Source organism: Bactrocera dorsalis, chromosome 2 (genome assembly GCF_023373825.1).
Source record: "Bactrocera dorsalis isolate Fly_Bdor chromosome 2, ASM2337382v1, whole genome shotgun sequence".
NCBI classification, from domain to species: Eukaryota; Metazoa; Arthropoda; class Insecta; order Diptera; family Tephritidae; genus Bactrocera; species Bactrocera dorsalis.
In genome coordinates this window covers 99,275,477-99,563,834 of record NC_064304.1, presented here as the reverse complement: position 1 = coordinate 99,563,834, position 288,358 = coordinate 99,275,477, and the positions used below count along the sequence as shown (strand labels likewise).

General features: G+C 35.1%; 20 protein-coding genes and 2 non-coding genes across 61 annotated transcripts in view; 12 read left to right on the top strand and 10 right to left on the bottom strand.

Annotated features, from left to right (window-relative positions):
* The first annotated feature begins 24,421 nt into the window (after positions 1-24,421).
* Positions 24,422-26,291, top strand: LOC105231677 (uncharacterized). Its single transcript, XM_011213098.2, has one exon. It carries the CDS (start codon positions 24,448-24,450, stop codon positions 26,284-26,286), a length of 1,839 nt encoding a protein of 612 aa, XP_011211400.2. The 5' UTR covers positions 24,422-24,447; the 3' UTR covers positions 26,287-26,291.
* A 48,945-nt stretch (positions 26,292-75,236) lies between these two features.
* On the bottom strand, positions 75,237-96,798 carry LOC105231500 (G protein-activated inward rectifier potassium channel 3). Of its 6 annotated transcripts, XM_049447568.1 has the most exons (6): positions 93,862-93,981; positions 93,506-93,775; positions 89,934-90,287; positions 77,364-77,638; positions 76,504-77,286; positions 75,237-75,628 (listed from the first exon to the last, which is right to left on the bottom strand). In XM_049447568.1, the coding sequence occupies exons 3-6, from the start codon at positions 90,209-90,211 to the stop codon at positions 75,327-75,329; spliced, it is 1,638 nt and encodes a 545-aa protein (XP_049303525.1). In that variant the 5' UTR covers positions 90,212-90,287; positions 93,506-93,775; positions 93,862-93,981; the 3' UTR covers positions 75,237-75,326. The 6 variants fall into 6 exon arrangements, with proteins under 6 accessions (XP_049303525.1, XP_049303524.1, XP_049303526.1 ...); XM_049447567.1 differs by lacking the exons at positions 93,506-93,775; positions 93,862-93,981 and adding an exon at positions 96,333-96,798; XM_049447569.1 differs by lacking the exons at positions 93,506-93,775; positions 93,862-93,981 and adding an exon at positions 93,354-93,439.
* Positions 92,151-94,001, top strand: LOC105231682 (uncharacterized). The gene has a single exon (XM_019992188.2). It carries the CDS (start codon positions 92,151-92,153, stop codon positions 93,999-94,001), a length of 1,851 nt encoding a protein of 616 aa, XP_019847747.2.
* Positions 96,799-103,807: 7,009 nt separating the features above from the next.
* LOC105231501 (G protein-activated inward rectifier potassium channel 3) lies at positions 103,808-186,710 on the bottom strand. Of its 7 annotated transcripts, none has more exons than XM_049447560.1 (7): positions 186,569-186,710; positions 173,576-174,133; positions 112,259-112,373; positions 107,799-108,329; positions 107,549-107,738; positions 107,245-107,481; positions 103,808-107,139 (listed from the first exon to the last, which is right to left on the bottom strand). In XM_049447560.1, exons 2-7 carry the CDS (start codon positions 173,923-173,925, stop codon positions 106,625-106,627), a joined length of 1,938 nt encoding a protein of 645 aa, XP_049303517.1. In that variant the 5' UTR covers positions 173,926-174,133; positions 186,569-186,710; the 3' UTR covers positions 103,808-106,624. The 7 variants fall into 7 exon arrangements, with proteins under 7 accessions (XP_049303517.1, XP_049303516.1, XP_049303521.1 ...); XM_049447559.1 differs by lacking the exon at positions 186,569-186,710 and adding an exon at positions 174,790-175,279; XM_049447564.1 differs by lacking the exons at positions 173,576-174,133; positions 186,569-186,710 and adding exons at positions 151,814-152,767; positions 158,750-159,223.
* On the bottom strand, positions 179,016-179,088 carry Trnaa-agc (transfer RNA alanine (anticodon AGC)). Its single transcript has one exon. It is a non-coding gene; the product is annotated as a tRNA-Ala (tRNA).
* On the top strand, positions 180,872-180,944 carry Trnaa-agc (transfer RNA alanine (anticodon AGC)). Its single transcript has one exon. It is a non-coding gene; the product is annotated as a tRNA-Ala (tRNA).
* A 26,313-nt stretch (positions 186,711-213,023) lies between the features above and the next one.
* On the top strand, positions 213,024-223,749 carry LOC105231502 (uncharacterized). Of its 3 annotated transcripts, XM_049447554.1 has the most exons (4): positions 213,024-213,406; positions 213,824-214,033; positions 220,356-221,149; positions 221,261-223,749. In XM_049447554.1, the coding sequence occupies exons 3-4, from the start codon at positions 220,408-220,410 to the stop codon at positions 222,865-222,867; spliced, it is 2,349 nt and encodes a 782-aa protein (XP_049303511.1). In that variant the 5' UTR covers positions 213,024-213,406; positions 213,824-214,033; positions 220,356-220,407; the 3' UTR covers positions 222,868-223,749. The 3 variants fall into 3 exon arrangements, with proteins under 3 accessions (XP_049303511.1, XP_049303512.1, XP_011211123.2); XM_049447555.1 differs by lacking the exon at positions 213,824-214,033; XM_011212821.4 differs by lacking the exons at positions 213,024-213,406; positions 213,824-214,033 and adding an exon at positions 216,780-218,037.
* Positions 223,750-224,275: 526 nt separating this feature from the next.
* LOC105231503 (cysteine-rich hydrophobic domain-containing protein 2) lies at positions 224,276-227,361 on the bottom strand. 3 transcript variants are annotated; one of them, XM_011212825.4, is made up of 4 exons: positions 227,000-227,361; positions 225,903-226,411; positions 225,210-225,420; positions 224,276-225,108 (listed from the first exon to the last, which is right to left on the bottom strand). In XM_011212825.4, the coding sequence occupies exons 2-4, from the start codon at positions 226,016-226,018 to the stop codon at positions 224,941-224,943; spliced, it is 495 nt and encodes a 164-aa protein (XP_011211127.1). In that variant the 5' UTR covers positions 226,019-226,411; positions 227,000-227,361; the 3' UTR covers positions 224,276-224,940. The 3 variants fall into 3 exon arrangements, with proteins under 3 accessions (XP_011211127.1, XP_011211128.1, XP_019847760.1); XM_011212826.4 differs by having other exon boundaries at positions 225,903-226,075; XM_019992201.3 differs by having other exon boundaries at positions 227,119-227,361.
* Positions 227,362-227,636: 275 nt separating this feature from the next.
* LOC105231505 (5'-3' exoribonuclease 2 homolog) lies at positions 227,637-230,668 on the top strand. Its single transcript, XM_011212827.4, has one exon. It carries the CDS (start codon positions 227,751-227,753, stop codon positions 230,394-230,396), a length of 2,646 nt encoding a protein of 881 aa, XP_011211129.2. The 5' UTR covers positions 227,637-227,750; the 3' UTR covers positions 230,397-230,668.
* A 314-nt stretch (positions 230,669-230,982) lies between these two features.
* Positions 230,983-232,010, bottom strand: LOC105231506 (short coiled-coil protein A). Its single transcript, XM_011212828.4, has 2 exons — positions 231,717-232,010; positions 230,983-231,659 (listed from the first exon to the last, which is right to left on the bottom strand). The coding sequence occupies exons 1-2, from the start codon at positions 231,781-231,783 to the stop codon at positions 231,319-231,321; spliced, it is 408 nt and encodes a 135-aa protein (XP_011211130.1). The 5' UTR covers positions 231,784-232,010; the 3' UTR covers positions 230,983-231,318.
* On the top strand, positions 231,973-241,825 carry LOC105231507 (lethal(3)malignant brain tumor-like protein 3). Of its 6 annotated transcripts, none has more exons than XM_049447552.1 (6): positions 231,973-232,043; positions 234,008-234,507; positions 234,957-235,455; positions 237,136-239,145; positions 239,216-239,760; positions 239,847-241,825. In XM_049447552.1, exons 3-6 carry the CDS (start codon positions 235,011-235,013, stop codon positions 241,251-241,253), a joined length of 4,407 nt encoding a protein of 1,468 aa, XP_049303509.1. In that variant the 5' UTR covers positions 231,973-232,043; positions 234,008-234,507; positions 234,957-235,010; the 3' UTR covers positions 241,254-241,825. The 6 variants fall into 6 exon arrangements, with proteins under 6 accessions (XP_049303509.1, XP_049303508.1, XP_019847763.2 ...); XM_049447551.1 differs by having other exon boundaries at positions 232,038-232,157; XM_019992204.3 differs by lacking the exon at positions 231,973-232,043 and having other exon boundaries at positions 233,978-234,507; positions 234,927-235,455.
* Positions 241,826-241,958: 133 nt separating this feature from the next.
* On the bottom strand, positions 241,959-243,212 carry LOC105231508 (BTB/POZ domain-containing protein 3). Of its 3 annotated transcripts, XM_011212834.4 has the most exons (4): positions 243,050-243,212; positions 242,821-242,987; positions 242,531-242,727; positions 241,959-242,464 (listed from the first exon to the last, which is right to left on the bottom strand). In XM_011212834.4, the coding sequence occupies exons 1-4, from the start codon at positions 243,061-243,063 to the stop codon at positions 242,174-242,176; spliced, it is 669 nt and encodes a 222-aa protein (XP_011211136.2). In that variant the 5' UTR covers positions 243,064-243,212; the 3' UTR covers positions 241,959-242,173. The 3 variants fall into 3 exon arrangements, with proteins under 3 accessions (XP_011211136.2, XP_011211134.2, XP_029408448.2); XM_011212832.4 differs by having other exon boundaries at positions 242,531-242,987; XM_029552588.2 differs by having other exon boundaries at positions 242,531-242,987; positions 243,046-243,166.
* Positions 243,213-244,179: 967 nt separating this feature from the next.
* On the top strand, positions 244,180-253,564 carry LOC105231509 (zinc finger MYM-type protein 3). 8 transcript variants are annotated; one of them, XM_011212835.4, is made up of 12 exons: positions 244,180-244,504; positions 245,169-246,233; positions 246,294-246,554; positions 246,854-246,928; positions 247,129-248,939; positions 249,304-250,340; positions 250,399-250,769; positions 250,982-251,107; positions 251,193-251,314; positions 251,390-251,519; positions 251,586-251,685; positions 251,750-253,564. In XM_011212835.4, the coding sequence occupies exons 2-12, from the start codon at positions 245,219-245,221 to the stop codon at positions 251,922-251,924; spliced, it is 5,223 nt and encodes a 1,740-aa protein (XP_011211137.2). In that variant the 5' UTR covers positions 244,180-244,504; positions 245,169-245,218; the 3' UTR covers positions 251,925-253,564. The 8 variants fall into 8 exon arrangements, with proteins under 8 accessions (XP_011211137.2, XP_029408413.2, XP_011211138.2 ...); XM_011212836.4 differs by having other exon boundaries at positions 244,214-244,322; XM_011212837.4 differs by lacking the exon at positions 244,180-244,504 and adding an exon at positions 244,540-244,695.
* A 988-nt stretch (positions 253,565-254,552) lies between these two features.
* LOC105231511 (transcription initiation factor IIA subunit 1) lies at positions 254,553-259,257 on the bottom strand. 2 transcript variants are annotated; one of them, XM_011212840.3, is made up of 7 exons: positions 258,534-259,257; positions 257,500-257,697; positions 256,713-256,721; positions 255,997-256,425; positions 255,723-255,930; positions 255,349-255,593; positions 254,553-255,278 (listed from the first exon to the last, which is right to left on the bottom strand). In XM_011212840.3, exons 2-7 carry the CDS (start codon positions 257,602-257,604, stop codon positions 255,171-255,173), a joined length of 1,104 nt encoding a protein of 367 aa, XP_011211142.2. In that variant the 5' UTR covers positions 257,605-257,697; positions 258,534-259,257; the 3' UTR covers positions 254,553-255,170. The 2 variants fall into 2 exon arrangements, with proteins under 2 accessions (XP_011211142.2, XP_011211144.2); XM_011212842.3 differs by lacking the exon at positions 256,713-256,721.
* Positions 259,258-259,947: 690 nt separating this feature from the next.
* Positions 259,948-261,254, top strand: LOC105231513 (39S ribosomal protein L19, mitochondrial). Its single transcript, XM_011212845.4, has 3 exons — positions 259,948-260,109; positions 260,180-260,485; positions 260,564-261,254. Exons 1-3 carry the CDS (start codon positions 260,046-260,048, stop codon positions 261,106-261,108), a joined length of 915 nt encoding a protein of 304 aa, XP_011211147.1. The 5' UTR covers positions 259,948-260,045; the 3' UTR covers positions 261,109-261,254.
* On the bottom strand, positions 261,190-262,526 carry LOC105231512 (protein unc-50 homolog). Its single transcript, XM_011212844.4, has 4 exons — positions 262,126-262,526; positions 261,992-262,057; positions 261,548-261,907; positions 261,190-261,483 (listed from the first exon to the last, which is right to left on the bottom strand). The coding sequence occupies exons 1-4, from the start codon at positions 262,382-262,384 to the stop codon at positions 261,347-261,349; spliced, it is 822 nt and encodes a 273-aa protein (XP_011211146.1). The 5' UTR covers positions 262,385-262,526; the 3' UTR covers positions 261,190-261,346.
* Positions 262,527-262,639: 113 nt separating this feature from the next.
* Positions 262,640-267,556, top strand: LOC105231514 (mothers against decapentaplegic homolog 4). 2 transcript variants are annotated; one of them, XM_029552556.2, is made up of 9 exons: positions 262,640-263,697; positions 263,758-264,029; positions 264,157-264,499; positions 264,645-264,881; positions 265,076-265,687; positions 265,750-266,011; positions 266,083-266,251; positions 266,313-266,439; positions 266,506-267,556. In XM_029552556.2, the coding sequence occupies exons 1-9, from the start codon at positions 263,622-263,624 to the stop codon at positions 266,715-266,717; spliced, it is 2,310 nt and encodes a 769-aa protein (XP_029408416.1). In that variant the 5' UTR covers positions 262,640-263,621; the 3' UTR covers positions 266,718-267,556. The 2 variants fall into 2 exon arrangements, with proteins under 2 accessions (XP_029408416.1, XP_029408417.1); XM_029552557.2 differs by lacking the exon at positions 264,645-264,881 and having other exon boundaries at positions 262,663-263,697.
* A 98-nt stretch (positions 267,557-267,654) lies between these two features.
* On the bottom strand, positions 267,655-268,484 carry LOC105231515 (alpha/beta-tubulin-N-acetyltransferase 9). The gene has a single exon (XM_011212847.4). The coding sequence runs from the start codon at positions 268,315-268,317 to the stop codon at positions 267,688-267,690; it is 630 nt and encodes a 209-aa protein (XP_011211149.1). The 5' UTR covers positions 268,318-268,484; the 3' UTR covers positions 267,655-267,687.
* Positions 268,485-269,454: 970 nt separating this feature from the next.
* Positions 269,455-270,464, top strand: LOC105231516 (E3 ubiquitin-protein ligase RNF165). Its single transcript, XM_011212848.4, has 2 exons — positions 269,455-269,805; positions 269,862-270,464. Exons 1-2 carry the CDS (start codon positions 269,660-269,662, stop codon positions 270,010-270,012), a joined length of 297 nt encoding a protein of 98 aa, XP_011211150.1. The 5' UTR covers positions 269,455-269,659; the 3' UTR covers positions 270,013-270,464.
* LOC105231517 (chitobiosyldiphosphodolichol beta-mannosyltransferase) lies at positions 270,350-272,222 on the bottom strand. Its single transcript, XM_011212849.4, has 4 exons — positions 271,497-272,222; positions 271,161-271,441; positions 270,802-271,090; positions 270,350-270,726 (listed from the first exon to the last, which is right to left on the bottom strand). The coding sequence occupies exons 1-4, from the start codon at positions 272,057-272,059 to the stop codon at positions 270,507-270,509; spliced, it is 1,353 nt and encodes a 450-aa protein (XP_011211151.1). The 5' UTR covers positions 272,060-272,222; the 3' UTR covers positions 270,350-270,506.
* Positions 272,223-272,575: 353 nt separating this feature from the next.
* Positions 272,576-274,443, top strand: LOC105231518 (hypothetical protein). Of its 4 annotated transcripts, none has more exons than XM_011212855.4 (5): positions 272,576-272,709; positions 272,773-273,174; positions 273,297-273,516; positions 273,602-273,640; positions 273,713-274,443. In XM_011212855.4, exons 2-5 carry the CDS (start codon positions 272,985-272,987, stop codon positions 274,041-274,043), a joined length of 780 nt encoding a protein of 259 aa, XP_011211157.1. In that variant the 5' UTR covers positions 272,576-272,709; positions 272,773-272,984; the 3' UTR covers positions 274,044-274,443. The 4 variants fall into 4 exon arrangements, with proteins under 4 accessions (XP_011211157.1, XP_011211156.1, XP_011211152.1 ...); XM_011212854.4 differs by having other exon boundaries at positions 273,578-273,640; XM_011212850.4 differs by having other exon boundaries at positions 273,572-273,640.
* A 1,891-nt stretch (positions 274,444-276,334) lies between these two features.
* The window catches only part of LOC105231519 (protein tincar), a 176,091-nt gene continuing 164,067 nt past the window's right edge, over positions 276,335-288,358 (top strand). For 2 of the 6 annotated variants that reach the window (XM_049450475.1, XM_049450471.1), the window contains exon 1: positions 276,335-277,084. The gene's annotated coding sequence lies outside the window, so the exon portion shown is untranslated. The remainder of the gene's footprint in view (positions 277,085-288,358) is intronic. The other 4 variants (XM_049450477.1, XM_049450476.1, XM_049450472.1 and 1 more) reach the window with 4 other exon arrangements.

Genomic DNA, 288,358 nt, shown 5'->3' with positions numbered 1-288,358 from the left:
GCTGTGGAGCTATTCCATCCTGACCATATACCAGAAATTGATGTCATAGTCATGAGTGTAGACGCAGGTACGTACTCATTCTTCCAGTCTGTACGTAGAACGGCTCCCCTGATGTTCCCCACCGTTCAGTTCAGGTCACCGCCAGATCGAGATAACATCTTCTGCGGAAAGTTGCTCCCTTAAAGTTGGCGACTATGGCAAGGCTGATACGAGAAGGGAGGTGGAACCATAAATTAGAGAGGAATTGCGTTAGATCGGACATTACCAAGTCACATACTGTGACATTAACTCAAAAACTGGAGGAAGTGCTTATACATCCATTCCATAGTATGGACCTGGCACCAAATGGAACAGGTAGCTTAACATCATCAGCGAGTGATTTCTGCAAAAACGCGTTCAAAAAAGCTTTTGAAAATGTACTATCTCAATCAGTCTTGAAAGATTAATAGAGACGATCTATCTGTAACACTATTGCTATGAAATAATCTGCAAAAAGGCAAAAAGTCATTGAACAAAACAACGGCGCATATTTGACCTTAAATGGATCAGACTAACTAACTCCTTACTATAACTTATTTGTGATTAACCGGGAATGTGGACTCTATTAGAAAAACAATGATTTAGCCAACACTCGGGTTCAAATAACTGTACATTAATGAATACCTCATTGAATAGAACACAAACCGTTCTGCAAAGAATATAGTAAAAGCATTTGGTAACATTTGGTGGCAAGTATATTGCTGCCGCAGACAAGTAACTTCCAAGCTACAACTCGAACACAAATATTTAGCGCTTTTCAGCAACAAAGCGACAATTTTCGAAGTGGCTAATAATTTCTTAGGAAAATGATTTGCAAATCGCTTTATGAATGCACCAGCCAGAAAGGACCGCCTACCGCGCGTTGCACATTTATGCTGCACCGCCGCCAGCAATTAAAATGCAAATTTCAAATTAGCGCTAATATTGTTTTTGCTCTCCGCAGCGCTTGAATCGAATTGATTTTATTCACTTGGCAGTGTGACTACTGTGCAAACGAAGAGTGCAACAAGTGCTTGCAGCGCTTGCAACACCATAAGCCGCAACGTTTGCGTCGCCAATTGGCGGTCCGCGCCTTTTGTCTGGACGATTAAAGTGCTTGAAATGCTCAAATTGCTGCTACCGTCTCGAGCACACGCCCGCAACAATGTGGCACTACAATATGTTGCCGGCGTCAATGTTGCAACTTCACACTTTTATTGGCAATTTAATGGAACTAAAAATTCTACAAAAATAAAATGAAAAACTCTTTTCAAAACAAGGAAATATTTCGAATTTGAACAACAACAACAAACAACAAAAGGTAATGCTCTGCGGCATAAGTTGCGGCTCGTAAAATGGTATTTAAGACGCATTGTTTAGCACTTGTTTGGTTGTTGTTGTCATTATTTATTTCTCTTAGTGTAGTTTTCTTTACTTCTCCGGACGGCGGCTTCTCGTTTGGTTGCTTATAAACCCCAAAAGCTATTACGAGACACACACACACCGGCAGCTGAACTTGCAGCAGCAACAATTTTAAGTGCAATATGTTGCCAAAGTCATTAATAGTTGCATGCCACTTGCCAGCGTAATGTGTCAACAACATTAACAGCTCATTAAAATCATTGTGCTTGTATATTTGCATGCGTTTGCCACACCTTACCCCCAAACATGGCAAAACGGTCTGGCGGAATTATTTTATTTAGTTTAGCTGTGTGGCATGCGGCACTTAAAACTCGGCTTCCCATACGATTCGTAATCACTTTTAAGACCGGCAATCAGGCAATGAACTATATTGTTTCACATCAGTGTCGATCGCTTTATTTGTATGGCAAAATTATTTCTACTCCTTGCTAATAAGATGGTGATATGGTTGGGCGGTTCTGTTTCTCAATGAGCGTTGAAAAGAAGAGTGTTCAATCTCGGCTTATGTATCTCATTTCGAACAGCCAAAACTATGTAGTTTTTCGGGTTTGGATAGAACCATGCAAGGATTTGACGGTTCCGCCCCAGCTTGTGTCGGTTTGCTGCGAACAGCGCCGAATTGACTCGCCACGGTCTTCGTGTACACTCTCAGTACGGCTATTTACTTCCCTGTATGCTGGACGTGATCTATTCGCTCGAATTTATCCAACAATGAATAAGTCTATTTGAATGAAATAAAATCATGTAAATTTTGTATTAAATGTTGGAAGTTTAAAAAATGCATTTTTTAACACCAAATTATTGTTATTGTTATTATTAATTTCGAACTGAATGAGCTGTTTAGCAATTCAGTTATATAGCTGTAAATATTTATAGAATACCGATACTTGAACACCACTCACTTCACAAGCAGATTAAAGCTTGATTGAAATTCCCAGTCAATTAGTATAAAATACGAGTTCACCTACTTTGACATTTCTCAATGCATTCACACAATTTGACAGCTCACGATAGCATCGCTTAAGCCGCTATTCATAAAAACCATAACTCTATATATATATGTATATGTATGAATAGGAATATTTTAAATTTATTGTCAATAACTTAACAGATAAACCACAAAATATGCAAATGTCACAGTGCGCCGTCCGCACAGTTACGCATCGCGCTGCTGGCATTGTCTTTTTGCTGGTCACACTAATTGTGCGCTTCTTCAAGGTTCTCACGACTGACTGAAAAACGGAAAATTAATACAAATAATAATAGAAGTAAATGTCTGTCAATAATATAATATTTGTTGTAAATGGCTGTTACGAGGGTGACTATGTGTGCTTGGGTGCAAAATGAGTTATAACAGGAAAATTTTTTTGGAAAAAATAGTTGAGTATAAAATTATTATATACTTAACTTTACTAAAAACACAAATTTTTGGAGAAATCCAAATTAAAAAAAAAATTTAGTGAAATTTGGACGCCAAATTTTCCAATAATTTGGACGAAAAACAGCAAAATAATGAAAATGAATTTAAACATAAGTAAGGGCTTGTTTCTTATTTTACCGTGATATTTGGTATAAGGATTTTTTCCTCAAATAATAGCACAAAATTAGTTACCAGTTTGGAAGCTAGCGGAAATTTTTGAAATTACAAAGTTTTGCTTCCAACTCGGAAGTATACATAAGTACTATATGTGTATCCAAGGTGATTCCTTTGAACAAAAAAAAACAGTTTTACAGAAAATTAATTTTTCATAAACAAAACGTGTCCATACTTGTTTGATAACTCGTATATTGTTCCATTTTTCATACAATGGCACCTGATTTCAACGTTTAAATTAAATTAGCGTTATAATTAAGCAAACAAATGTGGTCAAGTTGCGTAAACAATCTCCTATCGACATAATGCAAATCAGAAATCTGAAAACCTGGTGTTTTACTAAAAAACACCAGATCTGGTGAAAGGTGTATTAGTTAGTTATGTATTTAATATTCTTATAAAGTATTAAAATGAAGTCAGCAGTGTTCGGTATGTAACCTTGTTAATTCTGCTCTCATTTAGGCGATCATTAACACAATGGGCCACAGTGTTATAAGGACACTATAGTAACAGTTAAGGGTTTGAAATCATGCTAGAAAGAGCCCACGGTATCGATTGTTGATTTTTTCTGCAGAAATCAGTAGAAAACTAAGTCTCATGTACTCCACAAACAAGCTTTGCGATCGCTGAATCCTAAAGTGATCGCCGTTTAAGAGGCACACCCAAAGCCATACAACAGTTGTTTTAAAATTCTAATAATATATTTATATAGATTAAGAAATACGCAGCAAAATTAAGAAAAATTAGGCAATTTCCGACTTATTGGCGACGGGGCACTAAAAACAATACTTTTGTATTAAAATAATATTGCTTATTGAAGAGAAAAAATAGAGTTAAAGAAAAAACTTGGCTTGATAATGAGTTTCCCAACATTGTCCCAGGAGAATCAACCATCAAGCAAGCACCAAAAGAGGTTTCTACCGACAAAGACTTCAAAAATTCCGTAAAACTAATATGATTGACCATAAAGTGAAGTTGTTGGGGATATCAATTTGATTTGAAGATATCGCCTCAACTGAGTGTGTAAATCATATCTCTCTTCAATAATTGAGTATGAGAAAGCTCTGTGTGGGTGTCGTGCGAGCTCACTTTAGACCAAAACCGCGACGAGTTGATGATTCTACGCAGTGTTTAAAGTTGTTCAAATATAGTAAACCAAAATTTTCGCATCAATCATTTCACTCCAATTGACAGACGGTGGACTACACGCAATGAACCCACTCAAAACGCAACAGTCGGGCAAGATTATGACGTAAGTAATTTAAAATAATTTTTATTAACTACCTTGAAAAAGGAAGGAGCATCAACAGCGACTATAACATAACGTTATTAACGGCCGAATTTGAGGAAAAAAGAAGTGATGTTTCACCAAGACACATGGTACATGTTATAAGTCACTGGAAACGATGGAAAAAATCTATGAATTGGGCTTCGAATTGCTTCCGCATTCACCGTGTTCTCAAGATCTGGCTCCCAGTGACTGTTTTCTGTTTTCCTGTGTTGCAAGCTGCGAAGTAATTCTCGTCGAATGAAGAGGTGTTCGCCGTAACTAAGGGCTTTTTTGAAGCGAAGAACAAATCTTACAACAAAAACGGTAGTAAAAAGCTGGAGCGTCGCTATAATCATTGTATGACCCTTGAAGAGAACTACATTGATTAAAATAACGAATTTTGCCAAAGAAATATGTTTACTGTGGTAGGCCGGGGACTTTACAATTCACCTATTAATTTTATGGAGAAAAAATTTGATGGTGATCTAGACAATTTCTTCGGAGATCGCAACATTGCTTAAAACAATTATCTATGACAAAAATCGTGAAAATATGAAATCAAATGAAAACGCTATCCATACAAGCAGTTTATTTCGATTTTTCAGTTTATGTGGCAGCTATTTGCTGTAGTGGTTCTGTAACGACCGTTCTGAGAACTGAGCAACTTTTTGGACAGAAAAGAACATTTGCAAAGTTTCAGATCGATATCTCAAAAGTTGAGGGACAAGTTCCTCAAGCTTTATCGAGCTTTCACTTACCCATATATAGGTAACCAGAACTTTATCAATATCTAATCCAAAGTAAAAACCGCTTATGGCGACTACAAAGCGCTCAACGCATTCCATGCCACAGTATATATGAATGTTGAACAGAAAAACAACAATGTGAAACCGTGAACGAGACTACAACTATCTACATCATAAAAAGTTGAAGAAGCCACAAAGGAATGGTTGCACATCGGTGCATATGCAGATGTAGACGCTTTGATGAGACGATTTGTTTTTGTGCGAAAAAATGACAAACTTATGCAAATGACTCTATGGAAATGAACAAGGAAAAGCATTATGGCAAGCCAATAACACCACCAAAAACATGGCAGTATGGCAATGTGGCTTTGCATCTGCGAACATTTGATGACGCTGACTCCTGGCGGCTGTGCAGCGAACAGGTTCAACAGCTAAATTTATGCACAACATTTGAAATGAACTCGCCGCGTCGTCAGAGCCGGCGCAAATGAGATGCCACCGCCTGTTGGCTTTTGCTTTTCCCTGCCCGCTGTTGTTGTTGTTGCTGACGCTGCTGCTTGGCGCTTTTAATACCCATTTGCTGTTTGTGCGCATTGTTGTTGCGCCGGCAACAAATGCTTTTGCGCTCGATGATGACACTTGGCTACCGTGTTGCAACAATAGACACAACAGCATTCGCGCATCAACTGCAACATCATCAGCACAACAACAGACGGTGGCAGGGAACATCGCTTGACTCACATTTATATGCAATAATACACACACACACATACACATTCACAAACACACGTTCAGTAGTTAAATTCGCATAAACACATTTGTTGCATTATCGCTGAGTTGTTTGCACTTTGCTCCTGCAACACCGCCAACACTTTGCAACAGCGTGATGATAAATTTCATACAAATTTGTTGCATTGCCTGCCATCGTCTGTCAGTGGGGGACATGCTGCTGCTGCTACACATCATAGTCATACTTGTTATTGTTGCCTAAAACGCTTGAATGTGGCAACTGTTGCAATGACTATCGCTGCGGTTTTGCCTTGTATTTGTGGCGGCGAAAAATTGTTGCTGCTCACACGCATAAAGAACGAATGTCAAAAGTCGCGACAACTACAAATGAAGTGGCACTTGCAACAGATATTTGTGACGAAAGCGAAGGATCTTCAATGAGTTTTTTGGTTTCCAAATTTCTTGCGATTTGCATTTGTGCCTTGGAAGGTAAAAAGCTGTCTTTGACCATAAGTCATATCAAAAAAAAATTCTTTATAGTTTCCGATCGATTTAGTTGGAAATGTGAAGTTCTGGGAAGTCTCAAACCAAGTCTCAAACCGTGAAGGAAATGTATATAACTACTCAATTTCTCAAGCGGATTTTTACTGATGTTAAAAAAGGGACCTGAAACTGAAGAAGAAACCACAGAAATAAGCAGTAGACAGAAAACATAACAGAACATGAAGTAGGAGAAGAATCCTTTGAAGAAGTTCATGAACTTTTAATAACTGAGAAAAAGTCAACTAACTGAATTTATACCTTACCATTTGTCTCCCCCGAGAGGCTTCTATTTTGGAGAAATATGAGACACAGGAGTTAAATTTGAAGCGTTTGAAGATGAGGGCGAAGCTGAGATAATCAAGCATATTTTGGAATATGAAGGTGAAGCATATGAGGAGAAAGAGGACATACAAGAACAGATTTTGCCGAAAAAGCACGAAGATGATCAAGTTGAATCACATCGAAATGTTTTTGTTGGCGATGGCAAACAGCTTACAAGTATTGCTAGTAAACCTGCAAAAATGCAGAACCAATTTGAAGAAAAACGTCTGTAGCACCTGTACCAGAAAGGAAGATTTAATCAGCCCTTCCAAAGTTACAAATACACTAATATATAAGTATATATATCCTGTTGTTTCCATTGCCCCAACAGATTTTATATCGATTACTTTGGGGTTCAAAAGATATGGGGTCTAAATTGAGGAAGAAACTTTCACGCAGCAAGAATAAGATACGACGACTGACTGCTTATTTTGTTATACATGCAACATTAGACTCCAATCCACCTGATGAAGAGCCAAAAATTTAAAGTCCTCTTCGATGGTAGTATAACAGCGAAAGATGTTTCGAATGATGTTGGAAAGGACCTCAACGTGGTGTTGGTAGTAGTCGAAGTAGACAAAACCAACGACTGTAACAACACCGGGCACAAAAGCCAAGGAGAAGAAACATCGATATAAATGAATTAAATTTAAGAAATCATAGCGGCCACACACATCAATAGATAGAAGCTCCAGCAGCTCGTTAGGGAAGTTCGTACACAGTCACCTTATAGTCTGGAACTGGCACTAGGTGATTACTATATGCTCATATAGCCAATGATTTCCACGACAGAAATTTGTGAAAATTGAATGTCTCAGTTTTCTTTCTAAACAGCACGAAGGCCTCTTTGAAAGTCCCTTTGTTAAATTAATTTCAAAATGAAAATTTATTGAAAAAAACTGCTATTTATAGCTCAATACTTGGATTGTAGGGCTTGAAACGTCGCTTGTAGAAGCACCAAACAACTACTAAAAGAAGAATGGGGAACTGAAAATACCTGTATATATCGTTCTATCTCTCTTCAAAATTTTTCCCGCATTAACTTTAATTCAAGAAATTCTTATGACGTTTATCACTAATTTCTGCATGGCTTAAGAAGTTTCGGAAAAAGTTATCAATATTATGAAAGCAACTTTTTCTCTTTCTCATATATCAAAATCAGCCACACACAGGAAATTTCAGTGATTCACTATTTTAAAGAAAGCTTAACTGCACAGGATGACATGGGAAATCTTAACAACGCAGGGTGATTTGCTTCAGGTGCCCATTTGATGAGCTGTTGGTATAGTGGAGTAACTTTTTTTTGAAACACTGAAATATTAAATCTTAATTTCTTTCATTTTCATCATAATGGGAATATTAAAAACAGCAAAGCAAATAGTTGTTTATACAGAGAATAAAAGATTCCCACAATAAACACAGCAAGCAAGTTCTTGTGTTGTTAAGAGTCCCGACACTACAAAATATAAAATTAAATTAACCAATTTTAAATAAAAAATGTGAAGAAGAATATTTTTTTATAAGCAACTCGAATCATGTACGCATTTCGGAATGTATTGGTTTTTATAGCTTGGCGAACCACTCAAAATCATGCAATTAAAATTTACAACTTCTTACCAATGTAAACAGCGCAAGAAAATCAAATTTTTATAGCGCACGTTAAAAGATGACGCGACGATATAAAATCATTTACAAACGTTTATAAATATATATATATATACAAGTATATATAAATAGGCCTATGAGTATATGTATTCGTTTATACTCTGCAGTGAATAATCAAACGAGTCTGCACAATGCCAGTTTGCCACTAGAGTTTCCAGACTAATAGCGAACTAGTCAGAAAATCATCAGACTTGTTACAAGTGGTTGGGAAAAGAAGTGAAATTCCATTTTTTGAAATAATATTTTTTACATAAAATATAGCGTACATGAGAAATATTTTAAATTAAAACTGCCGCAAAGTATATAAATTAAACTAGACAGTAATGTGTATGGTTGGAACTAAAGATGATTTATTTCGAAATTCTCTATTTTTGAAAGAAAAAACAAAGAAACTTCAAATTTAACGGAGAATGTTTATTATCATTCAAAGCAACATTCTTTAACTTTTGTTTTTGTAAGATTATCTCTTTCAAACGATGGCCGCGGCTACGTCTCAGATGGTCCATCCGTTGAGTCCAATTTTCGATGACTCGTTCGAGCACTTCGATTGATAAATGGGGAATGACAGGCTCCAAGGCCTGAACTGAAGTGGGGTTGTCCACATAGACTGTCGACTTTCCTTATCCCCACAGGAAAAAATCTAACGGTGTGATATCATACGACCTTGGTGGACAATCAACCGGCCCAAAAGGTGAAATTATCTGCTCACCGAAGTGTTCACTCAATAAATCCATTCATTGATGCGTTGTTTGGCATGTGACACCATCTCGTTGAAACATAATGTCGCCAAGATCGCGAGCTTCAATTTCAGGCATCAAATAATCGGTCATCATGGAGCGATAACGCTTGCCATTGACGGTTACATTCTCAACGCCATCACTTTTGCAGAAATGTGAACCGATAATTCCACCGACCCACAATCCACACCAAACCGTTGTAGGCTCTGAATGAAATAGCAGCTCTTGAATTTCTTCAGGGTTCTCTTTGTCCCAAATGCAGCAATTTTGCTTGTTTACATACCCGTTGTTCCAGAATGGAACTTCTCTCAGAACAAAACTTGGCTCGAAAACATTAAATCTTGTTGGAACTAAGCCCTTAGGTGGAAGGGATGTCGCTTGAGCAGGTTAAAAAATAAAAAAAATATCAGTTGTTTGTATGAAAAGAGAATACCAGTTAATTAGTTGTCTTTCACTCCAGTTGTGAAGTAGTTTACTACCAGTTGATTTCAGTTGTACCTGCTGGAGTGCATTAGGAAAAACTTGGTGGGAGTATTATAAGTAGCCTCAACTATTTATTCAAAACATTTTTGTGGGATCGCCTCGCGTTTTATTATTAAATACTTATATTTTATTACTCTTTTATATATAATATGTACGAATATTTGCAATTTAATGCTATACTTTTTTATTTGCTTTGGTAATTTGAAACTTTATTTGCATACTCTATAGCGATTTTATTTTAAATCATAAACATTTTATTAGTTTAATATGATATTACTGCTAACTAACTAAATAACTATTAATTCAATGTGTCTATTACGTTTTAGGTGTTAGTAACGCCAGCCTTCTCATATCATCGAAACAGCCAATAAAAAAGCGTGTGATTTAAGTTAAAAGTGTTAATTTTTGAGTTATAAATAATTTGTAAGTAATGTATACATAATTATAGTAAAAGTATGTCAAACTTAAACATTAAGTAATTAAAATGCTGATATTTAAGCCTAATAAGAGAGAGGAATGGGCGACTCAATAGTATTTTAATAATTTGAGATTTTCGAAATAATGGAACATTCGCTCATTAATGAACTCGATTATTTATTTTTATTATTATTGCAACCAGAGATGCTTTTGCAAGGCGTGCTGACTGCTAAACTGCAAAGTTAATTTTAACTTTTACTGTTATTATTAAAACTTTTAGTATGAAAACTTGTAAAAGCTCACCCGAAAAATATTCACTGGAGCCGCCATCCGATAAGTTTCCCACCCTTACAGCATGAACGCCGATAAGCCAATGATCTCTTAGAATCCCCCAACTGCTTTACTGAGAGAAAAGAGCTCACTGGACCTCTTGCGTTCAGTCTTAAGCTAAAAAAAATCTGTGTCTTATCACAGAGATATTAATAACGGGGTTAGGCACTCCTTAACCAGCCCTGAACGTACCGCATTTGCGCTCCATGGCTAGTATCGCCGCTGCGTTTGCAGAGTGGATAGTCACTTCTCTGAAATAGGCTGCACTTCGTAGCATTAAATCTACTGCTACCTTGATGGCATCAGCGTCTGCTTGAAAACACTGCAATTGTCATGAAGTCTGAAACTCAAACTGATAGATAATTTACTAAACCAACAACTTTCCCCTCAAGCTTTGAAACATCCATAAACTAACCCACTCTGCTCCAAACGGCTTGTACCAACACCCAGGTCTGTGAACAGAGAAAAAGCCACCATAGTTTGATTTGGCGACACCATGATCCAAAAGATCCGCTATAAAGCCAAAATGTATGAGAATATCCGAATTTTCAGATATGTGTTCATTTAGAAACCTTTCGGCGATATCTATAGTGCCCATAGTGGATCTTAGAGCACCACTCCTGCTGATGAGCGCCGCTAGTTGGACAGTCTCGAGTCTTCCTAGCAACTGTAGTCCTTGCTAGTGAAGAGCCCTACACAAAGACCCCATAGAACATAAGTAATAGGCTTGACTGTGATGTCGTAGAAGCGAAAGCCCTCTTTTTTGGAGATGTTTTATGATATTTGGAAACTTCATAAAGTTGATAAAGCTTCCAAATGTAAGGCTTACTTTAAAATCTAAGCAATACACAATAAGCCTTAAACTTATTAAAAAAAAAAACACAATGAAATTCGGAGACCAGGGTTGTGCTAATTTTCTTAAGGTATCAACCTTTAATTAAACCAATTAAAAATAATGAGAAAGTTACAAATATATCAACATAAATATATCATAAAGTTGATAAAGCTTCCAAATATAAGGTTTACTTTGAAATCTAAGCAATACACAATAAGCCTTAAACTTATTAAAAAAAAAACACAATGGAATTCGGAGACCAGGGTTGTGGTAATTTTCTTAAGGTATCAACCTTTAATTAAACCAATTAAAAATAATGAGAAAGTTACAAAAATGTCAACATAAATATATCTCTTTATTGATATAAAAAAAATATATTTTATCTGAACTTAAACGAAGTAACAGATTACATCTGCAGGCCTCGATAAGTGTAATTTCGGGGCCATATACATTAAAACATTGGTTTTCTTTACCACCCGCTGCCAACTTTGACTAGATGGTCATTTTGCTATGCCGCACACCATAACAAAGTCCATCGATTGACCTCGCCGTGCAGCTGCGTTTTCACGCCAATCACTATCGATGATCAGTGTGAGCCAGCACTAATGTTCGCGGCGAACATTCACATGTACTCAGCAAAATATATGCTCGACTCTATTTCTTGCCACTCTTAATTTAGCGGTGTCTGCAGGTGTGGTCTTATGACGTCTGTAAGTGCAATTGTCGTGCCTAATAGCGCATAGCTTTTCTTTTAATCGAAATCGCAATCTTAGCGGCCGTTATAGCCGCCTGCTGGTGTTCGTAAATCTTTTTGGTATAAGTACATGGTGGCAGTGGCTACTCTAATGGTTACTAAACAATCGTACTGAATTTCTTAAATGCCTTTTTGAATTTTTTACATCGTTTATTATTATTTTTAAATTTCATATTCGCAAATTATCGCATTATTTCTATTGTAATGTCACAATAAAGGTTTGGCCATAATTTGCATACAATTTTCTTTGCTGCGCTCTCATCTGCCTCTCGAAATGAAGAATATTATGGGTAGTAATGGCGATATACTTACGTATGTTTAAAAAATAACTATAACAGTATTATATATATTTTAAGTAATGTACCTATATTCTTGTTAGTTATTTGGGCACTCAGTCGATCTTGTTCGTTTTTGTCCTCGAGGTGGGTCGAAAGACTGTAAGCTTATTTGCGAATTTTAATGTCAGAAAGAAATATGTGATAAATGGCGCGTTCTCATACCTTTGGAGATACACTCTTTTAAAATATATTTAATATACATAATAATGCCAAAGGATACAAATTACACAGTACAACAGCTAATCTGGGGGGTGAGAAATTCCAAGTCAGGGTGACGGTACTAGCTCAGTATAGTAACGGGTGATTTTTTTGAGGTTAGGATTTTCATGCATTAGTATTTGACAGATCACGTGGGATTTCAGACATGGTGTCAAAGAGAAAGATGCTCAGTATGCTTTGACATTTCATCATGAATAGACTTACTAACGAGCAACGCTTGCAAATCATTGAATTTTATTACCAAAATCAGTGTTCGGTTCGAAATGTGTTTCGCGACAAATTTTGTTCAGCGATGAGGCTCATTTCTGGTTGAATGGCTACGTAAATAAGCAAAATTGCCGCATTTGGGCATTTGAAGAGCAACCAGAAGCCGTTCAAGAACTGCCCATGCATCCCGAAAAATGCACTGTTTGGTGTGGTTTGTACGCTGGTGGAATCATTGGACCGTATTTTTTCAAAGATGCTGTTGGACGCAACGTTACGGTGAATGGCGATCGCTATCGTTCGATGCTAACAAACTTTTTGTTGCCAAAAATGGAAGAACTGAACTTGGTTGACATGTGGTTTCAACAAGATGGCGCTACATGCCACACAGCTCGCGATTCTATGGCCATTTTGAGGGAAAACTTCGGACAACAATTCATCTCAAGAAATGGACCCGTAAGTTGGCCACCAAGATCATGCGATTTAACGCCTTTAGACTATTTTTTGTGGGGCTACGTCAAGTCTAAAGTCTACAGAAATAAGCCAGCAACTATTCCAGCTTTGGAAGACAACATTTCCGAAGAAATTCGGGCTATTCCGGCCGAAATGCTCGAAAAAGTTGCCCAAAATTGGACTTTCCGAATGGACCACCTAAGACGCAGCCGCGGTCAACATTTAAATGAAATTATCTTCAAAAAGTAAATGTCATGAACCAATCTAACGTTTCAAATAAAGAACCGATGAGATTTTGCAAATTTTATGCGTTTTTTTTTTAAAAAAGTTATCAAGCTCTTAAAAAATCACCCTTTAAAACCCTCAAAAGGTTTGGCGTTCGTATGTGTCAGTTTTTTTTTATGACCTTTTAAATTTTTTACTTATCTTAATGTTTTTTCGCGAACCACTTGTCCGATTTTGATGAAACAAATTTAGAAAAATTAAGAATTACAATTTCTATTTGTTTTTATTCAAAAAAGTGTCATTTATCGCCTTTTTTTATAAATTTTTCCCAATGTATGCCGAAAATTGTTTAAATCCAACCAAAAATGTTCAAGAACCCACATAGATACCGAATATTTGGACCACAGTATCTATACTTGATTTTTGATCGAAAATATTGGTCAATGTGTGAGATATATAGTATAACTGAAATAAGGAGATAATCCTTCTCCTTATAAAGGCATATCTGTATATCAAAAATGGGTTGAATCGGACCAGTACTTCCCTTATTGCATCCACCGTGTTCTTTAGATCTTGTACCCAGCAGGTACTTACTGTTCTCAAAAGAGTGCTCGCTGGGAAGAAATTTTCGTCGAATGAAGCGGTGATCGCCGAAACCAAAGCCATCGAAAAGTTGGGGTGTCGCTATAATCAGTATATCAGTGTAGTAACCGTTAGCACTAAAATATATTTCGCACAATTCTAAAACTAGCTTAAGCGATTGTTAAACTAAATTTTGATTATACTTTGTATCTGTCAAATAAATATGAGCAAATCATATTTTCATCAATAACAACAACAATAATAATATTCAAAATCGTGTAGGCCAGCGAACAAAGCCGATGTGTGGCGATTAGTTAAGAGCGAGTTTGAACCCAAACTAATAAACACGAATATTAATATTTACGATGTTTATGCGTGTCTTCCATCAAACGTTGACATCTTTGTTAAAGTTTAAGCGTGGAGCGTTCATTATTAGAGGGACAAAACATTTATTATTTACGAGCACACTTTTTTCTTTAATGTCATATATCATTTATGCTGAACTCAAAATATGCGTTTATTGAATTGGTTTTAACGCTCAACTTTTGTTTACATTTTAAAGAGTTTGGTTGTGCTTTCAGCTTGTGTTGAAAATATGGAAATTTTTATTAATTGAGGTTTTATTAGTTGATGACATTTTTATTTAACACATATTAATGAATGGTTTGCAGAGAAAGCAAATCTGAAAGAAGGCATTGAATTAAAAAAGTCTGAATGGAATTTAACACTATTTTTTATACTTTATACATTCCGAAGTTAGTTATAATAATTAAAAAAAAAAATTAAAAAATACAACAAAATTACAACAAAAATTTAAAACACAAATCAAAAATTTACGAGCCCCGCATTGACACCACTCACCGTAAATTTATGCCAAAAATTTTCCACACTACAATTCCATTATATCAATAATATCAATAACGCCACCATAATCCCCACAATAATTCGCACGTTTTCAAAATTTGTGTGTGTTTTTTCGACAGATTTCATTATTTATTTGTTTGTGTATTTAATTTATGAAACTGTGACTCATTTACAATTCATAAATAAAGCTATATAGCGCACTAAAAGCATTCAAGCGGGACACTGTTGAAAAGCACACAAACACACCACCACATACGAGCTTGATAATACAGTTATGTTTGTATACGGGCACAAAATATATTTTGATTTGTGCTTTTATGGCCGCTTAGCAATTTTAAGACTATGCAGCAGAAGAAAAGCTGAAAAAACAGCAACAACACGCTTTGAAAGGTTGGGGTGTTGTCGTTGCATTACGTATCAGCGCCGTTAAGCGCTTTGTAAACGCCGGATTAGTTGATTGCTTTACGATGACCCAAAATGACTGTAAATGCATTTATTATTTGTTAGATTTCTAGGTGAACGCGCTAGTGACAAGCAGAGTGTGTGAGAAGCAGGGAGACACAGATGCCTATATACATGATAGATAATCATGCATTAGAGTGGGTGTGTAAAAATTAATATTTTTTCGCTTGGTACTCTGAAAAATACACTTCTAAGAAAGGCCCTACAAATAGGAGCGCTTACTTGTGATTAACAATGATGTCCTTTACCTCACATGTTTCTAACTTTTTTTATAATCAGATAGAAAAATTCACATCTCACTTCCAATCAACTTACAAAAATATCTGTTGTAGAGACAATCTTAGAGTTGTCTAAGAACCTATTTTTCAGAGTACCAAACGAAAAATGACAAAAAACTATTTTTTGTGACCCTCCCTAGTATGCATGCAACACATATGCTCTATGTAAGTGTATATATAAGTATAAGTGTATACCTTTCATTGATTTGTAGGTAAGTGTCATGACATTGTGGCAGCAAGCTCACCACAAAGCTTTCAACTTTTTAGTTGCAACATTTTTGTGGCTCAATTTGTAATCCTACTTGAGAGTAGTGTAGTCTGTTATGTCGTTTAACAGCTCAAAGTATTTTATATTTTTTTAAATATGTATGACCATACATTTTAGCAGTGAATCAAGAAGTACTGAACTATTCTCAAACTTTTTTTCTTCTGAAATGTTAGACAAAGAGGTATATTACTCAAGAAATATATAGAATCGAAAAATAATAATAAAGTATTTTTTTGTTGTTTTATTAATCTAAATGTCTATAAGAAGTGTAGTCGTTTGCTGGAAAAGTTTACTTCGTAGCTTTTAATCTTCATAATATTTAAAGTGCTACAGTAGAGAAGTTTTTGAGATTCAAGTCCAATCAGTTTTTTGATGATTGGCTTTAGCCTTTTACACAATACGCTTGTTACAACCTTATATACGTATACGATGCTGAGTAGGCTTATCCCGCGGTAGTTCTCTTTTCATTGATAGGATTTTTTACGTGGTTTCTGGCATATCCTAATAATTGGCGTTCAGAGAACTTTCCTCACTAGCGTGAACTCCTACTTCCTAATATAAAAAACTATCATGTATACTTTTTCAAAAAACATATCTCTTTACTCTCTTTCGTTCTCTCTCCACACATATCTACACCATATATGGTAAACTGCGCGCATAAACCGAATCGATAAAATCTTTTTGTATGTAGATCGGTACAATATTTTTTATATCCGGGTTAAGTTTGATCTTCATATACCAATAGACGTGCGTTTGAGAAAGCTTTGTATGGCGATTTTTACCATAACAAAAAATTTAACGACGAGTTTGCTTTACATTTTCTCTTTCCAACAGAATCACGACTACGGCATCGTTGAAAATACTGTAAAAAAGTTTTCGGAAGTGTACCTTATCACAAGCACAAGTATTTGAGTGACTCAATGCAGTCATGGAAGGTCGTGAACTCGCCTCATGTGAATCGTTCATCCACATATAAAATGTTAAAAAATTAAAAACAGTTCGTGAAAATCGTCCTGTTGGCATAGGAAAGATGGCAGACATTTCCAATATTTCTAGTGGTTCGACTTAACACATTTTGATTAATTTTTTGGTTATCTTGCTAGACTCGTAACAATAGTAGTAAATACGTCGTCTGGCATTATTATTAGTGACTTTTTGGACAAACACTACACGAGAGTCATCACGTCAACATATTTTTCTGTTTTCGAAACTGAAGAACTCGTTTTGGGATCCCCCATGGATTTGTTAAACCAATAAACAAAAATCGTCAGACAACAAAAATGTGCATCCTAAAACAGCTCGGAGCTGCAACAACTTTAAGAATCATAAAGTTTCAGCTTAGATTCTGCATTTCAGATACATTTTTAGGATGGACAATTTTGTTTCAAATCAACTAGAGGACGATTTCAAATTTCAGCACAAATTTCTTGACAGCTAAGACTTGAACTTGCGAGCTTCGGAGAAATAGTATGGAATTCAATCTACAATTTTTTTCTCCATTCATATGTATGTATATGACTTTTCGTAATGAAATTCTTAGCTCTTTCCAGTTTCGAAGAATAGATTTGACTGATGAAAGCTTTTTCTAAGATATTTCCTTGTATTGTCAAACTTATAGAAAATTAAAAAAAAAAAAACAAAAATGTGAGAGCTAATGACTGTAGTGCGCCAGAAACAGAGAGGAACTGTGGAACTGAATGCTGTTGTTGTTGTTGTTGTAGCGGCCGAATTCTGCCGAGTTGACAGTCCTTTGCCGGAAAAAAATCCGGGTCCGTTCCGGTTACGTAGACCCGACTGTCGTGGAACTGAATGCCCTTACTGTTCGGTTGCCATATCTGAAATCTGTTAGAAAAAAACACAAATTTATCCGATAATCGCTGAGCTAATCCAGCAAGCATTAGCGAAGCACACATACAGTCAGGCGCTACAAGATGCCACCGCATCGCAGAATGCACGAAGAAACGGATGAATGGAGTGTAAACAAGCATTGACAAGGCGTTGAAATGATTTTGACTGACTTTCAATGTTGTGACACTATGTCGCGCCAGTGTTAGGCGAAGCGCTCGCTGCCTACACGGACAAATCAAACAAAAATCGGAATTGAAATGTATGTGCATGCGTGCATATGTGTGTGTGTTTGATGGGCGTTTAGATGGACATGGCGAAGGCAAACTTTGTATGGTGCGCTGAAATGCCAGAATGCGTGTTGCTGACGATGTACGAAACAAAGTTGTTAACTTTAGTTCGTGTGTGTGTGTGATGGCGGTGTGGCACGCAGAAGAAGATGTCAAATGACAAGATAAAGCTTCATTAAAATTCCGCCGCGCCATGTCAATCGCCATAAATGAAAATTTAATGAGTAGCGAAAATGTTTGAGTGCGCTAAAATCGATTTGAAGTGAAGTGGAAAAACAAAAGCGATGCTCAGTTGAAGGCAACAGTTAAGAGTGTTAATTAAGCGCTAAAGATTCGTGAAGATTTTCCAAAATTCTTATAGACGTATTGCAACATCAAATGAAAAAAAATCATTAGTTTCACTTTCTTACACAACTCTTTATAAAACGATTATTTAATTAAAAACAAAAAAAATCCGCGCTGTAAAAAAGAATTCGAAATTGATGCGCGCGAAAGTGAAAAAATTGCGTGCAACAGTTGCAAGTGCTAGCGCTAACACCCGAAACTGACACAATTACAGCACAGACACACAAACGCTACACCGCTTACACCAGTTACACCGCCAGCGCTACTACCACACTTACGTATTGGCGTCTTCGCCCCGCCAAACATGCAACATTATGCCGCAGGCGAAGTATGGCAGTTTCACTGCCAAATTTAACGCAAATTTCCAACGCATAAAATAAACCAAATCAACCGGTGAATCGCACGAAAACATAAAACAGAAAATTCTGAAGCTGAGTTCCACAAAAAAAAAGTGTTGCATGCCACAGCTACATAAATTTGGCAACCTTCGACTCCTGTTGCCCGCGATGAGTCGGTTAGTTGGCACGAACGTCGCTTTGCCGACCGCCTGCATGCCCTTTGGAAGTACACCACACACATACATATATAAAGCGCATACACATACACATGCCCAGTTTATATTGAAATCTTGTACTCTTTGTCTGCCGTTATTTTTGTCCGCTTGACTGCCACTTTTGCTGTTATTATTCTTGCTTAAATTGTCAATTGCAAGACAGTCATTCGTGCCGCGTCGAGTCCCTAACGATTTATCTTACTTATTCACTCCAATGGCTCAGCACACACACACATATATATATGTCGTCAAATAACGGGTGATCCAAGTAGATATACTTTTTTGAATAGGCTTCGTTTGGCAGAACACGCATCAGTCGTTTCCAAGCGACATCGCTGCACTCTATGGCCTCTTGAAAAATTCCGAGAAAATTCGACGTTTCCGAGTCAAATTTTGTTCATCGATGCGGCCCATTTCTGGCTCAATGGATATGTAAACAAGCAAAATGGGCACATTTAGGAGAAGAGCAACCTGAAGAGATTCAAGAGTTGCAATTTCATTCAGAGCATGCAACAGTTTGGTGTGGTTTGTGGGCCTGTGCATACATCGGTCCAAATTTCTTCAAAAATGATGCCAGTGAGAACGTAACCGTAAATTACGACTCTTATCGCGCCATGATAACCGACTAGTTGATACCTGAAATTGAAGCTCGTGATCCCGTCGGCATTTGGTCTCAACAAGACGACACCACTTTCCACACATTGCATCAATCAGTGGACATATTGAGAGAACACTTCGCTGAGCAGACAATTTCACGCTTTGAATCGATCATTAGGCCACCAAGATCGAGAGATCTCAGACCTTTAGACTTTTTACTGTGGGAATATGTAAACTCTATTGCTTTGCTGACAATCCCGCTTCGACTCAGGCCTTGGAGCGAAACATCACGCGTGTCATTCGCCAGTTACCAGTCGAAATGCTCGAACAAGTCATCGAAAATTGACCGCGACCAACAATTCAAAAAGATGATCTTCAAAAAATAAATTCCAAAGTATGTGCTTTCGAATGATATTGAACATTCCCCATAATATTTTAAGTTTCTGTGTTTTTTCTTTAAAAACCTAGGGCACCACGAAACGGATTACCCTTTATATATATAATCTGTGCATATATACTCTTATGTATGCACTTATCGATACATATTAATTTGCATGCATATCAGCGCGTATCTCTTTTCTTTTGGGGTCTTCCCGACCCCAATTATGTTGTGTTCATTGTGGTTGCAACAGCAACAACAAATCAATTTGACTTGTTCAGTGTTTTTTTCGTTGTTTTTTTGCCTTTAATCAGACAGAGCGCGCTGCATTTGCGGGCCGACACAATTTTTCTCTTTTTGCAGTGCAGATATTTCAACTTTGTTGTTTGTTCAATAAAATTTTATTATCGGCTTAAATAACGACGTGTATGTTTTTGACAATACGAGTTTTAGCGATAGAGTTGCCAACTTGTATTATTTATATTAATTTTAAATATTACAGGGCTTGGAGTGGAGAATATCCTCAGTAAAAGTAGCCTTCATTAAATATCGGTCTTTTTCATCACACACGAGCACTGAGATAAGGAATCTGAAATCGTTGGCTGAAGTATTATTCCAACAAGAATAAATTTCCCCTCAATCAAAGTTGTCTATACTTAGCTAAGTTGTAAACCCAAACGTATCTATTTAGATACTAATGACTGGAATTATCTCTGCGAAACTCAAATGCTTGTGCATAATGACGATGAGCGAAACTATCAGATTCATCAGGGTCCTCTTCGAGCTGAAAGTGAGTGGTCTTATGGTGAACGAGGGCAAGAAAAAGTACCTAGAGGTCACATACAAAGATTAGTTCGCAAGACGCAAGAACTACGTCGCTCTAGGTTAAACATTTCAAAAAGTTGAAGACTTTGTATTTCTTGGAACCATCATTAATTCCACCAATAATCTCAGCATGGAGAACAAGCGCAGAATACGAGTAACAACAGGAGCTACTAAAAAAATTACGCTTTATATGTCTGTCATTGTTTTCGTCCTATTATGCGGCGCAGAAACATGGACGATGACAACCCGAAATGAGAAAGCACAAGAAGCATTTGATGGAACTGTTTTTCGCAAGATCTTTGGTGCCGTCCGCGTGAACGATAAATATCTGAGGATTGGCAAAAAGAACTATATGATCTCTGTGGTGGCATGGATACTGTTAAGTGCATCAAATTTCAACGAATGCGCTGATGAGACCATGTCATTGCAATGTAAGATGATGCTCCAACGAAATGCTGCTTTCGTATCACTCCTTCCAACTCGTGACCTATGGGTGGACAATAGAGCCTTCCAATGGAGGGACCAAATGTATAGAGATCAGTGTGTCTTTTGGATTTATAACAGACGTGACCTCGCGAACGCTAAGGCAACTGGCGAAGTTTTGTGTTCCCGGCCCAGACCGATCCACTGTTGTATTACCAAAGTAGAAGAAAAAAAAGAAAATAATTCAGGATTAATTTTAAGAAATTTCAATCAAAATCTTTGGCTTTACCTGGCATCACTAAGACATCCGACCAAAGAACAGTCGTGAATACTCAAACCCTTAGAATTCAAGGAAGGATAATAAAGAGCGCAGCTGCTTTTTGGCTATAAAGCATTCCAATTAAGCACGGCGCTTAGGCAAATCAGATTCTCCGCAGAAAAATATCAATTATAAACACAAAAATCTGGCAACTTTTTACAATTACCCCAATACACGATCAAGAAATCTTGTTCACATCAACTCGTAATTCTTCCGATAACGATTACTCATCGTGCTGTTTTAATTCTGCTTCTCTTTTGACGTGTTCTTCTTCATCTCCAATATTTATTTTTATTTCTCATTTTTGCTGCTGCAGTTGTGTTCACATGATTCCAAGTCCTATTTTTATTGCTTTTTCAATCGTATGCTAAATTCGGCCTAAGGCTCAAATTGCACGCACATTTTGGCCGGCGAGAGAAAGTTTATAACCACAACACTGGTAACCAATACACACACGGGTGTTTTAGGTCAGGAATTTTTGCGGTATAACGATGAGTAAGTGGACCGCTGCCCTCAGCTTAACGAAAGTGCTACACATTCCCACAATTTTGAGTTAGCAGTTACAGGCCACAGAATGACCTTCAGAAAGACGAAATGTGGCGACTGAAGAAAATCGTAATATTCGAAGTGGTGAAAAAGTGTAGGAGTTGCTAAGCAGAAGAATGAAGAGCCAACATATTAAAAGACAGAGTGCTTTCAAGTCTGGACTAATTGAAAAAAAATTAAATTTATTCAAAAAAATTGAAATTTTTGTTAGCCTAGTTTAGAACCTCTCAACTAACAAGTTATAGCTAGGAACTCAACCTGAAGGGATGAGAAATGACGAACATGATGAAGATATGAAATAGCATGAGTATTTTATGGAAGATAAACTGCAGCAATCACAGCATACAAGGTCCCGGCCGGGTAAAATGTATATCTACAAGCCGTTATCTTAAAAAAGAGTCTAGTTAATATACCATTATATTTTAAAATTTTGAAAATCAAACACGTGAAGTTTCTAGTAATTTGACTTCCGATTCAAAATAAAAGAGTGATAACGTCGTCTTTAAATAATACAAATCAATATTTGACGCTACTAAAATATACTTGGTTCTTACCGTTAACGAGCTACGAAAGTCTTTCTTCAATTTCTCCAATATTTATTACATCAGAATGTGACTGCTCACGATTGAAAGCGAATTTGTGTCTGTATGTGTATTTCCCTGATATTTGTGTTACCACTGCATGTCATGCCACACAAATATAAATCACGTTTGCTGCCACTTCAGCTTATTTTGCGGCGTTCGCTGTGCATTTTACAATGAAGCACACACATGAGGACGCGTCTTAGAAAGAAAGAAGTGCAACAAGTTCACTAAGTTTTCGAAAAAAAGCGATGAAAAAAGTTAATATTCACGTTTTCCGGTTCAAGTTGCATGCAACAATTTAGTAGTTAATGGTATATGTATATGCCACATTGCCACATCGTGATGATTATTATGTGCGCATTTATTTATTTATACAAAGGTAATTTCTAAGTACGCTTATAAGCAATAGACATGTGGCACCAGCAGCAGCCTTAACGGCATCTCCACAAGACCTAATAAAAAATATTTAGCTAACATGCAATATTGCATACACACATAAATCTACGATTCTCAATTACATATACTCAACTTATATATCTACCATATGTCTCTTAACTGAAGAAGAAGACCGCAAAACGCTGACAATTTCGTTTGATTTATTGGCTGAAAATGTGTCATTTCGTTTCTTGCTTTTGGCAGACAAAGCTTTATGTACTAATTGAATCAGGACTACAACAGGAGAGCTTGAATCCATACTAAACATTTCGGTCCCTTGTGATGTAGGTTTTCATATGATCCGATATATTGAAGGCTCCAGAAGCTTAGGTTGGGTTAGGTTAACACTGACTGGCTTTTAAGCCGTGCATAGAGCTGAATTTAAGTCGTGCAGCACGTCAACGCTTTTTGCGATATTTTATAAAGACTTGATATCTAATTCTGGTACTTCATCCAGTCCCTTGAACTGCGAAGCTCTTAGATATCCAAGCCTAGTTATAGATAAGGCTGAAAATAACCAGAGGAGGCGTCTCTCTCATACCTACTTCCCTGAACTTTCTGAATATGTTATCGTAGTTCATTTTAATTTGAGGTGAAGCATTTGTCATCCTGAACGTCAACACTTTTTTGCGAGCTTTAAGATCGGTTTCATATCTAATTTTGATACTTTATCTAGCGCCTTGATTTACAAAGCCCCTAGGTATCTAAGACGATCTTTAGATATTGCTAGACTGAAGCTCCGGAGGTGTCCCAGAATCTCTCCGCAAGCTTAAAGCGGAATGTCGAACAGTTTGGGTCGTTTGCGAGTGGGTTGCTTCAACGTCGAAGGCGTTTAGCTGGGAATTAGGGTTAGCTTTTATATGAGTGGTGTGTGTATGGGGTTCAACTCCTGGCCACCGGTCCAGAGCTGTATGGAAGCTCAACTAATGGTAGTTTCGGCTACGAGGTCTGGCCGGAGACTTAATTCAGGTACCACGGCGAGCACTTTAAAAGTAATCAACTTTTGAATGGAATTTCCTACCACAGAGGATAGGTCCTCTTCAATTGGATTTCGAAGCTGTGTGTTCTTTTGATTTGAGGTTTAGTCCATTTTTATAATAATGGATCTATAAGCCAACTATAATTTAAACAGAGAAATGTGCGATTTTATAGCACTCCCAACTACAAAATATGTATTTTCAACTTAACGCCTTAATTTTCATAGCTCTCCCTTGCCAACACGGATTATTTCTAAAAACTTAATTACGTGTAAGAATGAACGACCATGTAAGCTTTTAATTGAACTTCAGCAGTTAATAATTAAGACAAGCATCGAATGCAGCTATAATTAGTCCATTAACTATTGATTAACGCTTAAAATGCATTACATGCGATTTGCCATACAAAACGCGCCTTTAAAAGCTCGCAGTTATTAAATAATTTGAAACACCCTAACCGATTCACACAAGCGGCGCTGAAGGGTTGACTGAGTGTGAATAAACACAAGCGCTCGACTCAATGCGGGCCACAGTCGCTACACGACAGCGCGAAGACAACGAGTAGCAGCAAAATGCTCGCCACTTTCTATAATCTAACGGCACTACTGCGATTCTGCGAAGCATTGACATTGACGCAGGACTTAGCGTTTATGGTGCAAAATATTGCCGAAGCCGCCAGCCAGGAACAGCGGCATGTGCACACAATCATTTATATCAGTCAGCAGTACAGGAAGGGAGAAGAACAATTCCAAGCAGGCACGCTACTCGCTGGGCTACACTCATCACACAATCCGTGGCCAATGCTGAGTTTCAATGCCGCGGCGCCAATTCGACGCTTCTGGGACAACTTCAATAATAATTACATAGTTGTGGCGCGGCTTGCAGGGCAGCGGCAGGCAGATGTAGAATTCTTGCAAGTCTTGTGGCAACGGCTTTGGCAAAATACACAAAGTCGCATAATATTGCTGCTAAACGATGATGTGAGCGCAGAATATGTGGCACGTATACTAAACTACTGCGCCACGCATAACGCGATGAACGTGATTGCTTTACGGCCGAAAGAGGCGGTGCTAAGGCGCAGCTACTGGACGTTGAGCATTTTTCCGGTGTGGCAAGTTGTCAGGCGCACGTTTCTAACGGCATACAGGCGAACATTTCCGCAACATCTCGGCAATATGCACGGACAGCGGCTACGCATCGCGACCTCCAACTCTTATCCGCAGTGCTATCTCATGCGCGACGCACACGGCAACGCGGTGGTCAGCGGACATATCGGTAAGATCTTTGTCGAGTATGCACGGCGTCATAATGCCACGCTGGTATATCCGTTTGGCGAAATACAGGGCAGCTTGTTTGTCGATCGCTTGGATGACTTGGTGCAAAATGGCAGTGCCGATATGAACTGCCAAGCCGCATATGAGAACCCAAATCGCAATCTCAGTTACTCAAGAATGTTCGACAGTCATCATTGGTGTCTAATGGTGCCCATGGAGCAACCGCTGCCACCAGCAACCTACTTTTTCATCATCTTCGACAAAGCTACACTCATTATGATGCTATTTGGGCTGCTGGCGCTCAGTTTTACGCTAACGCTCACTTTTTACTTGCAAGGCGCTGCCATTTCATTTGCCGATCTTGTATTCAATGCACCCATCTTGCAGGGCTTACTGGGTCAAACATTTTGGATGGAGAGTCGCACTTTGGCCGCACGCAGCGCAATCTATGCAGGCATCTCGGTGGCTGGCATCATTTTCAGCACCACCTATGGCACGTATTTGCAGAGTTTCAACATGCGTGCACCCATCGAAGCACCAGCCGAAACTATACCGGAATTGTTGGCACGCGGTCTCAAAATATTAATTCACAGCGATGAAGTAAAACTATTTCAATTGCCAGTGGAAGGGTATCAGTGGTTCGTGCCATTTATAAAGCAGATGACTGTTGTCGAGAACCGAAGTGAAATTGAGCAATTACGTAATGCATTCGACACGCGCTATGTATATCAGGTGACCTCCATTTGGCCCATCATTGAAGAACAACAAAAGTTTTTTGCACGCCCCATTTTTCGTCTCTCCAATATCTGTCCGGTGACCCGTTGGCCTATGGTAATCAGTTTTAGTGAAAATTCTGTGCATCGTTGGGCTATTAATGCCCTATTGGGTGATCTGCAAGCAGCGGGCCTGTTGGCGTACTGGAAACGACATGCCTTCATCGAAATGCTACAACTGGATCAGATCAATTTGCTGGATAAGAGTGAAAAAACCGATTTCGTACCAATGAAACTGGAGGCCCTCTATATTGTGTTAAGTGGACTTGCTGTGCTTGAGTTGTTAGCTGTGGTGTGTCTGCTGCTCGAATTAGTTTGGGCAAAACGAAGCGTTATTTTTAAATCAATTTTTGGTCAGAATTAACTGCCTTAACGAAATTGCTGTAATAATAAATATTATAAAGTCAGGGTTATGAAGAATCATAATTTCTATAATCATATGGTAATATCACTCTAGACACGCCTAAATAGGACAACTTCAGTACGCATTATGAAGACTAAGCTGTTGAGTGTGTGGTGAGCTTCTGAAATTGGTAAGTATGCCCGATGTCAAAAATTTACCAATTAAAACATCTGTAGCCATATCATAACCCAACACCTTCCAACTACTTGTATGTGTTTTTCACTAACTCGAAACCCACGGTTTAGATGCTCAAGCCCATTTGAAGGTGTCTCAGTGCTTTTGAGTGGGCTTAGAGTTCATAGTTAGTATTTTTTGAATATATTAGAAATATTGGTAAGGACGGAAAAACAACTTGGTAAAAAATGTCTTGCTGGTGGTAAGCAAGTGGAAGGCTACTTGTAGGAATTCATAAAAAATACTAAATGGTATTAATAGCATAGTTCTTAAAGCAGTTTCCTTTCTAGCACAGGTCTCAAAACCACTCCTACTCGCATACTGTGTAAGCCTACACGCATAGTTTCGAAATCCCGCTCATTTAGATATATCCTTCCCCTTTACTCTCATATTCAAAAGGTTTCTCAATAATTATGTTTTCTTTAGTGTTCCCAACAAGGTTCAATCCTTAAACCACCCCATAGAATTTAAATTTCAAATTTTGTGCTTCGGAATAGCCCATCAAGCGTTGATCAACTACCAGCAAGGTTCTTCTGGTTCATGGTAAATCGCAAGTAGTCTAGGAAACTCTTCGCTCTCAGCTAGATTCATTTTTTGGTGGTTGTCGGAGTTCTAACTGGACATTGTCCCATCGGTGTTGATGTTGTAAGATTAAAATTCTTGTTGTCTGAAAGAAGTGGAGATAGAATCAGATCAACACTGCCTCTTCGACAGGCCCTCGTCCAGGTGAAGTCCAAAAGACCTCGGATCTCAAACTTTTAGTTATCCAGCTGAAATCTTCTTTTTCTGGAGAGTTTTCATCCTTTCGGACGACATGACCTAGAAAGCGTAGCCGCTGTCATTTAACTCGTCGCCGTGCCTAACGCGCAAAGGGCCATAAATCTTCCGCAGAACCTTCCTCCTGAAAACTCGTAACGCCGACTCATCAGGTATTCTCATCGTCCATGCCTCTGCTACATGGTGGACGGGAATAATGAGTGACTTATAGTGTTTTGTTTTATTTAATTGCCTAATTAGTCCCAAGTAGCACGAAGTTATAACTGCAACAGTGACGTGGGAGCATAGTCGCGAGTGCGACGACAGTTTTGTTTAATGACAGGATATATTTTGTCTTACCATCGTTCATTACCAGACCCATTTGCTTCGGTTCCTAATCCATTCTGGAGAAAGCAGAACTAACGGCGCAGTTGTTGAGACTAATGATTTTATAATATAATAATCGGATTACGCCAACTTGTCTGAAACCTCGTTTGGTATCGAACGGCTCTTTAATCTTTTAGACAATACGCTCGAGAGCACCTTATATGCGAAGTTGAGGACGCTTATCCCACGGTAGTGACGCCTATTGTGGGGGTCTCTCTTTTTGTGGATTGGGCAAAACATAAATTCCAATTGTCGGGCATAAAAACAGATTGAAGTTCTTTCTTCTGACTTCACAAAGGACTATACATAACAATCTGCCATAAGTGTGATCCCCAGCCATGCTGAGCGATCTGTCATCTAACCTTACTTAAGTCGCACAATCAATGACGTCAATTGAAGTGCCGAAATACAAATAACCGAAATTACATCATTTTCCAAGCATAAAGCAGTCATCAAATTTATTTTTGTGCCCTGAAAACCGTTTTGTGGTCTCTTGCTGAAAGTGAACCGGTAAAAACCTGCCACCACAACTACACATTTTGACATTTTGACTTCGCTCACACCTCGCACATGTGTGCATCACCGTGAGGGGTCACCCCGCAAGCCAGTAATCGTCATGTTGCAGCGCATTCAAATCCAATTTGTTGCACATGCAATTATTGTGCGATTGTCACCGCCATTAGCTAAACAATTATTGCACCAAATTGTTTCCCTTTGTTATAGCCAAGTACCAAATGTAGCAAAACAACAAACAACAGACAATGAACATATATGCATTAAACTGAACATTGCCTGCCGCTTGCCCCATATGGCGGTCGCATGGCTATGTTTAATACATTTGACATGTTCAACATGTTGCGGCATACAAATTTTGTGGCACGTTTTTGTGATGTCGTCTAGAATTTGGAAGCGCTTGGTAAGTGCTAACACCTGCAAAATAGCAATAACAACAACACAACAGCAATGGCATTAGCATAAACTGCCGCTAATGACATACATGTTGTCACTTTTGGCCATAGCCGTCGACGAAATGTGTTGCATGCACAAGTAATGTTGACTAAGTGGCGCAAAAGTGCTTGCACACATGCATCGCAGCACAAGGCTGTGCATGTGCAACAGGAAGCGGCGTTGCGCTAACACTAAAACCGATTTGTCTATCTCAGCTCATAACAAGCAGATGCAAAATAGCTGCAAAAATATCCGCAGCAACAACGAAAATAACGTTTAAAATTTAAATGCTGCCAAGAAATGAGTGCGCTTTCAAAGTGGCAAGCAGCAGTAGCTGCTGTTGCAACGAAGATGTCACAACAATCGCCGCAAGCGCTGCACTAACAACCAGCCAGCTGCAATTACTTGTTCATATGTACTAAAACCTATATGTCCGTCTGTATGTATGTGTATACACATATGTGTGTGTGTGTTGATAGATATTTTGGTAGCGTCTGTTTTTGACAGATGTGGAACCATTAAATCTGCTTCGTCTATTTTCGGTTATTTATTGCGCCTCACTTCCACTTTAGAGCGCGCGGCCTTTTTCGTTTCGGGGGCATGTTCGTGTTAATGCTGGCAAAGTGCATACTCGTTGCACATACACATCGCTATGTACGTAGGTCTGTGTGCTGGTGCTTTACCATCGACAGTTCATCCAATCATTTGTTGTTTTACTAACGAGATGTCGTCTAAATGACTTGTTGCCGCTTGTTTGGCGGTTTGGTGGTTAGCAGTTGAAAGCCGCTGTTGACTCGTAACTGTTGGCTATTGCCTGCTGGCATCTTTTTGGTGCTTTATTGATGTTGCATTGACGAAATTCATGATGATTTATTTTTAGTCTTGTCATATGCTACATCTTCGTCTTTTTTCTGGTTCCAATAATGATTGCACATGTGTCTTCTTGATTTTCACGACACCTTTATTGCCGAAGGCATTTCAAATCATTTTTTTCTCCCGTTCGTCTTCACTGAATTTTACATTAGATGCAAATTTGGTCCGAAACTAGCAAATATTTATAGATATATATATATATACCTATATGTATACCTCTTGTTCTTCTTTACTGGCGTAGACGTGACTTACGCGATTATAGTCGAGTTAACAACAGCGCGCAAGTCGTTTCTCTTTTTACAAATCGGCGTCAATTCGATATACCAAGTGCAACCAGGGCCTTCTCCACCTGATCTCTCCAACTGAGTACTCTTCCTCCGGCGAATACTGCGTCGAATACTTTTAGAGCTGGAGTGTTTTCATCCATACGTACGACATGAGCTAGCCAACGTAGCCGCTGTATCTTAATTCGTTGAAATATGTCAATGTCGTCGTCTAACTCATACAGCTCAGCAGAACTAACGGCGCGGTTGTTGAGGCCAGTGATATCAATATCATCGGCGTACGCCAAAAACTGTACACTTTTCTGCCTTCACGATTCAGCTCTGCAGCTCGAATCATTTTTTCCTTCACTAGATTGAAGAAGTCGCACGATAAGGAGTCGCCTTGTCTAAAACCTCATTTGGTATCGAACGGCTCGCCGCTTTGAAATCGACGAAGAGGTGGTGCGTGTCGACTTTCTTTTCACGGGTCTTTTCCAAGAGCCAGGCCTAAAGCCACACTGATAAGGTCCCATCTGCTTGTTATTGGTGGGCTTTCATCCTTCACACAATATGCTCGATAGAACATTATATGCTATTTTGTGAAGGCTTATCCCACAGTTATCCCACGCAGTTTGTGGGGTCTTCCTTTTTGCGGATTGGGCAAACCACGCTTAAATTCCATTCATCGGGCAGGCTTTCGTCCGACCATATTCTACAAAGAAGCTGACGCATGCTCTCTATCAGTTCTTTACCTCCACATTTGAAAAGCTTGGCCGACAATCCATCCGCCCCGTCGCTTTGTTGTTCTTCAGACGGGTAACTGCTATTCGAAATTCTTCACGATCAAGCAATAGTACGTCTGCTCCATCGTCATCGTTTGGTGAATCGGGTAAACTATGCCAACTTTCCTCTTAATGAATGGTGTATCTTTTTACAAATATGTTAAATGTATAGACTGGTGCAAGTACCATAGTAAATGTGTGAGTTCTTATCAAAAAATTGCAAGCAAAGGAATTTGACAAAATGAAAAATTCCGCTTCTCTCATTAACTTATAACATTTTCCTTTGCTAACAACCGGTATTGAACTTCCTCTGTGGGTATTTAAAAAAAGCCGGTCACATAACTTTAAGTCTTTTTTTATTAAAGAATAAAGAAAATGTCGTCATATAGTCCCAGTTCACCACTTCCGACGCTTGGGTGTTTAAATTAATGTTAGTTGAAAATTTTACAAATGGTCTACGGCCACAAAGGTACCATAAATTGTTCCAAAGTTATTACAACTCAATGTCATGTATAGCAAGGAAATATTGTTATAAAAAGTTATTGCACAAAGAGAGCTGCATTCGTAAATACACAAAAGACTTGAACGGCGGACAAAATAATATTGGACCAGATTTCCGTGAAGGCTAAACTTTGTTGCGCTTGAATCATCAAAAGCGGAATTATTCAACAATGCAGTTCTTACAAAATATAACTGCACTACTCAATCTGATCGAATTGGCAACAGTGAAACAACAATTTGTTGAAATAATCTCAAATATCTGCGAAGCTACGACAAACGAACAACAAATTTACACTATCATCTACTTTAGTGACGGTAATGTAGCTAATGGCGCTGCTGGAAGGGAACAACTGGATTTGTTTGAGCTAATCCATCAGCGAAAAAAACGTAACCCAGTAGCCGTTATGAATATAGACAGCAATAATACCCACATCCAGCAGTATGCATTGCAGTTTAATCGTAATTTACTAAGTATAGTGGAGCTTAGCGAAGACACCAACCAAAATGGGCACATTTTAGACAAATTGTGGCAGCGATTACACCGAAATATGCAAAGCGCACTCATACTGCTTTTCGATGTCACAGCCAATGGCACTCACGTGAGTCGGGTCTTGAGTAATTGCGTTGGAAAACACGCCATAAATGTTGTCGCCTTGCAGCCGAAACTAGCAGTAACCGACCGCAGCTACTGGACTGTGCAACTATTTTCTCAGCAGCAAACCATTCGACGCATTTTTTCACCACATTATCACAACATATTCCGAGACCAATTGGAAAATATGCATGGTTATCCGCTGCGCATAGTAGATAGTGGTTGGTATCCACAAATTTATAACTTCACACCCAAACACGGACCTACCACGCTTAGCGGTTATTTGGGTAGGGCTTTAACAGAATACGCACATCGTCGCAATGCTACAATTACATCGCCATTTTCGCGAAACGGCAAAATTTATTTTTTAAAAGAATTAGGCGAAATCTTGCTGAATAACAGCGCAGTCACCGGTCCGCTTTGGCCGTTGCATGTACTGGAGGATAGATTGAGTTTTTCGAATTCATTGCACATGTTCAACATGTGTCTTATGATACCGCTAGAGAAGCCAATATCCAAGAACATATTCTACTACAACATATTCCACAAGACGCCAGTTATCTTATTTTTCATCAGTCAGCTGCTAATCACTTATATTTTGACACTCCTGTCACGTTGGAGAGATCGCCAAAGACCACTTCGCTTCACTGATTTCTGCAACATTTCTGTGCTAGAAGGCCTACTGGGCATGCCATTTTGGACGACGCAGCGCAGTACATTTATACATAAGCTGATTTATATTATCATCTGGTTTAGGGCCTTAAATATTGGTGTCGCCTACAATGCTTATCTGCAAAGTTTCAATTGCAATGCACCAATTGAGCCGCTTTCAAAGACAATTGATGACGTAATAAAACGTGGTATTAAGTTAACTATGGACGCGACATATTTACCAAACCTTCGTAAGGAAAGTGATATACGTGAAAACTTGCACAAGTTCACATTGTTCACCAACTCTACCGAATTACTAACACTGCGTGACACCTTGGATACAAGGTATGCATTTTTTGCCAACAGTATGTGGTCCGTTTACGAAGAGCAGCAGAAATATTTCTCTCGGCCACTTTTCCGCCTCACAGATATCTGTTTCAGGAAGAGTTCTCCATTGGCATTGCCTATTCATATGAATTCAGTGTATCGAGAAAGCTTAACGGACTTCACGGGCCGGTTGCTTGCAGCTGGGCTGATAAAGTTTTGGACACGTAATAGTTTTTATGAACTGGTATCGATGAAAAAAGTTTTGCTGGAAGATCGGAATAAGCAGGAACTTTTCAAACCAATGAAATTGGAAGATTTACAAGACGTTATAATTACAATGAGTATTTTATTTACGGCGTGTTTTTGTTGCTTTCTACTGGAGCTTTTTTGGCCAAAACTTGAAGAGCTTTTCAATTCAATGGCGCGAATTAAGCGAAGCATTACTAGCAGACCAATATTTTTGCGCTAAATAAGTACCTATAATGTAGTTATGTGACAAATATATTCCAAAATAATATGCTGCTTTCATTCTAAAATTTTATCTTGAATTAGTTGCAAATATATACCATTCAGAGCATATTTTATAGTCTGAGTCTCTGAGTGCCATTCACTTGGGAGTGGCCAGAAACGATTATTTTACAAATGGCTCAAGCAGCTCACGACTTCTGGCCTTAGACCAAGTGTTCTCTGTGTAGACAGAAAACATCCGTTTGAAGACGAGCTAAAGTGAGAAGGCGAAACTTCCCCTCCGCAGGGTTATGCGCTGGGTTTGGGACCCGCCACGTAAAAAACGCCCCAACGAAAAGGAAGCAACAACCTCGTATGAGAGACCCCCCTTTTAATGACGATCATGACAAACACATTAAGGATTACGAATAAAGAGCATGCACCTGGAATGTCCGGTCTCCTAATTAGGAAGGTGTCGCTGCCAGCTGTTTCATGTCCTAGTGAAAATAAAGGCTGACATCACCGCCGCCCACAAAGTTCGATGAACGGGACAAGGACTGAGATGATTAGGTGCTTGTGGCATTTACCTTAGAGGCCATATAAAGGAGGACAAACTCGGTGTGTGGATTCGTGGTGGGAGAGAGACGGGATAGAAGCAAGACACGTCTCCAGTGTTTTAAATATCCGTATGCTCTGAGGTCCTTACATCCTACTCCGACCACTATATTGTTATAGCTTTGATACGCATACGTGTCTGTACAGCAAAAAACACACATCGATGAGAAGAAAGCAGAACAGACGTTCCATTGACCGACCTTGAAAAAGTTCGAATAGCAATTACTCATCTGAAGAACAACAAAGCGGCGGCGGCCAAAGGATTGTCAGCCGAGCTATTCAAATACGGTGGCTAAGAACTTGGAAAGACTAGGTGGAGAAAGACCTGGCTTCGCTTGGAATCTCAAATTGGCGCCAAACAGCGAAAACGAAGAACGACGGAACGCTGTTGTAAACTCGGCTATAATCGCGTAAGCCGTGTCGACATCAATAAGGTAGAAGAATAGACCACGTAAACCCTCGGTTCCTCATCTTGCACCGAATCGTTGAAGCATATACAGATAATGAATTTTGGGCCGAACTAAGTAATAGTCTAAATTGTTTTCGAAGTGTATGTCAAATTTTGTTCAAAAACTTATTTGTAGTAGACCTTTTCCTTTGACTTCGAGTAGGCAGCACTCAACGTCTTTCTAAAAAATTAGAGTATTGATTATATTTTTATTATTGAATTTAATTATCCCACAATTAAGGTGTGAACTTTTTACAGTTAAGAGTGCCAGAACACTTAATCAGTATATGTGTAGTATATATAATAACACAGTCACAATGACGTCCATACGTCGCCAATATTATGACGATGATATTAAATTGTAAACCCTTAATTGTTTTGCGCTTCGCAGTGAACTTTACAATTATAATTTAATTACTTTTAATAACTCAATAAGCAACAGTGATACTAAATGAAGGATGTGCTCAACTTTGGCTCAGAACGTTGCAATATTTTAAACGTAGTCAACGGCTTCTATAATCGCACGTTAGTTTCGCATTATGCAAGTGTTATACAACTTGACCACACTACTCAGTTTAATCGAAATATCAAGCATACAGCAGCGCTACGCTGAGATAGTCCAGCAAATATGTAAAACTGTAGCCGCAGAGCAGAACATCTTTACTTTTATATACGCAAGCAGCTACAATGTTGGTAACGACACCACTGATCAGTTCCAATTAGACATTCCATCTATTTTGCATCAAACTGGAATGCCAAATATTATAAATTTGTTCAATAATGGCAGCCAATTAGCCACTGAGCCCTACGTGAAGCAATTTCATCACAACTTGCTCAGTGTAGTGCAACTTAGCGAAGACATACAGCACAACGATCAAATTTTACAGACACTGTGGCAACGTTTGGACCGTAATAGACAAAGTGGACTCATATTATTTTTGCCCGATGACGCAAATGAAGCTTATGTGAGGAGCATTTACGCAAAAAGTGTCGAGAATTATGCCATAAATGTCATCGCCTTACAGCCGCACTTGTCTGTAAACGAGCGCAGTTACTGGACTCTACAACTATATCCCAAGCAGCAAACTCTTCGGCAGAACTTTTCACAGCATTACCAAAACATATTTCCCAAACAATTCGAAAACATGCATGGCCACCCCTTACGTATACTGCAGAACGGTTGGCATCCACAATTGTATAACTTCACAGCTAGAGATGGCACCGTAAGGCTCAGTGGATATTTGGGCAGGGCTTTAACGAAGTATGCTCAAATTCGAAATGCCACAATTATAGCAGTAAAACCTTCCACCAAAAACGTTTTCAATTATACTGATAGCCTAAACACTTACCTATCAGGCGAAGCGGACACAGGCCCGCTTTGGCCAGTTCAAATAAGCAATCCGCAATTGAGTTATTCCTGCGTATATCAATATATCAACTTCTGTTTTATGGTGCCAGAGGGAAAGGCTTTGCCAAAGTTTACTTTCTTTAGTAATATAATGCATATACGCACTCGTGTTTTACTGTCCATCAGCCATGTATGTTTATCTTGCATTTGGACTGTTTTGAATCGCCTGGAACGCCAGCGTATACCACCACTTTTTGATTACATACTGAATATTTATGTGTTTCAGGCCCTATTAGGCCTACCTTTTTGGACAAGTAGAAGTATTAAATCGGTGCAAAAATTCATATACATTATGATTTCGTTCTCGGGTGTCGTCATCGGCATAGCCTATACAACGCATCTGCAGAGTTATAATGTAGAAGCACCCATTGCTGCGCGCCTCATAACTATTGATGATATACTGGAACGTGGCATCCAAATAGCTACGAGCAAAGATAATTTACCCTGGGTAACGAACATAACAGATATAAATCGGTGTATTGATAAGCTTACTTTGTTCGATAACTTTACGGAATTTCTAACAAAACGAGATAGCCTAGACACACACTATGCATATAGTGTCACCGATATGTGGACCGTCTACAAGGAACAGCAGAAGTATTTCTCTCGACCGCTTTTTCGCCTGTCGGATATTTGTTTCGGAAAACATTTGCCAATGGTATTGCCTTTGCCTGCGAACTCAGTGTATCGTCACGACTTGAATGGGTTTTTGGGGAGATTGCATGAAATTGGTCTGAAAAACTATTGGTGGCATCATAGCTTTCTGGAGTTGGTGGAGATGAATTACACATCGCTGAAAGATCAAAACCCTAAGCATGGCTTCCGGCCACTTAGAGTGAGTGACTTACGTTTAGTAATTCTCGAAATTGCTGTTTTGTACGGTATAAGTATTGGGTGCTTTATTTTTGAAGTCAACTGGTTAAGACTAAGAAAGCTATGCAACATGCTCTTAAGAATGTTTAATTATTAATAATAATCAAGAAATATTTAAAGGAGTGGCAAGTATTATTAAGGACTAGGTATTTTCGACACTTTTTATACTCTTGCAATCACCAAACCTAAACCTAAACCTAAACCTAAAACTAATCAAGATAGATGTAAATGATCAGGGTGACGAGAAAATTTGAAATCCGATTAACTATCTGCCTGCCCATCTGTCCGTTCATGCAAGCTGTAACTTGAATAAAAAATGAGATATCTTGATGAAACTTCATATGTGCGTTCCTTAATATGTTTAATGACCGTATCTCCCAAACCACTATAGCTACAATAAGAACGGTTGAAAATTCCCCATATAACGGTACTGTTCAAAACTACTAAAAGCGCGATAAATCAATAACGAAATGTGCCAGAAACGTAAAAATTTTCCGTCGGGATGGTATGAAAAGGTTTTATTGGGCCTGGGGTAAAAATTGGACAATGGACGTGGCACCACCCACTTTTTGGTGAAATCCCATATGTCTACTTCACTGAGCCCCATATATGTATGTACCTTATAAAAATATTTTCGAACTTACTGGTGATTTTAAGCTGAATACTCGTATATCGGCCAATATTTGTGTTATCACAATGAAATGAATCACAGAACATATTTTATTCAAAACAGTATGTCATTGTGCCTGACACAATTGGGCGAAAACTTTACCTAGCCCCCATATAACAATTACCAAGATTTTCAAACATCCGGCTGATTTTGTCAGTGTATAAGTTATATGTATAGTATATGGTATATATTATATAAAATTGCTTATATTCCGATCCTCGGGTTGACATTTTACACTTTTACCTTCAGGTATTTCCTTGGTTTTGATTCCTGCAAGTTGTAAGAGTATAAAATTTTGGGTTGCACCCGAACTTAGTTTTTTTCCTACTTGCTTGCTATCAATTTTTGTAGTAACTGAATTTGAGAAACACATGCTATGCAGCCTAAAATATACTGGCGGCAACACCTATTCGGTTGTACACTTTTCCAGCCTGCTGAATGACAGTCAAAGTATAACACTAAGAGAAGGCACACCCGATTCCTCAATCGATGGCAATGGAGCAGACGTTCCATTGTCCAATAATGAAGAAGTTCAAATAGCAATTACCCGTCTGAAGAACAACAAAGCGGCGGGGGCCGATAGATTGCTGGCCGACCTATTCAAATACGGCGGCGGAAAATAATAAGAAGCATGCATCAGGTTCTTTGTAGAATATGGTCGGAAGAAAGTATGCCCAGAGATTGAAATTTATGTGTGCCCCGACCAGTCCACAAAAAGGGAGACCCCACAATCGGCGCCAACTACCGTGATAAGTCTCCTCAACATCACATATAAAATTTTATCGAGTTTATTGCGTGAAAGACTAAAGCCCACCGTCAACAAACTGATTGGGCCTTATCAGTATGGCTTTACGCCTGCAAAGCAAATGGGTCTACTAATTAACGAGAGCAAGACAAAGTATTTCCTCTCATCAAACAAACAGTGGTTGCATCCGCGACTTGGCTTCCACGTTACTGCTGACAGTCATAACTTAAACTTCGACCGAGTGGACGAAAACACTCCAGCTCTGAAAGTATTCGACGCAGTATCCGCCGGTGAAAGCAGAGGAAGACGAAGACCTCCTCTAAGTTGGAAAGAGCAGATGGAGAAGGACCTGGCTTCACTTGGAATCTACAATTGGTGCCACGTTGCGAAAAGAAGAAACGACTGGCACGCTGTTGTTAAATCGGCTATAACCGCGTAAGCGGCATCTACGCCAGTAAGGAAGAATAAGATTTGGAACACAAGCAACTTTTTCATTTAATCCTGCTATCTTCGGTGGTATGAACCTAGTTGTTCTGGAGAAAAATCGCAAAGCTCAGTATCTTTTTTGAAACGTCAGATGGTGAACAATTTATTTAGGGTCTGATCATATTGAACACTTTGGACATGCAATATTCAGAAAACAACATACAAACTCTTTTTGTCTATAATTGTCTTTACAATACGAACGAGAGCAACAAAAATGTAACAAATGACCCAAAGCGCAATCATAGGAAACATAACAATTTTATAATTTAAATAATAGCAGCAATTAAGAAATTAACTTCGCTCGTTTTTCGTAAACGAACGGGAACGCTTTCCTCGCCAAAACAGTTAGAAGCATTACCAAAGTCGAACACAACGTCTAAAGCGGCGAAGTTGTACTGCTAACTTATTAATCGAAGCAATGCAACTTCTGTATAATCTCACCACGTTGCTTAGCCTTATTGAGCCTTCAACCGTAGAGCAACAGTTCACCGCATTTATCAAGGATATATGCACCGTTATAGCCAACGAACAGCAACTTTACACATTCGTCCATGCCAGTGCAAAGCCTACACCAGATGCGATTAACGGCCACGCCTACCTAGATGTGGCATTTGCTCTGCACATACTCGACACACCAAATCCAACAGCTGTGATCAATATTGACCGCCTCGCGCCCATTAAGAATTATACGGAGCTCTTTCATCACAGTTTACTCAGTGTGGTGCAACTCAGTCAAGAAAAACAGGCCGATAGGCAACTACTTAGCGCATTATGGCAACGCCTCGAGGAGAACAGAAGCACTCGCCTCTTACTGCTTTTCAATGACGCAGCAAGTGAAGCTTATGTAATGCTGATTCTGAAATACTGTGCCGACCAAAGCGTCATAAACGTCATCGGCTTGCAACCAGGCATGGCAGTGTACGAGCACAGTTACTGGACGTTGCAAATATTTCCCAAGCAGCGCATTATTCGACAGACTTTTGCAACACACTATCGCGATTTGTACCCCCGCCATATGGAGAATATGCACGGACACGTTTTGCGTGTTATAGAGAATGCCTGGTATCCCGTTTTATACAATTTCACACCCAAGCACGGACCTTCAAAACTCAGTGGGTATGGAGGCAAAGCATTGGTCGAGTATGCACGACTTCATAATGCGACGATCGAGTCTCCGATAAAGATCAGGGATAGAGAATTATTGTTTCTAGAATCGTGTGATCTGCTGGATAATAAAAGCGCAGACGTGGGTTCACCTTCGCCCATACAAATCCGAGAATCACGTATAAGTTACTCGTCTGTGTATGTTTTCATGGATTGGTGTATGATGGTACCAGTGGAGAAACCATTGCCGCGTTATACTTTCTACTACCAAATAGTGGATTTATGTGTGTTCGTTATATTCTGTGTCAGCATCATTTCGATCTCCTTCGTTTTGGCTGTCATGTCTCATTGGTATAACCGGCAGCAAAATCAACTCTGCCTCGAATACGTTTTCTCACTTTCAGTGTTACAAAGACTACTAGGTGCTCCATATCAAGCCCAGCAACACATTTCAACTGTGCACAAGTTTATCAGCATTATCATAACGCTGGCCGGTATAATCATCAGCAACAGTTATTCGACTTATCTGCATTCCTACACTGTAACCGCACCGCCAGCTTCGCATATGAATACCGTAGGTGATATTTTGACCAGTGGCATACAAATTGCGCTTGGTACGGCCCACATTTACTGGATAAACAAGGAAAAGTATCATACAGATATGCTTAAAAATTATACATTATTCAAAAACTTTACCGAATTGCTATTGCTGCGCAACAAACTCGACACGCGGTACGCATTTCCGGTCGGCGATATGTGGTATGTCTATGAAGAACAGCAGAAATATTTCTCCAAACCGCTCTTTCGCATTTCGAATATTTGCTTTGGAAAAAACGTTCCATTGGCATACATCTTACAGGCGAACTCAATCTACCGGCCAACGATAAATGAGTTCATGGCTAGAGTGCAAGAGGCTGGGTTAATAAGGGTTTGGTATAGTCATAGCTTTGTAGAATTAGTTGCGATGGGCGTAATCAAATTGGTCGATCTCAATAAGAAGGCGAGCTTTGTACCACTGAAATTAGCGGACATGTTAATTGTGTATTATTTTATGGGTGTGTTAATTGCTTTGTGTATTTTGTGTTTTTTGTTGGAGATTTTCTGGTTGAAAATTCGAAAGCTTTCGGAAAATTGGCTCAAACTTTTACTTAAAGGAATTAAAAAGTTACATTTTCGCGGTCGCCGCTGATAAGATGATGCGGGAACTGAAAACAAAAAATATTACTAGAACTTCTATCGGCTATTTGAGAACATACAACATAAGAAACCGTTAGAAAATTACGCTTTAATGTACGGAATATTTTGTGTCACTATATTCTCGCTTTTTAATAAATATTTAAATGTTACTTCAAGCATCTAACTATATTAAAAATTAAACTGAAAATATGCTTATTATTTTATTTTGAATTTCTACGAATTTCAGCTATCTTGTTCTATTACTTCTTTACATTGACATTAACAAATGTCTAGTTTAAAATTTCAGAAGTGATATTTTCAGAAGAGACAGGTAGATCTGGATTCTTCTTCTTAATTGGAATAAACACCGATTACGAGGTTATAGCCGAGCACAACAACGCGCCAGTCGTTTCTCCTTTTCGCTGTTTGACACCAATTTACCAAGATGGAGATACCAAGTGCAGCCAGGTTCTTCTTCACCTGATCTATTCAAAGGAGTGGAGGTCTTTCTCTTCCTATGCTTTCACCGGCGGGTATTGCGTCGAATATATTCAGAGCTGTACTATTTGCATCCACGCGGACGATATGACATAGCCATCGTAACCACTGTCTCAAAATTCGCTAAACTATGTCAATGTCATCGTATATCTCGTAGAGCTCAACTTTCCATCGACTGTGGTATTCGCCGTTGCCGATGCCTAAAGAACCGTAAATCTTTTCCATAACCAGTGAAATCAATATCATCGGCGTACTCCAGCAGATGTGCACTCTTATAGAAGATAGTACCTTCTCTATTTAGTTGTGCAGCTTGAATTATTTAACCCCACTCAATCCCCAGATCAAAGATATTGATTATTTCGCTTCCTAGTATTGGTATAAATCAAGCACCGGTAAATTTATCGAAACCAATGCACATATTTTTTATATTATTAGTTTGGGAATTTTTTCTGACAAGCCGTGGGCGTGATAAGGTTTCGATTCTGGCCATCCATAAGTATCTGTCTCACTCCATTACCATCCATAGTATAAAGCTCTTTAAGTTTCAAAAGAAAAAGGAAGACAAATACTTCGTGACTTGTGAATGCTTAAGTTTCAAGCGAAAGCTTTTGTTACATAGTTGATTTAAAATTATTTTTATGAAAGCTCACCAAGTAAGCTTTTGTTGGTTGATTTAAAATTATTTTTTATGAAAGCTCACCATATAAGCTTTTGCAAGTTGATTTAAAACTATTTTTAAGAAAGCTCACCAAGTGAGTAAATTGAGCTTTTTAAGATACTCGCATCAAATTTTTATCAAATAAGTAAGGTGCTTAAATTAAATGCGGCCTTTGCTGAGCTTTAAAGCTCTTTAGTGCAAAATATATTACTTATAGAATAAATTTATCATCATATTTTAAGGGCCTAGACAATTAAAAATTTTTTTATTACGGTAAGTTAAATATTTAACATAAAGTTCAATTTTCCGTTTAGTGCAGAGTTGAACATGTTGGGTGCTAAGTACTATCCCAGTAACAAATAAACAAATGAGGGAAGGTGATCTACTAAGCAGCTGGCACATTAATAATAATATAAGTCTATATATACTAACCATTAGTTAGTTACTGGTTAAATTAATATATCATACCGTGAACAGGGTACATTAAGTTTGCCTCGAAGTTCGTAACACACAAAAGGGAACGTCAGAGACACTATAAAGTGTATATATGTATGTAGTTATAAATTTTCACCGTGATGAGATTCGTCGATTTATGTAGTTATGCTCGTTTAGTTTGGATGACTACAGCATATAGCTGCCATACAAACTGAATGCTCGGAATCAGGTCCTTGTATAGAAAACGTCTTCATTTGGCGAAATATTTGTATGCTATTTGGCATGAGTAATTGTTTAAAGAAATAATGTAAGCTTCTAAAAAAATTTTCAGATCGAATCACTATAGCATATAGCTGCCATACAAACTGAATGATGGGAAACAAGTTCTTGTAAGGAAGCTTCGGTATTTGTGAAGGGTATTATAGCTACGGTGCAGCTGAAGTTAACGTTTTTTCTTGTGGTTTACCTAAAATTAAATATACTTAAAAAACAGTTTTATTCTAACTAATATCTGCATACCGCACCTGCATCCAGTTCAACCACAATAATCCACACTGACCAAAAGTTACCAGTTATTCTTATCTTATTCCACTTAACTCTATTGAGACACACAACGATGCACATTTTCAAACTGAAAAGTAATTGAACTTTTCATAATTCTCAGGCCAGACTATATATCAAACTGGCCAACCGAATATTTGGGCGGTAAGTGCTGACACACCTTGGGCGCGTTTGTGGCTCAAGTCTTTTGTTTTCACACATTTTACACACCGCGGTCTCACCTAATCACCGCAAAGGTGAGGGTGTTTTGTTTAGTGATTTATTTTCGCAAGTAAACTATTTATATTGGGTTTAAGTGAGGTCAACCAACAAGTATCTCGCATGTACGTGCACGTGTTAAAGGGCTAAAGTGTTGTAATCGATATTGAGATGTGGCAAGCGGGAGTGCATGTGCGAATATATGATGCAGAGTTGAGCAAATGTACAAGCTTATATGCGTATATAGATTTATGAGCTATGTAATATGGTGAATATATGTACCATATGTGTTATATAAGTGCATACAGCGACATATTTTCCATACTCAAAACTGCGAAGAAAGTTGGGTGTAGCAAATTTTGCCATAAATTTAAGCAAAAAAATCACTTTCAAGTATTCCAAAATACTTAAGGCTAGCACACGCAGTTTATCGCTTCAAATAGCGCCTTCTTACCACCACTGAGGGTAGGATAGCCTCTACGCCAACCCCTCCAATTCATATTCACGTGCAACACATTGTCAGATCGATTTCGATAATACTACGCACCAGCGCAACAATCTCGAAACGGGCTTGGTGCATGTACACGCTCCTCACCAACGGCCACTCCCACGTGTTATTCAATTGTCACTCTCAAGGTGTTAAGTTGTTGGCTTCTAACAACGGTTAAAAGTATTTTGAATCATTTAAGCGCTTGTCCGATCGCATATATATTGCACCTAGTCTTTCGCTTTGTTATTGTTGTAATTGTTATCTGACAGTTTCAACTCGCCGATGTGTTTTCAGCGTTTGCAGCGCATTGCATTTGAAATGCAATTGATTTATTGCTGTCTCGTCGTGCTGCCGGCGCTGACAATTTGCATCGCGCAGCATGTGGCACATGCAGGTACGTGTATTCGAGCCATAGTTTTTAATTAATTGCCGCAAAGACAAAAACTCAGCGTATTCACATTGATATTTCTTTGATTTCTGACTGTCTAACGGCGACAGTGCGTTGTCCGTTGACCTCCCTGCTGCACAGTCACAACATTGATTTGTATATGTGTCAAATATATACGAGTATATACATGTGTACCTTTGTATATTGTCTACATGCATTGTTTTTTCTTTGTGCGTGTCTGTTAGGCGTCTATAATTTTTTGGGTCAACACTGTTGTCCGTCAATCAACATTTCTTGAACATTTCTTGCATCTCACCATTAATTGTTGTTGTGTTAATATGCGCGTTATTTTGCCATTTTTACAACTATTTTCACAGTTTTTCAATTTTTTTTTTTAATTTTTTTTTTCATTTGCGACTTGCATATGTCACTTTGATCGCGTTGAATTGTCATTTTGCTGCTGCGCTCAGGGCAACACTAAAAAAACTGTTAAACCCAAAAAATTAAAAAAAAAAAGTTAAAATGTTTTATAATAGAATTTGTTTAAGCTTTACTGAGGGCAAAGAGATCACTAGATCTCCTGCGATCAGTCTTGGGCTCAGCTATCTAGTAGTAGAACACAAGAGGATACGAGAGCACCGACCCCGGATCTGCTGCTACCTTAGTGGCTGCAACCTCAACTTGGAAGACACTACAATAGTCTGGAAGTCTGAAGCTGGAATTAGGAGAGAGCTACTCATAGTAAACCCCTCCTGCAACCTTTCCCCAAGCTTTGATTCATCCGTAAAGAAGCTCACTGCCCCTCTCTCATCGGTATATTCGGTTTGGCGATTCCATGATCTTTCATTGATCCGGTGTGAAGTCAAAGTGAATGAGAATGTCCGAGTGTTCAGATATGTGTTCTCTTAAGAACCCAGATTTTCTGCATACCATGAACAAGATGGCGTTAAAAGCCATGATTGCAGTGGACCTTGCACCACACATGCTGATGACCGCCGCCCGTTGAACGCTCTCGATTTTCTTTGCAAGTTTGGTCTTTTCTAGAGTCCTCCACCACATAAAGACTACATAGAACAAAATTGGCTTAACTACAGTGTTATAAAGCCAGGGGACTACTTTCGGTGAAAGTTAATAAAATGTTAAATAAAACTAGCTCGATTTTTCCTGGGTTGATGGAAAGACCGTAGACATGGGATATCCTTCTCAACTCGTACACGGTACTCAGGAACTTTCTTTGAAGTACATCGTCTGCATAGGCAATCCACCGGCAGCCACGAACCTTAAGTTTTTTAAGCAGATCCTTAACCACCAAAAACCATGGCAAAGATGAGTCCAAGCCGAAAAAACCATGTCAAAGCAGGTCAAAAATCAAGATTATGTTGCAATTTTTCTTCGATTATCTTGATTATCGAGATGTGGTGTACTTCGAATTCATTCCGACCGGCCAACTGTCAACAAGGAATACTAATTGTGCGTTGTTACACTAAGCTATTCGAAAAAAGAGGCCGAAATTATGGAACAACAACTCTTGGCTTTTGCACTCCGCTAATGCATCGTTTCTTACTGCTTTGCTTCTTAGTGAGTTTTTCGCCAAATTTTTAATCAATATCATGCCGCAATCAGCGATTCGCCTGATTTAGCTCCGTGTGACTTTTGGCTATTCAACGAACTCAAAGAACCGCGCCAGAGAAACCCTTTTGAGTCAATTGATGACATTAAACGTGATTCCCTTTGAAGGCTATTCCGGAAATTGACTTTAACCAATGTTTCGGGGATTGGAAAAAACGTTGGCACAAGTGTATTGTGGCCAAGGGGGATTACTTTTAGGGGGACGACATAGATTTTGAAGAATAAACTAAGAATTTCAAAACTATGAATAAAATCTTACTATTTTTTGCTCGTAGTAGAATATGAGAAAACACCAGTTTGAAGCTGATGTTATTTAAGATACTATGAGGAAATCTACTGGGTGGAAGTACGTGATTTTAAAGCAGTCTACCATATTAAGAATTTATTCAAAGTTTTTCGTTCTTAGGTAGATCAACGGGAAAAATAGGGGAGCTGATGTTTAGAAGTAAATAAAAAAACAACTGTTTATAAATATGACTTAAAAAATAACATTTATTAATCATATACCATATTTCAAATGACGCAATTATTTAATATTGAGTTGAAATTAAACATCACTAAAAGCACGAGTAGAAACATACACACACTTATGCAAATACGAGTACCACTGTGTGACTGACAAATTTGCCGCTGACAAAGCTTTCAATTTGATGGATTGCCATTTTTCTGACACAAGCGCACAATTGGCGGTCAAAAAGGCCGGGCATACAAATGACAAATGTGTCATGTTAAAGACTTTTTGTTTCCATTTTCAGCGCTGGCATTTAGGTTAGCAATGTAGGCTGTAGGGCGAACACAACAAGCGCAACGAAACCGACAACCGAGCGCCTTCGGTACGTGGATGTTAGCATAATTCGCTTTCAGCACTCCTGAAGCTTTAACAAAACGAGAATAAATAGCAAAATCGTTTGGAGCTGTCATTGCGGAACTGCCGGTTGCCGGTTGGGCTTTAAAAAAAAGCATTGCCACTACAAAAAACTGCTAGCGAAACGACTTTGGTGGCGGCGGCGGCAAAAACAACAAATGCCAGGCGGTGGCGGTGCATCATATCGCATTGGCAACAAATTGTATGTGTGGTACGTGCGCATGCGCATGCGCATTGCCGCGTGGGAGTCAGAAGCGGCACGATTTGTGTCGCTTAACTATTTTTAAATGAAGAAATAAAATAGCGACGAACTGCACTAAGCAGCTGCCACATGCAACGTGCCGAGTAATGCGAAAAAGAAATGCCTTGGCGGCAACAACTTGGACGCGATACTTGTGTTACCGCAACTTTTGTTGTAGTAGTCGCTATCTCGCCACACACACACACACACACACACACATGGACCGAACGCCAACTAATGCCGCATGTCGCGCTTCTTGCCACAAAAAAATTGGAGCACACGCGCACCCGCCAGCGGCACTTTATGGGTGGCCGCGCGCCGTTCGCCTTGTCAAATGTGACCGCTTGTGTGCAAACAAACCCCAAACAAAGCGCAAGCAACAACCGCAGAAAGAAAGAAAAAACGAAAGAAAAACAAAGCCACACTGGCCACACATATATCCACACATATATATATTTATATGTATGTATATATATACACATATATATAAATGTGGCGCATTAGGAAAGCGAAAAAATGTTGCACGTCCGCCGCTGCATGTTGCAAGCCGGCGCACGCAGACGCGACCTTGCCACACAATGCACGCCACACGAGTTAGGCGGCCGGCATCAGTGCGATCGTTGCCATGCCGGCGCATTTAATTGATTGACAGCCATCAAGCAGACAAGCAGCGCAATAGCGCACTATTAAAGGCCACAAAGTGGCACAAAAAAATGCGAAAAAATCTGAAAAAGTGCATAAAATGTAAATCAGCACAAGCGACAAAAGCGGCACACAGCGGAAGTCGTCGCTGTGGCAGCGACAAAATAGAAAACGCCAAACGGCGGAAAAAACATCGCACGAATTGCGCGCACGCGGCATGCAACCACCCACGCATGCGCACTCAACACGCCACACCACAACAGCCGGCAAACAAATCAAGCGCCCTCCACAGGCAGCAGTGACTAAAAGCGCAGCCGACAAACCGACAAAATTCATGCCACAAGCCAGCAACGCTGAACTGCCGCAAACAAAAAAAGCACTGTATTTCAGTTTTGAAAGCGAAAAAAGTATTTACTGCAAAATAAAACGAAGTAATGCTGAATATTCATGAAATCACGCGATTTTCGAAAATACCCTTTTTTTTGTCTCTATGGAAGCGTGCTTGAATGACAGAAGCGCTGATCTCCAGCGGCGCTTTTAAAACTAGTGTGCGCATATGGAAATATTTAAGCGAAGTCTTGTGGCTGAGCGCTTAGTGATGCTTATGACAGTAACATAATAGCAACGGCATCCACAAGCAATTGCAATAAATCACTCATTTACTTGAACATCTATTATATGATATATGAGTTGGAAAAAAGCTGCTTGACTTCAATGGTGACTAGCTGAAGGTCTTAATTGGTGCAGGCATTTGGACCTCATGTGTTTTTGAAGCAACTTAGTTGCGTTGATAGGAATTTTGCTAGTGATAACAAAGTTAATTGAAATAGTGAAATTAATGAGACGGCTAAAAAACAAACAAGAAGGACAATTATTAACATAATTTTTAGTTTTTTTTTTCACTTTTTTTTCTATTTAGATGATCCTGTAAGGAGTTATCATGCGAACGCGGGTGTATCTCTTTTCCGAGGGGTCACCGGAAATGACGTCGCAGAGCTTTCAGAGCTTCTTTGTTAATAGTGTATGTTTGTGACAATAAAAAATTCTAAAAATATTTAATTTTTTATATGAAAAAGAAATGGCTGAAAAAAGGGCTGTTTTTTACCCGAGGAAACCCATATAACCCCTTAAGCTAATTAAATCCCGAAAAATGGTAAAAAAAAATCTCATTAAACAGCTGAAAAAGATTACTTTGCTTATTTTATCTACCTATTATTTCGTAGATGCAAAAATATGCATTTTCTGAACAAATTTTCCGAAACAAAGTATACAAGTATATTCATTCTCATTCTGATTTTCTTTTTTTATTTTCAAAAATTATCTACCCTGATCTTGCAAGCAAATAGAACATATAATCGAGTTAAAGAATTAAATAACTATACTAAAATACAACCTTCTAACTGTATACAAATTTATTCAGCATTATTGATTTATATTTGGCCAATGTATTACACTTCAACATCAAAGGAGAGAGGAGAGAGGATGGAGTCATGTGTAGAAGTTCACGCAAGTGAGGAAAGTTTTCTGATCGCCATTCACTTGGGAGTGGCCAGAAACGATTCTTTTACATATGACTCAAGCAGCTCACGGCTTCCGGTCTTTGTCCAAGTATCCTCTGGGTAGCCTAAAAACATCCGTTTGAAGGCGAGCTAAAGTGAGAAGGCGGAACATCCACTCCGCAGGGTTGTGCGCTGGGTTTGGGACCCGCCACGTAAAAAATTTTACCAATGAAAAGGAACAACAAGCCTCAGCATCAAAGTACTATACAGGAGATATTTTCTACTATAGCAACAACGACTGCTAATTAACCAGTTAGACGGTTTGATAACTTCCCAGCGGGATAATGGTTCACCGCTTACAATTTTCTTTGAAAAAAGCTTCGAAGAAAATTATCTGTAGAATTCTTCGATACCAGGCAATTCTTCGTTAACTATGGCATCGGGAAATTCTTCCTCCCTTATATTTTTTATATTTTTTGTTATATTTCACTTTAGTACAACGCTTGAAAAATGTCCAAAGTTATAATATTACGCACATTCTTGTTTTCCGGTGGCTACTATAAGAGCTCTTGGCCTTAACTTGCGTCAAAGGAATTTTAAATTGATCTGCATCCATATACGATTGTGTTGACACAAGAACTGCAGTCGACAGCCCATTTGAAGCGCCGTAGCTTTGCCGATTGGGTGCTGGAAATGATGGAAGCCAACAATGATTTTCATCAAAGAAAAACCACCTTCTCAGATGAAGCTCATTTTTAGGTAAATCTTCGTCAGCAAAGAAAATTTACGATGCTTCACGTTTAAACATGGACGCATTTCGTGGAAAGTTTGGCTGACTTCGAGAAATGGCCCAGCCAAATGGCAATCATGCGAATTAACCTCTCTAGATTTGTTTCTCTAGGGATATATAAATCAAGGAGGAAGGAAAACTTTGTTGTTGGTACAGTGGCGGTCAAATTCTGCAATATTTCCGCTCCTATTTCGTCATACCCGACATCCCCTAGAATTTTATCCAACTCAGCTAAAGTACTTGTCCTCTTCTTTGCTATCTTGGTCTTCAGAATATACCAAATGTTCTCAATAATTATTAAAATCTGACCTGTTACCTGACCATTCTTCATAATCGCTACATAACATGTTGAACTTGAACTAGTCAGAGAAGACAACGTTCTGCCAATCGACTCCAGTTTGGCTTCGGTGCTTTATAGCCCACCGGAAGCGTTAATGACACATTTTCTTAATCAAAAGTGGCTTTTTTGCATGGTCATCGAGCATTCAAACCAGCAGCCCGAAGCCTGTTTTGTATAGTTCTAGCAGTGATTTTGTCCGCAACGGTTTTGAATCTTTTCTTTAGCCCAATGCGATCCTCTCTAGAAGATATTTCCTTGATCTTCAGCCTGGTTTTCTATTCAGATTTTGACTATTTATTTGCAACTAAAAACTTAATTTTGACATTAATTAATTATACAAAACCTGAGAATATGCAACTTAAACCAACAGATAAAACAATTTATTATTTATATATAGCAAAATATTGCCATAAAGGTAATATTTGACAAGGCAAAAGCACAGCAAGCAATTTTGGGCATTGCCACTATCAAATTAAGATATTAATCATGGCACCGCCTGCTTATTAAACTAGTTTTTTCGGCGCATACAAATGAGCTTATTAAAGAAACACGTATATCCTTAAAATATATGAACAAATATATTTATATTTATATATGTATATATATATATATAGATATACATATATACATATAGAAGTGTATGTATCAATTTAAAACGTAAAATAATTTTTGTGAGTCGGCAATAATCAATTTAATTGGACGCTGTCGGTGCAGTTTAGGCTGAAGCAGCCAGTACGCTGCCGGCTTTTTATTACAATTAAATTATTCTGGTTTTTTGTTGTTGTTGTCAATGTTGCACTTGAACCTTGTGCTGCTGTCAAATTATACACCTCCTCCATTGCTGTACGGGGCACATAAAGTATGAATCGCTCGTGTGTAAACACAAGGACATTGTGTTAATGCCACAACAACTACATCGTGCGTCGCGTCATTAAATGTAAATTGCAGCGAGTGCAGTGAGTTATAAGCTGGGCGTGCGGTTTTTGTTGCCATTGCTCTGATTTTAGTCGGACCTCGTGTTTTTGGGAAGCGCTTTTATAGTGCAAACATACACAATTTTATATAAAAACAGTTTCAGATGCATACACAAAGTATGTTAAGTGATAAGGGTATATTTTGAAGGAAGTGAACCGATTTTGCGTTGTTTGTTCGCCTATGTATGCGCGTTTGTCAAATAGAAGCTTTGATCTACAGATCTCATGTGCCTTGATACCCGACAGCACATTTTTTTATAACCAGCATATTGATTGAATACAACAACACTATCTCGCAACACGCTTTGTTGCCGCAGCATTATACAAAAAAACTATTTTCACCTACCTAAAGGACAATTTTCTCATTAATATTTCTTGAAGCTTGCACTCACCGCGAATTAACGCCACTTTGCCAGCGTCAAAACGAAAGACTGAAGCAACGAACCTCGTGTGTCGTCGCCGCCTCTGATGTTGATGACGGTAGAAAAATTACTTAATAATTTACATCAAAATTTATTAATTTTAATATGATTTATAAAAATTTATGAGCGGCTGTGAGGCATTAACAATTTGCCAATAAATAAATGTTGCTTGCTACAAAAGCCAAAAACAGCAACAAGTGTACAGTATGTAAATTTGGTTAACTTTATATTACAGAGTGCGTGTGTATGTGTGTGTACATGAACATGCGCGTTTGCATGTATTTAAGCACTACTGTTGACATTATAGCCGCAAGGCGAACAAACAGGCCGGCAAGTAGGCTGCAACAGCAACGTCAACCTGCAACGTATCAAAAATTGAGGCAAAGAACAAGCATTTCGGTTGTTTGCCGAAAATCGACGCATTTTCGGTGGACTGTTGTTGCTGTCGCAAGCTTTACTCCGCAATAATGGCTGCAGGCTAAGAACGTACGCACATTGAGTATGTAAAAGTGAGTGAAGTTAGTATGTAGGTATTAGCATATCGTTATATAAGCAAATGAGGACAACAATGCTGGACACAGTGGTTACAGGTGATGCATTTCAGTTGACTTAAGGAAAAAAACAAAAATTAATAAAAAAAAATTTTAAAATAAAAAAAGTTTTCCATACAAGAACACGATTTTTATCGGTCAGTTTATATGGCAGCTATATAATAAAAACATCCGATCTGGAAAATATTTACGAATGTTATAGAATTGTCTTGATTAAGGAACCATACCACATTCCTTGAAGATATCTCGTCAAACTTTCTATACAAGAACTTGACGCCGATCGTTCAGTTATATGCTATAGTGGAAAAATATGGGCGATTCCGGCAAACGAGCAGTGATTTGGTGAGTTTAAAAAATAATTAACAAAAATTAAAAAAAAAAATGTTGTTGTTGTTGTTTTTAGTTTTTAAAAAATTTCACTCTCAGTTGATATCAATATTAAACACAAAGGGGCATACTTTTCGAAATTAAATAAAAATACATAATATATAAAAAAAATGCGTCATATTTAAGAGAACCTGCCCACTGTGCATAACCAAAGCACTACTAAAACGCAAACACAAAGATTGCCGCGCAACAATTTTGCATTTTTATAAGCAACTTAAATCAATTGAGTTGGTAAAAATCACAACAACATCGATGTAACAACAACAACGATAACAACACCATACGCAACAAGAGCTACAACAACAAAATAACAACAATAACCCAACAACAACAATAGTACAACAACAACAAAATACAATAATAACCAAATTACAACAACAATAAAACAGCAACGCCGTCGTAATAAAGATGAAAACAACATGCATAAGATCAATAAGTTGGCAAGCAAGCGCGCGAAGTTCAGCGAGAGCAGCGCAAGGAAATACAAGAGGAGCCGACTAAAACGCTGAATGAGGCAGCGCAGTGTCCCAGCGCATAAGCATATAATTTATGGCCAACATAATTGCCGTATGCGCCTTAATAGGACCGCACAAACCAGCGCCAGCGCTTCAGTGCTCCTTCCGCACACAAGCCTGCCTTAATATGTAAATACAATATATGTATGTATGTATACAACCGTACATGTTGTTGTTATTGCCACATTTCGTTAAGCTTGTTGCAGCTGTGTGTGCTGCAGTTGAAATTACAAAAACAAAGTATGCGCGTACAAAATGTGTGCCCTCAGCTCAGCTGGCGTGCAACAAATGCACGCCGAAGTGCGTTGTGCGACATTGTAAGCGCTTCTCGTGCAGCGTTGCGTAAAACCAAAGGCATAATTAATCAATTTTCTACTCAACAGCCGAGACAGAAGCGGCAACGCGAAATATATTGGCGTACAAATCAGGCGGCAACAGCTTAAACGCCGCCAACAACAGCAGCGGCTACAACAACGCACACAGTGAAAATTTAGTCATAATACGACAAGCACTCAAAGACATGCAACATATGTTGCAATTTGCATGTAAATATGTTTAATTTGCAAGCAAAAGAAATTTAACTGTGCTTATGTATGTATGTATATATTTGCTGGTGTCTTCAAAGCTTGTAAAAGTGTTGGCAAAGTTATGTTTCAATATATCACCCAGTAGTGAAGTGGAAATGGCAAATTGTAGGAAATTAAATTTTTTTGGGAAAAAAATATTTCTTGCAAAAAAACATTTGTTTTAAATATAAAGAAATAGTTTTTTGAAAAAGTAAAACTCTGCCAAGCTCTGAAGTAGGCTTTCTAAGAAATTTTTATATCCAAAACCAAATAATAGATAAATATGAGGAACTCTGGATGTCAATCATTCCACTACCAAAAACTATCGGCCTTTTAAACGTACTATGTTAATTTTAATCCCAAAAATATAACACGATTTGTAAAGTGGTCCTGTTATATGTATGAAGACAAAATTTTTCAAGAAAGTTAGATTTTGTATACTTAGTGGAAATTGTTAATATGGCCTTTCTTTAAGTTTGGGCAAGAGGAGAGATAATTCATGCGAAACAATGTCCATTTTTAGAATATTTTTTTATAAAGTTCTTAAATTGTATTTCTAAAAACCAATAGTACATTATAGCAGGAAAATTGAAGAATATTCCATTAAATGTTCATGAAGAAATATTAAAAAATATGGCAAAGGCAGCAATGACTCTGGTGCGTCTTGAAAAAAAGTTGAATTGAAGTGCCCTTTATAACTGGCTGCTTTATAATCTAAATACCAAAAATTAACATTAGTTCGTTAGATAATCGCTTTGCCTAAGTAACGCTAGAGCGCTTCTTTCAAATTTCAATTTTTATCTTTTGGGAACACTTTGAAGAAAAAGCAAACTGAAGAAGTCGGTCAATACGTGAGATATATTATTGAAATTCAGAGAGAATACTTTCCTGATAGAAGTATGTCTTTGTACTACAAATGCGTTGAATTGGGTCACTACCACCCTTAGGCCTCATATACCTAATATAAAAATTTTCGAACTTCCGGGTGACTCTATACTGCATACACCTGGCAATATTTGAGTTATCTTAAAAAAATTGAGAGGGTGTGTTTTTCTTAAAACGGTGCATCTGTGTGCTTTTAATGAATAAAATAGGGTAAACACTCGCCCTAGAAGCCATATAACTAACCAGACTTAAGTACATGAAGGCACTTCTCAGGCTTAAATCCCTACAAGTTGCAAAAGTTCCAAGAAGGAAAAAAAATTGATACATGCAATAGTTTTGAAATTTTGTGGGATAACTTGAGTTGTGAGAAAAAGGACATTCAAATTTTGAAATCTGTTATAAAACTTCCAACGACATGTATAAAAATACGCAAAACACCTTAATAATTTATGAGTATCGATTTGAAATTTAGACACAACGTACTTGAGGTATTCTGTATTCATTAAAAATAGAAGAAATTCAAAAAAAGTTAAAAGCTCTACTTCCCCTTAATCCATATATACCATGCCTTAATGCCAAATGTTGTAAATCCCTTCATAATTTTTTTTAAGGCATTAGTCGACTTATATTGTCCTCCTTAAAATATTAAAATACAGGTTAAAGATATCATAGTATGTGTACAAATTTTTGAATTAATAAATTTAAAAGTTTTCTCAGAACAAAATCCTGGAAAATTCACTTTTTTCGGCCTTCTAAAGACATTTGTTAAATTTTCAACGATTTCCAGCGGCTCTGCTTGCTTAAACACTGACATTATTTTTCCTGTATTTCTACATACTCAATTTTTCAATTAGTTAAGAAACTTCACAAATTAGGTGACAATTTCGCTTCTTGTCTTCAAATTTGTCCACGGGGATACCTAACCACGTGACTTATCACAAATTTTGCACGTGGTACGCAAAGCCAGCGGACATAAGTTACACTCACACCGAAGGTTCAAGCACATTAATTAAATATTCATCAAACTGCAACACGCTGCAACTTTTGTTGACTTGTTGTTGCTGCAGCGGCAGTCAGCTTTCGCCGAAAACAGCGGGTCCCTAAGCGCCTTCGAGCACATAATTTGGCTGTAAATTATTAATTTTGTTGTTTTCTGTCGCTTCTGCTATCACTTTTATTACTGCACTCAGTACCTTTTGGCTAACGCAGCCTTTTCACATAAATCAACGCTTCTTGCATGCAGTTATTTGACCCTGCCTGGTGTTTGCTGCGCAGGCGGCTTTACGCTTGCGTAAGCTTTTATTGGCGTGTCACTGATTTTTTGTTTCGTGAACAACAACGCTTGGTTATGCATAATAAATGGTGAGATTCTTAAAGGTTTAATTTTTGCTTTTGTTTTGCTGGGGTTTTCAAGCTAATATTAAAGGATTTTTTTTTTATTATCAGTTAAAAAACATTAAAATTTCGCTTAAAACTAACTGAAAAAATATCTCTTTTCCTGTATTTTGTAGGAAATAGTACACTCTACAAAAATTATATCTTTTTCGTCATATCACATATATGGAGCAACAAATTTTCAGCTTCCGCTGTCAGATATAACCGATATATAACCGATAAATAACCAATATATAACCATTTTATAACCAAAACTCATTTTTTTTTAATATTAGTGTTTTCTATTATATCGTTTTTCCTTCGCCTGCAAACTTATGAAAAGTGATGTTACGTTATTTGGCATTTAAGGTGACGATATGTAACTTCAACATTAGATTATGGGTATATTAACCAAAATAAATTATCTTTTTAGCAAAATTTCGTTTCAATCGTAATTTTACTGTTTTTAACATAATTTTCTCGCAAACTATTTTATTTCATTTCATCTGCTTTTTTATTGTTTTTTCGCCGTAAAATTTTGAATTTTTGACATTTTTGTTGCACCTTCGTGGGCGAAAAGTTGAAATGATTTTTGACAGTTTTTAATGGGAAACGAGTATTAAAGTGTTACACGTGACAGCTCAGCCTCGGCCATCAGGTGTGTAGCGTGATAGGCAATGGAACTGTCAGTGTGGCATGTTGCTGTGGCACGCCTCAATTACGCCCGAATCGGATTTAATTTAACACACACACACGCACGCACGCATACAAGCACAACTTGTTGCTGCTGTTTGTATGTCAAAAAAGCAATTAAATTGCTATAAAAGCTGGACTTGTACGTAAATGCCGTTATAAATGAAAAAAATTTATGTTAAGAATTAAATGAACTCAAGTAGTCGTATTTCAAAATTAGTGCGAGCTGAATTTGACGAAATTATTTTTGCTTAGCACTAAGCATGAACGAAAATAGAAAAGAAGAAAATTAAAATCAAAAAATTGTTGATAGAAATTAATATAATTTTTTTTTCATAACAACGTGAAGCGGGTTGGTGGAGGGGTATATTGTCAGGAACTCTCTAGTAACCTCAGCTGAAGACTATCTGACGATTTCAATGCTCTTCAAGTCGAGGTTGCTGTCATTAAGACAGCGCTAGATTCACCGCTCTGTCTTGCAGCCTCCTTTAGTGTAGAGTGACGATCCATTCTGATAGCAGTGCGGCGCTACTTGCTTTGAGCTCACTAGCCGTCCGTTCAGAGCTGTTCAAGCAATGCCTAGCCTCGTTATCAATGACATTGAACCACTTTGTAATAAGGCTTGTGTGGATACCAGGTCACAGTGGACTCGTAGGTAACTGTATAGCTGACGATCTGGCAAGGAAAGGCGCCATAGCTTCGCTCTCCTAGTATGTTTTACTACTAGATAACTGACCTTCACGAAAGTTTGGATATCGGTTCATGCTCTGTCGCAAGATCCTTTTGGTTCAAAACCATTCACAAGAGATCCAGTGAGCTCTTTTCGCATAGTAAAGCTAGTTTCTATCTATTTGTGAGAGTTTGAACAGGCCATTGAATTGTCGGTGTCCATACTGTAAGATTCAGAACCTTAGGGGGCACCAGCTGCATGAAAGATGACGAAAAACGGAGTACATTTCAACACTTCCTTCGTCTGTCCTGCGTTTGTGAGTTTGAAAAATTACGACTTCACGCCTTCAGAAATTTCGCCGAGTTGTTGGGAATAGAAATTAAACGCCTAAGCAACCCGCTTTACTGACTTATACGACTAATACAGGAGTTATCTCTTTTTGACTTCAAAAAGGACTGGATATAGTAGCCGAAGTGTGAACTCCGGATCAGCCATTGACCTAACATACTTGTAAGTCAAACTAACGTGAAAAGATCTTCTCCAAAACCGTTTTGGCAATTATTTATGCTTCATAAGCACCCAAAACAACAACAATGGTGTGGATATAATAGTAAATTTTTTTTTCAAAAGATCCCTAGAGTCACAAGCAACAACAGCTATTTAAGAAGAGATATGGAAATTGACTCGCAACTTTTCCAACCCAGTGCCCTTACGGCGATCGAGTCCCGTTTTCATCGGCTTATCGGAAGTAGTAGTACTGTCTAAATCTCGAACTGAATGCTAAGGAACGCACCAACCTCCATCAGTATTCATTGCGGAGCAGACAAACTACACCTCAGGCGCCACGATTCTTTCCTTCATATCAATTATGATCTTGCGAAAATCACAACCGCCATATTAATACTCAACTTACATTTTGGGTAATTTCCATTCCGCTTGCGTTCAATAAATTTCCCTACGCATGCGGAATTAAGTTATCAACGGTAAAAATATGCAACATAAAATTTAGCGATTAATGCAATCAAGAGAAAGTAATTAAAATTAATGCACTCAGAAAATGAGGCACTCAAAACGCATGACAAACGACCGTGAAGGCAGTAAAAACAGCAATAACAGCAACAGCGAAGTTAATGCAGCAACACCGTTGCCTCTCAGCTTTGCTCAAGATGCTGATAGCGTAATCGCTTGGCCGCGAAATAAACGCAATCAATCATGCGAAAATCAGCGACGCCACATAATGTGGCAACGCCTCAGTAACTCAAAAAACAAGCAACAACAACAACAATGAACTGGCCACAATATTTTGCGAAGGCACTGCAATGATGCGCTGCTTTTTTCAAATTTTGGACACTGCAGCAAGTAAGATGCGTGCGAAATCGGCCGCAAAAAAGTAAAGAAGCGAAAATGTTCCCTCCAAGTCACAATCAACACTTTGGCATTGGCGGTGATGAGCTGCGCTGCAGGCCTGGCATAATGGACGCTGCACTCTTGCTTGTTTCGGCTGGCGTGAGCGCCCATGGCGACAACGCAAACTTACCGTTATTAACTATGTTGTACGCAAAGTGCTTGATGGCTTTTGTACACACACATATACATGTGAGTGTGTGTGTTTGTGTGTTTATGTAATTTGTCACAGTTGACGGAATTTCGCATTTCTTGAAAATATTTTCGGCACAAACTTATAAACCGAATTTATGAACCGAAGTTGCAAAATGAAATTGATATTTTAGGCTAATGACTGCCTTTAAGTAATGTTTATGCATTTTTCTAATTATTTTCTCTACTATATGCCGTAGGAATTTCAAATTTGAGCTGCCATAAAGAAGCATTTAATTTAAAGTAGGTCAGGCAATGCGCTCTCCAAAGAATTTTGAAGCTGCAAAATTATTCCCGACTTTTCCCATTTTATTTTATACGATTCGTTGCTTTTCAATATGTTGTTGTTTCAATATGCGTTAGTGATTTAGCAGATTTGCTGGAGGTGTGCTTTTTGCTTTGCAAATGTTGCTGATCACCAGAGGTTTGTTGTAGAAATTATGCATGCATATGCATTAAGTTGCATGAGTTGTGAAAAAATATAGAAAACTGCCTTTCAACTGAAATTAAGAGAATATTACGTTAGTTGAATCCTGCTCTCCGATAAGCTAGTGCCTAATTGAACATTTTTTTGCAGGAAGAGTTTGATTAGATGAGAAAAGATGAAACCTGGTGAGGTGAGGTCAGGTAAGGTGAGAGCAGATGATGTTATATTTCATGAGATGAGGTCAGAGTAAATGATGTAAAATGAAATTTAGTGAGTTCCGGTTTGGTCAGATGAGATGAGATGAGGTGAGATAGGATGAAATGAGATGAGAATAAATGAGCTCAAATGATATGAAGTGAGATGAGTTGAGAACAGGTCAGATGAGATGAAATGAGATCAGATGAGATGAGCTGAAATCAGCTGAGATGAGATGAGGTCAGATGACATAATGAGACGAGTTGAGATTTACCACTGCAGGATAGATTTATTTGGATCATGGTAGGGAAATGTATAACTAAGCCGTAATTTTCTCCAGAAATAGGTTGAAGAATTCACACAAAGGGACACCTTGTCTGAAACCTCGTTTGGTATTAAACGGCTTTGGGAGGTCTTTCTTACCCGAAGCTTTTGGTATTGCTCAACGACAGTTTACACAGCCAAATTAGTTTTGCGGTGATACCAACTTCAGACATTGTGGCATTAAGGCAACTCCTTTTCGTGTTGTCAAAGGCAGCTTTGAAATCGACGAAGACACCCACACCTTTGATTCTCTTTTCACGGGTCTTTTCCAAGATTTGGCACATTGTGAATATTAGTCAGTTGTTGATTTTTCAGTTCTAAAGCCACACTGATAAGGTCCAATCAGTTTGTTGACGGCTTTAGTCTTTCACTCAGTATGCTTTTCGCACGGTAGTTGGCGTAGATTATGGGGTCCCCCAGAGCACACTTAAATTCCAATCGTTGGGTATGCTTTCGTCCAAACACATTCTACAAAGAAACTGATGCATGCATGCGAAGGGAGCTTGAAATGCCGTTCCACAGTTCCCTTATACCGAGTTGTTGACGAGTGCTCTCAGAGAGAAGCAGTACGTGGATGATGGAGTCATGTGTACAAGTGACAAGTGAGGCAAGTGAGAAAAGTTGACTGATTACTGACAGAAACGATTATTTTACATATGGCTCAAGCATCTCCCGATTTCCGGTCTAAACCAAGTACCCTTTGGGTAGCCAAAGAGCATCGGTTTGAAGGCTAACTAAAGTCAGAAGGCGAAACATCGCCTCCACAGTTTAGGACCCACACCCACTCAGCGCACAACCCTGTGGAAGCGCAGAAAACGTCTCCAATGAACAGTAAAAAACAGTCTCGGTTCGGGATAAGTATTGAAAAAAATGTTTATCGCTAAAAACATATAAATTTTACAAATACATTAAATTACACCTAAATGATCTAAAAATTGCACACCATGATAAAAAAGGGTGTCACAATCAAGTAAAATTTAACGAGTTTACACATTTTTGGACAAAAAAACAGGAAACCAACGGAAATACTAACTAATTAGCTGCTTGAGCGCAACAAAGTATTTGCAAAGTGCACGGTTAAGTGGCGTTTTTGCGAAAATACTCACGCTTGCAATATGATTTCCTTCAATGAATCTGTATTTCACCAAAATTAACAACAGCAAAAACAAGGGCTCATCAAACAACTTGTCAAGTGAAATAAAATTTTCCATTAACACATCGTAAAACCTCTTTTGGCACTCATCATAATGAAATACAGCGTTATTGCGATGCACCAGGGCTTGAAAAAATGTGTAAAAACCTAAAACATATAAAAACAAGCGCTGAAATTAAGAAATGAAAATGAAACGGTAGTAAGTCACAGAACAACTGCAGCAACAAAAACAGAAAGAAAAAACAACAACTACAGAATATATGAAAAAACGATTACAAGCAACAAACAAGCACAAGAAGGAGCATATCGTAAGAGGTAACTAAAAATCAACAAACAAAAATTTTATAACCTCAAAAAACAGATATTGTCAAAAGTGAAACTGGTAATTAAGTACTGCGGACGCCACACGCAACTTGACACACACCATCAACATGCTGCCTCAGCACTCAGTACGGCATATGTATGCGTTTGTGTGTATGCCCTTACTTGGTTTTTTGTGTTGTTGTTGCGCGCTTGCGGGTATCGGGTATCCTGTGGCAGCCGCAAATGATCACAGCAATAACAACAAATCGTAAATCTTCGGACTGTCATTATTTGCCTTTAATATATCCAGTTTCAGTGCCAGCAATCGCGGCAGAACAACAAAAAGTTGCCGAAAAACGCAAAAACAAACAGAAGTCGGCCAACGAAAGACTTAAGCGGCGAACTCGCTTGCTGCCATTGTCAATGCCACTGCCACGGCTGAGTGCGGCAGTTCTGACAATAGCTGCCTTCCTTACCCTCTCCTGTCTCACCCTCCATCTCACTCACTCTCTTCCTCTCTTATTGTGCGCTGTCTCTGCATGGCAAAAGTTAATTTCGGCCAATTTCAAGTGAAGTGCATGAAAAAAGCGGACAGCTCCTTGAATGCTTCACTTTTTTGATGGCAGTTGTTGTTGTTATTTATTTATTTGTTATTTTTTTTTACTTCTTCCACTTATTAGCGCTAAGAATTTTGCTTTTGGCCGCCGCTATAAAAACAGGTGTTGCAAGTGCTGCGAAGTGATGCCACTGAATTGCGAATTGTCTGTCCGCCTGACTTACTGACCAAACTGACCGCCTATTGTTGCCGCCGTCGCCGCCGCCGTTCATTTTGGTGGCCTTTGTTTGTTTATCACAAAAATCTGCAGTGATTCGCAGAAAAATGTATAGCAAAAACAATAACAACAGCAACGCGCGCTGTAGCGCAAAAAGAATTTGTGCGGGCAAACTTGCATGTCTCAGACAAGTTGCTGTTGTTGTAGTGCAGGTGTGTGAGATTTTGGGCGTCATATTCGTAAAAACAGTTGAATGCAATTGCAAAAGGAATCTTTTTTTTGCATTTCCGATTTAATTTTTTATAATTAACATTTTTTGTTGTTGTTATTTATGTGCAATGGCAGAAAATTGGTTTTTGCGAAATTTCCCGTATTGTTCACAGTACCTAGGGGACTACTGCATAGTACTTGTCTTAGGCAAACCCTTTTTAAATATAATATATCATCTCAAGTATATCTAAGAAGTCTTTCATGAAATGGTTTTAAATAAATTCCATATTAGCCATCAAAGCTTTCTTGAGCCTGTCGATCTACGCCGGTTAATTCTTGACCGAAGTAATTTTATGGTTACGAATTTTTAAAGAAGACGCGGCTTAAAAGGCACACCGCGTATAAAATTCTTAAAATTTTCTATCGATTTCTCAAATCAAGCGAGGTCGCCGCTAGTAAGGAAGAAGAGGAAGATTGCTCGGTGACAAATAACCCGATCACTATCACATTTTCCTGTATATAGTTCTCTGTACAATGACCAGGTCAAAAATGATCATTTTGTTAACAGCCAGTACTTCGCAGGCCTTCTTACAGTTCACTCTGGGCCAGAAGAATCTCATAGTCACACAAGTGGTTGGTTAACCAGTACTTGATGAGCTTACTGGAACTCTGAAGTTCCAACACTAGGACTCAAGAAGACATCAGAAAACCGACTTGCTTCTAATTGGCTAAAATTGGGATAAGGATGCCTTCCGTGGCAAGCTCATCGACTTTGAAGTTTCGGCGAATCCGCTGAGACCCGTAACCCAACCAAATCTAACATACAAGAAGTTTAAAGCTAGCGCCAATGAGGCCATGCACTTCTTGACTAGTTTGGAGCGCATAGTCAGCGAACTCAAAGCCAGTATGACCGCCCGGTTATCGCAGTTAATAACAGAGAATTACTCTCTTATGGAATCCGCACTATGGAACAGCACATCTACTGCTCCCCCATTTAACTTCGAAACATCCGTATAAAATGCTGAATGCACTCTTTTCAAACGACTTCGCGCCGCACACAAGTCTCCGCAGGTTTGTGACCTGAGAAGAAATACCACCAGGAAAAGGTTCTGCGATGCACCGAGCTCCGTATATACCAAGCTTTCCTAACTCCAACATGTACAACTTTTACAATTACATTGAAAATCATTGCACTGTTGGAATTCTCCTTAGTGCATCACCGCACCGCTTATTGAACACGTTCCAGCTGCTTTGCTAGTGTGATATTTCCGAGCGCTCTCCACCAGACAATGAACCCATAAAATATTATTAGGTTAATTAAGGTTTCATTAAGCCGGAACACCACATTTGGCGAGAGGTCCCGCCTCCGCCCAATTGTTCCTCTACAACAATATAAGGCGAGCAATACTTTCTTCACTCTCTCCTCGATGTTTGCTTTCCATAAAAGCTTCCTATCAAAGATAACCACCAAGTACTGCACACTGTTCACTGGTTGAAGAACAGAGCCTCCATATGAAAGGCCATTGTACGGACAATATTTTCCAATGGATAATTCGGAGAAGTTCGGAATCGATGTAACAGCGGAGCCATTATAGAATTCAAGCATTTTACTATAAAAATGGAAATATACACAGTTTCATATGCAAATATTATTTGATAAATGAACTAATTTTATATCTTAGTAATTACTATAAATTTTTCTTAATATAGAACTCGACAGAAATCAAAACCTACTTGCTCGCTCTCTTCATGCAAATCTACAACCTCTCAACTGCACCAATCGCAAATACTAAAACAAAAGACTGCCGCAACGAACTTAATTTCGTTAAGCGCTTATAAAGTTCCCGTTTTGCGATAATTGGCTTAGCCGAGAGGAAAACTAGCACGCCTTTCATTCAAACCGCATCAAGTTGGCCATTTTTCTTTGCCGCAGTCGCGGCTTATCTGCGTCTTTTCGACGAGCGCGTCAACATAATTTGTCATTTAGGCTAGTCGCAATGCCACACACACACACACACTTGTATATCGACATATGGCCAACGGCAACACAAAACTATTAAGCACGAAGATTGCGCCGCCGCGCTGTTGTGACGTTGACGTCAAAGCGATGGTGTGGCGGTGATAATTTTCGTGCCGTTGCTGCGCGATAAAATTGATAAAAATTTACTTTTAATTTGATTTGGACAGAGTGTCTGATTGTTGTGTGCTCGTGTCTGTGTGAGTGTTGTTGATGAGAAATCTGCATGCACAGCGCGCGCCGTTGGCATAAATGGTATTTACTAGCGCCTTGTGCTCAATCAAATGATACTTATCAGTGCGCTGTGATAGTAAGGCAACGGCAGAAAAATAATGCACACGCATGACAAACTCGCCAAAAAAAATTAAATACTTTTTTGTTTTGAAAGCAAAAAAAAATAAATGACAAATATATACATAAATGGTTATTATTTTTTTTTTAATTTTTATTATTATTATTTTTTTTTTGTGTCAAAAGGCAAGCGCTTAATTTACTTGTAAATATTTTTTGGGAATTTTTCTTTTTACGATTTTTTTGTTAGGCTTTCAAAATAAGTTGACTTTATAAATTTTGATTTTTTTTTTGTTTTTACTAAGCAAATGTCATTTTTAAACAAGCTAACAATCCTGCCTAAAACGCCATCAGCCAGAGATATTGATCTACATTGGCGCACCGCAGCAACTAACTTGAATAAAAGAAATAACAACAATAATAACAATGATTATGCATTCGCTACTGTATGTGTATAATACCAACAAGCAGCAATTATAAACAATAATACACACATATGTACATATATTCACAATTTGTCATCTCAAACGCATTTTAAAATCTCTGGCTGATTGTGTAATTGATTACCATATTGTCCATATATTTAAGATTTTGCTTGCAGACTTTTTTAGACTTAATCAAAGTTTTCAATTTGAAAAATTCAAAGTCGTTTCGTATTTCTAATCAAATTTCAACTTATTTTTTTTATATTTGAACTTTAATGAACCATTATGGACCATTTTGGTCGACCACTAGAGACATTATTCCATCAGTGTAAAATTTTTCTGGTTTCTTGGCGAAAAACTCCGACAAATAATTTTCACAAGCTTCTCTTGAAGTCAACTTTACTCTATTAAGGGAGTTCTGCACTGACCGAAACAAATGCTAGTCCGATGGTGCAAGGTCTGAACTTCCCAGCCAAGCTCTGCCAGTTGGTGGTGGTCTAGCGTTGTCCTGATGGAAGACGAAGCCCTTTCTGTTGATCAGTTCTAGCCATTTTTGTCGATTGCTTGCTTCAATTTCACCTGTTGTTTACAGTAAAATATAGAATCAATCGTTCGACCAATCTGGAGCAGGTAATAGTGGGTGATTCCTTTCCAATCCCACCAAACACTCAGCATAACCTTTCGAGGCGTCAATCCTGGATTTGCAAACATTTGTTGAGCTTCACCACGTTTGGACCATGATCTTTTTCGCATATTGTTGTCGCATTTGACTTACTTTTCGTCTCCTGTTACCATTCGCTTCAGAAAAAGTTCGACTTCATTTCGTTTCAGCAAAAAATCGCAGACATTAATTCGGTCCATTAAGTTTTTCGCAGATATTTAATGTGCGATCCTAGTCAATTTTTTCCATGGTTTCATCGACTTTTTCAACGATAGGTCGACCATAGTGAAGTACATCTCTCAAATCAAAATTTTCAAAACGGAAGCCAGTGTCTCCATAAACTTCACAAATTTCGTTGGTGGCTTCCGTGGCATTCTTCCCTTTTTTATACAAAAATTTCAAAATATATCGAATTTCTTCATTATTTTCACTGATTTTAAACAGCGCCAAAATGTAGGCATCGATTTTTATACATTTTATTCAATTCTGAGGAAATCCTAGTTAGACTGAAAAAATTATGAAGCAACACATTCTTTGGAGTAGAACTAGTTCTTTTTCTGAGATCAAGTTGAAGAAAATGTTTTTACTAAATGTAAATTGTCATAAATTAGACGCCAAAATGTAAGCAATGATTAAAAATATATCTAAGTCCTAGTCCTAATCATCAAATAAAATATTTTTCGAGTATATTTGGTGTTTCTGAGACCTTAATTTAAGTTGGCATAAAATTAGGCGCCAAAATGTAGGCAACGAATCTTCTACTTTTTTTCTCTCAAGAGAAAATCCTAGTTAGGTTGCAAAAATTATCAAAGAAAATATTTTTTTTAGTTTGTTTCATCTTTCTAAGAGCACATTGAAGAAAATTTAAATTACTGAATTTTAATTATCATAAAATTTTTGAAAATTCTGCAAAACTTTAAAAAATTCATGCCATAGCTTTCGGCATACAATTTTGCTTTGCTTTTATCAGCATCAAAGCTTACTAATATGCAGTATACACAACCAACTCGCATGCCTCATTTGATAATGGGCGTTATAATACCAGCAATTAAACGAAATTCACTCATAAGTCAGCGTTCGCCTACCAGCAAACTACACCCTGCAGGAAATTGTAGCGTTGTATTCGTGCTTTGTGTGAAGCAAAAAATTTGTCCTGAAATCAAAGCTCTAAATAATGCAAATAAAAGCGATTTGTTGTGCAAATATTGTTCCCAATTAGCCACTCTTCAACATAATCGCGCAGAAGGCGCATAAGCGCACAATATTTTCCAATTGGGCGTATAACTGTATGCCCACATAGCTGTGCAAATTTCGCAAACGCACGCATAAATGCCAATTTTATTGATGATATTTGTGCGAATTTATGATATGCAACGTTTATCTGCGGCATTAATGTGCCACTGTCTTTGTGTGTTGGCTTGGCACTTGGCAGGACTCGGATTTATTAGATATGCATGCGATCGCGCGCAACTCTACTAAGCTTACACATATTTCAGTAGCCGCATTTGTTTTACTTGTCGTACTTAAGGTTTATGAGTGTTTGGTCTTGTCGACATAAAATATTTACAGTGAGTTGGACACGATTTCCAAATGCTGGTCATAAAATTCATTAGTGCAACCATTTAATGCGCGTGGAGTCGGCATAAAAATTGGCATTTCGACTGACTACGCGTTTGCAGGCAATGCAAAAGCAAATGCAAATGTGATTAAAATTTGGTTTAGCAGATTGCTATCGCACATCAAGATTATGCGGCGATTTTTCATGTTACTCCATTTTTCGCGCAGCGACAATTTTTCACCACCAAACACTTTTGACGGCGCATTTTCATATATTTCTTTTACGATCGACTAACGGCATGTTGAGTAATTAGCGAATTTATTTAATATTTTTTCATTTAATAACAATTTTGTGGTAGCCACACTTTTGCTCAATTAGTTTTGCTCAAATTTAAATGCTTGTCAAGGCACTAATTGAGCACAAGCTGTCAATAAATTTAATAATTTGAAATTTTGAAAAAATAAAGGAAAACTATTTGATTTAGTGCTCGGCAGACAAAAGTTTATAAAAGTGTGAGTTTTTTTTTTGGAAACTTTTAAAAAATTAATTCTTATTAAGTTTAGTTTTAGTTAAGTCTTCTCTGTTGTATAGAATGAATAATGCGTAATCTGTTGTAAATGTCTCAATATTATCATAATTAGAGCTGACGCTTCACAGCTTTTCATTTTACAGAGACTCGCATAAAAATGCAGTCAAATTTTTCACCGTAAGAGTACCCGCAACTGTGGTTTTCAACTTTTTCCTTATACTTGAAAGATGAGGTCATTGATAGAGTATGTATACAATATATTTGGGTCAGTTGGAAATCCACGTTGTATATCTTTCCACGAATATATGTCCGGAATCAGTCCTTTGCAGGAAGTTTGCCACTATTACTGCCACATTGCGATGCTTTTGATTTTCTCCTCTCGTTTTGCTACGATAGCTGGGACGCACACATCCTCTATTTTTTATCATTCTAGATAAAGCATTATAGCTTTTATTTGCTTTATGGGGGTACTCTCATGTGAACGCATACATTTTACCACTTTTTAGGAGAATTTTTTTTATGCGGCAACAGAATTCAATAATTTTAATTTTTTAATATATTTTTATTTGTATTTTGAAATGTATAAAAAAAAAGTTTTTTTTTTCGTTTTTACATTTTTAGTATATATTTTTTTTTAATCAAAGTAGTCCCCAACAAAAAAAAAAGTTGTTCACCTGTCATCGGCTGTTGATGCTGTCAACGTGGCAATTTCTTACTTCCGCTGGCTGTTTATTCTCAAGATTCTCAAGAAACTATTCTTTTATTTTATTTCTCGACCCTCTTGGAACAATTTGTAACGATCACAAACTCTTGCATTTCATCAACATTAACATTTTTTAACAATTATTCTTTTATTTCCGCATTAATACTGAAGCTACAAAAAAATGTTCAATAATTAAATACTGTTTCATCTACTGCATGCAGTCATCCACAAAATATGTTCTTAACATCAACTACATTATGTTATTCCAAGTGAAGTCTCAGTTCTGTTAAACCAGCAAAATATGTTAATGAACATTAACATTATCAAATAGGCTAATGTTAACATGCTCTGCCATTGTTAAGCTTACATTATATTGGGGCTGCATTTATTATGTTAACCACACAGACTGTTAATTGCCTCAAACTTGCTCTGCTCATTAATAGAGGGTTACACAAATTTGAAAAAATTATTTGAAGCAATAAAATCCAATTTATTTTCTCTAAATTAATTGAACAACTTTAGCTGATATTTATAATTATAAGAAAATATATGTACGTCTGACTATAATAATTTCGAACTTAATCATGCGCACGCGCAGCAAACACCTGTCTTACAGCCATAAACATTTTACTGTACATTTAATTGCAGCTGCATACACACACAAACAGCAACCCGCACCCACGAAAATAAAAACTATTTAATGCAATGTACTAACCAGCGTAGTCATTGAGTAATACTTATATACAAAACAATTAAAAGTGCAACAAAAACATTTGTAGTAAATATTACCAGATATATGTATATATATATTAATACTTACTATATAAAATATTTCGGCAGCAAAGTCTTACCGGCAATCAGCCAATCAAACAGACAAATGGGCGGCAATCAGCTCGAATTACCAACCCATGTAGGATATGCCACGGCGTGTCACACACACACACACACCCACTAAGCGCTCAAATGGTCGCGGCATAAAAACATTTATTATTTGGCATTAAAAATTAAAGTTTCTTGCTTAAGTCTTTTGTTGCGGCGGCGATTAATTACAATGTGTAGCAAGTGTCCGTTACAATGCAATATAATATTTAATATCAACGTCTATGTTTTCAAATAATACGTATTATTTTTGTTGTTTTTGCTTAGCAGTTATTTGAGTGTGTAATATGAGCTGCTTGTAAAATATAAATCTACTGATACTGTATTATGAAAGCGGCGATAAATTTTAGCGTTTTCAGTGGCTCAGCAGTTTTATAAACTTTTAAGACCCGTAGAAAAGGTTGTGGGCTGTGAAAATCTTGAACATGACAAAAAAGTAAAAGAGTCTTAAATGAAAAGCGAAAAGAATTGTCGTATATCTGATTATTCTACTTATTGCAAAATATTATCGAAAAAGTATTTTCGTTTTTTTCAATAGATGTGATCCAGTCGTATATCTCCAGCGCTACCAATCACATTGTGTCATACCATAGATAAATTTGCTATGCTTTGATATGTTTATATAAAAAATGGAAGAAGCCACCAATGAAATTTGTGAAGTTTGCGGAGACGGTGCTGTATCAGTACGTGTAACACAACAATAGTTTGCTCGCTTCCGTTCTGGAAATTTTGACGTAAAAGATGCACCTCGCTCTATCGATCGATCGTTGAAAAAGTCGATAACCAAGATAATGGACATATAAAAACTATTAAAACATTGTTTCCCAAAATTTGTCTCTCGTTTCAGCTAAGTGGGCGGCATTACAATGCCACAATTGAAGACTGACTCCTCCAGCGTTAAGTTATGTTGAAAAAATTGTTACTATCTTAAAGCCAGCAAAACTTTTGAGTATGAAAGTAACAAATTTACAATAAATTTTAATATACGTGTGCAACAACAAGTGCAATCAACAAATTTGCAAGCATGTTTCATGCGGCCGTTAAACACAGATTAGCATATGAGCTAACGCTGCTGCCTTATGACTAATTTATAATAGTTTTACACAAGTATTGTTGAAGTCCATTGAAAAGTACAATGTGTCTAAAATAGAGCTGTGAAAGAGAAAAAAAAACATAAATTTGGCATAAAAAATAAAATAGAATCAATGCAAAGTGGCCACACATGCGCTTTGCCTCAACAATGGATCACTTAAAAATCGAACAATAAACGTTGCAAGAATGGTGTTGTAGAAATATTAGCTGCAAACTCACAGCATGAGCATGCATGCAGTTACATACACAGCACAGTTAGAATAATAAGCGCCGACAATAACAATAAACAATCAAAAGAAAAATGCCCTAACAACTCACGCCAAAGTCACCGCAAAGGCATTCACGCGGCAGCGCATAATGCTTGCATGTGGCATAAGTGCCCACTTGTGGCAAGGCGGTGGCCACAACGCGGTTGCAGTAAACGTCATCACCCACCCACCAATTTTTCTGAATGCACACACACATGCGCACAAATAAGTTTACATAAAGTTTTGTTACAGTTTTTTTGCACTTCTGACTCGCCACAAAAGTATTTTTTCGCTATTTTTCGCAAATTCAAAATCAGTATGCGAAAATCATGGCAGAAATTAATAGCTGAAATTTAAGCCACTTTAACAACAACAATAGTTTGTGTAAAAATAATAACTCAGAAATTTAGTAGGCAGCCTTAACTAGTAATCAAACAAATATATATGTATATGTGCACACATACACATGCAAGTCGCATACACATTTATAACTGTAGCTGAAACAGCAAGTACAATAACAGTGAAGGTAGTAAAAATCGTGCTTGCCACAAATCGGCGCAAAACGCCTTATTTTTTTCTTACGACAACTGCATGCAACCCACGAACTTGATTTCTGCCACAATTTTGATTCCGATTTTATTGCATTTTTCCATTTTTTATTTCGACTATTGAACATATGGCCGCGGAAGGTGTGCAACAAAGTGCATAAGCTGCCAAAAAAAAATGAAAACGTAAATACAGTTATAAAATATACTTCTACGCTGAGTAATTAAAGACTCAGGAAAAAAGTCAGCTGAACCGCAGTTATGATACCCTTCACAATTATTTATATTGTTTATGACAACCGATTTGTTTGAGAGATATATGCTATAATGATCTGTATAATCACAGATTTTAGGGTTGCTTTGGATAATAATTTATGCCAAATTTCGTTAAAAAATCTGGTCAAATATAAAAGTTTTTCATACAAAAACTTGAGTTTGATCGGTCAGTTTGTATGGCAGCTATATGCTATAGTTCTCGGATCTGAACAAATTCTTCGGAGATTATAGCGATGTCTTAAATAATATTATATGCTCAATATCGGCGAAAAATCAGGTATACAAGGCTTGAGTTCGATCTGTCAATTTGTATGGCAGCTATATGTTATAGCTGTCTGATCTGCAGAGATTACAGCGATGTCTTGAATAATATTCTATGCCAAATTTGGGGAAGATATCTGATCAAGAATAAAAGTTTTTCATACAAAGACTTCAGTTTGATTGATCAGTTTGTATGGCAGCTATATGTTATAGCTATCTGATATGAACAATTTTTTCGGAGATTACAGCGATGCCGTAAATAATACTCCATACCAAATTTCGTGAAGATATCTGGTGAAATAAAAAAGTTTCTGTCCATCAGGGTATTAAAAGAGTAATATGGTAGCATTAGAAGCAAGCGTGGTTGCTGCCGCAAAATAGAATAATATTTCAATATTCTTAATACATTTGTAATAAATGGCTAACATATCTTAATATATATGTTTATATATTTTTTTACCATAATCTGTCAAGTTTGTCGATTTTTTTTCCGTTAAACTTTTAAACAGTGTAGGCATTGAGTAATGATCGCTAAACACCGACCGTTGATTAGAGCAATGTAGTGATGACAAATGCTCGAACATATTTCGTTGAATATTATTCACTGATTTAAAGTAGAATCCGAGATATAGTTGCCTTGCTCAAGCTCAGTACAAACACATATTAGTTATAGGTTAGCACTGAAATCTGATCGGGAGCTGGAACACTAAATTCCAATTCAAGAAGTCCGTTCTTTCTGAGTTAAAGAGAAAGGCATTAATGACTATTTCTAGCAGTAGCAAAAAATATTTAGTAATTCGTCTATGTTCCGTTTACATACGAGTAGCATTCTGTGCGAGTTAGTTTTGAATCTTTCATTCATCATTCATCATTCAAATATATCTTTAGAAAGAGATGTTAGAGATCATCCGCTAAAATCAAAGTTCCAGCTAAAGAAATATTTATTCATTTTATTTTTGCGATCGTTGAGACTTTCTTCTGAGTTATTCAGAGCATAGAAAGAAATTCGCTAAGGGACTTATTGAGGAGACACTCCTCCGCGAATTATGAACTTCGCAATGTATCCTTACAGTATAAATAAGCAAGTTAGATGAGTAACTCGCTGTCCAAAATCCACCTTCGAATTGCTCAGAAACCATTTATATTTTTGCGTAGTCGTGTGCCGAAACCACTACCCAATCATTCAACCACTACCCAAACCTTTCCACAACACTTTTTTACCCTATTTCACCTCTTTTTCACCTCTTTTTTACCACATTTTCACCTCATTTTTCACTCACACTTTAAAACGCTTTGCTTACGGCCATCGCCATTCTGATGAACTGCCTCTTAATAAAATAAATATCTTTAACAACCAATTAAGCTAATGCAAACGAAATGGCCGACAATAAAAACAAAAGAAACAGCGCTCAAATGAATTGAGTGACCAAAAATTTATAACAACAATGTTGCTTTGCGGCTACCACATATTTATTTATTTAGTTTGCCACATGATTTATGCTTAATGTCTTTATATTGTTGTAATTTACGTGAACGCATATGAGCAGGCGCAACATGCCGCGGCACATATATGTATGATATATACGTGTCTATATATTGTGCATATGTATGTATAATTGTAATATGAACACTGCTTTTGGCAATGACTGACAGTGGCAGTAGCTTGTCGATATTCGGTTACAACGGTCAACAGAGGCCTATATAGATGCAGAGACGCACTGCCAAGCACACATATACTCTCCAAACTACCCGTTTATGAGTGAGTTGTTGAAGTGGGTGTAACAGCGCTCAAACCACGGGACAGCAGTGGGTGAAGGACAACACAAATGGCAAAATTCGAAAACAATTTACATTGAAAATACTTCGAGTTACAGAATCTATTACACCAAGTGATTTCTTGCTCACATTTGGTTTTCATAATTTATTAATCTGAAGCAAAAATGGTTATTAGTCTGCAGTTACAGCATATACTATGTATTGTTTATAGATAATGCTTAGTGTATGAATGTTGTAAGAACACTTTTTTAAGTCCGATCAGGTTAGATTAAGATGTTGTTCCCATCGGGGTCGTTCCTTGGACAACTTACCATAGATCGTCAATCCATTGAGGTACTTAAAAAAACTCCTATATAATGGATTAATATCTTGACAAATAGAAGCGCTTTGAGCGTTTCACAAATTTGTTATGACGGCTATTGTTAATTGTTGCTATCTTGCTTATTAAGGTGTTGGGCCAGTTAAGTACTTTTAAAAATTTGACCGAAAACGTAAACTTGTAAAACGTGATTTCAAAAGTTAGTCAAACTAGTCGTCTAACAGTGTCAAAATGGCATAATAATATTTATAATTATATATAAAATATTTTATTACAGCACAGAAATACTTTTATGCTCTCCTTAAATTAAATTATAAAAATTGGCCTTTAGACTAACCCAACTGCTTCAGACAACTCCAAAATATACATATATTCGAAAACCTAAGCCTCTATTACTATCAAAAATCCTTAACCATACAGATTATTCTTGATATAAATGAACGAAAATCAGTCGTTGGGTACTAGGTCTGCATTTTACGACAAAAATCCTTTCAAGATAAGGTATTATATTAAACCAGTATCGCTGTTAGGTTAGATAGGTTTTACTGGCCAACTGTCACGCCATACATAGATGGAGGTTCTGTTTAATATAAGCTGAAGTTTTCCTCATACAAAACTGCAATGTTTTTTGCGAAGTTTAATAGAGACTTCATATCTAACTCTTTCATTCAGCTAGTTCCTTGAACTGCGAAACTCCTAGATATATAAGACTAGTTCTTTATAAAGCCGCACAAAAGCATAGGAGATGTTTCAACGGCTCCCTTATAATCACTTCCGCGCACTTGCTATATGTGTATATAAGTTTTGGAACTGTGACTAGGCCAACAACCGTCCTGAAGTCTTTTCAAAACCGCGTGAACAGAAAGCATGCGTACTCGATGCCTTTACATATGATCTGGGATGATCTTAGCGAACCTGCATGTTCTTAAATCATCACATCTCACTCTTATCCGTCTTTGGCGACTTGCGTATTTCCTGTACCTTCTGCGCCATCCATCCTCTGTTAATATGAATTGATATCTTTACTTGAAGATAAAGTGGTCTATTTCATTCATCAAAGATGTTTATGGGAGTGTTTATTAACATTCAAAAGAATATTCTTTGGCATTTATTTTTTAACGATTATCTCTTTCATATGATGACCGCGACTACGTCTCAGATGGTCGATCCGTTGAGTTCAATTTCGAATGCTCGTTCGAACATTTCGACTGGCAACTGGCGGATAACACTCGTAAGGTTTTGCTCCAAGGCCTGAATCAAAACGGGATTGTCCGCATAGACTTTAGACTTTACATATCCTCACAGGAAAAAGACCAGCCCAAACTGGGGAGTTATCTGCTCACCGAAGTGTTCTCTTAATAAATCCTTTGATTGACACGATGTGTGGCAAGTGGCACCTTCTTGTTGGAACCGACCGCCGAGATCACGAGCTTCAATTTTAGGCATCAAATAGTCGGTTACCTCCGGCATCATTTTCGAAGAAATATGGACTGATAATTCCATCGACCCACAAAACACATCAAAACGTTGTTTTTTTCTGGTTGAAATGGCAGCTGTTGATATCTTCAGGTTGATCTTCATCCCAAAAGCGACAATTTTGCTTGTTTACATACTCATTGAGCCAGAAATTGTCCTTATCTGAACAATATTTGGCTCAAAAACAGCTGATTGATTCTTGGATTGGAATTTTTCAAGAGCTCATAGAACGAAGCATTTTGCCGCGTGGGAAGGTCGAGCCGTCAGTTCTTGCACAAGCTGTAATTAACTTCGGATAAAAGTACTGAGAACTTCATGACTAATAAAATAAGAGGATTAAAAAACTTTGGACAAATTTCTTAAAAATAGAAACAAGATTTATAGATATAAACATAATTTTATTAATAATAATTTACAAAATTGTCCATTACTTAATAATTAAAATAAATTTGCATAAAATGGTGCACTTATTTGACTGGAATTTTTCGCACACTCTCAACACCTTCAAACAAAGCCGCATAACGCAACGTGCGTTCGTCCGCCGAGCCAATGGAAGAGAAGCCCGAACTGCGCTCGCTCACCGGTGACGCGGTCAATGACGACGGTGCAACGCCAGCTTTATTGCATACATTTGTTGTTATTGACTTCGGTCTTCTTCTCGGCAACGTGAAGGATAATTGCTTGAAGAGTGCCGTATCCGCTGATAAGGCGTTCAAACGATGCGACTGCGGCTCGTACGATGCGCAACGAAGCAGTGGATTGCGTTGCACTGAAAAGTAGAAGCGATAAGTGAAATGGAAAAACAAAGGCAAGTTAGTAAAATATTTAAAGTTATTTTTAATAATAGTATGTCTCTTAAACTTCAATAACTTACAGCGCTGGGACAACACAACAGCAGGAGTTTGAGTAATGTAATGATGTAGTTGGCCGCTTATTATTATATATGTATGTATGTGCATATTTGTATGTGCAAGGAAGTATGTAATAGTATTCAGTAAAAGTAAATTAATTAAGCTTTAGCTTTAAGGAACAATTTTATTCGATTTTTTTCGTAGTACATTTAGATGTGTAGTTATATAGACAACAACTTTGGAACGTTTTACTAAAATATACAAATATAAATACATTGATAGCTAGACAACAACAATAAGTGCCTTTGCCGGGGCTAGTGCGCTTGGTAGGTATTCTGATGATGATGTGAAGTGCATACATATATAAAAGTTGATAAATATTTGTTTAGGGTTTTGGGCATGTTTCTCAAGTATCGGAGTGGTTGATGGACAATTGACGCGCGGTGAATGTGGTTTCTGTATGAAAAGGTGGAAATAAATTAATATAATTAGTGTTGTAGCAACTGTAGAGTTATAAATATGATATGTGTGTGTTTATCAATGTTAACTTAAAATTACATAACCTCAATTTTTATATAACATACAAGTGCTCTCTAAATATATATTAATTTCAGCTGCAGCGAGTTCTTTTTTTGGTTTTTTGGTAGCTTCTAATGACACACTGGCTATCTTCACACTCTTCTCTCTCTCTCTCTCACTCCTGTATATTTCTCTTACCCTTCTTTTTTCCCTCGCTTATCCTACCCTTCAATGTTGTGTTCCCTTTCTGTTAAAGCATTAACACTGAACTCACCTGGCGTTCTAAAGCCCTCTTGTATCTTATAAATCTCATTCAACTCTCGTGCACTGCATAACGGCGTATCCACCTGTGTTGTCTCGTTGAAACGCCCATAATCGATCTCATAAGCCTGTCGTTCTTTATTGTACAAAACCACTGGATCAAAGCGATGACCCCACAATATCTCCGTGTTTACATAGCTCGAACGCGCCTGTGTTGATTGGCCCGTCGACTCAACCGTACCCTCCAAAACGACGACCAACTCGAATTTATCCTGCAGAATATCGGTGGCAGACATATTATAAAACGGTGAATTCTCATCGATTTTATGTTCGATAACCATCGGCCATATGAAGAACAAATCCGAGCCACACTCGTCGGCGCTGACTTCCAGTTCGGTGAAATGCTGACTCATCACCTCACCCTCCTTAGTGGTGCGCGTGCGTATTAGCTGAGCACGTACGCCGGCACCAATGATATGTGACTTACGCATATCACCGACACGGAACATCAGCGAGAGACCACCATCGCGTTGACAAATGACCGCATATTTGGAGAAGAGCAGAGTTTGTGCGCGTTGCTTGGCACGTGTCATCTTGGCGAACACGATGCCGCCCATAAAAGCCGAGGTCATTACGCCAAATATCGATTGGAAACACATCATGAATATAGCCTCCGGACATTCTTCCGAGGTGGTGCGTACACCATAGCCGATAGTGTGTTGTGTCTCAATTGAGAAGAGGAAACACGAGGTGAAGCCGTGTATAGCGGAAACGCAAGGCGTCCAACCGGATTCCTCTAGCGTAACAAAAAAAAATGTATTTCATTAAAATATAACTTATATTCTTGCATAGCAAACTTGTGTATGTATGTACCTTGATGTTCGGGCAAATGCAGTTCCTCCAAGTCGCCGTGTGTATACATAATGAGCCACCAGAGCAATGCAAAGAAGAGCCAAGATAGTATGAAGGAAAGTGCGAATACCAGCAGCGTCCAGCGCCATTGTGAGTCCACAAGCGTTGTATAGAGATCTTGCATGAAGCGTAAACGACGTCGCATCAGATTCTTTTGCATAACATTGCAATCGCCATTCTTGAACACAGCGCGGCGGCGCACTTTACGCATGCTGCCGGGGCGGAAGTTACGCGATCTGTTGGTTGAGAAAAACTTATATTAGAGGCGAAACAAAAAAGATGTTTAAAACCCTGTTTTCATAGAATTAACTTTGAATGAAATTTTTAAATTCATAGTTATTTTGGAACCTAATTTTTTCGAGCTTTTTGAAATGAGTTCTACGACCACACCCAAGGGTATCTAAATATGGCAGCCGAAGGGCAGTTAAAAATGGATTTAACATTAATTCAAATTAAATTTACTAAAAGATTCAGTATTCCTGATGTTATCCTCCTCCCTTCGTTGGGAGGCTCTACTCCTCAACCGATGGAAAGGGAGAAGTGCATACTTGAGACTTATCCTTGATTGGAAGCTGTTATGAGAACCAAACATCAAGGAGGCCTCCGTCGTCTCATTCCAGTCTAGAGGAGCATTCGAGAATAGGTTGGGCTTCTCACCAAATTATGAGTCCTGGCTGTATGAAATCGTTGTTAAGCCAATAATTTTTTAGGGTGTCATTGTTTGCTGAACGGCGCTTGGAAATATCATGCTAGCTAAGCAACTAGAGCGTTTTGAAAGAGTGGTTCTCATCGGCATTTGTGGTGCACTGAAATTCTCCAATAATTCGATTGCATTCCTTACAATCTATATCACTACATCCCAGAACCATCTCCTGGCGGTTACTTCTCTGCTCACACTCCTGTTGGAGAAGTGCACGCCTTCTATGAAGTTTTCAGAAGTTTCAGACTACCAGACAGACTGTGGCACTTTCAAGCGGAGGTGGTTTTTCTACTAGAAATATAGTTTTTATGGAGAACCTTAATTTTCTACGTGTTAATCCACATTTTAGTTAAAAAAAAAGCGGTATATAAAGTATCAGTTAAAAATAATAAAAACATAATTCAGTGGTATTTGTGTTGCCCTGTGTGGAATACATTTACGCCTAGAAGTATATTATGAAATTCATAAGCGTTTATGGCAAACAGGGTGACTCAACAGATATTTATTTTTTAAGAATATTATACTTTATTACGTTTCTTAAATAAGAACTTTTTTTAGAATTTTTAGCATTTTATTAATTATTATTATAATATTTTGTAAAATTACATAATTGTAGCGCTCACATAAAAATACATACACACATATGTAAGTAGGTTTGTAAACACTCGCTTGTAAAGAAGCAGCTGGACCAGAAGCCAGTGTCAACAAATAGTGTCACAGATCAAATATATATCATAGTCTAGCTATGTAATAGAATATGCAATAGTTGCCCACATGCGGATATGCACTCACACACACACACACCTTCTAAGATTGCTGTAATCGTCAACACGCGAAATCACATGTAATACTCGCAATCGCATTAATTAGCTAATATTTCTGAGTGTTGAAAATTTTATTTATAATGCTTACAACATACAGCAATCTTGTCTGACTTAAATTATTTGGACTGTATTATTATAATTTATTGCTACAAATGCACTATAAACGAGTAGGGAGGCGTTAAGTTCGGCTGCAACTGAACATTTTATACTCTTGCATACTATTCACATGCCATATAAAAACCAAAAAATTTCCCAGGGTTTCATAAAGTACCTCACAGCAAAGTCAGAGGGATGTTCGAAAATCCCGATATTAGTTATATGGGGACTAGGTGAAGTTTTCCTCCAAATTTATCCACTTTAGTCACATTTTTTCAGTCAGATAAATGCAAGCAAAATTACGCATACGCCCTGACAGTCATCAGACGTTTCATAGAAATATTCACACTAAAAATATGCAGTTGCATTTCAGTAAAATATTTCACAAAAAATTTTCTCTCAGTGTATTCACAAAACATTGTAGGCCGAATAAAATTTCGCTAATTATCACTATAACAACGTCTATGAGTTATTTCTACTCAACTTGGCAGGGCTAAATTTGCATATGATACTTATATGAGAGATATATGCAAGCCGTCACTGGAAAAATTAGTATCTTAGTGTTGTTGTTAGGCTTGCTGATAAATATGCCAAGTGTTTGATGATGCAACCGCAACGTAAAGGAAATTTTTTTTTCTCCTACACAAGTACGTATATATACGCATATTAATAAATGCAAATCGATATATGTATGTATGTATTGCAAGGCATTTAAAGGGCTCAGCTGTCAGTGAGGTATTGTATTATATATACTTATATTTGTATTTAGAAGTGTACATATATATGGCATGTTTGTACATACTGGTATACAAAATTATGTACATATATTAAGCAGCAACGCAGCAACAAATTAGATCCGATTTAGATTCTATATTTACGATAAATGGAAATCAAATGTTATCAAATTGATTGAATTGACGATGTAACTGGAAATTGGCAGATAAAGAGGAAATAAATACTTGAGGACTTAAATGCAATTGACGCTTAGATAAGCACTTTCGCTGTGAAGAAAAGAAACACAGCGCGTGCTACAAAATTGCACTTACTCGTTCGCTAAAGTAGAACAAATATTTATCATTGTTGTTGTAACAATCTCATACTCTTTTGTGCTGAGCGGCTTTATATAATTATTGATTTATAATATTTTAACAAAACCAATCCATCCACATCGTCCAGTTCCTTAAACATAGGGACAACTTTACTCATATTTAAGTACAGAAACGCTAACCGATTTATCGGTTAGCATCCAAATGATCTTCGAATAAATCAAATATCAATATTTTCAGTTTCAAGCGCGTTTACTATTAAAGAGCTTACTCGATAATGCAATTAAGCTATCTCGACACTGTTATACGATATGAGATCATTAGTTCGGAGCACTTGACGAAATTACGGATATTTTAGTGTAATTATATAACATCGAACCAGAAATAGTTATCTACAAGTATAAATATGTTGAAAATCTATTTAAGTAGAGCAACTACCAATAGAGATGACGTAATTTTGAAACTTCTGGCGGTCATTGTTGTTTACAGATTTATGTCAAATCTCGTCAGTGAGTTCAATAATTTCTTTCATTTCATCATCTCACGTTTCACTTTGGTACAACGCTTGGAAATTGTCAAGATTATTACACAAATTCTCGTTCTTGAAAAAAACGTTCATGGGAAAATCATTTCCTCAGATGTGGCCCATTTCTGGCTTAATAGCTTCGACAACAAACAACATTGTCGCTATTGGAGTGAGTCAAATCTCCGTGTGATTACAGAAACGCAATTGCATCCCCAAAAATTAGGCGTTCATGGTATGACGGCATCACGAACCTTATTTCTTTCGAAATGAGACAGGAATAGAGTTTGTTATTGCCATCAAAAGCGATTGTTTAACACGATATTGACCGACTTTTTTCTCGAACTTATATGAAATCGAGGTGGACCTTCCATATTTCCAACAAGGCTGCGCGCCGCCTCGCGTTTCACGTCTAAACTTGTTGCGCGACTTGTTGATCTTTTGAATGTTGGTAGACCCTTTATATTTATATTATGTATTCGACCATATGGACCAGGCACTCTTAAAATATCAACTGAGCAAGTACATTACATCATTCACGAATATGATTCGGAACAATATTTAGAGAAATTCAAGTGTAATAAACTCGAAGTTTTAGGTCGATATGCAGCAAATGTGAAACATGGCTCCATCATTCGAAGTCCAATCAGCAGTCATCCGAGTGGACGGCAATAATCCGAAGAATCTGCTTCAAAGAGTACGTCGCATCAGTTGACTGACAAGTTTATGACGTCTATAGTATATTTTGGGATGCGCATGGAATAATGTTTATTGACTACCTTGAAAAAAGTAAATGACCATCAACGGCGACATAAGGTTATTGAAGCGTTTGAAAGACGAGATGAACAAAAAAGGCAACATTTAGAGAAAATAAAAGTGCTGTTTCACGAATACAATGCACCTTGTCATAAATCAGTGAAAACGATGGCTAAAATCCATGAATTCGACTTAGAGTTGTTTTTCACATCCACCATATTCTACAGATCTGGCCACCAGCGACTTTTTCCTGTTCTCAGATCTAAAAATAAGTTCTCGCTGGGAAGACATTTTCTTCGCATGAAGAGGTGATCGCCGCAACTGAGGCCTATTTTAAAGCAAAAGACAAATCATAGAGTAAAAATAAGTATCGAAAAGTTGGAGAATCGCTATAATCAGTGCACCTATGTAACCCTTGAAGGGAACTATGTTCCATTATAAAACCGAACTTTGCCAAACAAAATGTGTTTTACAATGAAATGCCGGCTTCTAAATTGCCCTGTTAGCGAATAAATGTACAAATAGTTCCACGCGAAAATTAAATTATTAATAACTGAGGCAAAATATTCACGCGACCAATTAATATCAACGCTCTTGTTTCGATTCGACTCTTTTTGTTTTTGTCAGTCACTCACCCCATTCGCCCCATTTATCCATTTATGTTTGATTTGAATTGTTACTATTGCCTTGGCTCTGTGAGTTGCGGCTTCCATTAATTAAAAATTTTAAAACTAAACAAATAATAATAAATGTGGGGCCTGAACCCCACACACACATGCGCATATATGTATGTGTTCATGAATGCGCTTGACTTTTATTTATACGCCGACAGTTATTTGATAGCGATATGTAGATACATATTTACACATACAACTACAAGGGATGCCATGAGCTATTCGAATAAGCAGAAAAAAATCTATTGAGGGCAGTTCAAAGAGTTTCGAATTGTTTTGATTCACAATTAAACACTTAAGCTAATTTATGTTGACAGCTTTGGCAGCTGATTATTTGCTTAGGAGTCAATTAGTGTCGAACTGAGAGCGGTGAATAAGCGGCGTGATGATGCTTTGATGATATATTAAAGAATTTTGGAATTATAAATTTATTAAGGGGAATGAAAGTTGTGGTTAGAGTATGAATTGTTGTTGTTAGCAATGAAATTCATTAACATTTTTTTTATAATTTTTAATATCTCATTGAAAAATAACGAAAAAGAATATGGTGTAGAGGTGGTGATGTGATTTACTGACTTTTTGACAGTGTGTGCAATCCGAAGCTTATTGACTTTTGTAGAATTTCGGAATATTTCTGATATGAATTTGAAACAAACGATCGACGAAAATGAAGTGTTTGACTGAAATAAAAACGTTGACTACGCTAAAGAGTTTTAAAAGAGCAGTGTGAGATTAAAATCACACTAACACAGCATAAAGAAAATACCTTTGAGCCTTGAGCGATATCGATTTTACAAATTTTGCACATATGTATAAGAAAGCACTGTTCAAAGCACTAAAACGCAACAGCTCAGAAGTGTGGCATTTCCTGCAGGGTATGTACTGAGATATCCGTGAGGAAATTTCTATGCAAATAATGCAGACAATACCGAACAACTTGCACTGATTGCTGCTAAATTGAGACAATGTAAACTGCCAAATGCTTCCGTAAAATAAGAAATTATTTGATAAGAGCAACAATGCCAGCATATTTGCAGGCTTTACTGGTAATTGTCACTTTGGGTTGAGCTTGTAGTATGCAGTTGCTATTTGTCGCCGACTAAAATTGCACCACACCAACAACAAGACTTTCATGAAACTGCCACTAAACGATGTGTACAATTGTTAGGCAGGCGATGGGAGGAGAAGTAATGGGAGGAAAAGTGGTGCGCAACGCGAAGCGAAAAGCATATAAAGCGCGTGAGTTGGATATGCATACGTACCCCTACACAAACACATATGCTTAGGTATGTACATAAATAAAAAACCGTCTGACAGCGTCAATTGCTGCTTGCAGCCCTCTGCAGTTGAAGTCGACTGATAGGCATTGCCGGTTTATAGTGGGTGGAGAATGCAGTCCGATAGATTGCTCTCAACAACAGCTGCGCGCAAAACATCTACATGTGTATGTATGTATGTATGTATGTATGTGTGCAGTTATCATCTAAGCTGGTAATTATGTAATTCGCACGAGTTCAAGTTGAAGGTCAAATGCTTTGATGACGACGATGACTAGATTATAAAGTTTAAATTGTTACTCAAACAAGCATTTGAAGGAAATATTTGTAAAATTTTCTATTTTTCTATTGCAATGAAATGTGTAGGTATATATCGTAACAAAAAAAGAAAAATAACGTAACTTCACTTTTCATAAGTTTACAAGCGAAAGAAAAACGATATAACAAAAACCACTCATATTTAAACAAAAGTTGAGTTTTGGTTATAAAATGATTATATATTGGTTATAAAATGGTTATACATTAGTTAAGCATGGGTTATATTGTATATTGGTTATATCTGAGTGAGTTTTGTTTATAAAATGGTTACATATTGCTCCTAAAATGGTTATACATTAGTTAAGCATGGGTTATATTGTATATTGGTTATATCGGAGAGCGGAAGCTGAAATTTTTATGCTACGTAAATATTGTATGTAGTTTGATGAAGTGGATCGTAAGGATTAAAAAACTCAGTTTCAATTTTTTGATGACACGTTGTTTTGCATTTTAGGTGACAATGTATATATACACATTAGGGTGGTTAAAAAATATCTTTGCATTTTTTTCATGTCCTTAGGATTAAAATTATTTTTCTTCTTTGACTTAAAAAAAACTAAGAAAAAAATTTTGGCTGAAAAAAACAAACTTCTACCTTTTAAACGGCCAGGTTTACGAGAAAATCGTAAATACTTTTTTGCAAAGCTTTCAATTTCATACAAAACTATGAAACGAGATATTTTTTCAATTCGTTGGAAGCGATTTCTGTCTGATGATAATAAAAAAATAGAAGACCGTAACATGGAGGATCTTCCCGTTACAATTAATGGCTCATTAAATGGAAAGAATTTTTGTAGAGTACCTAAAACCCTATTTTTCAAAGTATCCAGCGAAAAAATCTTTTTTTAGACTCGCCCTAATACATATTTAAACATTAGGGTAAACCAAAAAAAATTTTTTATTCCTTAGATACCGAGAAAATATCTTTCGAAATGGTGGAAAAAATTCTCGTAGTGTTGTTTAATACATCCAAACCAATTATTTTAGAGTAAATATGAAACTCATTCATGTAGAAAATTGAAAATTTAGAAAAAATATCCATTATGATTTGCTAAGTTGACTCGTTCGAAAATTATTCGTGGTCAAAGTCAAAACTAAAGTGGTAAAAGATAATTTTTAAAGTATTTTATATTTTTTTACAAAATAATGCCTCAAAGATCACAACCTTTTTTTTTTGGTATTACCCAATTACGTCGTAAAATTTAATATTTTATTCAGCACGTTTGAAAATAGCGGTAAAACGGCATTTTATAATAACAAAGTTGGAAATAGGTATAAAAAATTCAGACAGTTTATTATATAGTGTAACACAATTGCTAATTTTTTTTGTCCACCCTAATATACATACATATAATTATAATATAATTATAAATATTTTATCATTTACTGCCTTTAAGTGATTGACATCATTTCAGTAAAATCTTATCTAATTTTAAATTTTACAGATTACCAGCGCGCAGATGAGTTACTGATAAGGAGTTTACTCAAATTTACTCAAATTGCTCCCCTAACTTAAGTGCTACCACTCACCACTACCTTATAATATTTTGTGTCTCCATCTCTGCATTTATTATTGTTTCGTTAAAAAAGTTTTTGTTTAATTAATTACTTCATCGTAAGTGACCATGTGTGAGTCAATGTGCATGTAGATCAAGTTCAAGTTATCTTTAGATAAGACAAATTGATGTAATTTTTTCTATATCACTCAGCAAGATAACTCATTACAACAAATCACGTATGCAGTTATGAGAGCAAGCTCATTTAACAGCTATAAATGGGAACTAATTCCACGATTTTTTTTTGCTTTTGTTCTTAGTATACCCATGAGGTTGTTTGAATCTTGAATTGCAAACGCATTTTTCAATCTTAAGAAAACTGAGATCTTAAAAATTAGTTCGTAGCATTGATCCTCACGCCAAAGGTAGCGCGCTTGATCTCACTTGGACAGCCATATTAAAGAAAAAGTTTAGACAAGCTCGCTTGAGGAGAGTGTATCTATGGTTTTATGGCTATATCCCCAAAAAGTTCTTTAAAAAGTAATAGAAATGAGTAAGATTTACAGTTATTTAAAGAGAAAAATTTCCAACAAACATAGAATATAAGCTCTGGGGTCGGAAAAACATTCAAAATATTAAAGGGGACTGAAGAAAAATCATTTATCTTTGTGATCTCGGATGGAGTTTAAGTAATATAGCTGATCCTCACGCCAAATTTCACAGAGGTTTCACTTGGATAGCTCCTTTATGATTTTCAAAACACTTTGCCATGGATCCAGATACGCTCATATATGGAATAAGCTTTGAGCTTTGAGCCTAACACAAATTTCTCACGGCGGCTGCTATGAGTTCCAGCAAGTCGCAGATAATCTACTAGGTTTGCCAAAAATAATCGAATCTTCAACAAGATAAACATTAGAGCAGATTTCTCGCATGGACAATTGCGCTCGCTGATTTTTTATGATGTCTAAAAGCCTGAGATATAGTCCAAATACGAACATAGGTCGAGGAACAGACAGAACTAACACAAATTTCTCAAGTCAACTCGTATCAGTTCTAGACAATTTAGTAGGTTGGCCGAAAATATGTTCAACGAGATGTTTTAACCTCTAGCTGACAAAACTGAACAGTAGTGGAGATTCTGCCGAGATAATTCCACCACACCTTCATTTAAATAATTTCGGCAATTAGCGTCCAACATTTTTTTTATTTAACCTAGAGCACAAAAGGACAGCGAAGTGCCGATTAAGTACCAATACACCAATCTAAAAAGGTAGTAAAGCAAAGTAATTCTTTTGTTAAAGACGTCAAATACACCGTGACTAGTCTTGAGCGCACTGACAGCGAACTTAGAACCAGTTTTGCGACTCGTCTATCTAAGCAACGACTTGCTTCACCATTATTGTTGACTTACTTATGTCAAGCGCAGGCATCCTAAGCGATGATTACTTCTCTTGGCTAACTACTTCTAGAACTCCAACTGGTATTGCAAAAAACCAAAACTGGTCTGGCGTGGCTTATTAGCCTACCGCTTTAACCTCACCTAACCAATGTCTGTCTTCATTATAAAAATATTTGCTAACATTTTGAAAATATTCAAAAAACAAAAAAAAAAACTTGCTGTCCTCCCACATACCCTCGCACTAGTGAGGCACTCGATCCCTTCAATGCCTCATAGTAGACTCCGGCTTGTGACGGTGTGGCCGATATACCGCGCATATATTGACGTTTCCATTGGAAGGACAATGGATTTGGTTCCTCTTTCTCGGCAGCCACTTCCTCAGCTTCATGAAGCATTGGCACATCACTATGCGGATTTTGCATTTTCACTTATATTCTTACACCGAAAAATGTACACCTAAAGGATAAACGAATAGCTTAAAGATATGCTGAAACACACTTGCAGCGCTTTCAAATAAAGCGCGAGTCCGTTATCAGCACATATGTAATTACAGTAATTACTAGAAAAACTCAGTCGCGCAAGCGCACCACCTGCCAATACGATAACGATCACTCAACTGACTTACAGCTCACAAAGTGCTCCAAATGAAGCATAGAAAAGACGAAAAACTTTGTTGTACAACAATAATGTTTAAGTACGCCAACAGATGTACTTGCTAAAAGTCCATTTAGCCGTGTTTTTCTTCAATTTATGCATGTTTGCGCAATTTATTATTTCGGTGCTAAAACGAATGAAAGGCGAACTTTAATCGGTTATTTTTTGGCATGGCGTTCATGCAAAGCGTTTAATAGCAAACAAACTGTTGCAGTGTTGACTAAAGCGTTTAGTGATTTGCTTTGATTTTCACGCTTCAGTAAAACGAGTGGGAAGCGGTAATTTGGGGATGTTTATGTATACTTTTAATGGGCTGAAAATTTAGTACATTATATAGGTTTGTCTCAAACATATGTAGGCACTTCTTGTGCCATATGTTATTTTTACTTCGAGATTGTCTTGTCTCTGAGTCCTCTCGTATCTACACGACTAGGTTATATATATATATATAAATATGTTTCAAGTGCATGAATAATATTGGACATATAATTATACTTGTAGATTTTTTTGTATAATATTTCAAGAGGAAATAAAACTCATACATATTTTTTTCTTATGGCCAGAAATTTTGTTTTTCCGCTACATTTCCCATTATGGAAGTGACAAGAGACAGCCGCGGCTGGGTTCAAAATATTTCAAAAGAGAGGCCCAATTTTCAACCACTTTTTTCAGTAACGAACCGAATGTTCCCCTCCAAGGCGTCATTCACCTCGAGCGTATCTGCGTAGGCTAGCGAATTCACATAACCTCACAAAACATAGCCCAGCAGTGTTAAATCGCACGATTGGTTTTCGTCGCCGAACGAAAATTTCTTGTAAAAATCGGGATCGGTGGCCTTCTCGTTTTGCGCCTATTCACAGAACGTGCGACTCGCTTGATGGTTTTTCTTCTTCTTTACTAGCGTAGACAACGCTTACGTGGTTATAGCCGAATTAATAACAACGCGCCAGTTGTTTCTTCTTTTCGCAATTCGGCATCAAGTTCAGCTAGATCCTTCTCCACCTGATCTCTTTAACAGAGTGGACGTCGTCTTATATCTGATAAAGTTTTTTTTTTTCATCGCTGCGGTATTCGCCGCCAATGCGCTAGGATCAAAAATCTTCCGCAGAACCTTTCTCTCTAAAACTCATAACGTCGACTGATTAAATATTTTCATCGTTTATGCCTCTGCACCATATAGCAGGACGTGAATAATGTGTGACTTATAGAGTTTGGTTTTTATTCGTCGAGAGAGGACTTTACTTCTCAATTGCTTACTCAGTCCAAAGTAGCACTTGCTGACAAGAGTTAGTCTGCGTTGGATTTCGAGGCTGATATTATTGTTGGTGCTAATACTGGTTTCAAAGCAGACGAAATTGTCTACGTCTTTGAAGTTATGACTGTCGCCATATCATCGAAAAGGGGCACTCTCATCCGATGATGCTATTTCCTTTTCATTTGAGCCGTTTTTTATATGGTTTGTCCCAAACTCAGCGCATAATGCTAGGAAGGGATGGTTTGCCTTCTCACATTACCTCGCCTTCAAATGGATCGTCTTTGGCTACCCAGAAGATACTTGGTCTAAGACCGGAAGTCGTGAGCTGCTTGAGCCATATGTAAAAGAATCATTTCTGGCCAATCCCAAATGAATGGCGCTCAGAAAACTTTCCTCATTTGCGTGAACTTCTACACATGGCTCCATCTTCTTGTTGGTTGCTAGACTTTAATTCTTATATGAATTGGATTTTATAGGCCAACAAACCAAGATCTTTCCACAAAGCGGATTGGCCCAGCTCTAATTGTTGCTCGTAATGGCGTATGGACACTTTCAGGTCTTTTAGATTAAACGAGAAAGCGATCCATAGATATTTGAAACTTAAAACTGTTTAATTTGACTTGAATGACGAATAACGTCCTAAGCAACCAAACAAAGTTTTAAGATGAGGGGCTGATACAAATTTTTGCCAAACACAAGAAGTGCAGGCAGAATCACTCAAGCAAACTTTTCTAAACTTTTGAAACCAGATTACAGAGATACATTCAACAGCAAGGGAATTGGTTGTCATATGAACAGGGTATCAAAAAATTTATTAATAGACGCTAAGCCACCAAGCTATAGCTTATTTTTTGGATGGAAACCACAATTTGCCAGAAATATGAGACATTTTCTCAGCATTAGCTGCAGATGGGCAATACTTTGTACTACTGCGATCAAAATGAAAGGTGAATTTTAATTTACTCGTATACTTCGCGTGTTTTCCGAATTGGTAAATTTAATTTCTGTAAGTTGGAAGTACTGTTATTGACATTTATGCTAAATTTCACGTCAAAATATTCATTAGTATTTGAAATACGCGTCTTTTTGTGAGGCTCTTAAAGTGAATACTTCGACTTTTACTATGTCTGAATTTATTGAACAAAGTAGTGTGGTAATGCACCATCTCATACTGCATTAGTTATTCGTGATCATTTACCTGATTCACCTTAGTGTAATTTCTGGCTATTCAGCAAATTCACATGACTCCGAGGAAACCGTTTTGACTCAATTGAGGATATAAAAGCTGAATCGAAGAAAGCTCTGATGGCCATCACGACGAAGGATTTTTCCAAATGCTATGATGACTGGAAAATTCGTTGGCATAAGTGTATTGCAGCGGGAGGGGATTACTTTGAAGGATATGGAATGAACAAAATTCACCTTTCAATTTGATCACAGTAGTATATTTTTAAATGTACTTTAGTTACACTATATACCCAATATGAAATTAAAAAATGTTGACGCTCACCTGGTACTCGCTTGGCGTTGGAAAACGCCACCGCCAGTTTTCGCATAGCCATAAAAACTCGCTGGCCGATTTGGTACGATTGTAATCGGAAACGAGCCTGGATTACTGATCACGCTGTTCAGTGAATCCGGTTGCCCTTCTATGGTGACCTGACGTTGTATGCGCGGCGGTGGCGATAATCGCCGCAAAGGCGTCGTAACTCCGGAATAATCCGAAGCAGCTGATGACAATTTCTCATCCACTGGCGGTTGTAAGCTGTTCATTAAGTTGATGCGCATTCTGAACAGAAATCTGATGAACGCAAAGTGGCAAATTTATAACTGTAACTAATGCAGAAATGGCACTTAAGAAAAGCTGAAAAAAATAAAAGAAAAAATAATAAAATAAAAATTGGTTATAGCGTAAAATTCATTATGGCAAGATTTATGTCTAAAAAAAAATTTTAGCAATAATTTCGCGATTATTATAGTGTTTCATGTTATAAGGTAAATAACAGTTATTAATAGTAGACTAATCACATGCTAGTAAATAAAAATATGTATGTATTTTTGCTTATTAACTGACAAGTAGGTGCAAAATTTTCGCTAACTGTTTTGTTACGGTAGTTTCACGTTTGCATAGCCAATTGTTGCTATATAGATATAACGTTTTAGATGTTTATGTGTTTCTACATATGTATGTGTGTGTCGAATCGCACTCAAGTGCACAAATATTTAGACAGTTTGCAATTGTTTTAACAAAAAGCAACAACAACAACAAGTGTAAAGGTAAACAAAATGCAGCGAATGTAATGAAATTAGTAGCTTCTTCTGCCGCCCACTTTCTGCTGCATTATTCTGCGATTGAAGTGTGAAAGACGGCAAAATTGGCATAAATCACGAATATTACATAAATGCTCATATGTATATATATATTTACTGCGAACGTGTCGGTATTTTACGCACGTTATTTTTATTGTTGTGTAAAAATAATTAGTTTTACTTTTAATTCATACGCTGTTAATTAGAACAGCGGTTGCACTAAGTCTATGTATAATACCCTCCACAAATACAAAAGCTTCCTTACAACAACTTGATTCATATTGTTGAGTTTTTATGGCAGCTATGGGCTGTAGTGACACGATCTGCACAATTTCTTAGGAGATCACAGCACTGCCTTAAATAATAAACCATGCCAAATTTCATGAAGATATCTCTTCAAATGAAAAAGTTTTTCTTACAAACACTTCATTCTGATCGCTCAGTTTGTATGGGAGCCATTTGCTATGATAGTTCGATATCGACGGTTCCGTCGGATTAGCAGCCACTTGGAAATAAAAAAATTTGCACAATATTTCAGTTCGATGTCTCAAAAACTGGGGGAGTGATTTGTCTTTATAAAGACCGATAGACGTACCATTTTTACTTTCTGACTAAATCGACTCAGCCTATCACGGTGATCTTTTATATATATACTCCATAGAGGTCTCCGTGGAAAACTTAATATACCCTGTCGAGGGTATAACAATAATACATATAACTCTTAAATAAACTTCCTAAAACTTCATCCATTCCCAGAAAATGTAATGTCGACTCATCAGATGTTGTCATCATCCATGGCTCTGCACCATATAGCAAGACGAGAATAATGAGTAACTTATAGAGTTTGATTTTTGTTCATCAAGAGAGGACTTACTTCTCAATTGTCTCAGTCTCAGTACAAAATAGCACCTGTTGGCAAGTGTTATTCTGCGTTCGATTTTGAGGCTGACATTGTTGTTTTTTACTGGTTTCAAAAAACGCATTACATGTAGAAAATAGTTGTCTGCGAATTTAGGCAAAAATGGATCAAAATTCTAGTAGAAAGAAGAACTTTAGCACAAATTTATATTATGAGTGTGATTTAAATAAATGCTATACGATTATCGCTATACGTTTTGTAACGCCGGCAATTATGATCAATGACACTATTACACAAGGCTATTAGAAGCAGCTCAATAACTTTTTATGGTGTAAACTTAGTTGACAGACAATTTTAGCGTGCAATTAAACCGCAACAGAAACTTACAGTATCTGAAATCAGTACACAACTTAAATAATAACGGCACATTAATCCTTGTGACAAGAAAAATTTGTATATAAAACAGACGATGACAATCGAATTTCCAGTCCACACCATACATTCACTGCAGACAGTACAGAGAGTAAGGAGCGCTAGTATATGCTAATCCCAAGTAATATGCAGAGCTTCAATAATCTCACAACGATACTTAACTTAATTGGAATGACAACTTTGGGTCAAGAATTTATGCAAATACTGGCAGATATTGTGATTACCTCCTCGAAGGAGCGGCGGGTGAATACAATTATATACACAAGCTTTGAAGCGGGCAATAACACTGCGCTAGATTCTATGAACATACTACGCGCACTGGCCCAAACAACACGTGGTACAGTAACATTCCTACATATTGACACCACACCGCGCATGGAACGTTATATTAAGAAATTCAATACGGAACTGCTGAGCATCGCACAGCTCACGCATAACCGTAAGTTGGATGAAAGTCTCTTGAGAAAACTGTGGCAACGGCTTTGGCGCAATAGACAAACTCGGCTTATACTGCTACTCGACGACTTAGCAAGCTCGGGTTATATAAGCAAAATACTAAGGTTGTGTTTGAGGCATCAAGTTTTCAATGTAATTGTGCTGCAGCCGCACAAAGTTGTGATGGAAGGCAGCTACTGGACGGTACGCATATATCCCACACAAATGCCAGTTAAAAGCAGTTTTATACCACCAGATTATCGAGCTATATTTCCAAAACATTTGACGAATATGTATGGTCATCCGTTGCGCATATTCACGAAAGCATGGTATCCGCAAATTTATACATACACGCCCACAGCAGGCAACGCCACGCTTAGCGGTTTCTTAGGGCGTGCTTTGGTCGAATATGCAAATTTTCACAATGCAACAATTGAGCATCCCATGAGCATGCAGCGCAAATATTTAAGCTATGTGGAATTGTGCGATTACTTCGAGAACAAGACCATTGATATGGGCTCACTACAGCCCATCGACTACAGTGATCGTAATGTCAGCTTTTCGGTGGTGTTTCAACGTATCGATTGGTGCCTGATGGTGCCATTAGAGCAACCACTGCCAAAATCGTCGTTCTACTTTAATATCATACAAAGTACCGTTATAATTCTATTCAGCTGCAGTTTCATTGTTATCAGCTGTTTTTGGATCGGCATAGCGCGTTGGCAAGCTCAGCAACCGCTGAAAATGTTCGAGCACTTCATTAATATTCCGTTGTTGCCCGGCTTGTTGGGCATGGCATTTCATATTGACAGGCGTATTTCAAGCAAACATAAACTGTTGGTTTCTACCATCTCGCTGGCGGGTGTGATAGTCGGCACAGCATACGGCACTTACCTGCAGAGCTACATTGTGAATGCACCGCTCGGTGCTAGGGTCCAAACAATTACCGAATTATTGCGCCGAGGCATACAAGTGGCTGTTAGCGCTGAAGAGCTTGAGCTAATTAGTAATAACTTGGATTTTCGCAAATATCGGCAGAACTTTACCGTGTTTAATAATTTCACGGAGCTCTTATTGCTACGTGACACGCTGGATACCGGCTATGCATTTACAGTGACCGATATGTGGGCCATCTACGATGAGTTGCAGAAATATTTCGCTCGCCCGCTTTTTCGCCTATCCGATATTTGTTTCTGCCGTAACTACCCGATGGTTATTCCCTTGCAGGAGAGTTCAATGCACCGTCAACCGTTGAATGAGTTCCTCGCACGTCTACACGAAGCCGGTCTGATAGATCACTGGCGGCGTCACAGTTTCTTGGAGTTATTGGAAATGGACTGGTTAACTTTATATGACAATGGCACGTATTATGATTTCAAGCCAATGCAAATGGCGGACTTACATGAAATACTCGCAGCCATGTCTGTTTTGTTCGTGTTGAGTTTCATTAGCTTCGTGTTTGAGTTTTTCGATGTGACTATTTTCAGATTCTATACTTCGATGCGGCATATAATACGCAAAAGCTTAACAACGAAGAAATAAATACAAAGTGTTTTTACGTTTATGGTACTTCGGGTTGTTTTCAGTTTTTCATTAAAGCAAAAATGGCAAAAATTCTCAAGATCGTGCTAAAGACTAATTTAGAGGAGATTCTAAAGGCTGTTAACATCTTGAGCGAGTTCTAGTCAGCATTACAGGTATATTCTGTTGGTGTAATGTTGTTCAGCTATTGCTTAGGAATCTCACTATGGTGTGGATTCTACAATGTTTATATCCTCTCCAAAACTTTTGTAATTTTTTGAGTGGTAGATGTAATCAAATAGTACTTGAACTTGAACATCGGCTGCTGAGATATAATTTATGGTTATAAATACTTATAAAAAAAATTGAGATGAAATTTGATTAGAAATACGAAAGGACTTTTTCGGCTAACCAATATTTGTTGCAACCTAACGTAATTTTATAATATCTCTAAAAGATTCTACTAAAATCTCAACTGGATCCAAATAAGAAGATAGTTTTGAAGATACAGCATTGTGCGCTCGATGTCAACTAAATAAAGTAAAACATTTCGAGGTTCCCTATTTTTCTTAAAGAAAAAACACAGAAACTTCAAATTTGAAGGGAAATGTTTATTATCAATCTAAAGAACATTCATTGGCATTTATTTTCGAAAGATTAGTCTCAGATAGTTCATCCGTTGAGTCTAATTTTCGATGACTTGCTCGAGCATTTCAACTGGTATCTAGCAAATAACATTCGTAACACTTTGCTCCAAGGCCTGAACTGAAGCGGGCTTGTCCGCATAAACTTCAGACTTTACATATCTTCACAGAAACAAGTCTATCGGTACGATATCACACGATCTTGGTGGCCAATCAACCGGCTCAAAACGTGAAAATATCTGCTCACCGAATTTTACTTGTTTACATACTCAATAATCCAGAAAAGGGTCTTATTGCTAAACAAAATTTGGCTCAAAAACATCGGTTCTTTTTGGAACTTTTCAAGAGCCCATAGAGCGAAGCGATGTCGCTTGAAAAGGCCGAGCGGTTTCAGTTCTTGCACAAGCTATACTTTGTACGCTTTCAATTTAAATCTCGCCGTAAAATGCGTCAAGTCGTTCCATACGACAGCCCGATTTGCTGCGAACGGCGCCGAATCGACTCTCCACGTTCTTTGTATACACTCTCAGCTACGGCTGCTATATTTTCTTCACTGCATGCTGGACGTAGTCTATTCGGTTCAATATTATCCAATAATGAATGCTGGGTCTCAACATGGGTAACGATGTTGGGAATAGCACGCTCTATAGGCCGATTATGTTGATCATAAGTTGAGCGAAGCGCGGGAAACTTTGTACAAGCGTAAGTCTTTCCACGATGAAATGCCAAACAATGCTGAACAATAATAACATAACAACTTGACACGACTCATGGGTGATATGTCAGAAAAGGCTATTAAAAAGAATTTTCATTTGCATTACCCGTTAGTTACCTAAAACTTTAACCGAATTTTTCACGAAACAGTATTTTTAAAGTTGACAAGATGTCTCGCGAACTACTTAACAGTTCTTAATGAAAATTCTACACAGATTTATTTGATCTAATTAACAAGGCCTTGAACAAAGAATTTTTTTATTAAACAATTAAAAACAATAAAAAAACGACGTCGAAAATTTGTCGACAAAAATTGCATTCTTTTTTGAAAATGTCTGCCAAAAACACAATTTTCACTTTTTTCTTTCTTTAATACGTCGTTGATGGTCTTAATTCAAACACGTATTTTTTTACTTCGAATGATCTTGTAAGAAATCCTGCTGTCAACACGGATACATCTTTTTCCGAAGGATCGCCAGAAATAACGTCGTAATAGCCAAATTTCGAATATTTTCTTTTGAAATATTCACAAAATCTTTGTAAACTTTAAAATATGTATCTTTGGAATAATAAAAAAATTGTGTAAAATATTTAGTTCTTATGTGTAAAAAATTACAGAAAATACACTGTTTTCTGCTCAAGGAAACTCATTTAATTCATTTTAAGGCAGACTTTCGAAAAAATTTCAGTACTTTCTTGGCGATAACTTCATTGAAGAGTAAAATTTCCATTTCTTCCTCATAGTATTATTATGTATAACAAATTATGCTGAAAATTTAGCGAAACCCGCCACATACATGCCATAAACAAAACGCCACAACATTATTATAAAATTTACTAGTATCACTTCTAGTAGGCAAACTTCTTTTAAAGATCCAAATTCATAATTTTTCAAAAATTCATCGATTTTATTAATAAATGAAAGTTATTTTTTACCACAATTCTTTGACACAACGCAATTGTTATTGGGAAAATACGAAGCACTTGTACTTACATTATTAATTTACAATCACCTTAAGCTCAGTGTATTAAATAAGTGGCGAATAGAACACACTTCTTAAATCGATAAACGCCGATACTTGTAGAAATTAGTGCAAGCACTTCAAAAACGCATTTACGTTAATGCCACAACAATTGGCTGACATTGAAAAAAACTGCACTTCAAAACACACGAAGCATAATTTCCGAAAGCACAAAGCAATTTAAAATTATTTAGAGATTTCGATTATTTATCGGTATTATCAGCACGATTTATCCTTTAAAACATTTTACACTAGATTATCCTTCTTGCACGAAAGCTGCTAATGAGCAAAAGTGCCCTTTTACAGCTGAACTTTATGCACTTTAACGGTTATTTTGCTTGCAAAGCGCTTGTCCAAGCGGCTCGTTCACGGCTCCACAATCAACTGGACAAACTGACACGGGCTGAGTGGCTGAGCGAGTGGCCGAGTGACTGTGTCGACTGTGTTGTTGAGAATATCATCATCAACAGCTACAGTAAAAACAATAACAATTGCAACAGTACGAGTAAATAGTTGTAAATAGAAGCTACAGTGACAAACACTTGACAGTCGCGAAATTTCAAATAAGCCTTTTGTGTAGACATGTAAGTTACACACGAGTATTTGTAGGCAGAGCGTCAAACACACACCCACACAACTGCAAATATCGACAAATGCTTGTTGTTGTTGTAAGACAGATAGTTGAGGATGTAAGAAGAACATTTGTCGAGCTTCTGAGGGTGGGAAAAGTGTGCGCCGAGATGATAAAAGCGAAACTGCTCGAGAAATGCATACGCTTATGTGTGTACATACGTATATATGTATAGTATGTATATGTGTGTGTCACCTGAGTGCCCTGTAGGTATCACACTTGATATCGAGAGGTAATTTGTACAAGTTAAGGAAACAAAGTTAGCTAGTCACATATCTGGTAAATAATGAGTATTTAGAGTGGAATTAATTATTTCGACTGGAATAGAATGGATAATTTTTAACGACTTTTATCGAACTAAATGTTTAAACTTGAAATTATGTATATTAAATTGAAACAATATTGGGTAGTCGAAAAAGTTTTTTCGTATTTTGTCAATAGATGTCGTTGCCGTCGTATATCTTCAGTGCAACCAATCACATTGTATCATACCACATAGTGCTGGAAAGGTGAGATTTTAAGCTTCATTTAGCCAAAAACTCCAAAAAAATTAAATTCTGGGAAGTCAAAAAAAAGTTACAGCTGTTCAAAAACTATCTTCCATACAAGTAAAAAATATATTTATTTTATTCGAGCAGTTTGTATATCAGCTATAGAGCCTATAGAAGTTCGATGTGCGATCGTGTTTTACAAACTTCAAGGCATACTTAATATATATCCCGATCAGGATATAATCTCCTTTTTCGGGAAACCACAGATATTTCTCATTGCGTTCCCTTTGCTTTATATTATTTATAAATGTATGTCTATTTCATGGTTGCTAATTGTTCAATTCAACCGCAGTTCGACAATCGCATCAAAGCTTTGGCTTTCAGTAATTAATATTGCTACACATACATACATACATATCATTTTAATCCAGCCACAAATATTATATACGCGCTGCTTGTCGAAGCGAAGACCATAAATCTAAGACACAAGGGCTAATATACCTTTATATTGTTGTTTTTGTAGCAATATTCAAACTGCTAGCGTATAAATCGCTCGAGCAAACAAGCAGGAAACTATAATTCTAAGCTGGAAGGGCTCTTTGTGCTCAGCAGAATCGGGCCACTAAAAATAGCTATATAGTATTATGAGAAATGAAAACTTTAACATATTAAATTCGGATTTATACGTAATATATTCTGTAATAAGTAAGTTTCCGTTCTCTATTTCAAAATTTCAATAATCAATATCAAAAGCATACAGTCAAAAACCCTCCACTGTTGACAGCCATAACTTTGAAGTCGTAGATAATTTCGTCTGTCTTGGAACCAGTATTAACACCAACAATAATGTCAGCCTCGAAATCCAACGCAGAATATCTCTTGTAAACAGGTGCTACTTCGGACTGAGTAGGCAATTGAGAACTGAGAAGTAAAGTCCTCTCTCGACGAACAAGGACCAAACTCTACAAATCACTCATTATTACCGTCCTGCTATATGGTGCAGAGGCATGCACAATGACAACATCTGATGAGTCAGTCTAACAAGTTTTCGATAGAAAGGCTCTGGGTAAAATTTATGGTCCTTTGCGCATTGGCAACGTCGAATACCTCGGTCGATGGAACCATGAGCTGTACGAGTTCTTCGGCGACATTGACATAGTTCTACGCCAAAAATTATATGATTCTATGATCTATATTCAGGGTATAATAATAAGCTACAATATATCCTTTCCTAGCACCCATTGCCTCCGCATTGAAGATCGGTTCTAAAAAGGAATTTCGCTTTGTACACCAACTTATCTCTTCGACCTATGTATGTACTTACATACACTTGTCTTGTTGTGTGACCAGCATTATCAAAACTTTCGCTTAGGTGCCGACAACCACGCGCTGAACGCCTATTGTACTTTCTAGCTGTGTTAATTGAATAAACAGTTAATCAGTGTCACAGCATTAACCGCAGGGGATTATGATAGCTGTGTGGCACTTTTGACACAATAGAAATGCGACCAGCTGCTAATATGTTTTTATGATGGCAACAACAAAATCCACGCAATCATTATTTATCTGAATTCTGCCGAACGTATGCGGAAACCGAGCTGCCACTGGTACGAAATCTGCACTCGAATGATAGCACGATGTGAATATGGATAATAGAAATATATGTTGTCAACTGTTGGGGTTTGCCATAAGGTTGAAAAGCTGTTATAAGAAGATCTTTGAACAAAACATACTCTATTATTCCTGGAATTTGGTGTAACACCTGGTCTTTCGAACGGAGTGGACGTCTTTCTATGCTTCCTCCGGCGAGTAAAACGTCGAATACCCACAGAGCAGCGTAACCTCTGAGTCAAAAAGAGGGTCTCTCATCCGAGGCTGTTTTCTTCATTTCATTCGGGGTGTTTTATATGGCGGGTCCCCAACCCGACGCACAATCCTGGTGAGCCTTTAAACGGATGTTTTTTAGCTACCCACAGGATACTTGATCTAAGGTCAGAAGTCGTGAGCTGATAGAGCCATATGTAAAAGAATTGCTTCCGCCACATCAACAAACCCAAACAACCCCCCGCCTACCACGTGAATGGCGCTCAGAGAATCTTCCTCACTAGCGTGAACGACGATTTAATGATTCGGAACAGTGTTTGGAGATGTTCAAGCTAAGTAAAACCGAGTTTTTGCGTCGAAATCTGACAATGGATGAAACATGACTCCATCATTTCACAGTCAACAATCGGGTGGCAAGGTTGGGGCGTCTATATTTGGGTATGTGCATGAAATAATTTTTATTGACTACCTTGAAAAAGAAACGACTTTCAACAGCGACTATTATGTAGCGTTATTGCACCATTTGATGGACAAAATCGCCGGAAGACGGCCGCATTTGAAGAAAAAGAAAGTACTGTTTCGCCAAGGTAAAATCCGTTTCATAAATCAGTGTCAACGATGGCAAAAATCCACTAATTGGGCTTTGAATTGCTTCAGCATTCACCATATTCTCCAGATTGGGCCCCCAGCGCGTATTTCCTGTTCACAGATTCAAGGGAATGCTCGCTGGAAGAAAGTTTTCGTCGAATGAAGAGGTAATCCCCTTTTCTGAGGCCTACTTTCAGGTAAAGTACAAATCGTGATACAAAAACGATATCAAAAAGTAAGAGGGGCGCTATAATCAGTGGAATGGAACTATGTTGAATAAAAAAATTAATTTTGTCAAAAAAATTTATTTTACTGCGATAAGCTGGGAATCAAATTTGTAATCAAATATCTTTTTATTAAAAAATTCTCATCCCTGGCAACAATACCTATCAATTTTTCAATTTTATATTAAGATCTAAAGTCCAGATATTGCTAATAATAAGAATAACATTTAGTCACATTTTTCAAATGTATTAATCAAATAAGGATATATGTATATTTATACGTATATATATATGTATATAGATTTTCACGCCCAGCTTTTAATTGAATATTCATATTTGAAGAAGCAGTTAATAATAACAAACTCCTTGACGATAACGCCACTTGTTGCCACGCTCAGCAAATATTGTTTACCTGCATTTAAATACATTTAGTGAAAAGCGCAGAAATCGAGTTCAGCAGCAAAATCAACACATCATAACACTCTCGCGCGCACAATTATACAAAGTTTAGTTACGCTGTTATAACCATCGTAGTCGAGTTATCTATTGATTTCAGCGCCTCTAACTATGTTTTTCGAGATTGTTGTTAATTTATAGTTACATAAACATTTTTAAGGCAGTCAGTTTTGTTGTTTATCCTGTTGTTATTGTTAGCGCCATACTTATTGCACATTTATTTTTAATCTATTTAGAGTATTCTTTATTAATTAGCGGTGACTTAGGATGAAAAACAAGCCTCAAAGTACGATATACATATGCATATATTCATCAATATTTATATATATGTATATTGCGGGCACATTTGTAGAGTTTTTGATACAAAATTATTTGCGAATTAAATTAGCAAAATCGCGTGTTTTTCATCAGTGTAAATATTTTCAGTAAGCTAAGTCAACTAAGGAAATCGTGATAAACACTGTGGGGCAGTTTAAGTAATCAAAATCGATGTAAACTTTAAATAAATGCAAAACTTAAAATAATAAAACAAGTCCTTACGTAAACAAGATTATCTGTGGAACACTTAGGCAACTATGCGCTGGGTGTGGAGTTCATAAAAACGAAATTGTTTGAAATTAGTTACATATCCGCATTACAAAAAAGTAGCTGGAAATTGTCAATTTAACGCAAAATAATTACTTTTTTATCAATATTTATTCTGTCGCCTTTTAAGTAATCCTCAATAGATGTAATACATCTATGCCAAAGATTTTTCCAGTCCTCGAAACACTTTTCAGAAGCACTTCTTGGGTGGCCCTCAGCTCCTCCAGCGAATTTTGTTTTATCTCTTCGATCAACTGAAACCGAATTCCATTCCGATGATTGTTTACTTGTTTGTATGTCAAACTCATAAGCCCATATCTCATCGGCAGTTATAATGCTCTCCATGAATGCGGGATCGAAACTCGCACAATCAAGCGTGTCCATGAGACCTGTTTACAGCATGCTATTTGAAAACAATTTAGCTTAATCGGGACGAGTCAAACAGCAACTCGTTTCATACCCTAAATATCCAACAAAATCATTGGAACGGACTCGCGAGAGATGTCGAGCTCTCTTGCCATCTCTCTGACACTTACATATGTACCTGACGATTTTCAAACACCATATCCTTCACTATTTTAATATTTTCATCATTCATTTTCATCAAGAGACAAGAGATGACCGTTTTGAAGGCTTTGTACCACTCGTAGACTTTTGTTTTTGATAAAACTGAAACAACGCAAGCCTTTTCCAACATTCGCATTGATTCCGCACACGAAATTTGGTTAGAAATACAAAATTTGAGACTAATTATTTGTTCAATATTTTTATCCTTTGTAAAGATCACAACGTACTAAAGTGTAACGACTTAAGCAGCTGCTTAAAAAAAAATGGTTGACAGATCGTGCTCATATTTGACATAATAATTAAGGATAGTCCTAAAGTTAGCAAAATTCATTTTTTTGAAATATCATTTACCCGGGAAATAAATTTTTTTAATTTAATTACTCCTTCAAAAGAAATTGATGGAAACCTAGGCAAAAGTCCTGGCATGTGCCCCTAATTAATAATAATACACGTTCTCTTAATGCAAAGGCTCACCACTTGACATTAGCCACCATTTTTACTTACTTCCAATATCCTTTTCATTATGGTGAAACTTCTTCAAAAAAACCTGATAAAAAAAACAAAAATTGATTATTATTAGTTTTGAATATCTTAAATATCGAATTATGAAAAAAAAATTCAATTGATTTCAAACTTCTATGCTAGAATACCCCCTCATCTTATATTACTCTAACATTTTTTATTCGCTTGGAAGTTATTTCTAACAAACATTGCTCATTAGTTGCCGGGTTGTCATCGTTCAATTATAGTGAATTAAAGATTTGAGTCCTCTCTCTCTCTCCCTCTTTCCTTCGCTCTTAGACGTTTATTTATGACATCGATATGCTTACTCACCTAAATTATAAGTTCTGTAACGTATTTGAATAGTGAAAAAAAATATTGAATTCATCACAATCTGCGCCTAAAAGCACATAACACATTTTCCACTGACGTCGGCAACAAAATCAGTGATCGAAGGCGATCGACAATTTGAGCCTAAAATTATGCAAAACACTAATACAGTGAAGTGATTGTAAAATAAATGTCACCGCCACTGTTACAGTTGTTTTAGAATACAAAATTAGATACAAAAATTTATATACAATACATAGCAATTTAAATCTAACTTGATCTAATTTACAACTGTAATTGTTTCTTTCGATCCTCGATAATTCTTTATGTCAGTCTATTATACCAGAGTTCTTGCTCAACTCCAATCATGTGGCACTGTGCTGCTCTTAACAAATCCGAAAGTACTTACTTCGAGAGCTACAATTTTATGTTCACTAACTGTTAGGTTTGATTAGGTTAGATGGCTAATTGAAGATCGCATGTGGACTGCTACATGTAGTCCTTTGTGAAGCCATTGAAAATAAGAACTCCTGTGCTCGAACTTATAAATTAGCAGAACGCTAAGTTAGTTCGGTGGGATGTCTGAAGGTATACGCTCTTAAGTGTTTAAGTCTTGACGTACCAGGACAGTCAAGAAGGAAGTGTTGAGTTGTTTCCATACAGCTTCTGCAAATGACGTCTAGTGAGTTTCCCAACTTTGCAGCATGGACGCCAACAGGGCAAGGGCCTATTGAAAGCCCCACAACTAGGAACAGGCTAGCCTTACTGAGGGCAAAGAGATCACTACAGATCCTGCGATCGATATTTGGTCAAAAAGCTTTGGCAACAGTGCGTGTACCGATGGTGGCTCAGTGCTGCCCAAGCTTCAACGTAGCCAAGCTATCTAGTAGTAGAATCCAAGAGGACACTTCAGTAGTCTGTACTCCGGAACAGATTGGAAGACACTGCAATAGTCAGGAAGTCTGAAGCTGAAGTTAGTAAAGAACTCTAAGCAGTAAACCCCTCCACCAACCCTCCCCTCAAGCTTTGACCGATGAAAAGAAGCTGTCTGCTCCTCTCCTTCAACGACTCCTTCCAACCCACAGCTCCTTTGTCGGTATATGGGCGGAGAAGAAGCCGACAGAGTTCTGTTTGGCGACTCCATGATGACCTAAGTGATCAGGTATGAAGTCAAAGTGTGTGAGGATATCCGAGTTTTCAGATACGTGTTCTGTATAAATTTCCTTTTTAATAAAAACACGACAATAATATTAATTTTTTCACACAAAAACGCTCAAACGTTTTTTATTCAAAATTTCCAACTGATTTGCAATATGTTTCAAATTCTTTGTTTATTTTTTTTATTTTATTTTTTTTTTTTGTCTTTGCATACATAAATACACACATAAGTTAGCATGTGTAAAAGTAATACTTCCGTGTTTTTGGCCTTTTACTGCAGCAACTTGCCGTAACTGTACAAGTATAGTAGTATAATTTAAAAAATATATGTATGTATAATTCATAATAGACTTTTGAAAAATCTAAGCATATATATTATATATATACACACCTAAAACTTTTTTGGCAATATGCAATGTTTTTTTTATTGTTACTCAAATGGGTTCTTTAAAATCTATGGACAGATTCTTATAGAATTAATGCTTTAATATCTTGCTTTAAAATCTTTAAAATCAGTGTTCTTTCGTTTTTTTATTCGTAATTTTTTTTTTCTTTTGTTTATTTGGTAAATCTTGTACATTTATATAAACAGCCAACTTTTATTATCATATCAACATTGTCAAATATACTTTTCAGTTAAACATACATACATACATAGTTTAGGGAAATACATTTCTGAGACAATTAATTGAAACCTTCGTGTTTAAAAATATAGCATTCTTTTATATTTAGTATTATTTATTAGGCGTTGAAACTGGTTGCCAAAAACAGCTGTTTCGCTATGTACGCATATCTTTGTAGTTGCCTGTAATTGTCTCCATTAACTGTTAAATTCGTTTCATGTTACTGCTGTTCACCTTTGCTGAGCGTTCATTTTTTCATGTGTAATACAATATGTTCAAATATTTGCTTTTGCTTTTGTTTTCGTTTCAATTCTTGCAGCTCAAAATACGTTCACCCTACGCCACAAACGCGTGTTTCAGACTTTGTGTGTAAGACAGCATATCAAGTGTGTAACGCTAAGAGAAATTTGCATTGGTGAACTGTCAGAAATGCAACACTGTTTGTGTTTGCATTATTTTAAATTTCAAAAACTGGTGTTTGAGGCGTGTTAAAGTAAAAATTTAAATTTGAAATGTGCGAGCTTTGTTTTTATTTTTAATTATTGAATTTAAGTATGATTTATTTTAAGATATAAACTATCGTATATCGAAATATGAAAATGTATCGATATTTACAAAAAACTATCGAAATATGAAATTTTTTCGATTTTTTTTTTCAAATTTAACCTCCTCAATGCTTAGCAACACAAGGGTTAATAAACTCGTGTTTGTCTCGTAAAGTGAACATAATTGACATGCATTGCCGAACATTTTTTCTTACAATTTTCAATATTACAATTATTAATTTTACATATTTTCAATTACAGTTACAGTGCTCTGTATTTTTTGATTTTTTTTAATAACATTTTTACATTTTTTGAAAGCTCGATTTCAGCCATGTTTGTATAACCGACATTCCTAAAATTTATATTTAAAAAATTCTAATTTTCTGCACTTAGTTATTAAGCTTAAATACTAAAGTAAATTTAAAATTGCTCTGTAAGCTTAAACTAGTTTGGAAAAAATTTTAAAAATAATTTGCAGGAATTCTAAAACAACAGTCCAAATAAAAAAAAATTAAAAACAACCTTGAATACAGTCACTAAAAGCTTAAAGTTTGTTTAAAAAAACTTTCATTTCTGCAGAGCTTTGATTTTAAAGCAAGTTCTTGAACTTTTTTTGCATTAAAATTTTTTTCCAAAAACGAAAATTTGCGTTATATTTTTTTGATTTTTTGAGCACGCCTCATATATGCAAACCTTTTTGTGTGTAAATGTTTTTTTTTTTGTTTTTCTAACTGTTTGTGTATATTTCTTATTGTTGTCTTTAAAAGTTTAAAAATGAAACTTTCATAAACATTTGTTGTTTTACTAACATAAAACCTATGCATAAGCATATCTCGATAATAAATCGAAATAAAATCATAATTAAAATAAAAGTAAATTCTCGCGTCCAACAACAAAACATATTAATACAACACTGAAAAACGAGAATTAATGGTATAAATGGACAAAATGACGCGTTAACGTTTGATTAATTGACGACTTCTTTCGTTTGTATAACGAGTCTTCTTCGTATAGCGCGGCGGCGGTTGAGTTGTAAACGGTTCGTTTGTAAATGGTTCAGTTGTAAATAGTTCAGTTGTAAACGATTGAGTTGTAAACGGTTGAGTTGTAAACCGTTTAGTTGTAAATGGTTCGGTTGTAAATAGTTCAATTGTAAACGTTTGAGTTGTAAACGGTTGAGTTGTAAACGGTTCGATTGTAAATAGTTCAGTTGTAAACGTTTGAGTTGTAAACAGTCCAGTTGTAAACCGCCGCGATTTTCAAACTTTGCTTACGAAGCGTTTCAAACCGACTCTTCACTGACATAGAAAACACGTATACTTTTTCCAAACCGTAATACAGCAACTAATGAATTAGCGCTCACTAAACGACCCTTATACCTTTTCGCAACCGCAATTCGGCAACTAAAGACTGACTGCAATTCACTCACAACTAATATTAACTTATTTTTTGCTAAAACTAAAGCTAGTTGCGCTTATGACTTTCCACTACAATTAAGGCTGTATATATGGAAGAAACTATTTTAATTAAATATTAATCAATAATGTTTTGTAATTTAATTTTAGGCGAAGAAAAAATTAAATTATTTGCAATCGAAGCGGCTTGCACGGCAGACAAATGAATACGGTCAGTCATACTTTACAAAAAAGTTCATTGTTTTTCTACGCAACATTACAACAACAATCATTCAACAATCACCAATACACATGTATGTCCATATGACATTTTTTCGCCGCCATTATCAACAAATCGAATCGACCGATAGCTGATCTTGTTTGATCGATAAGCGTCGACCGCTCGATGGTGTCTTCTTGATGCTGCCGCCATTACTTCTATCTTGATTGTTATTGTTGTTGTTATTATTATTATATGTAGCACTCGCCGCCATTGCCGGTGAGAGTGTATTTGGCGTGGTGGTGGGATTAATGGTGAGATTATTGGTGCTGCTGCTGCTGCTGCTGCCGGAATTGGTTTTCTCATTAATACTATGTAGATTTGTGGAGAGTGCCAACGAGGGTATTTGTATCGCTGAGCCGCCTACGGTGAACGATGGTGGCACATAGTGATAGCTACCGTTTGTGCTACCGCCGCCACCACCACAATTTAGCGGTTGCAGCTCCTCGGCGAGCACCCCATTGGGGATGGAATTGTTGCGTGTTTGCAGACGTGAGTCCAACGACTCGTCGCTATTCGGATCTAAACGATCCACAGATATGGTAGAGGGTATGTGCATAAGACCGGCGGAAAAGGCGCGCTCTGAAAATGTGTGTAAAATGTAGAATTAGTTTCGATGTTGCATTTAATACTTAAAACTACATCGTCTGCAAAACTCTTTCTGGTTTTGGTCACTTTTGCACTCACCCAAGCCCAGTTTGGAATTCTTAGCATATTCGGCCTTCACATCATCCAATTGTCTGGCGCTACAAAGTGGTGTATCCACATCATAAGTGTTATTGAAGAGCGTGTAATCCACCTCGTATTCGCCTGTTTCTTTACGAAACGACACCACATTCACAAAACGATGACCCCAGAGTATCTCCGAAGGCAGGTAACTGCTACGCGCCTGTGTTGTCATGCCAGTGGACTCTATAACGCCCTCTACAAAACAAAATATTATATGCGTTTAAGTTCAACTTCGTTATTTGCAACGTCGTTTAGTACTCACCCAACATACAAACAACCTCAAAGCGTTCCTTCAACATGTCCGACGCCGAAAGCATATACAACGGACTGTTGCGATCGATTTTGTGCACGATCGTTGTGGGCCAAATGAACATTAGCCGATCTTCGCCACCATCTGCGCCGACTGTCAGCTCTTGCTGATAGAACGGTAATATTTCGCCCTCTTTAGTAATCTATAAAAATAAAGCATAAATTGTATACAAAGTTACCAGCATGCTAGTTTGTATACCAACCTTCTTTCTTATGATCTGCGCCCGCACATGCGCCTCAATAATATGACTCTTTCGCATATCACCCACCCGGAACATCAGACATGGCACCCCATCCCGATGACAAATCACAGCATTTCGCGAGAAGAGCAACGTTTGTGCGCGTTTCTTGGGACGCGACAATTTCGCAAACACAATACCAACCATAAATGCTTGTATGAAAACACCCAAAATACACTGCAAACACATTATGAATATCGCCTCGGGACACTCCTCCGTTACGAAGCGATTTCCATAACCAATTGTCGTTTGCGTTTCCACCGAATACAGAAAGGCCGAGACAAAGCTACGCACCTCCGTTACACACATGCGATGCGTTACATTCACATTGCGTTCGGGAAAGAAATCACGATTGTAAATATATTCGAAATCGCCATGCGCATAAGCGATCACCCACCAAACGAACGCGAACAGCGCCCAGGAGATGAGAAAACTGAGCGCGAACACGAGCATTGTCCAACGCCATTGTGCATCGACCAGGGTGGTAAAGATATCCTGAAGGTAAATAAAATTAAAAAAAATTTAATTTAGTAAGGGATATTATTCATTGAGAGAAGAGCAGCATATATAGGATTAATATATAGATATACATTGCGACATAACCTTCAACGAATTTTGTTTTATCTCTTCGATCGGGTGAAAACCAGTTCCAATCCGATAATTGTTGACTTGTTTGCATGTCAAACTCATAAACCTATGTCTCATCGGCAGTTATAGTGCTCTCCTAGAATGTGGGATCGGCATTCGCACGATCAAGCATATCCAAGGAGACCTGTTTACGGTACTTTTTTTTGAAAAAATTAAGCTTTATCGGGACAAGTCAAGCAGGAACGCCTTTCATACCCAAAATATCCCCCAAAATCATTCGCACGGACTAGCGAGTGATGTCGAGCTCTCTTGCCATCTATCTGAGTCTTTCCTAATGATTGTCAAACACCATAAACTTCACTTTTTTAATATTTTCATCAGTTGAAGAGGTCGAAGATCGTCCAGATCGATCTTTAACGATCTCTCCTATCGACATAATTTTATTAACATATACGGTTTAAAGTCAGGAGCAAAATCGGAAATCAATTACGGATTCAAAGTCATCTGGAAAATCGAAAAACTTTTAAGTTTACTGAGAACATGTTTCCTCGCATTTTTATGAAGACAACTCACACACTGACTGACAAAGTCTACTGGAATAACAAAATGCGGAAGCTACGGTAATCAGCGGACCGATTTTATATACTATATAGTATTATCGACTTTAAACTTTTCCGTGAAGTTTCCTGGTTTTGTATTATAAATACACTTAGTGAGTCATCACACTTTTAGTGGATATTTTAGAGCAATTTTCGGCATAGAAAAAAGTTTTTAAATTATAGAGGAGTCTGATATAAAGGAGGTCTCAAAATTAACGTAAGATTGGTATAAAATATAAAACACACAGTTTTTATTCTTCCGATTTTATTTATTTGTTTTATCACAAAGTAAAAAGCATAGAGTTATTTATTAAATGAAAGAGTACACGACCTGGAAATATCTCATGCAGTAATTGAAGTGTTTCAAGGGATCTATGATATGTGGCACCGTTCTGATGAAACACACATATTGACCATATCAACATCATACAATATAGGGGAAAACACTTGCTTCATTTTCTAAAAACTATGGTCGAAGTGTGCTTCCAGCCAAAATCTTCACCGAACTGTGGCAAGTTCTAGATGCATGTGGGCCCTTAGAACAGCGATTTCGGCCTTTAACAAATCATCCAGGAAATACAATATGTATGCTTCATCGCTTGGGATGCTTTTTGATCAGCATTCAAGCTTTCAATATTTATTGAAACAATGTTCAAGAATGCAGACACCTTATGTTATCGTGTTTTTTTTTTGTAAATAAACAAGTGTAAATATAACTGGCAAAGATACAAGAAATTACAAATGAAAGAAATTTAAAAAAATCCTTTTGCCTAAAAAGGCCATTCAGAGACCTTGTTGAATTAGTTCTGAGCTTACTAAAATTGTAACTAATATACCATTCAGGCCATTCAGAGACCTTGTTGAATTAGTTCAGAGCTTACTAAAATTGTAACTAATAGATACATTGTATCCCGGCTAACAAAATTTTATAACTATAAACAGTTTTCTGTTTTAAGGGGGTAGTCTAGTCTAGAAATCAAATTTTGGGCAGTTTTTTGAATTTTATTTAAAAAAAAAAAACCAAAAGATATTTTTACTATCCATTTTTTTATGGTGTTTTTACTGATATCTAATACAAGAATACTAAGAATACAGAAAAAAATTTTAAAATAAATAAAATAAAATAAAAAATATTAAAAATTAAAATAATTAGAGAGGGGGAGAGACAGGTGTAAAAAAAATGACGCATCCTGGTGACATTGATCCTGACTCTCCTGGTGGTCTAAAAAAAAATCAAAAGAAATTCCTAATCAGTAAGGATGCTGTTATAGTCCCTACCTCAGTGAAAAATTTTTTTTGAAAAATGGCGACTGCCTGAAAATAAAAATCATGTTTTACGCTTTTTTTGAAATTCCTGAATTTTTATAAATATTCAAAACAAAAATTTTGACACGATGCTGGTAGGAACGATAAAGGATTACATAAAGAAGTAAAGTAAATCGGTTGTATGGAACTTGAGATAATGCCTGTATCGTGTGGAAAAAGAGTAGTTTCGAGAAAAACGCGTTTAAAAAAGTGAGTCTACCTACCTACCGGGCTAGGTACTGCGTCACTAAAGTAACTGTAGCTCTTAAAATAATTTTAATTTTTAAAAATCCCTTGGAGGATACGTTCTTAAGGGTCTAAACTTTAAATATATGAAAAAAATTGAATTTTTCAAAATTCTAGAGTAGAATATCCCCTTAAAAAATTTTTTCAATTATTAACAAACGGATATTTCCATAGTTAACTATAACTCATGATATTTCGCTCAATATAACCAGGCATATTCCAAAACTGGTGTAAATATTATATACCCTACCCACCTACTTTTCCACTAATTCCTAGTAAAGCCAAATATTTTGAAAACATTTACGTTTACTTTAATGACAATTTCAAATATTTCAACAACAAAATTAATGAACGCATTGTGTCCTACTAACCTTGTGACGTAAAAAAAACGTTCGTTTTGTGCGCCACGCCTTTAACTATTAAAAACGGTAATCCTTAGATCACAACACTAAACAAACTATAAAACAAAAAAGGTTACAATAGCACAACAATGGAAGGTCGTCAATCGCTTTAAAACACAGCCTACTAAAAATAGACTTCCAAGAATTCCAACGAATTTTATACCTGCCTACTGTGGTACCTGCTTTGTGCTAGATCTTTTCATTGTCAGCAAACAGCTGTGAGAAGTGTGTTGGGCTGCCTACTTTTTAGGATATAAATTAAAGCAATTTCAGCAAAGTGTCGCATTCGCAAAACAACCGCGTCTCTAAGTATACAAGTGAGCAACTCAAAGAAGAATCAATAACCAACTCGTCCGTGTTTGAACCAATTTCGTGCTTAAACTAATTACTTATAACAACTCAATAAAAATGACTGAAGTCGCAACAAACGTCATCAACAAAGCTGGTGCTGCAATATTACCACCTCAACCGTACGAAGTTACTCCACCGAAACCAGGAGAACCATCGGCATTGCAGAGACTTGCCGCATTGTCCGCTGCTGCAGTGGCTCATGATAGAGAAAACGACAAAGAGTCGGACTCCGAATCCGATTCTGCTTACTGTGACAGTGACAGTGACGGCAACTCAGACACAGACATCGACGACTCCGACTTCGTAACCTTCAGCCTACCATTTCGGGCGCGTTCTTCAACGCTACCAACCGCACTCGAAGGACGGAAACTAGCTGAAGTGGCCAAATCTGCTGTAAGAAAGATGTGGTCACGACGTCTGCGCAATCGATCAATATGCAATTGACGGATAGAGGGACGTTTTCCAAATTAAGCAAGAACTATTTAAAAATCTAAATAATTAATTAACTAGTCCATGTAAAAGTGAAATTCTTAGAAGTACCATGAGTTATGAATAAATATCTGTAATCGAATCAACAACAATTTGTTTGAAATGAGAAAATTTAGGTTAGGTTTCTATTTAAAAAAAACTTTGTTTGAGATTCTTAATTATGTAAGAACTCAGTGATTTCTATTGTGTAAGGCATAAATTATATCATAAATTCGCCTTCCACCTTAAACTATTGATATAAAAAAAGAACGTCACGCTGTTATTACTAAACCTGAACTGTAAACTGTTGATTTGTTTGTTTTTAATGTTTGTACTAACTACTTAAATGGCAATAAATGAAATTCTTACGTTATTTGTGAGACATCAGTGATGACTTGGTTCATTTATATGTTTTTGTTCTTTTTTTATATTTCTTTTATTATTATTTTAATTTACGTGCACTCACCTGTAGATATCTGCGTCGGCGTTTCGCCACATTGCCTTGAACCACATTACACTCGCCATGCTTGAAGATTACACGTTTCCGCACACGCCGTGAACTGAAACGTGTCTGTCGATACCTGCAATGACAGATAAGCAGAGACACAAAAATTAAGATCAGCGTTATTAAACGCGTAAGTTAGAAAAAATACATATAAATTAATGCTTAAGTGTACGCTCAAGTACAACATATCTATTAGGGGGTATTAATCCCTGCAAAGCCACCGTATGACAGCTGGATTAGTGTGAAAAGGCTTCTTTGTTTTGACTTTTGTTTGGCTTACTCTCTCGCCAGCTGTGGCAAGATTGGAAAAATATGTTCAGATTGTTGGAAAAGGCCGTCGATGATAATTGTTAGTCGCGAGCAAGTGTTTTTGATTATTTAAAGAGGACAGAGAACGCATTGACGACGAACTACGTCCAGGGCGGTCATCAACATCAACTAATGATCAACTAATCAACAAAGGAATTGATGCTTGAGAATCGACGATGGAATATCGAAGTAAAAACATTTTAAAAGATCATTTGGGCTTAAGAAAAGTGAAAGCACGATTGTTTCCAAAATCAATAAATTTTTTCAAAAACAGCGTCGCGCTAGCGTCTGTGAAACAATGCTTGCCGACTACAAGAATCTTATGAAACGTATTATTTATTATTGGCAAGGAGTCTTTCATTGATATTTGCGACCCGGAAACATAGTATCAATCGGCCGAAAATCTTGGCAAAGGTGAGCCAAAGTCCAAAAACTCGTGAAAGCAGGTCAAAAATCAAGGTTATGTTGAGATTTTTTCCGAATTCCCTCTGACCGGCCAACTGTGATTACTTTGAGGAGATCGACAAATATTTTAAAGAATAAATTAATAATTTTAGAATTATGAACCAAGTCTTACTATTTTTTAAATAATCTCTTAATCGCTCTCAAAAACAATATTCAAATTATAGTATATTGCATTTGCATCCTCACATCCACCCTTTGTTATTTGAATATGTCTGTATGTCTCGATTATTAATCGTATTTATAATTATTTAATTCCATAATATACTGTTTGCAAGATAAGTATTTACACATTTGGCGCCTGGCAATCATTATGCAAGCACTATTTAATCAATAAATTTTAATTAAACAGTAAATAATCAAGCACAAAGTAATTAATATTAAGACGAAGGCACACAAATACTTAACTGTAGTATTAAAGTAAATGTGGCACACAAATAAGTAAGTGATTATGTCTATAAATAAATAAAATTTTCATAGAGAAATAAACAAATTAGATTGCTTTATACCCAAAGAGCGTGGAGCACTGTTCGCTTATCATTTACATATAACAGGTCAATTGAAAAGTACCTGGCTTAACATTTTTTGGCAAAATTCGTTATTTTCTTTAACAAAGTTCACCTTTATGCGTGATACACTGATTAAAGCCATCCACCAACTTTTCGTTAGCACTTTTGCCTCAGTTTCGGCGATCACCTCTTCGTTCGACGAAAATATCTACCAGCAAGCATTTTTTTGGCCAGATATAGAGAATACTGTGGACCCAGAAGCAACTGCAAGCTCAATACATGAATTTTTGCTATTTTGTCTTGGTCAAACCGAGCTTTTTTTCGTGAATTATATGATCTATACTGTATTTGATGTCTTTGGAGCTACTGATATCTTGAACAACTTCACTTTACGGTCATTCAAAATTATTTTGCGGACTACTAAACTTTGCATACTTAACTCTAGTGGAGTACAGTAAGTATCGGTTTTGGGCCCACTTTCTTGGATAGATAAACAACATGGGGACGTATGGGTGCTTTAAAAGCTACCTATACAAATATCGTCAGTCATGATTTTAGTCTATATTGTTCGACGTGTACAGAATGTAAAGAAGACGCTGAGCAAGTACTCTGTCGTAGTCCGGAAGCTTCAAAAGTAGAGACAGCAAACGACGCCATATTTCTTCCCGCTATTTTGCATTTGGCTTCAACAGGGTTTACCATTTCATCCTGAAAGGATATAGATCCATTAAGGAGTGGAGATTATTAAAATTTACTACCAAAATTCGGAGTCAATGGCCTCAACTTTATGAGCTACATACAACATATGTAAATCGTTTTTCGTTAATTGGACAGTCAACACTGCTTGACAACTGCTTGACTTCCTCAAGCCCCAATATACCCCCCTATAATGTTCAACTTTCCAGCTGATTTTAAGACCGATATAATGATTCCCGAAAAAATAACTGCAATTCTGTTTATTTTTAACAAATCAATATTAAACCAACTTAATCAACAACAACATTTGCATAAGAATTACAAACTTATATAAGTTAAATAAATAAATTTACCACAGCAAACTTTGTATCGGCAGACAAGTAATTAACACAATGCAGAACAGTAGAAACAACATTTCTGCTTGGAAATGGCAAAAACTGCTGCACAAAATCGCAAATATTTTACAGAACATGAACTTTTTCCTTTTTTTCGCAGCGAGATGGTTTTAAATTAAGAAAAGCGTTAAGTGGGCTATTATGAGCAGTGCAAAAACTTTAAACTTATTTTCAATATATTTTTCTTATAAATCCACATAAATATGCCGAATTTGACTAAAATTGTTTTTTCTTATAACACTTTTCCTCTATAATTTTTTATGCTTTGTAATTTCCACTGTGTGAGTGTTATTTTTGTATTATTGTTTATTTGCCTTTTATATTAAATTTGGATTTTTTTAATTTTACTTTTAATTAAACTTCGCATTTCTAAATGTTTTTCACGTTCTCTTTTAACTTTTCGAACTTTCCTTTTGCTTCTTTCATAGTTTTTTAATTTCCAATCTCTAGATGAGACTGAGAGACCTTAAATATGAATTCTGTTTAGAAAGTGCTAACAAAAGAGGCGGCGAAACAATCAATATGTACAATGCGGGCCACGGTCAAGGACTGTGGATCGCAGAATAATGGGCAAACATATACAAGATCGCTAATTCTTACTTTATTTTACAGTAAAGACTTATATCTTCAGAGAGATAAATTTATTTAATGAAAGCAACCTTTTTTTAAGTTAAAAATATCATTTTATTTTATTACATTTAATTGCTTTGGAAGAATTTCTTGGAAGAACACATTTTAGTTTTTGAAAAAATTGTTGACAAATGGTGTTTTTATTTTATTTTATTTCTTTTTAATTTTTTATTTCATTTTATTTTCTATTTTTTTTTATATTTTTTTTTTGTTTAGATATGTTATTCTTTTATATTAATATATTTTTTACATTTACATTTTGGTTTCGGAATTTTTTTTTTTTACAAATAACATAAGGTGTATCTTTTCTTTATTTTATTACATTTAATTGCTTTGGAAAGATTTCTTACAAAAAAAACTAATAATATCTTTTACTATATTTTCTATTTATTTTTTATTTTTCTGTTTTTTTTTTATTTATTAATAATTTTCTTTACTTTATGTTATGTAGTATTATGTTATTAACATTATTTAGTATATTTAACGCCATTATTTTAACCGTTTTTTCTTAAGTATATGAAATTCTATTTTTTCTACTTCTGCAAAAAAAAATTATTTTCTGACTTTCACCCAATATCTATTTAAAAACCTTTTGTTACACTTGCTTTCACTTCAACTCTTTTGAAATATCGGTCTTTATAGCGCTCTTCACTCAACCGCACTTATTACAATAAACAAAAATTAAGTAGACGCCGCTGTCAACAACTACTACAGCAGCTTCAGTTCTCAATTTAAAAACTAAACACTTCCAAATGCATTTCTATAACTTTAAATGCACACAATATTTAACAAATAAGACTAACGCTGTGTTTCCACAGGCAATAAATATTGCCGAACAGTAGCAATATTTTTGTTGCAGGCAGACAAATTCAAGAGAACTAAAAATATAAAAAATCCAATTAACCAAAAGAAATGAATTTTTTTAATAATTAATAAAACCTTAAATTTTTAATTAATCATAACTTCAACAAATTTTTCAGATCATATACATAAATCTATACAGTAATAGACCTAAGACTTTTCATTCCCCTATATTTTGTTGTAACTTTTATTTTTGTCTTACTTCGCTTAATTGCAATCTCATCAGCCCCGGACCAGACACTTACCATCCCCCGACAAGTCACTTATTCATCAATTAACTCATGGCTTAACCCTAAATATTCGAAGATTTCATTGGCAATAATGACAACAATAAAATTATGCAGACAACACGCATTGCTTGTCGAGTTACCCGTTTATATAAATCAAAACAAAAAACGAAAAACACCAAGCGCATATAGTGTTATGTACGATAGCAACAGAGCGCTTCTTAAGCCCGCGTTGTGTTCGTGTTTTTTCCGCCTTCGCCTTCTTCAATCTTCTATATGTCATGTGAGTAAATAGTGATAACAAATGCATTCTAGTAAAAGTTATTGTTTCTTACATAAGTTGCATTGTTTTCAAAATTAGTGTCATTGCTTGAGACGTGCCTACACTAATTAGGCTGTGTTCATACACGAAAACTTTTGTTGCTCATGATCATTGCAATGTCATTACATGGCAGTGAACTGCCGCGTAGAAGCGTGTATCGCAGCAACAAAAGTATTTGAGTGGGAACCGGCCACTGTTAAGAAGTGTCCACTCCATAGCCCACACCGCGCACAATGCATATATTATGTTCTAACGCTTATCAGCAGCGTACAGCTACAAGTATTAGGGCTTCTTTTACGCTATCAAGCCTACAAATTTTGAAAATAGTAGGCATACGTAGAGACTAACGTCTTAATGGTTTTCGGAACTATTTTTACTAATGCATTGTTTTAAATTTTTTTTGTATTTGTTTTTCAGTTTCTCGTGGGTTTTGGTTATAGTATCTTTTCTCTAAAAATTTCCACTGACTTTGTTCTGGAATGATCGCTCATCAACTTCTTAGCTGTTGCGACGCGATATCACAAAATATTCAAAATATTGTATATTTTGATAGATAATCACGAAGCTTGATACACTTCAATCCAGATAAAATTGAGTCTCTTCATATTTCCTTTAACTGCTTAGTATGGTAAAGAAAAACAAAATATTGTAACAAGTAGTAGATAAACAATTATTCAAAGTGCCTTTGAAATATCCAAGTTTTTGAACACCTTTCTACAATTTGTAGGTTCCACCATTTTACTTATAGGTTGTAAAGAGTGATCCGTTTCGAGCTTTCCTAATTTTTTAAAGAAAAAAACACGAAAGAACATTCTTTTCACTTAGTTTTTGAAGGTTATCTCTTTCAAATGTTGGGCTTAGCTACGTTTCATATGGTCCATTCGTCCAACTTTCAATGACTCGTTCGAGCATTTCGACTCGTTTACTGGCAAATGACACTCGTGATGTTTTGCTTCAAGGCCTGAATCGAAGCGGGATTGTCCGCAAAGATTTTAGATTTTATATACATATCCTCTCAAGAAAAAGTCTAATGGTGTGATATCACACATTCTTGGTGACCAATCCGTCGATAACATTGACGATTCCGTTCCCACGGGCATCATTTTTAAAGAAATTTGATCTGATGATTCTCTAGATGGGTGATGGTGTTGGGAATAGTACGCTCAATAGGATTACAAGTATGTTGACCATAAGTTGAGCGAAGCGCGCTAAAGACATTTTTTACAGAACGTGAATTTTCGTAATTAAGTTGAACGATTTGAAAACGTTGTTCTGAACAACAATAACATGACAGCTTGGCAACTTGATTCACGTGTGATCTGTTAAAAAATGCCATTGAAAAGAGTACGTCTACTGGCATCACCCGTTATATATGTATGCTCATACTAATGTTTGCTAGTAATTCTGGAATATTTGGTCTACACAGTTGCCTTTGTTTTACTCTTCTCTAAAGGTTTCAACATGTCTCAAGGTTTCAACATGTGTCATACTTAATCCAGAGGTATATTTATAGCCACTTCTTTAAAACGAACATTGTATTCTTGTTTTTATTATAAATTTTTTTCTTTAATCCAGCCGTCCAAACTGTTATCTAATTCTTCAAACATAACGGTAAAGCAACGCATTTGCAAATCCAGCACTTCCTATGGCCTAAAAACTTGAACGGAATATGCATACCTTAAATCAAAGGCTTTAGAACTTGTTTGTAGAAGTCTGAGCTCTTATAAACTAATTTATATATTTTCATGGAAATTCGGCAATAGCATGAGCTCATTACAAAATAAATAGAAAATATTGCGTCATTTGTATTATATATTATAAAAAAAAATTGTTTAGAAAACTAACGCTTATCTTAATCTGTAAAGTTTTTAAAGCTAATTTTGATGCAAATTTATTACAAATCTAAGCAAGGAGAGGTATAAGATTAGAGTTACAGTTTTGCGAAAAAATATAAATAAATGAACAAATTATAATATCACGTTATTATATACTTGAAACCACTTTGCTTTTACGCAAGAAATTATTTAGCTTATAGCAAACAAAAATATGACAGCATAAAAAAGCTAACGGTGACAAAATGCCAAGATGTCATTCGAATAAAAAATAATTACATAAAGGCACGGCAACGATGGTTTGTTAAGTCTAGAGTTGAGCAGAAAACAGTTGTCTTTCCCATAAGCTCCAGGAAATTTGGAGAAAAAATGTCACTCAGCATAGGAGAATGCGATAGCTGAAGTCAAGTACATCGATGTAATATTGGACTCAAGCCTAGAATTTAACGAGGATTTGGAAAATGTGACAGCAAATAAAATATATAATGCTTTATCTAAAATGATGGCAAATAGAGGCTGTGGTAAGTACTTCCAAACCATACCATGGGACGATGCTGAAGTATTAGCCAGCATTGCGCCCTGATTCCGAACATACATTCGTGGATAGATAGACAACATGAGGACCTTAATGTTTTTGAAGTAAAAATGTAATATTTTTCGATCTTCACTGCCACAGTGACTAAAGCCTTCTCCGCGGACGCAACCTGAAAAAACTTTAAACTAAATAGATATTGTCTCGTACAATGACTTCCGTCCCAAAAATCAAAAAATTGACAAAATGTTAACGGTATTTTTGAGAGAAAACGCACTCAAAGATAAGTTGATGGTGCTGATTAATCTGAGCGGCTAAATTTTAAAATGCTGTAACTCAAAAACTATTTGAAATAGCGATACACAATCTTAGTATGTTATATCTTAAGGCATAATCTAACGAAAATTGAAAGAAACAGATTTATTTTTTTTTAACTTTACGCTAGGTGCGCCTCTTAAATTTAACAAGAAAGCACTGCGTGACAATAACAAAGACAAATGTTTGCTTGTCAGTATTGTTATTGTTTGTTTTTTCTTTTTTCTTTTTTCTTGACCAAAGCTTCGTTCATTTACATGTGAATTATAACTTCTTTATCCGAGTGCCACTGTCCATTTGCCGCTAATTAGTTTATTAGCGCGTAGGAGTGTGCTAGGTGTTAAAAGCCATATACACATACCGCCATATACACATAATACAACATATGGGCATTCAAATTATTTCTTGCTTCATGATAGCTAGTGAATTAGTGGAACGTGACTCACGCAATGCTTCGTCATTAACGAGACAGTCGTTTGTTTATTTTTTATTTTGGCATTGTTTTGCTACCGGTTCCTTTTTTTAACCAGCGAATACTTGGTAACACTTCGAATGCTCTTAATTTGGTGCTAACACACGTTTGTTGCTAAATTTGGAAACGTTGATGCTTAAAAATAGCACCAATGACATATGCACTTATATAGATATGATTGTAGTTGCATAGATGGGCAGTTAAGTAGCACGAGAGTGTAAGTTTTTGGGTTAGTAGTTAATTAAAAAAATAGTTATTGTTATTTTAAATAAATAAAAGTTTTAAAGTATATTTTGTTAATAAAATAGAAATAATTACTTTAAAATAATATTATTTCTAAATACAATATGAAAGTGCTCGTTAGTAACTACTTTAATAATGTAATTGCTTCGTTGTAACTTTTTTGAGCTCTCAAAGCCAATAATAGTAAGATAAAAAATATTTAAAAAAATTCAAAAATCTCTTATTCTGAAGAAAATCCAGACCATTAGCGCATACTTTGATTTATCAGCGTGATAAAAGTGAATAATTGCAAACACGCTAAAAATAAATAATTACCAAATATTAAAGAAGGTGCATTCATACCGAGCTTTCTATAAACAGCTGATATTTACCGCTCACCTAGTTGCTCACTGATAAGAGCAGCGTCATTTTTTTAGGTTTACAAAACACCGAAGGCTTTACGATATGCATGAGTCACAAAGCAAATTAAACGATAAATAAAGCTAAATACAACAACAATAAATCGTCACCTAAAATGCAAAACAACGTATCATCAAAAAATCGAAATTGAGTTTTCTGTTGCTTATGATTCACTAGATCATATTACATATACGAAGCATAAAATTTTCAGCTTCCGCTGTCAGATTTAACCAATATATAACCAATACTTAACGACTATATAACCATTTCATAACTAAAAGTCGAATTTTTTTTCTATGAGTGGTTTCTATTATAACGTTTTCTTTTGTCCGTAAACTTATGAAAAGTGGTGTTACGTTATTTCAAATTTTAACCAATATATAACCACTATATAACCATTTTATAGCCAAAAGCCAAATTTTTTTCAATATGAGTAGTTTCTATTACGTCGTCTTCCTTCACCTGTAAACTTGTGGAAAGTGATGTTACGTTATTTTTCATTTTAGGTGTCGAAATGTAGTAATTAGAGCAACGACAGCTGAATTATGCTAATGAGTATAATAAATGATAATATTATATGCCAGACTAACTTCGCAATGTTAAGCCGTCGGCAACTACAGATCTACTGATAACATTGCGATTGTAAAAAAACACCAAAAAAATACAAAAAAAAATATATAAATAAATAAATAATAATAATAAAATAAATGTGTAGTTATCAAAAACTTCAGGCAGGCGAGCTTCCTTAATTATACTACTGATTATATTACTATATTTAGTAGACATGTAAATTTCGGGCATATTCCCTCTATTTATTAAATATATGTATATAATTTTGAATGGGTTTTATAATTTTCGCAACAAAACAATAAAGTGCAGTGCACACTTATCAGCGTATGACACATATGTATAATATTATATAGATATTACGCTTAGCATATATACATACACATACATAGTACATAAATTTGATACCTAATTATTAGTAAGTATATATGTACATACATTTATAAGCTTCACAAATCAGTTCAAAGCTATAAGGGAAAACAAGAATTATGCGCATTTAGGGTGAAGCACGCCAACGAAACGTGCTGCTAGCAAATCATACATAAATATCTGTACAGGCTATGATAGCTAAGCAAAAAAAAAGAACGCAAAAGACAACCAAAACCTATTTATAAATTAAATAGGCAAGCAATATTATTGTACAATAAGTATGTGCGCCAGCATGTAGGACAAAACGAAAATATGTTATTATAAAAGCTGACAGACATCAAAAGCATACGGAAAAGACATGCCCACAGCTGTGTTATGTGTTAAGCAAGGGAGAAAAAGGTGAAAACAAAAACGACAACGAAAATGAAAAAGAGGCTACCTAAAGGGTTGTTGTACCGCATTTAATTTGTTGATAAATACATGCATACATACAGACATACAAGGTCAGAGGGGTAACGAATTCTGCATACTTGATACACATGTTTGTTGACTTAAGCTTACTTTAGAGAATTGATTAGATATTTTTTCAACTTTTTTTATTTTAAATATTTTTTTTTTTGTATTTCAAATAAATTATACATTTTATTTTAATTTGTGTGCTGTTTCACTAGGTCTTTCATTAAGTATCGATTTTTATGAGCAGTTAAGTCTAAATGCAGACAAAAAACTTTTTAGTAAACTTTTTAGTAAACTTATAGAACGTTGTCTACAATTAGGCGCATAACTCTTTTATTTTTTGAAGTCCAAAATTCAATGTCACAATAGAAGATGTTTACTTCCACCTGTTCTCGAGAAAATACACAGGAAACAGAAAAATAAAAGAAAATGAAAGCGATTTCGAGTTACCATGAAACGGCGGCAGCACAGTTACTCAGCAATATGATCTTTATTATAAGTATATTGACTTTTTCTCTATTTTTTATGTTGCAACAAAATAAACAAAAAACCCGTAATTATTTATGGCCAACGATGTGGATTAAGATAAACAAACGTAAATGGTTAGGAGGCATAGATGGCAAGGTATGTAATGAATGTTGAATGTAAACAGTATGCAACTTATATTGTCACTTAAATTGCAAAACAACGTATTATTACAAAAATCGAAATTGAATTGTTTATTACTTACGATTCACTACATCTTATTACATGTGTATAGAATAAAATTTTCACCTTCCGCTGTCAGATATAACCAGTATATAACCAACATATAACCAATATATAACCAATTTATAACCAAAAAAAATATTTTTTTTTTTTCAAAATAAATAGTTTTGGTATATCGTTTTTCCTTTGCCTGTAAACTTATGAATAGTAACGTTATTTACGATATATATATACTTTTGAATTAGGGTGAATAAAAAAACGAATAGATCTCTACAAAAACTCTCCTTAACAAATTTTTTTACATATAACAATTTTTTTATATAATTTTTTTCATTAGCCTCCTAAAGAAATTAAAATTATTTTAATATCAAATATTTATGTAATGTAAAAAAATTACATTTAAACCTATTTTAAATACTTGTGATTCAATATAGTACATTATGTGAACCAATTTGATTGACTCCGTGGCTGCAAATTCACAATAAGCTATAATGCATACCATATATTTGGTAATTTATTGCTAACACGCATACATACATACATATATGGATTAAAATAAATGTTTATGCACATATTTTGCGCCTCAGTTGCTATGCGCAGCATATATGCGGCTGAGGCAATGCGATTTAACATTTGTGATGGAAATAAGCATTTTTATGCATATTTATTTCTATAAAAATACATACATATAGTATATTGGAGCAGGCCATAGCATGCAGACACCCCCCGAATGCATTCACACCACAGTCACTATACAGATAATTTTATAAATGCATTTGCTACCGTTGTTGTCAACTCAGTTGACGTTAAAATACATTAAAGTTGAGCTGCATTTGCGAGAATGCATTCTAGGCGTTAGATAAATACATTTATATATATGTTTGCATGTACAGTATAGAATCTAGGCCTGCATCTGCGTATATGTTGGCTATTTGCAGCCGCTGACGTCAATCGCTCTCAGTTTTAGCTCTGATATCGTAAACATATGCACACTCGTGCACATGCTAAATATGCTTTCATATAATATTTTATATACATATCTATAATGTTGTTAAGTCTGCTTAATTTGTTGTTTTCTACTAGGCAATTAGTGATTAATACACGTCATAGCGCATTTTCTAGCGTCAAAGTGGCACGTCATCAATGAATAAGCCAAGCCTTTGGAATTTATGTGCATGTTCGATTCGCCACTTTTTTCTACTCACCCGTTAAGCTTAATATTTGAGTTGTTGCAAATACCACTTTTTATGAATAGAACAAATTTCTAATTTTAGCTCATTTTTGTCACCGTTGACGGATTATTGAATTCTACCTAAGGCAATGGTGTAACCTTCAAACAATTTTTTTGGATCGGACACTGTTCAATCAAAAACAAGATAAAGATTCTTTTGAACTACTTTATGATATAAAAAATGACCTGTGAAGGGCCTAATAGCTCCGCTGTAGCCGAAATTAACGTTTTTGATTATTCAATCTTTCATCTATCCATACAATAGCGACTTGTTTGTTCGCCATTAACGATAAACATTTTCCACTTTATAAAATTATCATAAAAATCACTACACTTTTTTCACAAAATTATTTAATGAATTCACATTCAGTTAGCGGCACAAAGTTTAATGACATTTAATCATATATTCGTGAGTAATTCATGATAGTTATTCGATTCAAAGCGAACAAACGTTCATCAATTCAAATAGTTGTTGCAATAAAAAAAATAAAATTTTAATTTCGTTAAAAAAATTAAATCGTAGTCAACTACATACAAAATATATCAACAATTGAAATAATTAGATCCGGCTTACAAAGTACAGCACTTTTAGACAATACAATTAACAGCTATTTGCGCCAGTTGTAATTATATAAATATGACAACTTCATCGGAAGGCAGTTTTCAGCGGCTGTTGTCACGTGTCACTTACTGCTCTTTCAGTGAGAAAGCAACAATTAAAACTGATTTACATGCTAAGTAAATGGAAGTTAAAATGAACGCCCTTTACAAAATTTAATGTGAATAATATATATAATCGTACATATATATAGATGGATTATTATAACGAAAATAGTTACATAATATATAGATATACTGTGGGCAAAGAAAGTAAAACTTTTTAATGTAAATTTCGAAATTTTTTTCAGTGATTATCAGGATGTCATAAAACGTATTATTACTGGCGATGAGTCTTGGATCTATGCTTACGTCTCGGATCGGCCGAATATCGTGGCAAAACCGAAGCCAAACAAAACGCGTCAAAGCAGGTGAGAAATCAAAGTTATGTTGACAGTTTTCTTCGATTATCGCGGCGTAGTATACTCCGAATTCCTTCTGACTGGCCAAACTGTCAACAAGGAATAATATTTGAGTGTATGCCAAATATCGTGGCAAAACCGAAGCCGAAAAAACCTCGTCAAAGCAGGTGAGAAATCAAAGTTATGTTGACAGTTTTCTTCGATTATCGCCGCGTGGTACACTCCGAATTCCTTCTGACTGGCCAAACTGTCAACAAGGAATAATATTTGAGTGTATGCGTCGTTGTGCGAAGCTATTCCGAAAAAGAGGCGGAAATTATGTACCGACAACTTTTGGTTTTTGCACCACGATAAGGCATCGTTTTCATACTATTTATCGTTACACACACATATACATGATTTGAATTCCACAAACGCACATTTTATATCAGTCAATTTTGTTTATTATTCCACAGCTTAATGACTTAATGACACTACAGCTAATTGGCAAAATGCTCAAAATCAAAAATTCAATTATAAAATTAGAGATATGTGTATGAAAGAGCTTTAAAAGACAGCAGAGCATTTTTAGATACAAACTGATGACGTGAATACAATTTCGTATTTTTTTACGCTGAGTAAGGTAGTATGTTAAGTATGCAACGAAGTTCAAAACACAGAGAGAAAGAAAGAAACCTCAATCAGTACTTACAAAACTATGTGATTAAGAAACTGCAACAAAGTATTATTAATACTTTTTTATTAAAAAAAAAAATATTCTAATTTCAAAAGTTTATTGATTCTACTAATGATATTTATTGACTGCTCATGAAAGTTCTATGAATTTGACTTATAACTAATTAATTAGTTAATTAAAAAATATAAATAGTTTCCTGCTTAATTTGAAATACGTCCTCTATCCGTCAATTGCATATTGATCGATTCTGCTTACGTCGTGAACACATCTTTCTTACAGCTGATTTGGCCACTTCAGCTAGTTTCCGTCCTTCGAGTGCGGTTGGTAGCGTTGAACAACGCGCCCGAAACGGTAGGCTGAAGGTTACGAAATCGGAGTAGTCGATGTCGGTGTCTGTGTCTGAGTTGCCGTCACTGTCACTGTCACAATAAGCAGAATCGGATTCGGAGTCCGATTCTCTGTCGTTTTCTCTATCATGAGCCACTGCAGCAGCGGACAATGCGGCAAGTCTCTGCAATGCCGAAGGTTCGCCAGGATTCGGTGGAGTAACTTCGTACGGTTGAGGTGGTAATATGGCAACACCAGCTTTGTTAATGGCGTTTGTTGCGACTTCAGTCATTTTTATTGAGTTGTTATGAGTAATTAGTTTAAGCTCGAAATTTGTTTAACCACGGACGAGTTCGTTGTTGATTCTTCTTTAAGTTGCTCACTTGTGTGCTTAGAGACGCGGTTGTTTTGCGAATGCGACACTTTGCGGAAATTGCTTTAATTTATATCCTAAAAAGTAGGCAGCCCAACACACTTCTCACAGCTGTTTGCTGACAATGAAAAGATCTAGCACAAAGCAGGTACCCCAGTAGGCAGGTATAAATTTCCTTCAAATTCTAGATCTATTTTTAGTAGGCTGTGTTTAAAAAGGATTCATTGTTATGATATTGCAACCTTTTTTGAACAATGATTGTTTTACATAATTTAGTTTGGTTATTGTTGTTTCAAGATTACCATTTTTAAGAGTTGAAGGCGTGGCACATGAAATACGAAAGTTTTTTAAGTCACAAGGTTACTAGAGCACATTGTATTCATAAATTTTGTTGTTGAAATATTTGTAATTTTCATTAAAGTAAACGTAAATGTTTTCAAAATATTTGGTTTTACTAAGAATTAGCGGAAAAGTAGGTGGGTACGGATTATAATGTTTACACAATTTTTTGCAAAATATCATGGGTTATAGATTTTAGATAGAGCTTTGGAAATACCGCTTGAACGAGTTTGATAATAAATTACAACTTTTTACAATGAAAACTGTTTAATAGTAATATATTTTTGGTAGCCAGGATCTCGTATTACCTACTAGTTAAATTTTAGTAAACACTGAACTAGTTCATCAAGGCCTTTGAATGGCTTTTCCATACAAGAGGATTTTTAATTTTATTAGTTTCTTTCATTTGTAATTTCTTATACCTTAGCAAGTTATATTTACATCCGTTTATTTATGTATTAAAAACAAAAAAACGATAGCACAACGTGTCTGAATTATTATTATTATTTCAAATATATTATTAGATGGGATGCTGATCAAAAATCTTTTTAAGTGATGAAGCATATTTGATGGCCAAAATCTGAGAACCCACATGCATCCAGAACCTGCCACAGTTCGGTGTGGATTTTGGCTGGAAGCATACTTAGACCACAGTTTTTGGAAAATGAAGCAAGTGTTTTTGCCGATATTGTATAATAATGATGTGGTTTCAACATCATGGATATACAGATGAAATTCAGCTACATTTATGCCGAGTAGACATGAAAATATTTTTTGAAAAGTATTTGTTTTTATTTGACAAGATATTTTCATGCACTTGGCATAGATGATTTGCAAAGACAATTTTCCAACAAATTATTCAGATCGAACTGCTATTGTATGTAGCTGTCATATAAACTGACCGATCAAAATCAAGATAAAGTCTTTCTTTACATGTTTATGCTGCGGAGAGCAGTCTTTTTTCAATATTTCTAGAAGTAAACGATTGTTAGAAGGTTGCCACTAATACAGCTGTATATTTGCAAACATTTAAAAATCATATTTTAAAGGCCAAAAAACAGCTAACCAAAATTTTTTTTTTAAATTTCTTATCTTACTTCACCATATTTCCACTTTATTTTTATTTATTTCTTTTGCTGTGCCCTTATATTTTTTTAATATTTGTTTAATTATTCATTTTGCTTTTCATTCCAATTTACTCTTAATGGTTTTATCTTTCTGTTTGCATTTCCTCTCATTCTTTTGCTTTAGAACGTTCGCTGCAAGGCTAAAGCGTTTGACTTTGCTCAGATGTTTTGAAGCGATCAGCAAATGAAAATTTAATAAATACAAATAAATATTTATTTTATCAAAGTGCCTATATACCGAACATATTATATATAACTATATATTTGAGTATAAAAAAGTTACTGATGACGCTTTTGTTCACGTCATTTATAAAAAAAAGGAACAATATGGCGCTTTTGACAAAGAGAATCTAGCAAATAGTTTAAATATGTACTCGTCTGTATAAGAGAGTGTGAAAGAACGGGGCTAAAGGGCAAAAAATCCCCCTTTCAACACAAGCGCCATACTCAGCTCACTCTCACGAATTCGAAGCCCAGCAATTATCATCAGATTATATGTACTTTATACATTTTATGTAAAATATATACAAAGACACGAAAAAAATGTTTATCAACTTCCGAAAGAAAGTATGCATGTATATTGTAGAAAATTTACATTATTGAGCTGCCAGTCCGGGTTAAATTTGATTTGATTTTGCCCTTAAAATCGCGTATTCGAAAAATCTTCAACGGATCATTCGGAACAACTTTGTCTTAGAGACTATGGGTCTAAAACCGGTTTCGAGCCAGCGATTTTTAAGTCGAAGTTTTTAAGGATATTTTTTCGTCAGCTTTTGAGATATCCGAATTCGAAGCAACTTCGCCTAAAAGACTATGAGTCTAAAACCGGTTTCGAGCCAGCGATTTTTAAGTCGAAGTTTTTCAGAGATTATAACATATTTTTCATTTTTTTAGTTTTTGATCAGTCGGGTCGGACAACTATATCACATATCTCACATGCAATCGATCATTAAGATTATTTAAATTTCGAATTAAAAATTTCTGGGTCTAAGGCGATTTTAGGTAAAGTTGCTGAGAATGATACGTTGAACATATCCCACATGCGTGATTTTATAGGAAATCCAATTACTAACCATCTGATCAAATTTGACCCGGACATACATGTTTCGAAAGAGGCGGTGGGCCATCCAGTTACAATTAAGAGCTCATACTTTGAAAACCCTGTTTAGAGGGGTCTAAGAACTTATTCTCCAGAGCACGAAGAAAAAAAAATATTTGGCTTTTTGAGCCACCCTAATATACATACAATACATATAATTAAGTATAATCACAAATTGGCTATTTTTAAGCACAGAAAACATTGAAATTGAAAATAAAAACTACATTAATTATATAATTGGTATATTACTTAAGTGTGTAAGTATGTATTTGTATTTGTGTGTATGTACCTTAGCAGCTCCGCACGCCAGCCAGGCTCACTGGAATGCGTCGGCCGAAACATCAGCATTGAGAGGCGACTCAAATTGCGTTTAATCTCCGGCATTTTGTATGCAAATGTTGTACCGAAGAAGCACATAAAAATATCTTTCTTATGTATATATATAACTATTTGTATATATGTATGTATGTATAATGGCGCACAAAGGCTTTTGGGGGTTTGATCAAAGAAATGCACTGCAACGCATGCACAAATACACACGCGCACGTTATGTATTTCGGACACTTTGGAATACTGACTATTTCACGTTGTTGGCTTTTACTCCTTGCGTACACCTTCCACGCCCCTCTGCGGCCAATAATGCTGATTTCTTTGCTGTCTTTGCTGCCAAATGCGATGTTGCGCTGTTTCTAGGTGAATTCAGCTATTGACGTAACTGTTATGTACAGTATACACTGATGTATAAATATGTAAAGTTGAATATATGTACATATATACGATGTTATATAATCATTGCTTGCACTACTAATTCACATATATTCATATATGTACATATGTATATCACACATGTTTGCTTGATTTGTGATCGGTCGTTTTGCATATTTTCCACTTTGTTGTTGTTGTTATAATTTTTGTTTTCGTAATAATTCGTATTGCGAAAATGTTTTTTCGAAACTATTTTATTTTATTTTTAAATTTTTTCAATTAGGTTATTTATTGGAAATACACACATAACTATGTAAACTTATGTACATAAATATATTTATGTAGAAGTTGTTGTCGTTTATGCACTGAATGCCGCCAGCATTCCACCGTTGCAAGCATAACACTTATCGCCGGTGAAGGCCAAATCGCTGCCACAACTGTTATGTTGATATGTTTTATTGTTGTTGGCGTTGTTGTTATGGCCGTTGCATTTGCAATGCACTTTGCTGTCGCAGCCTATGCTCCAGCTCGCACTTTTGTTGTTGTCGCTGTTATTTATTTCAGCAACAATCTTGCACTGACATTTGTTATTGTAATTGTTGTTGCTGGTGTTGATTTTATTGAATTTATGGCTATTTTCACAATTGATTTCACTTATTTGTTTGCCTCTGCGGTTGTTGTTGTTCGTCTTATGCAACTTCTCGGCAGCAACACGCTTCGGTACACGGTATTTTATGTAAATAGCATTGTTGTTATGTTTATAGCCTTCGTTAGTTGTAACACACATTTTCAGGCCAAACATTTTACCATCATTGCACTAACGAATTGTGTTTGTCGGTTTGTTGTATTGTTTTATTGCCGTATTGTTTGATTATTTTTTTTATATACAAGATTATAAAAAGGATCTGTTGGAAAAATATATTTGAATTACCGTTACGTGCGGGTATTTAAAACTGGTATTTTTTTCGTGAAATATTGTGACGGAAATAAAAAAAAATAAAATATCTTTTTTAATACTTTTTTTTTAAATAAATATTAACATTCTTAAGTTCGTATAGAGGAAATGGGTTTTTTCTCATAATTTTCAGAAAATGTATATCAATATTTGGGTGCATTTTTTAATTTTTATTTTATATTGTTTTTTTTTGGTTTAGGTTCTTTTATTTATTATTTTTTATTTTATTCTTATTTTGGTTTCATTTTATTCTTATTTTTTATTTTTTTTTTTCATTTTTTTTGTTTATTATTTTTTTCTTATTTTAAAAACAAAAACATAATTTTCACATTTTAGAAAATTTTTAGCAATATTTTATTTATTTTCTTGCTTTCATTATTTTATTTTTTTTTTTTGATTTCATATATTTCATTTTTTAATCATTTTTTTTTTATTTTATATTATTTAAATGCATTATTTTTAATTTAATTTGAATTATATGTAGTTTTATTTAATTTAGTTTTTTATATTATGTTATTTTTTAGTCTGATTTTTTTCATTTCATTTTAATTTATTTAATTCTTTTAAATTCATTTTATTTTTTTAACTTATTATTAAATTATTTACCTTATTTTTCTATTACAAACACACAAATAATATTATTCTTTATTTTTAGAAAAATTTTATCAATATTTGGGCATCATTTTTCTTCATATTTTAAGTTTGGACTTGTACTTTATATTTTGAATTAGTAAAATAATTAATTTTCTTTTTATTTAATTCAATTTATTTTTTTATATTTTTGTTTTATATTATTAAACACATTATTTTTTGATTCTTTGAATTTTTTTTTATTTTTTATATTAAAAAAATGTTTATATAAAAAAATTTTATATTAAAAAATAGATACAAAAAACACGTTTTCTTTATTTTTATAAAATTTGTACAGATATTTTTATTATTATTTTCTTTAATCTTAACTTTCATTTTATGTTTTCTGTTCTATAATTTTAATTTACTTTATTATACTTAATTTTATTTCACCTTTAACTTATTTATTTTATTTTTTTATTAATTATTATATTATGTAACGCATTACTTTTTAAATTTATATTTTATGTTGTTTTACTTTATTTTATTTTATTTATTCTTACCTATTATTATATTTTCTTATTTAATATTTTTTTTGGTTTCAATTTTTTTTATTCTTATTTTTCTTTTATTTTTAAAAAAGAAAAGAAATATTTTTTATTTTAGAAAATTTTGTAGCAATATTTTTTTATTCGATTTTAAGTAGGAGTTAAGTTTGAGTTTCATTTTATGTTTTTTCTATTAGTATTTTAATTTACTTTATTATATGTTATTTTATTTCATTTTATTTTCCTTTATTTTATTTTAATTTATTATTTTTAATTTATTGCATTTTAGTTTTATTAATTTTTTTATTTATATTTTATTTTATTTTTTTTACACGAACTATATGATTTTTTTTTTACTTTTTCACATTTTTGAGAAAATATTTTATCTTGTTTACTCTTAAATATATGAACAAAAATCCACTTTTCTCCTGCTAAGGCACAATTTTCAATTTTATTATCAACAGTTTTCTATTTATATCTATTTATTTATTATTATTATTATATTTTTTCTAATTTAACCATTCTCTACTTTATTTCATTTTTTTAAATATTTATTATTATTTTCTTCGTTTGTAAACGCTTTTCGTACACAAATTTCCACAAATATTTCCGTCGTTCTTCAAACATTATTTTCAGCTTTTTTCAGCTCATTTGCAGTCGGTTATCAATGCCAAGCAAATGTTGCTGCATTTGCTCAAATGTTGCTGACACAAATCGCGGCAATATGCATAATTTGCTGCTACGCACACACACGCAATGCCACCCACACCTACACAAATGCACCGCTGCACGCACCTGTGCATGTGTGTGTATGCGGGTGGAGAGGAATTTCATATGCATATGCGCCGAAGATACGCGCACCGCGTGCGCCATTCACTTGGCTACTTTCTGCGTAATTTCCCACAACATCCAAGCGATACACGCTGTCACTAGCCAATTGCATATGAGTGAGGTGAAAAGTAAAACAAAAACAATAAATATAAAAAGTGAAATAGGAAAAACGTCAAAACAAACAAATTGAAATTGTTTATTGACCGCAATGCTACAAAACGAATGCTAAATTTTGTGTTGTTGTTGTGATGTCTGGCATTTGCATATACTGTTAGTGTTGTATGTATGTATTTATGTAGCGCTTGCCATTTTGAAAGCGCACGAAACGTAAAGCGCGTACTACAAAATTGTTTTTCGCTTTGCTTTGGCTGATTTTCCGCTAACAAATTAATTTCAGTTGCTTTATTTTGAATTTTCACCATTATGGCTTACAGCGCACACACTTCCAAACACACTTTTTACATATTTTGCGTGCTATTGCAGGTTTTATTTGAAAATAATATTTTTCAAAGCACAAAACTTTTTTTCTTCAACTCTTAAACACGCTTATACCTTTTTTTGCCACTAAATTTCGATTTTTTTAAATTTTCCGTTGTATCACATCCACCAGCGCTTCAGACGCAACCGTTTTCAACTGAGAATTCCAAGTCTACCGCCGTCGCAAGCACCGAGTGCACAACGCGCTACCGTAACGGAACGTTGGTCCGAGCCAACCCCCAAACTTCGAAGAATCGAAAAGTTCTAACCAACTACGCCAAACCGTTATGCATAAGTACTTTGTATCTCTGGCTACTCAGCGCTACTGCGGACCCGCCGAACAGATACTCGACGATTTATACTGAACGCTGTATGTCTTTGCTGATGTTGACTGATGTTTCTGCTGTTGTTGCTGCTGTTGAGCTGGTGAGCTGTTGCGTCTAGCGCGGCTGCCTCGGCTACTGTTTCGGTTGAGGTGTCGAGAGAGCGAGCACATATGCAACTCACAGTCCACATTACGCGCCGCTGTTTGCGTTGTTATTATTGATATTTTTATATAAAAAAAAATTTCTCACTTTTTATTTGTTTTGGCTTTATTATTTAAAATATATGCCGCTCACTCATTATTTACATTAGCTACGCCGCTTAGATATTGAGTATATCGCCGATTTGCTATTGCTGCTTATACATTCATACGTATATAAATACATTTTTATAGAAATAATACGGCAGGACAAATGCCAGCGAAGACTTCTCCCTCTTGATGAGGGGTCTGCAGATTGAACGTGCTTCCCAATATTTCGCGCTCACAGACCACCCTTCAAATTTGCGTTTACCAGCCCGGCTTGTCTATCTAAGCGAACGATCGGCCAGCAAGTCAGACATTCGTCAAACGTCACACAAGCATGCCAGCTGTGCTGGTTTATGTTCTATGTATTTCTGCTGCTCTCGTAGTTGTTATTGTTGGCGGTATCACATTGGCGCGGCGTGTTGCTGAACGGAAGCATTATTGTCAGTTAAGCGCCAACTGATATGCTCAAAGCTCAAATTGACGGCCTACCGTAGGCAGCAATAGCAATAAAGAAAACGACAAATACAGTGTTCCTTCGATATGCATGTGCATATATGAAAAGCATTTTACGACTACTTGCTTTCCGTCAATCTTTACTTTATGCTACCGGACCACTCTTTTCAGGCAGAAGTGATTGTGGCGGTAGACGCCTTCTTTCAGGGAGGCGGGCTTTATAACTGTGCGCTCAAAGCCAGTCAAGGACTATGCGATCTCACTAGAAATAGCATCAAGCTTCTTCCTCATCAGACTCCTTTGAGTACCTGGTCATAACGAAAGCGCTGGTAACTGCAGATCTAATGAACTAACCAGCATCATCGAAATATGACCGTGTTGGATCTCCCTTAACGTATAGCATTCTAGCATTCTTCACAAAGAGGTCTCGCGTGCGCTTAGCAAGCGCTGGTCCTGTCAGTTTAACTCCTGTGTAACTGCGAAATCCTTTTAACCTAGAGTTGAACGCAGGATATCTATTGAACTACTTGTTCTTAGCAAAGTTCTTCTTGGACTCCCTGCATTGGAAAGCTAAAATTCTTCTCGGACACTAGTTGTTCAAGTTGTTAGGGTTCTTAATGGACACCATCTATATTAGAAAGCTAAAAATCTTCTCGGACCCTAGTTGACTAAGTTCTGTGGGGGAGGGTGGCATGCAGCATAAAGGCACTTTTTTTTCCATTGTCTAGTTTTTGCAAAACTGATTCCGACACATCTCGCTAGTCTTAGCTTCGGCAGATACATATAGGCGAAACTGATATTAGTCGATCAACCTTACGAGAAGGTTCGATGATCTTACATATACTTGAAATTTGTTTGTATTTTGAGGAACCTGCAAGCCATACAGGCAGCAGCTTTTGAACAAAGGAAGAATACAAATTTTATTTGGTAAAAGTTTATGGCGGCTGGTACTACATAAATCATTAATTTTTTCTTAAATTTTGAGAAAAAAAAATAACAAAATAAATAAACTAAAGAGAGAACAGGAAAATAGGTATTGTTGTTGTATTACGCCGAGTTGACAGTCTTTAGCCGGAAAAAATCAGGTGCGTTTCGGTTACGTAGACCCGACTGTCGTGGGAACGGTAGGTGTATATGTACCCAGTTCACGTTAACACAAGCTTTACTATTCTAGCAAATAGTGAAATACGTAAATATATGTGAGTAGTATTTATACGAGTGTACTATACCGAACCTCAAAAGTGCGCTGCCACCGTGTACTATCTGTCGGCGTACGCAAATTTCCTTTATGACAGCTACTTATCAAAAGCGTCAGTCGTTTCACACGTCAGGGTTGATCATTTTTTTCCTTATCTCGAGCACATAACTGTGGCCATTTTTAACTTTTCTGCTTTACTTTTTATTATTAATTCATATACATATATGTATACTTATTTAGTAATCATGTGTATAAATATTTATCTCAACCGTTACGCGTGGTAAAGTGAAGTTTTAATTATTTACCCTTGACGACTTTGGAAGAAGTTAAAGAGGGTGCAACCTTTCTTGCAATATCTTTGTTGATATATGTATGTGTGTATGTATGTATGTATATATTTAAAATTTGTTGAATAGATTTGGGTATTTTTAACCAATTATTTCATATCTATAATATATATGATGACAGCCATGAACAGGCCAAGTAACATACAAACTGAATCAGCAGACGGAGCAGGGATTTAGATAAAGCAAATATTTGTATATGAAGGCTGTCAAATTATTTTTCGTTCGAACGTATGTTTTTATCAAGCAATTTGGTTCTAATTCAGCTAATTTTGAATTTTTTGTACAACAGGTAAATCATTCCCGGTCTGAAACATAGATGTCGCTGCTAGAATTAAATCCATATAATTAAGAGGTTGTTACCGACCAAAACGTTAAAAAAGCGCCCAAAATAATTTCGCATGGCCGTAAAGATGGTGTCATGTGTAGAAGTTCCCGAAAGTGAGGAAAGTTCTCTGATTGCCATTCACTTGGGAGTAGCCAGAAACGACTCTCACTACTTCCGGTTCTAGACCAAGTATCCTCTGGGTAGCCAAAGCACATTCGTTTGAAGGCAAGCTAAAGTGAGAAGGTGAAACATCCCCTTCACAGGGTTGTGTGGTGGGTTTGGGACCCGCCACTTAAAAAACGCCTCCAATGAAAAATTACAACTAGCCTCGGATGAGAGACCCCCCTTTTGATGACGACCATAGCAAACGAATTAAAGGTAGCAATTTAAGGGCATGCAACTGGAATGTCCGGTCATTTAATTGGGAAGGTGCCGCTGCACAGCTGTTTGATGTCTTCGTTAGAGTGAAGGGTGACCTCACTGAGGCGAGTAGATCCTTGTGGCATTTACTACAGTAGTCATATAAAGAAACGCAAATTCGGCGTGCGAATCGTGGTGGGAGAGAGGCTCCGTCATCGAGTTCTGGCATTCACCTCGGTGCATGAACGTCTAGCCACAATCCGCATCAAAGCGAAGTTCATGAACATATCGCTGATTTGCGCCCACACCTCAACGGAAGGGAAGGACAATGTGACCAAAGATGTCTTCTATGAACGCTTGGATCGCACCTATGAGAACTGCCCCGCCACGATAACAAAAACGTGCTTGGCGACTTACACGCCAGGGTGGACAAGGAAGGTATCTTTGGCGCAACAGTCGGTAAATTTAGCCTCCTCGAGAAAACATCCCCAAATGTGCAATGTGTGTTACTATAGTAATTGTAATAAACTTCAAGACTCAGTATTGCACCTCAGTAGTCCTCAAACTGAGTTTCAACTGCTTTTTTATAGTATAATTCCCGTTAGCATTTAAAAAAGGAAGTATTTCGTTATAATATTGACCCGGCATACCTTAGAATTGGTATGTAATATATTTAGCATATTGCAAATACTTAAAGTAATGCCTTTCGTAATCTCATAATTTCCATGAGCGTATTTTGAACTCAAAATTCATCCTCCAATAAGCAAGTAAAGTATAAGTTCAATTTCCGCGCACTTCTTTCATACATATCGGTGAATATACTCTATGCATGTGATACATCTGCTGCATATCCATCAGCAGTACGTCCAGTTTTTTTATTTCAAAGATAATATAGTCGGCCAGACGGCAGCCACGAGTAGCTCACATTGCCAACATCTATATATATAATAAATTTCTGTATAAGTTTAAGTGCACGAAACAATAATTAGGACTTTTATTTGACCATTTTAAGCATAAACTAATTGGCGTTTGTTGCTTCTAGAAAAGCATGTCACATTTATTTCTATTTTTTCCTACTATATATACATATATATATATATAGTATATAACTCGTACATATATTATCTGCCTGCAGATAGCACACCCAAAAATGTTGTATTTGTCAGAATTTCGTTAATTCACAAATAAGTGCAATTTTTTCGCTTTGCACAAGAAACTTGCAAAAGATACAAAAGCAGAGATAGTGTAAATTGTTGCCAAAAAAAAATTTGCAATATTGGGTCACATGCCGTGTCGCAAAAACTTATTGCATGTAACAAATGCAATATATTAAATGCAGTGTACGATTCGCCAAGCGTTGGAGAGTGGTGAATCGAACATACTATACCAGTTGTTAATATCAATTGGCAGCACTTGTGCAACAACTATGCGTTAACAAGTCGTTTGACATTTATGCTTTTGTAACACGCTTTTTTCTTTAGTTTAGAAGCACTACTTATCGCGACAAAAAACATATTAGTATGTTTTTAGTTTCCAGTCCTATGATTTCCATAAATAACTACATATGATTTATTTCAAGTCTTAAGTTTTCAAAAATAATAAAAAACCTGTTTTTGTCATTTCAGCCATTCATAATAGCAAAATTAGACAAAATATCTAAAATATAACTGGTATGGTATCAGTTAATATATCGGTTATAAAAAGGTTACAAAAGTCTAAAAACTGATTGCTATTTTTGAGTAGATAACGAAAACGAAAATTGTGTTTTATAGTGTAATGCTTGTACATGTGGCATACTTTCTTTGGCTGCACTTGAACTCACCATATGTATAAGACCAAAGACCAAAGACCAAATTACTAGCAACTGCCAGATGGTTCGCTAGATTCACATAAGTTTAGACTACCACAGTTTGTATAATGTGTTCGATTCGCTACTCTCTAACTCTCGGTCTTTTAAAGAAAACAATTATAACTGATAGCAGCATGAAAATAAAGGTGTGTCCTCCTTACTCACAAAATCGTGAGCTGTACTCTACTCATTTACACTCCGCGCCCATGGAACCACAGCAAACGTAGTCACGTTCTTAAACTTCTTATTTTGGGACACGTAATTCTTATTAACATCGACTATTTTTAAATTTCATATTCATACATTATGTAAATATTGATTTGTGTGTACACAATTCGATCAGCGTACAAATTTTAAAGGCAAAACTGAAACACTTGTGCTTCGAATCTACAATATTTGTATTTATTGCCTCCAATCAATGTTGAAAGCACAAAGCTTGCGTCAGTCAAAAGGTTAATGTTTGCACAGGCCGTACGAAAGTGCGAAAAAGAAGTCAATTTTTAAATACACAGAATAATAATTGCGTATACAGAGGGTGATCCATTTCGAGGTTCCCAACTTTTTTTAAAGAAAATACACTGTAACTTCAAATTTAATTGAGAATGTTTATTATCATTCGAAATGATGTTTATGATATCACACGATCTTGGTGGCCAAACGACCGGTCTAAAACGTTAAATTATCTGCTCACCGCAGTGTTCTGTTGGATGAAATGCTCATGCACTCGAATATCTTCAGTTTGCTCTTCGTCCGAAATGCAGCAATTTTGCTTGTTTTCATGCCCGTTAAGCCAAAAATGGCCCTCATCACTGAACAAAATTTGGCTCGAAAATATCAGATCTTCTTGGAACTTTTCATAACATGACAGCTCACAGTGTGAAGTTTAGAAGAACTCCAAAAAATTTACCAAAACCTCATGCAACTAAAATATCTAAGCAACAAAAAAATAAATTGTCACAAGATGAAGCTAATCTAGTGTAATCTCAGCAAAATTAATATTTGCACTGCCTGTCACTGCCTTTAAGCAACATTATGCCAGCCATATTGCAACCTCGTGTCTAAGGCATAAATTATGTGCTAGCTTAGTTATGGAAACGCTTGGGTCAACACTTGTCTAGCGCATAGAGGCGCGTGAGCTAGTAAATGACTCTATAAGATTTCATATACAAATATATCCATATGTACTTAAGCTATTATTAACTACTTCAGACTTTTATGACATTGATAATGCGCAAATAAAACGTTTATGCTGTAGCACGTTTAAATTTATTGGCGCAAGCTAAAAATAATAATAACAATAACAAAAATTGGACACAGTGTGAGGTTTTCTATATTTTTATTTTTATTTTTGTATGTTATTTATAAGAAGCTCGCGCTGTTATGCGCTAAGATTCGCTGATTTTGAACAAATTGTCATGCAATTAGCTTAATCGAGTATTAGCATCGGCTTTCAGACAACCGCTTAATTAAGTCAATTAACAATTGCACATTTTCTACGCCCAAATCTCCCAAGACGTCATCGATTTCAACACTTATCACTCACATTTTTTCTTTAAAAAATATTTGCACTGATTGCGATAGCCTTTTAAGTATGGCGTGGCTTCCCAAAACCCAGAAAAACAAAAAAGCGCAATTAAAAGCCGGAAAATTAAACATGTGCAGCAAATAAAAATATTTTTGCAACAAAAAAAAAAAACAAAAAACAAGACATCAATCAGGCACAGACCTTAAGTCTACACAGCAGTTGATGCTTGCCAAATTGGGCGGCCAGTGTTTCCCTTGGGCTTAAAATAAAAAAAAAGTAAATAAAAAAAGAGCCAAGAGAGATCACAAAAAACACAGAGGCTACACAAAAAGCGAAACATCAATCAAAATTAATAGACGGAAATAAAAGGAGAGCGAATGCAATGCGATAAGCCACTCACTTCAACAATGTAAAACAGAAATTTTTAAAAGCAAAGATAACAATTTCGTAAACAAATACAGAGGCTTACAATTTTGAAGATTATGGCACTTTTTTAATGTTTTATTTGCTGGCTTGTAAAGTGTATGAATTGGCAAAACCTTTGAGTATAACTTATGTAGGTAAATGATTATACATAGGTTGCCTTTTACATTTCGGGCTTTGGACACACTAGTGTTGCTAGCTGACAACACACAAGTTTGTCGTAAAGTTTGAGATTTTTGTTGTTGTACATACTCAGGGCATTTTGACATACGAACGCTATTTTTGTTGTTTACAGTAACTTGAAATATTCATCTCAGCCGATTCACCATGTTTTGGAGTGTGGTGTATCGAATACACTATACCCGTTGCTCAAACAAATTGGCAGCACTTGCGTTACAACTCTACGCTCACAGGTCCTTTGTCACTTACGTTTTCGTATTACGATTTTTTCTTTGTTCCCGAAACTCTTTCTTCGTACAGCTCATCGTTCCATCGAATGCGGTATGCGCAAAAGACCAAACATCTTCCTCAGAACCTTTCTCTCGAAAACTTGTAACGTCGACTCATCAGTTGTTGTCATTGTCCATTCCTCTGCACCATATAGCAGGACGGGGATTTTGAGTAACTTGTAGAGTTTCGTCTTTGTTCGTCGATAGAGGACTTTACTTCTCAACTGCCGTTCAGTCCTGAAGTAGCTCTTGTTGGAAAGAGTTATTCTGCGTTAGATTTCGAGGCTGACATTATTGTTACTCTTAGTACTGGTTCAAAGCTAGACGAAATTATCTACAACTTCGAAGTTATGACTGTCAACAATGACATGGGTGCCAAGTTGCGTGTACGACGACTGTTTGTTTGATGACAGGAGATGTTTCGTCTTGCCCTCGTTCACTATCAGACCATTGGATTCGCTTTCCTATCCATTCTGAAGAAAGAAGAACGAATCGCCTCAACAGGCAAATGATAGCGTATGCTAGCAGCTGTACACTCTTATAGACGATGGTATCTTCTCTATTTAGTTTTACAACTCGAATTATTTTCTCCAAGAGTAGATTGAAGAATTAGTTTTGCGGGGATTTACTTTTGTGCTCTAAACCCGAAATATAAAAGACCACTAGTCAACCACGTATTCAATATCTTCCAAAACTTAAAAAGCTTGCAGCGTGACGAATCGAACAAACAACTAAGGTAAATAATAAACCTTTGAAACATTTGACACTTGACGTGAATCACTGAAGATTTTCCCAAACTACATATTCTATATAACCGGCTTTATTACTATTTTGCTGTCACTCCAGCTGATTAAAATAATATACTTGGTAGTTCTACCAAGCTAATTACAACAATAACAGTCAATATGTAAAAATCAATACGACGATGCTTCACTAAAACTTTGTGTACTAAATAATTTTGTTTCCAAGTGCTTTTCATACAGCACAACAAAAACAAGTTAGTAGCGTCTATCAATTTCATATGCCCTGCTGTTGTTTTGACATTCGTCTAATCAAAGGTGGCGAGGTTACCTAATCACTAACTATGCGCCATAATGATAAAAGTAGTCTATCGGGTTTGGGGAGTATTTCTATTTCGCGAATCTTTAATTTCCGTCAAACAAATACCAAACAAAAATTATTAATAATATTAAACTCACACAATGCTATGTATATATTTGCACACAGCCAGGTATTAATCACATATTGATTTGTACTAAAATATATATATTTCGCAATGCGACTTAATAAGAAGTCCGACAAAGGCATATTGATAAGAACTTCTTAATACAGTGGGTATATGCCGGCATTATTTATATTTATTATGCCGGTAATAGCTAAACCAACTCGTATTGATAACACTTTTGGGACGTCACTAGTAAGTCCAAATCGAACATGTGTCAGCGGTGTGGTGGCAATTAAAATTTGGCAACAGTAAAAGATATATACATATGTATATGAATAATGTCTTCTTTTAGATTCACGTCATCAATTATATTACTGCTTGTGGTTAACGGACTCAGGAGGGAAGGTTATTTGCGTTACTACTTTTTTTTAAATTAACTTTTTTGACATACTTAAGAGTAAAATTACGCAAACTTTATGTGAAAATTGTTCATAAATACATCTCTTGTATTGATTTTATTACATATGATAGATTTCAACGTCTGAACACAGAGTTAATATAGTATAACTGTCGAACTTATTAACAATTGTAAACAAAAACTTTCCTTGCAATCGTTCATGACGTCACCATGCAATATATTTTACCAAAAAATTTGATGGATCCAAACTGCCGCAATCGCCATTTGTAAAGTTTTTAAGTAATAATGTTAGTCACTTTAGAAGCTCCTAACTAATCATTAAACTTATGAAAACTGGCCCAAAACTGTCAGTATTGTATGCGTCAGAACTTTAGTGCCGCTTCTTGGCAATAAGCTATGGCTATACTCCTTAATGCTATTATGACGAATTTTTATTTACGTTGAAAAATTTACTATGCCTTATTTGCACTATGATTTAGAGAGGCTTTCCTTCTAGTACATATGTACATTTGTCTATAGCTTAAAATCTTATTTAATAGCACTGACTATTGTTGCTATTTTTAAAATACAGCCAGCGCCGTTAATACTCGAATTACTCACAAAAGTGAAAATGAAACTTTAATAATAGTAAAAGCTATATGTTGATATGAGTGAAGATATAAAATACATATCTATATATGTACTTTATGCTGATTATAATTAAATGTATATTTGAAAAATTTCGCATACTTATCAATTTTTCATTTCAATATTATCTCGCCTTTGTAAATTTCCATTGATACGTAAATCTCTGTCAATTTTACGAGTTAATTACCGCAATAAAACGAGTATTTACTTGAAATTAAAGCCGCAGGCACCCTTCACATTTGGCATTATCTCCGATGTGTCGTAAGTAGGTACTCGTGAATAGAAGTCACATGAAATACTTTGTATGTATTAATGTAAATATGTATACAAGAGTATGGGAATATCATGAAAAAATCGCACGATTGCGTCTCATATTAAAAATAATCGCGGTGCGAGTGCAAAACATTTGTACCATATACATATGTATGTATATAGACATATTTAGAGATTGCTATCTAAAAACATTTAATTAAACTGATAGATTACGAAAAATTATGCATCTTAAGTACTTGCTTTTTAAAATTTATTTTTTATTTATTTTCTATGAAAACATTAACTGGTCCCATAGCCTTCGCGCCTGAAGTTCATTGTTCAATTAACCGGGCCTTTGCTGGATTAAAGTGCTAATTTAGATCGATTTAACATATAAAAATCTTAGTTTATTATATTAATTTTCTGCCGGTTGTTGTCCAAACTATAAATTTGGTTGTGATTATGGAGAAAATATCAATCCGTTCCTTCAATTAACGATTGAGCAAAATAAAGGCAAAGAACGAATGCTTATTAAAGCAAAATAAGTGAAATATTTAACTGAAAAAAAAATTAAATCAAACACAAGTAATATTTTCCGAAACACCAACTTCATGACCCTACCTTTCAACTGGGAAAGAAGGCTCAAAGTAAACATAGAAAAAGATGGCTGTCGTAAAGGTATGTTAGCTACGCGCAAAACTAAACATCTATACGGCTGAAAATAGACGATGGAGGTGGTGCGGGACTATACTGTCCAGAGTTAGGCATAAGGCAACCTTTTAATTTAAGCGATCACCGATGTATATCAAGTTGAGGTCATTTTCTATTACGACAGCCGTGGAGCTGGTCTATAATGCACATGGCAGTCAAACAGCAATCAAGGCAGTAACCTGGTATCCCATACCTGCCATAAGTGTTATGGGAAGCAGTGTAAAGTATTGCCAGAAGTAAGCAAATTCACTTCTTCTGGATTTCAGGTCACAAAGGCAACGAAGGCAATGAAATATTGGACGAGATTGCCAAGAATGATATACAACTAACATGCGAAAACGTAATCAACATTGGGAAACCTAGGCATTGTCCAAACGACGGTCTCGACAGAAGCATGATAAATAAATTCAGAACCCGATGGAACAAGCTAACTGGGTACAAGACTAGAAAAATCCTGTGCAAAACGGTAGATCGGAAGTTCACAAAATTCCTATTGGCTCTCGATATAAGAAACTGCAGGAACATGATCGACACACTAACTAGTCACTGTCTGGTGGCGGCACGCTCGCAGAATGGGGCTCACAGATCGAGAAGACTGCAGGAAATGTCTAGAGCAGGGCAAAAGGGAAACAATGGAACATCTCTTGTGCACTTGTTCCGCATTAGCAAGGGTGTGATAAACTAGAGGATCAATAGTAATGCTGCAGAGTCTGTTAAAATTCGCGTCAAGCGCAGGGATCCTAAAAGATGACTACTTCTCTTGCACTCCTTCTTGTATCCCAAAGGATCAAAACTGGTCTAAGCGTGGCTTATTGGCCTACCAGTTTAACCTAAACCAACCAAACCCAATATTTTCGGAAAGTCGTTGAAATTTGAAATATGAAGACTGATGAGCACAAAATTGGCACTTAATTTTTTTCACTTTCACTAAAATTCACTTTTTAACGCGGTAGCACTAATTGAGACTCAATTTAGAATACAATATAGACAACAATGTTGTTAACTTAGTTCAGAACTGAAATGTTTTCTTTGATAGAAGTCATGCTTACTAACAACAGCCATGTGGTGAAATCATATTGCTGAAAAAGTGGTGTAATTTCCAAAAACATTTCTTAAATCTATAAAGAAGAGAATACTATCGCAATCAAAAATATTTATCGAATACTAACACTCTAATATAGCCATTCCTACTAACATATATTTTTTCTTTTAGGTGAACATTTCTCGAACAAAGATCGAGAAAGTTGAATGGCTCTGTCACAGTGCAAAGTCTACTAAGCTATAATCTAAAAACTCTATATAATAGAAAGAGTATAGTTTGCTAAGCGCTATATACCATATGTACCCAATCTAAGAATCCGTATGGAAATATTTTTTTGTACTTATATATATTTTTGTGTCAACAGGCGTGTTCTACTTTCGTTTAACAAGTCTTTTCGGGTTTTTTATTTTATTTTTTTTCAATTGACACTTTTTATTTGTTCTATTTGATGACGGCTAATTTAATTTTAAGTATGCATATATTTTTCATACATATTTTTTATGTTTACTTAATATTGCATACTTGCAAATAATGAAAACAAAGCTTTCGAAGCTAAGCTCCAACAAATCTCGAAAAAAATTTTGATTACACTCATATTTGCCGATATTACGACTCTGCTGAGAATTACAAAATATTTTTTTTAAGAAAATATTTATTATAATTGATAGCAAGAAATAAAAGAAGAAATAATTATTAAAATTAGCATGCAGCACTATACTCAGGCCTTACTCAACCAACACTAATTTAAGCTGTTCGGCGCACTGTTATCATGCAATCAACTAACAGACGCCGTGAATCAGAAAATGTTAATTAACATTACAGCCTATCAATAATAACATTCTGCGGTGAGGTGTTAAAAGGCCTAAGAGCGCTTTACATAAAAACAATTTATTTTATTTATTAAATTTCACAGGCCAAATTTCAAAACCGAATTTCGCATTTTCTGAATTTACAAAGTCAAAAATAGCACATACATATGTATATTTAAAAGACTGATTGGGAGTGATCGATTGCTGTCAACATGAGTGGCATCCGCACAATTGAAATCCAGTTAAAACAGTTATGCCTGCACGCGTTAATTATTATGTATGTACGCGTTAATTAAAAAATTAGGTAATTGGAAATATTTTCATTCAGATTTTTGATCGATTGCACCGCGATATTTTATCTACATTTAATTGAAAGACGTGCGAAAAATGTCAACAATAAATAAAGAAATCGAATGTTTACATGTTTGACGCGTGTATTCATAAATTGACTGTGAAAAATGTACAAGTACACACGTCAAACATTACTTATTTATGTTATTGTTCACTTTAATTGCTTGGCTATTTATTATAAGTGGTTTTTACCTAGCATATTTAAGCCAAAGCGTTTACTCTTGCTTTCTTCTAAACAAACAATTCATGTTTTTTCTTTAAAAGACGCGAGCGGCAGCCAAATTGGCCATACAAGTAGCATATATACAAATATCTAATTCTTAATAAATATATGTGTGCTTATACCTTTAAGTAATTCGCCGCGCTTCAGCTTGTTGCCTTATTAAACTTTTTTTCAAATGCTTTTTTCCTTTCTGCTCTTATATGTATGTAAATACTTCACAACTCTTTGTTAAAGTGAGAATTATATTTATTACGCCAACGTCGCCCTATGAAATATTCATGCTAATTTCATTGATGTTTCGAAAAGCCAACAGGAAGCGTTCGTTCTGGGCACCTTTCGCAATAATTAAATATTTTTTATCTCTTTAAATATATTTATCTCGAAAAATGATGAAATATTTTTCAATTTTAATTAATTTATTTTGGACTCCATTAAGATTGATTATATTACCTTTAATATTAATAATTAAAAATATTTCATTGCTAGCGTATACATATATGTACATAAAGAATTTACTATTTTTAGCTGTGATGTTGTCATTTTGATATCTCAGTTTATTTTTAGCAAACCGTATCGTCATATTTATATTTAAGCAAACTTAAGTGAATGCTTTCTGAATGAAAAATTTAAATTTATACCCTGAACAAAATGAAGTTTCTAAAAAACAAACAATATAAGAGTGAAACACCTAATTTTTTATTTTTTTTTAGTTTTTGTTTTTCGTTTCAAAACTACAAAAGTTCTGCGATCTCGAAGTGTGCTCTAGTTAGAACACAATAAAATCTAAGAAATAACAATGCTTAATTTCAAAATTGGCTAGAGATCTTCTGTGCTTCGAAAAAAAAATTGTCAGTACTTCAAAATCTCTTCGAATCAAAGTTCATAACGATTCAATATTCGAACGATGCCGAAGTTCTGAAGTAGTTTTCATAAGAACTCAAAAGTCTGTAATCAAAAGCAGCTGAACAAGAACTTAAATCTACAAACATGCAGTTATCCTGCAATTACAATCTGCAGAACCTAAATGTTAAAGGTACAACTCTTTCAAGGACCGCATCAAACTGCTTGAGGTAGGCTTGGACAGCAAACTTTTGTAGAAGCACAACGTGAAAGAAAGACTCGTTGCGCAATGCATAACGAGAGCTTTATAAAAAACTCCAACGGGGGCTATTGAACTGGTACTAAACTTCCCACTTAAAACCTCTTCACTGCTTACAGGAGAATTTACATATAGAACTTTCGGACATACCTCGGTGGATAATGGCGATTCGGCAAACACCGATTGCATGACCCTACTTTTCAACCGAGAAAGAATGTTCAAACTAAACATAGGAAAAGTTGTCTGACGTAAAGGTATGTTAGCTACGCGCAACACTCTAAACATCTATACTGATGGCTCGAAAATGGACGATGGAGCTGGTGCGGAAATATACTGTCCAAAGTTGGGCATAAGGCAACCTTTTATGTTGGCGGACCTCTTCAGTATATTTCAAACTGAGGTCTTTGGTATTGCGAAAGCAGCGAAGCTGTCTCCTAAAGCACCTGCAGGCAATTCCAAAGTTAACATCCCCGAAAACAACCAAGCAGCAATCAAGGCAGTAACCTTGTATGCCATATTGGCCCGAAGTGTCTTGGAAAGCAGGACAACGGTGGAAAGTGTTGCCAGAAGTAAGCAACTTCTCTTTTACTGAGATTGCCAAGAATGATGTATGACTAACATCCGCAAAGGAACTGAAAACGAAAATCAACATTGGAAAACTCATCACCAATGACCATGACCATATACGACGATCTCGCCAGAAACATGGTGAAGAAAATCAATACCCGATGGAACGAGCTACGTGGGTACAAAACTGCAAAAGTCATGTGCCAAACGGTAGTTTTGAAGTTCACAAAATTTCTATTGACACTCAATCGGAAAGGCTGGCGATATACGACCGCAAGATGGGGCTGACAGATCGAGAAAACTGCAGGAATTGTTTAGAGCATGGCAGGAGGGAAACAATGTAGCATCCAATTTGCACTTGTCCCACATTGGCAAGACTGCGCTGTAAGCATCTGAGGTCCGCACAGTATGATGCACTGGAGGAGGTATGGACAGTAAGGCACCAAAGTCTGTTAAAATTCTTGTCAAGCGCACGCACCCTAACCAATCCTCTTGGACTTAGCAAGTGAAATCCATCTGATATCGTGGCTTATTGACCTACCAGATTAACCTAACTTAAAATAACTTAAACCATAAACTTAACCTATTTAAACGAGAAATTGGTATTACACCTAATGTTAAGAACTGTATAGGAGTTGAGCTCAATCCTCGGAGCGAATTTTTTGTGAAAGTGTCACAACAATAAAATTAAGATTTACTGTATTTTACAACAACCACATTAAAATTTGCCTCTGTCCATAAAATAGCGTCAAAAATTTCGTAAAGCTTTGTCTACATTCTATGCTCAATCGCACATTTTAAGTGCCGTTTTTGTTAGCTGCTGTAATTGCGAAAAACCATAAAAATAATTTTAAATTTTTACAGCATTTTTAATTACATGGACACAAATTGCGTGCTTCCTGTATTCATGTTGACAGTGAAGCCCAGATAAGCGAGTCAAATTAAGTTAGATTTTTGGTTTACGATTTGTGATTTCTACATTTATATCTTAAATCTTAAGTTATTAGGAAGGGTGTTAGATGTTTTCAGGGTGTCAGAGATAAAACTGGGAACAGGTGTTTATTGTGGTGAATTTTTGAAGAAAAATAAAATGCAAAATACTCTATGCTACTCTACAACAACACCAAGTTGTTTTGAGAACTCTAGGCTAAGGAGAAATTTCCCCCGATCTCCAACCAAAATGCACCAGTGAAGGGTATAATAGCAACGGTGCAACCATAGTTAACGCTTTTCTCTCGTGTTTAACTGGAAGTGATTAACATTATATGTTACTATAAGCATGTACATGAAACATATTTATTCGGAAAGACGTAATAAATGAAAAAAAATATATACGACAATTGTATTCTGCGAAAACCGCGAGTGGTCTGCAATAATAATTTTTTTCATATATGCTGAGTGTTGAAATTTCTGAAATTTCGCTGAAGTGAGCGATGACTTGGGTGGGGAAAGCACCTAACGAAGTACCACTGTTATATGTACATATATTGGCCTTTAATTTATGCATAAAAACACGTCAATGAGCATATATACCTATACACATATACATATACATATATGTATATATGTACATTAATGTGGTTCATTTAAATTTTTTTTAATAAAATAAAAAATTGGCAAAAATATAATTTCTGAAAAAATTTGGGTTAAAATACAAAATTGATATAAAATCGTTGAATCAACTTTTAAATACATTAAAATTTTAATTTTTAATTTTTTTTTAATTAATTCACTTCCATATATCACTGAAACAAAGCACTTTTTTTTGCATAATTGTTGGGAACATTTTGGTAGGAAATTTAACTTCATGTTTTTTCTTTGAAAGTTTTCGATAAAATCAGCTGTTCACTCATTTTTCTTTTCAATATGTGAAAACCGTCAAAAATCGAAAAGAAGGTCAAAATTAAAGGCACAATTTTTCAGGAATTTTCTTCTCCTATAATAAGCAAAATTTTCATGTGTCTGAAAAACAAAAACAAAAAAAAGTTTTAAATCAAACACCCTAAGTATAATCCACATAAATATCGATATCTACATATATACAAAGGTACTCAGCCACTGAGTCGTTTTGCCCGCCAGCAAAGCCATCAAACTGACCTTTCTCCGTTGCCAATTATATTTGCTATTTTACAAGCATTTTCTTGTATTGCAATTATTCAATTTTTATTGATTTGCCAATTGATCACTTGTACAACCTGTTTAGTTGATCTTCACAAGCAGACGCTTTCAATTGAAATGCAGCCACACAAACAAATCACAAACAAATTGTTTTCTACTACTTTTATTTGCTCGCCTGTTGCTTTCCACCGCTTGAATTCCCCTTTATGCAAATTTCTATGGATTTCGCATGAAACGTTTTTAATTAAATATGCAAAACGTGCGGCTTCGACACATTAGCCTGCTGTCATATAAAGCGACATGCGGCGTCACCATTGCGGCAAATAAAAACAAGCAAAACCAATGTGAAATAACAACTAAACGACGTCCGCTTGGTGGTCCAAGGTGCAAACAATATTGAGTCATTCAACTGCGGCAGCTAACAATATACAAATATGTATGTACTCGTATATATGCAAACATAAATCAGCAAACTGATAACTACTCAAGAAAAAAGCATAAAAATTTAAAAAACATATACACACTCAGATATGGCAAAACATTATAAATAACTATACATTTAGTATAATTTTGCATAAAAACCTGATATTATATTAGCATAAATATGCACAGTGTGTAAAAGAAATACTCGCCTTAATGCCGCTGTCAACTGTCGCATTAAATAATTAATTTATAATATTGCGCGAAAATAAAATATTTTCAAACTTACTCATCGCTTTTGAAATAAAAAAAATAAAAACCGCTCAAAAAAATGCTCAGTTTTTCCTTGAATTTTAAATAACATATCAATTATCATGTATATCCATTAACATTATGTTAGCATCCATACAAGTACTCAATAAAATATCAATTATCATGTATGTAGACATTATGTTAGCATCCACCAACAGTATTCTGCTATGTTAACCCATATTTGCGCTCACGTTTTTTAAATAAAGAATAGTGCAGCATTCTGAGTTTTGAAATATACGCTGAAACAACACAACTCAGAGCGAACACAATGGTTTGCGAGCAGGTGAGCGAATGAGCGTATGAACGAACGAGCGCTGCAAATAAGGTCAGTAGGAAAAGGCAGTGTGGTCAGTGACCTTTGTGGTTTTTTAATTTTGGTTTTGCGTAAAATAAAATTCATATACCGAATTCTTATATAGCATTTCTCAATGACACCAAAATATAATATTTGCATTAAATTTATTAGAGAGAAATATACTTAGATTTAAGAGTTTCGAACTTGGTTATACCCAGCGATTAACGAGCTCGTACTATTTAAAACAACTTAAAGACGTTAGAGATTAGGTTAAGCTATTTAGTGACATCACTTTGCTCTATAGGCAAGATCCTACCGAGAAGATCCGACATGTTCGAGCCAAACTTTGTTCTGTGATGAAGCTCATTTCTGGCTCAATGAGGATGTAAAAAGCAAAATTGTCGCATTTGCGAAGAAGGGCAACCTGAAGGCATATTTCGCAAGCTTAGCGTTCAGAAGAACTTAGTTAGAACTTTTTGTTCTGTTGTTAACTCGGTTATAACCGCGTAAGAGATGTCAACGCCAATAAAGAAGAAGGAGAACTTTTGAATTTAACTCACTCGATATACGAAGTTAACATGGAATTTATTATAACGCTGGGAGCACTCAGTGGATTTTAGCAGCAGTAGGGAGGCCTTAAGAATATCAAGCAAAGAAACCCATGAAAGACAAACTTCGAAATATTTCATGAAGTACAAAATATGCAAAGAAATCTCTTCAAACACTAAAAGATAAAAGCTTCCACACCTAATTCTCATAATAACAGATTTTTAAGACGCTTTGCGGAAGTAAATGAGCATACAGATAAGTTGCTAAGTAGATAACAACTACTTATGAAATAGTCTAGATTGTTTTAAATAAATATAGCGTGATAGTTTTTAGACGAATTAGCATAAAAATTATATTTTTAAAGCACAAAATCTGCCGGCATCATATTCAAATATTACAAGTATGAGTGAAGAGTGAAGAATATCTACGTACATATGTATATCCAAGAGTACTAAGTTAAATTTTAAGAACGCTTACCCATACATCGCATCGACCAGATCGCGTTCCCACGTCATTAGTCGCTTCATTTTGGCGGCTACTGTCTCTGAGCGCGTTAACGTCGCCGTTGTGGCAATTTTGTTGCCGGTAAGGGGCACTGTGAATTGTACCGTGATTGCGGTGAAGATTCGACGGTTTTCCAAAAGTACACACTAATATGTACTTTTATTTAGCGGCTGTTGTTGTTGTTGTGTGGATAGCGTAAAAATAACTAACTGTTGAGATGACAACAAAGACAAAGTGCCCGTTCACGCAGTTATAGTTGAATATAGAGTGTGAATGAATACCTGCTGAAGCAGCTTCTTGGCAGTACCGTAAAGACACTTTGTTGCTTTATGTGCTATGTTGCACTGTAATTAGCCAAGGGCGCTTAAGTTTATGTAATTTTTTATAAAAAAAACTTGTTTTTTGCTGTGCGTTTTGCAGTCTTTACAGCGTCTCCAAATCCACTTAGAGTACAAGGTGTTGAAGCAAGAATATTTTTGCAGCTTGTGTTGTTGTATTTCAGTATGTTGTTGTATTTTATTTATGTTGTTGTATTTTACTTAAGTTGTTGTATTTTACTTAAGTTGTTGTATTTTATTTTGTTGTTGTATTTTTTACCAAATTTTTTGTTGTTGATTTGCGTCGTTTTGTATAGATTTTGTGCAAAAACTTTTCTGATTTTACGTTTTCAATGCAAAATTTTGTTGTTATTTACTTTTTAGTTGCCACTTCTGACCCTTGTTGCTGCCACACCTCGTATGTCATATGCTACTTGGCTTTGTGCTAAATTTGTAACTTGTTCTAGTTCTCATTTTGTTTGTTTAGTGTTTTTGTTTTGTTTGTAAACTTGCAGCTGCCTTGGCACTGACACGTGTATTGAAACACCTTTAAGCTCTGTGTATATATGTGTGTGTTTGTTTTATTTTTTGGCTGCAATTGCTAAGGATTCTATAAGGGTTGTTGGGGTTAATAAAATGTATGGTTAAGTCACTTGCGCAAATTTATTTGAAATTTCAAGTGGTACTTTGCTAATATACATGTGTTGGTAGATGAATGACTCATACGAAAAGAAGCTTGGTAATTGTTGTTGTTATACACTGAAAAGGGTATATTAAGTTTGCCACGAAGCTCGTAATGCCCAGAAGGAAACGTGAGAGACTCTAAAAATTATGCATATACATATGTACATATTTATGCATGTATGTATATAAAAGATCAGCATAACGAGTTGCGTAGATTGAGTCATGTCCGTTTGTTGGTATAAATACGAACTAGTGCCTAAATTTTTAATATATCGAACTGAAATTTTGCACACACGCTTTTCTCCATAAAAAAATGCAAATTTGTTGGAACCGCCATAATCGGATCACTATAGCATAAAGCTGGCCTACAAACTGAACGTTTGTAATCAAGAGCTTGCATGGAAAGCTTTTTTATTTGAAGAGATATATTCAAGAAACTTCGCATGGATCATTATATAGATCAATAATGCAATATCCGAAGAAATCGTTCAGATCGGATCACTACAACATACACCTGCCATACAAAAAGAACGAACGGAATGTAGTGCATGTATGGAAAACTTTTTCATTTGACGAGATATATTCACGCAATTTAGCACAGTTTATTATCTAAGTCAGTAATTTAATCTCCGAAGAAATTGTTCAGATCGGATCACTATTGCATACAGCTGCCATACAAACTGAATGATCGTAATCAAGTGCTTATATGAAAAACTTTTTTATTTGTCAAAATATTTTCACAAAATTTGGCATAAATTATTGCCTAAAGCAAAGCTATAATATCGGAAGAAATTGTGTAGATCTAAGTGCTATAGCATATAGCTGGCATACAAATTGAACGTTCGTAATCAAGTGCTTATATGAAAAACTTTTACATTTCAAAAGATATCTTCACGAAATTTAACCGACGTTATTGCCTAAGAAAATAATTTAATTTTCAAGGAAATTTTTCAAATCGAACCACTTTGGCATATAGCTGCCCTACAAACAGATCGATCAAACTCAACTTGTGGTATTACCATAAATTACTTTACACATGTACATATACATATATACTAATTAATTGAAGTTTTGTTGTTGTATAATAAAGTTTTACAAAAACACCGTAATTAAATAATTTAACGTAGTTTTGCCATTGATCATTTTCAGCTGTTATAAATATCGATTTACACTTATTTGCAGGGCATATTTTCTTTTTTTCATACTTAATTTTTTATTCTACTTCACTTTTCTTTGCAATCGCTATATATAGACGCACATACATATGGCTTAACTTTCATAAATTGTCACCAACTTGATAATATTGCATAAAAAATTATGCTCATACACTTTACACTTAACAGCAAGAATTGTATGGCCTTACACTTTTCTTTTGCAGGTTTCTACACTTGCGTGCAACACACTTTTCCTTTCACCTGATAAATTTACAAATAACTTTTGGCAACCACTATCACTAACCGCATAGCAATTAACAATTTTTGAGATACAAATTTTCGACACGAAAATACAAAAATATAAATCTGTTTCGTGTCAAGAGAGAAAAGCGCGATCTTCGACGACAAACGAATGCGTACTAATATTAGTGCCACAACAAATGTGCGAGCGCGTTTTATTCAAAAAAAATTACTTAAAATTAATACAAGCAATAAGCAACAATAACAATAAAAAAGCGAACGTCGCCGGTGCGGATTTTTTCACAAATTCAAGCCATTCAAACTCACTACACAACGATATTTATACACCTATGCAGAAATGCTTGTACATATGTATGTATGCATGTATGTTAGCGTATTGAATGTATTTTGTTCCAACTGAGCGGCGAACAACGAGTGACGAATTGTTGCTGTAGTTGTTGGTAAACATTAAGTGAGAAATAATTTCGCATGATTTTTTATTCACTTTGCTATTTTGTGTTAGAAACCAGTACTCTTGCTCATGCCGTGCGCCAATCGCGACAAATCGCAACTTCTGCTGTCAAACAAATAAACGAGCGCGCAAATTGATACAATAAAAGCAGCAGCAACAGCAACAAAAACAACTTTCTTACGCGCTCATCGCGATAGTAGCGAATGCGGCATAAATTTAGTATCGCCCGTTAGTATGATGGAGCAGTTGGTCGCGCGGAAGAAGGGGCGGCGGCAGCCGGTGCTAAAAGCACGAGTACTCTGCTTTGGCGAAGTTGCTCACAATACTGCAGAGATTTTTTGTTGCTAGCTGCTTTTGTTGTGCACATTTGGAGCCGTTTGCTGCTATTATTGTTTTTGCTGTTGCGCTATCGTTGGTTGGTTGGTTGTTGGGGGGATTTTTTGGTGTGCTACTCGCATGCTCAGCGCTCTCCACGCGCTCGCGCCACCTGTTATCGCACTCAGCCTGCTTTCGGAGCAGCCGCAGCAACAGCTTGCTCACAGTGTCACAATCGTGTTGTTTTGATTGTGTTGTTATTTTTTGTTGTACTGCAGTAGTGCTGTTTATTTGTTTATTATAATTTTATCAGCATTGTGTGGTTTTACACTTAACTTAGCTTCGATTGATTTTATTTACTTTTTTTCTTTGCATTTCGACTTCGTGAAATCTTTGTTTGGTTTTGCTATTTTGCACCTTCGGATTTAATAATAAACCAGCGATAATGTTGCTTATTCTAATTTGCCAGCTTTAAAGCCAAACTTCCCCTTCTTATTGTGTCATGTGTCTGGCTGTTATCAGTCGATTTACTGCCAGTTGTCAGCATCCATTGGACAGATTGTTGATTATTGTTGAGAATTTTTTTTGTCTAAAAATTTTTTGAGAGCTTTATTATGTTTGGTGGCGACCAACCTGTTATTTTGTGCTCTGGTTGACTCTTTGACAGCCCATGATCAACAGTCGTAATATTTTACTTACGGTACAACTCATACAAGGTATAAGAAAGAAAGCTCTTCTCTCGGTTAAAGTAAAAAGATAGGAAAAACACAAAACAAAACGTTAAGAACTTCATTTTGATCGTTCAGTTTGTATGACAGCCATATGCTATAGTGGTTCGATCTATACTATATCTGTGGATATTGCACCATTGCCTCAAACAATGATCCGTGCCAAATTTCCTGAGGATATCTCGTGAAATGCAAAAAGTTTTGCGTACAAAGACTTCATACCAATCAGTGACAGCAATTTGCTAAAGTGGTACGATATCGGCGGTTCCGACAAAAGTTCACGTATATACAGACAGGCAGACAGGCAGACGGACCGTCGGGCGGACGGACAAACAGACCGACATGGCTAATTATCGGTCTAAGTTATCTTCGCCCAATTCGCACCTGTTCGAAATGCACCAGTTGTCTACTTGTTGTTGCTATTTCCTACAGGGCATGCACTTACAGGCACTAACCTTCAGTGTTGCAAAGACCTCAATGTAAGTTGTTTTTTGTTGCAAACTAAATGTCTCGCCTTGAATTTGTTTGTAGTGATGCTACTACTGTTATACAAGGCGTAGTAGGCCTATGTATCATGCGTGCCTACATGCATATAAGTATATTGTATATATTTTTATATACATAAATACTGTGTAAAATGTATACGGAATGTTAGCAAGCACAGCTTAACACAAAACTCATGAACACTTGTGAGGATGATTATAGGTATTTTTGAGTTTTGCAATATAACAAAAACTAGCTCTCTTGCGCTCTCATTGCACAGGTGCCACTCTATGCATACTTTATTTGCAGCGTATTGTTGTTGTAAATTTTTTATGATTGTTTTTGTTTATTTTTCGATTTTTTTTTTTTGAGTCAGCCGATTAACTTTTTCTGTTTGCTCTTCCGTTTTTATTACAACGTTGTTGTTGTGATTTTTAGCTTATGTGCTTTTTATTTGAAACTGCGCACAGCGACAATATTAACCCAGCAGTAAATTTGAAAAATTTTCGAAAATAATATTTTCCAAAGCAATTTGCCAGCTTTTCACGTACACAAATGGATTTCAGTGCGCTCGTTTCGGTTGGATGGAGTCATGTTTAGAAGTTCACGCAAGTGAGTAAAGTTCTCTGAGTGCCATTCACATGGGAGTGGCTAGAAACTATTCTTTTACATACGGCTCAAGCAGTTCACGACTTCCGGTCTTCGACCAAGTATCCTCTACAGAACATCCGTTTGAAGGCGAGCTAAAGTGAGAAGGCGAAACATCCCTATCCAGGATTATGGCGGGGTTTGGAACCCGCTACGTAAAAATCGTCCACAATGAAAAGTAAACAACAGCCTCTGACGAGAGACCACCCATTTTGGAAATTTTACATAAATCTGTCCGAACGGAAGTGCACGATCAAAGCTCCGGCGTCGGTATTGTTACACAAATTTTGACTACTTTTTTATTTCTAATCCAAACTAGCGTTATTGTTGTTGTTGCCCCTATTGTAATTGTTTGCTGTTGTTGGCGGTGGTGTCGATGCCAGTGTCAATGGCGACACCTTCACCGCTTGGCTGTTGCCGCTAGCTAACTTGGCAGGTGTAACGCTTTGTTTGAGATGCACAATGCAAAAATTGTTGCTTTTGTTGTAAACAATACTAATGCTATTGCTAGTTGGAATAATTTTTTTCTTTTTTTTTTAGTGTAAGCTATTTGGTAACATTTTTCATGACTACTATTATGCTATTTATAGTCTAAAACTAATTTCGTTCACATGTTCATTTAGCGAGCAGAAATTGTTCCTGTATGTACTTTTTTGTTGTTGCTATGCGCGTTGACGTCTGAAAACAGTTAGTTTGTTTAAATTAATGAAATTACAGTTAACTTATATTCGTTTAGTACCCTTGTTTATTGGGAAGAAAACACTGAAATTTAACACATATTGGGTAGTCGAGAAAGTCTTTTCGTATTTTTATAAAAACAAAAACAAGTTGAAGTTTGATTAGAAATACGAAACGACTTTTTCGACTACCCAATATATTTGTTAAATGAGGCTTGAAATCACACCTTTCCAATACTATATGGTATGACACAATGTGATTGGTAGCACTGGAGATATACGACTACAACGACATCTATCGGCAAAATACGAAAAGACTTTTTCAACTACCAAATTTCGTGGATATATCTTGACAAATAAAAGAATTTTCTATATAAGGACTTGACTGACCGATCATAGTAGTACGGCAGTTATGTTCCAAAGTGATCCGATCTGAACAATTTCTTCAGAAATTGTAGCTATGCCTTAGATATTAATTTATGCAAAATTTTGTAAAGATATCTCAAACGAAAAGGTTCAATCGTTCAATTTGTAAGGCAGCTAATTGATATTGCAGTGCGATATGGACAGCTCCGACAAATGATTCTTAGTGAGAAAAAGACGTGTGCAAAATTTCAGGTCAATATTTCAAAAACTGCGCATATGTATGTACAGAAGGACCTGGTTAAATCGGCTTAGCAAGTCACGCTGATTATTTATACATATATATATATACATATTATATACATACTTTACCTCAACGTTTACTTTTAGAGTTTAACAAACTTCATGGCATACTTAAAAAACCTTATTCAGGATGTGCAAATTTTATTTGAATTTGAATTTTTAATATTTGTACTAATTTCTTGGTAAATCATCGGTTGTTCGCTACAAAGCGCAACCCAAAAATAATAATAAACCTTTTTTTAGGTTTTAAATTACATGTAAAAATGCTCCTGTAGCAAGCTCTCTTTAGAGCGCACGCGTAAACAAGAACAACAACAATTAACCAATTAGCGCTCTGACACAGAGTCACAACATCACTGTAGCGCCACATCTGCACTTTTAATGTAGCTTCATTCATATTTATTTGAAGATACAACAGCTGACACACTTCACTTCCACAAGAAAAAAAAATCTATGTTTACTTTAAGATTTCAGTTCGGGCTTTCCATAAACTTTCTTAGCGTCTTCAACAACCCAAGCACTTACGCTATCTACCTCGAAATGCGCCTGCGTTCCTCAACACTTTGGCCGCTTCACTTCGTTCAACTAGTGCTGTGTGGTAACTTTACACAGAACGCACGACAAAATAACTGCAAAAATTAAAATTCAATAATTCTAACGATTTTTAAATCGCTTCGTTGTTTTGCTTTCCAAAGCGACACGAATTCGCGCGCCAAACACGCCACAATACTTCGCGCACAACTCGGTAAGTCGACGTTTCGTGCCAAACTGAAAATGGACAACGCCACTTGGGTTTATTTTATTGTTTCACTTCTTCCAGCTCAGCAACCACACGCTGCCCGTCCGTCGTCTTCACCGCAACGCATTTCAGTTGCTTACTTGCTTGTATGGTAGTTAACTGATTGGCCGTTGTTGTTGTTTGCGTCGCTTCGACGCAGTGTCAAAGCGCCGCGCTTCACTCTCCCGCAGCGTCAGCTGTTCGGCTGTCAAGCGGAGTTGCTTCTGGTAGATAAATAAGACCTGTATAGTGTCTGGCCGCATACCACATAGCTCTAGCGGTCAGTCTCAGGGAAACCACAGCAAAAAAACTTCATTAAATATGTGTACAAAAACCTACAAATTGTATAAAAACCGTAACTTGATATACTCGTAAGCGTCTAAGTAGGGGCTTGCCAAACAAGATACGACAAACGAAGCGCATACCGCACCGGCTATACCCAGGTGGAAATTTATTTCAAATTGATAGTACGATTGAGCCAACTTGAGATATTTTGATTTCATTGGAAAGGAATGAGTTTCACAAGGAGAAATTATGAGGTTTTAAGATACTAGATCAAACTTGAGATATTTTTGTCTAATTATAAAGTAGTGAGTTTCAAAGTCAGAAATTATTAGTTGAGGTTTTGAGAAACTGGAAAATTGCCTTCATTTGACTTCATTTCAAAAAAATATTATAAGATGGTACTACCACTTCTTATTTAAAACTTGATTTAAGCTATCTGCTTGTTCGATCCACCATTCTTTAATAACTCGCAAATAGCGGCAAGACTGCTGAAACAACGCATTAATAACAGGTCATTCAAGTGGCTACTGGGCTGCCAGCCAGGCAATTCGTACCAGCTTCAAAAAAATTTAGCAACAACAAAAACAATCAAAACATAATCACAGAAAAGCGTTATGTACTGACAGTGATAAAGTTTGTTTTTACCTTACAGTTTGGCGAATGGCGGAGAGCGTACGCGGCAAGTAAGTTGCACTAAATTTTTAAATGACACAGAGAAATTTAAATTAGCTATGACTGAAAATTAAAAGCATGCAAATGCTAAAAAAATGGCTTACGGATTCCAGCGTGTAGCAAAACTTGCTGATTAAATTTCTTGGAATAAAAGAATGTTGAGTAAAGCGGTCTTTAATAGCTTAAATACCTGCGGTGTAATTATAGGTCAATTGTTGTGTGAAGCGACTTATTTTAGTATAATGTATATACAGTGGCGGATTCAGAGGATGGAAATGGGGGAAATTTCCCTCTGAAAAAATATAAAGTATGCTAATTTGAATTTATAATTGGGATTTTTTGCATATGGGATATTCTGTCTCTAACTCATTCACTCAGCATGATTATTCAAAAAGAATCGATCGATGTGGCTTGTAACGTTCCGAAATCCAAGACAAAAAACTGAGGAACATTTTCGATTCATTTATTCAGACATGAAAAAACTGGCGGCAGTACTGAAAGTTGACGAATAATAATCAAGAATCTGCGACCGACAAACAATGCGCAAAAATTTCTGCTTGAGGACTTACGAAGAATACTACAGGGTCTCAGTGTATATTCCCCTGTTGAATACAATCGGCGAAGATTTGAAGACGGCCTTTTCTATAGAAGTATGGGATGGATTTGAATTGAGTTTCTGCTTCCAGAAAAAGTATCTACTTTGAAAACCAAAGAAATGGAAAATCTTATTGACTGCCTGATAGATAGATTCAAAAGCGTTGTGTAAACAACGTCAGTGGCAGTGCTACATTGGAAACGTTGAAGAACTGCGATGTAGACTTATACCCCATAATTCATAGTTTTCTTCGCATATTCTGGACACTTCGCCGCATGAAAACGTGACTGAAGACGAACGAACATGCATTAAGATAGATTGATCGACCTAGCGTTGCTACACACGCATCATGACATTGAAGTCACTGCAGAAGAAGTTCTCCAAAGATTCTCAAAATTTTTAAATAAAATATTTGCTTAATCTATTAGATTACCCCTACATCCTAAAATGGGTATAATAGGCCAAGATGTTTATAAAGCTCAGAAGAAAATGTAGCAGACCCTAAAATATATATTAATTAAATGATCAACGATAATGAGCTCAATCGATTGAGCCAATTTCGCTGGCCTCTCTGCATGTATATGCGTAAAATAGCCCCTTGGTTTTTGAAATATCCATATAAAATTATGAAAATGCTCTTTTCTTGCTAAGAGGCTGCTTGTTGGACGGTAACGCCACTATAAGAGCACTATTGCATATAGCTGCCCTACAAAAATACCGGACAAAATGAAGTCATAGTAAGAAGAACTTTTTTATTTGACAAGTTATCTTCACAAAATTTGGCACTAATTATTAACTCAGTTAACTGTATAATATCCGTATATATTGTTCAAATTGGACCACTTTAGTACATAGCTATCATACAAAGCGACTGCTCATAATTAAGAAAAAAATATTTCGGTAGCCTGTTATGATATAAAGAATGCAACTGTGAAGTGTATTGTTGTTTGTTACTATTTTCCCTTGTTCGTTCTTAATTTTCTATAAAAATTCCATACTTTATAAATATATTGACTTATGCAAATTCTTCTTTCATTTGTTAATAACACAGAGGAAATTTTCGAATTTAAACCACTGAGATAATAAGAAAAAGCCTTTTATTCAAATTTGTTTGCATATTTTCGTTTCCAATTAACATACATGTGTACATATCGTCACTTAAAATGTAAAATAACGTAACATCCTTTTTCATGAGTTTACAGACGAAGGAAAACCGATTAATAGAAACCACTCATATTGAAACAAAATTTGGGTTTTGGTTAAAAAATGGTTATATATTGGTTATATTTACGATATTGTATAATATGTTGTAGTGAATCATAAGCAATTGAAAACTCAGTTTCGATTTTTTTATTATACGCTGTTTTGCATTTCAGGTGACGATATGTAGTTGCACACATAAAACTCTAATGATCAATAAACGAACCGAAGGTACTAAGAATGAACACGAAATAATTTTTCTTTAAAATTGTAAATTTTTTCTTTGCTGCTTACGAATTCCAACGCAATTAAGCGTCTGTCAAGCAGCATTAAATTACATTTTTGCACTCACACACAAACACATACGCACATTGAGCGCTTTACGAATGTTACGTATACGCCATGCCGTACCATACAATCCCGCACAATTTAATCTCTTCAGCTAATGAGGATGGCATAACTTTTGGACACTTTAATTTACCCCACATATATATGGGCGTGTGTGGGCCGCAAGACGTGTAAGCGACTTAAGAGAACGGCCAAAATGTTACAACCGTTACGTATGCGTCACTTACGCCTGCGCAGCCGCTTAACGACGAAATTAAAAGTTGTATAAAATACTTTAATAAATAAAAGCGACGGCGGAAACAATTTAATGGAATGATGTAAATGCTGTGCGACATTTATGGGCTCTTAATGATTTCACGATTGTGCACATTCAAGCGGCAACAATAACAACATGTGTAGAGCAAATGAAATCACTGACACAGTTAGCGCGTATGATCTCGTGTTGCGGCAACAACAAAATCAAAAAACAAAAAACTCAATAGCACAACGTGCGCAATTTATTAATAAGAGTAGTATAATGGCAATTGTAAATAATGATATTTTTAACAAAAAAATTTAATAATAATCGCCTCAAATTAGCCGCACTCTTGCTTTGATTTGCGACAGCTGATCGTCGCTTGGCGTTGTTGTTGCTTTTCTGTTTGCGTTTACTTTTCACATTTCGCATACCCAGTCTAATTAACTGTTAATCACTGTTTTATAAATCAATTGCCTTTAAATGAGATTACTGACAGTAAACTGGAAAAACAGAAATAGAGTTGTTGGGTAAGCAAGGCGAGTCACAAGATTGGTAAATACGAGTACAAAGAAATTTATTACAGTTCTATTATGATTAACATTAAATTATATATGATTTATTGACTTTGTAAACAAAATTTAAAGCCTTATGCAGAAAAAGAATATTCAGTATTGTATGCAATATTAGTACCATGTTAGCTTGTGAATTAATAACAACAACAAAAACAGGTAAAAAATTAAAAAAAAAAACTTTAACTTCGATTGCACCGACGCTATTTCTTCAAAAATAAATAAAGTTTCCATGCAAGAACTTAATTTTGTTCGGTCAGTGTATATGACAGCTATGTGATATATTTGTCCGATTGGAACCATTTTATTAGAGATAGCATTATTCCCTTAGACAATAATTTCTACAAAATTTAGTGTAAGGAAATATCATCAATTAATAAATTTTCCAAACAAGGACTTGATTTTGTTCGGTCAGTTTATATGACAGTTGTATGGTATAGTGACTCGATGTAGATAGTTCCGACAAATGAGCAGCCTCTTAGGCAGAAAAAGACATCTGCAAATTTTCCGAGTGATATCTCAAAAACTAAGGGAAATACAAGATATAATAAGCAAATGTATAAATACTTAAAAGAGCATAAAAACGAAATGACACACTCCTAAGAAAATGTGTTGTTACCTACTGACCACCTCTGATTTGAACAACTCACCTGGCCACCCAAGACTAGCCAATAAAAACTATATGGCGTTGTCGCATGCACTTAGCAACATAGAAACATGTCTAAATATAATTGTACATATGTATACACAAACACATACATATGTACATTTCTAAAATAAACATTAACAGCATTTTAACATTTCTTAGAATTCAACTGACAGAAGACAAGAAAAATGACACACAAATGCGGAAAGCATATATGTAGAAGGAGACAAACAAAGAAGTGCGAAATTGCAATAAAAGAAAAAAATCTCCATCAAAAGTCAAAGAAATTAATGTGATTTACAACTCGCTGTGGGTGATTTGCAGAAACAAGAAATGTTGCTAATATCTATTAGAACAAAGCTATAAAAATTAGCAATGACAAAATCGACAGTGGGTTACAATAAATAAGTGACATGAACAAAAAATACAAAATAAAAATGAAATTAAAAAAAAAAAATATTAAAACAAGATTAAGAAAAAGTTGAATAAAAAAATATTTGAAATAAAATATGCAAAAACATGAGAAATATAATAAAAAAATTTATAAAAACCAAACTTTCAACAAAATATTTAGAAAAAAAAAAAACAAATTAATTCTAAGAAATTCAAAAATTTTTCAGAAACAATAATAATCATTAGGATTAAATTTTGTACGGTTTTTAAATATTTTTCATTTTCAAAATATTATCATCATCAAAAATAATTATATAAAAAATATGTCTAAAAATTATGAAAATACTTTAATATTACATATGTATATATATAAACTGTAAAAAACATTATTTAAAATATTTTATGTATACTTTTTAACGTTATAAATTTAATTCGCAACTTATAAATATTATTTAAAAATATTTTGAAAAATTTGAAAAAAATTCTTAGTTCATTGAAAAGAAATTAAATAATTAAGTGAAATAAAAAAATACATATGTACAATAAAAAATATTTTTAAAAAATATTAGAAATAGAAAACAATTAAAAAATATGTAGAGAAAACGATGTTTAATTTCTTTTTTTATTTATTCCAGAAATATTTTTAATTAAAAAAATGGAAAAATAAATAAAATTTAAAAACATATACTAATAAAAATTATTAAAAATATTACTTAGATAGAATACTGCATGATTAAAAAAATAATTATATAAAAATTTTTAAGAATTTTGAAAAAAATTATTAGTGCAAAACTTGTAACAAAAATTAAATAATTAATTGAAACAAAAAACACAATAAAACAATATTTAAAAAATGTTTAGAAAATTTTTAGAATAACACATTAAAAAAGATATAGAAAAAAGATGTTTAAAAAAGTTCAAAAAAAAATGTATAAAAGAAACACAACAATTTAAAAAATATAATAATAAAGTATTATGAAAAAAATTACTAGGATAAAATCTTGCGTCATTTTTAATTACTTTGAATTCTATATTTATTTTTTAAAAAATAATTATATAAAAATATTTTTAAAATTTAGAAAAAAATATTAGTGCAAAAATTAAAAAAAAAAAATTGAAATGATTAGATGACATTAAAAAATTTCAATAAAAAATTTACATAATGTTTAGAAAAAATATTTAAAAAAATATGTTGAGAAAAAGGTGTTTAGGAAATGTTTAGAAAAAACTTATTCAATAAATATTTAGACAAAAATAAAAAAAAAACAAAGAAAGTATTTAAAATACATTTGAAAAAAATAAAAAAAAGTTACAAAACGAAATATTTTGAACAATTCAAAAAATATAATAATAAAACATTATTCTAAAAAAATTATTAGGATAGAATTGGCGTGTTGCTTAATTATTTTCCACTTTATTTATATTATATAAAAAATAATTTCACGAAAATATGAAAAAAAATCAGAAAAAATGTAATAATACAGAAAGTAAAAAAAAATATTTAAAACTTATTATTTTTTTTAATTGGAAAAATGCTTATTAATGTAAAAATTAAAGAAAAAGATTTTTAAAATGATGAGGTTATATAAAAAAATACAAAAAAAAATATTTTAAAAATGTTAAAACAAAAAACAAAACATTTCAAAAAATATGTGCAGAAAAAGATGTTTAAAAAAACTTTAGAAAATACTTTTCAATAAATATAAAAAAAAACAAAGAAAATATTAAAAAAAAATAAAACAAAAAATCAAAAATGAAATACTTTGAAAAAAATTATAAAATAATTATTAAAAAAAATAAATTGGGTCAAGGTAATAATATATAAAGTAAAAAAAATATTTAAAATTTTGTATGTATATTTTATGTTTAATTGTTGTTATTATTTTACACCTTACAAAAAATATTTAAAAAAATATTTTCAAAAATTAAAAAAAAAAACTATATAGAATGTATGATGACTATATTTCCAACGATTTTAACTTTTTTACTTTTTAATAACTTTTTTCTCTGGAAAAGTCAAAGTTTTCAGAAAACAATTCCTCTTACAACATTCAATAGTAATGCAAATATACCGCCGATATGCTTTTTAGAAATATTTCATTTAAGATAGATAAGAATAAATGCTTGAAATTGATTTTTATTTCCTCAAACGCTATTAAAAGCCTAATAATTGTCATAATAAATGGAATTTTCATTACTGCAAAATTTATATTGCAATTAATTTATTTTCATAACAAGCGTGTGTACCATATATTTTGGCACGCACTGTAAGAAAGCTATAAATAATAATATTTTACAAAAACAATGCATCAGCAAATCCCAATGCAGTTTTAAATGTTGGCACACTGCCAATTAGCCAACTAGCCAAGCACAAGTAAAGAGTAAAATAGTTGCTATGTCGGCGAAAGGGAACGGAGGTATGCGGTCAACGAAAACGAGGGTTAATGCAAAACCGAATTGCATACGCCACGCCGAATGCGTCGCGCATATAAATGACTCTTACTTTTTTCACGCGAAGGAACACAAAAAGCAAACTAACTTCTTTGTCTTCATAAGAACATGACAAATGCCTTTGCATGCAGTTTTGTTGCTTGGATATAAATCAAAGCAAGGTAACAATTAGAAATTTTTAAATTTAAGCAAATTATTTTGTGGATACTTCGTATATAAACGCAAATTTTGGCTCACACAAATATACATATTTATTGTTAAAATAAAAATTAAAAAAACACATTTTTAAGAAGAAACTTCTTTGCGACTTCAAAAAATATATGTGTATGTATGTATATAAAGTAAATTTAAATCTTTAAACAAATAAAAAATTACAACAAAGCAGACGAAAATACATAACTGATATTATTCCAATGAGTTCCACGAAATGTTCAAAGCGGAATAAACAAGTCAGTAAGTAGCCGGTTGGGGATTCCTCATAATTTTGCATTACTTTTGACAAAAAATTATAACAAGAACACAACCAGTTTCATTCATACATTCGAAATAAGTTCACACACACACATGAATTTGTAGATAAATGAATATACATATTTACACAGCATGATGCATAATGACCATTCATTTAGCTCATTAAGTTGTAACGTGTTAACTCCTAGGCATCACGTCATTCGCACTCTGTGACACACAATGACTCAGACAGTTAAAATAGATTACCTTGAGATCTATATTAAGTGTTTATGCAAAATAACGGTCTTTCGATTTCGCTTGAACCGGAAATTCTATATGTTTATATGACGTTTATAATACCACAATTTATAATGAAGTAAAACCAAATGTCTCATCTTAAGGCAAACGAAGTTTCCACATAAAAGTTCTCACTAACAAAATACCCATTAATTTCTTATTCACTTCAGTCGCCCAGTTCAAACAGTTCCATCAGTTTAACATTAAACGCATTTTTCTGGAAAGAGCAACCGAACATCAGAAATTTTCTGCCTGTTCTGTACGTAATTCTAAATACAATGAACTATCGTGTTTTGATCTGATCAAAAATGGAATTTGGCAGGTCAAAAACGACCAAATTTTAGGTAAAATTCAACATTTGTTTTAAACGCCAACATGTCAATTTGTGATTTTTTGTGTCCTTTTTATCTTAAGTCCTTGTAAATTATTTCAGACACAAACTGAATTTCACGTTTTCTAATGTTCCACTTGGAGTGACTTGTAGGGTCTTTGTTGTCGAGAGAGAACTTTTTTTCTCAATTGCATATACAGTCCGAAGCAGCACCTGTTGGCAAGAGTTATTCTGCGTTGGATTTCGAGGCTGACGTTGTTGTTGAAGTCAATACTGGTTTCAAGATAAACGAAATTATCTATAACTTCGAAGTTATGACTGTCAATAGAGACTTGACCAAGTCGCGAAAGCGACGTCTGCATGTTTGATGACGGAAGAAATTTCTCTAGCAGTAGATTGAAGAAGTCGCACGATAGGGTGTCGCCTTGTTCGAAGGCTCTTTGGCTCGATCCTCACGGAGCTTTTGGTATTGGTCAACGTCAGTTTACACAAGCGTATTAATTTTGCGTGTATATCAAATTGAGAAATAGCGGCATAAAAACAGCTCCTTTTCGTGCTGTCAAAGCATCCGCTCCATCGTGTTATGCTTTTACTGCCATTCAGCAGATCGTAGAAGTGTTCCATCTATAAGTGCAGTATGTACTGGGAATCTGGAGGTTCTACAAGAGAACTTTCCTCACTTGCGTGAACTTTTACGCATTATTAAAATAATTAAAAAAAAATACAAAACCTTAGTGATCATTACGTGTTCTTATGCGAGTCATCATCGTGGGATTCCCGTTTCATAAGCCTACCGTATTCAGCTAATCCCTAAATAACCTTGGGCTGTCAGAATTTTTCAAAATACATGTGAAAGAGTTCTTTAATTAAGTATTAACTCCCATTACATCACGTGCCGTAGTTTAAAAAAACTTGATTAATGAACTATTTTTACAATATCTCGTAGTGGTATGTGCCATAAATACTTGTATTTGTACATTTTCGGTATATCCAAAGGCTTCCATTTATCATCTATCTCACACGTGTTCTGCTCTCAAACGAGACAATACTTAGTCATTAGCTTACTTATATATAAATGTGTATATATATATATATATGTACGCATATAGATATATACACTAATTACACACCTTTGTCAATTCATCATGACATTTGATTTACATATATATGCATATTACAAAAAAGATAGTAGAAAATGACAAATTACTTGTGTTTCACTTGAATGCTTAATAACGTTATAGTGCTGTAATGGGTTCTGAATTCGAAGAAGCAGACGTACCGGGGGCAAAAAACACCTATTGAGTTGTTCGTTTGCGCCAAAGTTCTAATGTATCTGGCACATTTTATGCAAATTACTTGAGTTAAATAAATAATTCAGCAATAAGCTAAATAAACAGAACAGATTACCCGTTTGAAGAACAACAAAGCGACGGATTGCCGACCGAGCTATTCAAACACGGCGGCGAAGAACTGATAAGGAGCATTCATCAGCTTCTTTTTAGAATATACTCTGCTCTGCCCAATCCACAAGAAAGAAGACCACGCAATCTGCACCAACTATCGTGGGACAAGCCTTCAACATCGCATGTAAGGTTCTATCGAGCGTATTGTTTGAAAGATTAAGGTTCACCGTCAACAAAGTGATTGGACCTTATTAGTGTGGCCTAAGGCTTAGAAAATTAACAACTTACCAGATATTCACCATGCGCCAAGTTTTGAAAAAGACTCTTGAAAAAAGAATCGGCAAACACCACCTGTTCTTCGATTTCAAAGCTGCTTTTGATAGCACGAAAAGGAGCTGCCTTTATGTTGCGATATCTTGAATTTGGTATCACCTCAAAAGTAATATGGTTATGTAAACTGACGTTGAGCAGTACCAAAAGATCCGTCAGGATCGGCAAGGACCTCTCCAGGCCATTCGATACTAAACGAGGTTTCAGATAAGCCAACTCCCTAACGTGCGACTTCTTCAATCTACTGTTGGAGAAAATAATTTGAGCTGCAGAACTAAATAGAGATATTCTATAAGAGTGTGCAGCTGCTGGCGTACGCCGATGATATTGATTACATTGGCCTCAACATCCGCGCAGTTAGTTCTGCTTTCTCCAAACTGGATAAAGAAACGAAGCAGAAGGGTCTAGCAGTGAACGAGGGCAAGACGAAATATCTCCTGCTTTCACACAAACAGTCGTCGCACTCGCGACAACACCCGCCCGCCCGGGGGAAGCAGAGGAAGAGGAAGACCTCCACTTTTTAATTGGCGCCACATTGCAAGAAGAAGTAACTACTGACGCTCTATTGTTTACTCGACTATGACCGCGTAAGTGGTGTCAACGCCAATAAAGAAGAAGAAAATAATGTGTAGAATATTAGCCACAATTTCGTTAAAAATCGTAACTCACAAACCATTTCAAAATTTCTCCTTCCTTCTGACTTCCTGTCAATGAGTTTTGATATAGAATGGCAAAGAAGATTGTAAAGCAAACTGAATTTTTGTAAAAACCCCCCAGACTTGGCACGTCAACCATACTGGAACTTACTTCGCTGAAAATCATAAAAGCCGGCCGCTTTTATAGTACAACACTTACGACTTCCGCTATTGTAGACCTCAATTAAAGTAAGCTTTACAATGATAACAGCTCAGCGAAAAATTTACAAAACCGCCAAGCGAGAAGTGTACTTTTTTTCAACACGCCATATTAATTGTGAGCTCATTCATTCATAATCTACTGACGCGGTGTGAATTATTCAGGCCATTTAGTATATATATTTGTATATAAGAAAATATACATATAGTTATATATGTATATAGTATAGTCGAATATATATTGTTATATGTTATATCTAGAGTTATATATACGTACATGCTTGTATCTGAGATAAGCTCCGCTCAAGCAAAGCACGCGATCTTATTTAATAAAACCCAACCGTAGCTTTTTACAATTTTAGTGCGTATATTTGTCTATGATTACTTATGAATATTTATATATGCATATAACATATACATATGTATGTATGTAGTTAATGATATAGTTTATCCCATATCTAAAAGTTGAGTGTGCTTATGTGTGCCTGAAATCAGATTCAATCGTTCGAAAAGCTTAAATCGCTTCAAATTGCCTACCTCACCGGCGCATATTTTCAGTACCCCCCTCTCACTCATTTACCGCCCACGCAAGCCTGTGGATTTTAATCTGCGCTTTAATTGCCTGTGATTGTTATGAGTATGATTGTTATTTTTGCCACTTTTGTGTCAGCTTGCTTCAATTGTATTTTTTGTTGCTTTGTTGTTTGTTACTGTTGTGGCATGTAATAGCGACAGTATCGCTTTAATCGTTGTTGTTGAGCTTTTGTGGTCAACTTTACGTACAAATCGCAATAATAACATCTTAATTCTCTAGTACTTAGCACAAGTATTTATACACGTATGTATGTATGTAAATCACACACTCAAGCGACCTCGCATTCAAAGCGCATCTCAGCAGGCTGTGGATAATAAATTAAATTAAATGTTCTTTAATTCAATTATTTATATTGGAATGTCTCGTATTTAGCTCAAATGATATCCAAAAGTTGGCGCGGAAATTTGTCTTCACACGGGAAGTCAAGCCTAGTGAAATTTATGGAAATATACCATCTGTATATAAGCACACTTAAATGTTTTTCAAATACTTCAATTAATATAGCGTTGTGCATTACTAAGAAATAACATTTTGATATGAGGATGGTGTGATTGAGGTTAGTTCTTTTGCCGCAGTTTGCAAAACATGTTGATTATTAGTCGAATCTACTATTAAAGCACGTCCAGGGTTAGGAGGAGCAGGTAGCTTAGTGTCGACTAGCAGTGCATAGTCCAGCTTTTTTCCATTCGCCAGGAGTTACTCTCCAGCGAATCGAGATATTCAAGCAAACGGGCACAATTTTTGATACAACCCTGAGCTAACATATCTTCTGGCGCATGCGCATTATTGGTAATGATTCTTACTTTGTGTATAAATTTTTTTATAGCGTTAAGCTAGTTAATAACATTTTATTTTTGTTTTCTATAAGTTAGTATAACTTATTTTAAAGGCTTCCTCGGTTGAAAAACAGCCTTTATTCAACAGTTTTTTTTTTTTTTTTTCATATAAAAAATGAAATATTATATAAGAATTTTCACTATTACAAACATACACTATTAGCAAATAAATTCTGAAATTTTTGGAAACAAATATTTTATACTCAGCCATTGCGACGCCATTTTCCGTGACCCCACAGAAAAAAGATGCGCCCGAGCTATGGATAACTACAAGATCATCTAAATCATCTACATGTTTTAGTTAAAACCTTAACTTAGAACATGGAAGAAAAAAAAAAACAACTGAAAATTGAATTTTTGGCAGACATTTTTACAAAAAAATTAAAATTTCAGTGACTTTTTTTTCAAATAGTTGTAATTGAAAAAAAATCCTATATACAAGTTCTTAAGAATGTATCACAAAGACCTTTCATGAAGATCGGTTAGTTGAGTAGTTTTCGAGAAATCTTGCCAACCGACTTCAAAAACACAGTTTTGAGAAAAACACGTTTAAAGGCGACGCACTTAGCCTAGCTAGCTTCGAGCGCACAGGATCTTAAAGCTGTATCGCCGAAATTTTTACTCGGATCAACTTGACTAATAAATAGGACAATATTCTAGAAATATTGTAGAATTTAATAAGGCAATAAAAAAAATCGATTTTTTGAAACCCGCAAATCCATTTGTTATGTTTCAAAAATACATCAAAAAAGAAATTTTTCATATGTCATTTCAACCACTTACTAGATAGTACAAATCTTTGAAGCATAGAAGATCGCAGCTTTACCACTTTAATGAGGTATCCATCTACTCTTTTGTACGAAGTCAACTCGACAACTTTGTTGTTGCTTTTATATGTAATTCTTTTAGCAAAAGGACTACTATATTATATCGGGAGGAAAGCCTGCAGATGTATTAGTAAGTCCTCAGCATTGCTTCTTTGGTGGCCAGAAACTTTTATATACTTCCTCAATCCAGATAGTAGTAGATATATGTTGTTCGAAATTTTGACTAGCTCAATTCCTCACTAGTAAAAAATCTTTAAAATAATTCCAGAACTATCTTTTTCTCTTTAAGCGATGAATTTTGTATATTCTTATTTAAAATCAGTATGGCTTTTGCAGCCAACAATACTTATAAATACATAATAAATAAATGCCAAACTTTAAAGCATCACAAAAAAACTGTACAGACTCAGTAATGCCTTGTTCGATTCGCCACGCCTTTGCTCACTATGCTTCTGTTGCACTATGCTCTGGTAACTATTTGTTTTCCTCGCTAAAATGCTATGACCGTCTGATATATTGTGATATAATCTTTGATTTATATCAGCTGTTTGTTCGATACGCCCTAGATTTTTTGAATAGAACACAACCCATGCGTTTTGTGATCTACACTGTTATAAACTTTTTATTTTATTTCTACAGAGCAGATAATATTTCTTATAACCAAGCTAAATACTAAGCAGATAATGACATGTCTGTAACTCATTTTTATATACATATGTAAGTATAGTATAAAACCTTGTAATTTATTGATAGCTTAAGTAGAAATAGATGCGATTAAGTAAACATTGGCTTTGTTTAATCAAAAAAATTCAAATTGGTCATAAACGTGTTCCCTGCTTTCTTTCTGCTTAACTCATTTCGCTTTTTCCTATTTTCTAATTCTTCGTAAATGTGTTGCTAAGGCGTTACAGCGACGCCATGCCAATAAAAATTATTCAAAGAATAATAACAATTAATTGTTTGTATTACAAACAACGTCAGAACTATTACAACTTTGTTAGGTGAATTGGAGTGAAGTAAAAGTGAATGGATATTGGACCGCGGCTATGAATAGGCAACTGAGTTTACTTAGGTAAAACACTCTAATGGCATAGAGTTTTCGAATTTTAAAAATATAAGTATTAAAAAACCACTTAGTGTTCAAAATATAAAAATCATAACAATAACAAATTGAATTAAGAAAGAATTATGTCCCAACGAAGTCTTTTAAGCACCTTACTTAACCTAAAAAAAATCTGATCAAGCTCACTTACCTCGTAATCGGGCCAGGCGATTCGCTAACCGCCTTCAAGGAGCGTCTCAATTGTTTATGGAATGAACCGAGCAGCGAACCTTTACGCGTTAACTGCGACTTTGTTTCGGCAACAATGCCATCGGTACTCGTATTGCCGCCACCACCCTCGCCATTACTGAGATTGCTGCAATTGCCCTTTAGGCGTTCGAGTGGCAGTGGATTGCTCTCGTCGGTTGTGCATTTTGCTAAATCCTCCTCGGATATGCGTGTGGATTTTACAATCACAGCATTTTTGCCATTGCTCTCCTTGTCGTCGAGTAATTTCGTCCAGGCATGTTCACCAATATTATCCGCAGAGTCACCAATCATTTTATGGGTTGTTGGTTTTTTGAGTTTATTTTGATAACACCACTTGAAATACTTTTTGTAACTAGATTTACTTAAACTTATAAATACTTGAGCTTATGTATATTGCGCACTTTTTTGCTTAACAATTATAATTAACTCTTTGGCTTTTAGACATACATAGTTGAAGTATGCTGCTTGAGATATGGCTTGTCGACATTTAATTGGAGAACTGCAATGAGAGTTAAAAATTAAGATATTTGAGTTCCGTATAAAACATGAGTGAAAAAAAAGTTTATATGTCTATGGATCTAAAAATAACAGTTATATTGGAAAGTTAACGTTAGAGGGACCATGTTACTCGGTAACACCCAGAAGTTCTATAAGTTTTATGCAAGAATTATCAGCGCAATGAGCTGAGTTGCTTTAGCCATGTCCGTCTGTCTGTCTTTCTCTCAGTTTTTGAGATCTCGATATGAAATTTTACACACATTCTTTTCTCTTCAAGAAGCTGCTTATTTAACGAAATCGCCATTAACGGACCCTTATAGCATATAGCTGCCATACAAACTGATCGATCGGAATAAAGTGCTTGTATGGAAAACTTTTTCATTTGAAGAGATAACTTCATGAAATTTGCCATAATTGTAAGGATTTTTTTGAATTTTTTACCCTTAAACCACAATATATCAACAGTTCAGCCAATTTTGTATGCAAAACAGGGTTGTATTTCCATAAACACAAAAAAAAGTGTTAAGTCGAGTTAAGGGTTTTTCTGTTTGGAAAGTGGTGTTTAATGTTGAAACAACAAATTGAGCAATTAACTCGAGTTTAACTATTTTAGGTACATATATAGGTATATTCTGTTTTGTATATCATTTTACTCACATTTTCTCACAAGCTATTATCGAATTTTAATTTGTACATTTTTGATGACTTTCATTTCATGTTTATATATACTAGTACGAGTATATACATATGTATATGTATGTATATCAGTCAATAATATTTAGTTTCGTTGTCATTATTCGTGGCATTAAAAATTATAGCTATATTTTTGTTGTCTTTGTGATTGTTAAACGGCTGCCAAGTTGTTTGTTTTCCATGGGTAAACACTGCAATAAATTGCTCATTACGCTCGCGCTTCGCTTCCATAAGAACTTGACTTTACTTTTGCTGATTTTCAATGCTAAACGAGCTGGTAACATTAATATTCTATAATGACTTTTCGTAGTCAATTAACAGTACCTTAACGTCTCTATTTATCTAATTTCTATTAGTCTATACGTCTGTATATATGAGAGCTGGTCCCTTAATTTAAGCGATATCGAGTTGAAATTTTACACATGTCTTTTTCTCCTCAATAAATTGCTTATTTGTCACAATCGCTGATGTCGGATCACTATAGCATATAGCTACCATACAAACTGCTCACTCAAACACTGGTGTTTGTATGGAAAACTTTTTTGTTTGACAAAATAACTTCACGAAATTTGCCACAGAATATTATTTAAAGCAATAATGTAATATCCGAAGAAATTTTTTGGGTCAGATTACTATAGCATATAGCTGCCATAACAAAATCAAGTCCATGTATGGAAAACTTTTTTGTTTGACAAAATAACTTCACGAAGTTTGATACAGAATATTATCCAAGATATCACTATAATCTTCGAAAAAATTGTTCAGTTCGGACAACTATAGCATATAACTGCCATACAAAGTGATCAATCTAAAACAGGATACAGATATACTCTTTAATGCTATTAAAAATGCGCCTATGTGGGAAATTATAGTCACAGTAACGTTTATTTTTTGTTCTTAATATATTTTTCTTTTATTTTTGTCAAGTAATAAAGTCGAATATATTTTCCTTTTCAACTGTTTCAGTTTTTAGTTAAAGTTATTATCATTTTTTTGTAATGCAAAACCGTGTTACATCTAAAATTTTATTTTTTTATATTGTTTCCTTAAATTTTACTGTTTTTAGTTTCTAAAAGTAACATTGCACTCAGCTATATAGCTATATGGCATAGCATTTCACATCTTTAGAATTTTTAAATTGTTTGCATTCACTTTATAATATTCAATATTTACTGCCGTCGGTTCCGTACGATTTTACTGCGCATGCAAATTCGAAAAAAAAAATATTTGTTTGCTTTTCTAGTATTTTCAGCGCTGCACACTTTTGATTTATGCCAAATTTAGTATACGCGCTGATATGACAGCCGCTGTAAAATGAAAAAATAACGAAATTTCCTAAAATTACATGTTACGAACGCCTATATTTATTATGATACATAGTATAATCTCAAGAAAAATTTTCAATATATTTGGGGTACTCACAACCTGTCGTAAAGCATCGTAAAATCGTAAAATTATAATTTTTTACACTTGTTTAAAAAAAATTGTTGTTGGATTTCATACAAAAATGAGTTTACACATTTACAATTCTCAATGCTATGTTTTCGAATCGTTATAACTTACAACTTTATGAGACTTGTGAATTGCACAATTATATATTTTAATTAAACTTTGCTAGAAGTCATCACATATGTACATATATAGTATAAGTCTTTCATTTAATAGCACAAATTTAATTTTTTTTTAATTTCTAGAAAAATTATTTCAAAAAAATATGTAAACTTTGTCCACTACTGTATTCTTGCTGCAGCAAACTTTAATTTTTTTATATTATAGTTTTTTATTTACACCGTTTTTTTATATTTATTTTAGTTTTTTTTTTATTAAATTTGTTTTAATGTTATTATTATTTATTTTAATTATTACATATTGTATAATATTTTTATTGTTTTATGAATCACCTCCACCACAGCATTAATGTCATATTTGCATTGCAAAAAATCTGACAATTCAGGTTTCTAAACATTAAAATGTCACCACACTCATATGACTAACGGCCGTTCCGTTGGTCTGCCGCGTTACAACCGATTCGAATCGTAAGCTACTACTTTACGTTATTCTTGGTTAGACCCTAGCACCGCGTAATGCTGCCCGATGTGACCGTAACGAACAACAATCACTTATAAACTTGACATTCGAGCGCGTCGCGCTTATTTTATTTTCCAAACATTCGGTCAATTTAGTCAATCAGCCGCGCAAACGCTCAACAGCGCCAACCATGCGGCTAGCTGAAGTACTAGTAGCCAGCAGCAGCAGCAGAGGCAGCACCAGCCAATAGTAGTGGCAATTACTGTGGTGGCTACGAGTACCTACGACGGCAACTACTGCAAAAACCTGTACACACCATAGTTGTTGCTCTGCTCGCAGTTGTTGCTAATGGTGAGGGTGGCAGTGACGGCGTCAACACCGGAGCAACGTATGTATGTATAGAGGAAATAGATGAATGAATAATGAGCAGAAGTAAAAATAAACCGTTGCGATTCTGCAAATGTGTACGTGTGTGTGTAGAACAAAAAGTTCGTGTGCACGTTTTGTTTATACTCGCGTAAATATGTATGTATGTGAATTGTATATGTGGAGCGCGATCGTGCCGGCAAATGAATGTAAACATTCTAAGCGCCCTCAATACATCGGCAATTCCACGGCACTTTAAGCCAGCTGATCTGTTATTATTGTTGTTTTTAATATTGTTATGAGCTGATCTGTTTTTATTGTTGTTTTTAATTTTGTTATGATTCTTTTTTACCTACAATATATTACTTACACAACAAAAAACCAAGCCATATTATTCTTGAAAATGCTCGAAAGTGCTCACTCAATACATTTCACTTTGTCACTTCACTCGTTTGACACAAAACACCCCTAATAACTGTAAACGTATACTCGCAGCAGCCTCACTCAAAGAAAAGCATAGATAATACTCAATTATCATTGACTTGAGTTGTTTCTCTTTGCGCTGCTGCTCATCTGCCGTTGGTGCTAATGCTCAGCATTCTTGGTTCAGTTAAATATTTCTTTAGGGGCTGTTGGAGTGGATGCTCTCATGAATAATCATCATATTTTGAAAGTGGTATATTTTTAATCAGTGTCCTGGTTTGATTCTCTTAATTTTTCATAATAAATTTAAAATGCGATTTAGAAGTACTTTTGTTAACTGTAGTAACTAACAACGGGGTTTTCAATAGGACGCTACAAAAGTAGACCGATAGCAAACGACCCCATATTTCTTCCCCTCTTTTGACATTTCTCTTCAGTAAGGTTTGCTATTTCATCATGGAAGGATGTACTATCCAACAACGAGTGATAATTATTAAAATTTGTGAAGTCAGTGGCCTCAAATTTAAGAGCGCTACATCCAATTTATGGCCGTCATAATCGTCCTGTCAGATCAACAATTCAGTGTCTAGCGAAAAAATTTAAGTCCACAAACGCAGTACAAAATGTTCTTATGCCAGCGAGACAAAGAATTAGTGTCTAGAATATTGCTGCCGCTAGTACATCAATTGAGGAACACCCAAATCAGTCTCTCATAAGTCGTTCTTCTTGCGTTGGGCATCAATGACACTCTGTGACATCGTTGTGGCGAATTTTGCGAAACAATCTTGGTCTACATCTTTACGAGATGACATTGTCGCAACAACTGAAGCCGCTTGATTACCAAAATCTTCATATGTTCGTGAATTTCGACTGAGCTGCAACTCTAAAATGATCCGGATTTTCATTGAAAAATCATCTTCACTGATGAGGCTCATTTCTGGCTGAATGGCTTCGTCAATAAGTTAAATATGCGTTATTGGTCAGGCAGCAATCCACACGCACACCATGAGTCACCATTGCATTCCGAAAAAATTTGGGATTTGGTGCGGTTTATCAGCCGACGGCGTCATTGGGCCGCACTTCTTCTGTGATGATCAAGAACGGCACGTTACTGCGAATGGCCTCAATGATAACCGAATATTTTTCGATTTGGATGATATAGACTGGGAAAATATGTGGTTCCAACAGGACTGCGCCACAAGACACACAGCGAATGTCACCATCGATTTATTGAAAACCAAGTTTGGTGAACGTGTTGCCTCACGAAATGACCCAGGCAATTGGCCACCTCGGTCGTGCGACTTGACGTCGTTAGACTATTTTCATGGTCAAAACCGTTATAAAAAATTTCTTTCTTCCAAAAAGGAATTCATTGGAGATGCGGGGCATCGATCCCCGTACCTCTCACATGCTAAGCGAGCGCTCTACCATCTGAGCTACATCCCCGTTGTATCTTATTTGGCTCAAAACTTTATCACTTATGCGAGTATGCAAACAGTTTTTGAATTCAAAACCTAAATAATGACCACATAACGGCAATTGAAAAGCAATGCAAGAAGTAATTCAAAGCGCTGACACACATACCAATCAATTCCATTCATGTGCACAAAGCCGCTCAACGAGAGCTTAAAAGTTACGGTATAGATATTGTCTAATAAAGTAGGTGTGGACAATATAGCATTTTATAGAAAAAATGTAACAGTACATTGTATTCAACATTGTTTGAGAGTTTCAATCTATAATATACATATTTATTTCAATCTACATTGTACTGGTGAGCCTAGATAATATTGCCATCTACTCTAAGACTTACATACCATTTTATTTTGACTACTGTCTGCACGGCCACATAATCGTTTCGATCTATAGTTCATGTATACTTATATTCGAACTTGGCTTGCATGTTTATTAGAAGTACTGTGGAACCAGCTAACGAATAATCAGCAGTTAAAAAAGCAACCTTTCAAATTACTAGGTATACCAGCATGTATTGAGACTTTTTTTATGAAAATGAAGTACCAATTTCTAATGGAAAAGTAAAAAAATGCATTACATATTTTGACCACCTTTCTGGCAATATGTGGATACCATGACAATAGAAATGTTCTTTGCCCTTTGAAGCAAATCAATCAGAAACCCCAATTTTGGATTTCTGCGTAGGAATCAAAGTGCTACTCAGTCAATGCGTGTCCCGTCGATGAAAACAAATGGTAATCGGTAGGAATCAAGTCTGATGAATAAATTGGGTAGGGTAGCAACCAAGCCAAGTACTTTGATTATACCCTGAACCGATTTTGCTTTGTGTGCACGTGCTTTGTGTAATAAAATTACGTTGCCTTGCCTTTTGGCCCATTCTGGTCGATTTTCAATCAATACATGGTTCAGTTTGAGCATTTGTTGCCTGAAACGATTAATATTAACAGTTTCAGCAGGTTTTAGAAGCTCATGATATGCCACATCCTTCTGATGTCACCCAACACAGAGCATTGTCTTCCTACCGAAACCGATCTGTTTTTGCAGTCGATATGGATGGTTGTCCCGCAATAATCCTTGATTTTCTCTATTTAGGTTTCTAAAAATTAATACATTTTTCATCGCCAGTGACAATTCGATGCAAAACTGATTTTCTTTCGTGTCTTTGAAGCAAAATTTCACAAGTGTTTTTTTCAGTTTTCCATTTGTCTTTCATTCAATTCATGTGGCACCCATTTTCCTAACTTATGGTCTTACTCATAACTTTCAAAGAGTCTGAAACTGTGCAACATTTAACATGGTTGTCATTTGCTTTTGACTGAAAGTATCAACTTCATCCATTATTGCTTGCATTCCGGCGTCTTCACACTTTTGTGGTGGTCTTCCACGTTCTCTCTCATATCAAAATCATTATATGTATCTAAATCGTTCAAACCACCTTTGAATGTTGCCTCTGTTAAAGCATGATAAGCATGTGCCTCGGCAACCATTCGTTGCGACTCTGCAACACTTTTCTTCAAATGGAAACAAAACAAAATCAATGCTTTCCGCAAATCATCACTTTTTGCTAGAAAATTTCTCACTGTAAGTTGTTGGTTACCGTACTATCGGTCACTACTGTGTTACCACTTTTGCTTAGCAACTACATTTTGCATTACATAACATTTGTCCGTTAACCGTTAAATATCCGTTATGTTTCTTTTGAAACGTGTACGCGAGTGCGTACAAATGGGTAGTTCAATATGGTAATATTAACGGGGATGTAGCTCAGATGGTAGAGCGCTCGCTTAGCATGTGAGAGGTACGGGGATCGATGCCCCGCATCTCCAGGATAAGTTTTTTATTATTAGTAGTAGTTGGGTTTCAAAACCAAAAATTTCCCCAAAATTTCACTTTACGAAATAATATTTAGTAAATATTTTAAACTTAAACTCGTTGATTATATAAATTAGTTAACATATCATGACTGAAAAATGTTAAAGTTCCAACTCGCTTATTAGTTGGCGAGTATGAAACGAATGCACAACTCTGCAATAATTATTGAAAACTATTAAAACGAAAGACTTAAGCACCAAACTTGTAATTATGCTACTTTTTAATGGGTCTTCCATAGTAAAAGACAATCAGAATGCTGTTTTCCATTGAACGAAATTTTGGAGGTGGCGCATCGAACAAGCAATTTGAAAACAATTATATGTCAAAACAAAATTAAAATATTTATGAATTTCCATAAAATATAAGTGTGTAATGTAAAAACTTTTTATAACACATAACCAGTTACGTAACAGTTTGTTTTATTAAAAAACCTTCAAAAATTCAGTATTTACAAGTAACAGTACCTACAAGTGTAAAAAAAGCATGCAATAGTCTTCAAGTATTTGCCATATATACAAGTAGTACACACATACTGCTCAAAACGAGTATTGCGTTTACAGCTTTTTCATGATTATTCAGATATTATTTGTACTTCGCACTAGCCATTAAATTATCGCGTTTCTACTGTATTGAGTTTCGCTTTAACAAGTTTTATGTAACTCAATTTTCCCTTTCCGTTTACTGTTACAATTCGAGGAATTCTTTCCAGTGAAACAAATATGAATATGTATTTAGAAATGCTTATTAGTTTGAGCAGCGCTTAGTCGGCATTGAAATAGGCAGTCGGCAAGTAAATAAAACAATGAGTACAACTAAAATCATTCGATAAAATTACTATAGGAAACTAGTATTTTAATGCATCAATATAATCAAAGTTAACTCAAAATTTTTTAAATGAATATTAGATGTACAAAAATAATGTTTATAATAAAAGCAGCATGTAATTTTGTGGTTGTCGTTCGCCTTCATTTTTGGTCATATTTAGCGAAGTTACATACAAAAAATGATAAGCAAAGACAGAAACCAAATATTTTCCTGAGAGACCATTTATTTATACTTATTACTTCCCAATATCGAGTTAGTAGCACCTAGACTCCTTCTTTCAGTAAAGAACCCTTTTTTATACTCTTGCTATCTGTTGCTACAGAGTATAATAGTTTTGGTCACCTAACAGTTGTATGTATCAGCGAAAACTAAGCGAGATAGATATAGGGTTATATACATATATATAAATAATCAGGATGACGAGAAAAGTTGAAATCCGGGTGGCTGTCTTTCTGTCCGTCCGTCCGTCCCTACAAGCTGTAACTTGTGTAAAAATTGAGATATCTTGAAGAAACTTGGTATATTCGTTCCTAAGTAAAAAAAAAGCGTTAAGAGTTCATAGATGGCTAATCAGACCACTACTACGCCCACAAACCGCCATTAACCGAAAAGATCTAACGTGACATAACTAAGCACTAAATTAAGATATAAAACTGTAATTTCGCACAGGTGATCGCAGTAGCAAGTAGCGATTGTGGGGATTTTTTTTTTTTAAGTGGGCTTGGCCTGCCCTCTAATAAGTTTAATTTATATATTTTCTAAACCAAAAAATTTACCCCGCTCAAATACTATAAAAACTCCTACCGACAGCGTGGAAATGGATGAAATCGGATGATAACCCCGCTCACTTCCATAAAACGGTACTGCTAAACACTAATGTATTAAATTATAACTGTGTAAATTTCATGTAACCAACAATTTGTAGTTAATTGATTTATATCCATTTATAAAAGGCAATTTCATGAACGTAATACTCGTAATCGTTTTCAAATTAGCCATGGAAAATTTTGCCCATTGACGTCAAAGCGGCGTATTATTTAATATTTTTTCTGAATATCAGCGATTTTCATAAACTCTTTATTTATCACGAAAATTTAATTTTCTCGGTATATATTCCCAATAAGCAATTGTAAACAAATGCATGTAATGCGGGGTGTGTGTGTTTGTGCCGTGAGCGATCCTGACTAGTGTTAACATAATGAAGCATTATTATTCAGCCAGCACGCAAAGTAATGAAATTGTGTCAGTCATTTAGTATTATAATTTCTCTTTTCTTATATTTTTTCACAGTTTCATTTATTTTTACTTCAATGCATTGCAATTACATGCGACATTCTTCAAAAGCATCACACCGAAAAGTAGCAAATAAATTAAATTTAATACTTATGACATCAAAAGCTGCTGCGTATTTATTAGATTTACTTGCATACCGCAGTCACGTTGCTTGAGCAGCCAACGCGTTTGTTATCACGCGGCTTTTGTTGGCAAACTTTAGCATGCACCAGTGAATAGAGTAGTTTGTTCCCTTGCTGCGCAGCACAGTGTAGCAAGTAAGTGATTAAATTAAAAAAAAAATGGAATGCTATATAGTGGCGCATTTCAATATTATGCTGGTGAAATATTGTGTAGTCGAAAAAGTCTTTTCGTATTTTGTCAACTGATGTCATTACAGTCGTATGTACATATATCTCCAGTGCTACCAATCACATTGTGTCATACCATATAGCTTTGGAAAGGTGAGATTATAAGTTTCATTTAACCAAAAAAAATTAAATTCGGTGCAGTTGAAAAAAAGTTACAGCTCTTCAAAAAAGGATGAAAATAATAAAAAAATTCGAAATATTTTGAAATTTTTGTATAAAAAGCAGAAGAAATCCACGCAAGCAACCAATGAAATTTTACAGTTTACAGAGACGATGCTGTCTCAGTTCGTTTAGCACAACAATGGTTCGTTCGCTTCCGCTCTGGAATGGTCGACCAAAGTAGGACATATTTATGTATTTATATATTAGTATACATATAAAAAAATTAGTTAAAATTTTATTAGAAATACGAAAAGACTTTTTCGACTACCCAATATATAATTACTTCGACGGCTTGAAATTTTTGGGATAAACATGACTGATTTACCGGATTAGGATTAAAATTTTCATTTTCCGAGTTTTAGGATTAATGACTTATTTTTAATGTGCCCACGCGTTATGAGGAACCCTATTAGTAGCAATTTAATAAATGATATTATAAAATTATATTCCCAAACCCGGCCTTCCCCTCCCCCTTCTAGTATAATGAGTAGTTTTCTAGCTCATCTAGCGTCACTTTGCTAAGTGTCATGTTTTATATTTATTTCGGACACAATTTATTTATAAATAATCTCAGGTACCACGCGGCGTATGATCAACAAAATGATTTGTTTTAGAAACCATTTTATTGCAATCGTTTTCTGTCTTATACCCTAAAATAGCAGAGAATAAAGTTGTTTTTTAATTATAGTAATAAATTCGAAACGCATTTAAAATGCTATTAAAATGGCCAAACCAAATGGTGGTTGCTGTGAGAGAATATGTAAATATTTATCATTTCAACTAAAACAATAAAAAGTCAAAGTCTGCTATGCAGCATTTAGCTGAATTCGCGAAATTTTTCAAAGCTTTCTTTAATACATTTTATTATTTAATATATTAATAACAAATTTCGCAAAATTATATGTCATCAATATTATGCTTATCGGCCCGTTTAACCAGATTTGGAGCGTGTTAATAAAACTTACTTCCATTAAGAACTAAAAGCTGACATATTTAGTATGTATATTTGTGCAAACACCATAAAAAAATATGACTTTATTAGCATAAATATGCAATCAATTAGTTTTCAATTTATTTCCTGCGACTTAATTCTATTACGTTTGACAAATAATTAATTAAATGGTTACAATAAAGACTTGGCGAGCGTAATTAATGAATGTTTACTCATTTATAAATAATTGCACGAGTGTACACTATATTATATGATAATTAGTAGTCAGAAAACCGGATATGCATATTACAAGCAATATTCTGCTTTTATTCTTATTTTTAGGCATTTGTTAGTGATAGAATGAGGCTGGAAGAGAGAAGTATGAGTTTTACTACAAAGCGTATATAATATTTAATTGATACGCTTTCTTAAAAAAACTATTTTATTACTTATATCAACACTAATATATTCCATAAGAAATAATGAGCTGAAACTCCCACAAATGCCATCGACGACACGCATTTCCAATACCTCTTCGGTATGGCAATTTATTACTTGTTGCAACTTTTAATTTTTAAAGGCTAATAGCTGACAAATAACACAAATAAAAGAGCGAACAAAAAGCACAAAAGAAATAAAACGAATAAAAAAAAAGAAACACAAATGACAACGGACCGAAACATTTATGAAATGCACAAGTTCTATAAAAACATGCTAAACAAGCCGCGAAGATTCCTTTTACATATTCGTAGTGCAAAACTAGGTCATGAACTTGATAAAGATTTGAATGTATAGAAGAATATGAACTCTTTAGGGTTTGTAAATGAATTTGCAGTTATTTATTAGTACAAAGAACCTAAAGTTTCGCGCTAAAAAAATTTAACATAAAATGTCAGCGAACTCTCGCAAGTTCGTATTATTGCTGTGCTGTACGCAAATCAAACTTTTCTTGCCACATGTACGACCGCTTAAATGGATTTATTTACAAGTAAGAAAGCAGCAAATAAGGCTTGATTTGATTTACTTGATATGAACGGAAAATTATTCCTTCAATTCGAATTGATTGGGCTAATTATCTTGAAAACATCCGCTTTAAAAGTTGTTGGCTGCAAAACGTTTCATAAAATAGCATAAGTTTTCAATGAAAATTGTTTATTAAATTTTCAAAAAAAAAAATATTTCTAAATTTTCTAACAAAAAATATATCAAAAAAATTATGTAAACTTTCGAAATGGTTATTTTATCAAATTTTTAAATGCATTATTCACGTTTAAAAGTTGAATAATATTGAAATTTATTTATATTTCCGCCATCACATTTTTGCGTGACATGGCGTATAAGTGATATGCGAGTCGACTTGGAAGTTGCTGTTAAAGCAATTATAATTAGATTTAAGTCAGATAATTTAATATTAAAATATGAAAAAACAAGAAAAATGTTAATTTCGTTTGCACCGATGCTTTAATACCCTTCACAAATGCAAAAGGTTACCTACAAGAACTTTGAACGGGCAGTTTGTTTGATAGCTATATGCTATAGTGACACGATCTGAACGATTTATTCAGAAAATATATTACTGCCTTAGATAAAAACCCATGCCAAATTTCGTGCAGATATCTCGTTAAATGAAAGAGTTTTCCATACAAGCACTTGATTCCGATCGTTCAGTTTGTATGGTGCTATATGCTATAGTAACTCGATTTGAATAATCTCTTCGTATTTAAAATCGCTGTTTTAGACAAAAACCCATGTCAAATTTCGTGCAGATATCTCGTTAAATGAAAGAGTTTTCCATACAAACACTTTATTCCGATCGTTCAGTTTGTATGGCAGCTCTATGTTAAAGCGATCCGATATCGACAGTTCCGACAAATGAGCAGCTTCTTGCGAAGAAAAGGACATGAGCGAAATTTCAGATTGATATCTAACAAATAGTTAACAGTTTAATTTATATATATCAAAATTTTCACATTTATTATGCTGTTTATGGTTTCTATAACACAACAATGCTACTCACTTAAGACTTGATAGAATTTTCTTCAGGATAGTGCAATAAAATAAATTAAACTTTAATCACTTTTTATTGCAACCGGTTTCGAAACGGACCTCGCTACACTCGACTTTTGGCGTTGAAGAACGCACTAAAAAGTTGACGCACATTTAAATAATGAAAAGCATCACAAAGTTTATACGTCTTTTTATCTATAGAAACTTAAACCTAATACAGTTACCAGTGACTAATGAAGGCTGAACGACGACATGTAAATACCATGCATAAGCTACAGTTAAATTCCTTATCTCGAAATAAAATTTTTGTTTCGTTAGAACAATCTGTGGCACTGCAGTCTTTTAAATTTATGGCATTTCAACAATTACTTTATTCCAATAAAATATTTGCTTGTAGAATCAGCGAACATTTGACAAATATTAGTCTACATTTTCTGATGCTACAATTTTTAAGACGTAATTTTAGATACCGTAATAGGCAAATAGTTCAAAACACTAACGTGTTCTGGTCATGTCGTTCACTTTATTTTTTCACTTGCACTAATTTACACTAATTTTATGAGGCTGTTTCTTGCAAATTTCGGGTTGCTAAAAGTAAAAATGATAGAAAAACTTCCTAACACGTAGGATTTTTTGTATTGTAGGCAAGAGTCAAAGGTTATAGGCGTCGCATCACCACCATTTACTAAAATGACAAACATATAACCGATAAACACTGGTTACTAAAAACCTAAAATATTAATACTTCCTATACTATGGGAATATTTAAAGTCAAATGCAGACAAAAGTTTCCCGCGAATTATGCGCCAATTTAAATTTAAGTAAATGCTTAAAACTCGGCACATAGTTGCCACCACCCTACATCTACCAATAAAACCTGTTGATATTTTCAGTTTATTGAACTCTTATTATTGCATTTTCGAAAGCACAAATTCTAATGATTAATAGCTGACCTCATTATCGCATTCCATTTGCATATGGTGAATTGCAGTGGACTTTCCAATTATTTCTCTCTTGACGTGCCAATTAAAATGGAAGAAATGTAAATATGTGCACATATGTAGAATGCCACTGCACAACTCTTTGACGTCAATACTCCAAACAAAAGCTATTTATAGGCTGAATATACCGATTTGAGATTTATAAATTGCATCTTAAGACTTTAGTCTTTGAATATTCGCATGTTTCAATTGTTGTTATTCTTTGTCTTATTGTCTGCAGTTGTTTGATTTAGAGGAAAAACTTCTTTTATCGTATAACTAAGATTTATATGTGAAATTTGTTAATAAAAAAAGAATAAATGCTATTTTGTGCACGATAGCTCATTTCTAAAACCCTTAGACCAATAATATGAACGCGCAGTTTTCTTATAAACCTTGAGATATTTAAGAAACTAAGAGAAAATCAATCAACTTTAAGGACAACACCCTCAGCTCTCGAATTGTTTCCCAAAACATACATATGTGACTCATTAATCTGGAGAACTAAGAAAATAAGCGAAACTATTCAAGGTCTATCCAAAGTCGAAGTTATAACCTAATTATAGACATAAGCCAACTCGAAGTCTAACATAAATAGACTTCTTGCGCGTTTTCGGGTGAAAGAAATCTATAGCAGCCGCTAGAGGGCGCTCAGTTGGCATAAGTTTGAATATTTTCATAATTTAAAGAAAGCTTCGATCGAAATATCAACAAAATTTATTTTAGAAATTTCTTTTTTAAAAGGAAATACTAAATTAAATGTACTTATATATTGTGACAAAAAAGTACCCGAAAATTGTAAATAAAACGCAAAATAATTTATTATTCATCAATATTTATTCTGTCGCCTTCAAAGTAAACCCCACCAGATGTACTTAATACCATTCTGCCAACGATTTCTGAAGCCAACGAAGCACTTTTTTTTTTGGAATGGCCTCCTTAAGCGAATTTTGTTTTTTATCTCTTCGACTTCGACTTCGACTGAAAACGGATTCCACGGAGTGGCGATTTCACTTCGGGTAACAAGAAAAAATCACACGAAGCCAAATCTGGGGAAAACGATGGTATTCATTGTGTTATTGGCTTTAAATTCGATCACAATCGTGGCTCATTGCAATGGTGCCTTATCATCGTGTAAATCCATGTATCCAAGTATCCATGAAATGTTCTTCCACAAATCCGCCCGTTTTCGACGAAAGTTCTCATGCAAACGCTTCAATACGGCCAAATAAAAATCCTCATTTACCGTCTGTTCCTCCGTAACAAACTCCTGATACACCAAACCACAAATATAGAAAAAAACAATGAGCATCACCTTGTTTTCTGAGCGGGTTTGACGTGGTTTTTTGGTTTCGGAGCGTGTTTTTCCCTCCATTCCGATGATTGTTGACTTGTTTACATGTCAAACTCATAAACCTATGTCTCATCGGCAGTTATAATGCTCTCCTTGAATGTGGAATCGCAATTCGCACGATCAAGCATGTCTAAAGAGACCTGTTTACGGCACTATTACTGAAAAAAACTTCAGCTTTATCAGGACGAGTCGAGCAAGAGCGAGTCGCGAGTCGCGAGTGATGTTCAGCTCTCTTTCCAACTCTCCAACAGTTGCCTGAAGTTTTTCAAGCACCATATCCTTTACTTTTTAAATATTTTCATCAGTTGAAGAGGAGGAAGGCCGTCCATAACGGGGCTCTTTCTTCGATATATTTATCACTTGTAAAATCGCAAGGCACTACTGAGGTGTACTGACATCAGCAGCTACTGTAAACAAACTGGTTGACAGATCGCGCTCACAATTTGCTTATAATATTTCCGTTCATCCAAAATCTAACAGTAATAATTTTGACATTTGATCCCAAAAGCAAAAACACACCAGGACAGCCATGAATCGCAACAAAAATAAAAACAAGTGTGTTCTTTATAGCTAATTTTCCACAATTTGAACTTCAGCACAGCCATTTGCGGACTTAAGTAGCAACAAATTGCGGAATCCTCAAATAGAAGTTTTTGGGCGCTGGCCTTTGAAGTGGAAAAAGTAGCATTGAACTTTAAGCCAGCGAAGTGCTACGAAGTGTACGAAATCCCTGCGCATAAATACAAATACAAACACAAAGTATAGAGTATAGAGTAAGCTTTCGCTGGAACATAGTGGCTTAAAGTGCAAACGAAAGTGGTAAGAGGCGGGATGAATAAACTGTAAAGGAAAAGTGAAAACGAATGTAACACGAACGAATGTGATTTATATAGTCAATTGAACTGTCTTACACAGACATGCATGTACATACATATATGTATATGTATATGTTCAAATTGTGGAAAATGTGCGCTCCAGTCTCGGCATGTAAGTGCATGTAAGTATGTGTGTCCAACACGCTTTATAAAGCCAATGAACGCGTGTGTGACTACGTCTGCTCGTTTTTAAGGCTCTTCTATGTGTGCGTGTGCATTAAACGGTACTTGTTGACACTTGTAAGCCTGAATGAGTTCATCGCAACAATTTATTTCGTTCGCATGAAAACTGCCAAATCGCAAACAAACAATTTTGCGTACAAACAGAAGTGCTTCATAAAATTATCCTTGTTTCAAACAAGTTTTTATGGCTTATTACAAATGTTTTATGTGAGTATATTTATCTGTGAATGTAATCTTTATGAATTCAAACAAAAAAACCGTTAAGCGGTCCCTTATGGCCCATTCCGACAAAACAAGCAGAAGTCTTGAAGCACGTGTGCAAACTTTCAGATCGATAACTCAAAACTGAGAAACTAATGCGCATATGTATATACAGACAAACGTACAGACAGGCGGGCATTGCTAAAACAACTTAGCTCTTCACGCTGAACATTTATACATACCATACTTTATAGGGTCTCGGGTCCGGTAGTGAACGAGGGCAAGACAAAATAACTCCTGTCATCAAACAAACAGTCGTCGCACGCGCGACTTGACTCCCACGTGACTGTTGACAGTCATATCTTCGAAGTTGTTGATAATTGCGTCTATCTTGGAACCAGTATTACAACAACAACAATGTCAGCCTCGAAATCCAATTCAAAATAACTTTTGCCAACAGGTGCTACTTCTAAAAAAAGGACTATTGAGAATTAAAGTCCTCTCTCGACGAAAAAAGACCAAAATCTAAAAGTCACTCATCATCCCCTTCCTGCTATACTTATGGTGAAGAAGCATGGATTATTTGACGTTACAAGTTTTCAAGTGAAAGTTTCTGCGGAAGATTTGTGGTCCTTTGCACATTGGCAACGACGAATATCGCATTCGATGGAACGATGAGCTGTTCGAGTTATATGGTGACAACCGACATAATGCAGCGAATTAAGAGGCAGCGGCTGCGCTGGCTAGGTCAAGTCGTCCGTATGGATGAAAACACTCCAGCTCAGAAAGTATTCGACGCATTACCTCCATTGCGTTGGAAAGACAAGGTGGAGAAGGACCCCGCTTCGCTTGGAATCTCCAACCGATGCCAAACAGCGGTATAGAAGAACGACTGGGGCGCTATTGTATATGAAACCCCTAAATATATAAATGTATTATAATTTTTAATTTAACAAAATTAGTACTGTGAAGCAACAGTTTGTGTAGCAGTCATAAACATTCAGATTCTTGGAGAGAAAAGAACGCGTGCCAAATTTCATATCGCTATCTCAGATAGACAAATGGACAGACTGACGAACAGATAAACAGACGAACATGACTAAATCGACTCAGGTCGTCACACTGATCACTATATAAATAAGTACATTACACACCTTATAGGTTCTCCGATGTTTCCTTCTGGGAATATACGCTGTTCAAAGTATAAACATATATTCAAGGTCTTGATACTACAAAATCATTTTGGGATATCAAAATCTTAATGCAAAATATACTGCACTTTCCAATGTTACTCATACATAAGGAATTTAGCATTTTTGCCATTGAAGCATACTCGCCAAAGCGCCTAGTCAAACATTTAAAAGTTTCTCATTTTACGCTTGGATTTTTAAAATTTCTGATTTCCTACAATAAATATGTATACATATATGAGTAAACACACTTCAACCTAATTTTTCTGGGTTTTCCGATGTTTTATTTTTCAAATTTGACCCCATTTCCTTTACGACAACTCAGCAATTCGTCACGTTTTCTCATTTACTTTGCGTTGGCAGCCGTCAATGTCAGCGACGCCGCACCGTATTTATTTTTGTATTAACTAAGTGTATTATGGACAACTACTGGGAAGAAAATTCGTTGCTTTCATCAGAATTTCAATGATTTCGCTCTGCAAACGTAGCAATTATTTGAGTGGTTTTGCAGCCACGTGGCTAATATTGAAGATTGAAGGTGTTATACAGCTCGTCATATAACGGATGCTTACAAACGGAACTAAGGAAATGTAATACAAATAGAGAGATGAAACCAGTTGGAGCTATTGTAACCAATATTAACAAAAAAATATAAAAAAAAAAACAATTTAAAAGAAATATTGTAATATATTGATATTTAGTTTGATATATCTGATATTGAGTTTAAAAAAGCTCACCCTGTCCCCACCTTACATGTGGCCATGTAGTCTGCTAGAGAACTAAAATGACAAATGGCTTCAATAGAAGTACTAATGTAAGCATACATATTCTCCTGCACAAATTAAGTGTTTTTTGTGTATATAGTGCGCCAATGTATCAGTACTTAACCGAAAAAGTTCTCGCATAACTTATATGTATATATACACCCACGCATATACATGACATGCATGCAGTTTTCATGCATGTTTCTGAAAAACTTCAATACGTCAAACGAGAGAAATCCACAAGCGCAATATATTTTGCGTTCAACCAAACAGGATTTTCCACAGCATATTTCTTCCTTGACGTCAGAGCTTTAGCCCGTCGAAACGCATCCATACGAGTATAATATATTTCTTGGAAAATGCATAGCGTACTAAGTTAGTCAACCCGAAATAAATCAAATATATCATAAATGTCAAAATGCTTACAGTCGTCAATGTAGACAATCTGACCAAGCGCAAGGATTTGAGTTGAGAGAGTATAAGTACGTATAGTAAAATTATTGTGACTCCTCATACGTCTTCTGGGGAGCATTTAACGCTTACCTGAAACTTAATACTTCTTTTGCTTCCCTCTGTTAGCAGATATTGCAGTTAGTCGTGAGCACTCTATTAGAATAGTTGTTAGATGGTGAAATAATGTGGTTAAATATAGAAATGATTGACATGATAGAGGTTCATACATAAAAGCGAATACGATAATTTAGCGAAAGTGATGGAAAACCCCAAAAATGTAGCATTTTTCAAGCAAAGTAAGCTCATGCATCAGCTAGCGCAATTTTTGCCTAAAAATTAGTTAATTAAAAATTTGCTGAATTCCAAATTCCAGTTAATTTGGTTAACACTGTCTGAGTTTAAGCCAGTTGTACCTATTTATTACTGGTTTGGCAAAACTGATGACCGTATACAAAAAAAGAAGAGTAGCAAACTTAGAATGTTATGCCAGTAAGGGCATTTTCTGAGTTAATTAACAACTAGGTAATTTTAATATCTTTCTAATTCTTTGTAACTCATTGAAAAGCAAGTTAAGTGAATAGCAGAAGTATTTCGCATTCGGTATGTGAATGTTTGCTAATTGATTTGGAGGAGAAGGATTTAATACATAATAATAATTTATACTTGAAGCGGCCTTCAACTTCCTGATGAATTTGAGCATTCATTTCTGCTGCTGAGAAGTATAAGAACGACTTTCTTCTATCATTTTTTTCTACCATATAACCATCCTTCAATACAATAAGCAGCGCCCTCGTCCTTGCCAAATTAAATTAGCATTGAAAGTTGCCATATTATTTATTGAAAATCTTGTTCAGAAAGAAATAATACTAAGAGATACTAGATAGGTAAACGGTGCATTTCGGCACTGCGCTCAAACCACGTTTTGCTATCGGTTACGCTTTTTGTAGACAACCATTCAAGATTTGGTGGGTTCGAAGTATTTTATTTCTGGCTCAATGGGTATATAAAACTGTTACGATAAGCAGCTTGAAGAGATTCAAGAGATGTCATTTTATGCAGGTAAAAACAACGGCTTGGTGCGATTTGTGAACCGGCGGCGTCATTGGGCCGTACTTCTTTCGTGTTGATCAAGACCGGCACGTTACTGTGAATGGGAATCGCTACTGCTCAATGATAACCGAATATTTTTGGCCCGAATTGAATGATATGGACTTGGACAATATGTGGTTTCAACAGGACGGCGCCTCAAGCCACACAGCGAATGTCACAATCGATTTACTGAAACCCAGTCAATTGGCCGCCTTAGTCGTGCGATTTGACGCCATTGGACTATTACGTATGGAGCTACGTTAAGTCTTTGGTCTATGTCAACAAACCAGCGACGATTGATGAACTTCGTACGAATATCGAAATATCGCAAAATAGCAGCAGTCGATTTATGCTTGAAGAACGTCGAAAATTGGGTTCATGGGTGTGGATTTTTGCAAGCATGGACGTGGTGGCCATGTAAAAGAAATCGAGTTCCAAACATAATGGCATCGAATGTATTTTCACAGGAATAAAGAATTTCACTAATACTTTTGTAACACTCTTATTGAAAACCATAATCTTTGACCAAATTGAAACCTGTGTACTCATAATATCAGTAGGCACTTAGACACATGACTTCGTATGGGGACTGTGCACAATAGGTGCACAAGCAAATACGCTTAGCACTTATGTACATCAAATTGATATGTACAACTGTAACGTAAAATTATTTATTGGAAAAGTTTGCTGAGCATTTTCAGCTGCAAGCAGAAGTGCAAGCAAATTGGTAAACATATGTACATATTTGAAGTTCAAGTTTTGCACAAACTTTTCAGCTCCAAAGCCTTAACAGATATGAAGATATAACGCAAAGCATTAGGTTTTAAAATGCTTGAAAATACTGCTTTTTGGAGATGTTAGAAAATTAAAATAGCGAACAAAGATTCCATACCCAGCACCACTGAACACATCGTACTTCAGCACATGAATTTCTATCTCAACCAACAAAACAGTAAAGTCAATAAGACAACAATTATCGCTGCCTTTATATTTATATGCATTATTGTCACAACTGCCCACAACCAGATGCATCCAGCAAGAGAAATATGCATAATTGCGTAAATACTTATGCTGGCAAATAATGACATAAGTGCCCACTTCAAAATGTTGCTTGCTGAAATGATAGCGTTCTTATGCATCGAGTATAAGTGTAGAGTGCACTTATTTAATTAGCTCAAATGCGCATAAAATTTGTAAATTAGCTATTTGATATGCGCTGGGAAAACATTTCGATTCGATTGTTTTTATACCCTCAGCAAAATTTCGGTCCTTAATTGTTTATACAAAAATTATATATTTATATTTATCGGAGGGAAAAATATTCGTTTAGTTATATATTAAGGAAGCTCGGTTCAGCCCTTTTCGAGTAATGTTGGTCACCGAATTTGAAAGCAGCATTTTGAGAAAAAACGCGTTAAAAGTTCAGCCTTGTACTTTTGAAACGCCTTTTCAAATTTGCGCGTAACTTCGAAAATATTCACCGGAACGATATGAAAATTTCTGTGTGTATTTTTAAATACATACACGTACATTAGGAAAATAAAATAAAAACATCCATTTTTGAAAATTCTAACTATATATAACACCTTAAGGAAATGACGCAATCTCCGCAGAACTTGCTCAGATCGGATAACTTTAACATATATCTGCCATATAAATTGACTTTTTGAAGGTTATAATAAATTAACGTTGCTTTTATTTATTTTTTTATTTTGTTTATTTATTTATTTTTTTTTTTTTTGTTTTGATTCCTTGCAGTGGTAATTAGCTTCGTACACATTACTAGCTTCGCTGATTACTGCTGAAGTGCTTAAAGTATTTACGAATGAAATTTGGCGAGTAAATTAAATTTGAGATAAGCTTATCAACAACAAAGAAAACTCTATACTAGATGTATGTATTTGTTATTTATAAGAAGATTAGAAGAACCCATTAGCGTTAAAAACTAAAAAATGAAATGTTTTAAAAGCAATAACAAAAACAATTAATAGAAGTCTTTTGCGACGAACATCTGGAAGCTTCATCATTCGATGCTTCCTTCGTGTTATGAATAAGAAAAAGTTGAATAAAACTATAACAATATCACCAAATGAATTACGAGATTACATAGCTTGACGTCATTACTTCGATGCTAAACGTCATAGCAGCACCTGTTAAAGTGGCAAAATATTTCATCCATACATACAGATTTCTTCAAAACGGAATAAAATGATGATGCTGTAGCATTTGAAACAAGTGATAACTGGAGGAAAACGACTTTTAGAAACATGAGCTTGTAGAAAAAATTAATGAAGCATTCCCAGCCAAATCGTTTGAGTGGCATGTAAGATAAGCTTTGGCCACATTTACACCCTCGATTCAAAGTGCGAATCAGACAAAAGCTGTTATTTTGTATAAATTTCTAAGAAAAATATGGAAGATGCATTCTGGGGTTCATTAAACTCTCATAAGCTTTTGTTCACAAGAAGTTGTGCATCACGAGTAGAAGCCGAACTTCGATTAAAATTTGTCGAAGCTGTTGAGACACAATTACAATGCTGCTTCTTTCTGACCATTTATTTTCCCCTACACAGATTTTAACATCAAAGTGGTCAGATCCACCCCCAACGCTCAGTTGGATGGCTTCCAAACACCAAATAGAGCTAAAACACTCTCCACTCTACACGTATACTGGCTGGGTCTTCCACTTAGTTTTTTCCTGAGCGAATACCGTAACTTCGGACTTCTCATCGTGTGTGAACATCATCCAGGAAGCTACTCCATAAATAGTTGGTCGGTAAGGTGAGCCCCATAAAAGTTTAGTTTTGTCCATAAAATTTTGAAGTAAAACATGCCGTTAATACGGTGTCAAAATAGACTAAACGGTCTAGAACTTCACACCTATGACTACTATTTTAAAGGGATACAAGAACTGTTTCTAAGAAATTAAGTAAGTATAAGTAATAATAATAATACACCCTTCTTTGAATATCACAATTTAAAATTTTCCTTCAAAACTCATAAATAATATGCGAAAATTGAAAGCTTCTATCAATTTTATATCAAATTTATGTGAAATGTTAAGCAAAAAGTGCATTCCATTACAGTACCGTTGGTTGAGAGTGGTGTGCAAAGACGCAAATTTATAATAAATAAATTCACATACGTGTACATATGTATTTATAAACGAGTATTTATCAAAAATGAACTAAGCACATGACTAAAACGTAAATGACGAAAGCAAAAGCACAATAAAAATAAAATTAATTTATTAAAAATAACTAACTACATTCATTATCTGCTATATAGAAAAACAAACAAATATATAGGCATATGGAAGTGTATAAAAACCGAGTTTAGGTCATATATCTTCAAAGCAGCAAAAACAAAGCGAAATCACAATATTAGCAAAGATAATAAATTAAGTTAGCTGCGGCTACTAAACTCTCAAAAAATTTATTACCAAAACAGCAAAAACCTCCTCAAAAAGCAACAAACATTTTGCAGCGATGTCACGCAATTGTCACAAACGGCAAATCTCGACGCTACTCCCCACTGGCCGGTGATAAAAATCTTTAGATAAAATGTTTTTTTTGAGGGCACCGCATTGAAGTGATTGTGCTTCAGTCAGCTCAGGTGCTCAGGTATTTAGCGCTGTTATCTATTTGACAAGTGCGCGCCAACCATTAGACAGTGACTGTCAGCAGTCAGACGACGGCGGTCAGTCGCCAGTCACTAGTAACTGGATCAAGGAAGACATGTGTTTGACTTTATGTAACTATTATTTTTTTTATTCTGATAAAGTTGGAAAACTTCTCGTGTTATCAAATTTTCTCTCGTTATTAAATTACTTAAATGATAAGTTTGTCTGAACTGCATGTGAAGAAGTATGGAAAGGCTAAGTTCAGGTGTTACCACGAAATTATTATGTCAGCGTCTTTATTGATTTGCTTTACAGTGCAGGTGAAAGAATTAGAGAAAATTAAAAATTATGTTATTTAGGAAGTAGGCGTGTTTGTAGTCCGATTTCGCCCATAATTTTGGGTTATTATTTATATTAAAGGTAATATTATTTGCAATATAAATTTTAAAAAGAGTCTCACAATAAGCTGAACCTCTGCACAGGTCTCAGTCCAGTTACCTTTACAGAATATTTTTTTGTTAATTAATATATTTTTGTAATTTTTGCAATATAACACCACAAATTCAATGGGACATTTGGGCCGTTTTCTCAATGTCTGGTTAACAACCATTTGTCAGTTAGGTACTGGTTATAAAAATAGATTATTTAACGAAAGAAGTAGTCTTTGTTAAGTTAACCAAAACCTTACTTACTTACTTACTTACTTAGACCATGAGGAAACGGCCATTCGAGATGTTATTTTATAACAACTGTAGGACCAGTATTTAACGTATAGTAACAAGATTGAGCATAATAAATTTTGTGGGCGGAATCAAATTTCTGGTGCCGAAACATTCAGAATGTTAGAAAACGCTTTCGGTTATATTTGTTTGTCGCCAGTAAGCGTTTTAGATTGTTAGAAATTATTCAAAGAGAGTCGAAACCGCGTTGACGACGAACCACGCCCATGACGGTCATCAACATCAACTGATGATCCACAAGTCAATAAAATGAAATAATTGATGGTTGAAAATCGATGATCTACTGTCAGAGATTTTACTAGCGACGTTGGAATATATTTATACTCGTATTGACAGTTTTCTGCGATTATCAATGTGTGGTGTACTCCGAATTGCTTCTGAGCGGCCAAAGTGGCAACATTCGAAAACTATTTGAGTGTTATGTGTCGTTTGCGCAAACCTATTCATAAAAAGAAGCCGGAATTATAGACCGTCAACTCCTGGTCTTTCCGCGACATAGATTTTGAGGAATAAATTAAAAATTTTAAAATTATAAACAAAGTCTTACCATATTTAACTCATAGTAGTGTATGCTACGTAGACAAAAACGGAGGTCTAGAATGCCACTTATAGCATGCAAATAATAATTTTTTGTTTAAAACTGAAGCCTGTTATATTCATAGAATAACTATTGGGAGTCGTAAGTCTCAAGGCCGTTGATCTCTGATCCCAAATGCAAATGCTTAATAATAAACAGTTAAGCTTAAGCATTTCATGGTCAAAATGCGACATTGTGTGATATGCAAATAAATAATTTTAAGCAATAAGAGTTAAAAGGACAGAGCAAATTTTAAACACGAAAAAATAACATGCATGTCAAAGGATTATTTGGTAAACACAGAAAACAGAAAATTAGCTCTATTTTGCATCTCATTTCAAAACAGACATAACCTCAAAACTTATATTTACTGTTTACGTGAAACATATTTGTGATACAAAAGAGTTATATTTATTGACATAAGATGACAAAATAAATAAACTTGCCGGCGCTGCTATTTTTTCGTTATGTTGCACCGAAACGCGCTGACAGTTGCTGTATTTCAATTCAGCGAACACATATTGACATTCTAATGTTTTCGAATTTGACACTTTGATTGGCGGCATTAACACTTTGTTGTGGCGAAGCTGATTTCAGCTGGATAAATGAGCACTACCAGTTTGATTTATTTCCGTTGTTGTATGTACCATATATTGGGTAGTCGAAAAATTATTTTCCTATTTTGTCAAAAGATATCGTTGCAGTCATCAATCTCCAGTGATATCAATCACATTGTGTCATACCATATATTGTTGGAAAGGTTAGATTTTAAGCTTCATTTAATCAAAAAATATAAATAAAAGTTGAAAAAAAGTTGCGTCTATTCAAAAATGAGTGAAAATAATGAAGAAATTCGCTATATTTTGAAAATTTTTATAAAAAGGGAAGAATGCCAGGCAAGCAACCAATGAAATTTGTGAAGTTTACGGAGACGACGCTGTATCGTGTAGCACAACAATGGTTCGCTCGCCTCCGTTCTGAAAATTTCGATGTGAAAGATGCACCTTGCTCTGGTTGATCTATCGCTGGAAAAGTCGATGAAATTATGGAAAAGATTAACCAGAACCGTTACATGAGCAGCCATGACATCGCTAAGGAACTTAACATTTATCATCAAACAGTTTTGAACCAAAAAAAAGGCTGGCTAAAAAAGAAGCTCAATATTTAGATACCACATAAATTGTCTTTGAAAAAATTAATGGACCGAATTAACATCGGCGATTCTTTGCTGAAGCGAAATAAAATGAAACCATTTCTGATGCGAATGGTAACAGGAGTCGAAAAGTGGAACAAATACAACAGTAATGTGTGAACAAGATCATGGTCCAAACGTGGTGAAGCTCAACAAATGGTCGCAAAGCCTGGATTGACACCACAAAAGGTTATGCTGAGTGTTTGGCGGGATTGGAAAGTAATCATGAGAGCTCCAGCCTGATGGAACGATTGACTCTACATTTTGTTGTCAACAACTGATGAGATTGAAGCAAGCAATCAAAAAACAGGCCAGAACTGATCAGCAGAAAGGGCTTCATCAGGACAACGCTAGACCACATACATCTATGATGACTCGGCAAAAACTGGTAGAGTTTGGCTGGGAAGTTTTGATGTTTCCACCATATAGCCCTGACCTTGCACCATCGGAGTACCATTTGTTATGCTCAATGCAGAACTTCCTTAATGGAGTAAAGTTCACTTCAAGAAAAACCTGTGAAAATTACGTGTCGCAATTTTTCGCCGAGAAACCAGAAAAGTTTTACACTGATGGAATAATGTCTTTAGCGGACAAATGGCAAAAAGTGGTCGACCAAAATGATTCATATTTGGTTCATTAAAGTACATTATAAATATAAAAAGATAAATTTAAGTTTGATTAGAAATACGAAAAAACTTTTTCGACTACCCAACGTATACATTGTCCCGTAAATCACATTAACTTCAACAAGCATAAAATGTTCGGTTACACACACACTCAGCTCTTCCATACTTCTTGTTATTTATATTCATTAATATTATATTTGCATGCACAAATTTTAATAATTTCCATTTTAAAGCTTAAAATATCATTTCCACGCACGTTCTGGTAATAAATACTCATAAACTGAAAGTAAACATTATGCTCGTGTGTGTACATTTGTGTAGCAGACGCCTATATTAAGTACATACTAAGTCATAAAGGCCGTGCAGTGATTTTCTGCGAACTTGCTGTTATGGATGAGAAGCTAACAAATTGGGTTGGACTATTTACATTATAACGGCTTCAATAATCACATATTAAAAGAAGCAGACGCGTATATCGTTAGCATATTCCTATCACTTGTTAGCTGATTATACAGCCCAAGTCTCAACAATGGACGTAACAAAACGTGCTGATTTTCGAAAAAACACTAAACGAAGAAAAACGCTCTTCCTGCATTCCTGGACATTTCTTTAGCATTTAACAACGTCTTCTCGGAATCTATTCTGAGCAGTATCCAACCAATATGTGTTGATCCTGCTATACGTTTGATCAGAAACCTTTGGATCTCTAGACGCATAAGAGCAAAATGGGACGACGCTAATATGACCAAGGGGAAGTCCGTAGAGGTACTCCTCAAGGTGAAATGCTATCTCCGCTTCTATGAACGTTAGTGGTGAATAAACGGAACTTGGAAGGCAAAGCCGCTAAGGTAGTGGCATATACGGACGACATTGCCATTTTAATAACGGGTAGGTGTCTACAAGCCATTAGCAGTATTATGACCACCACTCTCAATGCAATCCAGAACGGACAACGGAGAAAACGGTTCTATTTGTGTTTACAACAAAGCACAAAATTCGGTTCACTTCTATAAATGGACCACAACTCTCTCCCAAGGACCGCACGTTGGTAGTCTTGGACAGCAAACTGTTGTGAAAGTATAACGTGGAAGAAAGAGTGAGAAAGAGAGCATGAGAGAGGATCTTGGGTAGCAGCGCAGCAGTGGAAAGTGTTGCCAGAAGTAAGCAACTTCACTTCGACTGAGTGCCAGGACACAAAGGTATCGAGGCATAAATGAAATAGTTTACGAGACTGCCAAGATTGGTGTGCTGCTAACATCCGAAAACGTGATCCACATTGGGAAACCCATGAATTGTCTATACGACGATCTTGACAGAAGCACGGTGAAGAAAATCAAAACTCGATAAAACGAGCTACCTGAGCGCAAATCTGCAAAAGTCATGTGCAGGACCTTAAATCGGAAGTTCAACAAAATTCCTGTTTGCACTCGATAGAAGAGACTCTAGGAACATGATGATTATACAACTGGTCAAATAGACTGCAGGAAATATCTAGAGCAGGGCACCAGAGAAACAATGGACCATCTTTTGTGCACTTGTCCCGCATTGAAAAGGCTACTCATTAAGCATCTGTGGTCTCCACAGCATGGTACACTGGAAGAAGTATCGACAGCGAGGCCGCAGAGTCTGTTAAAAGTGGCGTCAAGCTCAGGCATCCTAAATCACTCCTCTTGGACTTAGCAAGTGAACTCCATCTGGTATCGCAAAGGACCAAACTAGTATATGCGGGGCTTGTTGACCTAACAGATTAACCTAACCTAACGAAGAGGAAGAAATATTGTTCAACAGAACTTTCATCAAGAATATTCTGTGACCTACCATTGGTTTTTAATTCCTCAGCAATGTCATGTGATTGTACAGATATATTAAGTAAATATAAAGTAATAAAGAATTAAAAGAAAACAACAACTTTCATGTATATCAAATATTACGAATATACTATATGTGCATTAGTCATTGTTTTCCTTTTCCAAGTTTTCCTGCATAAATTTGGAATGATTTTTAAGAATTTATTTGCACACCTGCCAGAGAATCCAGCAAAGAGCGCAGCGGCCAGATCAATTGCCATTGGAAAATCTGCTTATTTTTTTATTTTCTATTTTGATTTCTTAGTGACGCATACAGTTCATAATTCTAACCTATAATTTTTAGCTTAAAGAAAACAATTCTCCAGCTAAGCATCGACACCCAACGCATGCTTTATTTTTATTTATGCACATAATGACTTAACTGTAAAAAGTAAACGTAAACAAAGGTGAATTCTCGATTTTCAATACTGCGAAATTAACTAAGAATTATTATCATTACGTAGCTCATTAATAAAGCTTTTTATGCACCATTAAGCAGAGTGAAATTTTTTATTAAGTAATTTTAACTCAATCAATGCCGCTTACGCCCACAATTCAATTGGTCTAAAATCCTTTACACGTGAGAGAACGTAGCTTTATAGACACGCAGCAAAGGAGAGCAACCGGCGCTAATATATCATAATAATAAATATGGAATTCATAAATCAAGCATTATTTATATGCCTACATTCATATTCTATATGTATGATCAAAGGTGGTACGACGTGGCGTATGAGTAACCAAGCTGTACTACCAACTTCATATTTTCCGAGGGCAGATAAGCGTATTGTTTTATGTAAGCAATTTACAGATAAAATTAATTACTATTTACAAATGATATAAACTTTGTTGATAAAAATATATAGAAACATATTCAAAAGCTGTAAAATTCATTAAGTTTGGCTTAAAAAGCCTCCAGTATTCGAAATCTAAAGCTGAAAATATCATTCGCTTGAGAAAAAAGAATTGTCGCTTTCAGAACAGCTATAAGCTAAAACAAAAAAAAAAATCATTACCTTTCTTACTTTTATAGTTGATTTTGTTGGTACAGTATAGTAGTAAATTTTACTATTTTATACCATAAATCTTGTAATAATATTTGTATAAAGAGAACGCTGCTTTAAGTAAACATTAATATTTTACAAATACGTCATATTTTGTATGGTCATTTATGGTCATCATTTTATATTTATATTGCAATTAATTTATTTTATTTTTCAATAACACTGTGCGCACATAAACACTAAGGATATACATATATGAACATTTAGAAACATACTTTAATTCTCATAATATATATACTATATACACCCATTAAAAGATATTTCAGCTGCTTATAAGCACACATTTTCTTTAAGTTACATACATATTGATGTAAATTATAAAGATTTTTACACCTTAGCTCTTTTACATATACATATATTTATATATGAAAATTTTTCATTTGCTATTTTATATTTCAAATTTCTATTTAGCTATAGCACTTTTTTCAATATCATAAATAATGATCAAACACTTTTATTGAACTGATAATAATTAATCGGCAATAGCTTTAAGTCAATTACTTCAAAATGACTTCCATAAATATTTTCATAGTTTTCACATTTTTTCACTTACAAACAAATAAACTTATTTTTTTTTAGAGTGCTAAAAATTCATTACAACAATTTACCGCACACAAACACAAATTTTCAAAAATGCCATTTTTATATGTAAAATTTTCTTCTACTTTAGAAATTGCGACGAGCACTCGAATGAAACAGCAGAAAAGCGCGACGACACTTGCGGTGCGTGCAAACGACTGTGGCCAACAAATATTGCCATGAAACAAAAAAGTAATTTTCCAAACATTTCACTTTTCCTGCAGCATCAGTGGATACAATTTTCATTTTAGTGGTTTTCATATTTTTATATTAACGAGAGCACTTGCATACGTATGTAAGTGTGTATGTGTATGCGCCGTTGCAGACCCAGTTGGAATTCTGCGTGAGATCTGTTATATTTTCGACATAGATACTTTTCAAAAAGCTCGCAAATTTAATGTTTTACAGTACTTAACATTCCAATACTGTAAAATAAATAGTTGATAGTACTTGTATATAACTAATTTACTTGATTTTCTTAATTGACGAAAAAGTCTTCTATAGTATTAGTTATGTGGAGAGTAGGGTAAGTTTTCACCTGATTTGATTCATATTGGGCAGGAGAAAAACGCGCTCACCCAATTTTATTAAGATATGTCAGTTATCTTGGCCTTAAAGACTGAAGCTCGAAACTCTTTCTATAAGATACATGGGTCGAGGAGAAATATTGATACGATTGAACCCAAATTGGACAAAATATTATTAGGAAAGGATTCTCTCCTAAGTTTTAGCTCGCTATAAATATGGGCGGTGCCACTCCCATCGTCCAATTTTAGCACTGGCTCCCTCTTTTACGTGTATGTAAAATTTACTGTCCCTAAAGCATTTAGTTATTGATTTATCGCACTTTTGGTAGTTTTAAACAAAACCATTATGATGTAGAAGATATATACATTAAACTTATTAGGGAGCGGGCACCTACTTTTAACAATTTTGTATCTTGATTTGAGGCTTAATTATGACAATTTAGAAGTGTTCGATTAATGGCGTTTTTCGGACGTGTCAATGGTCCGATTACGCCTGTCTACAATATTTATACCAAAGTTGTCTTAATTTTTACCCAAGTTACAGCTTGTAAGACGAACGGACAGACAGTCACCAGAGTTTCAACTCGAGTACGATAATACTCTGCAGCAACATGTTGTAAAAGTGTCAAAATAATAGAAAAACCACCCATTCCGACTGGGTATTCCATGCGCGCGCATCACCCACACAAAACATACCTACACGAGAGAGTGTATGTCTCAATAGTTTCGGAAACATCAAGTGAACCAGCGGGGTAAATATAAAGAGATAGAAAATATAATTTTCCAAAAGCAACAGATTTCCCGTAAAATAGCTTGAAATTCATAGCGGACGACAGGAGCTGACAGTTGGATGTATTGTTGATTGAAATTCCACAAGTAGAGCGCAACAGAGTTGACTGATGTGATTTTAGAAGTACGTAAATCGGCCACGAACGAGGACAAGACCGTTGCTACGACAACCAACAGGTTAGTAAGGAAATACGCTTTGCTATAAAGAATAAAGAAGAATAAAATAATTGTATGTATATTGATTTCTGTAACGGTTATATTAAAATTGTGAATTCATTGAATGCAGTATTGGACATCTGTTCATAAGCCATTGCCAGCTTTATCTATGCTATTTCTAACTCTAGTTTCCCAAAGTAAGCAATCATCAACCAGTGGAACTAGAATATTTTAGCATCTTTCGCCAACCATTAAACTACATATGTCAAAAGCATTTAGTCTGAAACAAAAAACATATAAGCAATGATACTGATATACATCGGTATAAATTCACCCAAATCAGAAAATTTCATATGAGAAAACCGCTAAGTTTTCATATTAGTGATAAATTCCTATATAATACCTTAATATTATTATGTAGTTGGTTACTTACATCGTTACTTCTAAATGAATGTCTATATTACAAAAATATATTAAACCATTTTGATAATGTCTATACTACACTCCCACAAATTTCTCAATTTTACAGCAGTTCCAATTATTTCCCGTTCAGACTGTTTGTTCGAGCAGCTGTTTGCAACATGTTGTGTTTACAGCAACAGCTGATTGTCGCTCACCATGAGCTCTTGTTGAATATTTTAGACATTCTCTCTTATCGATTGCATAGAAAGTTGGAATCAAAACAAACATGATGATAAATCGTTGCACAGAGCGAAGGCCGCAGATACAAAAAAAAAAAACACAAAATTGCACTCACACATTGCCAGACGAATGAGAAGCAAAACTTCGTGGTCACGTTGACTACAGTTTCGTTAAAGAGCGCATATACAGACGAGAACGTAGTGTAATTAATTGAAATGATTTAACTTTTATTTATTAAGAAAATTTGTTTAATTAGTGGCATTTATAATAGAAAAACAGAAACTTTGAGGGGACTTTAAGCTGAAATTTTCATTAAAATGGGTAATAATTTAATAATATTGTGGGCATGCGACAGTGATTGTGTTCGTTCACTGCTTTTCAATATAGCAAGAAAGCCAGCGTTAAAATTTCTTCTTCCGATTTCGTAATATTCTGAATTTTGATTCGTTGCAAGTCACATAAGAGAATGTAAAGTGAAGGTGCTTAGAAGAAAACCGACAAAAATCTTTGGTCCCACAAGAATACACCTAAGCTCCAAGGAAACCGGAAAAACTAAGCTCCAACTTGAATTTTCAAAATGTAACTAAATAAAAAGTCAACTTCAAATTGTGCGAGATATTAGCTAATATTGGGTAGTCGAAAAAGTTGTTTCGTATTTTGTCAATAGATGTCGTATATCTCCAGTGCTACCAATCACATTGTGTTATACTATATGTTGTTGGAAAAGTGAGATTTTAAGCTTAATTTAACCACGAAATTGAAAAAAAGTTACAGCTGTTCAAAAATTAGTGAAAATAATGAAGAAATTCGATATATTTTGAAATTTTGGTATAAAAATGGAAGAATGCCACGCAAGCCACCAATGAAATTTGTGAAGGATACGGAGATGATGCTGTATCAGTTCGTGTATTACAACAGTGGTTCGCTTCCGCTCTGGAAATTTCGAAATTTCGATTTACACTGATGTAAGTTTTATACTGAGGGAATATTGTCTCTAGCGGAAAATTAGCAAAAAGTGGTCGAACAAAATGGTACATATTTATTTATTTATAATTATAAAAAAAAAAAATATGTTGAATTTTGATTAGAAATACGAAAAGACCTTTTCGACTACCAAATATTAATATTATCAATTTTTAAATATCATACATCATTTATTATTAGTCCAAAATTAATTTTGTTGCTGCGCGTTCGAAAAGTTGTTTTCACGGAACATCGGCCTTTAATACATACATATGTATACATATAAAGTATAAATTGTATACATTCATGCTTATATATGCATATGTATGTATGTGTTTGGATATTTTTAATAGCATGTAAGGCTTAAAGTTCATTCATCTGAAAATTCTTAGCCGTACATACATACATACATATTTATACAAAGCACATATCTCGAAAGTTTTGTATGCGCGAGTTCATTTCATACATTCAAATATACACACACATATGTTTTAAAATCTCACACACACAGATTTTTAACATGACTTTTTTCCTAAGCTACCAGCATTTTCAACGAAGATGCGTTCTAAGCTCTTATTCTCAGCTGCGCTCCGTTCTTCTTCGTCCGCTTGCTCTTTTCAATTCAACTTGAATCGCTTCTGCAAATCGTGTAGTTGTAAGCTATTTTCATAGATTCTGTTTTTTTTTTTGTTTTGGTTTATTTTAAGTTAGTTGAGTCAGAATTGTTCGTAGTTTTTGAACCGGTTTTTTCGCAAGTCGATACCATTTTCGAATGCTTGCCTCACCATCCTTTATATCATACTACCTAGTTCTATGAGCACTTAGTGGTGTATTCGTATAGTTGTCATCAGTTCATTAACTTTTCTCTGTGTAGATTGTGCAACTGCTTCATCTTTAGTAGACAGAAGTGCTAAGTGTCACAATGTGTGTATAATAAGGTACCCTCTTAAAAAACATTGTAATTGAAGTATGTATTTGAAATACAATTTTTTTCTTTATCCAAAACCTTTTATTAATGTAACTCAAAAGTTTGCCATTTTTTGTCTGTTATTTGTAGAAAATATTGAATAATGCATACACCAAATAAAACAACATATCAATAATAAATAGTTCCAGAATTGACACAAAACCGATAGTTTTGGGACTAGTCGGACTCCATATAGCAAGTTATCAATATTTCACACACGTGTTATCGCATGTTGTAAATTACAATATGCCCTACGTTTTTTACAGGAAACAGCACACTCGTAATGCCAATGTACATTAAAAAATCAATAATTCTTGCCATATTTTTTGTATATACATATAATATATTGTGTAATTTGTATATATGAACTTATTCATAGCGACGTAAATACATACATATGTACTTTTGTATGTATACCAATTTATGTAAATAATGCCGAGCGCAAGTATTAGTATCGTCATGTGTGAACCTTATTTTTTAGTTTTTACAGATATTTGGCTGGAAGAATTGTACAAAAAAATTCATATACTACTGTGAGCAAAAAACAGTAAAGTCTTACTATCATAATTTTAATATTCTTAATTTATTCTTCAAAATCTATGTCGTCCACCTCAAAGTAATTTGCTTTGGCCCCAATACACTTGTACCAACGTTTTTTCCAATCCCTTAAGCAGTTGTTAAAGTAAATTTTCAGAATACCCTTCCGAAAATGCGCGTAGTGATTCACGTTTAATGTCTTCAATTTACTCAAAACGGCTTTCCTGGAACGGTTGTTTGAGTTTGCTGAATAGCCAAAACTTGAAAACTTGTCGCAAAAATAGCGAAGATTCAATACAGTATGCGACGGTGCATTATCGTGGTGCAAAAACCAAGAGTTGTCGGCCCATAATTCCGGTCTCTTTTTACGAATAGCCTCGAACAAACGACGCATAACACCAAATGATCTTTTCACTGATCCTTCCGATATTCCAACGATACCTGATCTCTGAATGTTAATCGTTGATTCTCAAGCAACAAATCTTTTATTTTATTGACGTCTTGATCATTAGTTGATGGCCGTCCTGAACGTGGTTCATCATAGAGGGTCCTCTTTGATACCAATTTCCAACATTCTGAACGTTTCCGCGCACAAAATTGAATGGAACCTCCTTGTTGAATAATTTCACTTATCATAAAAACGTATTTTTTTATAAAAATGTGTATATGTAAGTATGAATTTAAATTAAAATAACAACTATTTGATAACTTAACACACTTTAGTTTCTAATTCTGATAAGCAAAACAAATGCTGAACAGCTGTATTGGAAATTTTTAAAAGCACTTCAAATAGCTTTCACTTAAACACGATTTTTAATGAACAAATGTTGCGATTTAATGTATTTTTTTTTTTTAAATAATATTGGACTTGGTGTTTCGAAACATTAGGTCACTCTGTTAAGGCTTCATGGAAAGTTGAAAGTTTTGATAAATTATAGCTTTTATAAAAATCGTGACAGCTTTAAGGGTTATATACAAGATTAGAATGCCGAAAAATGAGAAATTTCCAGATTTTTTTTTCTGAAAAAATCTTTTAAATTTATTGATAAAAAATTTTTTATATATATTATGGTACCTTTCAAATGTATTTTAAGACTTAGTATTAGTAAAAGTATTTATTTTGAAAGGAACTACAGCTGACCTCCCGGAGTTCCTCTCAAAAAAAAACGTTTTGCGATGACCACTATATCTCTAAACTGGATACTCTGAAATTAAAAAACCAACTAGATTTCGTTGAAGTAATGTTCTCCTTCTTAATTGACGTAGACACCGCTTACGCGATTATAGCCGAAGTTTTCATTGGGTGTTTTTTTTTTACGTGGCGGGTCCCAAACCTGGCGCACAACCCTATGTATGGGATGTTTCGATTTCTCACTTTAGCTCGCCTTAAAACGGATGTTCTTAGGCTACCCAGAGGATACTTCGCCAAAGACCGGAAGTCGTGAGCTGCTTCAGCCATATGTAAAAGAATCGTTTCTGCCCACTCCCAAGTAAATGGCGATCAGAGAACTTTCCTCACTTGCGTGAACTTCTACACATGACCCCATCCTGATAATGTTAGATCTAGTAAATAAGACAAAGGAATAAGCAAAATAAATTTGTTTGACAAAATGGCAGTTTCTCGAAAAAAATCGTTTATAAAAAATATTAAGCGGTGAGAAAAAATCTTCGATTAATAAAAATATATTTAAAAAGCACGTCTTAAAATTTGCGATTGAGATTGGCTTAGCCGTTTTTGAGTAATGTTGGTCATCGCCTTTGAATACATCATTTTGTACTTCCAAGCACTCTGGAACCCCTTTTCAAATTTGCGTATAACTTCGAAAATATTCACCGGAACGCTATGAAATTTTCTGTGTGTTCTTAAATATATGTTTATTAAAAAAATAGAATAAAGAAATCAATTTTTTGAAAATTCTAACTGTATATAAGCCCTTAAGAGCTATAACAACTTACTGGTGTTTAAATTTATTAATAACGGGTGATTTTTTTGAGGTTAGGATTTTCATGCATTAGTATTTGACAGATCACGTGGGATTTCAGACATGGTGTCAAAGAGAAAGATGCTCAGTATGCTTTGACATTTCATCATGAATAGACTTACTAACGAGCAACGCTTGCAAATCATTGAATTTTATTACCAAAATCAGTGTTCGGTTCGAAATGTGTTTCGCGCTTTTTTATCGACAAATTTTGTTCAGCGATGAGGCTCATTTCTGGTTGAATGGCTACGTAAATAAGCAAAATTGCCGCATTTGGGGTGAAGAGCAACCAGAAGCCGTTCAAGAACTGCCCATGCATCCCGAAAAATGCACTGTTTGGTGTGGTTTGTACGCTGGTGGAATCATTGGACCGTATTTTTTCAAAGATGCTGTTGGACGCAACGTTACGGTGAATGGCGATCGCTATCGTTCGATGCTAGCAAACTTTTTGTTGCCAAAAAATGGAAGAACTGAACTTGGTTGACATGTGGTTTCAACAAGATGGCGCTACATGCCACACAGCTCGCGATTCTATGGCCATTTTGAGGGAAAACTTCGGACAATAATTCATCTCAAGAAATGGACCCGTAAGTTGGCCACCAAGATCATGCGATTTAACGCCTTTAGACTATTTTTTGTGGGGCTACGTCAAGTCTAAAGTCTACAGAAATAAGCCAGCAACTATTCCAGCTTTGGAAGACAACATTTCCGAAGAAATTCGGGCTATTCCGGCCGAAATGCTCGAAAAAGTTGCCCAAAATTGGACTTTCCGAATGGACCACCTAAGACGCAGCCGCGGTCAACATTTAAATGAAATTATCTTCAAAAAGTAAATGTCATGAACCAATCTAACGTTTCAAATAAAGAACCGATGAGATTTTGCAAATTTTATGCGTTTTTTTTTTAAAAAAAAGTTATCAAGCTCTTAAAAAATCACCCTTTATTACATTTATAAAGTTGTTATTATTATTATTTGGTATACACAAAGATCATTATCTTATCTAACGTATAGAAATATGAATTTATCCCACTATCAAAATTTTTTTTTAAACCAATTACATAAGCATTATAGCTTTACATTTACTTGAAAGTCTAACTACTATTTCAGATTGTCCGATAAGAACTGGAAAAAACTCTCCCGTTATTTAAAGGAATTATGAGCGAACTGCAAGCAAACACATAGAACAAAAGCAGATACTTTGATTTATTATATAAAATGTTGGTCAATATATAAGAACTATATTACTGTTTCGAAGCAAATACATTTACATACATGAAATTGTCCGTATTTATTTGTTTGGTTCTGCTTAGATGAATGATGCAAACTTAAAAAAAAAAACAAAATAGAAATTCAAAATCAATACGGAAATGAAAAATGGCGAGAAAGATGCAACATCCATTGGAAAATATATGTATAATAATCGTGACAGCTATCGTTGTCAACAGTACAACGAACTGTGGGAAACTTTGCGAAGCTTTGTAGAAATTGCACTTCAGAACAATTAAGATGAACTTTTGACATTAGAATTCGATTTTATTATTATTTATCATGACCGCTTTAAAATCTTGTGAGCAACTGGAACACCAAATATTGATATATTATGCGAAAAAGTCCTCTCTCGATGAACTAAGTGCTCTGCAGGTCTCTCATTATATCCGTAATAATATTTGAAGCAGGCGTATTGACAATGGACAACTTCCGGTACTGTGGCTCAGAGAAATAATATAAAAATTACTCAGCTTTGCTTGTTATAAAGAATTGGCGGCATCAATTAAAATTGTTTAAAATGAGGATAAAACAAAAAATATGTTGATTATTTCGAAATTTTCGCCATAATATCAGCATAACATTGTTGATTATTTTATATAATTAATATATTTGGTAGTCAAAAAAGTCATTTCGTATTTGTCAATAGATGTCGTTGCAGTCGTATATCTCCAGTGTATCGTACCATATAGTGTTGGAAAGGTAAGATTTCGAGCTTCATTTAACCAAAAAAAATTAAATTCGCAGAAGTTGAAAAAAGTTACAGCTGTTTAAAAATAAGTGAAAATAATGCTGAAATTCGCTATATTTTGAAATTTTTGTATAAAAAAGGGAAGAATGCCATGCAAGCCACCAATGAAATTTGTGAAGTTTACGGAGACGATACTCTATCAGTTCGTGTAGCACAACAATTGTTCGCTCGCTTCCGTTCTGGAAATTTTGAAATTCCGATTTACACTGATGGAATGTCTCTAGTGGAAAAATGGCAAAAAGTGGTCGACCAAAATAGTACATATTCGTTTGTTTATTTATTAATTTAAATATAAACAAAATTATTTGATTAGAAATACGAAAATACTTTTTCGACTACCAATAATACCCTCAGGATCTGTAAAAAATTTCACAAGTAATAATTGAATACAGCCAAACTAAAAAATAGCTCAATATTCTGAGTCAATTGTGCAATGACAGCGTGTCGTCAATAACATTTTTAGTATCGTATACAATTTCCCAACAGCTGCTTCGTATTTTCGTATCGTTTTCGTATCGGCTGCTGGCACTTACTTACTACTTCAAAGTATTCGTATGACATTTTCGAACAATGAGACGGTTGCCGGTGTATATGTACCGGCTTCAACACACCAACACCAACACCAACATTTACATACATATGTATATGTGTGTGTATATGTACATGAAATAATAAAAAAAATTAATAAATATAAAAAGTTGCTTGTCGAGCAGAAGAGCTGTTGTCGTGGCGCGAATCAAGTACTGAGTGCTAACGCTTGTTTTCAGCGCATTTTCGTAATTTCACTACAAGACTGGCAAGTTTTCCATTCCAAAATCAGTTTCGACTCGCGATTCTAACTCGAGAGATGTGTTTTGTGTGCAAACTATTTTGCAATTTTTACATTTGGAGCGCTACGACGTTTGTTTGATTGGCCATTGTGTTCTCACCGGTATTTCTTAGTAATATACATACACACATACATACATGCATACATATCTACATGGTAGTAATTTTCGCAGATTGTTTGAATTCGTCGTACACATTCGTGCGTATATTTGGTAACTGATTTTATATAATATAGTTGCACTTCATTTATTAACGGTTTATTTTAGTTTTATGAATGGCAGGCGGCAACAATTTTCATTAAATATTTAAATAAAAGAGAACAAGTTTTTTGTGTTTCGTTATCTTGTAGTTATCAGTTGCTTGCAGTTGATAAGAAACATATTTATCATTTCAAAAGATTAGACAAAATTGAGTTATGGTGTTTTCCGAAATTGTTACTAAAATTTTATATGAAAGTTAAAAAAAAAAAAGTTTAAAAGCTCTAACTTAATCGAACTTCCTACTACTTCATATTTAACAGTAAATATATATGTATATGTGCGTGCATAGTTATTGCATGACCAATCGCGATTCCTAACCTGCCCCACTCAACTTGCTCGTAGTTAGAACGCCACAGCAACAGCAGCATCCGCAACAAAAACAACAGAAGCAGAAACTGCATTTCACGACAACGTCTTTGGTTATTTTGACAATTGTGTTTACAGCTTCAACTTTAGCGAGCGAACGACCGGTAAGTTTGCTTTTCCTCCTTTTCCATTCTACACACTTGTAAGTCGATTTTCATCTATGCCAGGTATGCATAGGTACTTTCTATTAGCGCAATTCTCTTTGTAATTACTCACAACTTGGCAAACTCTTTAATTTCTACCTGCTCTCAATGTTCTGAGTAAGACACATTATTCTTTGTTTTATCCATCATACCGGTCCTACCTTACTGCTCTCAGCTAGTGCATGCGCACATATGTATGTACATACATCCATAAGTATGTATATCTGTATGTATGTATATACATCAAAATTACGCATTTACCTGAGCGTCGTCTTACAGAGCTCGTTTGTTTAGTGGTTGGGGAAGATCTACTTGAGGTCGCTCCAACTCTTTTAAGTTGCCATCAAGCTGGGCATTTAATCGAGAATAACGGGTTATATAGTGTTCAATGAAACCTATATACGATAATTAAAATCAAATCATTAAAATTAGTAAAATACATAAGTGTATCAAAGGATTTTTGGAGGTTTACCATACTGAAGAGACACAACTGGTCTGAAATTAAAAAAAAAAAATTAAAAAAAGATTTTTCTTTTTATTTTTTTCATTTTTCGATAGTCCATACTTTTTAAAATAAAACAGAATTTTTTTAGTATTTTAGTAACAGGCTTCGAAAGTGAAGAGTGAAGAGTCAGCGCTATCAGTTCATCTAAATTTTTTGATTTTGCTGAATTGATTATTCAAACACAAATGACTTTTTTACTGCATAATCTGTATACTCGTATAATGACCTACCAGCTTTTTGATCAAAATCTAATTTAAACTAAACTAAAGAAAATGTTATGCAGTTTCACTTCATTGCGAATTTATCTTCTTTCACCTATTCTAACATTACCTACCACTATAATATAACACAATACTAACTTAACGAGATTTCTACAAAAACCGATGATATTTGAAACTACGAGCGTTTGTCAGTTTGAAAGAGCATTTAAGCCGAGAATTGGCTCGTCAGCCTGTGTAACGGACAGCTTCAGCAAGGACGATGAGAGAACGCTGGATAAGCATATTTATAAATACTTGGGTTAAGTGGCTACACATTCACACATTTTAGGAGAACAGTAAGGCTGTGGTTGTTATCATTGAATAACATATAATTTTCATCGAAAGAATCTTTCCGGAAAGAATAAAAGCTGTCTATAAAACCAGAATTGTGCAACGCAGTTGTGATGTATGCATGTACAAGCATTTGCAAAACAGCTTAAGCGTTTTAAAGTTTCTCTGCAGGGCAATCATGGGTACAATCATATCCATATACATATATTCAATTAATCATTACTGCAAGTTGACGCGTTTTCCTCTCATTAATTCCACTCAAAATCAACAAACCTCATCCCTTGAAGTAACCTAATTTTGCAAAAGCTCGATACTTTCGAGTGTTTAAGTAGTAGAATTTCGAATTCGAAGCTGATATGTAGATGTTTGTGTGAATTTTGGTACTTTCGAAATTACAAAAACAGTTCGAAAATGCGAACTTTGTTCGGCTATATCTTAAGTCGCTTTTTTCACGACGTTATTGTTTTAATATGTAGTAAGCATTTATATGTATACATATATGTATATTACACATATGTACATACATACAAACTTACACAAACATTTCAGTTTATGACTAGCTGTGTACCAATAGCAGAATATTTTTGAGCTTCTATGTTAATTAAATAAGAAAAGATTAGACATAGCAAAATATACATTCGTGATACATTTTCAGTCATTATTTTAAAAATTTTCTGATTTTACGATTCTTAGCTGTTATTTCGGAGTATTTGATTTATACAAGAACTACTACAGCGATCATATGTATGTATGTGTGTAACAGCTAGACTTTTCTATAACCCACTGATTTCATGAACGGTTATTCCCCACTTTGGACCCTGAACTAGCTGTCTTATGTACAACCAAGTTAGAATGAAATCAAAATTTTGGCAATTATAAATTATTATGCGAAATTTAACTAGTACCCATCGTCACATACACTATTGAAAACATTTTTTGTGGCTGCAAAAATATTAAAAATTGCTTCTAAAGGTCTAAGTGACTATATATAAGTAGTATATGTATGTATACATATATGATGAGTTCCTCACTCGTTTATATGCATGTACATTTTTAAACGATTCCCCCTCTCTCTGATTGTTCGGACTTTTTTTATCAGTTTAATGGTGTACTGGGTTACGCTTTGAATTGAAATCTATCATCATCACGTGGTAACGATGGAATGGTTTGAGAATCAAAATAAAAGGTGGTTGGAATGAACGCTCCACTCAATGCGCCAGCATTCAAACAAGTGTGTGTTGGTGTATGAAATTCAGTGAGAATGTGATAGCAACAAGCCTGACAGCAGAGTTTTCGAAATGTTTTTCTATAATGCTGGTACATTGTATGCTGAAATACTATGCCAGTGTGGAAACAAAAACACTTTACTGGATATCTACTCGCTAAAGTTGTGATTATTCGTATCTACGCTCTTTCGTTTCGAATGTGACGAGTGCACACCCGAATACAAACTGAAAAACAAATCAAAGTATAACGACAAACTACAAAGAAAAACCACTAATGATGAAAAGCAAGTAAAAAATGTAATCAGAAGTAATCAAAACTAAAGCAGGCAAATGTTGTATCAAAATCTTGGGAATACTCGATAAAGCACTATATAAAAATTACTACATACAAACTCACATATATACATATATTCATATATTATATGTATATATGTGTGTGCGTTAATATATGATATTGGTTAACATAACTAGCGCGAAAAAAGCTTTTCAAAAACACCAACTTACGTGCAAGTTTGTATGTAATTTTTTGTATTGAGAAAAAATTTAAAAAATCCAATACACAACTCAAATCTGATTCGAGAGCAAACCCTAAAGCTGGGATGGGAAAACATACTGCGAAATAAAATTTTTATGTGCCTACATAAGTATTTACATGCCATATATCAATATTCGTAGTAAATACAAACACGTAGATATGAATACGAAAATGAATAGTGGCGGATCTTTGATACTCGACGCTTTTTATGGTAGCAGTATTGAAATCATGCCGTTGACGACGTTTGCCGACGCACAACCCACCGCTAGCAGACAACGGCCAAAGCCAAAGTGGCGAGTTGGTTATTCGAGTTCGTAAATTCAGTTTTTCAGTCATTCTCGTTGGTTCGCTTAGTGCGGTTGGTTTTCGAAATTTTCATAACAGCAGCGCCTATAGTGTGTCCACAAAGGAGAGCGTGGAGAAAAGATACAAGCACATACACATAAACATGCAAATTAAAAAATATTCAAAAACACTTTGCTTACTATAAAAATCAGTGAAATAACAATTATTTGCATACCAAGCAAAAAAAAATTATTAACAAACTGTTATAAAGTTTAATATGGGATTTGCTAAAAGTTCAAAAACCGCCCAAAAGGCATGACGCAGAATTAGAAATTCTGTTGCGATAGAATTCGCTAATTGACACTTCGATAGTTACTAACGTTTACGTCGTCGCTGCCGATTTACTGCTCTTTTTATTGTTGCTGACAAAATCTACAGCTGTGAATTGAAATCCCTTAAATCGGTTCGTCAGTAGGCCGGCCTATCGGTGTGTGGTGGATGACAATAGCTTTATTCCCTGCTATTTGAAATTAGAGGAAAGCGTCTTTCCACTACTACCACTGTTTTGTGAGAAATCTTTCATCGTTTACTTACATTACTGCGTTTATACATATGTACATAGTTCTTGTTTGTGTTTGTTAATTCAGTATTGAAATTTTTTATCAAGAAATTTAAATTGAGAGCGTTCGTTTAACATCGAACTACAGAACCTACCGCCATTCGCTGCAGTACGTGCTTTTTTCATTTGTTTACGCTCTCGCGAGTTTGTCATTTGCACTCCCATTATCGTTCTTAGCGTCAGAGTATTGAAAACGTTAAAGCGTAGGGAAGCAAATAGTTGCAGATTTGGAATGATGTTGCTGGTATGTTTGATTATGTTCCATTGAGTTTAATTTTTCATATATGCATATATACTTACATGTACGTATATTATATTGTATCCAATTACATTGATATCATATAAAAAATACATACATATATGTATGTAAGTACATACATACAATACTATACATATGTACACAAGTAGTTTTATGTGTCGTATTTTAACAACTATCAACTTTTTTATACCGTTAAGTAAAGGTTTTTCTTAAGTGAGTATATTATAAGGTATATGTATGTATGTATGTAAACTTTTTGACACCTAACGGTTTTACAGTATAATGTCATATAAAAGTTAAAGATGAAGAAACTTCGAGTTTTTGCTTATTTTCGTAGCGAAAAAAGAAATTACTGAATATTTTACGGAATATTGTAATGTCAATACGGTATCGTACCTGTAAATACAACTAAAGTAATTTTAAAAAATTATTAACGCACGGATTTGGAATTTTAAGAGGATTTCACACTTGAAATCGTTGCGTAATTTTAAAAAGACAAATTTTAAATAGCATTGAAGAAAATAGGCTACATAATAAAACATGGTTATTATTTTGAAATGATAAGAAAGTTATTAAAATTTTAACGCTTATGAAAAATATGTACAGTAGGATTATTCAAACTATTGTCCATCTGAAGCTAAGTATAATATTTTCCACTATTCTGGCATTTTTTGGATTCCATCCCTGCGCCGGCTAGGGGACCAAGAATTATTCTAACCAATTTTTTATAACCTGTTCTGTTAGAACTTTTTTCCAGAAACATATGCTAGGTAGTCAGAAGCTGATGTTTTCCAAATAGTTTTGACCGGTTTCGCAACATGAAGTCGAGCGTTGGCAGGATGGAATATTATTGCCTCGTGACTAGTCGCAAATTTGTATCCGCTTTTGATATTTAATCTCAAATCACAGTTTTGCTCAGATATTTTTCAGTTTAACAATTGTTTTTTCCCCGATTTTTGCTTTAACTACACATAGAATCTCAGTGCTTTCTTTATTTCCGCTTATTAGCAATATTACACCAATTAAATACCTAGCTCTTCTCTACATATGTAAATGTCCCAGTACAGAGGAGTTTTCGACTTTTTCTTAAGCTTCAGATCTAGTTAGTCTTCAGACATTTGGACATCGCATCAAGTTCAGCCCATCTCTTAGAACTAACTTATTGCTCAATCTTGTATCATAGTGATAGTTGATAGCACAAAACTGTTCATAAATGTTTCACAGAATGTTTCTAGAGAAGTAAGAAGGTTATGACCAAAAACAACAAACGACTTTACTTCCGAATATTAGCAAGAATGTTTTGGAATAGTTGCCTGTCTTGAATTAATATTATAAATATTACGCGAGATGTCCAGTTTATATAATGACAGGATATATATCGACTTGTCTTGTCTTGTTCCGTTATAAATATTTTCCGCATTAGATTACAAAAATAATATGACAGTCTGGGTGTCAGCCTGATACCTCTTTTTTCTGGAATTACATTTTCATAAGTGGCGCCATATTTGTAGTTTACTACTACTTTTGGTGCTTTAACATATTTTATGAGAGGTTTCAATTAATTTTCGAAGTATAGTAAGTATCTGGTTAAGGGTAACTTTACTCGGGCCAAAATCACATACATATTTATTAAAATTATAAATAAATATTTCCCACAATGTACTCGGGAGTAAGTTAGCCGATCGATAGAAAATATATATAAAAATAATATTACAATGTCGTTCGAGCTTATGAAAAACTTGTGAATTCAATCTTAAGTCTCTGGAAACGACATAACATCAATGCATACGTCGATAGCCAAGTTAAAACAATATTCTCACTTCGCATTGCGTCAGGTAATGTCCTTAGAAGCAGGGAGATACTTGTAGTAGGTATGGCGGTTGCCGGAAAGCCGTTGAACATGTACGGGGTTCCGGACCACAAGGACATTCCGGGAAACAGAATAGTGGGCGAGATTAGATAGTGTGCCATTTACTTGGCTATCGAACCAGTACATAAAATACGCTAAAAAGGAAACATGGCACCGAACCAGTACAGGAAATGCGCCAAACGGCGTCAATATTACATATCAAGCCGCTAATAAACTTTGCAAAAAGCATTGACGATAGGTACTGTGTAAACTCCAGCTTCATTAAACTAAACCTTCATCTAGCATTATAAAGGATCTATAGTCTAAGGTTTATGTATGGCGTGAGAGAAAATCAGTATAACTTAACCCAACCTAATAATTAAATTATTATTAAATTAATTTATTTATAACAGTAATAATCCTAATGCAGTGCTGCTTTCTTATCGTTTTTCAGTCCGCGTCAACCAAACTCTCCGCTTTCGGTTGAATATTAAAACAGCTCATAAATGCTAATGCCAAGACTACAATATCACCTTAACGGTTATAATCCAGATATGAGCATAACATTAAGCATGCAACACCAACAACAACACATTAATCAATTATTGAATACGGCAGCGACCGCCACCGGCATTGTAGGCGACGTGGATGCCTTACTTACGCCCATACAGAACAACAACGCCATGCCTCGCAATCTCTGGCGCACCAATGAAATCATGGAAATGTTGATCATTATGCAAGAAATAAAAGCGCTCGAAATGCTTAGCGTTAAAACTATAAAGAGCGAACTAGTATTTCGTAAAGTGGAAAGGATAATGCATTTACGTGGCTTCCGAAAGAAATCACATGTACAAATTTGGACCAAGTGGAAATTTCTCAAATCGACTTACACGACATCCCGTCGGAATGGCATAATACCAAAAATGATACCACAACCGATCTATGAGGAATTGCACAAAATGCTGCAAAACGCCAATAGCAGCTGCTCAGGCCGTTCGACCAGTGATTGTGGAAACTCAAACACATCATTCGATGGTGACGATTCAAATGGTGACACACCAAATAATTGTAGTAATGGCAGTGAAAGCAAATTGGTTATATCTGGTGTTGAAGGAGGATATAGTGTGGCGGACAAAAGTTCCTTGGATAGTCGTGTTGCTGGTCACGAATCAGACGAAGAGAATGGTCTGGCACATCCGATATTTGGTTTTCGTTTAGGACTAGTTAAGCAAGAACCGGCAGATACAGGTGTGTATATGCGGTTTTGAGGGTGTAGTTTCAACTTAAATTTTATATTACTGCCCTATTTTTATTAGTTGAACATTTAACTCATATAAAGATCTGTTTGTCTCAATACAGGTTATGAATGTTCAGGTGTTAAGGAAAATGAGTCAACAGCCAGCATACAATTTCAAACCGAAGTTAAACAAGAAGTAACAGAAGAAGAGGATGCACCAACAATATCGACATCGCCATCTCCGCAGGTACCAGCCGAAGAACAGTCAAAACATCAACAACCTCAACGACAATCTCTACCAGAAATAATGATATTAAGCCGACGATCCACACGCCCTTCAAACACTACCAACACATCCACTACCACATCAATACCAAACGTTACGAGTACGCCTAAATCAGGCATAAGTGCATCCCAAGCACAGCCGGAAGCTGCAAACAACACATCAAGTTCAGCACCATTACCACCGCTACGCATAGCCCGCTTCGCTAAGATGCCGCCCAGCGAGATTACGACCGATTCTAACATAAATTTACCACCGCCACCACTTACCATAAATCCGTCATCACATACATTACGACTTAATAGCGCATATAGTAGTGGCACATATGCCATTAATGGCAAAGGCAACTCCAACAACAACGTTTTGACATTTACGCGAAAACTTGCCAATATAAATCCACAGACAGTCACGATCACAACTCCAGGACATCAAACTGCCGTGCACCCTTACATACGTCAACAAGAAGTTGTAATGTCCGATCTTAATGTAGCTGCAGTGGCGCCACACGAGCACCGAGCACCTCAACCTTTTTACGGTTTCCCAGATGGACCGTCAACCAGTCAGCAGGCACAGCAACAACAAGTTCAACAGATCGAAGCACGAAAGCGACGTTTAAAGGCATCAATCATGAATGCAATGCCGCCAAAGCGTGTAAGCCACGCACCCGAAACGCTTACAAAGGCCACATCGCTACAAGCCAAATTGGATTATAGTAGTCAATTCAAAGACGATGGACTTAATGACAGTTCAAATGAGGAAGACAATTCTATATATCAAGCGCAACCGCATCATGGCGGAGAACAGCCTTCACCAGATAATACCGAACGCAACCAGGGCTATACGAGACTATTGCAAGATATGGCTATTTCGTTACGTCAAATGCAACGCGAGGCGATCAACGAATTTTTCAAGCGTCAAATGAAGTTGGCTCGAGAGGAACACGAATTTCAGATGCGACAAGATGCGCTCTTAATGCAAGCATTCAAAGAACAAGCTCAACAGTTTCAGCAGATGAGCAAAGAACTCTTGGGAAGCGCAGTAAAATTGGAAAAGCGTAAGAAGAGGCTGGAAAAACAGGCTCAGAAACAGTTTACGAATAATAGAAAAGCGCACACACGACAAATGCAAGCACGTTCTGGCGAAAATGTGAAGGTTCTACTCAACGGTCTAAACAAAGCAAAAGTTGAACATAAAGAAGTACTGGATGAGAGTAAAAAAGACGTCAAAGTACTAATGAGAAATATACACGCACAACTGGAGTTAACTGAAGACGACGATGAGGACGATGAACAAAATCGATACGAATATGATGTTAGCGAGTATCTGCAGAATAATGCTACTGACGGCATGATGCAAAAACCGGGTGGAGCGCAGAATACGCTAGAAGAAAAGGATTGTAGTGAAAAAAATAGCATTACCTCCGATCCCATACAAATACTTGGCTAATAGAATTAAAGTAGAAGAGTTTAAATATATATATTAAACATTTAATAATAATTTAAGTGCAATGCACATTCCAGCGTGAAAACGCTTGTACGTATTCCCTAAAGCAAAAATGTTGGGGGTAAAAAAGTTATTTTCAAAGCTTTGGAGCCCCGCAATATTTTTGTGTATAACATGTGATCAAATAGTAGATTAATGCATTATTATTTAAATGAAGTCCTACAGAATTTTCATCGTAAAAAATTAATTTAATCCAATGCGCAACATTCCAAAGCCGCACGAAGACTTGATAATATATAAGCATAAAATAATTTATGTTTAGATGAACAACTTTAATTTAATTAGAAATAGAGGGATATATTGTTTTACCCATAAATCTATAGTTTAAAGCATAATTCATTTGAAATGAATATTTAAGTTAAATTTAATACGTTATATTTTCTGGATTATTATACAATCTTTGTTTTAAAGTAAATGTATAAATAAAAAAATTATGAAAATTGTTAAACAAGGATGTACTTGAAATGTAATGCATTAAGCCCTTTTCTGTATAGCCCAGTAAGTCACGACTACCCAAACATTGAAAGAATTAGTGTAGAAAGCAAGGCAGGGCATACCCATCGTGCCATTCATAAAAACCTTTTGTATAAAAAAGATTAACGAGCTCTATTAGCGCTTTTCGATAATTAACTAGTGAATTAGCCGTCTATCCGTCCGTTACCTGCATATACATCTTTCAGTTTTTGAGATACCGATCTGAAGTTTTGTACACGTCTTTTACTCCTCAAGAAGGCGCTCATTTATAGGATATTGCTGCCATACTAACTGATCAATGTTGTTGTTGTTACAGTTATAGGCGATTAGCTTGGATGGTAAAGTTCAAGTTGGATGTTATGGAAGTCATCTAACGGCAGGCCCACAGGCTGATCGAACAAATTCAAGTCTTTGTATGGAAATCTTTTTATTTGACAAGGAGAGTGAAATCATCGTTTTTTTGGACAAGGTATAGTATTTAAAAATATGTAAATTAAACAAGATCATACGACAAAACTATAAAACCATATTATTTTGCTTAAACTCATAGGATACACAGTTTTATTGACAATTTTGAACATACTAATTTATCTAACTACATATTACTTTGAATTTTTGATTTATTAGCGCTTTCCCTTTACAAAGTTTTTGTTAGTTCTCATTCCATCCTCTTGGCACAATCCTGTTAAATTTTAGTACATATTTTTAAATTAAAATCTATAAATGAAATAATAGCATGCTTTATATACATATGTACATACGATCTTATACCAATATAAGAATATATAAATTTTTTTTTGAGTAATAATTTCTTAAACATTTTTTAAGGTAATTTTATTATACTCAGAGTAACAAAAAGAGGAAATACAACTACATGTTAACCGAGAAAATAAATACTTTCTTTATTTATTTTAAATATACAATCTTTATTAGCATTTTTTAAATAAATGTAAGTGACTTAATTCTAAGCGAATACAATCTTCTCATTGAAGCATATGCTTTCAATTAATATTAGTTGTTTTCTTTAAATTCTTGTAAATTAAAACTAAATTAGAAATGTTTTATTATACTTTTCATCACATTTACAGAAATTAATCAGCAGAAATCATTTTGCTATATTTTACTAAGTGACCATAGCAACAGGCGTATGGGCGAAAGCAAAAAAAAAATATATAAATAAAAGCAACCCCAAAATATCATTTAAACCGTACGCAACAAAATTATTTCAAACTCTTCCTTACATTTCCATTCATAATAACTATTTTTATAGTTGCTCACAGATGGCAATTCAATATCATCTGACGGTTCATTTTTTACTTTTATGTATTAGTTATTAGCAAGTGCATATATGTAATACGTATAAGTTCATATATACAAACTAATAGTTTCGATTGGTTTTAATTAGTATTTATAGTTGTATTATTCCTTCCAGTTATTCTAATAAAAATTATTTCAAACTCTATGCATAATCAAAGCCCAAGGCTGACTTAAAACCCCCCATCCCCCGCTTAAAATGATGTTCCATCTTCAAATCATGTTTATTTAATCCGGACGATAAATAGGCGTCTTCGGTATAAATTCAATACGCAGCACATACTCCATCATCGAATTTGAATCACATTGTTGCTTATGAAGTCGCCAATGTAGGCCTAGTTTATGATACAAATGGCTATTCTCCCATTCAAGCAGCTTATCAAGAGTGTTTTGTGTCTAGAATTGTACAACAGGAATAATTTAATTTTTAATAATCAACAGTAAATAAATTGCTAAGATAAATGTGTTATTTCTATGCGATATGCGATCATACATACCCGTTTGCTCAAACAAATGACCGGCCAAAGAGAACAACCCAATGTACAACAACAGCATACACAGCCGCAGAATAGCCATTTCACGTTTACTGGTAATGTTTTCTTCAAAATACCATTAATACGTCCGATTGTTGCCTTGAATTCTTCAGGTGCAACCCGCGAAACCAAACCCGAGGGAAATTCTGTGTTGAAACGATTACTCAAACCAAATCTGTAATTATAATTATTTCAAAAAATTTTATTTTTTATTACTTTTTTTGTAAGTAATAATAATAATAGTTGGTAATATAATAATGTTTTAACAACTGAAATCAATAGGAATATTCATCTAAATTTACTCAATTGCTTTTTTTTTTGTTAAGGAAACCCATGTACCTCGAGCAGAAAACGGACTATTTTCAATAATTGTTTTCCAAAAAAAATTAGATATTTTATTCAAACTTACAAGATTTTTAATATTTTCAAATTAATGAGAAAAAATACATGTTTTAATTAAGACAATAAACTAGGTATTAGACGAAGGAAAAAAAAGAAATAAGTTAAAATTGTATTTATGAAAGACGTTTTCATAAAAATCAAAGCAATTTTTGCTTAATCTTTTTCAACGTTTTTTTTATGTATTAATTAATTAATAATTGTTATTGACAGTGCTTTAATAAGAAGTTCTATCTTAATCATTTGCAAATAACTTACACTGTCATGTTGCCAGCACCTCGTATAATGATTGGCTCTGGGACAGGTGCGACCATTTGATCTTCATAGTGCTCCTCCAGTTGTTCATCTTCATAAATTGCATCGAAGTCAGCCATTGACCACTCAGAAGAACAACAAAAGTGTAATACCAAAGAATTAGATGTCAAGGATGACTGGGGAGTATAGACAAATTTTCTTTTTGCCACGAATAAATGATTTGTAGTTGCTTTGGTTAGTGATTTCCCCTTATACCCGTCAAGCAATGTTTACCATTAACAAATATGTTTATGTATTTCAATAATTCATTTTCAAGATTTGGTACGCCATAATAATGTAAATGGTTTTTGTTGTTATTACGGCTATCACTAAGTTATAGTGTTTCTTTTTGCATTTCACTACAGCTGCAATTCATTTCCATGCACTTTTGTTTATATGTACAAACGTATTCCATTAAATAAATACAGTGTTATCTGAGATATTTTTGTTGATTTCGTAATCTTCAACGTATTCTAGAATTTATTTATGATAAAAAATATAAGTAATAGAAATTAAAATTTGCTATACAAGACAATAAAAAATTTAATTGATTCCAATGAGAAAATTACACTCAAAGATCTTTTATTAACTCAGCAGCTGTGTGGAGTATCGAAATCACTCTGTATTATCGATTAAGGAAACTTTCGTATGACTCTTACGAGCCTAACGAATAGAAGCATCTATTTTACAACAAAATATTGATTTGATTTTAAATTTGAATTTCTTAGGGTTTTACCAATCTTTGTTATATACAGTTATTTCATTATTATAGTATATAATTATATTTTATAAATAATGTTTTGCCTTATCGATAGGAAAAATAAATGTGTTGACTATCGATATTTTTCAAACCCTTTTGGTCGCGAACAGCTGCCACAAACAAAAACATAAAGTATGACGAAATAAAGGAAATGGAAACGTCGATGATGCACAACTGCATTGCACTACTGTGAACGAATTAAAGTGATATGCAAATGTATTCTTTCTATGTATGCGATTATCGCTTTATATCTCATTTATTATTTTCAATCAACCAAAGCAAAAACTTGATATGAACTCACACTAGTCGTTTATTGATTTGCACAGTAATAATATCACACTCCAAAACTAAATGTATGTAATACTGTCGAAAGTCATTTAACGCCTCTTGTATTATTACTTTCATGTAATTGCCACATACTTCGGTACAACCTTTCGCAATTATCACGATTCACAAATGGATAAGCTTCACATAATTTGTTTGTCCACTACTGCTACAGTATTTGCATTACAATTAATTCAAAATGTTTTCTTATAAGAGTCTATACTTTTTATTTGGCTTGCAATTCATTTGTTAACAGCAATTTTCTGAATCCAATAAAAAACAAATCACTAGCATTGGCAAAATTGTATTTTTGATCCCTTTTGTTTTATAATCAACACTAGCGTTGCCATACCAATAAAAATAATTTATTGGAGAATCGCTTATTATTGCCGAAGGTCATAAGTAAAAGATATTTATCGCTTTTATTAGATAGAATATTTTACACATCGTTTAATTTTAATTTATATTGAATATGTTTGATATTGAAGGACTGATTTTTTCCAAATTCCTCTTAAATTGCATTCATTAAAAAAACCTAAAGCGAAAACAACGCTGCAAGTAAACACATTAGCGAAAAGTTAGCTGCAATGAATTATTGCATTGCTATTCACAATATAGTGTCTATTGATAATTATCATTGTCCAGGTTGTCCGCTTGTTTGGTTAAGAATTAAAATTCCTCGTTTTTAGCAATTTGTAAGAAAATTTGGAGTTTTTAAAATTACTATAATGGGAGTTCCGGCATTTTTTAGATGGTTAAGTAAGAAATATGCATGTGTCATCGTTGATTGTGTAGAAAACAAGAATTTGGATCCAAACACCGGACAAACAATATACGAGGACGCTACACTACCAAACCCTAATGGAATTGAATTTGATAATCTTTATTTGGATATGAATGGTATTATACATCCATGCACACATCCTGAAGATAAGCCAGCCCCGAAAAATGAAGATGAAATGATGGTCGCGATATTTGAATGCATTGACAGATTGTTTGGTATTGTTCGCCCTCGAAAATTATTATATATGGCAATTGATGGTGTAGCGCCAAGGGCGAAAATGAATCAACAGAGGTCCCGGCGCTTCAGAGCTGCTAAGGAAACAAATGAAAAACGGATGGAAATACAAAAAATTAGAGACGAACTTTTAGTCAAGGGATATATACTTCCACCTGAAAAAACTGACGAGGAACACTTCGATTCCAATTGTATAACACCAGGTACACCTTTTATGGACAGATTAAGTAAGTGTTTACATTATTATATACACGACCGTATGAACACAAACCCAGCTTGGAAAGGAATAAAAGTAGTATTGTCAGATGCGAATGTCCCTGGTGAAGGTGAACACAAAATAATGGACTATATTCGAAAACAAAGGGCTCAACCAGATCACGATGCCAATACTCAACATGTACTTTGTGGTGCAGATGCAGATTTGATTATGTTAGGACTTGCTACTCATGAACCGAATTTCACAATCATACGAGAAGAGTTTCTACCAAATAAACCTCGCCCATGTGATATATGTAAACAATATGGACATGAAATGCAGAAGTGTGTAGGGCTAGGAAATGCAAGTGGGTCGAAAGATGAAAGCTTTAAACCTGACGTTCCCATAAACGCTGAAGTTAGATTTATTTTCGTAAGATTGAGTGTTCTTCGAGAATACCTTAAAAAGACATTAGAAATGCCTAATATACCATTTAAATATGATTTTGAGCGTGCTTTGGATGATTGGGTTTTTATGTGCTTCTTTGTTGGAAATGACTTTTTACCACATTTACCAAGTCTTGAAATTAGAGAAGGCGCAGTGGATCGCTTGGTGGAATTGTATAAAAAATGTGTATATAAGACTGGTGGCTATTTAACGAATTCAGGAGAAGTCAATCTCCAACGTGTTCAAATGATTCTAACAGATTTGGGTAATGTTGAAGATAATATATTTAAAGAGAGACAACGCCGAGAGCTGGTATTTAAGGCAAGGCAGAAGCGCCAGCGAGAAAACGAATATAAAGCTGAAAGTCTTGGTGTGTCCTCATTTTTCCAACCAACAGCGGTAAATCGAGGAGCATCGAATTCACAACAAGCATTTAACTATAAAGAAGAAGCTGTAAAATTGAGAACTCAAAATAATAAAGGTGTTAAAAGAACTGCTGCAGAAGCAGGTCTTGATAACGATTCTGACGAAAATGACAATGACGAGGTTAGATTACACGAGGCTGGTTTCAAAAATCGGTATTACGAATCGAAGTTTGATGTTGGAACTAATAATCAAAGCTTTCGGTATTCAGTTGCTTTGCAATATGTGCGTGGACTTTGTTGGGTTCTAAAATATTATTATCAAGGTTGTGCTTCATGGGATTGGTATTTTCCATACCATTACGCACCATTTGCATCCGATTTTGTGAATATTACTGGCTTATCAACCAGTTTTGACAAAGGCACAAAACCGTTTAATCCATTAGAACAGTTGATGGGAGTATTTCCCGCCGCCAGCTCTTCTCATGTTCCAAAACCATGGGCAACATTAATGTCTGATCCAGATTCACCAATTATCGATTTTTACCCAGAGGACTTTAAAATTGATTTAAATGGAAAAAAGTTTGCTTGGCAAGGAGTAGCTTTACTGCCTTTTGTTGACGAGCGGAGGCTTTTTAAAGCACTTAAACCTTTTTATAAAAAACTAACAGAGGAAGAAGTCCGGCGAAATAAGAGAGGCGACAACCGTTTATATATTGGGCAATTGCATCATAAATTTGAATGGTTGAAACATCAATTAAAATCACTTAATTCTATGGACAAAGAAATTAAGGTGGTTTTGGATGGAATGGCTGGAAGTATTTTAAAAGCAGAAGATAACATAAAAATCTCAGGCACATTAAAATCCCCAATAAATGGTTTAACTGATATAATGTCGAACGAAATTATAACCTTTCGTTTTCGGGATCCAGAATATGACAGTGATTTTATTTTTCCTGCCATACGTCTTACTAATGCAATAGACCCTCCAAATGTCTTAAACTCTAGATCAGAAGGTCAGTCTGGTCACAATAGACCAGTTATTGGTTTCAACAGAAACCTCCCAACTGGACATTTAAGTGCCGGTGGACACAGAATGGTCCAAGCCAGTTTGGGAAGAAACTCTTTTAACATGGGTGGAAACAATCGGGGACATTATCCGCGAGGACCAAATCCTCAACAGAATTTTCAATCTAGATCTGGTTACAACAATTTTCAAAACAATCATGGAAACAACTTCCCTGGTGGCAATAATTACAGAAACCACCAACAAAACCCACATAGAGGCGGGCACCAAAACAATAGATTTCAGAGGTATAATCCATATGGACAGCCCAACAATAGATTTTAAGCATTTTAGAAATAATCGTATCCCTTAATTTTGAAGAAAGATTTATAAAAGGTAATTGTATATATGATATTATGTACAAAAAAAAAATAAATAAAATAATATGGCGAATTTTATTCGATTCGTTATAAATTTGTTTTCTTTTGAGCGGGAAGGTCAATATTTTCTCACGCTAATGGAGATTTAAAGTATTACTATATTGATAAATTAAAATTATTACATATTACAGATATATTGAACGAAAAATCAATATTACACAATTTTTTTTTTTTTTTTTTAATTTTGTTGCCTGCAAATTATTCCAATCAAGAAACCATATGTTGGTCGAAATACATCGCATCATTTTCTTATATTATCTTATATGATATTTGAAAACGAAACCTTATATTCTCGCCGAACCCCACTGCGGAAAGTCAGGAAATTTGCACATGTATTAGTTTATTTCTGTATAAGGTCCTAACGAAAAGTTTTTTTTTGCAAAATCACTTTGAATTTGCAATTAATTTCGACGAAATAAATTACAATTCAATTATATGTAAAATAATTCAAAATTAAAAAAAAAACATCAAAAGCGTTAATCAGACAAAAATTTGAATTAGTGTGATATATTTAGTTAGTGGAAAAGGCTTGTCTTTTAATAAAAATTATTGTTCAGATAAAGGCATTTTATTTGGTATCGCGAAGTAAATGTGTGCAAAGTGCTGTGTACCGTATGCTAAAAATGTGTTTAATTAATAAGAAACATTTTTTGTTAAAAACTAGTGAATAATGAAGGAAAATTTGATGAAATAAACTTATAGAAATTACACTAGGTTATTTGAACATTAAGAGCGGAACATTTACAACTTAGGTATGTAAAAAAAAAATATTTATTTTTAAGCCTAATCGAACCGCTTAAGGGACTACTATTAGTCCTGTTAATGATTTACTTCTTTTTTGCATTTGGACTTGTTGACTGGAACACAGAGGAAGCTGACATTAAATTCTCTATATATTGTCCAAGCACTTGATTCTCAGAACGTAATTTTAAGTTTTCTTCCTTTACAGAATCAACACGCTGTGAAAGATCGTCGAGTGTATTTTGCAGTTCCAATACTTGTGTAATAAGGCGAGCTTTTTCTTCCTTCTCATCGGGACTTACATCTACTTCTAATGAATTGTGTGATGAGTCAGGGGTGGAGCTGCGGTTAGTAAATGACGAGCGGAGCGAATCCATCGAATGTCCATTTGGCATATGTTGATGTGGATCATCATCGTTAATGATCACTAAAAAAAATGATATGTAGTAAATTCTTATCAAGTTCAATTTCATATTTTAAATACCTTGTGTGTCCTCATCGGCCAATGGTATGTTGTCATCAGGCTCTTGTAATTTATCGATTAGTGACATACTTTTAAAATTCTTGTTGAATGTTGAATTCCAATATCTTAATTGTCGTACTATAACTCGTACGAAATTAATTATTAGTAAAAGTAGACTTTATGATATATTCTAATTAAATAGTAAATAAATGATCTAATTCACAATCTTTATTTTCTTCAATAATATTCACCAAACTACTCTATTGATTGACAGTAGCAGGGTTGCTCAAGCTACTGAAATGACGACAAGTAAAGTACTGTCATAAATAGCTTGGGAAGAAAAGAAAGGTGAGCAAAATTAAAACTAAAGAACAATTGCGAAAAAAATATTTAAAGCAAAATAATTACAGTTACATTTTTCAATTATAATTTCGTTTTTACTGATATATTCACATAGCATTGGTAAGTTTCTTTTACACGTAGGCATTATAAGCGGATATTATTGCGTGTTCCGCTAGGGCACGGAAGTTATAAAAGAATATGTATGTAAGGAATGTTGAAAAATAGTAATGTTCTAATATACATACATATATATTTTTTACATTTCATTTATTTTCGGTAGTAGGTATTTTTGTTAGATTGGCAGGTTAATATCAAATTCGTTATTCAAAGTTTTACACACAATGCATCGATTTGCTATCAGTATTTTCTAGACCTATATTATTGTTAAAATAATTAGCGATAACTGCATTTAATTAAATTGAAGCTCATTCAAATTAAATATTTTAAATAACTTTACCTTTTAAAATCAGTAAAATTTGTTTAAATTTCATCAAAATGACGCAGTCGTTTTCACTGCCAATCATGGGTACCTTTTGTTGCTACTGTGTCTAGTGGTTTGTCCTGTTAATGTACATACATATATCAAGTGGCGCTGCATCTTTTAATCATTGCGTTCCCATTAACATGCATGTGAACAAATAATTTTTTAGTGAATTGAAATTGCGCATACGTATACATATGTATGACGTACGCTAATTGTATAGAATTTCAAAGGATCTATTAAATTCAACTCTGTAAACCAAGACACGAAGTTCTTAATTATAAAATAAAAGCCATCAAAGTGAAATATCCAACGTGTCTTCCAATTATGCTATATAAATAAGAAAATGAAAATGTATGTTAAATGATGGCGACATTTGTATTATATAAAAGTTCCTTACTTGCTATCAATTGTTACAAGTTTTTCTCTTGCCATAAATCGCAATTCGAACACATGAGTACATGTATGTATCTTAATAATATGTATATGTAAATAATTCTCATAATGCATAACTAAGTAGATACGTATTAAAACGTTCATATGCATATGAAAAGGTACCACTAAATATTGTATTAATATGGCCCATTGCGAAAATGACTGTTTCTTACCACCTCAAAAAGATTTTTTTTTAAACTGGTATTAATTTCTTTCTCCTTAACATTTATTTACTCTTTCGTTGAAATAGTTCAACAGTGTCAATATAAAGTATTTATAAATACAAGTTGTGGACTCTGCGCGCCTTATTTGAGACTCAATGTCACCAAATTTCACATATTGAAAATGAAAATTTTATTTTATAGGCCATTTTTATACATATAAACACACAAGCAAATGCAAGTAGATATGTGCATATTGTATGTACAAATATACGTTCCTCTATTGCATCTCGTAATCCTATACATACATTTGTACATGATACAATTTATCTATTATAAAAAATGTTAAATTTATAATAAAAGTGATAATTTATTTATATACTAAAAGAAGTATAACTAATTATTAATCATAGTCAAACGTTATAGATAACAATTAAAGGCAAATAAGTATAGTGGCTTGAATTGTATACATTTTGTGATCTAATAGTTATATTATAATAATATGAGCATCCCAAGTCTAATTTAAAGGTTTCTTTATAGGTTATGTTCAAAATATGAAACAATGACACACATATACATACATATGTCACGCATATATTTATCATTCTTGCGAATACTTCAAATGGTGTATTGAGTCCTTAAGTTATTTCCAAAAATAAAAATGTTGCATATTTATTAATATTTCAAAATATATGTATGTAAATATGAGTACATTTAGTATGCATTGTTCGTAAAAAAAAAATTCTATGGATGGCAACACTTGTTTACATGAATTTATGAACGAGAATTAACTAGTTTTGATTACATTTGTTTTGAGATATGTTTACCAATTATTTACCTGATAATCCTTAAGTTAAAAAACAAAACTTTTATCAAAAATCGTTCAATTGCAGGGTTACATGAATATGCACTAAAAGAAGTCGACTTCCTCTGCGACAAAAAGTGAGGAACATACTACGTGATTAAAGACGCAAACAACGCAACACTGATAATCATTCAATACGATTTTAGTTCAACTAGAGCAAATACAAGCACTTTGCAGAAACATTGCTGCGTTTTATACTCATTATTTTGATTTGCCATTGTCAGAGAGAAGCACAATTTTGATGAAAACCGAATTTGTACGGAGTGTATTTGTTATTTTAGATAGTGTTCACATAAAATAGAATAATTAAATAATAGCGGGCTTTTGACTCTGATACCAGGATCAACAAATTTGAAAAAGTTGGAGGCAGCTCTGCCACCCTACTAACGCGTCGCAGTCAACGTCGCAGTAGCGTTGCCATCATTGTACCCATCATATTTTGTTCGCTTCAATCCATCCGCGGTTTAGAAATAGCAGAGCGAAACTTTTAAATGCGCCCAGAATCCTTCCGGATATAAACCGCGACAGGTAAAAATGTGATAAAAATATAATAAAAGTTATTGAAAATGTCTATACAAGAAAATATATAAATAACTATACCGTATTGTGCCAAGAATGTTTCCAACCTTTAAAAAAGTAAAAATATAATTAAAGTGTTAAAACAAGAAATGCATCTGCATACCCATATACTAAAAATTAAAAACATAAAAATGAACGTATTTAAGACACTACTGATTTCTCAACTGTCAAGGCCAATGTAAAGTCAATAGTTACTTCATCAACATTATCAACTTATAAACAACAAAAACTCAAATCATTCTTAACTAACTGATCCTGAAGTAACTAAAACTTAGAAATAGTATAAAGTACATTTGGTATGAATAAAAACCTTATTATAATTGTGTAATCAACTGATTAACAATCTATTTACAATATTTTTTCATTAGATATAAGAACACGCTTATATTTCATTTTAGTGGGAACTTTTCTCAGCTTTGCCATTGCAAATCAAGACCCCAGTTGTACAAATTATGAATGTTAGTGAAGAAGATACTGCTTGTACAAATCTGGTAGATCGCAGGTCAAATATTATTGTGACAACAAATTTAAACAGTAATAGTACTTTAAATTATATACCACAAGTGGCATTCATTACACCAGCCATTGAGCCCTGCCCGTTTCCTCTGAACACTGGGAATGTAAATACAATGCAGACGTGTTCATCATCTGCTCCATCTATGATAAACGTAATTACATGTGCCCGCAACGTCATGAATAGCCAACACAATAACGCAAGTTTTGTAATGTCAAAAAATGTTCATAACTCTACTGTATCGGTATCAGCAACCACAGTGCCTATTAACACTGGTGTTAATGGAGGTGGAAATTCAGCCATGCCAAACAGTATAGGGAACCAAGCAGATGGAACAAATATCAAAGTAGAAGGAGAAGTTTTGGAAATGTTACATAATTCTGGTAAGTTTCAACTGGTTTTGAAATTGTTCAATATTATACCAAAAGCATGTTATCTGCTCTTTAATTATATTAAAACAAATTGTGTATATTGTGCTGAACATCATTGTGGGAGCTGCCATTTTTCTGAACCAATCAATTATGTAACGCATAATGGACAAATGTATCTAAATAAATGGATATGAGTAACATAAATCGTTTTTTGCCGCTACTCCAAATTGATTGTGTCCAAGAAAGTGTGTAATTAGCCATATTTAAATAATTTTATCGGTTCAAGTTATTTTTGATTTTTAAGAGCCTTTCTAACCAAATATAAAGTTACTTTGAAAATTCAAAGATTGTTAAATATGTACACATTGCACATGCAATGTGATATCTGATAATATTTTAAACACAAGCAAGAAAAGTGAAACGGAATTGATGTGCAGATATTTTGAAACATTTCTTAAGTATTAACTTTAATAATGGATACTTTCATACGCTTTTATAATCTTAATATTTTCAACCATATTTTCAACTTTAAAATCAGAAAAAAGTATACAAATATCATGAAGGAGAATAAGTTAGATATAGTATATATAAATAAAAAACTTTATCTAAATAATCGCATTTTTATCATATTAGGAATTCGTAATTTTTTACAAAACGTGTATTCTCATACATATGTATGTGAATGTGGGTCTATATGCATATAAATATATATTTATGTACAATGAATAAAGATGTACATTAAGGTGATCGAAAACTAGTACAACAATTTTGTTGTGTTACTGACTTTGGAAACTCTTCAAAAAATGATATATCATTAATTCTTGCCTCTGTAGGATAAGTATTGTATTGTATCGATATGCACAATCCTATAGACTAATGTACAAAAATTTTTTTCGTCGAATTTTTATAAAATCAAAAATTCTATTCTCAAGCCTATCTTACATAAAAATACAAATTTGGTGTATTTGTGTTCTATAAATATATCATATTTTCCCTCGCAGTATATAGCTTTCGAAGGTCATACGTAAATCTAACATAATTTCCAAGACTTAACACAATGCGAATAAACGACGACCTTAGTATATACAGAAACGCTAACCATAAAATGCAACTCTGTGTTAATGCAAGTATTAAGAAACAAACCTGCATCCTTATTATTTAACAACTTTTGCTGTTTATTTCAATTGAATACTCCAACCAAAGTGTAACGATTGTGATAAAAGAATGGAGTTTTGTTTAGATAAAGGTAATATTAAATAAAAACATTACTTTATGTCAGGGAAAAACTATGTGCGTAGTATTTATAGTAGGGGTTTAAGGAAACATCATCATACTGATCGTTTTTATTTCGATGCACAAGTACATTTTTGTTGCTTAAAAATTGAAAGTTGTATCTTGAATCATGGTAATGTAAAGGGCAATATGTAAAAGTAAATAGAATAATAACAGTTTAAAAAAAGTAAAAATGCATTTTGACATTTACTACACTCGATATTATCAAAATCTGGTGTTTCACCAATTCTCTATTTAGAATAATTTATCAAATATATAAACGAATTTGTCTACGTGAAAAATAAATAAATACAACATGGTACCTAGAAAAATATATAACTATTTTGTTAAATCTATGTAGATGTAGGACTACAATATTTTAAGTTTATAATCTATTTTAATAAAATTTGTTCATTCCAGTAATCCCAGCTTCTATACTAGTCCGTAATCGACAACAATATTCTTCACCTGGGTGCGCCAAAAGCACGGTTGGCACATCTACTCGCAGTGAGGTTGGGAATGGGAATCAGCTGACTTCTCTAACAATATTGAATCAGGAACTTGTCAAACAAATCGTAGTTGGTAACCCACCAAAAAATAGTGTCCTAACACAATCAACCTCAACAAATACAAACAATACTCTTAATTCATCTCAAACTCTTCTGAAGTCGTCATCAACGATGACCAATCTTGGAAGTGTCAAGCATCAAAATACTTCCAACAAATCTACAACAATGCTGATGAAAGCACCAATATCTTCTGCTTCATCAAATATCTCAAGCTCAATTGGTATAACTACAACCCTGAAGAAACCGTCTCAACAAATCAATGCATTACAAAATACAAGTGCTTTACAACCTCTTATTAATGCTATGCTCCCCCTCTCAGAAGCTGCCAAACTGGCAGCAGGTGATTCAAGTATAATAAGCCAAAGTAGCGTACGCAAGGAGTTACGAACTGATGAGTGTACTACAGATTTTTCATTTAACCGATTACAAAATATACCTCAACAATCATCTACTTCACCACCAGAGCCATCAATTCAAACAAAAGAGCCCGCCACGAAAACAGCTTCGGTTACAAATTTAGCGGTAAATAATAGCAGCTCGTTTAAGGTAGAGATCGATCTGTCTAAACCTGTATTGGTACAAGCAAAACTTGTTGAAAAACAGGAATCACTTCTTAAAGTACGCCCTGTTCAACGAGTTATTACAAGCAGCACCAGCCCTCGTTCAAAACGATCTAAATCACTGAGCTGTGCTTTCAAGGAGGTCCACCTAACAAACGCTCCACTTATGGTGAAACAGAGACAAACTTCTTTGCTAACATCTGAACATACATTGTCAGAGCGTCGTCACTCGACAACATCTGAAGGAAAAAGTATAAAACATAAAGCTAGTCCTCCGCGACGTAAACAAACATTGAATTCCAAATGCAATGTTATTGAAAACGAATGTGAGATCATAGATTTAATTGATTATACTGAGGTGAATCACGAAATAAACGCTGGTGAAGAGCAAAAATTAAATCAAGAAAACGAAAATAATATCAAAGGATCACCAATTGTTGAAGATATAATGGAAAACAAAGAGGAGTTTGAATACGACATGAAACCACCACCACCACTCAAAGATACGGATAAAAATTCATTATATAATGCTACAAAAAAGGTTATTACAGATATTCCCAAAACAGAAGAACCACCAACATTTTCATCTTCCGAAAAAATTTCGGAAAAATATGCATGTACGGAAAACGACCATATTGAGGACACATCAAAAAAATTTGAAATTGTAATTAAAGATGTTGAAATTGACCAGGGAGAGCAACATACTGATAATTTTGAGAAGACCGAAACTTTAGTTCAGGACTCAAAAGCAGAAGATACCCAGACCTCTGTAGAACACACTCAAGATGCGTTAGAAAAATCACTTTATTGTGATGAAAAAATCTCCGTTAGTTCAACATCATCTGCATCCACCTCTTCCAGTCACCATAGTTTGCATGATGATTTACAAATGCCGTCATCTTCGAACGTTACCAAAAACATGTCAGCCAATCTTAACCAACCCACCACTTCGGCAGCTGCTGGCAACCTGTTAACAGCACCACCTCCTGCAAAAGCCATTACAACCGCTGTAGAAGACGCATTATCGTGTGCTTTAAAAATGTTATCCAACTTCAATATGCTAACCTGGAATCAACGTGTCGGTAGTGCACGTGGCACTAATATGCGCTTCCAATTGAACGAATTTAATCTTATTGAAATAAATGAACGTTGCTCGCCACGAACACGTATCCACACAGCTTACGAAAAGCCTATTTATGAGCGAGAATCGGTTCCATATTTAAGTGAAAATCGCAATGGTTTATTGTATTTATGTAGGCGGTGTAATTGTCATGGACCGGCACTGGATTTTTTGGCTCCAGGTAATTTATACACAAATGAGCTTGAACATAAGAGTAATATGAATAGCTAATTAATTTGTATTTCTTGTAGAATTTTGTTCTTTAGATTGTTTAAAACGAGAATCCCGTAAACGCCGGCATGAGGAATATACCACCTTTTCACGCAAGCGAAAAACCCAAGAATCAAACGTTCCAGCTCCCAGTAAAAAATCCTTCCGTTGGTCCACATATCTCCCAGAAAAATTCAATGCCATCGCGGCACCTGTAAATCTATTTATTAATCCATTTCCAACGGGACCCAATCGTTTTCAGATTGGTATGAAATTGGAAGCTATTGATCCAGAGAACTGTTCACTATTTTGTGTATGCACGATTGTTGATATACAAGGGTATCGCTTGAAGTTAACATTTGATGGATATGAATACATGTACGACTTCTGGGTGAATGCCGATTCCATGGACATTTTTCCACCAGGTTGGTGTGCGAAAACCAAACGTATTTTGCAGCCACCAAAGGGTAAAACTATTGATCAATTTAACTGGCTGCAATACTTAGCAGAATGTAAAGCTATAGCAGCGCAACGTGCTCTATTTACACATTTGAATGTATCCTTGGGTACTCATAATCCATTTAAAGTAAGCATATTTAAGATATTTTATTTGAATATTCAATATTTTTATATTAAAACATTTTTATAATTGTTTACTAAAATCTGTAATAGATTGGAATGCATTTGGAAGCCGAGGACCTTAACGACACCGGGAAGCTATGTGTTGCTTCCGTTTCGGATGTGTTAGATAATCGCATACGTGTGCATTTTGATGGTTGGGATGATTGCTACGATTACTGGGTGGATATTAGTTCACCCTACATACATCCTTGTGGCTGGCATGTAGGAAGACAACAATTAATCGTACCACCCGAATTTGAAAATACTACATTCTCGTGGGCTGACTATATAAAAAATCATGGCAGTGGCATGGCCGCAACAGAAGAGATGTTTTCCACCCGCGATCCAATAGATTTCAAGCCGAATATGAAATTGGAAGTTGTTGATCCACGTAATCCCTCACTAATACGTCCGGCTACAGTTATCGGTCGCAAAGGACATCGCGTTAAGTTACATCTGGATTGCTGGCCAAGTAATTATTGCTTTTGGTTGGAAGATGATAGTGCGGATTTGCATCCGATTGGTTGGTGTGATGCAACTAGTCATGATCTAGAGCCTCCACCTGGCTATAGAATGCGCTCAACCAAGATGGTTTGCTCAACTTTTGGTTGCCGCGGTATCGGTAATGCCAAACGGCTTTATATAAATACGCATACGACACAAGATTGTTGCCCATATACGGCAGAAAACTGGCGACAGAAAACTGAAAAGCCGCCGCGTCTGGAACATGAAGAGATTGTACGCTCAGAAATAATGGGTAAGCAAGATATGAAGCAAAAACAGCCGACATTAAAATGGAAGCAGTCGCAGCCATCTCAATCGTCACATTTGAACGAAGCGGATATATTGCAACATATTCAACTTTTGGATAATATAAAAACACGTCACGTAATTCAGCAGGAAAAACAGCAAAAACAAAAACAAATTCCGCAGGAGAGTGCAAACCGAATTGAAATTGGTTCTGCAAGAGAACAACAACAAAAATCCTTAATAAAAACTGAACACACGGACAAATCCATTGCAACTGCTGTAAAAGTTTACCAACCGGTAGACAGTACAACTGCAGAACAATCAACATCTCTTCTAATTCCACAAATAAAGATTGCCAAAGAGTTTCTCTGTGACTATGGTCCGCGTCTGCAACAGAACTATAATATTTGGCAACGTAATGTCGCTTTCGATATGCAACGTATTAAACGCAACCCCCTGCTTTGGTCAACAAAGGATACATGTGCATTCGTTCAATGTGTACTACGGAATGCCGAAATAACTGCAATGTTTTTGCGTGAAGATATCGATGGTAGTGCGCTTTTGTTGCTTCAACAATCCGATCTTACCGAAATTCTCGATTTAAAATTAGGACCCGCCGTAAAGTTGTTCTCGTGCATTCTACAACTACGCACACTGGCCGTTCTCAAGTTCAATGTAAAGTTAGGCACCAGCCAAAGTAGCAATTAACAACATACTCATTGCAGTGTGCTCCCCCAGCCAAGATTGTTTTTCCATGGATATACGTATAATATGTACATTAACACATTAATTTCTTATTTATATGACAAAGACATGAATATGTATGTATATATAGTATGCTATTGTTGTTGAATTACAATACATTAATTCTTTAATCCATATTGGTAATATTGTTTGCAAAGCAATTGCAACTGAATATATTAGAGGACGGTGATGCGTTTGTATATTTTAGATTTGCCTAAAATTGTTTTTATTAGCAAATAAGTTATTATAATATTTTTGCCATATTAATGTATATAGAAACATTCAATTTGTTGTTCTTACAACTCTTCCAGGCAATACTTTTTCATTATTAAGTTTGCAAATTTAGCCAGTATCAAAGCGAACCATGTAAAATTGAATTTACAACTCTTTATTATATGGGGAAGCCCCCGAAATGCGGAAGCTCACAGCATCCACACTATTGATCTGTAAATAACGAATTTACACTGTGTAGATTTTTTATTGAAAAACTGTAAAAGAAATGATCATGATAATAAATATAGTAAATCGTACCCACATTACATATTTGAATTCATAGAAAGCGATAACGTGTATCACCTTTACCACGACTTCGTAAAGAGAAACGAATCGAATTTTTATCCGGCAAACCCGTCAGCATTTCTTCATGCTACTTGAGGAAAAGAAAAACCATTCAATGTTTTTGCAGACCATAAGGTCCAATTTGATTTGGCCGATTAAATATTTCAGTTTGGATTGAAATTTCGAATACAATCCTATTACGCTACATTATCTACAATCTTTAAAACTCATAATCAATAACAAATACACATATGTTCATATAATGATATTATGTAAAACGAATCTAACTGTTAATAGGTTTTATAAATTAATATCTAATTATTTGATTACTTATTGTTAAACAAATAAGATTGTGCCGGTCCCGACTTATAACCTGCTCTTGATAGTTTGTTGAAATCCAACAGGCATGCGGCTTCAACCAATTTATAAAACTGTTCAGATTCTCGATTTTCATGTAACTTATTTTGACGTCCATATTCCTCTAGCTTTTGCAGCAAAAATTTTGTTGATATATGTGGCTGTTGCGAAACTAATATCACCACTCGTTTCAGATGGTTGACATTCAGTTCATAGAAGGAGTCGATAGATAACAGCGTCTCGACGTACTTTGTTATTTCCTAAAAAAAATACTCGCTCATTTAATTAAGTATATAAACCAAATATCTGCTCATGACAGCAAATACCTCATAACATAACAATAATAATGGTAAGTTTTCATAAAGGCATGCCAAATCAAACATTGGCCACACATCTCCTATAGTCCAATTGTGCTTATGTTTCAAATGTTTTACTAATTCATCGGTTAAATCTTGCATCATGTACTTGTCTGCTAAATACAATAATTCACCTAACTCTTTCAGCGATAGAAATTCTTCTGTGTCTATTTCATATATATAAACATAGCGTAAGAAACGTTCAAAACTTTTGGCATCTACCTCTGTTATACGTACTGGCGCATCAACATTAAACTCACTGTAAAACATTCGTTCGAAAACTTCAGAGGCAGAAGCTAAAATCATTTTATGGCAGCGAAAGCGTTGTGGTTCCTTATCTGGTGAATCCCCGACAAGAAATTCACAGTCAGTAAGATGCTGATCATCTTGAAGAAGTCGCATACGTCTCTCCTTACTATTAGGCATTCTGCAGTCAAGGTGTTTATTATTATTAATATATATCTCTTATAAAAACCAAAATTTACTTGCCGTTTACAAAACATATTTACGTTAAGAATCTGTATTTATTGTTTTTTTTTTTTTTATAACAATCGTAGATCTTGAAGAGTTGATATCAGAAGTAACTACGACAAAACCATGGACAAAACAAACTGTGAGAAATTTCCCTAAAATAAAAATTGCTTCTTCTTCTCTAGAGGGAAACAATACATTGCCTCTATTACATATTAGGAATTTTCTAAACTAACCAATTTTATACCTACATACGAGTTTAAAATACTTCATAAAGACTACAAATTTAAATATATATTTTTTAAACTAATAATCTTAGAGTATTTCAGAAAATGATGGGTAAAAATAATTTGTTAAATATTTTGCGGTGGTCAGAGCAATTACTATCAGATGGAAAATTAAAATACTCTGTTAAAATACTTGCTTTTGATACGTATAATATATTTTACTTGACTTATAAACCTGTAGAAACTAATTCGAATTTGTATCATAGTATTTTTATCGTTTTAGTGTAATAGATGTGAATCTTTTACTTATTTTCAGGGTTGTATAATTGCTTACAATCAAAAAATAAAATAATAAGAGGCATATTCGTACGTATTTGTAAAAGGTGATGGGATAAAAATAGGTACTTCGCTTAAGTTTACTTGTATTCCTTTTATAAGAAGTTCGTTACAAATATATATATACATATATATATAAATATTGAATAGGACCAGTGATTTCGTAACCACATGAAGAGCAAAAATGTGTATGTATAATAAATTGGAACGGTGAAATCGAAACGCAATTATTTCCTAATCAGCCATTTTGTATAGTGCCATTTGCAAATTATCGCATCATGAATATATAAAAAAACTCATTATATGAATAAATAAATCAAATAGTGACATGTTTCCTCTAGGTAGAAGTGCTAGATTATTATATCCTATTTTTTTTAAATATTTGTCATTGCATTTCTATACTTTACGCCACTCTTTTTGTTCCTTTACTTTTTTGATCTATTACAAAAATTTAAAACCATGGCAGTTAACCATATAAGTTAGGAGATTTAAGGTATTTTACTTAATGATGCTCGATATAGTTAAGTTATATTTTTACTGTAATTATTCAGTTTATTGTGCAATTTATATAAATATTTAAAATAAAAGATATAATATAAATGTTTTTGCCTAATAACTTTCCGAACACTTCCACCGTTGACAACTTTACTTGCGCCATTTTCCACAGTAGAATACAGCCACACTGTTGGAAATTGATAGAGTTATGTTTCTTGCAAAGCCGATAGGAGGTAAACCACAATTTTGCGCTTATTTATAACAATTTTGTGTAAAGGTTTTGAGCGCGAATTCTGCAAAACAATCGTAAACAATAAATTCAGTTTTAAGAGAGATTATTGTCATAAAAATTATTAAGTCACGTTTATTATAAAAGTGTTAAAAACGTTGTTGAAATCTAAAATTGACAACAAAAGTGAGTTTAGTTCTCGAGATCGACAAATCGTTTCGTTCCTATGTCATTACTTTTCCGCCTCATTCCGTATCTCGGGCTGTTTCTGTTGAAAGTCGTATTATATCGTGCAATCAGTAAAATTCGTTTGAAGCAAAAGTAATAGCTATTTATTACGTGGAATATATTTGATTTAAGTTTTCGCTGATTGAAAGGTTTGTGCATATGTGTATAATAAAAATGTCGCCGGTAATAAAGGTCTATTTCACCTGTGAGGGGGACGGTTTGGCAGTTAATGTGGTATTTATACAAGTATTTGCTCCCACTGTGCGTGCTGTACTTTCAGGGTAGCCACACTGTGCATACACCTCGATACCATTGGGTCTGGCTCCGAATTGTGTTAGTTTATGAAAATTACTGTGACTATTGTTTAAAACAAATCGCTTTTTATAATGTAAAAAAGATTTCTCTTTGATGAGCTTAAATCAAATATTGATTCTACCAAATTCATCCCAACATCATCTATTTACGTATGTGATGTGTTGTATTGTAACGGCGGGAAAACTTTTTTATTTGTTAATCGAAAGACATTGTTCGTCGTGAATTTTCATCAGTTCATATTTTATTTATAATCATTTTAATATATATATTATTAATTTCTATTTATATCTAAACTTTTGTTTTTTAGTTAATGTTTAAGACTTGCTTACAATTTAAATATCAATCAACCGTGTTCCAATGGAGGAAATCTCAAGTTTAGACTCGTTTCACACTGATGCTGAGTCTAGTGCTCGACCCGAGTCCGAACCACCGAAATTAGATGAAGACACTTCACAAACCTCAATCGACAAAGCCGTGGAAGGTGACGTTACGAAAGATACTGAAGAAGGAAATAACGACGAGGATTTCGAACAAATTTCGGAAGGATCATTTGACGTCGATGAAAACTCAAATGGAACTTCTTCAGGTGTGCCGAAAGATGAAGGGAGTAGCACACAGGAGAAGTTGGCTAGTGGCCCATACGATGGTGATGAGGGTGGTGGTGTTGAAGGTGAAATTGCCAATGAAGAAGAAAATAAAGAACCTGAGACAGTAGACAATAAATCCCAGGAGTCCACAGATTTCGAAGAAGTGGATGCGAACGTATCTGGTGGAGGTCATAATGCAGCCACCGATGAATCCGATATGTTGGGTGAGTCGGACATGACTTTGCCAACAGCAACAGAAGAGCTGGATGTTTCTGTGGAACCAGTTGACAAGACGGTTAAAACGAAGGATGCGGATAATCAAGCTGATAATGGAGCAATGACGGTCGATTTGCAAACCACAGATGGAGATGTGGATATGCCATCAATCACTAACTCACCTGAAGAAAATATAACAACAAGTGCTGCTATTGAAGATGAAAATGAAAAAAAGAGTACTGAGAAATCAGTTGACGAAGAAAGTCATGACATTACTGTTGAGCAGCAAGATGTAGATGTTAGCATGGAAGCCATTGAAGCCTTGGAAGACGATGCTCCTTGCAATGACAATAGTAAACCTGAGAGTGATGTTAACGAAAAAGGAACGGATATTGATGTAGCAGCCCAAGAAGAAGAAAACAGTAAGAATGAAGAGGACGATATTACTGATGTAGTTGGTGATGATAGCAAGCAACTGGATGCTTCCGAAGAGAATACCGATGAAACAAATAAAATCACGGAAATAGTTACAAGTGAAGAACCTGAACTTGAAACTGAACGGGAAGATGGTATGTATACACATTTATGATCTCAAATTAATAATTACTAAGAGTACGATTTGATTTTAGAACCAGTTGAAAATGTCCAAGAACCAGAAGATTCGGATATTTGTCTTATACCAGATGACCCTGAATCTGAAGTAACACAAGCAGAAAAAGAACAAGCTATTTTAGCTCGGGAAAATGCCGAAAAAGAGGATGCTGAGGCTGAAAAACAAAGAGATACAGAAGGAGTCACTGATGATGCTGCTGTAGCTGAAGAAAATTCGGTTGCAGAAAAAAATACTTCAGCTGCCATTGAAGATGACTCTGAATTGAGTGACGCTAGAGGTCAGTGCCGATTTAAAATTATTGATATTTTTTAAACTATTGATTATACATCCTATGTTTAGAAGTAAAATTGTGGTTCATAGTAAAACTTTTCAGTATTTGATTAATTCCTTTATTTTATTCCAAATTTATTAAGTTCTTTTCAAATATTATTATTGAGTAATATTGTTTAATATGGTATAAAATACTATACAAAAGAATATCCATTTTAGCATATGTACATATGTTTCACTTTAAGCTGTTCACTAGATAGATGTAATTCAATAGTGTAAATTTAAAATATTCTTTTTTTTGGATAGTCGAAGCCAAGGCTCAAGCTGAATCAGCTGGAGCTGAAGCTGAAGCTGCTGATGCTGGTAGTGGCAGCAGCGAAGGTGAGCGCCTAAAATACTATTTACTAAGATAATATTTGTCTTATCATAATTGATGAATGTTTACTCTTATAATTACCTATAATAAGGCTTAACATTCTATTAACGTAAGTTAAGTAATAAATATATATATATTTTATTATTTTAATTTGTAAATCGAATTAATTAATTGCAAAAGTAATGTATATTTTATATTTATATAGGAGTGCAGCTAAACACAGCAGAAGAAATAGCAGAAGCGCCTGATGCAGACGAACCTTTATTAGAGGAAATGCAAACAAATACAACGGAAATAGGGTCTTCACAAAAAATTATTATTGCTTGGATTATATCATCAACACAAAAATGTATACAGTGTGATAACGAAAAAATGTGTGGATTTCGATTTAAGAATCCCGAAAGTGGTAATTTTGACTATTTGTGTGAACAAAAATGTTGCGATGCCATTTTATCTGCTCATCCAGGAAAGTATTTCATTCGAAGGAAAAAGTTTCTTATCGAAGAGTTAACAAATGAAGCAAAAGACGCCGATACTATAGATAATGAAATTGATGGGAGTGAACCCAGGGACGAGGGTGCAGACAAATCTGATGTGAAAGAGAAAGATGCAAACAATCACACATGTTTACAATGCAAGGAAGAAAAGTTATGTAAATACTTCTTCCGTCAGGATGACGAGCACCACTACATTTGTAACGATGTTTGTTACAACCTTTTAAATTCTGAGGAGCCAGAAAAATTTAAATTGAAACGACATTCAATCCGTGTGCGTAACATTGGTTCCACATTACCAGCCACGACAACGTCTTCAGCGGGAGTTTCGACTGTTGCTTCCAGTACGACAACTGTGACAAAGACAAAAGCTCCACGAGATACGGGCGTGGTAGCTCGGACCTCTGCTGAAGCGGAGGCAGCACGATTAGAACGAAATGCCAGTTTTATGCGTCGTTGTGCTGAATGTTTCAATGAAGTAACGTTAGGTGACAAAAATTTACTTTGGGAAACAATGGATTTTTGCAATGAAATTTGCCTCGGCAAGTACCAACGCACAATCGGAGCTAATTGTCAAACATGTCATGGAGAAGTACCACATCCTGCCTTAGGCAAATATTGTGTACGATTTGGTTTTGACATTCGTCAATTCTGCTGTGCAGCTTGTCTTAATGAGTTTAAAAAAGGATTAAAAACATGTTCGTGTTGTCAAAAGGACATTTCTTCCGGCAGTGAGGGCTTTCTTGCACCAGTGGGTGACAAGGAACAATTTAAAGATTTTTGTTCACAAGCCTGTATGCGTCGTTATGATAGTATGTGCAATCCCAAAAAGAAACTTCGTAACGATACTTGTGCTGTGTGTAATAATGATAAACCAGTGCGTGTCGAAATTATGCTGGATGGTAAAGAACATAATTTCTGTTCAAATCCATGCTTTTCAGCTTTCAAATTCGTAAGCAATATAGTCGCCGATCAATGTGCTATGTGCTCCAAGTATTTTGAACGCAAAGGCTCGGAGTCATATACAATTTATACAGAAAGACGAACAAAAGTGTTTTGTACACGTGTTTGTCTTAATGTGTATATAATTGTTAATCGGCGTATTGTCTCATGTCAATGGTGCAAAGTAAAGAAATATAATTTCGATATGATCTACAAACAACAAGATGCACAAGAAATTCTAATGTGTTCTCTAAATTGTTTAACTTTGTACGGAGTATCTATTAACGCTTTTTCACGCACTGTTGCCAATTGTGACAATTGCAACACTTCCGCTACACCACAATACCACCTTACAATGTCGGATGCTTCGATGCGTAATTTTTGCACATATCAGTGTGTTATGCAGTTTCAGAGTCAATTTGCAAGAGCACCGCTTACTTTGGAAAATGATTCACCATCGGCCCAACAGACCACTACTGTGACACAAAGCGGATCTAACAAAAACAATGTACCTTTTCCCACTGGATTGCCTAAGAGGGTAAAACTAAAGATGCCGCAACAAACTAAACCGCAAATACAGGTAAAAATAATAATTTCATTAACAGCTTATATTTTTAGATCAAAACGTCTCGGAATATTATTGATTATATATGTATGTATATATATTTTTTTTTTGTAATTTGAACTATCTAAAGTATATATATAAATATAAAATTAAAGTAATTATTTGATAGATTATTTAATTGCGCCTTATTTGGCAACTTTTATTTACGATTTATCTAATGTAGTAGATTGAATATAAAAATATTGTTATCCCTCTCTAGCAAAGAGTTTGTGCAAGTATCGTTATATTTGCTGTTTGAAAAAACCTAACCTCGATTTATTTTTCAGTTAAAAGAGCAACAGTTTTGGATTTTAAATTAACTCTGTATAATTTGTTGCAGATCAAACTTCCTGCAAAAACAACACCTGTAGGTAAAAAGGGACCTACAATGCCAGTTATATCAACAGTATCTTCTCTAGCAAGTGGTGAGACCGAAACAATGATTGGTAACGTAACTGTACGGCGAGGCAGAGGTAGAGGTCGAAAGTTAGATTCGCCACCACCTGTGCCACAAATAACCACACCTCCTATGATTGTACCCTCTAGAGGACGACCGAGAAAACAAATAGATTATACGGCGTCTCCATCTCCACCACCAATGGATCTGCCAACGTCAAATGCTAAGTCAATAGGAAAGCGAGGACAGAGTAATACGGTATCTGGCCATATGGACAAAGGTGTTGGAGAAACGAGAATTATTGCTGTGCCACCATATCCACCTGCTGTTCGAAATGTACAGACTAGTTGTAAACCACAAACGGTAACAGTCGGATTTCAAACTACGCCGAACACTACGAATACAGCTACACAAACTGGTAAGGACTACTCCAACAAGGTGCTAATACCAATACCTGTGCCGATTTATGTGCCACAACCTATGTACATGTATTCGGCACCGTTCCCGGTACCAGTACCAATACCATTGCCAATACCCGTACCAATATTTATACCAACTACACGAAATTCGGCTCAGGGCATTCTTAAGGAAATCAAAAAAATCCAAGACAAAATGCCTGCCGATCCATTTGAAGCTGAATTGCTTATGATGGCTGAAATGGTAGCCGAAGAAAAACACGAATCTGATTCGGATTCAGAAGATGAAGTAAAAACTGAACCGAGCTTGGTTCCGTTACAATACAATAATGATGTACAACCTGTTGAAGTGACTAACAATTCATATGGTGAAGAAGTGCTACAGATGGCATTAAAAATGGCAACTGGTGAGTACGGTCAGCCTGCTGTTGATCTTGAATCGGCCATGACTGCTAGTGAGATAACGAATCCACCACCAGGTATGGTGGGACACGATGATTCTATGAGCCACATGAGTGCTCACCATATGCAACAGCAACCTCACCATATAATGGAAACACAACGGTTTGTTAATTTAGATGATATATTTATGCAATATTAAAATAAAGTTTTGTTATATTAGCGGACGTGGACGTAAACGCGGTGGTTTAACGTCGCCAGTATCACCTCGAAGTAATAACCGGTCACCTGTGAAACGTTCTAGACTGGATATAGAACCATCTCAACCACCACCACAACCCATTCAACCTGTAGAAAAACCAGACGCCAACATGTGTTTGAAGTATACTTTTGGTGTGAACGCGTGGAAGCAATGGGTAATGACAAAGAATGCTGACATCGAAAAAAGTACGACTAGGCGTCGACCATTCAAAACGGAACTTTTGCAGATGACCGCAGACGAATTAAACTATTCTCTGTGTTTGTTTGTAAAAGAGGTGCGTAAGCCAAACGGCACTGAATATGCTCCAGATACTATATACTACTTGGTTTTAGGTAAGATAAATTCTATTTAATATATTTAAATAATCATACGTCTATCGAATGGTGCACACACTTTTTTTGAATAAATAATTAAAAAAATTGAGAAGTTATTAAATGAATATTGATATTAAAAAAATATATTAAACTATTTTTTATAAATTAAAATATTGTGCAACCTTTAAAGAATTTTTAATTGCAACTTTTTTGCTCAAATGCTTTCTTAGGCATCCAGCAATATCTGTATGAAAATGGCAGAATTGATAACATTTTCACGGATCCATACTATGAACGTTTCACCGACTGTTTGGATGAAGTGGCCCGTAAATTTTCAGTCCTCTACAATGATTCACGTAAGCAGATTTTTTTTTATTATAACAATAAAAAATCAATTTACAAATTTTTTTCTTAATTAAAAATACTTAATTTCGATTACAGAGTACATTGTGACCCGAGTTGAAGAGGAACATTTGTGGGAGTGTAAACAGCTTGGCGCTCATTCACCACATGTCCTGCTCAGTACACTTATGTTTTTTAATACGAAACACTTCAATTTAACGGTTTGTAACATCAAATAAATCTAATGTTGTCAGTGGGGTTTAAATGTAATTTGAAATCTTTCAATTAATTCATAGACTGTAGAAGAGCACATGCAACTATCGTTCTCTCACATAATGAAACATTGGAAACGCTCAGCCCAAAATGCTAAAATGCCAGGTACCAGAAATGTACTTCTACGTTTCTATCCGCCACAAGCTGGTCTTGGTAAGTTTCTTTTAAAATAAAAAATAATAATAATATTTAATTAATTTATTGCACTTATTTTTGCAGATGCTAACCCACGTAAGAAAAAGGTTTATGAACAGCAAGAGAACGAAGAAAATCCTTTGCGCTGCCCAGTCCGTCTCTATGAGTTTTACCTCTCGAAATGGTAAGTCACTAATAAAATTCATAAACTAAAATTAATCTACTAATCATTTACAACGATTTTGTAGTCCTGAAAGCGTAAAAACACGCAATGATGTATTTTATTTACAACCTGAACGCTCTTGTGTACCCGACTCACCGGTTTGGTATTCCACTCAAGCGCTTAGTCAGGAATCATTACAAAAGATGCTGCATCGTGTCAAGATGGTTAAGGAGATCAATATTGCACTGCTGACGAGTTAATACGATGTAGTTTTGCCAAGCAGCAGCTGCACAAATAACACCAACACACCAATATCTAATAGTCACAACCGCAGCCATACAAACCAACAACAGCACTCAGCGTTGCAGACGGCCATTAATGCATTGCGTTGTTTATTTCCGCCTTTAGGATAAAAACAGCAAGCGCAGCTTGACTAAAGTTTTATTTACTAAGGCAGGCATGTGGAACAGCGTTTTTCTATGCTGTATGCATTCAGTCAGTTTCAGGCAATTAAATAAGGAAACGATATTGGGTACATATTTACTATAACTGATAAAATATTTTTAATTTATTATACATATGTACAATGTACTAATATCAAAGTAAAAATAGTGAGATAATAATTTTCTGAATATTATACATACATACATATATGGAATCGATAAAAAAAATATTAAAGATACATACATAATTACTTAGTGTTTGTACGAATACGAAATATTTTTTTATTTGTATGGAAATGTGTTTAGATTTAGTTTAGCCATCTGCACAAATCAAAGGTGAGAAAAGGCACCAAAAATTTGTTTTGTGAATTTGTAACCGCAAGTTGAACATTGAATATATTTGCATCATGTAACATAAGCTATAGAAATTAATTTGTGTAGCAGCAGTTCTTTATTTTTCAATATATTTAGTAGACAGAAATTATAAAAAAGTGTGGCTACTCAAATCGCAAAATATAGAAATTTTGATAGTGCACCAATAATGCGCCACACTCATTTAAAACCCTACTTCCCCCCAAAAGAACAGTTATATAAATATTTAATATAGAGTTTTTTTTATCCCTTTTTTCAAAATAAGTAGCAACACGCTTTAATTTTATAATTAAAAAAAATCTATTGTACTTGCTGCAATATTTTGTATGAGGGTTTAGTATGAGTTTTGTATTTTTAAGAATTTTACAAACTTTGTGCTAAAAAGCTAAACGATTAAAGTAAATAATTACAATTCTCATTTGATTTATATGATTTACCACATTCAAATGAAAAGGTTTATCATTAATACGTTGATAAAATAAGATTCTGGATTTTATTATTAGGTTTTAGGCTTATTTTTAAAATTGAACTTTGTTATTATTATGATCAAGTAAATAAAGTCACAGACGAAATTGAAATGCCACATGTATAAATGTATATGTATATATTTGCTCGATATTTAATTTGTTAACGCATTTTTCATTTATATTTGGCCTGTATTTGCATGGCAAATATTTGGTTATTAAAGATTTTTCCAAAAATAAAATCCGAAAGGCAGCAAATTTATATTATCTGCATTTTGAAAGAAACTTATCTCAACTTTATACACTCTTACAAAAATTGCAAATACGTTGAATTAAAAGTGTAGAATTTAAGGAATATTTGAAACAGGATTTTGTTATCAATAGTATATAAAGTATTTAATAAATTTTGCTGTTTTTCAATGAACCACAGCATAGACATTGTAATTCAAAGTGAACCGATGATTTATTCAACACTTATGATTTTTTACGACTTTGAATACAGTGTCCGTCATTTTGTGTATTCGATAACTGTGTAACTGGATATGTTCAAACTGATTGTTGCTCTTGCAATCACTATAATAAAGCCATATTTGATTTTTTCCAATTTGGAGCTATTTTAAATAGAGTTTGTCTATTCAACACATTTGCAAATATTATATAACACAATTTTTGTTAACATGAAAAAAACGAACAGACACCGATGGACACTAAATAGAAAACTTGAAAATTTAAAAAGCACATACATATATTTTTATATTGTTAATAATAACCGTCTATAATGAAAAACAATGTATAAAAAAATAACAAGCACACAACGAAATAACGTTGTTGTCCCTACTAAGTACAGTTAGTAATATGTATATGTGTTTTGTGACTAATAAATAACTAAATGCAATAAAAAAATATTCAGCGAAAATATATCTGTAATGAAATATTTTAAATCAACAACAAATATGAATGCAGTATTTTAACAATTGTAATAATTTCATTTTGTTGCTGATAAATATTTTAAACAAGATAAGACAAGTAAATGGAACGAAAAGTAAATTCAAGAATGCAGGTGTTTTCTTTTTTTTTTTGTTTTTAATTAGATCCATAAGTTATTAATCTGTAAATTTTAAAGAATACAATTAAAATAAAAATTAATAACCAATCGTAATGGTTTTAACATATAGTTTTGACGAATGGTAACATCTACTGGTTTAAGGGAGAGGTTTTAATTTTTTGCATTAATGAATTTATGTATAATTAACTTCAAAATTACTGCACCTGCACCTAAAAATATTTTTGCTCTTTAAGAGCTATTGACATACATATTCGGTGGAGGAAAGAGGGGGGTTTAAGATCGGGAACTATTTCTCCCGAGCCCTGAGTTCTCAGGGAGGTCCGGTGTTTGTATCAATGTTTTAAGGTTTGTTTTTTACCTACAAATTCACTGCAATCATATGGATATATGATGCACTTCTGAGATCGCTTTCGTTTCTAGATACCGAGTAATTATAAATTGTTATAAACACGTACAAACATACGCTGTATTATGTATATGAAAAAAATTGAGGTACTGTGCCACCATCGATCATTTCAAAATTATGTCCAAAAGAAACAGTAATTGTTAGAGCCTTGATTTTGATATTTTTATTTTGTAATAATAATGTAAATTAGATAATACAATAACTATTTTCAGCTTTGTTAAATTTTATAATAATACAAAGCTATTACGGTTTTATATGTAAAAGTAAATGTGCTTTTTCATCAACACGATTTTTGCTGTTGCTTTTCTAATCTATAACGAATTTTATGTAAATATTTGTTTGTATTGCTGTTGTTATCAATGTACTCTCAACTGCCATGTATCAGGTATTTTACAAAAGCACAAAAAAGGTATACATATACATATATACACGTGCTTAACTATTTCTATTTGTTGCAATTATGTTTGGCAAAGAGATTATCGAGCTTTCAAACTACAATTTCTGTTCAGATCAACGGTGCATATAAATCCTTATTTGTTTTGTGTCTGGGAAATATGTCGAACTTAATACAATATATAAGCGCAATTAATATGAATATGAATGCTTATGTACGCCTTGCTGATTCAGAATTAATAACAACAGTAAATTAAAAAATTTTGTCTTTTGGCATGAACAATTGCTCAAAAATTACAGAAAGCAAATGTGTGGTAGCATTAAAAGTAGCAAATAACTTTACTGTCTTGTGGTATTGGTTTTTACCACTCCGCGTCTCCATTGGACTTTTGGAATACATAATCTTTCCCACCTATATTCATAATACCATCCTTAAGGTAAAACTTCCATTTGTTACGTGAACGTGTGATCTGTAAAAGCAAATAACACGTAGAATACTCACGATTGCCACTATAAACGCTAATAAGATCAAAAGCGTACCTTATCATACTGACAAACAATAACGTTATCCGTTTCGAATACATCGCTGGCATCCTCGTCCGTCACATCATCATCACTGTTGAGTGGTTCTTCTTCGGCCCCACCGTCGTTTTCCGCGTCTTCGTCATCGTCTTTATCTAAATCATCGTCATCATCATTGTCCATGTTATCATCGCTTTCTTCACTTTCGTCTTCGTCTGAAGTGTCTACAGCGCCATCAAGTTGCTTCGAAGCGTTAAAACTTTCTGAAATTTTGCAAAATCACGTTAATAACAACTACATACATACATGTATATATAGAAAAATACGCACTACAAGGCGATCAATTATATTTGAAATGAGCTTTGTTAAAAATAGTCACAACCAATACTTACTCTGCATGTTGCTATTAATGAGCGCCGCATTCACGTGCTGCTGCAACACTGAGGAGGCCAGCGTTGTTGGCAACGACATTATAGACGAAATTAAATGCGCGGTCAAAATTTGTGTTAGTTGATTATCTTGAAGCGCCGATGCTGGAACATGTATGGTGAGCACACGAGATTCTGTGTTCATGGAGCCAGTTTGAGCGGGTAATGTTATCTGGATTGCAAATACGAGCATACAAACATGCTAAATGTTTTTCATGATAAAAGTAGTATTACTCACGTTTACAGGCATAATGCGATTTGGATCAAGTGTGGCTACAATCGGTATGGTTGAATTTGTTGATTGTGGCTGTGAGCCACCTACACCACCGCCTATTCCTGATGAAGAAGCTACTGGTGCTGCACCTGTTTGCGCGCTGCCAATCACATTCGATTTCTGTAAGCTGTTGCTCAATCCGCCGCTTAGCGTCGACACTGACTTTCCCAACTCCTGTTTAAGACCTCCATTCATTGCGGCCGAGTTGTTGGCTGCAGCCGATGTGGTTGGACCACCGATAGTACCAGCTCCATTTACCACGTTCGACTGTAGCTGTGCAATGTTTGGTTTTATATCGTTGGCGCCACTACTTGTTGCATTATTACTGCTGTTTTGTTGAGCTGCAGCTGCAGCGGCAGCCGCTGCTGCTTTCTTAGCTTTGGCGGTGGCAGCCTATAAGCATTGTTTGGAAAAATTATGTTTTCATTTTACAAACGAAACGTACATACCTACTACTATAAATAAGTGTGAGACAATTGATATAGGGACTGTTAGAAGGAAATTTAGAATTTTGTAGTAAACTGTAGATATGTAATATAACTAAAAATAATTATAAATTAAAATTTACCAAATGGTTAGCCGAAATTAGGGATGTTATAAAAAATTTAGATACGGATTATATAAAAATTTTATATATTACTCATATACATATACAACAACAAGTTGAGTGACTCAATTACCTTTGATGGCTACGTGAGTAAAAGTTCCATCAATGGATCATATTTGGTAGTTTCCAAGAAGTGTTGCGAATGTGTTTTTGTTGTCGTAATAGTATTGTGTTTCATTAGTTTCGTAGAAATAAGTAAGTTAACGTAAAATGCACAGCCGAACACATACAAACATGGGTTGACGATTTCGTGGAGGAATATTCAAATTGTATCGTATTTAAATGGTCAATATTTGGCGAAGTAAATTTTGTTTGTTATACAAATTCCAGTTGTATAATATATGTACATATGTGTAAATGTGATATTTTATATGTTTTGTTTCAGTAGAAAGAACGAAGAGTAAATTGGGGAGAAAGAGGTGTTATTATATCATTTAATAAATTATATATTCTTTTAAAATACCTAAAATCAGAGTTATCTAGAGTTCTTAATTTAAGATAGAAACAAGGAATATAAAAAAAAGAGTTTTTTGAACAGATTTATCAGAACTTTTCGAACGACAAGTCTGTTTTTCTATTACCGACATTAAGGAAAAAGATTTGAAATTTCACCTATATAATATAAACTATAAACAATACAATACTTATTATATAAATTTAGGACAATTTATCATTTTTATCCTACTCTTTAACATAAAAGAATAATAATAGTCAATTGCAAAATGTTTATACGATTATGGGTAACAAAAAATTTTCACGGTTTCTTCTTAATTAATTCGATAACCTGAATTGAAAACTAATAAAGCTACTTGAATTGAACAAATACTTTTACTTAATGAATAAAAAATCAACCAACTTACCTTCGGATTATTGGCTACAATTGGTGGCGGTTGTGGCTCTGGAGGTTCCGGATTTATTTCCACAGCTTTGCTTGCCATTAGTTTTGCCCGCCAATTTTGTTTCATCTCTTGTAAAACCTGTTCGTCGACACCCTCATCCAGAAAGGCGTCGCGCACATTCGCAATTACATCTTCGATAACAGCATAGTAAACTTTTAGCTAAAAAAAAAAAGAATACACAGAATGTTGTAAAACAAAACTATTATTTACTCAATGGAAAATTGATTGTAGTAAGTAACTTATACCGTAAAATTATATAGCCAAGTTTAGTGTATTTACATATGTATCCCAAACTGAACCACAACATAAAAGTGAAAGTGGTTTTAAAGTAAGTTTAGGTTGTTGTTCCCGCTTGAGCTGATACAATTACAAAAGTACTTCATTTTACTTATAATGCACTTTTGTTTGAGTAGTGGCAAAATATGCAATCAGCATATTATTGAATGATAGTTGCAAAATTTAAATATCTTTAAAGTACTTAACATAAAATCTAACATTCTCTTTAATATATGCAATCATATATTACTTCAAATTTAATATATTACTCCTAGCAATCGGCAAGGGATACAAACACTATTAAGAAAATTGCTAATATAATTCTTCAAAGATGTGCCCGCTTGGTGTTTCTTATTAATTAAATATACCTGGCCTCTATCTAAATAAGGTTTCGTTACTTTTAGTATTCTTTGTAAACACAAAACAGCTGATTTATTTTTAGTGTTATCTTTTTTTCATAGCAAGGCTAATCATTCAAAGCATTTTGATATATTCGCATCTAATGATTCAAAATTTCTAAGTAGATTCCCCTGTACTCACTTAAAAGTTTAACTTTTATTATCAATAACAACTCAGCAATAAATGACTTATTTACATATGTGTAGCAAAAATAATATAGTTGACATATGTGGTGTATGGGGATAAATGGTTTAATTTGAAATATGCTAAGACTCCACCTTTTAGATTTGGCAAAAAATATTAACTGCAATCATACTTACCACAGAAGTCTGGCATAATGTCAAAGCGACCTTCTTTTCTGCCAGTTTGAGGCCGTTGTCTGCTCACAGAACTAACAAAATAAGAATAGTCCAAAACTTTGAAATATGTCTTTTTACAACAGCAATGATTTGAATATGTAAATAAGTTCAATAAAATAGCGGCGTCAATGTTGGATATGTAGCAAGACGAAAGGTATAACGCAAAACATACGGCGGTGGAGGGGCAAGACCGGATCGTCACGAGTGCACAAAATACTAGATTGCAGGGAAAATTTATGTGGTTGAAATATCACTATTCTTGCGGCACGTGTAGTAATATTCTTTAATCCGATGCTATAAATAGTCACAAATTCATGTAACCTAAGTAAATACTTAATTTTACTAAGAAATGCAACATCAAAGAACGTAATACTTTCAACGTCTGTTCACATAAAATAGCACTTTTCGAATGGCTCGTCGAAAGTCGTGCTAAGAAATTCCCACGATTGTCGCGAATACTGCCTGTTTCGACAGTTTCCACCTTTCTAGTAGTCTATCTATCTCGTTTACACTCACGTAAGCGCCGCAAGGCCTTTGACACGTGTGCAGTTGTGTATTCTACCTCTTGCTGACAAAACAAAGTTTTTACATGTCCTTTACCCCACAATAGAACAGTGTTTACAAGTATGAAAACATATTATCCTAGCACATGGCTTTTCCATTCTTATTCCATCCGGCATGGAGAAAAATGCACCTGAAAAGGCTTCGCAAAGCACAACACGAAGCGAAATCTGTTTGTGAAATGACGGTCTTTATATACTTTCATCAAGATTTAATGAACACACACAGACGTAGTACACATGTACACTCATATGTGTAAATAGGCATCATGTAGTCGATGCCTTTTTGTAAAAGAATGGTTCTGATCAATGTAAACTTCTGAAACATCTATTTGTTGAATCAACACATATTTGTTGAGTGTCAATCACTTATTTTTATAAATGTGTTTTTAATATGCAATATTTAAAGGAATATCTTGAATTTGGACGAGCAAGTCACCAACACATGAATAAAACGCGTTGCCAACTTCAGTTAAAAATTAAAATGAAATACCATATCTTTCAATGGTTACCAAGCTTATATACATTTTTCTTTTTCTATGTAATTTTAAAAATTAATAATTTTATTATTATAACATAACATCGAATGATACCTAAAATGCCATATAGAATGTTGTTTTGATTTAATAATATCTGACCAACCTAAAGAAAGACGTATTAATTGATTTTTCAGAATAAAAAAAAACAATTTAACCCACATTCCCAATGCAGCAAAAAACTGCATCTTTTACAATGACATTTTGTAATAGCAGGTTATAACATCTGATTTGTTTTGACATCTAATATTAGGTTACTGAACCAGAGAATGTAAAGACGTATGTATGTATATGTCATCTCTGACTGAACAACCATAATCAATAGACCGGAGTAATATTGTATTGAAATCTCATTAAATAATTGAAATTTATTAAAAATGAACATAACAAACCGTGTATTTACGACCAGTTGGAGGAAAGGAAACAGTTTTATTAGAATTGGTACATAAAATTTATCAATATACGAGTTAATGACGATTTAAATTCTTTTTGCTACTCACTTGTTATGCAGTCACATTTTCAACAAAACCTCAGGCAAATGAATTACCACCTTTCATTCAAAAACAAAGTCAACCAAACTCCACAGGGTCTATTGAAGGGCGCAAATCAGTTATTCCACAAAATTATCGTTTTATCTATCCGGAATTTTTACCGGATCCCAAAGTCGAATGGCGTAATCCAGTGCGCGAGAAACTTGAGCGTATGGACATGTTGGACCGTCGCACTAAAATTGATATTCCAGAATTCTATGTCGGTTCGATATTAGCTGTAACAAGTTCCGATCCACATGCAGCTGGAAAAATCAGTCGTTTCGTAGGTAAGTACAAAATATGTGAGCTGTTGTTAAGTAGCGACTGCTGCTGTTTAAAGGAATATACCATATTTAATTTTCCAGGTATTTGTATTCATCGCGACCGTTGTGGCCTTCGGGCTCGTTTCATATTACGCAACGTTATTGATCATCAAGGTATTGAAGTACGTTACGAGCTATACGATCCAACTATACATAAAATTGAAGTACTTCGTCTGGAAAAACGTTTGGATGACCATCTGCTATATTTACGGGACGCACTGCCAGAATATAGCACTGTTGATATAAATATGGAACCGGAGAATTTAGATGATAGTGCAGAAGTGCCAATAAATGATATTAAAGTAGTATTGCGTCCACGACCATGGTTGGAGCGGTGGGAACGACAGAACCTACAGGGAGTAGCTAATGTGGACCAGTACATAACTGACAAGCAACGCCGACAGGCATTGGCGCATGAAAAACCATGGGAGAAATACGATATGATGAAACAGTATCGCTCTTCGATCCCCGAGGAAGAACAAAAAGAAATATTTGCAGAAGTGCATTCCCAATTGCACAGTCTGGAATTACAACGAAAACGTAACAAGCGTAAACGTTCTTTTGTTAAACCCACCAAATTGGCGTAGATCTAATAAAAATTATTGTTACTTGTTTTTTCTTTCATAATCAATAAACATGTACTTTATGTGAATAATTTAAAACATACATACGAAAGTTAGAATACAGTTTTGTAAATAAAAACTGATTCAGTTTATATTCTGAGAAATATCAATATTACATATCTTTCTATATCTACATAAATATGTAGTACACTTTCTTATAAGTATATAAATAAACAATTCTATCCATAAAGCATTTAAATTTTTAGTAAACACGATACTTGTAAAAATTAATAAACGAAATCGTTACATTCCAGCCAATGATCACAGTCACCAGATAGAAAAGAAATATTATAGGTAAAGGTATTAGAATCAGGCGCGTATTTTTTAAATGTGGTATACCTGAAGGAGATAAATGTTTCAATTATTTGATTTAATATATTTACAGTGTATCATATATACTTACAGTTGTAGCCTAAAAATGTTATGTAAATATAATAACTCAGCGCGCAAAGCCAAAATGTGTTTCCAAGTAAACGCGAAAAAAACCACGGCTGGCTTATAACCCAATCATAGAAGAACAGCTGAACAAAGTGTAGCAGTATTAAAGGTGGAAAGAATGCATTTAAATGAACATCAAAAGCATAGCCCCACTCGATATCAGGTTCCAAACTACTGCTGCGCAAGTAACGATTCGTCACTATCCAGAGGAACGAAGCTACAATGATGCCTGCAAAGATGCAATCCACAAACACAACATATAAAATGAATGAAATACTCTGCAAAAAGTTTAGTCCCATTGTCCATGCGAGTACCACAGAGGTCACTGTTAAGAGTATCAAAAGTATGAAAAACACAAAAGGAAAATTACAAGAATTGCAACATATTTTTTCGGTAATTACGATCTTACCACAGAGGCAAATTACAAGTAAAACTAAAAAAGCAGGATCATCTCTGGCGAATTGTGATTTAGTCTCTAAACAGATATAATAAATATTTTGATTATTGCCAATATACTTGCATGAAATGAGTTATAATACTGACGTTTTCTGTAGTTAAAATTTCTGTAAACTTTTTGTGGTGATATAAACAAATATATCATTTGCCAAACTGCAAACTCGAAGTCCATTTGGTTAAACTTGAGTAATCGCCGTAGGTATTTGTAACTTTTGCTTGTTGCTGATAGACAATTTCTTGTATGATTTGCGGGTGGCGGTAGTGGCGATTGACCGCGAGATGTTGCATAGGATGGCGCATAACTGGACCCAGCCAGTGATGGTGTGGGTGAAGTAGAATGCTTCATTTTATATACTCTGAATAAATATATTCTTTTTGCATAGTATATCGAGATTTAATATTCTGCTAAATATTACTATTTTCACAAATGTTAGCAAAAATTACTGAATAAATACTGACACATCACGTCAAAAACTAATCTGTTGTTTCACTTCTCCTATTATTCGCATGGTAACAGCTGTCAATCATAAGGTATTTTTTTAATACTACTTTCCATATACTTCCTAATATTAGACATCCACGAAAAGTGCACTGGCGCCATATTTATTTTCTTCGTAGAAAAACGCAAGGGAAATTTTTGCGGCAGTCTGATAAAAATAATAATTTAAGTGTAAATACGCTAATAAATTATTTGAAATTTGTATATAAATATTTTTAACAGTACCGTGCAGTTGTACGTGTTTCATTTTTGTACGGAAGCATCCGTAATGCTTGTAAAAAGAGAAAAATGTTTGACGAAAATTGTATCTAATTAGTGTAGTTTTATGTGATTTCGTTTGCGAGTGCAGATGGTGGAGAGCGCCGAGTGACGAACTGCGACACAGTCGACAATGGACAAAGAAAATTGTTTGGAATTGTGAGAATGTAAAGAAACAGCAAAAATAAATTAAAAATACAAACTTGCGAATTCGAATTTAAGCCGCAAGGCGGGCGTTGTTTGCATTTGACCACAAGCTGCGCTACGATCAATTGTGCATAAAAATAGAATTGCAGCATATACATGAGTGTGTGAAGAAAAACTGAAATAAAACAGAAAAGAAAAAGAAGTAAGGGAATTTTCGCTATGATTTTCGAAGGACAAGACTGGAAAAAATGAAATTATCGTAGTAAGATATACGAATGAACATAATAAAAATAATCGGTGTGGTCTCTTAAAATTAAATGTAGCAAAGAGATCAACCTTGTAATATCGTCTTCACACTAAGTTTTAAAATTGGTTTCCTATGTAATCATCCGATTTTGATTTGAATCGAATAGAGCGACAACTTGAAATACTTGCAGTGCTTTCATAATAAATCAATTCCTCAAGTGCAACTGCAGACTAATTTGCAACGCTTAAACTAATTATTTTAATTTGATATACATATTTTCTCGTCTGGATTCGTTGGCGGCTAATTGTCCGCCTAAAAAGAGCAGTCAATTTGTGGTCGTCATCTGGATTTAGCTTTTGTGACGGCGATAGCCCGAACACCGGCAAAGTGGATGCCCGGGGCGGTCTGGGTGTTCCCCAGGACTACGCAGGTATGGTGGGCTTAGCCGGCGGGGGTGGTGCAGGCGGTCCTGGGAGTCACTTATATGGGCCAGTGCCGTCACAAGATAGTAAGTACATAAATATATAATTTTTAGACACCTATATAAAAAGTTTCTAAATTCTTTTAGCATTAATAGTGCGCGACATGGTCCAAATGCCACCACCTCCGTCAAATGCTCCCACATCTGCAGATGCATGTCTTAGCATTGTTCATTCATTAATGTGCCATCGACAAGGTGGGGAAAGTGAGGGTTTTGCAAAACGGGCTATAGAATCACTGGTAAAGAAGTTAAAAGAAAAGCGGGATGAATTGGATTCGCTGATAACTGCTATCACCACAAATGGTGCACATCCAAGCAAATGCGTGACTATACAGCGGACGCTGGATGGTAGATTGCAGGTGATTGCATCATTTATTACATACGTACTTAAGTATATACATATAGATCTTACCATGATTGATTTCTACGTTTGTTCTACCACTCTAGTTTCTAGATTAACATGTCTAAACATCTTGTATTTTTTAGGTTGCAGGGAGAAAAGGCTTTCCGCATGTTATATATGCCCGTATTTGGCGATGGCCAGATCTTCATAAAAATGAATTAAAGCACGTCAAATACTGTGCATATGCTTTTGATCTCAAATGTGATTCAGTGTGCGTGAATCCATATCATTATGAGCGAGTTGTGTCACCAGGCATTGATTTATCTGGTCTAAGTCTGCAATCTGGACCCAGTCGTTTGGTAAAAGATGAATACTCGGCTGGCCCATTAGTGGGAGGTATGGACATAGATGGAAATGACATTGGCACAATACAACACCATCCATCACAGTTGGTTGGACCAGGCTATGGTTACCCCCAAGGAGGAGGTATTATAATTCACGAATATTTTTTTATTTTTTATTTTTTTATACTTATTTGTTGTTTTCACTTGTGTTATAGACTTTATATTTATCATTACTTATGGGTCATGGTTATATTTTTGTTTTCATTTTTGTTAATTGACATTTTTAGTTGCTGATACAAATCACACAATGAATTCTATGTTCGTTGCGGGGCGCACTATACCAAAAATTGAGCCTGGCGATGGTAGCGGTATGCCACGTGGTGCTTGGATGGTGCCGCCACCGCCACGGTTGGGTCAGCCACAGCCAGTACCACAAACGCAGCCACAACCACCGCAACAACAACCACCACAATCACAGCAACAGCAGCAACAACGTGCGGCCCAAGTTTCCCAACACCCGCTTTGTAAGCTTTTGCAATTTATCTGGTTCCTTTGTTTTTATATTTTTTTAATTTATCATAAAAGTTTAAGTTGTATTGTTTGACTTGGTTTGTATTTACAACGAAATTATTGTACGAAAAAAATTATATCAAAACTTTTACATAAAGGCTGTGATATTAAACATTAACACCTAAATCCATGGTATTTTGACTTTTAGCTGTTCCGCATGGTATGCCGTTGGCTGGACCAATGAACTCCGGTGGACCCGTTATGGGGCCGCCTCCCCCGCCTCAATTGCAGAATCCTCAAGGAAACGGCCCAAATGGCAATATTTTAACTGGAGCGGGCCATCATACTCAAGCAAATTCACCTAGTGATGCATTGCAGCAAGCTCAGAGCGCCGGTGGCGGTGGCAATAATGGTGTCGGCGTAAACGTTAGTGGCGGTGCTGGAAATGCTGGTCCAAATCAAGGAGCATACTATGGTCCGCCGACAACATCCCAGTTGCCCAATGTCGCAGAAGTCAAATTTAGTGCTGCATTGAATAACCCCGGCCCAGGTGGTGGTGTACAACAGCCACATTCACCCCATTTGCAACAGAATGGTTATGTAACGGGTGGTGGTGCGCCATCCAATTATGGCCAGCAAGTAGGAGGTGCCGGTAATGTTGGAGCCAATGGACCACAATCCGCTACGCAAACCAATTCTGGTGGTCAAGTAGTATCTGGTGGGACAGTGGGTGCAGGTGGTACATGGACTGGATCCAGCACACTCACTTACACGCAATCAATGCAACCTCCTGATCCACGAACACATTCAACAGGATACTGTAAGATTTAAATATTTTATATTGTTAATCCGCTATTATTTATAGTATATTCTTGTTTACAGGGAATGCCCCATTGAGTGGTGATATGAGTGCTAATCAACAACAACAGCAACAACCACGCATGTTGTCCCGCCAACCAGCGCCAGAATATTGGTGTTCCATCGCTTACTTCGAATTGGACACACAGGTGGGGGAAACATTCAAAGTGCCATCGGCGAAACCAAATGTCATTATCGACGGATATGTCGATCCTTCGGGTGGCAATCGGTTTTGTCTAGGCGCATTAAGCAATGTACATCGCACTGAACAATCGGAACGCGCTAGGTGGGTTTCAGCGGATCAATATCTATATGCCTAAGAAATATATATATATAAATATGTTTCTTGTTCTACAGACTGCACATTGGTAAAGGAGTTCAACTAGATCTCCGCGGAGAAGGTGACGTATGGTTGCGCTGTCTCAGTGACAATTCTGTTTTTGTACAAAGTTACTATCTCGATCGTGAAGCTGGTCGAACTCCAGGCGACGCTGTACATAAAATATATCCGGTTGCCTGTATTAAAGTGAGCGAATACTTACAAAAAAAAAAAATATTTTCTAATGACAAAGTTTCTTCAACCATAGGTTTTTGATTTGCGTCAGTGCCATCAACAAATGCATTCATTGGCGACAAATGCACAAGCGGCTGCAGCTGCTCAAGCTGCAGCTGTTGCTGGTCTCCCAAACTCGCAAATGGGCGGTGCGCCGCGAAGTGAGTAAACAAAACAAAGTTTTCATCTTATATTTAATCTATTATTTGTAAAATTCGCTCTTCTAGATATTACCGCAGCAGCTGGTATCGGTGTTGACGATTTACGTCGTTTGTGTATTTTACGTTTAAGTTTTGTCAAAGGCTGGGGACCTGATTATCCAAGACAATCAATAAAGGAGACACCTTGTTGGATAGAGGTGCATTTGCATCGAGCTCTACAACTGCTGGACGAAGTGTTACATAGAATGCCAATCGATGGTCCACGTGCGATGGCTTAAACAAGTCCTCAATCACACAGATTAAAGTGACATTAATACGTAAACAAAAATAATAAGTAAATAATTGAATTCTGCTCAGTTCATCACAAAAGTAAAGAGAGAAGACAGCAACATACAGGATCTGGCAAACTTAAGACGTCTGCTTCTTGATTTTTATTAGCCTTGCAAATGAATATAAAATATATTATATTATTTAAGCGGAGATTGTAAGAATACATGCAATTAGTTTTCATCAAAATGTTGGTTTATGCTTTCAAGAAAAAAATTTGTGAACTAGATATTCATAGTTGGAGTCGTTTTAAAAGCTAATCGATTTTATTTCGTTTATTGTTCTTCTTTTAATTAAAGAAGCAAAAGGTACTAAAAGCATAAAATGGCTTTTAAAATAAATTTAAATACGTATTTATCAATTTTGACAAACGACAATTTTATACTGAAATTGCTGAGTTATTAATTGGATACAATACTTTTTTATGAATATCATTTTATCACCATAGTTAGTATTGACATTATTCTGCCTTTATTGTTTGCTTCATTGTGAACTTATTTTGAGTGTTTAATCTTATTTTTGTCATTTGTGATTAATCGAAAAAGAAATAAATTATAAATATTGGTTAAATTTTTCACACAAAATGTTTTCAATACTTCATCTATCGAATATAGTATCCTTGGACATATACTAGATATAACTAGCTCTTGTTTTCGAATTAGTGCCAGGTTTGCAACCACTCAATCCCTTCGTTAACAATTAAAAAACTTAAATATAATTATTTTCGACTTTTATATACCTTAAATGAGATTGTAACCCCGAAGAAAATAATATATACTAAACGATAAAATATTTTTTTAATTTAGTCAGTTATGTACACACGTATGTAAGTACATATGATAAAAACTGTTTTTTTTTTTAATCGAAAGAAACAAACAACTTTGCAAATTGTACATTAAACGTTATGGTCATTTATTTCTACTAATCGCATAAATCGTTATTTCTGTAATTTTCACAATGCAAAGTCACTTGTCGGTCCAACCATTTTATCCACTCTTCATCGATCATTAGTACCATTGTGATTTCTTCAAATACAGCCGAGCGTGATACCTCTTTGAAGTGCATTTTACTGAACATGCGTAACGATTTTTCATTTTTTGTACCAATCTTGACTTCAAACTGTTTAATGTTTAAATTTTGTAAAGCATATTTCAACAACAAAAGCATTGCTTCCCATCCGCACCCTTTACCGCGAGCTTCTGGTTCTGCTATCATTATCTCTGCTTCGGCCACTTGGTAGCTTGAGTCTGTTTCTTCACCACCATCGTCCATTCTCAAGAACAAATTTGTATCTCCTACCAATGAGTAAATTTCATCATTAGTTTGTTCATAAGTAGTTCTGCATAAAATTAGAAATGTACATTTGTCTTCATCTTCACGCCAACTTCGTTGCATTTCATATTCCTCTTGAAGCGAGAGAGGCTCTGAAGCAGTTAACTCTTGTAGTTCCGGGGATTTCATCCATTCGTGATATTTTTCTACATGTGCTGTACAGTATGGCACTAAAATTACTTTCTGCCCTACGATTTTCGTGTTCTCGTTCAGTCGCATATTTTGGAGGTAAAATTTATGTACAGTGAAATTTGCTGTGTAATAATATTACGAACGAATAAATAAAGTAAAAATTAACGGAAACACTCAAATAGGTGAATTCCCTTCAATTAACAATATCACATAAATAAGGATACATAATATAGTAAATAAATAAAAGACATATGATTGTTGATGTTGATGCCATACTCTTCATTTTCACCTAATTTTAAATTTATAACGCAAAATTCCAAAAAAAATCAAGGTAAAGGTTCAGGAAAGCGGCTTTTCCGAAAACGTGCACCAATTTTTACGGGAAATGTCTTAAAATTCATGTTTTTAATTCCAATTTACGAATATATATGGCGCGTTATCTATTTTTCTGTTTTTTGCAATAAAAACAATAAAAAATATTGCGATTTTGCACGATATTTACGCTATAAATGGCATCACTGTTCGAAATTCAATTGAGCACTAGTGATACAAACAATGATCGGGTTCGAAATATCGACACTCTCGATATTCGAGACTAAACAAGAATTGATAAAAATGAGAGATATATAATAGAAAAATATTATTAATTGGAAAAATAAAAAGAAATTAAAATATCGATATTCTCAATATTCGAGTCTGAAAGAAAATTGGTAAAAATGAGAAATACATAATAGAAAAATAATAATAATTTGAAAAATAAGAATAAATTAAAATATCGATATTCTCAATATACGAGTCTGATCGAAAATTGGTAAAAATGAGAAATACATAATAGAAAAATTTATAATTCTTTATTATTGCAGAAAGAAGAAGAATTTTGACACAGAAGAATTTTGAACACCGGTGTTTTGGACCGACCAGGGATATTTTTTTTCGAGCGCTCGAAGAAGAATTTAAAACGAGTATTTTGAGACATTTCCCGTGAAAATTAGTGCACGTTTTCGGAAAAGCCGCTCTCCTGAACATTTACCCACAAAACATTAAAAATAGACAACGCGCCATATATATTCGTGAATCGGAATTAAAAAAGAATATTTTAAGACATTTTCCGCATTTTGTCGGAAAGGCGCTCTCTTGATCATTTACCGATATTTATAGTGATGCTCGATATTGCGATTCAAAAATTGAACTAATATCACACTTCACGGGATGGAATTGCCATCACTATTCATACAGTGAACTGCTATTTACAAAAAGTGATCGCAATGAAAAAATCAAAATAGTAAAATATCGCTCATCACTAGTTATTTTCTGTTCTAGATTTTGATTCCATTAATTGTCGCGCAAAAGCGATTGTTTTTCAAAGCGGTACTATTACGCCCGTTACATAAAAATTTAGTATATTCTCTATATAAAAACAAATTGAACAATGATTCCTGTATGGCAAATGATGTTGGGTGTTTGTGTAGGCCTGGTTGCATTTTTACTTGTGCGTCCACCACAGGTTGGCTATCATCAAGAAAGACGCCGAAAAAGTACAAGCAGTGAAGGTGAACATAATCCAAGATATAATTCGTAAGTGAAATTAATTTACTGGGTTATAAGTTTGTAAATTGGTTTTGAATTTGCAGATCTCCCGGAGATGCTTGTGCCATTTGTCTTATGGAATTGGAGAATGAAAATATGACATATCTGCGATGCGGCCACGCTTTGCACGATAATTGCGTCAAACAATGCAAGCTGCATTCAAAAAATTGTCCAGTTTGTCGCGAACGCATGTGAGATTTTGAATGTTATACATATCTGTTAACATTTTTCTTTTCATACTCTATCATATAATTTCCATTTGCGAAATATAATGATTTGAGTGTTGATTTATGAAGAATTATTAATTGCGGGCGCGGGTTACGCGGATAAATAATATTAAATATTTTTATATAATTGGGAAAAAATTAGACTGATGATGTCAAGAAGTATAGCAGTTTACAAAAAATCGAAGTTATCTTATTTGACATTTTATTTATTTTTACTAATTGAGTTTATATAAACAATTTCTCTTTAGAACTCACATATACTTATATATAACTAGGTTTAAAATGTGTCCTAAAACAAAAAACAATTCTACAATCTTTCAAAATATTTTTATTTCACAAATCGAATCTTAAAATTACAAAGCGTATGTAAAACAAAAACAAAATGATAATAATTACATTAATAAATAATATAGCAAAATACTTACATACTTACTATATTATGTGTGATATTAAAAAATTACATTAAGTGTAAGAATTAAATATAGGTAGGGCGTTATTTCTCCAGTTTTCGTGCCAACGCAATGCTTGGAATTCGTGCAAATTTTTACGAAAGCGTTCTTTCGATTCTAGTAAACTTGGATTACTAGGAAAGTTTTCAAACCAAAATTTTAGTTGGTCGGCCAGGTCTTTGTGATTCTCGAAAATGAATCCATTCTGCCCGTGGGTTACCAATTCGCCAAGGCTTAGGGAAGACATTCATCAATTATTATTTATGTATATAAGTTTTTATGTATGTATTTTATGTGACTTGACTCACCAATTGAAATTATAAGCACAAACTGGCAGCCCGCAACCGAACATATCAACAACTTTCATAGGTAAGTCTAAGCCACTGCTGCTATAGTGTAAACATACCCCCAAATCAGCGGAAGCTAAAATGAGAGGGTAGTCTTCCACGTCCAACCAGGGTGTTATAATTGAAACTTTAGACCACTTAAGTTTAGAAATTATGCATTCATATTCTTCTTTCTGCGGCCCTTTGCCGGTTATAATGCATAAAATGGTAGGGAAATTATTTGGACGCGCAGAGGCAGTGCTTTCATAATCTGAACAACAATATTTAATTCAATATTTTTTATGGCAGTTATAGTATCTATGTTATGCAAATAAATTCACCTTCCAATGCTTTAAGTAGTATCCCAAAGTCTTCATCTGGCGTCCAACTAGTACTCGATACAACAATAGCTATTCGTTGTGGTTTATAAGAAACATTCCCATTAATTAGTTTTTGTGTTAAAGCTGTTGTCTCAATAACTCCCGATTCTTTTAGATCTGCGTAACATTTTGGTAGAAATTGTGGATATTCTTTGGACAATTTCATAAAGAGCTCGTGCTTTTGGGCCAATTCAATCGGATGAAATTGTGTTGGCGGTCTATCATATAGAACAACTGCTGGACTAAAGAATGGTATAAATTTGATTATAAAATTTTTGGTATCTACATTGTGTTTACCCAATATTCCAATTTAGCAACAGATCCTCTTGCATAGCTTTGGTAACACAAAAATGTGCATTTGCTTTGCCCCCGAATGATCGCTCTATCCATTTAGCTAAACGGCAAAAATAACTCTTTTCACCGCTGGCGGTGCCCAGAGCTAATATCGTGTACGTGTAATTATGCCAGTCAATGATAAATTTTGTTCTAGTAATGGCACAATAAAGATAGCAAACTATTAAGGTTGGAACACCTGGTGGATTTTGCACAAGTAAAAAGTTTGAACGACGAATAGAAACTAACGCCATGAGCAAACTTAAAGTCTGCCAGAATGTTTTGAAAATTAACTTCAGTTTAGGTGTGAGGTTCGTAACAGGCACTGGTGATAATTCATGTATTTTGCATTTGTGGTGTGCATTAGTTAGGGCGTCCAGCGGTTTTGTTTCAACATAGCCAATGAAGTCAACGTTATAATTTTCTTCGAGCAAACTAACTGCGTGGTATTGCATGCGTGGACTGCGTCCGATGTCGCCAAGTACAACAATGCAGGCATTTCTTCGCCCAATTTGTACATCAACCATTTCGTAAGTAGTAGTTTAGATAAACATATATTAATTGTATAGTGAGAAGTTCAAACGATTTTATAATATAACCGTACGAATTATAAAAATAAGTCCATTGGAAATACGTCAACAAATAATGACAATTTTAGACATTACATATCAGCTGACTAAATACATACGATAAACAGATATGCATGATGGAGAATCCATTAACTGAATATACAAATATTATATATAAGCACTTAAATTTAAACAATACTTTAATATTATTAAGGATATAACGCATATATATAATTTTTAGTATGCCCTTCACAAACAAAACAAAGTCCAAAAGAAGGATTTGAAATATTAATCTCCATTTCTTAAATAAATTCGTTTTGATTAATTCTATAAAGAATATATATTTTTATACGTTTTTTTGTTTTATAAGGTATTTATTAAAAAAAACTTAATTCTTGCTTTTATGAAATATAACATTTGATTGCGTTAAAAATTCTAACATAGTTAAAATAAATTATTTATCTAAACATTTTATTTACTCATTTCGTACTTTGTGAGCCGGTAACTCTGCCAAAAGTTATCTTAAATTGTTAAGGAGAAATAATTATTCAGCTTAAATAAGTTTTTGTCTGATATTTTAGTTTGATAAAAAATATTATTAAAGATTGGTATGTATTTCAAATAAAATAAACCGGTGGCACCTCTATATTTTGTATATTTTTATTTTCTAGCGATAATTTTTACAATTATTAACAAAACTTCATTCTAAAAGTGGTCATGGAAAATATGTTAAAATCGATCTATGTCTATATTTTGCATTAAACTCCGCAAAATTAATAAAACGTGACATAGAACAATATAAAAATATAAAATATATACATATAAATTGTTTTATAAAATATTGATTTTGAGAAACACTTGGGCGTTTTTAACAGAAAGATTTATGGCTGGAAGACGGAAACGTGGACGCCCACGCCGCGGCGAAGGACCCGCGCTTGATGATATCGATGTACTGCTTGCACGTGAATTTCAACAAAGACCGGCATTTTATGATCGCAATCATCCTCAATATAGGAATAGAGATTACTTGGAAGGAATGTGGATGGATATGGCCGAAAGTGTAGGACAAAATGGTAAGATAAGATGTCTAAAATAGTGTTTCATATATGCGAAGGTATTGGAATTAATTAAGCAATAATGGGTATAGTAATAAGTAAATACTTAAAAATATTAACTACTTTCTCAATTCCGACAGTTGCTATAGTAAAAAATCGTATGGTTCAACTACGCAATCGTTATAACTTGGAAAAACGTCGTGTGGAGATGTTACAGGACCAATATAATGATCCAAGTATTACATCACAATGGCCAATGTATAATTATTTAACATATTTAGGTGATCACATAAAAGCTCGTCGATCGTTTACTAAAGAAGTAATTGTAAGACCAAAATCAGCACCATTTTCAAATTCAAGGTGAGCACTTCAATATTGTTTTTTTTTTATTTGTATGACTAAAAATAATTTAAAGCATAAGACCTGTGCGTTTTGCTTATTGCAGTGATACTGATGGATGCGATGAAGCGAATCCTTATCCACCGTAAGTTAGCTTAATTTTATGTTTTATTTATTTTGTTAGATAAAAAGGTAACATTTATGTGGCCATTTGTAGAACCCCCCCGGTTGCTGCTCCGCCAGAGAGACAATTAAGAACAGATTTATGCAATAATGCAAATGAGCCAAATAATAATTCAAACTATCATGAAATGAGACCGCCAAGCCCCGACAAACAAATAGATAACAGCCCTAATGTTAATCCAAACTTGTGCAAGTTTACAGCTTTTGGGCAGTTTTTAACTTCATCATTGATTGAAATGAATCAGAAGGACGCTTTGTTATTGGTAGAGAAGTTCACCACTGATTTAGTAAAATCATTACTACTTGAAACACAAAATAAATCACCGGATGTACAAATGGAAGTTGTTGTAAACGGACATAATTGATAAAGAGTATATTCTGTTTTTATTTATGTATATATGTAAGTTTTGTTTTACTATTATAATTATGTATTTCTAAGCATTTCAACTAATTTTAGTACTTGTCTACTTTCTTCTGGATTTAGAGTAAATGAATAGTATTAAGGGTACATCATAATAATAGTTTTTTGCATGTACAGAATTGCACCATATTTTAAAAATGAATAAAATGGTTTATTTCTATTGCAGACAGCACACAATAACAGATATACGCTACCGTAGATTTTTAACGTTCATTTTCATTTAAAATAAGAAAATTTTCTGTTTTAAAATGTATGTATGTCCCCAAATCCATTTGGTGTAATATTTGTTAACAAGAAATTAAAATAAAAATTAGATCTTTTAATTAATATAGATGTGAAATGGACACATTGTATTTGATTTCAATAGTATTTGTATAACAAAGTAAGTGGGAGTTAATTGGATTCTGTGGAATGTAATTTGTTGTCAAATAAAAAATGGTATTTGCTAGTAGCAATATATAATTATTTTATTACTTGTTCCTAATATGTACATATACGAAAGAAACGCAAAATGGCGAATAAATTGCTTGTAATAATGGCGGATGAACAAATGCCAGAGAACGTTTGTCATATATGACAGAGAACGTTTTTCATAGAGAAGGTTCACGGCGCGGAGATCGTAAAAATATTTTTGGCTAACTCGGTCGAGATGGTCCAGTTTCACCACAGACAAATTATAAGCGTGTTTCACCACGAATATAGCAGAATTGAGCATTAAATGAGAAAAATAATGCGAATTCCAATGTAAAGGAATGTGTGCGTACAGATTCGCTTATTTATTATGCTCGAACGACTCTGCTTATAATTTATAGATCTGTATTTTGAATTTGACCTATGTATTTGTATTCCATAAAATCTTTGCTAGCATTACTACCTAAATATACATTTTATATGGGTTTGACAGGTCATATATGTACATACATATGTATTTATATACAAAAATATGTACATATATGTATATTTGCTTTAATTATTAAAAGTTTCGATATCATGTTATAAGACCAAGGGGTCGCACATGTGCTCATATATAATTATGTGTGCATCTAAACAAATATGATAGACCATAGGGATAATGTTTGTAAATTTGTCTAGATGCAGTACATATGTATGTATGTAAATATGTACACTCAATGCTTCATGCGAAATCTCCGTTGACACTGACAACCAATGGCGAAACTCGCGTTTTTTGCTTTCATGTCAACGAGTCAATCTGTCGACAAAACATTGTGTTGTTGGTAGAAAATCCGAGCTATGCCGAAACAATGAGCAAACGATCGTCTTTTGTTACCGCTTCCCTTGCCGCGCTAACAGCTTCGCCCAAAACTTGCGTAAATATGTCTTAATATATACGTATGAGCTTGCATACATATCGACGCAGATTTTTGCAAGCCGCGTAAAATACAGTCAATCCCGGTTATGTGCCACAATCAAAGATACAGATTTTTGTGGTTTGTTAAAAATAAAAATTTTATATGGTACATAAGCGACTGCGGATACTTAACCGAGTCCTACTTAAAACAATGGTTTGAATGTATTCCAAAAAACAAACCCTGAGATGCAGCAAGATATAGGCAGTTAAGAGGGATGATTTTCATTTGAGCGGAGTACTACTTAACCGGGATTGACTGTACACATAAATCAGAGGAATATTGAACATTTTCTTTAATACATTTCTTGACTTGAAAATCGACAAATAAACTTTTTCCTTCTCATACAAATATCAGAAATTGTTCAAATTATGATTTTTAGCTTTTGCCACCGTCGCGAAAAGACGCTTGTAGGCAAAGGCATGCTCGGGGAGATGTAATGGTGTTTGTTTTTATGAATGAAGCAAGTTTGCCTGTTGAAAGTGCGCTTGCGTTCATGAATGAAAATATTGTTTTTGTGTGTTGGCTGCCATATTGATATACATACGTTCTCTGGAAATATTTTACAATCTCTCGTTTGGTCCTATTTATTTTTTGATTTTATGCTACTTCTATTAAAGTTATGAACCGTTCAGCTGAGTCAGCAACCATTTGGAAAATTTACGATATGTTTTCCTCATTTTGACGGTCGTATTAACAGAGAACGTATATTTATCTCTGCCTTCTCTATAAATATACGTTCTCTGGTATTAACATATTCTCATTTCTCTCATTTCACATAACCATTAACATTCTCTCCGGTTGCATTCGTTCGTTGCGTATAACAGTTAACTATTTTGGAGTTCTCTCGCTTCCGCTATGCAATGCAACATTTTTATGCGTCATTTCGTGTGGTGTATTGTTTGAGTGCGATTCTTTCGCGGAAGATTATTTCGTTTTCATAGAAGCACACACAAATTTAGTTAAATTAAAAGGTTGCTTATATGTTAGAAAGATTGAAAAGTAAACAAAACAAATTCGGGGCGAGTGGAATTTAGATAGTGATTTCAAAGATATGATGCACAATTCGGAATTGAAGCTCAAGCGAGGTGTGCAAAACATTTTGTAAATTCATGAAGTGATTGGTGTCTGGCAAAAGTGCACACATACAAACATATGTGTGTAGATGTACGTATGCATGTACATATGTATGTCTGTATGTGTATAACCGTTTATTATGTTGAAAAGCCAAGAAAGTGAATTACTTTTACAAAATATCGCGACAGTTATGTATCTATAGAAATATAAATATACTCACACATTAGATTCATTAAGTCCATGTAACCAAAACAGTGTGATTGGTGAAAACAATCATTTATAGCAATAAACAAATAAAATGATAAATAAGAAAATCTATTGTTAAGAGTAAATCAATATTAAAATTAAATATAAATATGTGTCTATATACGTGTATGCCAAAAAATGCTTAGTATTTATGAAAGCTTATAAAAATTTGAAAATTACTTGTGAAAAAAATTTGTTTATTCGGCAATTTATTTATTATTATTATTCGTGTTTTTGGGGAAAGCAAGATTAATTATAAGAAAACAAAAATTTGCGGAAGTGTTTTAAAGAGTTGGTAAGTTATTAACTTTTTCATTAAAAAAGTGATTATACTGGTAAAATGTGATTTCAATACCATGATTTTTTCAAATATAAATTATTCATAGTTTTATTGTGCCAATTATGCGATTATGATTATATTAATATTTGCAATTGTACATTGTTTTTTTTTTCTTGCAGTTATTTTTTAATTTTAAATATAATCTCTAAATAACATTGGCTAACGCACGCTAAACTTTTTAATGTCTTTTTTGCTAAGAGACCGCATCCATCCATCGTTGAATATTATTCCCATTATCGTAGAAAAGTACATTATTCCTCGTGTTATTTTGTTACAACCTGTCCCAAGAACTTCGGCGCATAACAGTTAAACTTGCTCTAATTCTTTTAAAATGTGGTATTTTAGGTCTGTTTACCGAAGGTGATAAATTTTCTGGGTAGTGCATGCGATTTTTGTTTCTTCTTATTGTTAAGGGCGCTTCTTTCGGTAGGTTATATCCTGGCTTTATTAATTCCAAGTACATTTCAGAATTTATTTATGTTCTTGTATAAAATTTGCTTAATAAATATAATACAATTGCCAATTCAAATGGTTCTTGCTGGTTCTAGATATCGATTTATTAAAGATATATTCTAGTAAAAAATTAACTTTGGTATTTTTTTTTTATTTTGTGTTTTTTATTTAAAATATACTTTCACTGAAAAAATAAGCATGTCAATTAGATTGTTAAAACAAATATTAATATAAAGTCTACAATAAAACATTGCATTTTTTCACTCTTATGCGTGTGTTCTAAGTGTATCTATCATATCGTTTACTTCCGGAAAATATCTTTTCTAACACAGTCAAACTTCGCATACAAATCCATTTCCATCAAGTATCTTGTGTTTGTGCACACATTTACGCATAATTTTCATCGCTTCATGCTATCACCACTGACTGACTTCCTTTTCGGACACATTTGCTTAATAAAACTTTGCAGACGACGCAAAGCATCGATAACATGCACCAACATTTCACTACTCGGCAAACAACACGCTTTCCACGCTTCTCGTAATCATACTCGTATTTGCAGGTGTATTTGTTTGCTTGCGACCCACCGGAGGGTGGTTGGAGTCTATAGCCATCGCATTCCGCCGTTGGTTTGTTATTGCCGCCGTATTTTACCGGTAAAAAAAAAAATTAATAGGAAAGCAACGCAACCGACGAAAACACAGCAACCCCAACAAGGTGTCTTGGCGCTTTCGCGTAGCATATTTAGCCAGACAACAAACAGTTCAAACCTTCAAACTGTCGTTTAAAAGTACGTTATGCTCTCTGCTCGTTGCCATCGAACCAACCACAACAAAAACAACAATTGGAATCCAATGGAACAACCAAAGTCAACCAGCCAGCCACCCATCGAGCAAGGGAATAGTGTTGCCACTTGTAGCGGATTTTATAAAAAAACATACAAAAATTATATTATAGTGGAAAATGCAATAACTATCACGAAATTATTAGAAATTTTGTGTTTAATAGTTTTTTTTTTTTACACAAAATTTGAGAGTTATTGTTGGACAACTAAAACCTACCGAGTGCTGCCGTCAATGCGTTTGGTAGGAAAAGACAATGAAATAAGACATTTGACAGCTACGATGTTTAATTTGAAACTGAAAGCAACCAGTAAATATCAAAAAACTCTGGAACCTATTTATGGTTTTATCGACGCATAGCACAAACAATATTACAGTGCAAATAATATTATATAAGCATATTCGATTGATATGTCATGTTGTTGTTAAACTTACTGGCTGTTTGATACACCGTTATCCTCAGTGCTGAGCGTTAAGCCTCGTGCAACCAGATGTTGTCAGACTGTTTGCTCGGTATTGTGGTTCCTTTATAAGTTTTTGCATAGAACAATAAGCTATTGGCAGTTATAGGCAAGACAGTACAAGAGAAAATAAAAGGCAAGCTAAACTTTGTTATTTTACAAAAACAACAATTTTTTAAACTCACAAAGCGTAGTAATAGTGGCAACACTGAGAAAGATAAGCGCAGATTGCTTGTGTGGAAACATTAACATAGCGAGTCTAGCCATTTTCTGTATGACTGTGTGTTTGGGCGCGTATAAAAGTTTAATTTGTTGATTGTATTTGTGTTCGACACCGTTTTAACAGTCGAAAATAAGAACACACATCGTATGTAGGCAGTGCGTGCTTAAAAAACGTGCTGGCGAGTATCAACTGCTGCTGAAAAGTTTTTGAATCACCTACTTTTTTTTAATGACAATCGCGAGAGAATTAATATTTTAGGTTGCACATTTTTTCAGTTTTTTTTCAATTCATCTTTTTTTTTCATTTCATTATTATCTTTTTTTATTTTATTTAATTTTTTTTTTTTATTTTATTTTACAATTTCTATTTTTTTATTGTTTTTTGTACAGTAATGCTAGTGTGGATTACTAATTGAAGATATGCGTGTTAAAAAGTGTTTGATAAATAAAAATTATGCCAAAATAATGCATTCCGAAAAAGTCGTATATATATTCTTGCATTAATTATGAACTCTTTGATTAAATCTTAATTATTTATGAACTAAAAATTAAAATAATATATTAACAGAATGTTTATAGTATCAAAATAAAAATGCAATAATAAGAGAATATCAGCACAAAAAATTGAAGCACACTTTAAATGGATACAAAATCCGCAATTTCTCACTTTTTTCGAATAAAAAAAGCTCTGAAATGTTCTAACAATTTTCAGTTGTTTAATGAAAATGTTTCAAATTTATTATTATATGTATTATATTTCACTTGACATAACATATTTATATTTTTTTATATGGTATGCTCGGTTTTCAAGCATATCCGCTCAAAAACCTTCATTACTGAACACTGTGCAAACGATTGCCGTGTTCGTCTCAACACTGTAATGCATGCCATTGTTGAGTCTGCATGCCGATGCTGATGGCAAATTTGAATTAATGTCTATGGTATGCATATGTGCATATGTATGTATGTAATGCTGTTGAACGGGCATATGGATGTATAAACTCAGACATTTTGTTTGGTGGTGGTCAAGGCATTTCGGATACATACACTGTAACAGTACATTTATACTTTCACATAGCCATACACATATACATATAATTTATGTTTAAAGATATGCGGCGCTACAGTTTCTATTTCAGCATATAGTTAAGTTAAGCATAATTTTAGGCGTTTGCACATGCAATTCGCGTCAGTTGAAATTTTAACTTGTACGAATGTCGCTTAGATTGCATGTATTCCATTCGCCGCAGCCACAATTCTTGCATATACTGCTGCTGTTTTGCATAATTGTCTCTGTATTGGTATACAAATACATCATTGTCACTCGCTTAATACTCGAATCTGCTTTATACCGTTATATTTACGAGCGTGATTTATAATTGTTATTATGCTGAAATCGAAAGAAGCGAAATAGTAGAGTTTTTTTTTTAATTTTATGGGGGAAAATGAGGAAATGTAAGCTTCTTTTTATGTTCGTACGAAGTTTGATCTCCATATGTTAATTGGTATGCATTTGGCAGCTATTTGTTTAAGACGTGAAAAGTTTAACAGGCGATTTTTCCACAGAAAACTGAAACAATGAGTTTGGGGAATCATTGAAACTGTTGTAGAAGTGCTTTGGGTACTTGAGTTTATCACGAATGCAAGTAGTTCAGTAGCACAAAGCTAACAGTGCAGCTCATGAAGTAATCGAAAACTTGCCCAAACCATCTTTGTTAATGACGATAATGTCGATAAATTTAAAAGGGCAACACTGCTTGATTGTCGTTTTGGCATCGGAGGGATATCAGACGGTAGCATACATATATGTACATATCTCTTATGCATCGACTCAACACATTTTGGTTATTATTTTGGGTATGAAGTGTGTTAATTCTAGATATCAAAATCTTTAACAAAAACGAAGTCGAGTAGTGGTCGAAAAAAGATGCTTGAAACGTAATTGAGGGAATTTAACCAAAACCTCGCTGAAAGCACTGAAGGACATCACAGCCATAAGTCTCGGGTGCAGGTGTATAGAAAATTGGATTAATTGAAAATGATTGATAATATATTTTTTTTAATAAATGAAAATTTATTTTTTTTTGTTACATCTTGTTAAGACTTTTTGAATTTTTCTGAGCTCTGGTTTTTCTACAGTGTGCATATTGACATATAATATACATATACATAGTAAATATATATTCTGAACTAATATTTGAGCAACAATCCGAATTTCCTAACAAATATACAACAATCAGTTGGTCAGCTAGTCAGTTCGACTTTCGACAAATCAAACAAATAGCACAATGAATGTACAATTTTCCTGGCATAATTATTGATACAATAATCCCGTATGCTCATTGTGTATTGTTTATTGTTTGTTGTCTATTTTCTATTTTTGCCTTTGCGGCGGCGTGTGAGTTGGTATTTCATTCTGACGATTATATAACCACCTCCGATGGGCATATTGTGCAGTACATATATTCAAAATACAAAAGAATATATATGAGTATGTTTATATGCATTAAAATATTGAAACCACTGCTTTCCAATCGTAGCGAGTCAGTGGCTGTTAAGCAAATAAGCCGCTTGTAATATTTACATTATTCACTGTACATTCATGGCCTTATTGCATATCCCTCTTGTTTTAAAGCAAAAAATGCATAAGCCATTCTATTCTATTCGTACTTTGTACATAAGTCAGAAAGTTATAAAAGTTGATATTTTTAACTACTTCAACTTCATTTAGTAAACTTATTGGATAAATATTTTTTAGTCGACTTTTTTATGTATATTCTGAAGAGGGTATATTAAGTTTATCAGGAAGTTTGTAACACTCAGAAGGAAAAGACGGGGACCCTATAGAATATATATACATATAAATGATCGGCATGATGAGCTGGGTCCTTTTGGCCATGTTCGTCTATCCGTCTATCTGTATATACGCTAGTCCCTTAGTTTTTGAAAAAAAAAGCTGCACTAAAAAACGTGTTGGAACCGCCAAAGTCGGACTACTATAGCATATAGCTGCCCTATAAATTGAATGATCGGCATCAAGTACTTGTATGGAAAACCTTTTCACTTGAAGGGACATTTTCACGAGTTAGTGTTTAAGGAAATAATGCAATCTTCGAAGAAATTGTTCAAATTCAAATCACATCACATAACAGCAAGCAACCAGCTTTCCCTGAAGTCATCATGTAACTGTACGTCACATCACAACGCGGCGTCACAGTCACCTAAGCACACTTCTTCTTTTACAAAGCCAGCTGGTAGCCAGCTTCCCCTGAAGTCAGCTTCTGACTTCCATCACATCACAACGCGGCGTCAAAGTCACCTAAGCAGTGGTCAGGCACAATGCCTGCCTTTCTTTTATAGAACCAGCTGGCAGCCAATTTCCTTTGAAGTCAACTTCTGACTTCGAAATCACATCACAACGCGGCGTCACAGTCACCTAAGCACTAGTCAGGCACGATGCCTGCTTTTCTTTTAAAGAGCCAGCTGGTAGCCAACTTCCTCTGAAGTCACCTTCTGACTTACAAATCACATCACAATGCGGCGTCATAGTCACCTAAGCACTGGTCATGCACGATGCCTGTATTTCTTTTATATAGCCAACTGGTCAAATCACACGGTGTCGCCAAGCACGATCACGCCAATTTCTTACGAAGCTGCTTATTTGTTGGAACTGCCGATATGGGGTTGCAAAGGTATGCAATGAAATTCCGAAATTATTAGTTGTTTTGTTTTTGGGGTTTTCATTTTTCTGTGTGATTGTTAATATTTTTCACACTGAAACTTATAATACCAAAAATATTTTCGATTCCTTCAAATATATTTTTAAATTCAAATACCTATGGAGTATATATTATATGCAACGTCAGTAGGACTAGTGGTGGATTTATATAGAGAGAAAATTTCGTTTGAATACACAATAGCTGCACACATTTAGAGCCGACTATATTTATCCCCAACTACACTTATCCCTAACTACATTTGTATGTATAAATATATGTATTTATGTATGTTGCAATGATAGATAAATTATCGCAGGATATGTTTTGTACTTCCATTGCCAGCACATAACACGTTCCCACATACTTGCATATATGTACATCAACTATTATATGTGTGTGCATATGTCTGCATGTATATGTTCACTCCTATAACAGCTTTTAGACGCCCTGCTTACCGCTTGTTTGTGCCACGTGCGCCTGCCGGCGAAATGCTGCATAAAATTCTATATACTAAACTCATATGCGTACATAACTAGATAAAGGGCATTTGTATGTATGCATAAAGTTATATGTACGTAAATATACAGACAAATAAAAAGTTTGACGTCTGCGAGTTGTTCCGTTGGGTTAGAAGGTCTGTAGTGGAATTGTGGTAAGTGGTATGTGGGTATTTATATTTTGGTTGCGCATGCTTTTGTTAGAAACTTGAGCAAAGGAAGCATGGTACACGCCGGACTGCTGATATCTGAAAGGATATTTATAAAGCATAGTAAATTTGCATACATATATGTATATATATTTGCATATATGTATGTACAAGGGTAGTCGAAAAAGTTTTTTCGCATTTCCATTCAAACTTCAACTTTTTTTATATTTATAATGAATTTTAATGAACCAAGTATGTACCATTTTGGTCGACCACTTTTTGCCATTTTCCGCTAGAGACATTATTCCATCAGTGTAAAACTTTTCTGGTTTCTCGTCGAAAAACTGCGACAAGTAATTTTCACAGGCTTCTCTTGAAGCCAACTTTACTCCATTAAGGGAGTTCTGCATTGACCAAAACAAATGGTAGTCCGATGTTGCAATCAAACCTTCCCAGCCAAGTTCTCCCAGTTTTTGCCGAGTCATCAAAGATGTGTGTGGTCTAGCGTTGCCCTGATGGAAGACGAAGCCCTTTCTGTTGATCAGTTCAGGCCGTTTTTTTCGATTGTTTGCTTCAATCTCATCAGTTGTTGACAGTATATCTTGGAATCAATCGTTCGTGGATGATTTCTTTCCAATGCCACCAAACACTCAGCATAACCTTTCAAGGCGTTAATCCTGGCTTTGCGAGCTTCACCACGCTTGGACCATAATTTTTTTCTCACATTTTTATCGCATGTTATCCACTTTTCGTCTTTTGTTAGCATTATTCGCTTCAGAAATGGTTCGTTTCATTTCGTTTCAACAAACAATAGCAGATGATAATTCATGACAATTCATGTGGTACCAAAACATCGAGTTTCTGTTTGTAGCCAGCCTTTTTTAAATGGTACAAAACCATGTGAAGATATTGTTAAGTTCCTTAGCGATGTGATGGCTGCTTATGTGACGGTCCTGGTCAATCTTTTCCATAATTTCATCGACTTTTTGAACGATAGGTCGACCCGAATTTAATTTTATTTGGTAAAATGAAGTTTAAAATCTCAACTTACTAACACTAAATAGTATGACACAATGTTGGTAGCACTGGAGATATACGACTGCAACGACGTCTATTGACAAAATACGAAACTACTTTTTCGACTACCCAATATTAAATAACGAAAAATCCTTGCTTCCAAAAGCTCTACTTGAAGCCTACATATTAACCACGGTTCTCACTTTGCTCTGAGATGTGCGAGTCCTGATGAAAACAAAGCCACGTTTTTCTGATCGTTAGCTAAGTATATATGTACATATGTAAATACATGTGTCGGCATAAACATAGGTATATCAAAGTGCTTGCACCATGTAACTGAACTAGATAAATACAAGCGCATAGTAGAGCAGTCCAAATAATCTGACATTCAAAATGTATGAAGAGTAAATGGCGGGCGGATGGCCGAAAATTGGTGAATACCATTATCATCGCTTTGACTTGACGAGAGGCCAACGCATAGCGGGGTGGAAGCATGCGCCTGCGGCGGCGACATGGGGCGAGGGAGCGAGTGTAATATGAGTACGAAATGTCAGGGGTTGATTTGCACAAAAAGGAAAAGAAAACAAAAAGACGTTATAAGTTAAACAAAAACGTCGAAACTGCAAACTTTCGAGCTGTTGGTTTTTGATTTTGCCGACACTGACTTTCCCACAGGCATTTGGCTGGCCATGTTGTTGGTTGCGCGAGCAGAAAAGCGGCCAACCTAAGAAGCGAGGGAAAGGCAGGAAGCGAGGTCTGTTTAACGTGTGGCACGTTATTACCGTACAACCTAACATACGTATACAAATTTGTATATATGTATATGTGCGGCGGTATGTCACAGTTGCCGGCAATAATAACAAAACGAACTCGTGGCTGCCACAAACTCTCAACGTGCGCTGTCATTGCTCCTTGTTCGCATGAGTCGCTGCCACAGCGGTCGTTGGCGTTCATTGTCACCAAAAGCGCATGGTTGTACATTATTGTTGTTTGTTTTTCATCGAATTCTCGCACTCGGCGCTTCTTCGACATTACGAGTATACCTATATCGCTTGCATATGCGGCGCACGCATCTCCCGATAGAAACGTGCAACAAGCAAACGTGTGCATTCGTTAAGCACATAGCGAAAATAGTGGTATACCATTTCGTACAGCGTACTCAGTTAAGTTAAGAAAGCTTATCTAACTGACGAATCGAAGGGAGTGCTTTATATGCATATATAGTACATATGTATAAGAATAGCCAGACAAATGGAAGAGCGGCAATGATAACAACGTGTAACACTAGCAGCTGTACAACAACAATGAAGGCTAAAATATTTCTGTTTGTAGGATCCAATGGAAACAAAGAAAACTAATGTTTGTGGTCAGACGTCTGTATGTATGTATGTATTTTATGTTACTTTGGAACGCTATGCTTTGTATTTCTATGCAAACTAGAGTCACTCTTTTCTTTATGTAAAGCGTCTAATGGCCAGCATAACAATTCTGTACGCTGTTCACAAAGTAAAACCATCCGAAGTGGGTTAGACTTTGTCTCTGGTAACTTGAATGTCGCGAAAGGGGATTCCAAGTTAGTAATGTTCATTGAGAAACATTATATTTTCTTTGTTGAACTTACAGATATGTATACTTTCTTGCAAGGGATGAGTGTCATCTGAATGCTGAGACCCAAGTAGTTTCTTCTTTCTTTGTAACATCCAGAAGGAAACGTCAGAGACCTTATACACGGTTTGTCCGGAAAGTAATAGGACTGAGTCGATTAAAAAAAAAAATATTGAATCAATCGTTATAATTCTTTAAAAACTTTTAAGCTTTGATCCCCTCTGTTATCTCAAAGTGCTTGCCTTTTATCGGCCTTTTCAAGCTTTCAAGCAAGGAAACCAAAACAAGTCCGGGAGGGCTGTAGGGCGGCTGCGGAAGCATTGGGAGGCATCCCAATGGCCTTTGTTAGGTAATTGTTCACAAGAAAGGAGGTGTGAGCCGCGAAGTTGTCGTGGCGCAACTTCCAATCAGCTGCGACACCTTGCGCATGTTCATGTGCTCCGTCATAATGTCATGAACCACAGATTTTGATAAATTCAACATCTGGGCAGTTAAAGAAATACTTAGTCGACAGTCTGAGTTGAAAACTTTGCGCACACGAATCACATTGTCATTTTTTGTCGAAGTCGCAGTCTCCAGGTGTCGGAGAAAACTGATCAGCCGCTCGTTCGTTAGCTAGGAGTACCCTCTACCGAATCCAGTCGGTGCGCTCACAGTCCTAAGTGCAGTCGTGGCAGAGGAAAATTAGTCTTATTACTTTCCAGACAAACCCTGTACCGTGTTAAGTTTGATTTTTTTGGGGAATAAAAATGAGATTCTCTTAAATGTGTTTATGACTCTTTCAGCTACAACAGCACTTAAGTCATGTTGTTGCGGAAGAAAGCATTCCCGCAGTAATTTCGAGAAATACAAATCCAGCTCCGTTGCGGTTACTTAGACCCGATTGTCGTGGCAGCTGACCTCATCTGCTGATATACATTCTTTTAGTCTCGGAGAATCTGGTTTGTATTTGACTTGAAATTGCAAAATAAACGCAAGAAAATTAGCTTTAGGGACGGACAGAACTTATTATAACATAAGTTGCCTAAACCTGCAATGAGTTGAGCACAACTTTAGACCTCAATGATTCCCTCAAAATTAGTAGCGTTTTTTGGCAGTAAAGTGAAAAATGTAACATATTCTGGAAATCTGATGCGTGCCTTCCACCAGCACAACAAAGTGGCTGGTTGCATAATAAACTTGCGAAGTATATTTAAGTTCGCGTGCGTATATTGCGAGCGTGTTGTAGCAGTTTTCGTATAATTTAGTCTAAGTTAAATTTCTAAAATAAATAAAAAAGAAGTAAAAGATTTTTCCAGTCTATACAACTTAAAACTTTCACAAAGTTCAAATACATTTAAATGCAAATTTTAAGTTAATGCCGTAAAACACGTAAAAGCAACAACATACAGCGATGATCAACACGCCGAACGTGTAACATCTTGTGGCAGCATAAATAACAGTACCGGTCGGCTAAAGTAAAGCAAAGTACCAGTAAGTGGCTAGAAAATTATGCTGCAGGGAAGACATATTTATGCTTTATATGTATGTATGTATGTGTGTGCTGGCGAAAGGATTTTGTTGTGGCAAATAGTATTTGACTGACTATGTCGAGCGTGTAGGGGGGAGGGGGAGCGATGCAGAAATTGTGGCTTTGTCCACAACAAAATGGTCGTTTTGTTAAATCCGCTAAGACTTTATTGTTGTTACTTTTGCATTTTACAAAAGCTTCGGTATGGTCGCAGTTTCGCAAAGGACACGTTGACGCTGTAGAATGTGCTTTGTTTACGTTTATTTTGCTTTGTTTCTGTTTCACAAGAATTTTGCGCTTTAACTTTTATTTTTATTTAGTTATTTTCATTCTCATGTATTTGTTTTTGTACGCCGTGTCTTCAACTGCCCGTAGTGGCACATAAAATATGTACTTTATGCGTTATCCTTTATCTTATATGCATCATATTTTACCAAGCCTTACTTTTTTATCTTTTGCATAATTTATTTATTTCCGCTTTCCTCTTTCTGCTATATTTTTTCATACACATGTCGCACACAAAAGAATCAAATTGCCGGCAAACAGTTATACACCACTCCATTGAACCATGCTTCATACAATCATAGATACACATACACTCACTCATACAAATATATGCTTAAAGCATAGAATCTATGCCAAAGATAACGCATTCTTCGCACAAAAGAAGTTCAACTAATATCAAGAGCATGGTCCAAGTATCATGTAAATAAAACAAGATATTTCAGCACACTTACCGGCTAACAAACATACA

What these genes read in the sequence shown, in the direction of transcription:
- LOC105231677 (XM_011213098.2), top strand. Translation starts at nt 24,448, where the DNA reads ATGCTCGCCACTTTCTATAATCTAACGGCACTACTGCGATTCTGCGAA.
- LOC105231500 (XM_049447567.1), bottom strand. Translation starts at nt 90,211, where the DNA reads ATGCGCATCAACTTAATGAACAGCTTACAACCGCCAGTGGATGAGAAA. An exon ending in CAACGCCAAGCGAGTACCAG is followed by an intron (nt 77,639 to 89,933) that starts GTGAGCGTCAAC and finishes CTCAACCAACAG; the next exon opens with ATCGCGTAACTTCCGCCCCG. An exon ending in GCATTTGCCCGAACATCAAG is followed by an intron (nt 77,287 to 77,363) that starts GTACATACATAC and finishes TTGTTACGCTAG; the next exon opens with AGGAATCCGGTTGGACGCCT.
- LOC105231682 (XM_019992188.2), top strand. Translation starts at nt 92,151, where the DNA reads ATGCAGAGCTTCAATAATCTCACAACGATACTTAACTTAATTGGAATG.
- LOC105231501 (XM_049447560.1), bottom strand. Translation starts at nt 173,925, where the DNA reads ATGATTGGTGACTCTGCGGATAATATTGGTGAACATGCCTGGACGAAA. An exon ending in TCGCCTGGCCCGATTACGAG is followed by an intron (nt 112,374 to 173,575) that starts GTAAGTGAGCTT and finishes CTGTCATTGCAG; the next exon opens with GTATCGACAGACACGTTTCA. An exon ending in GCCGACGCAGATATCTACAG is followed by an intron (nt 108,330 to 112,258) that starts GTGAGTGCACGT and finishes ATTTACCTTCAG; the next exon opens with GATATCTTTACCACCCTGGT.
- LOC105231502 (XM_049447555.1), top strand. Translation starts at nt 220,408, where the DNA reads ATGCTAATGCCAAGACTACAATATCACCTTAACGGTTATAATCCAGAT. An exon ending in GCAAGAACCGGCAGATACAG is followed by an intron (nt 221,150 to 221,260) that starts GTGTGTATATGC and finishes GTCTCAATACAG; the next exon opens with GTTATGAATGTTCAGGTGTT.
- LOC105231503 (XM_011212825.4), bottom strand. Translation starts at nt 226,018, where the DNA reads ATGGCTGACTTCGATGCAATTTATGAAGATGAACAACTGGAGGAGCAC. An exon ending in GGTGCTGGCAACATGACAGT is followed by an intron (nt 225,421 to 225,902) that starts GTAAGTTATTTG and finishes TTATAATTACAG; the next exon opens with ATTTGGTTTGAGTAATCGTT. An exon ending in TCATTTGTTTGAGCAAACGG is followed by an intron (nt 225,109 to 225,209) that starts GTATGTATGATC and finishes GTACAATTCTAG; the next exon opens with ACACAAAACACTCTTGATAA.
- LOC105231505 (XM_011212827.4), top strand. Translation starts at nt 227,751, where the DNA reads ATGGGAGTTCCGGCATTTTTTAGATGGTTAAGTAAGAAATATGCATGT.
- LOC105231506 (XM_011212828.4), bottom strand. Translation starts at nt 231,783, where the DNA reads ATGTCACTAATCGATAAATTACAAGAGCCTGATGACAACATACCATTG. An exon ending in GGCCGATGAGGACACACAAG is followed by an intron (nt 231,660 to 231,716) that starts GTATTTAAAATA and finishes CATTTTTTTTAG; the next exon opens with TGATCATTAACGATGATGAT.
- LOC105231507 (XM_049447552.1), top strand. Translation starts at nt 235,011, where the DNA reads ATGAATGTTAGTGAAGAAGATACTGCTTGTACAAATCTGGTAGATCGC. An exon ending in ACTGGATTTTTTGGCTCCAG is followed by an intron (nt 239,146 to 239,215) that starts GTAATTTATACA and finishes TATTTCTTGTAG; the next exon opens with AATTTTGTTCTTTAGATTGT. An exon ending in GTACTCATAATCCATTTAAA is followed by an intron (nt 239,761 to 239,846) that starts GTAAGCATATTT and finishes AATCTGTAATAG; the next exon opens with ATTGGAATGCATTTGGAAGC.
- LOC105231508 (XM_011212832.4), bottom strand. An exon ending in TATTATTGTTATGTTATGAG is followed by an intron (nt 242,465 to 242,530) that starts GTATTTGCTGTC and finishes TATTTTTTTTAG; the next exon opens with GAAATAACAAAGTACGTCGA.
- LOC105231509 (XM_011212835.4), top strand. Translation starts at nt 245,219, where the DNA reads ATGGAGGAAATCTCAAGTTTAGACTCGTTTCACACTGATGCTGAGTCT. An exon ending in TGAATTGAGTGACGCTAGAG is followed by an intron (nt 246,555 to 246,853) that starts GTCAGTGCCGAT and finishes TTTTTTGGATAG; the next exon opens with TCGAAGCCAAGGCTCAAGCT. An exon ending in TCCGCCACAAGCTGGTCTTG is followed by an intron (nt 251,520 to 251,585) that starts GTAAGTTTCTTT and finishes TTATTTTTGCAG; the next exon opens with ATGCTAACCCACGTAAGAAA.
- LOC105231511 (XM_011212840.3), bottom strand. Translation starts at nt 257,604, where the DNA reads ATGAAACAAAATTGGCGGGCAAAACTAATGGCAAGCAAAGCTGTGGAA. An exon ending in ATCGCATTATGCCTGTAAAC is followed by an intron (nt 255,931 to 255,996) that starts GTGAGTAATACT and finishes TTTGCAATCCAG; the next exon opens with ATAACATTACCCGCTCAAAC. An exon ending in TTGTTTGTCAGTATGATAAG is followed by an intron (nt 255,279 to 255,348) that starts GTACGCTTTTGA and finishes TTGCTTTTACAG; the next exon opens with ATCACACGTTCACGTAACAA.
- LOC105231513 (XM_011212845.4), top strand. Translation starts at nt 260,046, where the DNA reads ATGAACATAACAAACCGTGTATTTACGACCAGTTGGAGGAAAGGAAAC. An exon ending in AAACAGTTTTATTAGAATTG is followed by an intron (nt 260,110 to 260,179) that starts GTACATAAAATT and finishes CTTGTTATGCAG; the next exon opens with TCACATTTTCAACAAAACCT. An exon ending in AAAAATCAGTCGTTTCGTAG is followed by an intron (nt 260,486 to 260,563) that starts GTAAGTACAAAA and finishes TTAATTTTCCAG; the next exon opens with GTATTTGTATTCATCGCGAC.
- LOC105231512 (XM_011212844.4), bottom strand. Translation starts at nt 262,384, where the DNA reads ATGAAGCATTCTACTTCACCCACACCATCACTGGCTGGGTCCAGTTAT. An exon ending in AAATTTTAACTACAGAAAAC is followed by an intron (nt 262,058 to 262,125) that starts GTCAGTATTATA and finishes ATATCTGTTTAG; the next exon opens with AGACTAAATCACAATTCGCC. An exon ending in ACTTGTAATTTGCCTCTGTG is followed by an intron (nt 261,908 to 261,991) that starts GTAAGATCGTAA and finishes TACTCTTAACAG; the next exon opens with TGACCTCTGTGGTACTCGCA.
- LOC105231514 (XM_029552556.2), top strand. Translation starts at nt 263,622, where the DNA reads ATGGTGGGCTTAGCCGGCGGGGGTGGTGCAGGCGGTCCTGGGAGTCAC. An exon ending in GCCAGTGCCGTCACAAGATA is followed by an intron (nt 263,698 to 263,757) that starts GTAAGTACATAA and finishes AAATTCTTTTAG; the next exon opens with CATTAATAGTGCGCGACATG. An exon ending in ATCCGGTTGCCTGTATTAAA is followed by an intron (nt 266,252 to 266,312) that starts GTGAGCGAATAC and finishes CTTCAACCATAG; the next exon opens with GTTTTTGATTTGCGTCAGTG.
- LOC105231515 (XM_011212847.4), bottom strand. Translation starts at nt 268,317, where the DNA reads ATGCGACTGAACGAGAACACGAAAATCGTAGGGCAGAAAGTAATTTTA.
- LOC105231516 (XM_011212848.4), top strand. Translation starts at nt 269,660, where the DNA reads ATGATTCCTGTATGGCAAATGATGTTGGGTGTTTGTGTAGGCCTGGTT. An exon ending in CATAATCCAAGATATAATTC is followed by an intron (nt 269,806 to 269,861) that starts GTAAGTGAAATT and finishes TTGAATTTGCAG; the next exon opens with ATCTCCCGGAGATGCTTGTG.
- LOC105231517 (XM_011212849.4), bottom strand. Translation starts at nt 272,059, where the DNA reads ATGGTTGATGTACAAATTGGGCGAAGAAATGCCTGCATTGTTGTACTT. An exon ending in TTGCTAAATTGGAATATTGG is followed by an intron (nt 271,442 to 271,496) that starts GTAAACACAATG and finishes ACCATTCTTTAG; the next exon opens with TCCAGCAGTTGTTCTATATG. An exon ending in ACTACTTAAAGCATTGGAAG is followed by an intron (nt 271,091 to 271,160) that starts GTGAATTTATTT and finishes ATTGTTGTTCAG; the next exon opens with ATTATGAAAGCACTGCCTCT.
- LOC105231518 (XM_011212850.4), top strand. Translation starts at nt 272,985, where the DNA reads ATGGCTGGAAGACGGAAACGTGGACGCCCACGCCGCGGCGAAGGACCC. An exon ending in CGAAAGTGTAGGACAAAATG is followed by an intron (nt 273,175 to 273,296) that starts GTAAGATAAGAT and finishes CAATTCCGACAG; the next exon opens with TTGCTATAGTAAAAAATCGT. An exon ending in GAAGCGAATCCTTATCCACC is followed by an intron (nt 273,641 to 273,712) that starts GTAAGTTAGCTT and finishes GGCCATTTGTAG; the next exon opens with AACCCCCCCGGTTGCTGCTC.